This window comes from Arvicola amphibius, chromosome 8 (assembly GCF_903992535.2).
Source record: "Arvicola amphibius chromosome 8, mArvAmp1.2, whole genome shotgun sequence".
NCBI lineage: Eukaryota > Metazoa > Chordata > Mammalia > Rodentia > Cricetidae > Arvicola > Arvicola amphibius.
Window position 1 is genome coordinate 63,878,013 of NC_052054.1, and position 284,807 is coordinate 64,162,819.

The 284,807-nt window shown below is 38.2% G+C and overlaps 5 protein-coding genes, 1 non-coding gene and 2 pseudogenes across 11 annotated transcripts; 2 read left to right on the forward strand and 6 right to left on the reverse strand.

Annotated features, from left to right (window-relative positions):
• Positions 1–7,174: 7,174 nt before the first annotated feature.
• On the reverse strand, positions 7,175–41,399 carry LOC119821748 (vomeronasal type-2 receptor 116-like). The gene is made up of 6 exons (XM_038340871.1): positions 41,203–41,399; positions 16,712–17,003; positions 15,624–16,436; positions 13,983–14,210; positions 11,722–11,845; positions 7,175–8,100 (listed from the first exon to the last, which is right to left on the reverse strand). The coding sequence occupies exons 1-6, from the start codon at positions 41,397–41,399 to the stop codon at positions 7,175–7,177; spliced, it is 2,580 nt and encodes an 859-aa protein (XP_038196799.1).
• Positions 41,400–54,793: 13,394 nt separating this feature from the next.
• LOC119820301 (vomeronasal type-2 receptor 116-like) lies at positions 54,794–116,022 on the reverse strand. Of its 2 annotated transcripts, XM_038338457.1 has the most exons (6): positions 115,826–116,022; positions 69,656–69,944; positions 68,562–69,374; positions 66,961–67,188; positions 61,838–61,961; positions 54,794–55,698 (listed from the first exon to the last, which is right to left on the reverse strand). In XM_038338457.1, exons 1-6 carry the CDS (start codon positions 116,020–116,022, stop codon positions 54,794–54,796), a joined length of 2,556 nt encoding a protein of 851 aa, XP_038194385.1. The 2 variants fall into 2 exon arrangements, with proteins under 2 accessions (XP_038194385.1, XP_038194386.1); XM_038338458.1 differs by lacking the exon at positions 115,826–116,022 and having other exon boundaries at positions 54,794–55,701; positions 69,656–69,913.
• An 8,125-nt stretch (positions 116,023–124,147) lies between these two features.
• Positions 124,148–124,254, reverse strand: LOC119822128. The gene has a single exon (XR_005286719.1). It is a non-coding gene; the product is annotated as a U6 spliceosomal RNA (small nuclear RNA).
• Positions 124,255–142,761: 18,507 nt separating this feature from the next.
• LOC119820300 (zinc finger protein 665-like) lies at positions 142,762–168,501 on the reverse strand. 5 transcript variants are annotated; one of them, XM_038338455.1, is made up of 4 exons: positions 168,412–168,501; positions 152,019–152,103; positions 148,786–148,912; positions 142,762–146,618 (listed from the first exon to the last, which is right to left on the reverse strand). In XM_038338455.1, the coding sequence occupies exons 2-4, from the start codon at positions 152,046–152,048 to the stop codon at positions 143,938–143,940; spliced, it is 2,838 nt and encodes a 945-aa protein (XP_038194383.1). In that variant the 5' UTR covers positions 152,049–152,103; positions 168,412–168,501; the 3' UTR covers positions 142,762–143,937. The 5 variants fall into 5 exon arrangements, with proteins under 5 accessions (XP_038194383.1, XP_038194384.1, XP_038194382.1 ...); XM_038338456.1 differs by having other exon boundaries at positions 152,019–152,080; positions 168,278–168,485; XM_038338454.1 differs by having other exon boundaries at positions 168,278–168,485.
• Positions 168,502–201,589: 33,088 nt separating this feature from the next.
• Positions 201,590–215,416, forward strand: LOC119821042 (gastrula zinc finger protein XlCGF26.1-like). Its single transcript, XM_038339858.1, has 7 exons — positions 201,590–201,786; positions 202,616–202,743; positions 202,984–203,059; positions 205,688–205,776; positions 209,788–209,870; positions 212,017–212,143; positions 213,408–215,416. Exons 4-7 carry the CDS (start codon positions 205,746–205,748, stop codon positions 215,012–215,014), a joined length of 1,848 nt encoding a protein of 615 aa, XP_038195786.1. The 5' UTR covers positions 201,590–201,786; positions 202,616–202,743; positions 202,984–203,059; positions 205,688–205,745; the 3' UTR covers positions 215,015–215,416.
• Positions 206,617–207,393, reverse strand: LOC119821043 (annotated as a pseudogene).
• Positions 215,417–231,520: 16,104 nt separating the features above from the next.
• Positions 231,521–256,436, reverse strand: LOC119820832 (zinc finger protein 420-like). The gene is made up of 6 exons (XM_038339470.1): positions 256,247–256,436; positions 254,901–254,981; positions 254,567–254,732; positions 242,568–242,679; positions 237,780–237,906; positions 231,521–236,704 (listed from the first exon to the last, which is right to left on the reverse strand). The coding sequence occupies exons 4-6, from the start codon at positions 242,595–242,597 to the stop codon at positions 234,564–234,566; spliced, it is 2,298 nt and encodes a 765-aa protein (XP_038195398.1). The 5' UTR covers positions 242,598–242,679; positions 254,567–254,732; positions 254,901–254,981; positions 256,247–256,436; the 3' UTR covers positions 231,521–234,563.
• On the forward strand, positions 249,036–259,095 carry LOC119821749 (annotated as a pseudogene).
• The last annotated feature ends 25,712 nt before the right edge of the window (positions 259,096–284,807 follow it).

Here is a 284,807-nt window from a genome sequence, read left to right on the forward strand (position 1 = left end):
AGGACCTTGGTCTTAACATAGAGTAGGGAACGCTGATGGCTCCTTGGCCTGGAGAGGGTTGGAAGGGGATATGGGTGGAGGGGAGGGGAGAGAAGGGGGAGGAGGAGGGGAGGAGATGAAATTTTTAAATATAAGAAAATAAACCATGAAAAAAAATGATCACAACATTTGTGGAGCATGTCGATGTCATGTTTTGGTTATAATACAGTTCAGCTCTTGATGTGTATCTGGTATAATGTTCTCAAAGGTGAAGGAGAGTATAAAGCTAAGGAATGGGCTGGATCCAGCCATCAAAGCCACAGCTTTAATCCTAGCCATATTGCTTAGCAAATTAAAGACTCATGTGGTCAGAAAAGGAGAGATACACTAAAGATAGTTTCAGGAAGAAAAAACATCTAAATAGTTTACAGTATGTTTAAAAATATATGTAGACTTTGGAGAGAAAGGAAAAAAGGTTAAAGTACTTCAAATACAAAAGAAAGCAAGACAGTGGTTGGGTGTGGTGGCACACACCTTTAATTCCAACACTTGGGAGTCAGAGGCAGACAGACCTCTGTGAATTCAAGGTGTGTTCACACACACTTTTAATCCTAGCACTTGGGGGTAGGGGTGGGCAGGTCTCTGTGAGTCCAAAGACAGCCTGGTCTACGGAATGACTTCCAAAACAAAGATACACAGAGAAGCCCTTTCTCAAAGCCCAAAACTAAAACAATTAAAATAAAAAAGTAGAGGTTAAAATAAAGCCATGTAAAGATGAGAAATACACAGAAAGTCTGGATACTGTATGTTTTTATATACTCTCTAAATTGTTTGAATGCTGAGGAAGGAGCAACAGCTACCAAAAGATATTTGTTTATAAATGATGATGAATTATTCCAAGATAGGTATTTTGAAAATGACTTTAAAATTGAAGCAAAAAGGTATGTTACTTTGGAGAAGAGGTTCTACTTTTGTTTCCACAGAAAATGAGAAGTTATGGATTATTCTGAGCTATGAAAAATCAGTTTTGATCAAGGAAGACCACCTGAGAAGTCTCCAGTAGGAGCAGATGTCCCAGATGTCTGAGTACTACAACCAGAACAGATTCAAGACTGCTTCCTGAGATAATCAAGCCTCACAGGATACTCCTGTCATAACTTGATTATAATTCTAAATATCTTTAGGTATCCATAAAATTATCAGCTCTCCCAATCAGCAGAAAGTAGCCTGGAAAATTATGTTCACATTTCCAAAAAAAAAAAAGACTATGAATACTGTCCTTTGTTTAGAATGTTGGTTACAAGTTGTTATAGATAATGGTTAGGAGAAAAGCTAAACAAAGTATATTAGATTCAGAGTTCTTGGTTTTTTCTTTTAAAGGGGGAAGTGATGTTAGACAATGGTCTGTACTCTACCACCTATATTTTAAAAAGATGCTGATTGGCCACTAGACAGGCAGGAAGTATAAGTAGCATGACCAGACAAGAAGTAGATGTGAGGCAATGAAAATTCTGGGAAGAAGGTAGTACAGTCTGTGGTTGTGACACAGCCAAGAAGAAGCATAATACTTTGGCAATTAAGGTACCCAGGCATGTGCTTAACACAGACAAGTATAATGTGCTAATATAAGTTATAAGATATAGTAAGATGTCTGAGCTACTAGGCCAATCAGCATTTATTGAAAATATATGTGACAGGATACAGACCATTGCCCCACAGAAATTGGATGGTATATGCCTTTAATCATGGTGGTTTACACCTTTCATCCCAGCCCCAGAGAAGATTATAAAATGTGAGAAAACAGCTCTCATCACAAATTCTCATTCTGAGATTCCAGGAGGCAGGATCACCATTTCTGACTGAGGTAAGAAACCAGTGGCTGAATGTTTTGCTTTTCTGATCTTCTGGTTGAACCCCAAATTATTACCCTGAGTTTTTGTTAATTGTGCTTCATTTGGTATCCAACTTTTGGAGCACAAATTTATGAAAAAAGTTTGCCTGAGGCTTTCTTGCCTCCATCCCAGGCCAGAGCAGGGATTGGAATTCTATTTCTAGGAATTGGAACCCAAACCTAGCCTCCTGGGTTTAGGAAAAAAACTAGTACTCTCAGCTCCTATCTTCTCTGACTTAGCTTCTATGTAATGATGGAAAATACACAGAGAATCTGGAATCAGTATGTTATTGTGTAGTCTTTGAATTGAGAAAGAGGCAACAGCTGCTAAAAAACATTTGATTATAAATGCTACTGGATTAATCCAACCTATATATTTTGAAAATGCCCTGACTTTAAAATTTAAGTCAAATGACATGCTATTTTGGAGAAGAGGTTTTTCTTTTGCTTCCAAAAAAGTGCAAGTCTGTGTATTCATTCTGCATTGAGAAAAATAAGGTTTGATGAAAATGCCTTAACTTCAAAATTTAAGTCAAAACATGTTTGATCAAAATGCCTTACTTTAAAATTTAAGCCCAAACATATGTTACTTTGGAGAAGAGGTTTTGCTTTTCTTTCCATAGGAAATGAGAGTCTGTGGATTCATTGTTGGATAAAAAAGTTAAGGTTTAATGTGCCATGGATTCATTCTTGGATTAAGAAAAATATGGTTTGATCGAGGAAGACCCTCTGAAAAATCTCCAGTGGGAACAGATGAACCAGATCATCTAACATTTCAAAGTACATTTGTTGCAGTTTCCTCTGAGTTCAACATCCAGAACAGCTTCACAACTGCTGGTTGATATGATCCAGCCACACAGCATACTCCAGTAAGGACTTGACCATAATCATAATTTTTCTTTGGGTTCCCAAATGATTATCAGTGCCCCTAATCAGCAGGAAGTACTCTATAAAACTATGCCAACATTTCTAAGAAATGGATTGTAGATGTTTATTTTTATTTAATGTGTTAGTTACAAGTAGTTATGGATAATGGACAGGAAAAAACAAAATAAAGAAAATTAGATTCAATTTTCTTGATTTGAAAAAAGAAAGGCAAGGTGGTGGTGGTGCATGCCTTTAATCCTGGGACTCAGGAGAAAGGATCAGGTTGATCTCTGTGAGTTTAAGGTCAGCCTGATCTACAGAGTGAGTTCCAGAGTAGTTCACAGCTACTGAGAAACCCTATCTTGAAAAACCAAAAAAGTAGGGGGGAATTAAAATATGATTAGATAGAAAGGTAGTATATTATTAAAATATACTGTGAAAAGAAAAAGGGAAGATACAGATATGACAAGTGTAAAAGGTAGATTATTGAATCTACTTTTTAGAGCAACTATTAGTTTGAAATTTTTCACATTGGTTTTACTTTTGTACATTGAATATAAATTTTGTATATTGATACAAATCTGAGATCATAGTGTTCCATGGGTTTGGGTACATTGTGCCTTTATTTTCATTGAATTCTAAGAAGTCTTTAATTTCTTTGTTTATTTCTTTTTTGACCCAGAGACGGTTCATTAGAGCACTGTTCAATTGTCATGAGCTTTTAGGCTTTCAGCGATTAAGGTTGTTGTTAAATTCTAACTTTAAACCATGGTTATCTGATAAGATACAGGGGTTTAAGCCATTTTTTGTAACTCTTCTGATTGATTTTAATTTAAAATATATTTTATATGATATTAGGATAGCTCCACCTACTTGTTTCTTAGGTCCATTTGATTGGCAATTTCTTCCCAGCCCTTTACTCTGAGGGAATGTCTGTCTCTGAGGTTGAGGTCTGCTTGTTGTATACAGTAGAAGGATGGGCCTTTGTATGCTTTCCATTCTCTTAGTCCCTGTCTTTTCATTGGTGAATGGAGTTCATTGATATTAAGAGATATTAATAACCAGTGATTGCTAATTTCTGATTTTTTTGGATGGTAGAGTTTGTTTGTTTCCCTTCTTTGGTTTTTGCTGGTGTGAAACTATCTGTTGCGTGTATTTTTCTGTGAGCTGTTACTTTCCTCAGGATGGAGTTTTCCTTCTAGTACTTCCTGTAGTGCTGGATTTGTGGATAGGTATTTTTCAAAACTGGTTTTGTCATAGACTATCTTCTTTTCTCCATTGACATTGATTGAAAGCTTTGCTGGGTATCATGGTCTGCATCCATGATCTCTTAGTGTCTTGTCTGTAGCACATGTGTCCAGTACTTTCAAGTTTTCACGTTATCCACTGAGAATTCAGGTCTGACTTTATATGTTACTTGATGTTTTTCCTTTGCAACTCTTAATATTCTTTCCTTGTTTGGTATGTTTTGTGATTTGATTATTACATGACAAGGGTACTTTTTTTGTTGAATCTATTGGTGTTGTGCAAGTTTCTTGACCTACATAGGAATATCCTACTTTAGGTTGTGAAAGTTTTCTTCTATGATTTTTGTTTAATATAGTTTCTGTTCCTTTGAGCTGGAGCTCTCCGTCTTCTATTTCTATTATTTTTATGCTTGGTCTTTTCATGGAGTCCCATATTTCCTGGATGCTTTGTGTTAAGAATTTATCGGATTTAATGGTTTCTTTGACCACTGATTCTATTTCCTCTATGGTATTTTCAGTACCTGAGATTATCTCTTTCATCTCATGTATTCTGATGGTTATGCTTGCTTCTGTTTTTTCTGTTCATTTACCCAAATTTCCCATGTCCAGAATTCTCTCTATTTGTGTTTTCTTTATTGCCTGTATTTCAGTCTTCAAGTCTTGAACTGTTTGAGCTGATTGTTTCTCCTGTTTGTTTTTTTGTTGGTTTTCTTGGGTTTTTTTTTTTGCGTGATTTATTGATTTTTTTGTTTGTATTTCCCTCCATCTTTAAGGGAATTTTTCATATCCCCTTTAAAGATTAACAGAGTTGTTTTCTTCATATATCTCTCTACAAGCCACTGAAAATAGTATGGAAGATTATGTACAGAGTATAAAATCCATGGTTGATGGAGGACACGAAAGAAAAAAAGGCCTTCTATGTAAACAGGATTGAAACACAAAATAAATCACAGAACCTGAGGCAATGGGCACAGTTCTTACATGTGTGTTTTCCAGTTGGGGTCCCAGACCTGAAAGTAGAAGTAAACACAAGCTTCATCCCTAATCCTGAAGCAATATCCAATTTATAATCATTGACTAATGAGAATTGCCTTTCCTCCAAAGAGTCTCAATCGGGAATTTCCATTCCCAGAAGAAGATGTGAACAGATAATCCACTTAACCTCATTCTCAGATGTCCTTGTCTCATAATGTTGCACCAGAGTTTCATCCTTGTCTCTAATTATTTGGCGTGTCATATCATATATATTATGCAATACATATATACATATACATACATATATAGTATATATATAACAATCCCCACTTTTTAACATATAGATACTTTGCATATATATCATAGATTTCAGTTAAATTTCTTTCTTTCTTTTTTTTTTTTGGTTTATTGAGACAGAGTTTCCCTGTGTAACAGTTTTAGCTCTGTCCTGGAATTAGCTCTTGTAGATCAGGTGGTCCTCAAACTCACAGGGATTCACCTGTTTCTGCCTCCTGAGTGCAAGAATTAAAGGCATGTACCACCAAGGCCCCATTCAGATAAATTATTTTATGGAATTTTTGAGTGTGCAATCCAATTGGTCTGATTCCTAGCCATTCTCTTTAGATCTTTTTTGTTTCCTTGTTTTGACCTAACATAATGTGTTAGCTTTTCTTAATCTTAGTATAATTTTTTTATTTCTTCCCTGTAGAAAACTGTATTTCAATGAGAGATAGAAAGTGGTGGATAAGAGCATAATGGGGTTATGGGAAGGAGTATGGAAGAATAAAGGAATAAAGGCAGAAGAAGACCTAACCAGGGAATGTTAGGTGGAAAAATATTTTTAATGAAGGAAAAGAATAAAACCAGGGTTCCATTTCAGTGTTTTGTAAATTCAATTTTAAGATGAACATTATCTTTTAATACAATCTTTACTCACAATAGGGTGGGGAGAAGAATGAATTTTATTATGTAGAGTTAACAATGAACATTATTGGAAAGTCTGTGGGCTATGTCTCTATGCCCAAATATCACAGTAAGACAGAAAAAATAGAAAATAACCTCATGTGACAGATAAAAGCTAGTGGTCATCACACTGACTTAGCATCTTCTGGAACCACTGTTAAAGCATTCTGTTTTCGTGATGGAAGTTTGTCAAAGTCTAAAATTAACAAATGAAAGATATATATCTATATGTCTATGTATATTTAGATAGATATAGATAACTTTATTTTTTCTTCTGTATTTTAAAAATTAAAAATAGTATAGTTATCAGTTCAGTGTATTTAATCTAATATATACAATATTCATTTTTATAAAACAATAAATGACAAATATACTTTATAAAAGTCTCTATTAACATAATGTAATCAATAGAAAATAATTGTGTAGATATTTTATTCATTGTTCTTTACCATATCATGTATGATATAAGCATGTATTGTTTGATTACATCATATTTAAATTCTGGTAATTTAAAATTAAAATTTAATTTTCATTGGTATTATCTTATCTGTAAATAAAAGATTCATAAAATTAAAAATATAATTTAACTTCAATTAGGTATATGAGCGCTTTTTGAGTGTGTTATGTCCACATATGAATGTAGGTGTTCTTAGAAGCAAGAAGAGTGCAACACTTTCATTGGAGCTATTGTTATAGGAAAGTGTCAACTGTACATTTTGGAAAATGACTAGTGAACTCATCTCCTTGGAAAAAACGCACATGACATTAAATGCTGAGATACCTTCTCATCTTTCTCAATATCCTTTATATCTCCTTATTAAAACATTTCTTTCTCTCTCCTAAATTCTACTCTTATTACTCCCAGGATACAACAGGATTCTCTTTTATTTCCATAAAAGAGGGCAAATTTGTTTCACCATCTGAAAGAATTTTTTACTATACCATAAGATTTCTATGTTTTCATTTGAATTTAAAGTCCCACATTCACTCAGCTATCAATAGAGTTAGAGTTTATTTCAAATCTTACTGTGCAATTGTGAAAGAAAGGAAAACATCTCCTATGCGTTAATGTTCAAGAAATGGATCTGATAAAGTAAGTGGCTGTGTGGATGGTTATAGATGACAATATACAGAAAAGTAGTATATATGACACTGCTGTGCCTCATCATTACAAGAAATGAGAATCATTAGCCATTCATCAGTTTGCATTTTATTGTATTAGGTGCTTCTGTACCAATACTGTGGTTGTCAGTTACAATTTATGAAATGTGTGTTCAGCAAGATGTTTTCTCCTGAACTTTTGAAGAGAATTTCTCTCTGGTCTTAACAAAATTATGTAGCACTTGGGGATAAAAATGCATCCTAGTAGGCCTGCACTGGAAGCCAAGATGGACAAGACTTCCACAACCACCATTATCTTGCCCTTGGTGCTGTGGTAGACAGGGAGAAAGGTGATCCAGACACTGCAAAACAACAGCATGCTGAAGGTCAGCAACTTGGCTTCATTGAACGTGTCAGGGAGATTCCTGGCCAAGAAAGCAACAATGAAGCTCCCAAATGCAAGGGAGCCATGGTATCCCAGGACACAGTAGAATGCAGTAACTGAGCCCTTGTTGCACACAATGATGATTTGCCCATGCTCAGACTGCACATCTTTGTCAATAAAAGGAGGAGAAAATTGCAGCCAGATTGTACAGATAATAATTTGAATGAGCGTACAGATGGCAATGATGTAGTTGGGCACACCAGAAACCAGAAAATACCTCATCCTTCTTCCAGGGACTGTGACTTTGAATGCAAGCAGCACAGTCACTGTTTTGGCCAACACAGTGGAAACAGCCACAGTGAATACAACTCCAAATGTGATTTGTTGCAGAACACAGGTAGCTGAGTTGGGATGCCCAATGAAAAGCAAGGGACACAGGAAACAGAAGATGAGTGAAATTAGCAAGATGTAGCTGAGATTCTTGTTGTTGGCCTTCACAATGGGAGTGTCATGATGCTTCACAAATAACCCAAGAACCGCAGTTGTGAATGCAGAGAAGAATAAGGCCATTAAGGTAAGAACCATCCCTAAGGTGTCTTTATAGTTCAGGAAGACCAGAGCTTTTTGAATACACTGGTTCTGCTCTCTGCTGGCATACTGGTCCTCTGGACACCTCACACATTTATCCACATCTGCTGGAGACAAAAAAGCATGATTGGTACAACTTCTGCCATTTATTGACAGAATATTTCGATTCAGTGTGTTGAGTAAACTTTGCAATATCTGCATCCTTTGCTGATGATGTTGCTGAGAGACACTGCTGCATAGCAATACTTTCATTTCATAATATTCATTATAAATATGGGGAATGAAATAAAAGAATATGTTGTCTATTTAACTATGTGTTGATGATACCATTTTATATTATCAGAAAACAGATATTTTCATTACTTTCTGAATGCTATGATGAATTGACTGAAACTAATGAGTTTATAGAGATTAAAATGATTAATCACTGTATTGCACAGAGTGTATTTTAATGTCTCAGATCCTGTCGTTACAGAGATTTTTGATGTCTTTCTGTTTTATGAATGGTTTCCCTGAAATAGATGGAGATCATGTCTTTTATATGACAAGTTATGTGATACATTTTCTAGTATGAGTTCACTAGCCCAAACACACTGACGTATAAGAAACAGGAAACAGATCTGTACGGACCTTTGGAGTCTTTATACAACATACTAAAATCAAGTTCTCAACCAAAAGGAGATTGATCTGTCCAAGAAGACAATGGGTAGGGAAAAATAATCAAACACAGGAGATAGAGAATGAATAAGAGTAAGTCAACAAGAGAGGAGGGAAGGGGTTTTGGTCAGGGAGTACATAGCATGGCCTCTGGTTAGAGGAGACAGGTGTGGCCTGTAGGAAAATAGCAGTTTATGAAGGTAAAAGCAGAATCCCCTGAATGGACAGCTTAATTTGGACAGTCATAAAACACTTTTTTGCTCACTAGTCTTCAATAACATTTAATTGGATGTCCTATAATTTGGAGGCTAAGTCCATTATTATCATCCTGGGACATGCTGGCATGGAAGAAGACATGGGTCTGGAGAGGGATCTGAATATTCTATATCTTTGATCCATAGGCAATGGAAAGTAAATGGTCTCACTGTGATTGGCCTTCCCTATGAAGTACAAGAAGCTTAGAGATAACCAAATAGATTGTATCAAAAAAATCCCCTTGCCATATAATAATCAAAACAAAACATACTGAATAAAAAAGAATATTAAGAGCTGCAAAGAAAGAAGGTCAAGTAACATAAATAGGTAAACCTATCAGAATTACACCTGACTTCTCAAAGGAAACCATGTAAACCAGAAGATCTTGGATAGATGTGCTGCAGACCCTAACAGACTATGGATGCAAGCCCAGACTACTATACCCAGCAAAGCTTTCTTTCACCATCGATGGAGAAAACAAGATATTCCATGACAAAAACTGATTTAAACAATACATATCTACAAACCCAGCCTTACAGAAAGTACTAGAAGGAAAACCTCAACCCAAGGAAGCCAACAACACCCACAATAGCAAATCATCTGACAACCCTCCACTAACACATCTCATAGAGGGGAAACACACAAACACTACCACCAAAAAAATAACTGGCGTTAACAACCACTGGTCATTAATATCATTTAATAGCAATTGATTCAATTCACCCATAAAAAGGCACAGGTTAAGAGAATGGAAACAAAAACAGGACCCAACATTCTGCTTATTACAAAAAACACACCTCAACCTCAAAGACAGACACTATCTCAGAGTAAAGGGTTGGGAAAAGATTTTCCAATCAAACAGACCTAGGAAACAAGTGCATGTGGCTATCCTAATATCTAACAAAATTGATTTCAAACTAAAGTCAGTCAGAAGAGATGGAGAAGAACACTTTATATTCATATCAGGAAAAATTCATCAAGATGAAATCTCTATCCTGAATATCTATGCCCCTAATATAAAAGCACCCACATATGTAAAAGAAACATTACTAGAACTCAAATCACACATCAAACCCCACACACTAATAGTAGGAGATTTCAACACTCCTATCTCACCAATGCACAGGACAACCAGATAGAAACCTAACAGAGAAATAAGAAAACTAACATATGTAATTAACCAAATGGACTTAACAGACATCTATAGAACATTCCACACTTGGGTAGAATTCGGTTACAATATTGCATGACTGTCAAAACTGTTTCTTTGAGAAAAGTCCAGCTAATACAGACTTTCAAGGAATCAAAGATGTATGTCATGGTATGAAGCACGATTAGGAAAAATGTTGGGTCAGAAATTGGGGTTCAACCTGAAGATCTGAAAAGCAAAACACCCAGTCACTGGCTTTTACCTTGACCTCAGTCTGAAATGGCAATCCCGCCTCTTGGAATCTTAGAAAGAGACTGTGTCTGAGAGCTGTCTCCCCACCCCATTTTATATTTCCCTCTAGGATAGGGATTAAAGGCATGCAACACTGGGATAAAAACACGCAACACCAGATTTCTCTATTAACCAGGGTGGCTACTGGGATTAAAGGTGTTTTTTTTCCCATAATCTCTTCTATAACGCTGAAAAGTAAAACTGTTTTACCCTCAGATATTCAGACAGTCTTTATTTATGAAGGTACAATTGAAATGCCTCTACATTTCCCTTTTTTGTTAAAAAATAATAAAAAGGCTATAATTAATATAAAAAACTATATACAATAAGTACAATAACTATATATAATATATACAGGGAAGAAATATATCCACAATATGGAGCATTTGACAAATTGAGAAAAAATATTTTGTATGTAGCTTATCTTCGTGAGTCCAAAGGCTTATAGCTAATTTACTTTCTATCAATGACTTACTTTTGCCACAAAGAAAGTAAACTCCATGTGGAGTTCTTCAATGCCCATCAGCTTCTCTGAAGTAGATTGGTCTGTTCTATTATCCTAAACATTTGATAATACTAATTTTCAAGGACTAGAAATTAGCATTACATTGTTAAATGAGCTGTATAGGTACAATACCTTGAACAAGATTCAAAATTCATGCACAATATGTTGTAACAAAATTAATCTCAAATTTGTATCAATGTACAAAATTGGTATCAATATACAAAATTTGTATACAATATACAAAAATAAAAAAATTTAGCCGGGCGGTGGTGGCGCACGCATTTAATCCCAAAACTCGGGAGGCAGAGGCAGGCAAATCTTTGAGTTCAAGGCCAGCCTGGTCTACAAGAGCTAGTTCCAGGACAGGCTCTAGAAACTACAGGGAAACCGTGTCTCGAAAAACCAAAAAAATTTTTAAATCTGTAAAACTAACAGACCATGTCTGAGAACTGTCCATATTCCTCTCTAGGGCTGGAACTAAAGGCATATAGCACTGGGATTAAAGGTATGCACCCCCTGATTTTTATATTAGGGGGTAGTGACTGGGATTAAACGTGCATGCCATTGTGACTACTGGGATTAAAGGTGTGTGTTACCACAATGTGGTCTGTAAGGCTGACCGGTGGGACTGTTTTACTCTTAGATCTTCAGACAGTCTTTATTTATTAAAATACAATTGAAATGACACTACAATGGTATAAGTTTTTTATTGAATTTGTTAATAATCATAGTCCTATAAAACTTAATTTAGGAAAGTAATATATTTTATTTCTTCATTTGTCTTTTGGTCCATTTGATCAACTCAGTATGACTGAGAGAAGATTAACTATGTGATGTGAAGGATTTAGCTCAATAGCAAACACTCACTTGTCTCATTAGAAACTTCATTTTGTGGGCAGGGGCTGCAATTAAAACAGCAGGCTGGCATTCCCTCCTGCAAGAATTTTCTGAATCCAGGACCACAATCAGCACTGCACACAGAGGATGGTATCTGTGAAAAATCAGATACATGCTGGCGTCAGGAGTTTTACCTACTTCTATAACTATATTTTATCATCATGTTGATATACCAATTAGTTAATTTTATATACACCAAAAGAGTTATCAGATTAAGCTTAATATATTTTATAATATCACGCTTGCAAATGTATGGAAACTAATGTAAATTTGAGCAGCTACCCATACCTAGAAATTTAAGAGGAAGAATTGGTTTTTTGATATGAATAAACACTATAGAGCTTACAAAGTGGTTTTTCTACTTTATTTTCATCACATTGACACAAAGTACATTAATAAGTTAGAGGGAACCTTAACTAAAATATTTCTCTTCATTGAATTAGCCTGCTGTCAAATTATTTAAGCATTTTATTATTGGTAATTGATGTAGGACTCCCTGTCCACTGTGGGCAGTGCTGTCCCTAGTCAGGGCTGTGTGAGAATTCAGAGAAAACCAGTAAGCTATGTTCCTTCAGAATCTATGATTTAGATGCAGTCTCCATATGCCTGCCTGCCTTGTTATTTCTTTGCTGTAATTCATGATCCCAATCAAACCTTCTCCTCAATAAGATTTTGGCCAATATTTAATCACAGCAACATCACAGAAAGCTAAGATGAACAGATATCTGAAATAGGGGGGATGTCTTTTAAAATGCCAGATAGCACACATGAACTCCAAAAACAGCACTGCAAAGCATGACATATTATTAAGAAAAATACAGCTAAATAGGCAGAGTGATGGAGGGTATAACTGATATCTATTGAGCTGGAAAGAACGGTCTTTCCTGAGGTGTAAATGCTTTACAAATCCTCCACATATTTGGGGAACCTGAGTAAAAGTTTTGATTTGAATTATTTGTTCTTTTGATGACCAATTTCTTGAGATTTTTGTATATTTTGGAGACCAGACCTCTGTCTGATGTGGGGTTAGTGAAGATTTTTTTCCCATTCTGTAGGCTGTTGTTTTATCTTATTGACAGTGTCCTTTGCTTTATAGAAGCTATACAGTTTTAGGAGGTCTCATTTATTAATTGTTTCTCTCAGTGTCTGTGCTGCTGGGGTTATATTTAGGACGTGGTCTCCTTTGCCATTGCGTTCAAATGTACTTTCCACTTTCTCTTCTATAAGGTTTGGTGTGATTGGCTTTATGATGAGAGTTCATCTTACAACTGTAAGAATGGCAAAGATCAAAAACACTGATGACTACTTATGCTGGAGAGGTGTGGGGTAAAGGAAGCACTTTTGAATTGCTGGTGGGAATGCAAGATGGTACAACCCATTTGGAAGCCAGTATGATGATTTCTCAGAAAAGTAGGAAATAACCTTCCCTAAAACCCAGTAACACTGCTTTGGGGTATTTATCCAAAGATGCTCAATTGTGCCACAAGGACGTATCATCAACTATGTCCATAGCAGCATTGTTTGTCATACCAGAAACTGAAAACAGCCAAAATGCCCCTTACCAAAGAATGAATAAAAAAAGTGGTACATTTACACAATGGAGTAGTATACAACAGAAAAAAATAACACCTTAAAATTTGCAGGAAAATGGATGGAGCTAGGAAACATCATTTTGAGTGAGGTTACCCAGACACAGAAAGACAGTTATATGTACTCCCTCAGAAGTGGTTTTTAAACAAGAAGCTAAGAAAACCAGCTCACAAACCACAATCCCAGAGAACTTAGACAACAAAGAGGATGGTAAGAGAGACATACATAGATCTAATCTACACAGGAAGTAGAAAAAGACATTATCTCCTGAGTAAATTGAAAGCATGGGTACTTTTTGGGGGAGGATTGAACAGGAAAGGAGGAGCAGGGAGAGGAGCAGAGAAAAATGTAAAGCTCAATAAAAATCAATAAAAATATAGCACAGTAGTAACAGTCATTATACATTATATATTAAAAAGATAGATATTCTGGAATGATAAAAATTCATTGTACACATATCTGAAATCCTTAAAGTATTAATAAAATGTCACATCAAAAATGGATGTAGAAACATACAATAGGAGGAATGTAAATGCTTCGTAATGTGACTATTTTTAGATGGTTATAAGACAGCACAAATCAATCCCAATGTCCCTGTTACTGCTGTGTAATGCAAAAGAATGCAGTTAAGTCAGACCCACCTGTCTGCTTCCTGTTGCCTGCTCTATCATGTCTTCATATATATACAGCTGTTGACCAGATGGAAAATATGAGCTAAACTCTCCTATTTTCACCTTAAGTCCAAGACCATATGGGAAATTCCAAATCTGAAAAATGCCATACTCTTCCTGAAGATTTTCTTTCAGGTTCATAATCACTCTGTCTCCAACTGGATTAGTGAAGCGTGTTTTCCTCAGAAAGGAGTGCAGCTGAAAGAGACAGACCATTCTATAGCATGTATGCCCTTTCTTGAATTCATAAAATACATTTTATTTCATCTTAAAGGCAGTATTATTGAAGGTGTCCAGGAGAGAAATAACAGAAAATCATGTGGACAAATAAAATATCATAATGTTTTTAGAATTTAAGTTCTTTCAGGAAAAGTACCAAACAGAAACACAGATATATACGCAGATACAAAACACCAATATGAAAACACCCACCCACCCACCCATCCACACACACACCATGAGAGAGAGAGACAGAGACAGAGACATACAGTCAGAGATTCACTTCCATATAGACATACATTATATATCTACACACATTTTGTATAGACATACACACAAATGCCAATACTCACACATAAAAACAATGATACACACAGTGAGACATATGCACCAAAACAGACACACAAAAACAGAAAGCTGTGAAACACATAAAGAGGGCCAGAAATACATGCACAAATTAAATTACAAATACAAACAGGGAGACACTCACAGACAAAAACATACACAGAGAGCTATTGATATTGATGGATTTATGCTCATATACAAAGATAGGTTAAGAGAAAGAGACAGACAGAAAAACAAAAACAAAGATATACATATGTTCAAGCAATATACAACAGTGAAATCAACACATATAAACACATGCACTGAAAAAATACACAAAAAGTTACTCACAGAAACAAACTCCCATACAGAAAGAAATACATACAAGAGAAATTTATTTTCAGTTCCTCAGAAAGATAGATATGAAGATATACAGAAACATATATATATATATATATATGTGTGTGTGTGTGTGTGTGTGTGTGTGTGTGTGTATGCCCACTCACACAGATACAATAAGAGATACCTAGAAACACAAAAACATGAAACCATACACAAGAAGAACCATGCATTCATACTTATGTATACAAATGTATGTCCTTAACTGAAGAATGACACTGTTTACTGTGTAATTACTTTTACTCAGGATGAGAAATGAGGTCCAAAGTGCCTACAGTGTGAGCAGATTCAGTTTAGAACACTTTTGAAAATCATCTCATAAACTGATTATCACATATTTGACAATAAATATGCAAAGATTCTTCTTCTCATTAAGAAGAGGATTAAGGAGGAAGGACTTAGGCTTACAGTTTCACAATAGCTGTGGTGATAGTCAGGTACTCTGTAACAAAATCAGTGTACTTTCTTTACAAATTGTACCTTCCATACCATTGCTTTTGCTTTAAGACTTATACCAGCATCCAGATTTACATCATTATGAAGAAAAATTTCCACAAATCTTTCTATTTTATGAAATATTCCCTAATTTAGTAAATTGGGACATTTGACAGACATTTAAAGACGTTGACATTGATGATATCAAATTTCATACAAAAGAGGAAACACTACCTCCAAGCAGTGAGAATAATAGTTTTTTCCATTGTCTGTGGGTTGATTATATACTTGCTCAAGAAACATTTCATGGAGGGCATGGGCCACAGCATACACCGCATTATATATATCATGACTCTCATCACTAAAGGCCATGTCAAAAGTCTGTAGCTTTAGCCATTGCAATGAGGCATTGGATAAGCAATTCTTCAAGGTCTTACACATAGAAGCTGAGACTTTGCAGTTCAAGTTCATCCACTCCAGCCTGGCCAGAAATTCATTAGTGTAATTGACAGGGTTCAATGTTTGGACAAATGTTTTAAAATTAGAAATCTCAGCATGATGGTGTGCAAAAGTTATTTTTCCATTGAATGAATTAAGTTGGAAGTCATTCTTACTTGTAGTGCCATCCCACTGTGAGGTGGTGACCCATATTCTCTGTAAACCTAGAGATTCCCACCTTTTAAATCCCACAGCTAATGTACTGTCTGGGTCACCATGAATGACAACTACATTTGTGGATGATGTCACTATTTGGTTATAATAAACTTCAACTCTTGCCAAGAATAAATGCATCTTGACTGGGACCACACTCACAAAGGCAAAACAGACTGTCATTTTTTCCATCTCTCCTCTTAATTGTGTGAGAAATTGAGTACCCTGATCATTGTCTGAGATGACCAGTCCAATCCAGTTCCAGTTGAAGTAAAGCATCAAAGAGATTATGGCCAGGGCTAAAGATGTGTCCTTGGCAGCCATCTGATGCAGAGAGGGAAATTGTTCACGATTGCTGAGAATGGAATGGAAAGGTCCATAGGTAACCTGAAGGACCTACAACACAGGGAGAAGCATGAGGTAGCAAACGTACATAAGAACTTGTAAACACACTTTAGGTCAAGAGTTCCTTAAAAAACTCCTTATCTGTTAGTTCTTCCCTCATCTCAATTTCAAAAAGGGAAAGGAGGCCCCATCACGAATGAATAAAATCTTGAATGACACCGTTTAACGCAAATTTGACAGTAGTATCCTCCTCAGAAACTTCTTAGCTTCTAGGATTATAAGAGCAGAGTTAGAATTTCTTGCAAAGTCACAACACAAAATCTCACCTGTTGAGGTATGATGAGGTTGAGAATGGTCCCAACCATCACAGATGTTGCCAAATTTGGTCCTGTAAGGACCACGACACATATAGTCTGTTCATGACACATATAATTAGGGGTCAAATCATGAACTTCTTCAGAAAAGTGAAAGTGACTATACATTTTTGTCCCAGTTGTACAACCACCCTCTGGACATTCAAATACGAATGATGAATTTGGTAGAAGATCAGGGTTCCTGTTGACTTCATCCATGGAAAAAGCTAAGGCCAGCAAAAACTGGAAGTTTTTAGTTGTTGTTCTGTAAAACGGGAATGGTGATTAATATGAACAGAGAGATACAGATGATCCCGAGTAGTCAATAGATGGCTTATTATGAGATGTACAGTTTTCTCAACCACTGCCAATACTGATACAAATGGCCTATGCTGTTAGATTAGAACAATATAAGTAGCTGGAAGCTTGTAAAAAGCTTTAAAAGTACACCAGAATGTATCTTCCATAAAGTGAGATATCAGCACCTTTCAATGAGTGTGTTTTCAATTTCTGTTTTTTGAATGCTTACTCTAAAGATAAAGACAATTGCAAAGGTTTTAACCAAACAATAAACCTATTCATATATTCATTTTTAAATCATTGATCAATGTGAAAAATTCAAGAGACATGTGAGCCTATGAGTTTGTCATATTTTCTCCTGAAATTAATTGAATTTGATAAAACTGTCAAATAATGCCTGTTGAGTGTACAATAGTATGGGAAATAATTGACTGTTATGCTTTCAATTATTTATAATCAGTGGGCATTATAGTTAACATATGCCCTTGATATTTGTGTTATTCTTTTTTAACTGATTTATCTAATGGAGGTGTAAAATCTTTTTTTAAGATTTATATTTAAATAAATTTAAATACAAAAGATGTATTTTGTAAAACTGTATATGTGTTCACCAATATATATAGACAGTATTAATGTTAATGTGGGTAATTAATAGAGAATGGATTCCAAGGTTTTGAACAATTTGCTACAGATTATACTGGCCTCAAAAGTACAAAGATACACCAGCTCCAGGTTCTTATTCAGAGATTAAGGCCCTGTACTTCCTTCTAAGTACTCTTCACCTAATTTATGTTTACACAGAATGTCATATAATCTCACTGGAGACTTCTGACCACTTGGTTTTTTATATGACAAAACTGCTTTGACTGCATTTCCAGTTACACTAACACAACAATAGCACCCTACATTAATTTGTATATGCCAGTTTAACATCTTTGAACAATAGAAGATGATAAAGAATAAAATCTGAGGAAAATGTTTATGAGGCTTTCTGTAATAAAAGTGGGTAATAAGCAAGTTGGGAGTGAATAATACCAATTTGTGTTTATTTTTTTTAATTTTTTTTTCATTTTTTAAAAAAAGATTTTATTTTCTTTTAGTTGTGTGTGTGTGTGTATATGTGTGTAGGGTTATTTTTTTCTCTTTCTCCTTTTATTTTTTTTTTATTTTTTTCCTCATTTATTTTATTTTATTTTTTCTTTTATTTTATTGATTTTTTAATTAAAAATTTCCATCTCCTCCCCTCCTCCCACTTCCCTCCCCTCCCCTCCACCCACACCCCCACTCCTTCCCTCTCCAGACCAAAGAGCAGTCAGAGTTCCCTATACTATGGGAAGTCCAAGGTCCTCCCAACTCCCCCCAGGTCCAGGAAGATGAGCATCCAAACCAACAAGGCTCCCACAGAGCCCATCCACACAGCAGAATCAAAGCCCAGCGCCACCGTCCCTAGCCTCTCCGCCAGCCTCCACCGTCAGCCACACTCAAAGAATCCACCCTGATCACATGCTCCATCAGTCCCACTCCAACTGGCCCTGGCAACCTTCCATTAGATCTGTCCCACCGTCTCAGTGGGTCAGATGTAATGAACCAAATGGATATTTTATTGATTTTTATTTTTTTCCTCATTTTTTTTATTAAAAATTTCCACCTCTTCCCCTCCTCCTCCCCCTTCCCTCCCCTCCCTTCCACCCATACCCCCACTCCGCCCCTCTCCAAGAGAAAGAGCCATCAGGGTTCACTTCAATATGTTAAGTCCAAGGTCCTCCCAGCTCCCCCTAAGTCCAGGAAGGTGAGCAACCAAACTGACAAGGCTCACAGTGAGCCCGTCCATTCTGTAGAGTTCATGCTCATCGCCATTGTCCTTGGTTTCTCAGTCCTCCTCCACCGTCAGCCACATTCAGAGAGTCCGGTTTGGTCCCCTGTTCCATCAGTCCCATTCCAACTGGACTTGGTGGTCTCCCGTTAGATCTGTCCCACCGTCTCAATGGGTAAACGCACTCCTCACGGTCCTGACTTCCTTGCTCATGATCTCCCTCCTTATGCTCCTCATCAGGACCTTGGGAGCTCAATCCGGTGCTTCTATGTGGGGCTCTGTCATTTTCTCCATCCAATGCCAGGTGAAGGTTCTATGGTGATATGCAAGATATTCATGAGTATGGCAATAGGATCTGGACATTTATGGCACCCTCTCCTCAGCTGCCCAAGGACCCAGCTGGGGGCGTCTTCCTGGACACCTGGGAACCACTCTAGAGTCAAGTCTCTGCCAACCCTAGAATGGCTCCCTTAAGTAAGATATATAATTCCTTGTTCCCATATCCACCCTTCCTATATCCCAACCATCCTATTCCCCCAAGCTCTTCCCATCCTCCACTTCACACTTTTCTCTCCCCATCCCCCCATCTCCCCATCCCACCCCACCCCCAAGTTCCCATTGTTTTTTCGGCCATCTTGTCTACTTCCAATATCCAGGAGGATAACTATATGTTTTTCTTTGGATTCACCTTCTTATATATCTTATCTAGGATTTTTTTTTTAACGAATTATAGGTTCAATGTCCTTTATTTATGGCTAGAAACCAATTATGAGTAAGTACATCCCATGTTCATCTTTTTGGGCCTGGGTTACCTCACTCAGGATGGTGTTTTCTATTTCCATCCATTTGCATGCAAAATTCAAGATGTCATTGTTTTTTACCACCGAGTAGTACTCTAATATGTATATATTCCACACTTTCTTCATCCATTCTTCCACTGAAGGGCATCTAGGTTGCTTCCAGGTTCTGACTATTACAAATAATGCTGCTATAAACATAGTTGAACAAATGCTTTTGTAATATGATTGGGCATCTCTTGGGTAAATTCCCAAGAGTGGGATTGCTGGGTCCTGGGGTAGGTTGATCCCAAATTTCCTGAGAAACCACAACACTGCATTCCAAAGCAGTTGCACAAGTTTGCATTCCCACCAGCAATGGATGAGTGTACCCCTTACTCCACATCATCTCCAGCAAAGGCTATCATTGGTGTTTTTGATTTTAGCCAATCTGACAGGTGTTAGATGGTATCTCAATGTTGTTTCGATTTGCATTTCCCTGATTGCTAAGGAGGTTGAGCATGCCCTTAAGTGTCTTTTGGCCATTTGAATTTCTTCTGTTGAGAATTCTCTGTTCAGTTCAGTGCCCCATTTTTTAATTGGGTTAATTAGCATTTTAAAGTCTAGTCTCTCGAGTTCCTTATATATTTTGGAGATCAGACCTTTGTCTGTTGCGGGGTTGGTGAAGATCTTTTCCTAGTCAGTAGGCTGCCTTTTTGTCTTAGTAACAGTGTCCTTTGCTTTACAGAAGCTGCTCAGCTTCAGGAGGTCCCATTTATTCAATGTTGCCCTTAATGTCTGTGCTGCTGGGGCTATACATAAGAAGCGGTCTCCTGTGCCCAAATGTTGTAGAGTACTTCCCACTTTCTCCTCTAACAGGTTCAGTGTGTTCAGATTGATATTGAGGTCTTTAATCCATTTGGACTTGAGTTTTGTGCATGGTGATAGACACGGATCTACTTTCATTCTTCTACAGGTTGACATCCAGTTATGCCAGCACCATTTGTTGAAGATGCTTTTTTTCTTCCATTGTGTGCTTTTAGCTCCTTTATCAAAAATCAGGTGTTCATAGGTTTGGGGGTTAAGATCTGGGTCTTCTAATCGATTCCATTGGTCGACTTCTCTATTTTTATGCCAATACCAAGCTGTTTTCAATACTGTAGCTCTGTAATAGAGTTTGAAGTCAGGGAAGGTAATGCCTCCAGAAGTTCCTTTTGTATAAGATTGTTTTGGCTATCCTGGGTTTCTTGTTCTTCCATATAAAGTTGATTATTGTCCTCTCAAGATCTGTGAAGAATTTTGATGGGATCTTTAAGGGGATTGCATTAAATCTATAGATTGCCTTTGGTAGTATTGCCATTTTTACTATGTTGATCCTCCCAATCCAAGAGCAAGGGAGATCCTTCCATTTTCTGGTATCCTCTTCAATTTCTTTCTTCAAAGACTTAAAGTTCTTGTCAAATAGGTCTTTCACTTCCTTGGTTAGAGTTACCCCAAGATATTTTATGCTATTTGTGGCTATCGTGAAAGGTGATGCTTCTCTGATTTCTTTCTCTGCTTCCTTATCCTTTGTATATAGGAGGGCAACTGATTTTTTGGAGTTGATCTTGTATCCTGCCACAATACTAAAGGAGTTTATCAGCTGTAGGAGTTCTTTGGTGGAGTTTTTCGGGTCGCTTATGTACACTATCATATCATCTGCGAATAACGAAAGTTTAACTTCTTCCTTTCCAATTCGAATCCCCTTGATCCCCTTGTGTTGTCTTATTGCTATTGCTAGAACTTCAAGCACTATATTGAAGAGATAAGGAGAGAGTGGACAGCCTTGTCGTGTTCCTGAATTTAGTGGGATGGCCTTGAGTTTCTCTCCATTTAATTTGATGTTAGCTGTCGGCTTGCTGTAAATAGCCTTTATTATATTTAGGAATGACCCCTGTATCCCTAATCTCTCCAAGACCTTTATCATAAATGGGTGCTGAATTTTGTCAAATGCTTTTTCAGCATCTAATGAGATGATCATATGGTTTTTATCCTTCAGTTTATTTATATGATGGATTACATTGATAGATTTTCATATGTTGAAACAGCCCTGCATCTCTGGAATGAAGCCTACTTGATCATAGTGAATAATTTTTCTAATGTGTTCTTGGATTCGGTTTGCCAGTATTTTATTGAGAATTTTTGCATCGATGTTCATGAGTGAGATTGGCCTGTAATTCTCTTTCTTGGTTGAGTCTTTGTGTGGTTTAGGTATCAGGGTAATTGTAGCTTCATAAAAGGAATTTGGCAATGACTGTTCTGTTTCTATATTATGAAATACCTTAAGGAGTATAGGTATTAGGTCTTCTTGGAAGTTCTGGTAGAATTCTGCATTGAAACCATCTGGTCCTGGGCTTTTTTTGGTAGGGAGGTTTCTGATAACAGTTTCTAATTCTTCACGACTAACAGGACTATTTAGATTGTTCACCTGGTCCTGGTTTAACTTTGGTATATGGTACTTATCTAAAAAAGTGTCCATTTCTTTTACATTTTCCAATTTTGTGGCATAGAGGCTTTTGTAGTAAGATCTAATCATTCTCTGAATTTCCTCTGTGTCTGTGGTTATGTCCCCTTTTTCATTTCGGATCTTATTAATTTGTGTGTTCTCTCTCTGCCATTGGATTAGTTTGGCTAGGGGTTTGTCAATCTTGTTGATTTTCTCCAAGAACCAGCTTTTTGTTTCATTGATTCTTTGGATTGTTTTCTGTGTTTCTATTTTGTTGATTTCTGCCCTCAGTTTGATAATTTCCAGTCTTCTACTCCTCCTAGGTGACTCTGCTTCTTTCTTTTCTAGAGCTTTCAGGTGTGCTGTTAAGTCTTCAATGTGTGCTTTCTCCGTTTTTTTTAAGTGGGCACTTAGTGCTATGAATTTTCCTCTTAGCACTGCTTTCATAGTGTCCCATAAGTTTGAGTACGTTGTGTCTTTATTTTCATTAAATTCAAGGAAGACTTTAATTTCTTTCTTTATTTCTTCCTTGACCCAGGTGTGGTTCAGTAGTTGACTGTTCAGTTTCCATGAGTTTGTAGGATTTCTGGGGGTAGCATTGTTGTTGAATTCTAATTTTAATCCATGGTGATCCGATGAGATGCAGGTGGTTACTAATATGTTTTTGTAACTGTGGAAATTTGCTTTGTTACCGAGTATGTGGTCAATATCCGAAAAGGTTCCATGAGCTGCAGAGAAGAAGGTATATTCTTTCCTGTTTGGGTGGAATGTTCTATAGATGTCTGTTAAGTTCATTTGGTTCATTACCTCTATTAAGTCTCTTAATTCTCTGTTAGGCTTCTGTTGGATTGACCTGTCCATTGGTGAGAGAGGAGTGTTGAAGTCTCCAACTATCAGTGTGTTTGGTTTGATTGCTGCCTTTAGTTCTAGTAATATTTCTTTTACCTAAGTGGGTGCTTTTGTATTAGGGGCATAGATATTCAGGATTGAGACTTCATTCTGATAGATTTTTCCTGTAATGAGTATAAAGTGTCCCTTTCCATCTCTTCTGATTGATTTTAGTTTGAAGTCAACTTTGTTAGAAATTAGTATGGCCACACCCGCTTGTTTCTTAGTTCCATTTGCTTGATAAACCTTTTCCCAACCCTTTACACTGAGTAGATGTCTGCGTTTGTGGTTGAGGTGTGTTTCTTGTAAACAGCAGAATGTTGGATCCTGTTTTTGTATCCAATCTCTTAGCCTGTGCCTTTTTATAGGTGAATTGAGTCCATTGATATTAAGTGATATTAATGACCAGTCGATGTTAACTCCGGTTGTCATTTTTTATTTGGTAGTAGAGATTGTGTGTTTCCTTTCTTTGAGAGTGCTGGTGAAGGGTCGCTAGATGTCTGAGTTATTTTGGGCAATGCTGGACTCCTTTGTTTGTGAATTTCCTTCTATTACTTTCTATTAGGCTGGATTTGTTGCTACGTATTGTTTAAATTCGTTTTTATCCTGGAATATTTTGTTTTCTCCATTTATAGTGAAAGCTTGGCTGGGTATAGTAATCTGGGCTTGCATCCACGGTCTCTTAGTTTCTGCAAAACATATATCCAGGACGTTCTGGCCTTTATGGTTTCCATAGAGAAGTCAGGTGTTAGTCTGATAGGTTTCCCTTTATATGTTACTTGACCTTTATCCTTTGCAGCTCTCAATATTCTTTCTTTATTCTGTATGTTTTGTGTTTTGATTATAATATGGCGAGGGGATGATTTTTTTGATTCAGTCTATTTGGTGTTCTGTAAACTTCTTGAACCTTAATAGGAATATCTTTCTTTAGGTTTGGGAAGTTTTCTTCTATAATTTTATTAAATATATTTTCTAGACCATTGAGCTGTAATTCTTCTCCTTCTTCTATGCCTATTATTCTTAGGTTTGGTCTTTTTATTGTGTCCCAGATTTCCTGAATGTTTTGTGATGAGAATTTGTTGGATTTGCTGTTTTCTTTTATCAGTGCGTTTATTTTCTCTATGGTATCTTCAGAATCTGAAATTCTTTCTTCTATCTCTTGTATTCTGTTGGTTATGCTTGTTTCTGTAGTCTCTGTTCATTTACATAGATTTTCCATATCCAGCTGGCCCTTGGGTTGTGTTTTCTTCCTTGCCTCCATTTCAGTTTTCAAGTCTTGCACTGTTTCCATTATCTGTTTGATTGTTTTTTCTTGGTTTCCTAGGATATCATTTACGGATTTACTCAATTCTTCAAACTTTTTGTTATTCTTCTCGTCCATTTCCTTAAGGGAGTTTTTCACCTCCTGTTTAAGGGACTCTATTACTTTCATAAAGTCATTTTTTCTACTTCTTCTTGATTATTGTGTTCAAGTCCTCCTGTTATAAGTTCGCTGGGTTCTGGTGCTTTCATGTTGTTTTTCAAATTGTTGGAGGAAGTCTTGCATTGGTGCCTGCCCATTTCTTCCTCTGAATAATCCCCTTTGGGTCTTCTTTTAGAAGTTCAATTCACCCCAATGAATTCAATTCACTCACCCCAATGAATGATGGATCTTCTGGTAGACAGTCAGGTCTCCTTGCTGGCTGAGCGGCTCACTGACAAAGGGCCTACCTTGTTGCAGGCAGGCTATTGAAACAGGGGACCTCCTACCGGCCTGGGTGTACTCAATTCCAGGTCCCAGGAGCTCAAACAGGCTGAGCTGTGGGATTTTGTGGCCCCAAAGATGGGAGGATGAAGGTGGGGGGGTTCTGGGTGCAAGCTGGGAAGGGACAGGAAGAGAGAGGCAGTATCCGGGGAGAATAACCCCTGCAGGAAGAGCAGGAAGTGTGTGTGTGGGGGTGGGGGTTGGGAATGTCGGTCCAATTTGTGTTTATTTTTTTGGGAAGAGCAGTAACTTTTGTCTCTTCCTAGTCATTTCATATAATCTGACCAATAAACATTAATCATACTTCTTCATTCTAAATGATTCACTCAGAGTAAAATGAATCTATTTCACACTTAGATATTATACTGCTATGATTTTTTTATATATTTACATATATATTTTCAAAATAAAAATAATTTTTGAATAGTTTTATTACCACACAGAAAAAGTGTCATTGAAAATTTTAGTAACACACAACAGGAATTTGAGACTAGATCTTGTGAAGCCCAAACACCAATTCCTTTTTCTCAAACATTAAGAAACATAAATCCCTTGCGCAGTTATAGTGTCCCAGTGTACTAAATTTATGTATTTGATAACAACTATCAACAATATGCAAAATTAAAATGTGTGAAGTCCCCACATTGGTAAAATAAAGAGTTATAATTAGCAAAATTACTGAAAACAAATTTAAGAGGTAGATGGGAAATAAGTGTCAGAAAATAAACAATTTAGTTACAAAGAGACAACACATTTGTTTTTAAAATAATGGCAAAGATGTGCTAATATGTAACTGCTCTATTCCCTCTCTAATGTGTTGCTAGCTATCACACATCAGGGCTGTCAATCAAGTAAGTGACAAGGGAAGTGTCAATCGCACTTTTCAAAGTATGCAAGCATATACTTCACAGTTCATAATTTCTTTTTTAGCAAAACTAGAAGAAGAAGTGAACTTTGATATTAAGGGGCAGTGATTTTACATGTATGTAAATGAAGTATGGAGAAATACGAACACATATGATGTTTACAATGGACAGGTCTCTTGCTTCCAATCTTGATGCAGTTTGAGGATAATGGAACCACATCAGATCATTCAAGAGAGTCACTGTATACCTATGGGAAAACTTTTCACAGCTAGGTGTGTCTCAAGTATTAGTTGCCCTAGCACATGGTTTAGAACCTACACATTGATGAATGTCTATCAGTTGATGGTACTCTATGACATTTACTTGGGCCCACTTAGGATGATAACTAAAATAGAATGGGGTTTTATTTAATAAATCATCTCTTGCTACAGTGTTGTATGTATATGTATTTCTCATCTTGATTAAGGCATTCTGTTTGTATAGCTTATTAAAAATGTATATGTATTTATGATCTTGATTAAGGCATTCTGTTTGTATAGCTTATTCAAAAATGTAATATATAATTAAGAAATACAGATTAATAGATAATCATATGTAGTAGTCAAAATTGCTCTCCCACCTGTGCAAGCCTTGTAAACATGATCCTGCCACCTGCCCAGGCAGAGAGCGCCAAGCCACGGACATAGTCTCAGCCACTTTCCTTCCACCTCTGAGTGGGCACACAAACACCCAGTCCCAAAAATACTGTTCAAATACTCCTTAGACAGAGTTTGCGCTGGAAGCATGGCCCAGGAAGCTGCACTTCAAAACTGCTTGGCTTTTATTGCCTGCTATGGACCAAACCAGAAAATTCTTTCCCAAAGAAGCCATGCCTCTACCTTCCTCAAGCAAACAGAGCCCATCCAAGAAAATGCCACTAACAAACCATGCTTAATGCTGTTCTTTTGTTCTTTTTAAGCTTTTTCAGGTTTTACATAGATTTAGTCTACAACATTGGCAGAACAATTATTGCAAGGAACTGCTTGCATACCACTTCTGACACCAGGTGATGTGGAAGTCCTATCTGTGTACTGTGATTACCATTAATGAATAAAGAAACTCCCTTGACCTGTTGATAGGTCAGATCTTAGGTAGGAGGAGAAAATGGAACAGAATGCTGGCAGGAAGAAGACAGAGTCAGAGGAAGATCATGGTGCTGCTGCCACCAGAGACAGAGGCCTGGAAACTTTGCTGGAAAGCCACTGTCACATGGTGATACACAGATTAATGGAGATGTCCTAAATTAATATGTAAGAGTTAACAAATAAGAAGCTGAAGCTAATGGGCCATGCAGTGATTTAAATAAATCTTTTTCTGTGTAATTATTTCAGGTCTAAGATAGCCAGGTGGCTAGGAACCACCAAGCAGACTCCGTCCAATAATGGTAGAGTGTTTTTGTGAATGTGGGTCAATGCCCATCTTTCAGTGGATATGCCTGTACAGAATTTAGGAAATATGGGACAAGTCTTTTCTGTGAATGATGTCTTATTTAGTATTTGTGATGAGGTAAACAGGACTACTATTCTTCTATAGATATTATTGTACATTGAAAAATAAACATCTAAAAAGTGCATGACTCTGGTTCTCTGATGAGCTGTCCTGAGGGCCCACAATGTGGACACAGAGAAAAGTGAAAGGCAGATTCTTTCATAGGAAGAGATTTCTACTTTTAATTTTTACATACCTTTTTGCTAATTTCCTGTTCAGAAAAGTTTTACTGTTGCCACAAGTGTCTTGAACATTGTGTAAACTTTCCTTGGGCAGTTGAACAGATAACTATTCACCACAGAGAAAGCATCAATGACAGAGCAAGTCAATGATTTAACACAATCTTGCATTGGTTTATTAAATCTTTACCTGGGAACATGCTTGCCAACATAAGTCCATGTTGGAGATTTGCACATTGAATTCTCCAAGGCTCTCACTCTCTCTGTGCCTGTTCACCATATCTCATGTCTTTGATTACCCTTTCTACATTACCCCAGCCTGCAACAGGGACACTCTCCCAGCTCTACCAGAAACCACAATGGTCACTGGTATTCCAGATTGGACACTCACATTTGAATGTCACCCACTTTCCATAAACCCCAAATGCAATTTCCCATCCCTAAGCCTCCAGTGCAGAGTGCTTCAGTCCTTTATCACTGGAAGAGATTCTCTACTCAACCAGAGAACATACAGGAATGTTAGAGATTGACATTGATGGCCTACCCCCATTCAATCCCACAATTTGGTGCCCTACCATATTCTCATCCCAAGCCTCTATGAAGCAAACAGCCCCAGCTTCAACATAGGGAGAGCCCCACTGCTGGACCATTGGCCAATACTGCCACAAGACATTCATCCTCTGACTTGAGTGGAGATGCATTTAAAATCTTTAGGCAAAGTGTGAGATGACAAAAGAGGAAACATAAACAAATGAATAAAGCATGTATCCAAAGATGAACTTGTAAACAAGCACCTACGTCTATATTCACCACAAAGTTAGATTCCTAGACATGGGTATTTATATTCTATCAGCAACAGCCAAGGCAATATGTCAGTACCAATGCCAGTTATCTTACTACAGCAAGACTTGACTTCCAGCACAACTGAAGTATAACAAAAGACCTTAAAACCAACTTCATGAATTTGATTGAGGACCTGTTGCAAGGTGGGGCCCGCTTGTTTGTCCTGTCTGCCTGGTTAGCTTGGCCCTAAAATAACCTCACAGAAATTGTGTTAATTAAATAACTCCTTGTCTCATTATCTCTAGCCTCTTAATGGCTAGCTCTCACATCTTTATTTAACCCATTTCAGTTAATATGTATATCGCCATGTGGCAGTGGCTTATCAGGAAAAATTCTAACCAGTGTCTGTCTCAGATGGAGAATCAATGGCATCTCCCTGACTCTGATTTCTTCCTCCCACAATTCAGTTCTGTCTCCCTGCCTACCTAAGTTCTGCCCTATCACCAGGTCCAAAGCAGTTTCTTTATTAACCAGTGAAAACAACACAAATACAGAAGGACCTCCAACACCAAGGAGCCTAATGAAATAATAAATAAATGCATGAAAGAAATTGAGGAAAGAGCAAACTCAAAAATGTAGTAAATGAAATAAATTCCTTAAAGAAAGCAAAGAAAGCACAATCAATTGAAAGAAAATAATAAAAATGTTTACCTAAAATAGGAAGCATATACTCTAAATAAAACAAAATCTGAGGGAATTGTTCAAAAGGGAAGTCTAGGTAAGCAAACAGGAACTACAGAAACAATGATCTTCAATAGAATACAAGATATAAAAAATAGAAACAATTATCAAAGGAGATGTTAAATCTAAAAAAATCCTTGACATGGAGCATCTAGGAACACTGGAATAATTTGAAGACATCAAATATAAGAATAATAGAAATAGAAGAATGAGAAGAATCTCATCACAGATTCCCAGAAAATATCTTTTACATATTATAGAAGAAATTTTTCATAAACTAGAAAAGGTGAATCCAAAAAAGGTACAAAAATTTACAAAAATACTTAACAGATTGTAACAGAAAACATATGCCTTCACAAAATAGTAATTAAAATGTTAAATAAACAGAACAAAGAAAGAATATTAAATGCTACAAGGTAGAAACATCAAGTAACATATAAATGTAGACTTATCTGAATTTCACCGGAATTTCCAATGATGAGTATAAAAGACAGAATGATGTGTTCAGTTTACCTACAGATGTCAAGAGAGCACAGATTTCAACCCATACCACTATACCAAACGAATATTCAATCCTTAGTGACTGAGAAAAGATATCCTTGATATATAAATTTAAACAGTGTCTGTCCACAAATAGAGCACTACAGAAGATTCCACAAGGAGAATTCAAACCTGAGAGGTTAATTACGTGCATGAAAACACAGGAAATAAAGAGCCTCTTCCTAGGAAAACAGAAACAGGAAACATCCACACAAACCACCACCAAAAAAAAAACCCACCACTGCTGCCATCAACAACAAAAGTAATAAAACAGATATTTAAAAATCACTGGAAATTGATATTAAGTGGTATTGGCTCCAAAATAAAAAGACACAGACTAAAAGAATGAATGTCAAAGGAGTTCATCCTTCTGGAAATAATAAACTTACCTCCAAAACAAAGATCATTATATCTCAAAGTTAATGAATGAAAAAAGGTTTCATGAAAATGTCATAGGAAACAAGATAGTCCAGTTTTTTTTAACATTTAACAAAACATAATTTAAACCTCAAATTAATATAAGAAAATGATAAAAGTTACTGCATTTTTATTATAGTAGACATCCCCAAAATTATATTTTACTTCTTAATGTCTATAATTTAATGGAAACAGTTCAAGAATTGAAAACTGGAAAGGGGACACATATTTGTAAAAGAAATATAGCTAAAGCTTAATTCACACACTATCTTTTAAACATTTCAACATCCCACTTTCTCCAAAGGACAGGTTATCTGAACAAAAGCAAAGCAGAGAGATACCCCTGGTAATAGACATTATAAAGAAAAGAACCTATCAAATATCTACAGAATGTTGGACACAAACATAAAAGAATAATTCATCTTTTCAGGATCTCATGGAACTTTCCTCAAAATTGACCATATATTTGGTCACAAAGCAAATCTCAAATGATGCAAGAAAAATAAAATAACCCTCTGCAACCTATCAAAGAAGCAGAGATTAACCTGAATATCAACTTAAAGAGAAAAACAAAAAGCTTTCACACTGATGGAAAATAAACAACTCTCAAATGAATGATGAGGGAATCAAGACAACAATAATGAAATTAAAGACTTCTTAGACTTAACTAAATAGGAATACTACATACACTCAAATTATGGGACAAAGTGAAAGCAGTGGTAAAAAAATGTCATTTATCTAGCATTTTACAAAAAATAGGTTATATCTTATACTATCAGTTTAAAACACACCTAAATGCTCTAGAACAAAAAGAAATATGGGCATCTAAAAGGAAAAGACACAGGAATAATCAAAATGACATCTGTATTTAATAAGTTAGATAAAAGAGAAAAATAAAAACAGGCAATAAAACTAAGAATTGATTCTTTGAGATAATCAACAAGAAAGCCTAATCCTTATCCAAAATAACTTAAAGATTGAATATATAAATTAATAAAATCTGAAGTAAAGAGGAGACATAATATACATCAAGGAAATCTAGATAATCATTAGGTCTTACTTTAAAAACTTACAATAACACAACTGGAAAATCTAAAAGAAAAGGATAATTTCTCACTAGAACTATCAGATTAAATCAACATCAGAGAATCAATAGAAGTACTTCTGCAATTCCTCAGGAAATAGAAACAATCTTTAGGAGTCTCCCCACCAAATAAAGCCCAAAGATAGATAATTTTAGCACAGAAGATTAACAGATATTTTAGTAACAGCGAACAACAGGTTTTTTTCAATTTATCCCACAAAATATATACAGAAGCTAAATTGCCAGCTTCACTTTATGAGACCACAATCATCTGTTACACAATCCTCAAGTAATTTGATTATGAAAGAAAATTTCAATGAATTTCCCTTTTGAATATCAGTGTAAAATACTCAATAAAATACTTTCAGACTGAATCCAAGAATACATCACAAAGATAAAGACCAACTAGGCTTTATCCCAGAGTTTGGGGAATGGTTCTACATAGGAAGATCAGCCAATATAATTCACCGTATAAGCAAACTGAAAGAAAAATACATCATAATCTCATTAGATACTAAAATTCCTTTGACAAATTCCAGCAGACTTTCATGACAATAGTCTTCGGGAAAGTATGGATTCAGGGAACATACCTCAACATAATAAAGCTATTTACAGCTCTCCTGGCGCCAACATAACAATAATAGGAAAAAAACTAAAAAAATTTCTATTAAAATCGGGACGAAGTCAAGGTTGTCTATGCTCTCTATATCTATTCAACATATTATTTGTGCTTTTAGTAAGATCAGTAAGACTGTCAAAGGACATCAAAAATCTACAAATTGAAAAGAAAGAATCTAAAATAAAGGTATAAGCAGAATATATGAGAGCATATATAAGTGATTCAGAAAATTATAGCACAGAATCACTACAGCTGAATCACTCCTAAAGTGGTGGGATACAATATTAGGTTGAATAAAAGGTAGCCATCCTATTTAATAATGACAATGAGACTATGAAAAAAATCAGTTGAACAACACTCTTCATAATAACCAGAAATGATGTAAAATAGCTCTATGTTCCTATATAAAGTAAGCGAAAGACTTTTAAATTGTATATTTTGATTACATTCAAACTATTATATTATATTCAATGTTCCCAAGAGTGATGATAAAGTTTGTATTAAGTTGGAGGGTGTAGCTAGCTACTAGCTGACCAAAATTAACCACAGAAGTTTTTCAGGACAGCAGACAGATACTCAGAGGAAGTAATAGTGGGACATTAGAGAGGAATTTGACTCTTTTGGATGGAGAACAAAGAGAGATTTGTTGCTTCTCCACTACTACTCTGATTGTTCAGGCTCTTACATTGATAGCTAACTCCTGAGTTTCTATTGATAAAAAATAATTAGCTAAAAATATCATCTGGCATTCAACTCTGGGCACAAAATAAAGAGTTAGCCAGTCATCCTGGGCTTTTTTTTGACTGCCTCCACAGCTGGATTTTCCTCCCTTGCCTCAAAGTAAGTCTGTCATCTTCCTTTTTCAGTCTCTTACAAGAGTTCCTACCTGTTGCTGATTCCCAGAGACCAAAGACCACAGGTCTTAAAGTTCACAGGCAAAGTAACTCCAAGTATAACTATAGTTGCTGGCTGATCACTGACCAGCTCTTTCTACAGGCAGCCCCATTCCATTACATCCTGAAACAGTTTTCCCTTTTGAACATTTTAATGTCTAGTTTACTGGCTTGTTCTCTGTTTCCATGGGTTGCAGACTTTCCCTGGACCTCATATTACAGCCGCTTCTTCTTCAGTTGAGCTGCTTAAGCATATATATGAACTGCACACACATACACACATAAGCACAGAAACTGCTACACACAGACATACTCACATCAATAGAGAGATAAATGCATATTACAGCCACATACTCATTTATACATATTCACTCATTTTTGCAATGACACACAGATAAACACAGTGGCATATGTAGACAGAGATACATATAAAACCTAAAGAAACACAGAAAGTGAATTTTGCAAAAGAGATACATTGATACACATACATGCATATTCTCAGACAAATACACACAGGGACAGATACACGGATACAAATAACCACACTTATCTATTGCTGGTGGTAATGCAAACTTGTGCAACCACTTTGGAAAGCAGTGTGACAGTTTCTCAGGAAATCGGGGATCAACATACCCCAGGACCCAGTAATACCACTCTTGGAAATATACCCAAGAGACACCCAATCATATTACAAAAGCATTTGTTCAACTATGTTCATAGCAGCATTATTTGTAATAGCCTGAACCTGGAAAAAACGTAGATGCCCTTCAAGGAAGAATGGATGAATAAAGTGTGGAATATATACATATTAGAGTACTACTCAGCGATAAAAAACAATGACATCTTGAATTTTGCATGCAAATGGATAGAAATAGAAAACACTATCCTGAATGAAGTAACCCAGACCCAAAAAGATGAACATGGGATGTACTCACTCATAATTGGTTTCTAGCCATAAATAAAGGACATTGAGCTTATAATTTGTGATCCTAGAGAGGCTAATTAAGAAGGTGAACCCAAAGATAAACATATAGTTATCCTCCTGGATATTGGAAGTAGACAAGATTGCTGGGCAAAAATTGGGAACTTGGGGGTGGGATGGGATGGGGGTAAGGGGAGATGTGGAGAGAAAAGTGAGAAGGGGAGGATGGGGAGAGCTTGGGGTAATGAGATGGTTGGGATAAAGGAAGGGTGGATATGGGAGCAGGGAAGTTTATATCTTAATTAAGGGAGCCATTTTAGGGTTGGCAAGAAACTTGACTCTAGAGGGATTCCCAGGTGTCCAGGGAGATGTCTCCAGTTAGTTCCTTGGACAGCTGAGGAGAGGGAACCTGAAATGGCCCGATCCAATAGCCATACTGAATAACATCTTGCATATCACCATTGAACCTTCATCTGGCGATGGAAAGAGATAGAGACAGAGACTCACATTGGAACACTGGACTGAGCTCCCAAGGTCCAAATGAGGAGCAGAAGGAGGGAGAACATGAGCAAGGAAGTCAGGACCACGAGTGATGCACCCACCCACTGACACGGTGGGGCTGATCTAATGGGAGCTCACCAAGACCAGCTGGACTAGGTCTGAAAAAGCGTGGGATAAAACCGGACTCCATGAACATGGCGGACAATGAGGGCTGTTGAGAAGCCAAGGACAATAGCTCTGGGTTTTGATTCTACAGCATGTACTGGCTTTGTGGGAGCCTAGCCTGGTTGGATGCTCATCTTCCTAGACCTGGATGGAGTGGGGGAGGACCTTGGACTCCCAACAGGGCAGGGAACCCTGACTGCTCTTTGGACTGTAGAGGGAAGGGGAGGGGAGTGGGGAGAGGTGGAGGGTAACGGGAGGTGGGGAGGAGGCAGAATTTTTTTTAATAAATATAACATTGTAAAAATGGCAATTCTACCAAAGGCAATCTATAGATTCAATGCAAAACCTTTAAAGATCCCATCAAAATTCTTCACAGATCTTGAGAGGACAATAATCAACTTTATATGGAAGAACAAGAAACCCAGGATAGCCAAAACAATCTTATACAAAAGGAACTTCTGGAGGCATTACCTTCCCTGACTTCAAACTCTATTACAGAGCTACAGTATTGAAAACAGCTTGGTATTGGCATAAAAATAGAGAAGTCGACCAATGGAATCGATTAGAAGACCCAGATCTTAACCCCCAAACCTATGAACACCTGATTTTTGATAAAGGAGCTAAAAGCACACAATGGAAGAAAAAAAGCATCTTCAACAAATGGTGCTGGCATAACTGGATGTCAACCTGTAGAAGAATGAAAGTAGATCCGTGTCTATCACCATGCACAAAACTCAAGTCCAAATGGATTAAAGACCTCAATATCAATCTGAACACACTGAACCTGTTAGAGGAGAAAGTGGGAAGTACTCTACAACATTTGGGCACAGGAGACCGCTTCTTATGTATAGCCCCAGCAGCACAGACATTAAGGGCAACATTGAATAAATGGGACCTCCTGAAGCTGAGCAGCTTCTGTAAAGCAAAGGACACTGTTACTAAGACAAAAAGGCAGCCTACTGACTAGGAAAAGATCTTCACCAACCCCGCAACAGACAAAGGTCTGATCTCCAAAATATATAAGGAACTCGAGAGACTAGACTTTAAAATGCTACGGGCTCTGTGGGAGCCTTCTCAGCTCGGTCGATCACCTTCCTGGACCTGGGGGGAGTTGGGAGGACCTTGTACTTAGCATAGAGTGGGGAACCCTGATGGCTCCTTGGCCTTGAGAGGGAGGGAGGGGAGGTATGGGTGGAGGGAAGGGGGAGAAGGAGGGGCGGGAAGGGGGAGGAGGAGCGGAGGGAGGGGGAGGAGGAGGGAAGGAGATGGAAATTTTTAAATATAAAAAAAAATAAACCATGAGAAAGAAAAAAAAATAAAATAAACCACAAAAAAATGGGGCACTGAACTGAACAGAGAATTCTCAACAGAAGAAATTCAAATGGCCAAAAGACACTTAAGGGCATGCTCAACCCCCTTAGCTATCAGGGAAATGCAAATCAAAACAACATTGAGATACCATCTTACTCCTGTCAGATTGGCTAAAATCAAAAACACCAATGATAGCCTTTGCTGGAGAGGTTGTGGGGTAAGGGGTACACTCATCCATTGCTGGTGGGAATGTAAACTTGTGCAACCACTTTGGAAAGCAGTGTGGAGGTTTCTCAGGAAATTCAGGATCAACCTACCCCAGGACCCAGCAATCCCACTGTTGGGAATTTACCCAAGAGATGCCCAATCATATTACAAAAGCATCTGTTCAACTATGTTTATAGCAGCATTATTTGTAATAGCCAGAACCTGGAAACAACCTAGATGCCCTTCAGTGGAAGAATGGATGAAGAAAGTGTGGAATATATACATATTAGAGTACTACTCGGTGGTAAAAAACAATGACATCTTGAATTTTGCATGCAAATGGATGGAAATAGAAAACACCATCCTGAGTGAGGTAACCCAGGCCCAAAAAGATGAACATGGGATGTACTCACTCATAATTGGTTTCTAGCCATAAATAAAGGACATCGAGCCTATAATTCGTAAAAAAAAAAAAATCCTAGAGAAGATATATAAGAAGGTGAATCCAAAGAAAAACATATTGGAAGTAGACAAGATTGCCGAACAAACAATGGGAACTTGGGGGTTGGGTGTGATGGTGGGATGGGGGGATGGGGAGAGAAAAGTGTGAAGTGGAGGATGGGAAGAGCTTGGGGGAATAGGATGGTTGGGATAAAGGAAGGGTGGATATGGGAACAAGGAATTATATATCTTAATTAAGGGAGCCATTCTAGGGTTGGCAGAGACTTGACTCTAGAGGGGTTCCCAGGTGTCCAGGAAGATGCTCCCAGCTAGTTCCTTGGGCAGCTGAGGAGAGGGAGCCATAAATGTCCAGATCCTATTGCCATACTCATGAATATCTTGCATATCACCATAGAACCTTCACCTGGCGTTGGATGGAGAAAATGACAGAGCCCCACATTGGAGCACCAGACTGAGCTCCCAAGGACCTGATGAGGAGCATAAGGAGAGAGATCATAAGCAAGGAAGTCAGGACCGTGAGGGGTGTGTTCACCCATTGAGACAGTGAGACTGAACTAACGGGAGACCACCAAGTCCAGTTGGAATGGGACTGATGGAACAGGGGACCAAACCGGACTCTCTGAATGTGGCTGATGGTGGAGGCTGACTGAGAAACCAAGGACAATGGTGATGGGCTTGGACTCTTCAGCATGGACAGGCTCACTGTGAGCCTTGTCAGCTTGGTTACTCACCTTCCTGGACTTAGGGGAAGTTGGGAGGACCTTGGACTTAACATAGTGAAGGGAACCCTGATGGCTCTTTGACCTGGAGAGGGGTGGAGTCGGGATATGGGTGGAAGGGAGGGGAGGGAAGGGGGAGGAGGAGGGGAGGGGATGGAAATCTTTAATAAAAAAATGACAAAAAAACAAATAACCACCCAAGACAATGACATAGAAAAATTTATGCACATATACAAAGACATAACAACAGACACACAAGCATACATAGCAACACAGATATACATATTTACAAGCATATATAAAGAAATATGAAGAACATACACATAGGCACATGAAGAGACATGCATTTACAAACACTCACAGGCAGATATACATAAAAAACTCCCATATAGAAACACATAGATATAAGGCAAATTTATGTTCACTTCTAAAAACAGAAAGAGATGCAGCTATACTGAAGCGTACACCAAATACACACACACACACACACACACACACACACACACACATATATAAAATATAGCAACACAGATATAGACACAGAAACAAAGAAACACACAAACATACATGCATACAAAGGAAGAAATCTCCATTCACATAAAGGAATATGCATTTATGCGCAAAATTGAATCACAACACAGTTTCTTCTGTAATTACTCTCAGAGTTATATGTGAGGTTTCCAGAGTCTATATGGGAGAAGAATCAGTTAAGGAAACTTATGGAAAACATCACTTTCAGTAACTTACCACATATGTGACAATTAACAAAGGAGTATTCATCTTATCAACATGGAGAACATTAATAACTAAGGACTGATATGTTTTCAATATTAGTATGATATTCAAGTGCTTTGTAGCAATCACTGATTTTCATTGATAATTACTTTCGTCCCTGTCATTGTCTGGAATTTTATATCAAAGTCTAGATTTATTTACACAGCAGAAAATTGTTCAGAAATTTTTCTATATGGTGCATATTTCTTAAAATACTAGATTTTGGCATTTCAGAGCCTCTAAATACTATGGCATTGATGACACCAAATATATTCCAATAAAAGAAACTCTACCTTCAAGCATTTAATATCAATATTTTTCCTATTGTCCAGTGACTGGTTATCTTATTGAAGAATCTCATGCACTGCATGGGACACAGCATGCACAGCATGCACAGCATACACAGAACTTTATACATCATAACTGCTCTTACTAAGGGCCATGTCAAAAGTCTGTGCCATTAGTCACTCCAATGAGGCATTGAAAAGAAGGCCTTTAGTTTCTGCCACATAGAAACTGATACTTCTAAACTTCTTCTACCTAATCTGGCCAGGTACTCACCTGAGATTGGTCCAAGTAAGGTCAAAATTTAAAAAGCATAAATCTCAGCAGGTAGGTTTGCAAAAGTTAACATCCCAAGAGATGAGTCAATTGTGAAGTCTCTATTTCTTTTTTTTATTTTTTTGTGTTTTTATTGGGGTTAATCATGGGTAGGAACTGTCACCTTCAAGGTATTCCCCTCCCACCTGAAGTCTCTATTTCTTATAGAGACATCCAACCTTCTGTGAGGTGGTGAACCATATTCTTTGTATACCTAATGATTCTTACATTCTAAATCACACAGTTAGAGAACTGTCCGTGTGACCATAAATGAAAAATAAGTTGTGAATGATGTCATGACATGGTTATTATATACTTCAGGTCTTGACAAGTATAAATGCATGTTGACTCTGATCATATTTATAAAGTCAAAGCAGACTGTATATTTAATATAACTATTTTTCAATTATGAGAGAAATTGAGCACCATCTTCATTGTCTGAGATGGGTATCCCAACCCAGTTCTACTTAAAGTGAAGCATGAAAGGAATCATGGCCAGTACTAAAGATGCATCTTTGTGGGCCATCTGATACAGAGAGGGAAACTGACCACAATCACTTATGATAGGATGGACAGGTGCATAGATAAGCTGAATGAGTGAATTAGAGTACATGGGTAAGCTGAATGAACACAGGGAGCAGCTAAAGTAGCATGCACCCCTAAGAACTTAAAAACACTGTTCTGCCAAGTGTTCTAGAAAACCCCCTCACTTGTTAATCTTTTCTCATCGCTGTTACATGCAAGGAAATGTAAAAGCCCCATCAAGTCTCTGAATAGTAGCCTATAACCTTACATTTTGACATCCATGTGTGGCCATTATCTCTCTCAAACTTTTCTTAGCATCTGGGAATAGTACAAATGAAGACAAGGATTTCTTTTAAACATCCAAAAATACTCACCTGCTGAGATTTGTAGAGACCTGTGACCAATCCTATTATGACAGATGTTGTTCAATAATGTCCTCTAAGCACCATAGTACACCCGATCTTGTCATTACAGACATAATTAGGGGGAGTTTCTTTATTTTGTTCAGACCAAATGAATGAGACTGTGTAATTGTGACCCAATATTTTAGCACTCCTGCTGGTAATTGAAATACTAGTGACATATTTGGTAAAATATCATGGTTCTTGCTACATCACCAATGCAAAAATTTAAGAACAGAGCAAACTGGCAGTTTTCTGTTTGTGCTCTATAAAAGGCAACAGTGTTTATTATGGACAGAGATCTACATATGATTATTTGTAGTAAAAAGAAGGATTATCCTGTAGTGGACAATATTTCCAACCTCCCTCAATAGTTGAAGCAAATGTCCTGTGTTGTGAGTTTGGAATGACATAAGTTGCTGGAAGGTTAAAAATACTTTAAAAGTTCATGAAAGTAAATCTCCCATAAATAAGATGAGCCATTTGCAACTTTCACAGAAAAGGCCATGCATCTCTGGTTTTTTAGTGCTTGCACAATGGATAAATAAAAGGTACAGGGTTTGGTGATACAGAAAACCTGATCATATATTCACTTTGAAATAATTGAGTAATATTAAAAGTACATGTAATACATTAGCCAAGATTCAGGTAAGTTTTATGAAACAAACTTAACTGAATGAGGCATTCAAGGAATGACTGGTAAGTGCGCAGTAGTCTCTTAGGGGTAATGGCTGGTTCCTGTACTAATAATTCTTTCATATTTAGTGGACAATATAGTTAATATATTCCCTCATGTCTACCATCACTATCTTGTATTTTCATCTTTCTAGTTTATCGATTAAAGGTACAAAATGTTCTTTAAATATTTAATTTTTAATACATTTAACTATCAGACTACATTTGGTAAATGAATTGATTTGTGTGTATGGACATGAGAAATACTCATATAGACAATAAAAGGGAATGGATTTCACAATTTTTAGTAAAATTGGTTTTTATTTGTCACTAGCCTTGAATGCATAATGATACACCTACTCCATTTCATAAATGCAGAGATTAAGGGCCTAAACCACAATATTGTCCAAGTATTTAATGCTTACATTGGTATGTTTGATGTAATTGTACCTGGTATATCTGAACAACTTAAATTTTCTTGTACAGAGCACCTTTTGTCTACATTTCCAGTTATAAACTCACAACACTGGCATGTAATTGAGAACTATGTACATCTGGAAATTGCAGTGAGATTCATTTGTGCCAGTATTACAAGCTTGTAAAGTACAAAAATATAAAGTGTGCAATGTGTGGAAAATATTTATGAATTTTTATAATATAAATAGTCACCAATACCATTTTGTGTTCATGTTTACCCTTAACTAATATCAATTACTACTACTAATAATAAATAATAACTCCTATGTCTTCTTACATATTATCTATGATATGAACAATAAACAACAAACTCAAACATTCACTTTCATACTGAATGATACATTCAGACTTAAAAACAATCTATTTTCTATTTTGATTTCTTACCATTGTGGTATCTTTATGAATAAATATAAATATTTACCTCTACATGTTGAAATAAAAAACAATCTTAAAATATTTGTTATTACCTTACAGAAAATGCCATCAAAAGTTTCATTAATACTCAGCAGGAATTTGAGATAGAACCTATGGAAGTGAAACACTAACTCCTGCACACTAAACATTGGGAATTGTCAATGATTTGAGCTCTGGGGGTGGCATAGTGATCAAAGTGCTATATTTGAAAAGAACAACCAACAATACACAAAATCAAAAGTGAATAGTGCACAATTTGGTAAACGACAAAGCTATAATTAGTAAAATTATTGCAGAGAAAAATAAGACATAAAATAAACAGTGTTGACAGTAAACAGTTTAGATCTATAGAGAAGAGACACGTGCTTTTTAAAGAATGGTAAAGCGCTAGTAGGTAACATTCTCAAGTGTTGAAAAGTATCACATGCTGCAGCTCCCACTCAGATAAGTGCAAAGAAAGTAAGCAGTCACCACTATTAGTGACAACTCATATTTCTAAGAATGCAAACATATCATTTATACAACAAAAAATTCTTACCTAAAAGAGACAGTGAACACTGTCCTATGGAAATAAAGGCCTGTGGTTGTACATATATTTCTGACCCCCTTTGAAATATTTATGGTGACATTTACATAGAAAATTCAAAGAAACTTACTGTGTATTCAGAATGTGGTTGAAATAATCTATCTCCACAGGCCGCTGCTCTGTTATAAGGAAGAAGACACAACCTGTCACCAAATCTTCATCCTTGTCTTTATTCTCATTCATTCTCCAAAAGCACCTGGGTTGAGTGAACCTGGACACAAGAAATGGAATGTTCAGGAAAAAAAAGAGAAAAATCAAAGCAAACATCTTTGTCCTTCTTGAAGCCTGGGCAGTGTGTGCTGTAAAGTGTTCTTCACGTCAGCATATTATATGGGTACCCATATTTTCCCATCTGCTTTTATTTCTGCAGTCAAAGCAGAGGCTATTTGTGTATTTATGATTCCTTTATTTCCCAGTTGATTCCTCGCCTCTGGGGAATCTTGGACACTTTCTTCCCCTATGGCTGTGCACCTGATATGTATGTGATCAAATTTGGTTTGGAAATATATATAAGGAGAATTCAGGTAGTTTCATGACATCATTTAATTTTGTGGAAATTACGGCTCCATGGGGGATGTCATTTTGAGAAAAATTCGGGGCCATGACTGCCAGAACAATATTTTTATGTTAATGCCTTTAGAAAGATGTCAGTGGCTTTTGTTAGATGATCCACATTGAGACAGGAAGGACACACAAAGTCAAAATTCCTAGTTGCAAACTGGGAATTCTTTCAAAAAATCCCTGTCAGGGAACAACAGTTCCATGGTTAGAGAAATTGAGTTTCGCACAGCTTGCACAGTGGGCTTATACTCAGGACTGACAGTAACAGAATATCTAACCAAATACTGTGCTTCCATTTTCTTGAGAACTAAATTTTTCTGAATCCTGCTGTTCTACAATCATCCAAATCACCATAGAATTAGTTACATTAATAGCATTATAAAATGCTTTTGAATATTCAACAAGATCACTACAGATTCTGTATTCTACATTTCAAACACTCAATAACATCTTTTATAACTCCTCCAAACAATAAATAGTAAATAGAAAATAAGGCAAATATTTTATGTCTAAAACATAATCTCCTTCATAATATCCCTCCATGAGCCTCAGTTTTCATAGATCTGTTAGTCATTTGTCCAAATTCTTCTGCTTTTTCTGTGATTTACTACAATGTTTTTCTCATTTTAGATTCTTGTAGTGGTTGTGAATATGTCTTGTTGAGAATCTGCAAAGGAAAAAGATACTGTGAAGTGACCATGTGCTCAATGCATATTTTATTTTCTTTTGCCTGAATTTAAGCAAGCTTTTAAAAAATTTACATATTGACCAAGATGGAATTTTCTCAGGATCAACATCTGGAAACGTACCAGGTTAGTTACTCATAAATTCTTATACCATTTTCCAAATAAACTGTTTTGCTTGCCTTCTAGAACCTGCATTGCCAGTGTGAGGGTGCATTGATGAATGTGCGCAGATGAGTCTCTTTCAGTGAATGGATATGGATTGCAGCAAAAGCAGAACAAAAATAGGGCACAGAGGCCCCAAAATATGAGCTTATTTTCACATTGACCAAAAGTCAGAGAGTTGAAACATATCTCTATTCCTTCAAGTTTATTGTGTTTCTACCAGAAAAAAAGGTCCATGTAGATTTAGATCAGAGAGTTCTGCTTTGTCAAGGTTATTCTCATCATGTGTTGCTAATAGCCAAACCTTGTATTTCGGGAATAGAGAGTAGATATGCTTCTACCTCAAACAAAATCTCAGGATCCAACTAAGGTTCCATTTTCTTTAAAGAAGTAGCATTGGATTCCAACCAGGGAATAGTTTGCCTATAGAATGTTTTGAGCTAGGGTGTGAGCAAGTCTTGCTTTGTTCTAGCAACAGAATATTTAATTATGGATATAGCCCACAAACTTGGGCAACTGTTCTATTAATCTTCTTGTATCATGATAATGCAGTTTTTCTTAAATTTTATTCCAACCTTTTGGGTCTTGGAGTATTTTAATCAATTGGAAATTATATGTGGGCAATTTCAGTATTTATTGGAACTCACTCCCTGTAGCATTCTGTTTTATTATTTTTAAGTACATATTTGTATTCTTTACTAATTTTTCTAAATCCCCACACCCCTACCCTGGCAAGTGGTACTTTTGTTGAGACTGGTCCCTGACTGTAGTATAAGACTTTTTCTGCTTGGTGGTAATATTTACTTAGCATTTAATGAATCAAACATGACAAGTGTTCTCATTTTGAACTTAGTACATTTAAAGATCGACATGTAAAAGTACATGAGCCCTGGTTCTGTGATGAGCTGTCCTGGGTGGCTAAGATGTGACAGAGAAGGATATGACAGGAAGAGTCTTCCATAGGAACACAGGACAAATTCAACTTCTTATTTATGTATTTATTTATTTTGCATCCCAACTACAGTTTCATCTCCCTCCTCTTTTCTCAGTCCTCCCCGACCTCCCATCTGCCTCTACCCCAAACTCCTCCTCTGTTTCTGTTCAGAAAATATCAGCCCTCCCATGGATATCAATGTGACATGGAATTCTAATTTGTAATAAGAATAAACACCTTGCCTTGTATTGAGGATAATCAAAGTGACACAGTATGAGGAGTATGATCCCAAAATCCTGCAAAGAAGTTTGAGACAGCCCCTTTCACAGAAAATTGAAAATTGTTCTAACTCAAGAATCAGAAAAAAAATCCTCATTCAAGAGTGCAAATGAAATTTACATCAGTAATGGTTTGGCATTGTATCCACTTTTGTTTTATGTGTAATAATTACCATTACTTTAAGTAATAGATAACATAAAAGATTCCATTATATCACACTCACATATGTGTTGTATGACCTTCCTAAGTATTTAACCCTCTGTTTCCATTTATGCTTAATTTACTACCAATTCTATTCCTCAGTTCACAAAGCTTCTTTCTCACTTAATGCTGTTTGTGTACTTGTCCAGTTTAGTATGCAAGTGTTATATTTTCTTCATACTTGTATTACAGGGTATCCAAACTAAATTATTTCAGGCATTCACATCTCAAATAATACCTCTTCTATTCTCTCTCACATACAAACACTCTCACTGTTAAATTTGAGTCTGTGGAAAATCTGCATTTCTGGAGTCTGTTCAGGTAATATGATGACCCAATTCCTGTTAATGACATCGTTGAATTCTTCCAGGTTGAGGAGAAGCCCCCTATGTGCAAATAAATACTATGAGGCCTTAATCTTCATTCCAATATGTAGGATAAGTATGAATCAGCAATCTCATATGTTTAATTTTATCATTGGTTTCAATAGTTAATAAGTTGTATGGTGCCAATATATTTATTTCTTTTTCTTTTTTTTCTATCAAGAATGTTTTAATACAATGTTTTCTTACTTTACATAGCTATTTCCATTACAATTCCCTCTAACATTTCCATTCCACCTTTTCCTGTCTAGCCACCATCTAATCTCCAGAAAGGGTAAGGCTTCCCAAGGCGAGTCAATAAAAACTGATACTTCAGTTTGAGGCAAGACCAGGGCCCCCTCCCCATATCTAGACTGAGCAAGATATTCCTCCAAAAAGAATGTGCTCCAAGATGCCAATTCAAGCCAGTTCAAGTGAATAATCCTTGTCCACTGCCAGGGATCCCACAGACTCTCCAAGCCTCACAGCTGTCCTGTGCATAAGTGGTCCTAGGTTGATCCTATGCACGTTCCCTCACAATCAGTTAAGAGTCAATGAGGTCTTGCTAGCTTAGGTCATCTCTTTTTGTGGGTATCAACTTCATAGACCAGACCCCTTTGCTCATATTATCACTCCTCCCTCTCATGAATTGGTCTTCAGAAGGTAGGCCCAATGCTTTACTGTAGATCTCTGTATCTGATTCCGTTAGTTGTTGGATGAAGGTTCTATGATGACAATAAAGGTAGTCATCAATCAGATTAAAGAGGAAATTCCTGAAATTTTCTCGGGTTCCATGTTTCTCGCAAGCCCTTTCCTGGCTCCCTCAATCAAGATATCTCTTTTCTTGCTCTCCCTCACTGCCCTTGCCCGCTTCTTGAGCATCTTGTTCCCTCATATTTCCTCTTCCCTCTCTTTCTCTCTTCTCGCACCCCTTGAACCTTTCCTCCATATTCCCAAGATTTTCAGGAGATCTTGTCTGTTTTCTAATCCCAGGACGATTCATTTATGTCTCTTTTAGGGTTCTCCTTGCTGCCTAGCTTCTCTGGGATTATGGGATATAGACTGGTTACTCTTTGTTTTAAATGTAATATTCACTCATGAGTGAGTATATACCATGGTTTTCTATCTGGGTCTAAGTTATGTCACTCAGAATGTTTTTATTTATAATTCTATCCATTTGAATGTAAATTTCAAACTTTCATTCTTTTTAACTCTGAGTAATACTTCTTTGTGTAAATATACCATAATTTCTTTATCTATTCTTAAGTTTAGGGGCACCTAGGTTGTTTGCAGGTTCTGGGTATTATAAATAATGCTGCCATGAACATAGTTGAGCAAATGTTCTTGTGGTAATAGTATGCATCCTTTGGGTATATTCCCAAGAGTAATATTGCTGGGTCTTGAGGAAGACTGACTCTCAAATTTCCCAAACCACAACAATATTTTACAAAGTGGTTATCCAAGATTGCACTCCCACCAGTAATGGAGGCAGGTTCCCCTTACTCTGAATCCTCTCCAACATAAGCTGTTTTTGGTGTTTTTGATCTTAGCCATTCTGACTTGTGTAAGATACTATCTCAGAGTCATTTTGTTTTGCATTTTCCTGATGGCTAACAATGCTGAGCAATTCCTTAATTGTCTTTTGGCTTTGCGTTTCTTCTGTTGATTATGCTCTGTTTAGATCTCTGCCCCATTTTTCTTAATTATTTTATAATGTAATGTCTAGTTTTTGAATTTTTTTATATAACTTTCGAGATTATTCCTCTGTCCAATGTGGATCTGGTGAAGATAGTTTCCCATTCAATACACTACCATTTTGTCTTAGTGATTATGTCTTTTGTTTATATCAGCTTTTTAGTTTCAGGCAGTCCCATTTATTAATTGATGCTCTCAATGTCTATGCTACTGGGGTTATATTTAGGAAGTGGTCGCCTGTGCCCATAATTTCATTGATAATTCTCACTTCCTCTTCAATGAGGTTCATTGTGACTGGATTTATGTTGAGGTTTTTGACCATTTATATTTAAGTTTTGTACATGGGGTAGATAGATGGATCTGTTTGCATTCTTTTACATACTAACATTTAGTTATGCCAGCACCATTTTTTTTTGAAGATGCTTTCTTTTGAATGTGGGAGGTCCTCCTTTCTGCATGTTGCTTTTATTGGTTAATGAATAAAGAACTGCTTTTAGCTTATGGCAGTGAAGAACAGAACTAGGTGGGGAAAGCTAGGCTGTATGCTGGGGGAAAGAAGAATAGACTCAGAGAGAAGCCATCGAGCCTCTGGAGATAGACAGTGGGTACTTTATCCAGTAAGTCATAGCCACATGGTGAAATACAGATTAATAGAAATGGGTTAAATTAATATAACAGTTAGTCAATAAGAAGCTAAGACTAATGGGCCAAGAAGCAATTTAATTAATACAGTTTCTGTGTTATTATTTTGGATCTAAGCTAGCCTGGTGGTCTGGAAACAACAAGTGGCCTCCACGTCCTTCCAACACTTTTTTTTATACAATTTTAGCTTCTTTGTCAAAAATCAGGTGTTCATAGGTGTGTGGAATAATGTCAGAATCTTTGTTTCAATTACATTGGTCTACCTGTCTGATTTTATGCCAATACCAAACAGTTTTTATTACTGTAGCTCTATAGTAAAGCTTGATGTCAGGGATGGGAATGCCTCCAGACGTTTCTTTATTGTAGAGAGCTGTTTTGGTTATTCTGGATTTTTTTTAACCATATGAAGTTGAATATTGTTCTCCAAGGACTGTGAAGAATTGTGCTAGGATTTTGATGGGGCTTGCATTGAATCTGTAGAGTGTTTTTGGTAGTATTGCCATTTTTACTATTTTGTCAATACATATCCAAGAGCATGGGAAATCTTTACAATTTCTGATATCTTTGGCAAAATTTTTCTTCAAAGAATTAAAGTTCTTGTCATACATGTCTTTCACTTGTTTGGTTAGATTTACCCTAAGATATTTTATGTTTTTGTGGGTATTATAAATGGTGATGTTTTTCTCATTTCTTTCTCATCCCCTTTATCATTTGAGTAAAGAAGGGTGATTGTTTTTTTGAGTTAATTGTGTATCTTAGCACGTTATTGAAAGTGTTTAACAAGTGTAGGAGTTCCCTGGTACAGATTTTAGGGTCACTTATGTATACTACTATATCATTTTCAAATAGTGAGAGTTTTACTTTTCCTTCCAGTTTGTATTTGTTTAATCTCCTTTGTTGTTTTATTGCTCCTGCTAGAACTTTGAGTACTATGTTGAATAGATATAGTGAGAGTGAAGAGCCTTGTCTTGTTCCTGATTTTAGTATAATTACTTTGAATTTCTTTCAATTAGAATTGATTTTGGCTCTTGGCTTCCTCTGTATTGTTTTTTAATGTTTATATATGTTCCTTTTATCCATGATCTCCCCAAGACCTCTTTCCTTCAGAGATGTTAATTTTGTGGAATGCTTTTTCAGCATCTAATGAGATGATTATTTCATTTTTATTCTTTTAGTTTGTTTATATTGTAGATTACACTATAGATTTTTTTGTATGTCGAACCATACTTGCATGCCTTGGGTGAGTCCAACTTGATCATGGGGATGATTTTTTGATGGGTTTGTGGATTTGGTTTGCAAGTATTTTATTGAGTATTTTTTGCATCTATGTTCATTAGTGAGATTTGTCTGTACTTCTCTTTATTGGTTGAGTGTTTGTGTGGTTTTGGTATCAGGGTATCTGTAGTTTCAAAAACAGAGTTTGGCAATGTTTCTTTAGTTTCTATTCTGTGGAACACATTGAGAAGTATCAGTATTAGCTTTTCTTTGAAGTTCTCATAGAGTCCTGCACTGAAATCATCCTGTACTGGGCTTATTTTTGGTTGGGAGGCTTTTGATGACTGCATCTATTTACTTGAAAGTTATAGGTCTATTTACATTATTCACCTGGTTTTAATTTAATTTGGTTTGTGATACCTATGCAGAAAACTTTCCATTTCTTTTAGCCTTTCCAATTTTGTGCAATATAGGTTTTTAGAGTGTGACTTAATGATTCTCTGCGTTTTCTCATTGCCTGTTATTATATTACCATTTTAATTTCTAATTTTAATGTTCTTGCTCTGCCTTTTAAGTAGTATGAATAAGAATTTGTCTATATTGTTGATTTTCTCAAAAACCCAGCTCTTTGTTTCATTGATGCTTTTCACTGTTTTCTTTGTTTCATAGTTGATTTCAGACCACAATTTGATTATTTCCTGTCATGTACTTCTCCTAGGTGAATCTGCTTCTTTTTGTTTTAGAGCTTTCAGGTGTGATAATAAGTCACTAGTATGAGTTTTCTCCACTTTATTTATGTAGGCACTTAGTGCTATGACTTTCCTCTTAGCGACACTTTCATAGTGTTCTATGGGTTTGAGTACACTGTGCCTTCATTTTCATTAATTTCTAGGAAGTACTGGGCTCCTCCAGCTCCTGCTGCAGGGGCTTCTTTGTTCCACAAGGCAATTGCCTCCCCCAGGCCTGCCCTATTGTCTGTGAGGCCCTAGCCCAGGAAGAGTTCCTGCTCCTGCACTGAGGAGATCCATCGAGAGGGCACTCCTTTCCATCTGCCAGATCTTTAGATCCACCAGCACAGCCAGCTCCAGAGCTGAGGGGTTCTAAGAGAGGGCAGACCAAGAAAATCCCCAAAGTACACAGTCAGTCACAGCAAAGATTGGACCAAGATGCCAAAACTCTCCCGACTGCATTTGAAGGAAGAGATGGGCAGGCACCAATGCTCCAACAACCTGAAAAGCAACATGACAACACCAGAATCCAGTGAACACAGAACAGGAAGAGTTGAACACCTTATTCCAGAAGAAGTAGAAGAAATCGACTTTAAATGTAACATTATGAAAATAATAGAGGCCCTTAAACAGGATGTAAAATCTGCTTTAACGAAATGGAGTAGGCAAACAAAAAGTTAGAAGAAATGAATAAATCTCTCAAAGATACCCAAAAATACCAAGAAAAAGCAATTAAACAGGTAATAGAAACAGTTCAAGAATTGAAGACCGAAATGGAGGAAGTGAAGAAAACACAAACCAAGGGACGGCTGGATATGGAAAATCTGTATAAATGAACAGGAACTACAGAGACAAGTATAACTAACAGAACACAAGAGATAGAAGAAAGAATCTCAGATGTTGAAGATAGTATAGAGGAAATAAACTCATTGATCAAAGAAAACAGCAAATCTAACAAATTCTTAACATAAAACATCCAGGATCTGGGACACCATGAAAAGATCAGACCTAAGCATAATAGGGATAGAAGAAGGAGAAGAATTATAGCTCAAAGGCCCAGAAAATATATTCAAAAAATTATAGAAGAAAACTTTCTCAACCTAAAGACAGATATTCCTATGGAGGTACAAGAAGCATACACAACACTGAATAGACTGGTTTGTACTTTATTACTTGTATTTCTGTCTTCAAGTCTTGAACTTTTGAGCTGCTTGCTTCTCCCATTTGCTTTTTCTTGTTTTTTTGAACGATTTATTGATTTTTTTGTTTATCTTTTCCTCAATTTTTAAGGGAATTTTTATTTCCTCTTTAAAGTTCTCCATCATCCTCATAAAGTTATATTTAAAATCACATTCTTCTCTTGCTTTGGGTTGGCATGATCAAGTCTTTCTGTATCACTGAGTTCTGGTGTTACCATGTTGCTTTTTAGGTTTTTGGATAAATTCTTCTATTGGCCCCTACACATCTATTACTCCAGTTGGTCCCAGCAGTGTCTTTCTAAGTTATTACAATCCTTGCTATGGCTGTCTGTGTGTTTAGGAACTGTTCTTGGTCTTCTCTGCACTGTTGCTCTCTGTGTCTCAGGTAGCCACCGAGTTCTCTCTTGACCCAGTTCTCTTGGTCCACTCTGTGCAATCACAATTTGTGCTTCAGAGTCTCTCTCTTGGTTCTCTCTGTGTAGTAGCAGACTGTGTTTCAGACTTCCACTGAGGTTGTGGTGGGGTGATAATAAGGGTTGGGGTGGAGTGGGATTTGTAGCTTTTAGGGTCTGATGGATGGGATGGGTTATTTGGGCAGCCCACCTGCAGGAGCTTTGCCTGCTGGCTAGAAAAGCTGACTCAGGTGGGGTTGGGACCCAAGTTTTAGCCAGGTATGGGGGGACTTGAGAGTGGGGTGTCCTACCATGTGTGAAGTCATTCACCTGTTGGTCCTTTCTGTCAAGATCGCTAAAGTTAAAGGCCATTTGATGAGTACCATGGAAAGCAAATACACATGAACCTTCCTAAATGATATACATCTCCGAAGGAGATCTAAATGAACTTATTAACGAATAAGGGAGCAGACAGTTTATCATTTGGTTACATCTAATTGAGTTATTGCCTAAAAGTGATACACTGGCTGTCTCCAAACACCCTGTCTATGAACAAGATTATAGATGATCTTCCACAGATTGATGGCAAGACCGTTTAATAAAACCTTAACAACTTCAATTTCACAACAGATTGAACATGCCGAAGTTGACCTGGTACTTTCATTGAGCTTTAACCCAGTATTCTAGTGTCTTTGGTACTGAAATATACTTTATCCTGTACCAAACATAATCAGGTGTTCATAGGTTTGTGGGTTAATATCCTGGTCTTCTATTTGATTCCATAGGTCGACTTCTCTGGTTTTATGCCAATACCAAGCTGTTTTCAATACAGCAGCTCTGTAATAGAATTTGAAGTCAGGGATGGTAATGCCTCCAGAAGTTCCTTTATTGTATAAGATTGTTTTGGCTATCCTGGGTTTTTTGTTTTTCCATATAAAGTTGATTATTGTTCTCTCAACTTCTGTGAAGAATTTTGATGGGATTTTATTTTTTCCCAGTTTATTTATTTTTTATTAAAAATTGCCATCTCCTCCTCTCCTCCTCCCCCTTCCCTCCCCTCCCCTCCACACATACCCCCACTCCCTCCCTCTCCAGGCCAAAGAGCCATCAGGGTTCTCTACACTATGTTAAGTCCAAGGACCTCCCAACTCCCTCCAGGTCCAGGAAGATGAGCAACCAAACTGACAAGGCTCACACAGAGCCCGTCCTTGTAGTAGAGACCAAGCCCATCACAATTGTCCTTGGCTTCTCGGTCAGCCTCCACCATCAGCCACTTTCAGAGAGTCCGATTTGGTCAGATGTTCCATCAGTCCCATTCCAACTGGACCTGGTGATCTCCCGTTAGTTCTGTCCTGCCGTCTCAGTGGGTGAACGCATCCCCCACGGTTCTGACTTTCTTTCTCATGATCTCTCTCCTTCTGCTCCTCATCAGGACCTTGGGAGCTCAGTCTGGTGCTCCAATGTGGGGCTCTGTCTCTATCTCCATCCATCGCCAGATGAAGGTTCTATGGTGATATGCAAGATATTCATGAGTATGGTTATAGGATCTGGCCTTTTTTGGCTCCTTCTCTACAGCTGCCCAAGGAACTAGCTGGGGGCATCTCCCTGGACACCTGGGAACCCCTCTAGAGTCAAGTCTCTTGACAACCCTCAGATGGCTCACTTAATTAAGATATATGCTTCTCTGTTCCCATGTCCACCCTTCCTATATCCCAAGCATCCCCTTTCCCCAAGCTCTCCCCATCCTCCCCTTCACGCTTTTCTCTCCCCATCTCCCCTTGCCCCCATCCCACCCCACCCCCAAATTCCCAATTTATACCCGGCAATCTTATCTATTTCCAACATCCAGGAGGATAACTGTATGTTTTTATTTGGGTTCATCTTCTTATTGTCTTCTCAAGGATCATGAATTATAGGCTTGATGTCCTTTAATTATGGCTAGAAACCGATTATGAGTGAGTACATCCCATGTTCATCTTTTTGGGTCTGGGTTACCTCACTTAGAATAGTGTTTTCTATTTCCAGCGATTTGCTTGCAAAATTCAAGATGTCATTGTTTTTTACCACTGAGTAGTATTCTAATATGTATATATTCCACAGTTTCTTCATCTATTCTTCCACTGAAGGGCATCTAGGTTGTTTCCAGGTTCTGGCTATTACAAATAATGCTGCTATGAACATAGTTGAACAAATGTTTTTGTAGTATGATTGGGCATCTCTTGGGTAAATTCCCAAGAGTGGAATTGCTGGGTCCTGGGGTAGGTTGAGAGGACAATAATCAACTTTATGTAGAAAAACAAGAAACCCAGGATAGCCAAAACAATCTTATACAATAAAGGAACTTCTGGAGGCATTACCATCCCTGACTTCAAACTCTATTACAGAGCTACAGTATTGAAAACAGCTTGGTATTGGCATAAAAACAGAGAAGTTGACCAATGGATTCGAATAGAAGACCCGGATCTTAACCCACAAATCTACGAACATCTGATTTTTGATAAAGGAGCCAAAAGTGCACAATGGAAGAAAGAGGGCATCTTCAACAAATGGTGCTGGCATAACTGGATGTCAACCTGTAGAAGAATGAAAGTAGATCTATATCTATCACCATGCACAAAACTCAAGTCCAAATGGATTAAAGACCTCAATATTAATCGGAACACACTGAGCCTGATAGCCTAGAAAGTGGGAAAGTACTTTACAACATATGGGCACAGGAGACCGCTTCCTACTTTTAACCCCAGCAGCAGTGACATTAAGGGCAACATTGAATAAATGGGACCTCCTGAAGCTGAGCAGCTTCTGTAAAGCAAAGGACACTGTTACTAAGACAGCCTACTGACTAGGAAAAGATCTTCACCAACCCTGCAGCTGACAAAGGTCTGATCTCTAAAATATATAAAGAACTCAAGAGACTAGATTTTAAAATGCTAATTAACCCATTTAAAAAAACGGGGCTCTGAACTGAACAGAGAATTCTCAACAGAAGAAGTTCAAATGGCCAAAAGACACTTAAGGTCATGCCCAACATCCTTACCGATCAGGGAAATGCAAATCAAAACAACGTTGAGATACCATCTTACACCTGTCAGATTGGCTAAAATCCAAAACACCTTCTATATAAACAGGATTGAAACACAAAAGAAATCCCAGAACGTGAGGCAAGGGGCACAGTTATTATATGTGTGTTCTCAGTTGGGATTACATACCTGAAAGTAGAAGTAAATATAAGCTTCATTGCTAATCCTGAAGCAATATCCAATTTATAATCACTGACTAATGATAATTTCCTTTCCTCCTAGAAGTCTCAATAGGAAATTTGCATGCCCAGAAACAGATGTGAGCAGAAAATTCACTCAACCTAATCCTTGGATGTCCTAGTTTCACAATGTTGTGTCAGAGTTTCCCCCTTGTCTCTACTTGTTAGCTTGCCATAGCATATATATTAACCAATACATATATTATATGTGTATATATTATATATACATATGTATAACAATTCTTATTTTTAACCTACTGATACTTTGAATACATATTATAGGTTTCAGGTTAAATTTTTATGGGATTCATGAGTGTGCAAACCCATGGGACTGATTCTCATCAATTCTCTTTAGATCTTTTCTTCATGCCTCTTCATTTTGACCTAACATAATGTGTTAATTTTTCTTAATCTTTGTATAAATTTTTTATTACTTACCCATAGAAAACTGTTTGTTTTTCAGTGAGAGATAGAAGGGCTGGATAAGATAACATAAAGAACTTATGGGAAGGAGTATGGAAGAATAAATGAATAAAGGCAGGAAAAGCCATAATCAGGGGATATTATGTGGAAAAAATATTTTTAATGAAGGAAAAAACAAACCAGTGTTCCATTTCAGTGTCTTATAAAATTTAATTCTAAGAGTTATTTTAATTTCAATTGGTGTATGTGTGCTTTTTGGGTGTGTTATTATGAGCACATCTGAATGTAGGTGTTCTTGGAAGCCAGAAGGGGGCAACTCTTTCATTGGAGTGATTGTTATAGGAAGGTGTGAACTGCAAGTTGTGGGGAATGGATAGTGAAATAATTTCCTCGGAAAAAGCACACATGAATTTAAATGCGGAGACATATTTCATCTTCCTCAATATTCTTCATATCTATCTATTTATCATATATTTCTCTCTATCCTAAATTCTACTCCTCTAACTCCTAGGATGCAATTGTATTCTCTTTTCTTTCCCCCAAAATGAGCATATTAGTTTCACCATCTGATAGTAATATTTCACTCTACTAAAAGATTTCTCTGTTTTCATTTGCATTCAAAGTCCCACATTCACTCATTTATCAATAGAATTACTTAGCATTTATTTCAAATGTTACTGGGCAATTGTGAATAAAGGAAAGCATCCCTTATGTGCTAATTGTCAAAAATTGAATCTTATAAAGTAAGTGGCTGTGTGGATGATTATATACAGTGTACAGAAGAGTAGTTTATATGACACTGCTGTGCTCATCATTAGAAGAAATGATGAGCATCATTAGCCATTCATCAGTTTGCATTGTAATGTATTAGGTGCTTCTGTACCAATACTGTAGTTGTCAGTTACAATTTATGAAATGTGTGTTCAGGAAGATGTTTTCTCCCTTAACTTTTGCAGAGAATTTCTCTCTGGTCTTAACAAAATTATGTAGCACTTGGGGATAAAAATGCATCCCAGTAGGCCTGCACTGGAAGCTAAGATGGACAAAACCTCCACAACCACCATTATCTTGCCCTTGGTGCTGTGGTAGACAGGAAGAAAGGTGATCCAGACACTGCAAAACAACAGCATGCTGAAGGTCAGCAACTTGGCTTCATTGAACGTGTCAGGGAGATTCCTGGCCAAGAAAGCAACAATGAAACTCCCAAATGCAAGGGAGCCATGATATCCCAGGACACAGTAGAATGCAGTAACTGAGCCCTTGTTGCACACAATGATAATTTGGCCATGTTCAGAGTGCATATCTTTGTCAATAAAAGGAGGAGAAAATTGCAGCCAGATTGTACAGAGAATAATTTGAATGAGCGTACAGATGGCAATGATGTAGTTGGGCACACCAGAAACCAGAAAATATCTCATCCTTGTTCCAGGGACTGTGACTTTGAATGCAAGCAGCACAGTCACTGTTTTGGCCAACACAGTGGAAACAGCCACAGTGAATACAACTCCAAATGTGATTTGTTGCAGAACACAGGTAGCTGAGTTGGGATGCCCAATAAAAAGCAAGGGACACAGGAAACAAAAGATGAGTGAAATTAGCAAGATGTAGCTGAGATTCTGGTTGTTGGCCTTCACAATGGGAGTGTCATGATACTTCACAAATACCCCAAGAACCACAGTTGTGAATGCAGAGAAGAATAAGGCCATTAAGGTAAGAACCATCCCTAAGGTGTCTTTGTAGTTCAGAAAGATCACAGCTTTTTCAATACACTGGTTCTGCTCTCTGTTTGCATACTTGTTCTCTGAACACTTTATACAGTTATCAACATCTGCTGGAGACAGAAAAGCATGATTAGGATAATGCACAACTTCTGCCATTTATTGACAGAATATTTTAAATAAGTTTGTTGAATAAGCATTGTGATATCTGCATTCTTTGCTGATGATGTAGTTGAGAGACACTGCTGCATAGCAATACTTTCATTTCATAATATGCATTCATTATTATGGGGAATGAAATAAAAGAATATGTTGTCTATTTAACTATGTGTTGATGACACCATTTTTATGTTATCAGAAATCACAGATATTTTCAGTACTTTCTGAATGCTATGATGAATTGACTGAAACTAGTGAGTTTACAGAGATTAAAATAATTAACCATTGTATTGCACAGCGTGTATTTTAATATCTCAGATCCCATGGTTACAGAGATGCCTCCTGTCTTTCTGTCTGTTTTATGAATGGTTTCCCTGATATAGCTCGAGAGTGTTTTTTCTATTTGCACAAGTTGTGTCATACATTTTCTAATATGAATTCACCAGCCTAAACACACTGACATAGAAGAAACAGGAAACAGAATCTGTACAGACTGTTGGAGTCTGCACACAACATGCTAAGATCAAGGAGATTGATTTTTACAAAGGTACAATGCATAGGGAATAAGAATCAAAGACAGGATATAGAGAATGGATAGGAGTAAATCAACAAGAGAGGAGGGACGGGGTTTTGTTCAGGGTGAACATAGCATTGATTCTTGATAGAGGAGTAGGTGTGGCCTAAGTGAAAATAGCAGTTTATAAAAGTAAAAGAGGAACCTCCTAAAAGGACAAATAATTTAGCTTTTATTGGACAGGTTAATTAGGACAACCATAAAGTACTTTTTGCTAGCTAGATTTCCATACTTTGATAGCTGATAGTGAGCCTTGGGAGGAATAAGTGATCAAATAAGGTATTAGAGGTTGGTGGCTAGTTTAAGGAAAATAGTAGCAATGTCACTGTTTCTGTTGATGTGAAGAGAAACCATGACCACAGTTACTCTTACAAATAAAAATATGTAAATGGGTGTCCTATAGTTTGGAGGCTCAGTCCATATTATCATCCTGGGACATGTTGCTATGGAGGCAGACATGTGCTGGAGAAGGAGGTGAATATTCTATATCTTTGATCCATAGGCAACAGGAAGTAAATATCCTCACTGTGAATGGCCTAAGCATATGAAACCTCAAAATCTCCCTCTTCTATGACACATTTTTGCCAGTAAGACTATAATACTCCAACAAGTCCAGAACTCCTAAAGGGCCATTTACTATCACTGTAAAATAATGTTCTTTAGCAAGGCAAAGAGAATGGGCAAAAAGGGCAAATCTTGCTGAAATCACATTTTCCATTCTTAGGCTGGGAAAAGTCCCTTCAGAATCAATAAGTTGTATGTGTGTGTATATCTACATGTGTGTGTGTGCATGTAAAAGTAACAATAGAGCTTGAATATCAAAGTTATTTAGTTTATATGGGTGGAGTATGAAAATGGGAATGAGATGAAAGTTATATAAACATTTTTTTGTTTTAAAAAGCAAAATATAATTAAATAAAATAAAAATGTTTTCACTTGTGTCCTATTCAGGCAGTAGGGATGCTTTATCCTTGAAAATTATAAGAAACTGTAAACCTATCTTGAAGGTAGAAACCTCTGTACATAGCATTTTAAAGCCCAACATCTTGATTCCATCAACTTTGGGAACAAGCAAATACCTTCCTCCCTAATATCAATTTATTTGAGACCAAGATTCTTTTGTGAACTCTGGTGTGAAGTATATATTGATATAACACCATGAGTATGAAAACAGAAGAATATTTAGGCAAAAGTGGTAATACAGAAGGTTTGCTTTGAAGACTAGTACTGCATTCATAGGTTATTATCTTCACTCTGGAAAGTTTGGAAAATATGGTTCCAATTCTTTTGAACAATTGGATAATTGGAAAGCGTGAGTATGTGTTTCTAGATTTTAAGCATTTTTATCTAGAAAGATGAATTTATGGACACATATATTTATTTAATTTGTTTAAGGTACTAGAACTTTATCCCAGTTATCAAGAGAATATACTGTTCATGCAGAATACCTACGTTTAATTCCTAGTATCCATATTGTGTGTCTCACAATTGTTTATAATTCTAACTACAGGGGCATTGGATGCCACTCACATGCTCCTGCAATTGTGTACACATAACCACCCATCTCACAAATATAAACATATTTAAAATGTTTTTGTTTAATTTTCCTTCTATTTATTGTTGCAAATACCCTTTATCATTATATATTTTTATATTTAAGATAATTTAATTGAAGTTTGTTTAATTAATTTGGAGTATGCACTATGTGTGGTGTGTGACAATTCTATATTCTGTCAATTATGTTTTAAATAAACATTAATTGGCCAGGAGTCAGGCAGGAAGTATAGGCAGGACAACCAGACAGGAAGTATAGGCAGGTCAATGGGAACAGGAGAATTCTGGGAAGGAAGAAGCCCATTCCTCCCCAGTCCTGTCCAGACACCAAAGAAGGAAGGTGTGACCTACCCCACTGAAAAAGGTACCGATCCATGTGGCTAATATATACTAGAATAATGGGCTAATATAAGTTATAAGAGTTAATAAGAAGCCTGAACTAATGGTCCAATCAGTTTATAACTTATGGAGTCCTCTGTGTAATTTCTTTTGGGACTTACCAGCTGTGGAACTTTGTGGGAGGACAGAAACCCCAACAAACAGGCCCTCATGTTACATATGTGCATAGAGATCAGAACACAATCTCAATGAGTTGGCAATCACTTCCTACCACATGGGTTCAGGTATGAGCTCATCTTTAAATTTAGTAGCAAGAGATTTAACTTGTGAGTCATCTTACCACACATAAATATCTTATATAAACTTTCATTATACAGGATGACAGGCAACAGGGAAGTAAACTACCTATCTGTCATTTTTATGTAAGCATCTCTAAACACTCATTTGACTGATATGAACTGTATAGGAGACAGGAACACTTGCATAATTGTGGCTATTTTCTTTCACAAGAAACGATTTAAATCATCTACCCTTTGACATTACTAACTGTGTGCTGTATGTAAAAATGATGATTGTAAGTCTCCATATTTTCTACATCATGTGCTAACACTTATTACACTTCCCTAGATAGCAAATCACATTGATCTTTGGAAAAGGGATCTTTGGTTATTGCTTGAAGTCTTCAGTCTAATAATTAACGGTCATTGAAAAATTTACAAGTTGTGATTTTTCCTCCTTATTAATCTTATGGAGTACTTGAATTTGGTTCCCAAGATACACATAATAGAGTATAATTACTCTGATGACCTAGTCTCTTCTCCATTGATTTCTGCAAATACATAGTACCTATAAACTTATATAGTGACATATATAGACATGAAAATTGAAAGAAAATAAATAAATATTATTGAAGATTCATGACTGGAATAAAATCTTTATGTAGTTTCAGAGGATATTAATTACTATTAACGACATTGTGTAGAATTTGATCACCCTGTTGTATAAGTGTCACAACTGTTTTTTTTGAGAAATGGCCAGCTAATATAGACTTTCAATAAATCAAAGAAGTATGTCATGGTATGAAGTATGATTAATAAAAACACAGGGTCAGAAATTGGGTTCAACCTGAAGATCTGAAAAACAAAACTGCAGTCACTGACTCTTACCTCAACCTCAGTCTGAAATGGCTATCCTGCCTTCTGGAATCTCAATAGAGATTTTGTCTGAGAGCTGTCACCCACCATTTTATATTCCCCTCTAGGGCTGGGAATTAAGGCATGCACCACTGGGATAAAGGCATGCACCACCCAATTTCTATATTAACTATGGTAGCTACTAGGATTAAAGGTATTTGTTACCATAATCTTGTCTGTAAGGCTGACTAGTGGGAATGTTCTACTCTCAGATCTTCAAGCAGTATATATTTATTAAAATATAATTGAAATGCCTCTATGTTTCCCCTTTATGTAAAAAATAATAAAAAGAAGGCTATTATTAATATGTTAAAACTATATGCATTAAATACAATGACTATATACAATATGTACAGGAAAGAACTATATCCACAATATTGAGTCCATTTGCATTTGACAAGTTGAGAGAAAATATTTTGTATATATCCTATCTTGGTGAGTCCAAATGCTTATATCTAATTTGTTTTTATAGTAGATAACACTAACTTTCAAGAACTAGAAATTTGCATTACATTGTTAAATGAGCTGTATAGGTACAGTACCTTTAACAAGATTCAAATGCATGTACAATATGTTTTAACAAAATTAATATCAAATTTGTATCAATATACAAAATTTGTATACAATATACAAAAGTAAAACCAATGTGAAAAATTTAAAGCTAATAGTCACTTTTAAAAATTAGAATCAATAATCTACCTTTTTACCTTGTCATATCTATATCCTCCCTTTTTCTTTTCAGAGTAGATCCAATAATCTACATCTCTATTTTATCATATTTCTATCTCCATTTTTCTTTTCATTACTTATTTCTTTTTCCCTCTCTCTCCTTCCTTCCTTCCTTCCTTCCTTCCTTCCTTCCTTCCTTCCTTCCTTCCTTCCTTCCTTTGTTGTTTTTTTTTAAGACAGGATTTCTCAGTAGCTATAGAGCCTGTCCTGGAACTCACAGTGTTCTGCCTGCTTATGCCTCCCATGTGCTGTGATTAAAGGCAGGCACTACAGCCTGGCTTTTTTTTTAAAAAAAAAAAACAAGAATCTTGAATCTAATTTGTTTGTTTAGCTTTTTCCCTGAACATTAGCCATAACAATTTGTAACAAATGTTTTAAACAAAAACAAATATCCATAATCCATTTGGGGGAATTGGGGCATTGTTTTCTGTGCTACATCCTGCTGATTGGGTTGCTGATAATAGTTTGGTTACCAAAAGAAAATTTATAATTATGGTCAAGTACTTATTAGAGTATTCTGTGAGGCTGGATCATAGCAGCCAGAAGTCTTAAAGCGGTTCTGGATGTAGAACTCAGAGGAAACTGCAACTAATGTACTCTGAAACATCGAATCATGTGGGTCACTCATTTCCATTGGAGATTTTTCAGGTAATCTTCCCTGTTCAAACCTTATTTTTCTTAACCCAAATGAATCCACAACCTCTCACTTTCTTTGGAAATAAAAGTAAAACCTCTTCTCCTAAGTAACATATCTTTTGATTTAACTTTTGAAGTCAAGGTATTTTCAAAATATGTAGGTTGGATCAATCCAGCATCATCAATAATCAAACGTCTTTTGGTAGGTGTTGCTCCTTCCTCAAAAGTCAAACAATTCAAAGAAAACACAATAGCACATAGTACACAGATTCTCTGTGCATTTTGGATCTTTACATGGAAGCTAAGACAGGGCAGATGGGAGCTTGGAGCTCTGGTTTTTCTTCTGAACCAAGTGGTTAGATTTGGGTCTAGCTCTTAGAACTAGAATTCCAATCAATCAGTGTCCTGGGCTGCTGTATAAAAAAATATCAAGCAAACATCACTTTCATGAATTCATATCCCCAAAATGTTGGTTGCCAAATAGAGCATGATTAAGAAAAACTCAGGGTCAGAAATTGGGATTCATCCTGAAGATCTGAAAAGCAAAGCAGTCAGCCACTGGGTCTTACCTCAACCTCAATCCAAAATGGCTATCCTGCCTTGCAGACTCTCAAAAAGAACTATGTTTGAGAGTTGTCTTCCCCCATCTTATATTCCTCTCTAGGGACTAAAGGCATGTATCACTGGGATTAAAGATATGCAACACCCGATTTCTTTATCAACTAGGGTAGTTACTGGGATTAAATGTGCATGTCATTGTGGCTACTGGGATTAAAGGTGCATATTGCCATAATGTGGTCTGTACGGCAGACCAGTGGGACTGTTTTACTCTTAGATCTTCAGGTACTCTTTATATATTAAGATACAATTGAAATGCCACTACAGTGGTATAACAAGTTACTTATAGTGACTTTGTTAATAAATCATAGTTCTATAAAAACTAACTTAGGAAAGTGATATGTTTTATTTCTTCGGTTGTCTTTTGGACCATTTGGTTATCCCAGTATGACAAAGAGAAGATGAGCTATATGATGTGAAATATTTATCTCATTAGCAAACACTCACTTGTCTCATTAGAAACTTCATTTTGTGAGCAGGGGCTACAATCAAAACAGCAGGCTGCCATACCCTCCTGTAAGAATTTTCTGAATCCAGGACCACAATCCACACTGCACACAGAGGGCGGCATCTGTGCAAAATCAAACATGCTGGTGTCAGGAGTTTTACCTTCTCTTTCTATGATTCTATCTTATTATTATGTTGAAATACCCATAAACTGATTTTATATACACCAAAGAAGTCATCAGATTAAACTTAATATATTTTATAATACCAGGCATACAAATGTATGGAAGCAAACCGATGTAAATTTGAGTAGATTCCCAAACATAGAAATTAAGAAGGAAGAATTGGTTGTTTGATTCAAACAAACACTATAGAGTTTGCAAGGTGGTTTTTCTACATAATTTTCATCACCTTGACACAAAATACATTAATAAGTTAGAGGGAACCTTAAGTGAAATATTGAATTAGCCTGCTGTCAAATTATTTAAGCTTTTTATTAATGTGTAATTGATTTAGGCTACCTTGCCCTCTGTGGGCAGTGCTGTCCCTACTCAGATCTGCATGAGAATTCAGACAAAGTCAGTTAGCTATGTTCCTTCAGGGTTTACGATTTAGTTGCAGTCTCCATATGCCTGCCTGCCTTGTCATTTCTTTGCCATTCATGGAGCCCAGTCAGCCCCCCCTTAATATGACTTTGGTCAGTATTTAATCACAGCAACATCATAGAAAGCTAAGATAAATGGACATCTGAAACAGGGGAATATCTCTTTAAATGTCAGATAGCACACATGAACTCCAAAACAGCACTGCATATCCTGACTGAGGTAATCCAGACCCAAAAAGATGAATATAGTATGTACTCACTCATACGTGGATTCTAGCCATAAATAAAGGACATTGAGCCTATAATTCGTGATCCTAGAGAAACTAAATATGAAGGTGAACCCAAAGAAAAACATATAGTTATTCTCCTGGATATTGGAAGTAGACAAGATTGCCAGGCAAAAATTAGGAGCTTGGGGGTGGGAGTCGGGTGAAGGAAAGGGGAGATGGGGAGAATAAAGTGAGAAGGGGAGGATGGGGAGAGCTTGGGGGACTGAGACAGTTGGGATGGAGGAAGGGTGGATATAGGAGCAGGGAAGAAGATATCTTAAGGGAGCCATTTGAGGGTTGGCAAGAGACTTGACTCTAGAGGTGTTCCCAGGTGTCAGTTGAGATGTCCCAAGCTAGATCCTTGGGCAGCTGAGGAGAGGGGACCTGAAATGGCCCTATCCTATACCATACTGATGGCCATACTGATGAATATCTTATATATCACCATAGAACCTTCATCTGGCAATGGATGAAGCTAGAGACAGAGACCTACACTGGAGCACTAGACGGAGCTCCCAAGGTCCAAATGAGGAGCAGAAGGAGGGAGAACATGAGCAAGGAAGTCAGGACTGCGAGGGGTGCACCCAACCACTGAGATGGTGGGGCTTATCTAATGGGAGTTCACCCAGGCCAGCTGGACTGGGACTGATGGAGCATGTGATCAAACTGGACTCTGAACATGGTGGACAAGGAGGGCTGACTGATAAGCCAAGGACAATGGCACTGGGTTTTGATCCTACTGCATGTACTGGCTTTGTGGGAGCCTAGTCTGTTTGGATGCTCACCTTCCTAGACCTGGAGGGAGGGGAGAGGACCTTGGGCTTCCCACAGGGCAGGGAACCCTGACTGCTTTTTGGACTGGAGAGGGAGGGGGAGGGGGATGCAGGAAGGGGGAGGGAAATGGGAGGAGGGGAGGAGGTAAAAAATTTTAATTAAAAAAAAAATAATAATAATAAATCAGCACTACAAAGCATGACATAGTGTAAAGAGGAAAAAAAAGCAGCTAAATAGGCAGAATGATTTAAATTGATATGCATTGAGCTGCAAGGAATGGTGTTTCCTGAGTTGTAAATGCTTAAAAGGCTGCAAATATTTGGGGAGCTTGAATGAAAGTTTGATTTTGTAAAATTTCATTGAAGTGTTTCTTAAAGTTTAAAATAAAAAGCTTTGTATAAACAAAAAACTCTCAACTGGGACCTATACACAGTTTTAGACATCTCTGATTGTTGTGTGCTCACTCGGCATCTACTGATCAGAACTGAGTTACGTGTCAACACCAGAGTGTCTCCTCTGCATTAGTTCTTTCATGTTCTCCATAAGATGATTAACTACAGATCTTCTTTTTTTGTGGTTTTCTTGAAACAGAGTCTCAAATTGTAGTATTGGTAGACCTCAACTCCCTAAATAGAGTACATTAACTTAGATTACACAGAAATCTGCCTCTCCTGCCTTCTGAACACTGGGATTAAATGTGCATGCTACCAGAGTGCATATTTCTTCTCTTCTTTTCTTTATTTAATTTTTACTATTTCTTTTTTTATTTGCTAAGATATTAAGGACTATTTTCAAGAGTCATAGAGAAAATGCCAATCCTTGTCCAATCTTTGTTTATTCGAGCCAGTGTCTGTTTATGCAAACCTAGTTCACTAGGACATGCTATGCAGGTCAGGCTGGACATAAACAGTTTTTTCTACTTCTGCCACCCAAGAGTTTTGATTAAGCATACACACCAACACATACACATGGCTTCAGTTAGGATTTCATTAGAAATTCTTTGAGTTTCTTTTCCTGTAGTACAATGCTGTCAAGATGATTGTCATAGATCAACTTTTTAATTCAGGCTGGAAAACATTGAGTAATTAATGGAATAGTAGACCTTATTAAGTAAAGATGGGTTGTTTCTATTGTGTAAGACTTTTGTTTGATTTAAATTTTAACTCTCAATGAATGCTGAACTGTTGCAGAGAGTGGGCTTCTTCCTGGTTGCCCGGCTAGCTTAGCCCCCAAATAACCACTCAGGTACTGTATTAATTAACTCACTGCTTGGCCCATTAGCTCTAGTTTCTTAGTGGCTACTTCTTACATCTTAATTTAACCCATTTCTATTAATCTGTGTATACCATGTGGCAGTGGCTTACTAGGTAAAATTCTGAGCATCTGTCTCTGGCAGATGCATGGCATATCTCCCGATCTGCTTTCTTCCTCCTAGAATTCAATTATGCTTTTCCTGCCTACCTAAGTTCTGCCCTTGAAGAGATCTCAAAGCCTCATTTGAATATACAGGATAACTTTGTTGGGTATAGTAACATGATTTTACAAACATATCTCTAACTTGTTGAACTGGATCACTGATACTCTGCCTTTTTAAATGAATTCATGAGGGAATCTTCTGTTATTTATGAGAGATATTTCTATGAACAGGATTTCTATTCTGAACCCTTCAATTTCCATTTTGTACCATTATAATACAAATTTATTAAAAATATGTCATAGGAAGGTTTTTTTCTGATAATATGTGTATAAATGCCTCCTGTTTCCAGAGGGCCATGTATCTCATTGCATTTTGGGAAATTACTGTTGCATTTTATTGAACGTATTGTTGATGTCTTCATTAGTCCTTCTTCTGTCTAGTTTTAATAACTTTGATTATTTAATCACATCCCCCTTTTCTCATATATATTTCAATTGTTCTTATATTTAGCTGTCATAGTTTCAGTGTTCTAATTCTTCTGTTTGTCTCTGAGCCTTGCCATCCTGTACTCAACTTGAACTTTTCCCTTATGAGAAAAATATTCGAGATATTTATTAGATTCCTTTTTTGTTTTCTTTATGTATTTTAGTTTGAATATTTTTATCATTCTCTACCATTTGGAAAGTATCTATCACATGCTCACTGAGTTCTTTATGGTATGCATGATTTTATGATTTCATTACCTTTTTCTAGTAGTGATTTGTGTCCTGTTTGATGTTCTGAAATTTTGTTATTATCATTATTTGTATTTTTCTAGTATGTCATTGAACATACTCTCATTTTAGCCTATGAATGTAATATTTGTAGTTGTGTTGGCTTGAAGACTTATTTTTTGTTCATTTTGTTTTGCATTGAAATTTGCCTATATGGGAGATGAGAACCAGTTTCAGGGTTCATAATCTTCTGTATCCTTCAGTGGATAGTTTTACAATGCTCAATTTGGCTTGGAACCAGCATATCTGATGGATTTGTTGGTCGGTCAGTGGCTATACGTTCAGTCCACATGTTCTATTCCCTGAGAGGAACCCTCCTCATCACTCTGAGATAAAATATTTTGTAGATTTTATGCTACCTCGGTTATCTAATACAATTTCAGATCTAGCTTAATGAGTTTTCTGAAATTAACTCCTTTAAATTTCAGCCATATAATACTAGAGAAGTTTGAATTGAGTATCTTAAAACCATTCACATCAGAATTCACAGTTATAGCATACATTAGACCCATAATGGAATTTACTTCTATAAATGTCAAAAAGCCATTTTTTATTACCACTATCTTCTCCCCACACAGATAAGGTAACTGGACATATACTCTTTGCTTTGAGTAAAATATGAAAAAAATTACAGGACCAAGCAATGTTCCTTTGTTTAGCAATTACTTTAACAGATATGCATCCATTGGCACCACACATAGCAGTGTTGCACAGATATACATACAAAGAAAGAACCCTTATCAACTGAAAACCAAAAAGAAAGAAAAATAAATAAAGTTATAATTCATAGGGTTATGAAAATATTAGCTTACTATATTGTTCAAGATGTTGGCAACTTAGTACCTGCTGGTAAAAATACTTAATAACAATTATGTAATAAAAATTAATGATTTCTATATGTTCACTTTTCTCTTCCCTTAGATTTACCCTCAGTCTTTCAACAGCTGTGTCAAGTGTTCCGCAAAATGGAGGACAACACTGTCTAGCTATCAAAATGGTTCCATGAGAAAGTGGCTCTCTTTACTGGAAACAATATAGCGCAGTAGTAACAGTCATTATACTTTATATATTAAAAACAAGAAAGATATTCTGGAATGATAAATATTCATTGTGTGTACAATAAAATGTCACATCAAAAAGGGAAATGTAGAAACATAAAATAGAAGGCCACAAAATGCTTTGTAATGTGACTATTTATTTTAATTGGTTATAAGACAGCACAAATCGATTCCATTGTCTGTGTTACTGCTGTGTAATGCAAAAGAATCCAGTTAAGTCAGACCCACCTGTCTACTTCCTGTTGCCTGCTCTATCATGTCTTCATATATATGCAGCTGTTGACCAGATGGAAAATATGAACTAAATTCTCCTATTTTCACCTTAAGTCCAAGACCGTATGGGAAATTCCAAATCTGAAAAATGTCATACTCTTCCTGAAGTTTTTCTTTCTGGTTCATAATCACTCTGTCTCCAACTGGATTAGTGAAGTGTGTTTTCCTCAGAAAGGAGTGCACCTGAAAGAGATACACCATTCTATAGTGTATGTGCCCTTTCTTGAATTCATAAAATGGTTTTAAATTCATCTACAAGGCAGTATTATTGAAGGTGTCCATGGAAGAAATAACAATGAATCAAGTAGACTAATAAAATTATCATAATGTTACTAGAATTTAAGTTCTTTCAGAAAAAAGTACGAAACAGAAACACAGACATATACGCAGATACCAAACACCAACATGAAAGCACACACACACACACACACACACACACACACACACACACACACACACACACACACCATGAAAGAGAGACAGAGACAGGAAGAGAAAGAGAGAGACAGAGATTAACTTCCATACAGACATACATAATGCCGCTACTTACATTTTATACAAACATACACATAAATGCCAACACTGACACATTAAAACAAAGCTACACACAGTGAGATATATGCACCAAAACAGACACACAAAACAGAAAGCTGCAAAACATGAACAGTCCCACAAATACATGCATACATTAAATTACAAATACACACATGGAGACACTCACAGACAAAAATACCTACACAGAGAGATATGGAAATAGATGGATTTGTGTACACATACAAAGACAGATACAAGATGTATATAGACAGACAGACAGACAGACAGACAGAAACAAAGATATACATATGTTTAAGTAACATACAATGGTGAGATCAACATATATAAACACATGCACTGATAAAATACAAGGAAAATATTTACAGAAGCAAACTCCCATACAAAAAGATATTGACACAAGACAAATTATATATTTATGTTCAGTTTCAAATACCTATAGATATGCAGATATACAAAAATACATATTTACACAGTGACACAGATACAAACAGAGATACCCAGAAACACAAACATACAACCATACACAAAAAGAACCATGAATTCACACATATGGATACAATTGTATATCCTTAACTGAAAAATGACATTATTTACTGTGTAATTACTTTCACTCAGGATGTGAAGTGAGGTCACTCGTGAAAAATCATCTCATAAACTGGTTATCACATATTTGAAAATAAATATACAAGGATTCATCTTCTCATAAAGAAGAGAATTAAGGAGGAAGGACTCAGGCTTATACTTTTAGAATAGCTGTGGTGATTTTCAGGTACTCTGTAACAAAATCAGGGATCTTCCTTTACAAATTGTGCCTCCCACAGCATTGCTGTTCCATTAAGATTTATGCCAGCTTTCAGATTTACATCATTATGAAGAAAAATTTCCATAAATCTTTCTATTTTATGAAATATTCCCTAATTTAGTAAATTGAGATATTCGACAGACATTTAAAGACTTTGACATTGATAACATCAAATTTCATCCAAAAGAGGAAACACTACCTTCAAGCAGTGAGCATAATGTCCTTTTCCATTATCCATGGGTTGATTATATACATGCTGAAGAAACATTTCATGGAGGGCATGGGCCACAGCATATACCGCATTATATATATCATGACTCTCATCACTAAAGGCCATGTCAAAAGTTTGTACCTTTAGCCATTGCAATGAGGCATTGGATAAGCAATTCTTCAGGGTCTTAAACACAGAAGCTGAGACTTTGCAGTTCAAGTTCATCCACTCCAGCCTGGCCAGAAATTCATCAGTGTAATTGACAGGGTTCAATGTCTGGACAAATGTTTTAAAATTAGAAATCTCAGCATGATGGTGTGCAAAAGTTATTTTCCCATTGAATGAATTAAGTGGGGAGTCATTCTTACTTGTAGTGCCATCCCACTGTGAAGTGGTGACCCATATTCTCTGTAAACCTAGAGATTCCCACCTTCTAAAGCCCATGGCTAGAGTACTGTCTGGGTCACCATAAATGACAACTACATTTGTGGATGATGTCATGATTTGGCTATAATACACTTCAGCTCTTGTCAAGAATAAATCCATCTTGACTGGGATCACACTCACAAAGGCAAAACAGATTGTAATTTTTTCCATCTCTCCTCTCAATTGTGTGAGAAATTGAGTACCTTGATCATTGTCTGAGATGACCAGTCCAATCCAGTTCCAGTTGAAGTAAAGCATCAAAGAGATCATGGCCAGGGCTAAAGATGTGTCCTTGGCAGCCACTTGATACAGAGAGGGAAATTGTTCATGATTGCTGAGGATGGGATGGAAAGGTCCATAGGTAACCTGAAGGACCTACAACACAGGGAGCAGCATGACGTAGCACACACTCATAAGAACTTGTAAACACACTTTAGGCCAAGAGTTCCTAAAAAAAACCCCTCCTTATCTGTTACTTCTTCCATCATCTCAATTTCAAAAAAGGAAATGAAGCCCCATCAAGAATGAATAATAACCATGAACTACTCTATTTAACACAAATTTGAAGGCACTATACTCCTCACAATCTCCTTAGCATATAAGACTTAGAATAGCAGAATTAGAATTTATCACAAACTCACAACACAAAATCTCACCTGTTGAGGTATGAAGAGGTTGAGCATGGTCCCAGCCATCACAGATGTTGCCAAATTTGGTCCTGTAAGCACCACTATACACATAGTCTGTTCATAACAGATATAATTGGGAGTATCACTAAATTCTTCAGAAAGATGCAAGTGACTATATAATTTTGTCTCAGTTGCACAACTATGCTCTGAAAATTCAAATATGAATGATGAATTTGGTAGAAGATCAGGGTTCCTGTTGACTTCATCCATGGAAAAAGCTAAGGCCAATACAGACTGGATGTTTTTAGTTGTTGTTCTGTAAAAGAATATGATTCTTAATATGTACAAAGATCTATAGATGATCCTGTGTAGTCAATAGATGTACTATTCTGAGCTGTACAGAATTCCCAACTACTGCTAATACTGAAACAATGGCCTATGCTTTGAGATTGGAATAATGTAAGTAGCTGGAAGCTTGTAAAAGCTTTAAAAATTCATCAGAGTGCATCTTCCATAATTAAGTTAAGCCATCAGCATCTTTCAAAAAGTGTGTTTTCAACTTCTGGTTTTTGAAAGCTTAATCTAAAGATAAAGGCAATTGCAGAGGGTTTAACCAAACAATATACCTATTCATGTATTCATTTTGAAATCATCAAGCAACGTGAAAAATTCAAGGGACATGTGAGCCTATGAGTTTACCATATTTTCTACAGATTAGACTGTCCACAAATGTACAGAAATATGTCAGCTCCAGGTTCTTAGTGCCGAAATTAAGACATTGTACTACCTTCTATGTACTTACTCTTCGCCTGCTTTATGTTTACACAGAATATTATATATTCACATTGGATATATTTGACCAATATATTTTTATATTACATATCTGCTTTGACTACCTTTCCAGTTACACTAACACAACAATAGCATCCTACATAAATTGTATATGCCAGTCTAACATCTTTGTAAAATAGAAGGTGATAAAGTATGAAATGTGAGGAAAATATTTATGAGGATTCTTTTGTAATAAAACTGGGTCACAAGCATGTTGGGAGTGAATAATACCAATTTGTGTTAATGTTTTTTGAGAAGAACTTTAACTTCTGTCTCTTGCTAGACATTTCATATCACCTGACTGATAAACATCAATCATACTTCTTCATTCTAAATGATTTACTCAGATTAAAATAAACCTATTTTCCACTTAGATATTGTACTACTATGATGTTTTTGTGTATTTCCTATACATTTTAAAATTAAAAGTAATTTTTAAACATTTTATTTCCACACAGAAAATGTGTCATTGAAAATTTTAGTAACACACAACATGAATTTGAGAGTAGATCTTGTGAAGCTCAAACACTAATTCCTTACCACCAAACACTAAGAAACATAAATCCCTTGAGCGGTTAGAGTGTCGCAGTGGACTTAATTTCTGTGTTTGATAACAACTTTTTTGTTTGTTTGTTTTTATTTTCTTTTACTTTAAAATAATATCAGTCAAAATTCCCACTTCCTCCCCTCCTCCTACTCCTCCCACTACCTCTCACGCCCTCCACCCAGCCTCTCCACTCCTAAGAGAGGTCAAGGCACCCTGCCCTGTGGAAAGTCCAAGGCCCTCCCCACTATATCCAGGCTGAGCTAGGTATGTATCCAAAGAGAATTCCAAAATGCCAGTACATGCAGTAGAAACAAATTCCAGTGCTATTGTTATTGGCCCCCCAGTCTGCTCTAACTGTTAACCACATTCAGAGGGACCAATTTGATCTCAGGCTTATTCATTCCCAGGAGGATATTCAATCCTCCTTCCAACCCTAAAATGGCTCCCTTAATTAAGATATCTCCTTCCTGCTCCAATATCCATCCTTCCTCCATCTCAATCATCCCACTCCCCCAAGCTCTCCCCAACCCTCCCCTTCTCCCCTTTCTCTCAGTCTCTCCCTTTCACTCTACCCCTCCATGCACATGCTCCCAACTTTTGCCTGGAGATCTTGTCTGCTTCCAATTTCCAGTTGGATCTATGTATGTTTTTCTTTGGGTTCACCTTATTACTTAGCTTCTCTAGGATCATGAACTATAGGCACAATATCCATTGTTTATGGTTAGAATCCACTAATGAGTGAGTACATACCATATTCATATTTTTGAGTCTGGGTTATCTCACTCAGGATAGTGTTATCTACTTCCATCCATTTGCATGCAAAATCCAAGATGTCATTGTTTTTTACTGCTAAGTAGTACTCTAATGTGTACATGTAAAGAAAGTGCCACACTTTATTTATTCTTTCATTGAGTGCCACCTAGGTTGTTTCCAGGTTCTTGCTATTACAAATAATGTTGCTATGAACATAGTTGAACAAATGCTTTTGTAGTATGATTAGGCATCTTTTGGGTAAATTTCCAAGAGTGGTATTGCTTGATACTGAGTTAGGTTGACTCTAAGTTTTCTGGGAAAGCACCACACTGATTTTCAAAGTAGTTGTACCACCAGCAATGGATGAGTATTCCCCTTACTCCACATCCTCTCCAGCATAAGTTATTATTGTTGTTTTTTATTTTAGCTATTTTGACTGGTGTACAGCATGGACGGGCTCACTGTGAACCTTGTCAGTTTGGTTGCTCACCTTCCTGGTCTTAGGGGGAGCTGGGAGGACCTTGGACTTAACATAGTGAAGGGAACCCTGATGGCTCTTTGTCTTGGAGAGGGGTGGAATGGGGGTATGGGTGGAAGGGAGGGGAGGGAAGGGGGAGGAGATGGAAATCTTTAATAAAAAAATGAGGAAAAAAAGATGGTATCTCAAGGATGTTTTGATTTGCATTTCTCTGATAGCTAAGAAAGTTGAACATGTCCCTAAGTATCTTTTGCCCATTTGTAATTCTTCTATTGAGAATTCTCTGTTCAGTTCAAAACCACATTTTTTAATTTGGTTATTTAGAATTTTAAAGTCTAGTTTCTTGAGTTCTTTATATATTTTGGAGATCAGTCTTTTGTCTGATGTGGGGTTGGTGAAGATCTTCTCCCATTTAGTAGGTTGCCTTTTTGTCTTATTGGCTATTTCCTTTGCTTTACAGAAGCTTCTCATTTTCAGGAGGTCCATTTATTCATGATTGCTCTTATTGTCTGTGCTACTGGGATTATATGTAGGAACTGGTCTTCTGTGCCCATGCATTTCAGGCTACTTCCCACTTTCTCTTCTGTCAGGTTTAGTGTGGTCAGATTTATATTTAGGTCTTTAATCCATTTGGACTTGATTTTGGTTCATGGTGATAGATATGGATATATTTTCATTTTTCTACTGGGTGACATCCAGTTATTTAGGATATGCAAGTACATGCTTTAGGACCTACACATTGATGAATGTCCATCAGTTGACTGTACTCTATGACCATTTACTTGGGCCAATTTAGGATGATACTAATTGAAATAGAATGGGGTTTTATTTAATAAGTCATCTCCTGCTACAGTGCTATAGAAACTGTGAAGTGGATGGCTATATATTGTGGAACAATGTAGAGAGTCCTTTTTTGAGTCAGCAACCAGTCTTGTAAATTGGAAGATAACTGTGTTTAAAACAGAACAATGTTTTGAAAAATTAAAAGTAGAAAAATATCATTAATTCTCTAAAAGAATTTGGGGTTGCTTATTGGTGAACAGGTTATAAAAACAAGGCAGAAAATTCATAGCATTGTTCTGATTTTCAGAATCTAGCCCTCAAATAATATCAGGGTGACATTTCATATAACATACTAAAGGAACATATTGCATATTCAAAATATTGTTGAATTGCTCATTTTTCACATGCCACTACACTACTACATGTGAGCAGGGCAAACTGTAATCAAGACTCCATCCTAATCTTCATTCTTCTTTCTTCTCCAAGAACTCTTGTAATGAATGAAACTGACAAAAAAGTAGAATTATTGGACACAAAAAGAGAAAAAGAATATTTTCCTAGCTGTATTCCTGGGCAGTGAATTGTGAAGCATTTTTCATATTAGTTTATAAAATAAGCATCTGTGTATTCCCAAGTGCTGTTATTTCTGTGGGCAAAGATAGATACTTGCTCATTCCTGATTCCCTCTTTTTGACAGCATTTCTTCAAACAACACTCTTCTCAGAGGCACTGCATCTGAAGTCTGAAGTCTATGTGATGAATGTATATGAGACAAATTCAGGTAGTTTCATGACATTACTCATCTTTGTTGAAATTAAAGACCCTGGTTGGCTGCCATTTTGGAAAAATTTGGTCATATGACATTCTCATAAATCTGTTTATGCTACTGTCTTTAGATGTGTTTTTGAGATATTTATTATGTGATACATGGTGCAACTTGTATTATTGTTTCAAGAGGACTTATAAATTCAGAATTCACAGCTATACACTGATCATATTATTATAAAATTCATGCCACGGAAATCAGACATGGCAGTCTGACTTATGATTCATCTATGGTAGATACATAAATTTAACCAAATCTTGTTTTCCCATTGTCTTGAGAACCAATAATGAAACCACATCCAGAAAATTTATAAATTCTAATATTCCAAAACTATCCAGCTCATCATAGAACCATGAGTCATTTGCATGTTAAATATTGATTTTTTAAAATAGTCCACAAAATCCAGAGAGATTTTATGTAAGCAGACCTGTGTGATTCATTTCATCTACTACATAAGACCTATCACTCTTTTTTTCTGAAACAATTTCTTATTTATTAAACCAAATGTTTCCAAGTAAAGATTTCCCATAGTATATGTATATGTGTATATACATATATATATATGAAGGGAACCACAGGACAAGAGTCTTAAGTGTACAGAAGACCTTGTATATCACTGATGTTCACATACTACATGCACAATAAATTTTCCTCTTCTTACACAATCATAAATAATGAAAAGGCAAGCTGAATATTTATTATCTAGCACATTATATCCTTCCATGACTCTCTGTTCTCACAGATTTGTTTAATGATTTTTTTCTGCTTTATCTTTCATTTCCTTTTTATTTATTTATTTTTGCTCAATTTACAATCTAGTAGTTGTTGCAAAGAAGTCTTTTGTCAATTATCTTAGACGCAAATGGAAATTAAGAAGTGACGTTTTTATATCATTTCTCTAATCATGTATTTAGTTTTCACTCGAGAACCTCTACTTCTAGTGGGATGTAGGGTGAGACACTTGTTTGTAATGGGTGCCCAGAATCAAACACATAAAACTATATTAATTAAATCACTGTTTTGCACATTAACTCTAGCTTCTTATTGTCTAACTCGTACATATTAATTTAACCCATCACCATTAATCTGTGTATCGTCATGTGACAGTGGCTTACCCACAAAATTTCAGTGCCTCTCTCTCTGGTGGCAGCAGCTCCATGGTGTCCTTCCAACTCTTCCTTTTTTTCCCAGCATTTTGTTTAGTTTTCTCCACCTACCTAAGTTCTGACCTATCAACAGACCAAGGCAGTTTCTTTATTTGTTAATGGTAATCAAAGCATACAGAGGGGACTCTCACATCATCTCCCCTTTTCTGTTTAAATAAAAAAGAAAGCTTTTAATTTAGCATAGGAAAATTACATATAACAAAACAGGTATCAAGCATGAACTACAGTTATAATATTTATATCTACTTTCTATCTATTCTTCAACACCATCAAAGACTCCAGAAGGATATACTATTACCTAAGTTAACAGGAAGTACATTACAAGCACTTCCAAAATTTTAGAGTTTACAGAGACTTCTTGCTGACTAGACAGTCACCCAAAGTTCTTCTGTACTATTGGGGCATCCATCTACAGGCCCAAAGTATGCAGCAGACTTTTCCATGAAGCAGGCAATTTCAAAGACAGTTCCTCCTATATTGGCAGCTTGGCAGTCACTTTCTTCTTTATCCTGCAGAATGTCTTGTAGGTTCTTTCATGAAGCAGTAACCCTAAAGGATCATCTCACCTTTAGACAAGTTCAGCAGTCATTTCTCTGTGGATCCTGTATGTTCATTTTATCTAACAATCTCCATAAGGAGTCTCTTCAATGCTTTTCTTCCTCTTGAAGTAGATTGGTGATGCCAGGAGCAGAGGTGTCTCATTGTCAAGAAAGGTAATAAATTTTTAAAACATTTTAAATGCAATAATCTGGAGGTCTCTGAAAGATTTGAAGAATACCTATATAAGTGAAATATATCTCTATATATCTAGAAAACCTAACTAACATGACTACAATTTTGACTATTATAGATGATTATCTATTAGCTTATATTTCTTAATTATACATTACATTTTTGAATGAGCTATACAAGAAGAATACCTTAATCAAGTTCAGAAACACTGATGTAGGAGGTTCTTTTGTCTATGTGTCATTTTCATTGATTGAATAAAGAAACTGCTTTGGCCTTTTGATAGGGTAGCAGTTAGGTAGGTGGAGAAGACAGAATGGAATGCTGGGAGGAAGAAAGGCAGCTTTGAGACACCATTAATCTCCTGCCTGAGATGGACGTAGGTTAGAATCTTGCTGGTAAGCCACAGTCATGTGGTGATACACAGATTTAATAGAAATGGGTTGATCAAGATGTGAGTTAGCCAATAAGAAGCTACAGCTAATGGGCCGCACAGTGTTTAAATAAATACAGTTTCTGTGTGGTTATTTCGGGTGTAAGATAGCTGGGCCACTGGGACCATAAGCATGCCTGGTCCTCCCACTACAACAGAATGGTGCCCAATGTCTTAAACAAACTCCATGTAAAACCCGAGAGGGCTTAAAAAGGAATTCTAGACACAATATAGAGTTTAGCACAGCTGGTGGTGTCTCATAGCTCCTTTAAAAGAGAGTTTCCTGACTCAACAGTCATAACAACAACAACAACAACAAAGCCTCATGGTTTTAAAACACAGTTTCCTGGGCTCTGCCACTGGTGCCAAATTCAGCTATGGAGCATTTGTGGGCCAGGGTATTTGTGTGCCCGCTTGAGACTGGGAGGAAAGTAGCTGAGACCATTCCCATGGCTCAGCTCTTCTTGCCTGGGTAAACTGTGGGATCAGGCTTGAGCAGGCCGGAGAGTATGGCAGATTTCCACCACCATACACAGAGATGTTTCCAGGCTGCTCAGTGCTCTGCATGGCATATTTAGGGTAACCCAGATAAAAAAGACTTATGTGCTGCAAGCTCATTCTCAGAGTTAAAGTGCTGATTGCAGCTCCTACCTGGCGACCCCAGAGCTAGGAGAAATGGTACATCCACTATTTTGCAATTGAGAGAGGTGGAACCAACATCCAGAGCAGCCACAACTGAGCTGCTTAGCATTTTAAAACTCTTCAAGACAGTAGAGAATTACAGACAATGCAATAGGACAGATTCAGACATAAGCGACCTCTTAATGGGTCACAACGTTGGATAAATACATGTAGGCTGGGGAGAGAAAATAAAAAGAGTATATAGAGTCATAAAATAAAGTTAATGATTTAAAAAGGGGTAAAGTTTTTAAGGAGACAGAGTACAGATAGTCATAGATTAAAAGAAGTAAAAAAATAAGCAATGTAAAAATGGATACTTCACAGAGAGTCTGGATTCTGTATATTATTGTATTTTCTTTGATTTTTTTGACTGTGAAGGAGCTAACTTCAGAGAGACATTTCATTGTGTGTGCTGCTGATCTAATTCAGCATCTATATTATAAAGGTATCTTGACTTCAAAATTAGGGTCTAAGGATATGGTGCTTTGGAAAAGAGGTTCTTCTTTTGTTTTCACAGAGAATGATACCCTATGGCTTGCTTCTAGACAAATATGGTTTGATAGACCACCTGAAAGTTTGCTGTGAAAAGCCTTAAAACTTACTTAGCTCAACTGGCAACTGAGATGAACCTAGCATACAGAATACACCATGAAAGACCTGATTAACAGCGGCCCCATACAGCACGAAGCAGTTTGGAGAGAAAAAACTAAGCCAAATATTGTTTATAAATGTTTTTTACATTTAAAGGGGGATATGATATAGATATGAATAATTTATATTGGTATAAATTTTGCTTTATTGATATAAATTTAAGGTTAATCTTGTTATATGTATTTCTGATCTTGATTAAGGTATTGTGATTGTGTAGTTCATTTAAAAATGTAGTGTATAATTAGGAAATATAGGTTGTTAATGGATAATCATCAGTAATAGTTAAGCTTGTAGTCATGTTAGTTAAATTTTCTAGATATATTTCAGTTAGATAGGCATTCTTCTGATCTTTCAAAAAGTACAGAATATGCCATTTAAAATGTTCTAATAATTAGGGCTTTTCATGACAATGAGACACGTCTGCTCCTGGCAGCACCAAGCTACTTTGAGAGGATGGTGGGTATTGAAGAAGCTCCTTATGGAGTTTAATAGCCATTTGGGCAAGAAACTGTTCTTGCCTGGACTGTTACATAAACTGGACACAGAAAACCTGCAGAGAGAGGAGGACTGCTGAACTTGCCTAAAGGTGAGATAATCTTTTGGGGTTCCTGACTCATGAAAGAGTCTGTGAGACACTCTGCAGAACACATCAGATAGTGACTGAACTGTCTTTGGAATTTCCTGCTTCATGGAAATGTCTGCTGGATACTATGGGCTTGTAGGCCAAAGATGGATGCCCCAATGGTACAGAGGGACTTTCAATGACTGTCCAGGCAGCGAGATGTCTCTGTCATTTCTAGAGTTTGAAAGTTGCTTATTTCTTGTTTGCTTAGTTAATATTATATCCTTCCGGAGTCTTTGATGGAGTTGAAGAATAGATAGATAGTTATAGTTTTCCATTGTTTTGATAATAGATAAAATAGATATAAATATTATAACTGTAATTCTTGCTTGATAACTGTTTTGTTATATTTAATTTTACTATGTTAAAGGTAAAGCCTTTCTTTTTTGTTTAAACAGAAAAGGGGGAAATGATGGAAGACTCTCATTGGTTAATAAAGAAACTGCTTTTTGATAGAGCAGGATTTAGATATGTGGAGTAGACAGAACGGGATGATGGGAGTGAGGCAGATGCCTCGGGCAATAGCCATGCCTCTCCTCTCTGGGTCAGATTGGATGGAGCCAGCCACCAGGTCAGACATGATGAAGCTCCAGCCCAAGATGGAAGTATGCTAGAATCTTCCTGGTAAGCCACCACCTCGTGGTGCTACATAGATTATTAGATATGGGTTAAAGCAAGATATGTGAGAATTAGCTAATAAGAGGCTGAAACTAATGGGCCAGGCAGTGTTCAAATGAGTATAGTTTGTGTGTTGTTATTTCTGGGGCTAAGCTAGCTATGCGGGAGCCAGGTGGGATGAAAAGCAGGCCTGCCTGCAGCTCATCACTACATCCTTCCAACTCTGAGTGGGCACACAAACACCTGGGCCCACAAATACTGCTGAAATGCTCCATAACTGGAGTTTGTGCTGGCAGCATGGTCCAGGAAGCTGCACTTCAAAACCACATGTCTTTTATGCCCTGCTATGGCCAAATCCTTTCCCAAAGAAACCATGGCTCTAGCAAACAGAGCCCATCCAAGAGAATGCCACTACCACACCATGTTTAATGCTGTTCTTTTGTCCTTTTTAAACTTTCTCAGGTTTTACATGTATTTAGTCCACTACATTGGCACATCAATTGTTGCAAGGAACTTGTTGTATTCCACTTCTGACACCAGGTGATGTGGAAGTCCCCTCTGTGTGCTGTGATTACCATTAAGGAATAAAGAAACTGCCTTGGCCTTTTGAAAAAGCAGAACTTAGGTAGGTGGAGAAAACTAAACAAAATGCTGAGAGATAGAAGGCAGAGTTGGAGGGATGCCATGGAGCTGCTGACATCAGAGACAGAGGTGCTGAAACTTTGTTGGTAAGCCACTGTCACATGGTGATACACAGATTAATGAAGATGGGTCAAATTAATATGTAAGAGTTAGGCAATAAGAAGCTAGAGCTAAGGGCCCAAGCAGTAATTTAAATAATACAGTTTCTATGTGATTATTTCAGGTCTAAGATTTATAGGTGGCTAGGAACCAACAAGCAGCCTCCCTCCAACAATGGGAGAGTGTTTTTTGAATGTGGACTGATTAGCATCTTTCAATGGACAGGCCTGCAGAAAATTATGGGACAAGTCTTTCTATGGGTGGTGTTATGTCTTATTTAGTATTTGTGATGAGATAAATAGGACTACTATTCTTATATAGATATTATTGTATGTTACAAAATAAACACCTAAAAGTTCATGACTCTGGTTCTGTAATGAGCTGTCCTGGGTGACCACAATGTAGGTATAGAGGAAAGTGAAAGGCAGATACTTTCATAGGACGAGAACAAATTCACCTTTCTAAGAGAGTGCAAATAAAAATTCCAGTGGTCCAGATTCAGGATGGTATCGGTTTTGTTGTGTGTGTAATTAATAATTACTTTTTAATTAATTCAGCATAATAGTTTTATTATGGAAATTTACATATGTGTTCCATATTTTTTGTTGGGATTTGTGCCTCTATTGCCCACCGATGTTTCTCATCTAACTACTGATTCCATATCTTAAACTGAACTGTTTCATTTTCACTTTATGAATCTAGTAAGCCTTTCATCTGAATTCCAATATGCATTGTAAATAAGAACAATGAATTTTCATTTTATAAAAATAAAACCAAAAAATTGTATATGAAATATTACCTATATCTCTTCTTCTGTTGAGATACATCAAGTTCACTCCATATCTTGACTATTTCAATAATGCTTAAATAAATATAGGAAGACAAGAGTCTATGTGTTTTACCAACTTACCTACTTTCAGGAAGATGTATAGGATGAATGGATGGATCATAAGATACTCCTACATTTAATGACTAAATTAGCAGTATGTGTTTACCCCAATGTGATTCTTAGTTTCTACTCACACAAGAAGCATTGACAAGCAGTTCCCATAAGTCCTACATGCTCATTAACTTACTTGGTAATTTTCAGTTTTTCATACTCATTATGATGTGCGAATCCTCTCTTAACAAAATGTTTCCATTCTTAGAACTAAAATACCTGTATGTATTTTTACACTCACATAGTCTTAAATAATTAAAAAAGCAAAGTAAAAATTATTAGTTGTAAAAAAGCTAGCATTACTCAATTATCATGTTGGCCTTAGGATATCTAGACTGCATTCATCTAGTTGATGTCTGCTTTTCACATACTTATTATCTTCAGTACTTTTCCAATGGTATTAAATTTTGTTATCTAACGAGATGATCACATGTTATTTTTTTCTTTTTGCTTACATCATTGAAACTTTAGTTGATTTTTTTATTTAAAATTTCCACCTCCTCCCCTCCTCCCATTTCCCTCCCTCTCCTGCAATCCCCCTCCCCATCCCTCTCTCTCTAGTTCAAAGAGCAGTCAGGGGCTGCCCTGTGGGAAGCCCAAGCTTCTCCCTGTTCAATTCAGGTCTAGGAAGGTGAGCATCCAAACGGACTAGGCTCCCACAAAGCCAGTACATGCAGTAGAATCGAAACCCAGTACCTTCGTCCTTGACTTCTCAGTCAGCCCTCCTTGTCCGCCATGTTCTGAGAGTCAAGATTAATTACATGTTTCATTAGTCCCAGTCCAGCTGGCCTGGGTGAGCTCCCATTAGATCAGCCCCACCATCTCAGTGGTTGGGTGCACCCCTCGCAATCATGACATCCTTGCTCATTTTCTCCCTTTTTTCTGCTTTTCATTTGGAACTTGGTAGCTCAGTCCAGTGCTCCAATGTGGGTCTCTGTCTCTATCTCCATCAATCACCAGATGAAGGTTCTATGGTGATATGCAAGATATTCATCAGTATGGCTATAGAATAAGGCCATTTCAGGCTCCCTCTCCTCAGCTGCCCACTGGAACTAGCTGGGGGACATCTCCATGGATGCCTGAGAAACACCTCTAGAGTCAAGTCTCTTGCCAACCCTAAAATATCTCCCTTAGTTATGATATCTTCTTCCCTGCTCCCATGTCCACCCAGCTTCCGTCCCATTCCCCCAAGCTCTTCCCATCCTCCCCTTCTTACTTTTCTCTCCCCATTTCCCCTTACCCCCACCCTACCCCTACCTTCAAGCTGCTAATTTTTGCCTGGCAATCTTGTCTACTTCCAATATCCAGGAGGATAACTATATGCTTTTCTTTGGGTTCACCTTCATATTTAGCTTCTCTAGGATCATGAATTATAGGCTCAATGTCCTTTATTTATGGCTAGAATCCACTTATGAGTGAGGACATACCATATTCACCTTTTTGGCTCTGGGTTACCCTCACTCAGAATAGTGTTTCTATTTCCATCCATTTGCATTCAAAATTCAAGATGTCATTGTTTATTACTGCTGAGTAGTACGCTAATGCATATATAATCCACACTGTCTTTTTCCATTCTTCCATTGAGGGGGCATCTAGGTTGTTTCCAGGTTCTGCGCTATTACAAATAATGCTGCTATGTTGCATAGTTGAAGCATAGTTGAACAAATGCTTTTGTAGTATGCTAAGGTATTTCTTGGGTATATTCCAAGAGTGGTTTTGCTGGACCATGGGGTAGGTTAATCCCGAATTTCCTGAGAAACTACCACACTGATTTCCAAAGTGGTTGCACAAGTTTGCATTCCCACCAGCAATGGACGAGTGTTCCCCTTATTCCACATCCTCTCCAGCAAAGGCTATCATTGGCATTTATGATTTTAGCCATTCTAACAGATGAAAGATGGTATCTCAAAGTTGTTTTGATTTGCATAACCCTGATCACTAAGGAGGTTGAGCATGTCCTCAAGTGTCTTTTGGCCATTTGAACTTCTTCTGTTGAGAATTCTCTGTTCAGTTCATTTTTTAATTGGGTTAATTAGCATTTTAAAGTCTAGTTACTTGAGTTCTTTATATATTTTGGAGATGAGACCTTTGTCTGTTGTGGGGTTGGTGAAGATCTTCTCCCAGTTAGTAGGTGGCCTTTTTGTCTTAATGACATTGTCCTTTGCTTTACAGAAGCTTGTCAGTTTTAGGAGATCCCATTTATTCAATGTTGCCCTAATTGTCTGTACTGTGGTTCTACGTAGGAAGTGGTCTCCTGTGCTCATGTGTTGTAGACTACTTCCCACTTTCTCTTCTGTCAGGTTCAGTGTGTTCAGATTAATATTGAGGTCTTTAATCCATTTGGACATGAGTTTTGTGCGTGGTAATAGATATGGATCTATTTTCATTCTTCTACGGGTTGAAATCCAGTTATGCCAGCACCATTTGTTGAAGATGCTTTCTTTCTACCATTTTATACTTTTAGCTCCTTTGTAAAAAAAACAGGTGTTCAATAACATCTCCAGCTCAGCCAGATCAGGGCGCTGGGACTGTATAGGGAGTGCAACCAGCAGGCAGGAGTTTCTTTGTTTCAATAGCCTGCCTGCAGCAAGGTAGGCCCTCTCTGAACTCCCTGGCCAACCAAGACACTGGATATTAGTACCAGAAGATACATCTGGGAGGTGAGTGACTTCATGACCCCTTGGCAGCAGCCTGAGAGACGGAACACAGCCACTCCCTGACCCCCTACACTTCATAGTCTTCCAGCTGGGGCTAGTCCCCTGGCTACTGCCTCTCTCTTCCTACCCCATCCAGCCTGCACCCAGAAAAACTGTCCCTTCTTCCTCCCCTCTTCAGGTTCATAACATCTCCAGCTCAGCACGATCAGGGCACTGGGACTGTGTAGGGAATGCAACCAGAGGGTGGGAGTTACTTGGTTTCAATAGCCTGCCTGCAGCAAGGTAGACCCTCGCCAAAATCCCTGGCCAGACAAGACACTGGATATTAGTACCAGAAGACACATCTGGGAGCAAAGACACCGGATATTAGTACCAGAAGACACATCTGGGAGCAAAGACACCGGATTTTAATACCAGAAGACAAATCTGGGAGGTGTTCCTCTGCTACCAGGAATCCCTGATTCAGTGCTATGGAATCCCTTCTGGATGGCCTTCCCTAGCATATTCAAGTGTCCTGACCCTGTACCAAGGCCACCCACCCAGAGGAGTGAGAGGCTGCCCTCCAGACAGGTCTGAGGATTCTGGCAAAAGTGTGCAGGCTCCTTCAGATTGTGCTGCAAGGAATAGCACCTGCTCCTGCACGGAGGAGATTCACCCAGATTCAGTCAGAGCAAAGACTGGAGCAAGTCACCAAGTCTCTCCTAGCTCCATTTGAAGGAAGAGATGGGCAGGCACCAATGCAAGAACTCCTCCAACAACCCGAAAGGCAACATGACATCACTAGAATCCAGGCATCCCAAAACAAGAATTGAGCACCCTACTCCAGAAGAAATAGAAGAAATCGACCTTAAACAGTACTTTATGAAAATAATAGAGGACCTTAAAAAGGAGGTAAAAAAACTGCCATGAGAACTGGAGATGACAAACAAAAAGGTAGACAAAATAAATAAGTCTCTCAAAAATACCCAAGAAAAACAAGGAAAAGCAATCAAACAGGTAAGGGAAACAGGACAAGACCTGAAAAATGAAATGCAGGTAATGAAGAAAACATAATCTGAGGGAAGACTGGAAATGGAAATTCTGAGTAAACGAAAAGAAACTACAGAGACAAGTATTATCAACAGAATACAAGAGATGGAAGAAAGAATATCGGACTCTGAAGATACTATAGAGGAAATAAACTCACAGATTAAAGAACAAAACAAATCCAACAAATTCGCAACACAAAACATCCAGGAAATCTGGGACACCATGAAAAGACCAAACCTAAGAAAAATTGGGATAGATGCAGGAGAAGAATCACAACTCAAAGGCCCAGAAAATATATTCAACAAAATTATAGAAGAAAATTTCCCCAACCTAAAGAAGGCTATTCCTATGAAGCTACAAGAAGCCTGTAGAACACCAAATAGACTGGATCAAAAGAAAGCATCCCCACACCATATAATAATCCAAAAACAAAACATACAGAATAAAGAACAGATATTAAGAGCTGCAAAGGAAAAAGGTCAAGTAACATACAAAGGGAAACCTACCAGAATTACACCTGACTTCTCATTGGAAACCATGAAAGCCAGGTCTTGGATAGATGTGCTACAGACACTAAGGGAACATGGATGCAAGCTCAGACTACTATACCCAGCAAAGCTTGCATTCACCATTAATGGAGAAAACAAGTTATTCCAGGACAAAAACAAATGTAAACAATACGTAGCCACAAATCCAGCCTTGCAGAAAGTAATAGAAGGAAAATCACAATTCATGGAGTCCAACAGTGCCCACAATAACTCAGATATCTAGCGACCTTTCATCAGCACAACTAGAAGAAGGGAAACACACAAACTCTACTACAAAAAAATGACCGGAGTTAACAACCACTGGTCATTAATATCACTTAATATCAATGGACTCAATTCACCTATAAAAAGGCCGAGGCTAAGAAATTGGATACTAAAACAGGATCCAACATTCTGCTGTTTACAAGAAACACACCTCAACCACAAAGACAGACACCTACTCAGAGTAAAGGGTTGGGAAAAGGTTTATCAAGCAAATGGACCTAAGAAACAAGCTGGTGTTTCTAACAAAGTTGACTTCAAACTAAAATCAATCAGAAGAGATGGAAAGGGACACTTTATACTCATAACAGGAAAAATCTTCAGAATGAAGTCTCAATCCTGAATATCTATGCCCCTAATATAAAAGCACCCACTTATGTAAAAGAAACATTACTAGAAATCAAGGCAGATGTCAAACCCCACACACTAATAGGAGGAGACTTGAACACTCCTCTCTCACCAATGGACAGGTCAATCAGACAGAAACCTAACAGAGAAATAAGAGAATTAATGGAGGGTAATGAATCAAATGGACTTAACAGACATCTATAGAACATTTCCATCCAAATAGGAAAGAATATACCTTCTTCTCTGCGGCTCATGGAACCTTTTCAAAAATTGACCATATACTCAGCAACAAAGCAAACTTCCACAGTTACAAAAAATATTAGTAACCACCTGTGTCTTATCAGATCAGCAAGGATTAAAATTTGAATTCAACATCAATGCTACCCGCAGAAAGCCTACAAACACATGGAAACTGAACAGTCAACTACTGAACCACACCTGGGTCAAGGAAGAAATAAGAAAGAAATTAAAGTCTTTCTTGAATTTAATGAAAACAAAGACACAACATACTCAAACCTTTAGGACACAATGAAAGCAGTGCTAAGAGGAAAGTTCATAGCACTAAGTGCCCACTTAAAGAAAACCGAGAAAAGCCAGGCGGTGGTGGCACACGCCTTTAATCCCAGCACTCGGGAGGCAGAGGCAGGCAGATCTCTGTGAGTTTGAGGCCAGCCTGGTCTACAAGAGCTAGTTCCAGGACAGGCTCTAAAAAAGCTGCAGAGAAACCCTGTCTCGAAAAACTAGAAAAAGAAAAAAGAAAAAAAAAAAGAAAACGGAGAAAGCACTCATTGGAGACTTAACAGCACACCTTAAAGCTCTAGAAAAAAAGAAGCAGACTCAACTAGGAGGAGTAGAAGACTGGAAATAATCAATCTGAGGGTGGAAATCAACAAAAAAGAAATAGAGAAAACAATCCAAAGAATCAATGAAACAGAAAGCTTGTTCTTGGAAAAAATCAACAAGATTGACAAACCCCTATCCACACTAATCAAATGGCAGAGAGAGAACCAGCAAATTAGTAAGATCAGAAATGAAAAGGGGGACATAACCACAGGCACAGAAGAAATTCAGAGAATCATTAGATCTTACTACAAAAGCCTGTATGCCACAAAATTGGAAAATGTAAAAGAAATGGACATTTTTAAAGATAAGTACCATATACCAAAGTTAAACCAGGACCAGATGAACAATCTAAATAGTCCTGTTAGTCATGAAGAATTAGAAACTGTTATCAAAAACCTGCCTACCAAAAAAGAGCCCAGGACCAGATGGTTTCAATGTAGAATTCTACCAGAACTTCCAAGAAGACCTAATACTTATACTCCTTAAGGTATTTCATAATATAGAATCAGAAGAGTTATTGCCAAATTCCTTTTATGAAGCTACAGTTACCCTGATACCTAAACCACACAAAGACTCAACCAAGAAAGAGAATTACAGACCAATCTCACTCATGAACATTGATGCAAAAATTCTCAATAAAATACTGGCAAACCGAATCCAAGAACACATTAGAAAAATTATCCACTACAATCAAGTAGGCTTCGTCCCAGAGATGCAGGGCTGGTTCAACATACAAAAATCTATCAATGTAATTCATCATATAAACAAACTGAAGGAAAATAAACCATATGATCATCTCATTAGATGCTGAAAAAGCATTTGACAAAATTCAACACCCCTTTATGATAAAGGTCTTGGAGAGATTAGGGATACAGGGGTCATTCCTAAATATAATAAAGGCTATTTACAGCAAGCCGACAGCTAACATCAAATTAAATGGAGAGAAACTCAAGGCCATCCCACTAAATTCAGAAACACGACAAGGCTGTCCACTCTCTCCTTATCTCTTCAATATAGTGCTTGAAGTCCTAGCAATAGCAATAAGACAACACAAGGGGATCAAGAGGATTCAAATTTGAAAGGAAGAAGTTAAACTTTCGTTATTTGCAGATGACATGATAGTGTACATAAGCGACCTGAAAATCTCCACCAAAGAATTCCTACAAATGATAAACTCCTTCAATAACGTGGCAGGATACAAGATCAACTCCAATAAATCAGTTGCCCTCCTATACACAAAGGAAAAGGAAGCAGAGAGGGAAATCAGAGAAGTATCACCTTTCATGATAGCCACAAATAGCGTAAAATATCTTGGGGTAACTCTAACTAAGGAAGTGAAAGATTTATTTGACAAGAACTTTAAGTCTTTGAAGAAAGAAATTGAAGAGGATACCAGAAAATGGAAGGATCTCCCCTGCTCGTGGATTGGGAGGATCAACATAGTAAAAAATGGCAATGCTAACCAATAGCAATCTATAGATTCAATGCAATCCCCATCAAGGTCCCAACAAAATTCTTCACAGATCTTGAGAGGACAATAATAAACTTTATACAGAAAAACAAGAAACCCAGGATAACCAAAATAATCTTATACAATAAAGGTACTTCTGGAGGCATTACCATCCTTGACTTCAAACTCTATTACAGAGCTGCAGTATTGAAAACAGCTCGGTATTGGCATAAAAACAGAGAAGTTGACCAATGGAATCGAATAGAAGACCCAGATGTTAACCCACAAACATATGAACACCTGATTTTTGATAAAGGAGCTTAAAGTACACAATGGAAGGAAGAGGGCATCTTCAACAAATGTTGGCATAACTGGATGTCAACCTGTAGAAGAATGAAAGTAGATCCATATGTATCACCATGCACAAAACTCAAGTCCAAATGGATTAAAGACCTCAATATTAATCTGAACACACTGAGCCTGATAGAGGAGAAAGTGGGAAGTACTCTACAACATATGGGCACAGGAGACCGCTTCCTACTTTTAACCACAGCAGCACAGACATTAAGGGCAATATTGAATAAATGGGACCTCCTGAAGCTGAGCAGCTTCTGTAAAGCAAAGGACACTGTTACTAAGACACAAAGGCAGCCTACTGACTGGGAGAAGATCTTCATTAACCCTGCAGCTGACAAAGGTCTGATCTCTAAAATATATAAAAAACTCAAGAAACTAGACTTTAAAATGCTAATTAACCCATTTAAAAATTGGGGCACTGAACTGAACAGAGAATTCTCAACAGAAGAAGTTGAAATGGCCAAAAGACACTTAAGGTCATGCCCAACCTCCTTAGCTATCAGGGAAATGCAAATCAAAACAACTTTGAGATACTATCTTACACCTGTCAGATTGGTTAAAATCCAAAACACCAATGATAGCCTTTGCTGGAGAGGTTGTGGGGTAAGGGGTACCCTCATCCATTGCTGGTGGGAATGCACACTTGTGCAACCACTTTGGAAAGCAGTGTGGCAGTTTATCGGGAAATTCGGGATCAACCTACCTCAGGAGCCAGCAATCCCACTGTTGGGCATTTACCCAAGAGATGCCCAATCATACTACAAAAGCATTTGTTCAACTATGTTCATAGCAGCATTATTTGTAATAGCCAGATCCTCGAAACAACCTAGATGCCCTTCAGTGGAAAAATGGATGAAGAAACTGTGGAATATATACATATTAGAATACTACTCAGCGGTAAAAAACAATGACATCTTGAATTTTGCATGCAAATGGATGGACATAGAAAACACTATTCTGAGTGAGGTAACCCAGACCCAAAATGATGAACATGGGATGTACTCACTTATAATCGGTTTCTAGCCATAATTAAAGGACATCGAGCCTATAGTTCATTATCGTTGAGACGATAATAAGAAGGTGAACCCAAAGAAAAACATATAGTTATCCTCCTGGATATTGGAAGTAGACAAGTTTGCCGGGCAAAATTGCGAACTTGGAGGTGGGGTGGGATGGGGGTAAGGGGAGATGGGGAGAGAAAAGCGTGAATGGGAGGATGGGGAGAGCTTGGGGGAATGGGATGCTTGGGATATAGGAAGGGTGGATATGGGAACAGTGAAACATATATCTTAATTAAATGAGCCATCTTAGGGTTGTCAAGATACTTGAAACTTGAGGGGTTACCAGGTATCCATGGAGATGTCCCCAGCTAGTTCCTTGGGCAGCTGAGGAGAAGGAGCCGGAAAGGGCCAGATCCTATAGCCATACTGATGATTATCATGCATATCACCATAGATCCTTCACCTGGCGATGGATGGAGATAGAGACAGAGCCTCACATTCAAGCACCAGTCTGAGCTCCCAAGGTCCTGATGAGGAGCAGAAGGAGGGAGAACATGAGAAAGAAAGTCAGGACCATGAGGGATGCGTTCACCCACTGAGACGATGGAACAGAACTAATGGGAGATCACCAAGACCAGTTGGAATGGGACTGATGGAACATGCAACCAAACCGGACTCTGAATGTGGCTGACGGTGGAGGCTGACTGAGAAATCAAGGACAATGGCGATGGGCTTGGACTCTATGGCATGAGCTCTGTGTGAGCCTTGTCAGTTTGGTTGCTCACCTTCCTGGACCTGGGGAGAGTTGGGAAGACCTTGGACTTAACATAGTTTAGTGAACCCTGATGGCTCTTTGGCCTGGAAAGGGAGGGAGTGGGGGTATGGGTGGAAGGGAGGGGAGGGAACGTGGAAGAGGAGGGGAGGATATGGAAATTTTTTTTTGGAAAAAATGACGAAAAAAATAAAAAAAGAAATATTAGCTTTCTTTTACTACTGAATTTTCTAAGACATTCCAAATAATAACTAAATAATGGTAACATCTTTAGATTATCTTTGCTTTAAAAGTATGTACATGTAAAATTAAATGATATTTTGTCCTTGAATTGCTTTTGTTTTTCTTTAATAAATAAAAAATTCTATTACCTAAAAAAAATCGGTATTTATACGTTTGTGGGTTAATATTTGGGTCTTCTATTTGATTCCATCGGTCGACTTCTCTGTTTTTATGCCAATACCAAGCTGTTTTCAATACTGTAGCTCTGTAATAGAGTTTGAAGTCAGGGATGGTAATGCCTCCAGAAGTTCCTTTATTGTATAAGATTGTTTTGGCTATCCTGGGTTTTTAGTTTTTCCATATAAAGTTGATTATTGTTCTCTCAAGTTCTGAGAAGAATTTTGTTGGGATTTTAATGGGGAGTGTGTTGAATTTATAGATTGCCTTTGGTAGAATTGCCATTTTTACTATCTTGATCCTACCCATCCAAGAGCATGTGAGATCCTTTCATTTTCTGGTGTCCTCTTCAATTTCTTTCTTCAAAGACTTAAAGTTCTTTTCAAGTAAATCCTTCACTTCCTTGGTTAGAGTTACCCTAAGATACTTTATGTTATTTGTGGCTATTGTAAAAGGTAAAGTTTCTCTAAATTCCCTCTGTTTCTCTATCCTTTGTGTATAGGAGGGCTACTGATTTTTTGGAGTTGATCTTTTAACCTGCCACATTACTGAAGTTATTTATCAGCTGTAGGAGTTTTTGGTAGAGTTTTTGGGGTCACTAATGTACATTATCATATCATCTGCACATAATGTAAGTCTGACTTCTTCCTTTATGATTCGAATCTCCTTGATCTCCTTATGTTGTCTTATTGCTATTGCTAGAACTTTAAGAACTATGTTGAAGAGATATGGTGAGAGTAGGCATCCTTGTCTTTTTCCTGATTTTAGTGGAATGGCTTTGAATTTCTCTCCATTTAATTTGATATTAGCTGTTGGCTTGCTTTATATTGCTTTTATTATATTTAGGTATGAACCTTGTATCACTAACCTCTCCAAAACCTTTATCATAAAGGGGTGTTGAATTTTGTCAAAGGCTTTTTCCGCATCTAATGAAATGATTATATGGTTTTTTCTTTCAGTTTATTTATGTGATGGATTACATTGATAGATTTTCTTATGTTGAACCAGCCCTGCATCTCTGGGATGAAGCCTACTTGTTCATAATGGATAATTTTTCTAATGTGTTCTTGGATTCTGTTTGCCAGATTTTATTGAGAATTTTTGCATCTATGTTCATGAGTGAGATTGGTCTGTAATTCTCTTTCTTGGTTGGGTCTTTGTGTGGTTTTGGAATCAGGTTAACTGTAGCTTCATAAAAAGAGGTTGGCAATGACTCTTCTGATTCTATTATGTGAAACACATTAAGGAGTATAGGTATCAGCTCTTCTTGGAATTTCTGATAATATTCTGCATTAAAACCATCAGGTCCTGTACTTTTTTGGTTGGGATTTTATTTATGACAGCTTTTATCTCTTCAGAACTTATAGGTCTATTTAAATTGTTCACCTGGTCTTGATTTAATTTTGATAAATGGTACTTATCTAAAAACAAGTCTATTTTTTTTTACATTTTCCAACTTTGTGGCATACAAGCTTTTGTAGTAAGACCTAATGATTCTCTGAATTTCCTCAGTGTCTGTTGTTATGTCCCCCTTTTAATTTCTGATCTTGCTAATTTGCATGTTCTCTCTCTGCCTTTTGATTAGTTTGGTTGTAGATGGAGCAGCGGGGCTGTTCCCGCCACCCAGCTAGCTTTTCCCAAAATAATTACATGGAAACTGTATTCTTTTTAAACAACTGCCTGGCCCATTAGTTTCAGCCTCTTATTGGCTAATTATCCCGTATTTAGTAATCCGTGTAGCACCATGAAGTGATTGCTTACCAGGAGATATCTTAACCTGCATCCATCTTGGAGAGAAGAGGCATGGTGACTGCATATGGCGACTGCCTGAAGCCTCTTCCCAACTCTGTTTCCTTTCTTCCACAATTCTGTTCTGTCTACTCCGCCTACCTAATTTTCTGTCCTCTTAAAGGGCCAAGGCAGTTTCTTTATTAATTAACCAATGAAAGTCCTCCATCATTTCGTTAGTGGCTTGTCAGTCTTGTTGATTTTCTCAAAGAACCAGCTTTCTGTTTCATTGATTCTTTGGATTGTTTTCTGTGTTTCTATTTTGTTGATTTCAGCCCTCAGTTTGATTATTTCCAGTCTTCTACTCCTCCTGGATAAGTATGCTTCTTTTTTTTCTAGAGCTTTCAGCTGTGCTGTCAAGTCTCCAATGTGCACTTTCTATGTTATTTTTTAATGTGGGCAGTTAGAGCTATGAACTTTCCTCTTAGCACTGCTTTCATAGTGTCCCATAAGTTTGGGTATGTTGTGTCTTTATTTTCATTGAATTCAAGTAAGACTTTAATTTCTTTCTTTATTTCTCCCCTGATCCAGGGGTGGTTCAGTAGTTGACTGTTCAGCTTCCATGAATTTATAGGCTTTCTGGGGGTAGAATTATTTTTAAATTCTAATTTTATTCCATGGTGATCCAATAGTACACAGGTGGTTACTAATATTTTTTGAAACTGTGGAAGTTTGCTTTGTTACCGAGTATATGGTCAGTTTTTGAGAAGGTTCCATGAGATGCTAAGCAGAAATAACATTCATTTATTTGGGTGGAATGTTCTATGGATGTCTGTTAAGTCCATTTGATTCATTACCTCCATTAATTCTCTTATTTCTCTGTTAGGTTTCTGTCTGATTGACCTGTCCATTGGTGAGAGAGGAGTGTTCAAGTCTCCTCCTATTAGTGTGTGGGGTTTGATGTCTGCCTTGATTTCTAGTAATGCTTCTTTTACATAAGTGGGTGCTTTTATATTAGGGATGTAGATATTCAGGATTGAGACTTCATCCTGATGGATTTTTCCTGTTATGAGTATAAAGTGTCCCTTTCCATCTCTTCTGATTGATTTTAGTTTGAAGTCAATTTTGTTAGAAATTAGTATAGCCACACCCTATTTTTTCTTAGGTCCATTTGCTTGAAAAACCTTTTCCCAACCCTTTACTCTGAGGAGATGTCTGTCTTTTTGACTGAGGTGTGTTTCTTGTAAACAGCAGAATGTTGGATCCTATTTTCATATCCAATCTCTTAGCCTGTGCCTTTGTATAGGTGAATTGAGTCCATTGATATTAAGTGATATTAATGATAAGTGATTGTTAACTCCAGTTATTTTTTTCTTTTTTGGTGGTAGAGTTTGTGTGTTTCCCTTCTTTGAATTGTGCTGGTAAAGGGTTGCTAGATGTCTGAGTTATTGTGGGTATTGTTGGGTTTCTTAGTTTGTGATTTTCTTCCTATTACTTTCTGTAAGGCTGGATTTATAGCTACATATTGTTTAAATTTGTTTTTATCCTGGAATATTTTGTTTTCTCCATTGGTGGTGAATGAAAACCTGGGTGGGTATAGCAGTCTGGGCTTGCATCCATGGTCTTTTAGTTTCTGTAGTACATCTATCCAAGTCCTTCTGGCTTTCATGGTTTCCATAGAGAAGTCAGATGTTATTCTGATCGCTTTACCATTATAAGTTACTTGACCTTTTTCCTTTGCAGCTCTTGATATTCTTTCTTTATTCTGTATGTTTTGTTTTTTGATTATTATATGGTGAGGGGATTTTTTTTTTGATCCAGTCTACTCGGTGTTCTGTATGTTTCTTGAACCTTCATAGGAATATCCCTCTTTAGGTTGGGAAAGTTTTCTTATATAATTTTGTTGATTATGTTTTCTGGGCCTTTGAGCTGTATATCTTCTCCTTCTTACACCCCTATTATTCTTAGGTTTGGTCTTTTTATTGTGTCCCAGATTTCCTGGATGTTTTGTGATAAGAATTTGTTGGATTTGCTGTTTTCTTTGATCAGTGCGTTTATTTTCTCTATGGTATCTTCAGCATCTGAGATTCTGTCTTCTATCTCTTATATTCTGTTGGTTATGCTTGTCTCTGTCATTGCTGTTCATTTATCTAGTTTTTCCATATCCAGCTGGCCCTTGGTATGTGTTTTCTTCATTGTCTCCATTTCAATTTTCAACTCTTGAACTGTTTCCATTATCTGTTTCATTGTTTTTTCTTGGTTTCCTATGGTATCTTTTACAGATTTACTAATTTCTTCAAGCTTTTGGTTATTCTTCTCATCCATTTTTAAAGGGAGTTTTTCACATCCTGTTTAAGGGACTCTATCACTTTCATAATGTCAGTTTTTTCCCTACTTCTTCTGGATTATGGTGTTCAAGTCTTCCTGTTGTATTTTCGCTGGGTTCTGTTGTTACCATGTTGTTTTTCAGATTGTTGGAGGAATTCTTGGTTTGGCACCTGCCCATCTCTTCCTTCAAATGCTCTCTGATGAATCTTCTGGTACAGGGTCAGGTCCCCTTGCTGGCCAGGGACCTTGCAGACAAAAGGCCTAGCTTGGTGCCTGCAAGCTTAGTGAAACAGAGGAACTCTCGCCTGCTTGCACTCATCACCCGGTCCCGGCACCAATACAGGCTGAGCTGGGGGGTCTTATGGCCCCGAAGAAGGGAAGAGGAGCATGGGCAGAAGCTGGGATGGTATAGGAAGAGAAAGGCAGTAGCTGGGGAGAGAAGCCCCTGCAGAATGTCCAGAAAGATTAGGAGGTTGAGGAATGTCTGTGCTCCATTTCCGGAACTTCTGCCGCCTGTCAGGAACACAGTCACCCCTCTGATGGATCTTCTGATACAGGATCAGGGCCCCTTGCCCACATTAGTTGATTTTTATATATTGATCCATCCCTTCATGTCAGTGATGATTATTTGGATGAGATATTGGATTATGTTTACAATTATTTTACTGAGTATTTCTGCATTGATGCTCACAAAGGAAATTGATCTGTCATTCCCTTTTTATATTGCTTGTCTGTGGAATGGATATCATATCAGGGAAATATAGTTATCAGGGAAACTATACCCTGTAAAATGAATTTCTCTTCTATGGAATAACTCCTCCCCTCCTCCTCCCCCTTCCCTCCCCTCCCTTCCACCCATACCCCCACTCCCTCCCTCTCCAAAACAAAAAGCCATCAGGGTTCCCTTCACTATGTTAAGTCCAAGGTCCTCCCAACTCCCCCTAAGTCCAGGAAGGTGAGCAACCAAACTGACAAGGCTCACAGTGAGCCCGTCCATGCTGTAGAGTTCATGTTCATCGCCGTTGTCCTTGGTTTCTCAGTCCTCCTCCACTGTCAGCCACATTCAGAGAGTCTGGTTTGGTCCCCTGTTCCATCAGTCCCATTCCAACTGGACTTGGTGGTCTCCCGTTAGATCTGTCCCACCTTCTCAATGGGTGAATGCATCCCTCACGGTCCTGACTTCCTTGCTCATGATCTCCCTCCTTTTGCTCCTCATCAGGACCTTGGGAGCTCAGTCCGGTGCTCCTATGTGGGGCTCTGTCATTTTCTCCATCCAGTGCCAGGTGAAGGCTCTATGGTGATATGCAAGATATTCATGAGTATGGCAATAGGATCTGGACATTTATGGCACCCTCTCCTCAGCTGCCCAAGGAACTAGCTGGGGGCGTCTTCCTGGACACCTGGATTATATATCTTAATTAAGGGAGCCATTCTAGGGTTGGCAGAGACTTGATTCTAGAGGGGTTCCCAGGTGTCATGGATAAGAATTTTTATGTCTTGCTAATTATATGGAAGAATCAGCCTTTTGTTTCAATGATTCTTTGTTTTGTTTAATTTTTTATTTCATTGATTTCTACCATAAATTTCAATATATCATTGTGTATGCTCCTCTGGGGTGACATTATTTATTTGGCAAAGGTCTTCAGGTGCACGGTGAAGTTGTCAGTATGAGATATTTCCAGGATTTTTATGTAGGCACTTGATGCTCTGAACTTGCCTATTTTTTTTCTTTTTTCTTTTTTTGTTTTTTCAAGACAGGGTTTCTCTGTAGCTTTTTTCGAGCCTGTCCTGGAACTAGCTCTTGTAGACCAGGCTGGCCTCGAACTCACAGAGATCCGCCTGCCTCTGCCTCCCAAGTGCTGGGATTAAAGGCGTGCGCCACCACTGCCCGGCTCTGAACTTGCCTATTAAAACCACTTTTTTCTCTTACACAATTTTGGGTAGAGGTGTATTAATTTATTTTGATTAGCATGTCAGTATTTTTCCATTTTCTTTTTTCTTTTTGTTCAATCCTTCATTTTAGTTATTAGAGCGTTGTTTAGCTTCTATGATTTTGTAAGATTTTGTTGTTTTTATCTTACTTTTTTCAATAGCGTCTGATCTGATGCAAGAAGTTATTTTAATTTTCCTTTATCTGTTGAGACTTGCTTTGTTTCTAAGAATTTGATCAATTTTTAAGGTAGTTTCATGCTGCACAGAGATGAAGGTATATTCTTTGGTGTTTGGGTGAAATGTTTTGTATCTCTTAGGTCCATATGATTTACTATGTCTGTTAGTGCCAGCATTTCTCTGTTTAATTTTTGTCTGTCTATTAGTGATAATTGGTATCAAAATCTTCCACTATCAATGTTTGTATGTGTAAAGGAGTATTGTTGTTTCTTCTAATCCCTGAATTATTTGTCTTAAAGGCATATATGCTATGTGTAAAGGAGTATTGTTATTTCTTCTAATCCCTGAATTATTTGTCTTAAAGGCACATATGTAAAAAATTTATTTCTGTGGATTTTTCCTTCGGTGAGTATGCAGTGGCCCTCTTAACATTTTGGACTAGTTTTTATATGGTAATTACTGATTAGACTGAGAAGAATGGAAGGAAAGGTTAATATCTGTGGATAGCCAATTTCTTATCTGGCCATAGTTTCCTGAGCGTTCCCTAGTTATTGTTACTTAGGTTGCATGACTGGGATAAAGCATAGGGTATGGAGAAGGAATTTTGGTGTGGAAATTTTATGTGATCCACTGGAGAAGTTGAAGTTGCTGGCTGAAGCAGTGGATCTGCTACAGTGTTGAGTACATGAAATGACACTGTTTATTTTTTGAGGAGATGAAGAATAAGTGTACATTTTTCAGTAAAGCTTTCTGTTTCCCTGATTGGAGTTGGATGTGAGTATCCAGAAATTGTCTTCAGGACTTTAGGACTTTGTTAAAGCAATAAGTGATAGCAGAAAGTTAGGAGAGAAGATCTCTGTGTTCCATTGGCAACAGAGTCAGTATTGAAGATTTAATTCTACAACAGGTATTCTATTGCTAAGCAAGGGAAGAGACTGTTAAGTTTAGATTTGTTGGAGGGGAAGGAATGGTAAACAATCTGCAGTTAGTCTACTAACATGCATTGCATGATGGAACGCAAGGCACAGAATGTTCTTCGTGTGTGTTTATCTCTGCCATCACATTCCCCATTATGTAACTTGTGAAGCACTGTAAAAAGTATCTGAGTACTTTTACTTTTTATATACATTTTTTGCTAATTTCCTGTTCAGAAAATTTTACTGTTTCCACAAGTGTTTTGAATGTTGTGTAAACTTTCCTTGGGCAGTTGAGCAGATGACTATTCACTACAGATAAAGCATCAATGACAGAGCAAGTCAATGATTCAACACAATCCTGCATTGGTTTATCAAGTCTTTACCTGGAACATGCTTGCCAACATAAGTCCATATAGGAGACTTGTTTATTGAATTCCCCAAGGCTCTCATCCTCACTGTGCCTTTTCACCATACCTCATGTCTTTGATTCCCTTTCTACATTATCACACTCTGCAACAGGGACAGTCTCCCAGCTCTGTGAGAGACCACAATGGCCACTGGATTTCCAGATAGGTTATTCACCTTTGAATGTTCCCTACTGTCCATGTACCCCAAATGTGATTGCCTAAGCCCCCAGACCAGAGTGCTTCTGTCCTTCAATACAGTAAGAGAGTCTCTACTCAACCAGAGAACATACAGGAGTGTTAGAGGTGACATTGATGGCTTATTCCCATTCAATCCCACATTTTAATGCCCTACCATATCCTCAGTCCCAAACTTCTATGCATCAAACAGCCCCAGCCTCAATTAGTGAGAGCCCTATTGCTGGACCAGAGGCCAATATTGCCACCATGCGGCGAACACCCCTGGCCAGCAGGGAAGAACGACCACCGAGTTGAGGATTCTTCTCAAATCACGCTTTATTGGAGCCTCTTGGTTAAGGGGAGAGCTGGAAACGAGGGGCCCCCAGCACCAAACGGCAGCTGCTTATATAGGGAGAGTGGACACGGGTCATGCCTGAGGGAGGTTCTGTCTAGAGCCTTGCCTAATATGGAGTTGTTTACTCGGCCCTGCAGGGGCTCAGCGCCATCTTGTGATGGTGGCCGGCAAATCGGCTCCCTGCAGTTCCCCCTTTTAGTTTTTATAGCAAAGTAGGCAACAAGGGTCTTATTCCGTTCTGGCTCCCACCTCATGATGTGGGGGCCGATCAAGGGAGGCCCAGGCTCGTGGTACTCCTTCTCCTGTGCAATGGGACAAAACCCCTAGGAGGTGCAAAGGCAGTACCTCAAAGCGTTGTCTCAGCATACCTTCCCTGGTGCAATGGGAACAAGCCCTACAGGGGTGCAAAAGGCTATGCAGGACAAATGCCTACTGGTTCTTAAGAACCGATAACCATATTTGGGGAGAGTCACCACACTCCAAGGCGGCTAAGGCCTGTAGGACAGCAACCTTATCTCTATTCGTTTGGGCTCGAAGACGGCAAATCAGCCACAAGCAGACCATGCATCCTCCCAGACAGCATGCCAGAAATATCCCAACCACCACCATTCCTTAAAAAAGGAGAAAGCGGAAATATAGCCAATCAGTTTAAGGGTGATGGGCTGGACACGAGTATTATTTAGGATAGTGATCTGGAACAATTGATTCTGGAGAAACAGCTCCGCTTCCCGCGACCAGTTCCCCAATTCTTCATGACTCATTCCTGGAATTGTTAAAGATAAGAGAAGTAATGCACACATGTTTCTGATAGGAGACACATTCGATCTGGACCGGACGGGTCAATTTATCCACCGAGTCTGTACATAATCTATCCTCTGATTGGCAGCTATTATGCCAGAAAGGATACGATTGTTGATTTTATTCTGGGTTTCTAATGCATCAGCTGTTCTTGAAACCACGTCGTTAATTGTGGTCGCCGTTTGCACCTGATTAACCATGGCTATGAACTCTTATATTTTTGGTTGTGAGCCTAGCCTTTAACGGCTGAGCCATCTCTCCAGCCCCGTGACTCTGATATGCTACCAGAAACATTAAGGAGCCAAGTCTTAGTTAATTGTAGTGTCGCCAGGGCTGAGATGTCCACCGTGGCTCCTACTTCATTAGAGAGCAACCATTGATACCAGGACCATCCTGATCCGATAGTAGAATTTTGATTAGACTGATTATAAGGTATTGGTGACGCCCTAAAACGAGTGGCATTTTTAGGAGTGGATGCACCTCCCAACGGTACCATGGACTCCACTCTCATGGCCAAGGTGGTAGCATTACTGGGCCCTCCTCACCCTGAGGTGGCACCCTGAGTCACCTGGGCTAATGCTGCGCCCAGGGACCCTAACCCAACTTTACTCTGCATCAGGGGATCCATCTAATTGGTCAAGTTCTTGCATTAAAACCTTATGCAGGATCCCTTCCCCTCAAGGGAGAAGCACATAGTCCCATTTAGGGCTATCTTTGTAGCATTAAACAACTCCTGTTTAGCGTCTGAGTTAGGCAGACAGGATGCCTCCAGATCGCAGGAGGTGGAAAACAGTATGGGCAATATAGAAGAGTTAGCATGAACAGGCATTGGCATGGGCCAGGCCTTCGTTACCGCCCATAACATCATTGGACTTGCGTTCAGCAGGGCTGTCTCCATTGCCAGGATCAGCATCCATGTTGTTGCAGCCCTCATCTTCAGCTGTTGGTCTCAGGCTCCTTGTCAGCCGTGTCGGTACCCAATGAGGGACTTCTTGACTCTGTGGGAAAACACAAACAGCTCCCCCGGATCCCGCAATGACTGGATCCGGTCCATACCATTTATTATCCAACACATCTTTCCACATAACAGATACTCCCTTATCTTCGGGGGTCATGTTAGCATGTCTATCAGCCGCTGTTCGGCCTTGACCATCAAAAATTAAAAAAATTAAATGTAAAAAATGCCAAGGCAATTCTATCCCTGGGGGATGTTGTTTCTGCTATTCCCCCTTTTTGTTTTGTTAGAATATCTTTGAGGCTTCTGTTAGCCCTTTTAATAATCCCCTGGCCTTGGGGATTATATTTTTTATATTATATATATTATATTTATATTTTATATATTTTATTATATTATATTATTTTATTTTATATTTTATTTTATTATATTATATTATATTTTATATTTTATTTCATTATATTTTATTATATTTTATTTTTCTCTGTCCAAGGGCTCTCTTTGGCCCATTTTCCTGGACTTAACTTTTGGATCCTTTTTCTTTTTTCCTTTTCTTTTTCTTTTTCCTCTTCTTTTTTTTCTTTTAGGCCTATCCAAGTCTCCCCCTTTTGATTCCGATTCTGATCAGTTGTCCTGGTGTGTCATTAATTGCCTCTCTAACCTTTTCTAAACAAGATCTGCATTATCACCCTCCCGTAAGCAGTTGCCTATTCTTTCCTCATATTTAGCTCTTTCCAAGTCCTGTCCTAATTTTTCCCATGAAGGCAAGGTGAAATCCCCAGAGACCGCGAACCACGGTGCGTTCTGGTCAATGTCCTTTACGACCGTTATCAATCTTCCTTAATGTGCACTTATGCACGGGCGCCCTACCGGGGAGCCGCTTAATTTATGGCAGTCTTCTTAGAGAAAAGCCGTTTTATCTACAACGGACTTACTTTCGATTTTGACTAGGCGCTGTCGCAATAACAAAGGCACTCTCTTGACCAGGCTTCTGGCAGCTCAGTCAAAAACAACACAGGAACACACAGATCACAATTACCACAAAAGCTAGGCAGAACACTTCAGGGCTCAACCTCCAGCATCATTATACCTGGGAGACTTGCTTACCGACGCGTCCTGCCCCGCGTGTTGAGTTCTGGGATCCTCTGGCCCCTCGCCCCGGTGACCGAAAGATGTCCCGGCGTCCCGGGGTTCCGGCACCAGTTGCGGCGAACACCCCTGGCCAGCAGGGAAGAACGACCACCGAGTTGAGGATTCTTCTCAAATCACGCTTTATTGGAGCCTCTTGGTTAAGGGAGAGCTGGAAACGAGGGGCCCCCAGCACCAAACGGCAGCTGCTTATATAGGGAGAGTGGACACGGGTCATGCCTGAGGGAGGTTCTGTCTAGAGCCTTGCCTAATATGGAGTTGTTTACTCGGCCCTGCAGGGGCTCAGCGCCATCTTGTGATGGTGGCCGGCAAATCGGCTCCCTGCACCACCAGACATTCATCCTCCAACTTCATTGGAGATGTGTTTAAAATCTTCTGGTAATACTTGCAAGATGACAAAAGAGAAAACAGAAAGAAAAGAATAAAGCATGTATCCAGAGATAAACTTATAAATAAGCATATAGGTCTATATTCACCACAAAGTCATATTCCTAGAAACCAGTGTTACTATACTATCAGCAACAGCTGAGGCACTATTGTAGTGAGGAGTTTCGGGATGCATTCCTGCCTGGCTCCCAGCTGCCTGGCTAGCTTATGCCCCAAAATAACAACACACAAACTGCATTCATTTAAACACTGCCCGGCCCATTAGTTCCAGCCTCTTACTCACATCTTGATTAACCCATATCTAATAATCTGTGTAGCACCATAAAGTGGTGCCTTACTGGGAAGATTCTAGCATACATTCATCTTGGGCCGGAGCTTCATCACATCCACATGATGGTGCCCACGTGGATAACTGTATCCACAGAAAGCCTGAGAAAGCTTGGGATGACTAGATTAAGGCATGTTTTCTTGGTAGCAGCAATTTCTCGGGTCTGGCTCTGCTTGCAAGAGGCAAGCAAGCACTCTCATCTAAGAGAGGCTTCCTGACTCAACCTTAGCTGCAAAACTCTGCAGCTCTTTTAAGAGGTCATGCCACGAAACACTTAAACGGTGTTGATGAAAAGCTGAACGTGTGTTTTTCAGTTTTCAGCCATAGCAGGAAAAAAACTGAGCCATTTTAAAATGCCAGCTTTCTGGGCCATTTTGCCAGGGCAAACTCTGACTCATTCAAGCAGGCAGTCCTGACTATGGAGCTTTTGATTGTTGTTTAATACTGTTGCAGTTTGCTTGCTGGCAGGGACCTTGAACCTCCACAGAGCTGTGGTGATAAACATGGCTACAGCCGGTACCTCCACCATGAGGCTGGAAAGCTAAGGAATGGGCTGGATCCAGCTGCCAAAGTCACAGCTTTAGTCCTACCGATATTGTTTCATAAATTAAAGACTCATGTGGTCACAAAAAGAGAGATATACAGTAAAAGAAAGATTCAAAGTTGAAGAAAATGTCTAAATGGTTTACTATGTGTTAAAAATATATGCAGGCTAAAGGTTAAAGGTCTTAAAAGTAAAAAAGAAAAAAAAAGGAAGTAGTTGAATGTGGTAGTACACACCTTTAATCCCAACACTTGGAAGGTAGAGGTAGATTGACCTCTGTGACTTGAAGGTGTGGTAGCACACACCTTTAATCCCAAAATTTGGGAGGCAGAGACAGATAGATCTCTGTGATTTCAAGGTGTGGTAGCATACACCTTTAATCCCGGCACTTGGGAAGCAGAGGCAAGTAGATCTCTGTGAGTTCAAGGACAGCCTGGTCTACAGAGTTATTCCAGGACAAAGATATGTAGAGAACCTGTCTCAAAAAATAAAAGTAAAAATAAAAGAAATAGAGGTTAAAATAAAGCCACACAAAGATGGAAAATACTCAGAGAATCTTGATACTGTATGCTATTATGCTTTCTTTGAATTGTTTGAATGCTGAAAAAGGAGCAACAGTTGCTAAAAGATATTTGTTTACAAATGCTGTTGAACTAATCCAAGATAAATATTTTAAAAATACCTTGACTTCAAAATTTGGATCTAAGGATATGATACTTTGGAAAAGAGATTCTTCTTTTGTTTTTATAGAAAATGAGACCCTGTAGATTGCTTCTATCAAATATGGTATGATAGACCACACCCTCCTGAAAGGTTGCTATGAACAACTTCAGAAAATTACTTCACTCACTGCCAACTGAGATGAAGCTGGCACACAGGTTACACCATGAAAGATCTGATTAACAGCATCCCCATACAGCAGGAAGCAGTTTGGAGAGAGATAACTGTGCCCATATTCCCAAATATTGTTTATAAATGTTCTTTTACATTTAAAGGGGAATATGATATAGGTATGAATAATTTGCATTAATATGGATTTTGCTTTAGTGATTTGAATTTAAGGTCAATTTTGTTATATGTATATGTATTTCTGATATTGATTAAGGTATTGTGATTGTGTAGTTCTTTTAAAAATATAATGTATAATTAGGAAATATAGGTTAAGAGATAATCATCTAAAGTAGTCAAGTTTGTAGTCATGTTAGTTAGATTTTCTAGATATATAGAGATATATTTCAGTTAGATAGGCATTCCTAATATCTTTCAAAGACTACAGAATATGGCATTTAATGTTTTAATAATTTAGGACTTTTCGTGACAATGAGACATGTCTGCTCCTGGCAGCACCAAGCTACTTCAAGAGGAAGATGGGCATCGAAGAGGCTTTTTATGGAGTTTAATAGCAATTTGAGCAAGAAACTGCTCTTGCCTGGACTGTTGCATAAGCTGGACACAAAGAAGCTGCAGAGAGAGGAGGACTGCTGAACTTGCCAAAAGGTGAAATGATCTTTCAGGGTTCCTGATTCATGAAAGAATCTGTGAGACATTCTACAGGACACAGCAGAAAGTGACTGAACTGTCTTTGGAATTTCCTGCTTCATGGAAATGTCTGCTGGATACTGTAGGCCTGTAGGCTGAAGATGGATGCCCCAGCAGTACAAAAGAACTTTGGGTGACTGTCCAGGCATAGAGATGTCTCTGTCATTTCTAGAGTTTTGGAAGTAGCTTACTTCTTGTTCACCTAGGTAATATTGTGTTCTTCTGGAGTCTTTGATGGAGTTGAAGAATAGATAGATAGTTATAGTTTTCCTTAGTTATGATAAAAGATAAAGTAGATATAAATACTGTAACTATAATTCTTACTTGATAACTGTTTTGTTATATGTAATTCGCTATGTTAAAGTTAAAGTCTTTTTTGTTTAAACAGAAAAGGGGGAAATGATGTGGGAGAGTCTTCTGTTTGTATTGATTTCATTTGTTAATAAAGAAACTGCCTTGGCCCATTTAATAGGCCAGCCCTTAGGTGGGTGGAGTAGAGAGAACAGGAAGAAGAAAGTGAGGTAGATGGCTCAGACAATTGACCCACCTCTCCTCTCTGGGACAGTCACCATGAAGCTAGCCACCAGGTCAGACATGCTGAATATTTCCCAGTAAGACTCCATTTTGTGGTGCTTCACAGATTATTAGAAATGGGTTAAGGCAAGATATGTGAGAATTAGCTAATAAGAGGCTGAAACTAATGGGCCAGGCAGTGTTTAAAAGAATACAGTTTGTGTGTTGTTATTTTGGGGCATACACTAGCCAGGCAGCCAGGAGCCTGGCGGGAATGCATCCCGCAGCTCCTCCCTACATACCATGTTACTACCAATGCCAGTTATCTTACTACAGTAAGACATGACAGTTCCAGCACAGCTGAAGCATAAGAAATGTCTTTAAAATCAACTTCATAAATTTGATTGAGGACCTTAAAAAGGAATTGAATAAATACATAAAATAAATTGAGGAAATAACAAACTAAAAAATGTAGTAAATGAAATGAATTCCTTAAAGAAAGCAAAGAAAGCCTAATCAATTGGAAGAAATGAATAAAAATGTTTAACACCTAAAATAGGCAGCAGACACAATAAATAAAACAAAATCTGAAGTTATTGTACAAAAGGAAAGTCTAGGTAAGCAAACAGGAACTACAGACACAAGGATCCCCACAGAATACAAGAGATGAAAAAATAGATACAATTATCAAAGGAAATGTTAAATCTAAAAAATTCTTGACATGAAGCATCAAGGAACACTGAAACTCTTTAAAAAGATCACACATAAGAAAAATAGAAATAGAAGAATGAGAAGAATCCCATTACAAATTCCCAGAAATATCTTTTACATACTATAAAATAAATTTTTTATAACCTAGAAGTGGAGAACCCCAAAAAGGTCCAAAAATTTACAAAATGTTTAATAGATTGGAACAAAAAGCAGAAGCCCTCACAAAAAAGTAATTAAAATGTTAAATAAGCAAAGCAAAGAACGACTGTTAAATGCCACAAGGTAAAAAGGTCAAGTAACTATAGTAGACTTATCTGAATTTCACCAGAATTTTCAATGATGACTATAAAAGACATAGTGATGCTTTCAATTGACTGGTAGATGCCAAGAGAGCACAGATTTCAACCCATTCCCCTATACCCTGCAAAACACTCAATCCCCAGTGACTGAGAGAAGATATGCATAATAAATTCAAATTTAAACAAATCTATCCACAGATGGAGCACTACAGAAGGTACCACAAGGAAAACTCAAACCTGAGAGGTTAACTACATGCATGAAACCACAGGAAATAAAGAACCTCTTCCTAGGAAAATTTGAACAGGTCACCCACTACAACCACCACCACCAAAACAACCACCTCAGCCATCAATAAAAACAAATAACAAAAATAGAAATTTAACAATGACTGATCATTGATATGCAAGTCATATTGGCTCCAAAATAAAAAAAAAACACAGACTAAAAGAATGAATGTGGAAGGAGTTAATCCTTCTGGAAATAATAAACATACCTCCAAATGGGATGCTTGGGATACAGGAAGGGTGGATATGGGAGCAGGGAAGCATATATCTTAATTTAGGGAGCCACCTGAGGGTTGTCAAGAGACTTGACCCTAGAGGGGTTCCCAGGTTACCAGGGAGACGCCCCCAGTTAGTTCCTTGGGCAACTGAGGAGAGGGAGCCTGAAAAGGCCAGTTCCTATAGCTATACTGATGAATTTCTTGCATATCACCATAGAACCTCCACCTGGCGATAGATGAAGAAAATGACAGAGCCCCACATTGGAGCACCGGACTGAGCTCCCAAGGTCCTGATGAGGAGCAGAAGGAGAGAGAACATGAGAAAGAAAGTCAGGACCGTGAGGGAACCTCCACCTGGCGATAGATGAAGAAAATGACTGAGCCCCACATTGGAGCACTGGACTGAGCTCCCAAGGTCCTGATGAGGAGCAGAAGGAGAGAGAACATGAGAGAGAAAGTCAGGAACATGAGGGGTGTGTTCACTCATGGAGACGGTGGGACAGAACTAATGGGAAATCACCAACTCCAGTTGGAATGGGACTGATGGATCATGCGACCAAACCCGTCTCTCTGAATGTGGCCAACAGTGGAGGCTGACTGAGAAGCAAAGGACAATGGCGCTGGGCTCTGATTCTTCTGCATGGATGGGCTCTGTGGGAGCCTTCTCAGCTTGGTTGATCACCTTCCTGGACCTGGGGGGAGTTGGGAGGACCTTGGTCTTAGCATAGAGTAGGGAACCCTGATGGCTCCTTGGCCTTGAGAGGGAGGGAGGGGAGGTATGGGTGGAGGGAAGGGGAGGGAAGGGGGAGGAGGAGGAGAGGAGATGGAAATTTTTAAATATAAAAAATAAACCATGAAAAAAAATAAACATACCTCCAAAACAAAGATAGTTATACCTCAGAGTTAATGAATGAAAAAATGTTTTCATGAAAATGACTTAGGAAACAAGATAATAAAGCCTTTTTATCATCTAATGAAATACACTTCAAACCTCAAATTAATAGAAGAAAATGATAAAAGATATTGCATTTGTATTATAGTAGGCATCCCAAAGATTACATTTTACTTTGTAATGTCTATAGTTTAATGCATCCTGACTCACATTTGTAAAAGAAATATAATTAAAGCTTAAATCACACACTGTCTTTCAGATATTTCACCATCTCACTCTCTCCAATGGACAAGTCGTCTGAACAAAAGCAAAGCAGAGAAATAACCCTGGTAACAGATATTATAACAAAAGAACCTAACAAATATCTATAGAATGTTGGACACAAACACAAAAGTATTTAGTCTTTTTAGGATCTTATGGAATTTTCCCCCAAATTGACCACATACTTGGTCACAAAACAAATCTCAAATTATGCAAGAATAATAAAAATAACCATTTTTGTGATCTAGCTGCCCTCACTCCCCCTGACCCACAGCACAACTACCTTGTGGTCTGTAATTAACAAGGATGTTTGTGTTCTTTCTGGCTGGAGGTTTTCCACAGAAGCAGTAGAGGTATAAAAGTATTTTGCTGGGACAAAATAAAGGTAGCTGTTCTTCCACCTGAAAAGAAGCCTCTGTGTCTCAATCCCAGCACCCCCTGCCAGTCTAGGCATTCAGGCCATGCCAGCAGTGTGGCAAGTGGAGGTCCCACCGAGATCTGGAAAGTGGGAATATGTGAATGGGGTCGCTCCATCTGCTGGCTCAATCAAGGAGCATATTGGGCAAGGTAATGTGTTTTTTCATCCCTAGAGGTACTCTGAGGGACATCCTCCAAAAGACCAGCAAGTATAAAGAAGAAAAGGGAGGGTGAATTGAAGGCCTCAAAAAGTAACTGAAACTCTTAAAGCAACAAGGCATGGAAGTAACAAGGAAGACAGCCGAAGATTTTGTACAAACAATAGCTCAAGTTAGCCACTGGTTTATTATGGGAGGGGGTTTAAGTGTTCCAGACTGGGAACAAGCCAAGTCAGATTAAAAGGAGTATGTGTTTTTCATTCCCACAGACACTCTGAGTGATGCCCTCCAGAAGATTGGCCAGTAGAGAAGTAACAAATATGAGGCAGGAGGGTGAATTGAGGGCCTCAAAAAGATAGAATTCAGATATATGTTAGAATGTTGATTGTGTTGTTTTTGTGTTCTGGACTGGAGAAAGACATTTGATTCTGGGAACTGCTAAGAAAGGTATTTTGACTTTAAAATATGGGCCTAAGGGTTTGATGCTTTGGAAAAGAGGTTCTGATTTTGTCTCCACAAAGGATGAGAACCTGTGGATTCATTGCAAATTTATGTGGTTTGATTCACCAAGACCCCCTGAAATGCTGATGTAAAATACCCCCAAGAATGCAGTACCCCCGCTCAGCAGGGAAGTAGCCAGACAGGTTGACGATGCCCAAATTCCCTAAAAGATTGTTAAAGTGGGGTCCCTTCAATGGTTCTGGAGAAGGAGCAGCAAGCCTGCTTCCCTGAGTTCTGCTCTGATCCATGCCAGAAGGCAGCTGGAGCAGAGCTTTGCCACTATACCTACTACTGCCAGAATTGCTCTCTCCCAGACTGTGCAGATGGCTGCGACTGTCAACCAGCTGGCTGAAAGAGTCAGCAATGCTTTGGACATTCAAAATGATCTTAATAAACATATTCAATTGGGCATATTGACCTTGAAACAACAAGTGGCTCTTGTTCAAGAGCAAGTGGAATATCTTTGGACTTTTCAACAGTTAATCATGTTCTGTGAGTTACTCATGGCACTGTATTGCATGCTTCTGCTACTGTTATGGAACTCAACTGTCATATGAGAGGGGCTTGCAATATTGCTTTTGTTAATTTTACCACCCAGTTAGTGTATTCTAGATGGTTGCAGTGCTGGTCTGGCTCATTGTCGCTGTCAGTCCTGGTGATACTTGGTTTAGGGCTATGAGTCTGGGTAGCCATGGGCGGGCAATACTTTGGGGGCAGGATGCCACCTAAGACAGGGAATATTAGAGGGCTATTACCCATGACAGGCAATGTATTATAAAAATAAAACAAGAGGAGTTGTTGTGACCTAGCTGCCCTCACTCCCCCTGACCCACAGCAGAACGTCCTTGTGGTCTGTAATTGACAAGGATGTTTGTGCTCGTTCTGGCTGGAGGTTTTCCACAGAAACAGTAGAAGTATAAAAGGCTTTAGCTGGGGCAAATAAAGGTTGCTGTTCTTCCCCCTGAAAAGAAGCCTCCGTGTCTCAATCCTGGTACCCCCTGCCAGTCTCAGCATCTAGGCTGCTCTGCTGGGTGGCAAACCATCTGCACCCTAAAAACAAACAAAGATTAAACTTGAATATCATCTTTAAGAGAAAAACAGAAAACGTTCACAGTGATTGAAAACAAACAACTCTCAAATGAATAATGAGGCAATCAAGACAACAATAATGAAATTAAAGACTTTTTAGACTTAATTAAATATGAATACAACATACACCCAAACTTATGGGACAAACTGACAGCAGTGGTAAAAGAAAATGTGATTTATCTAGCATTTTAGAAAAAATAGGTGAGATTTATACACCTACATGCTCTAAAACAAAAAGAAATATGGACATACAAGAGTAATAGACACAAGAAATAGTCAAACTGAATTATGTATTTAATAAGTTAGATAATAGAGAACAATAAAAAGAGACAATGAAACTAAGAATTTATTCTTTGATAAAACCCAACAAAAAAGCCTAATCATTTTCCAAACTAACTTAAAGATTGACTATTTAAATTAATAAAATCAGAAATAAGAGTGGAGACTCAAAATATACATAAAGGAAATCTAGATAATCATTAGGTCTCACTTAAAAAACTTAAAATAACAAAGTTGGAAAATCTAAAAGAAAAGGATAGTTTCTCAGTAGAACTATCAGATTAAATCAAGATCAGAGAAGAAACAGAAATAAACTTGCAAATCTTTGGGAAATAGAAACTATCATTAAGAGTCTCCCCACCAAATAAAGCCCAAAGACAGAAAATTTAGGACAGAAGATTACCAGACATTTCAGTAAGAGCAAATACCAGGCTTCTTCAAATTATTCCATAAAATAAAAATAGAAGTTAAATTGCCAACTTCATTTTATGAGACCACAGTCACCTGATACACAATTCACAAATAATGCAACTGTGAAAGAAAATTTCAATGAATTTCCCTTTTGAATATCATTGTAAAATACTCAATAAAATACTTGCAAATAATCCAAGAATACATCAAAAAGATTATAACTAATTAGGCTTTATTCTAGAGTTTGGGGGATGGTTCAACATATGAAAATCAGTCAATATAATTCACCATATAAGCAAACTGAAAGAAAAATACACTATAATCTCATTAGATGCTAAAATTTCTTTGAGAAATTCCAACAGACTTTCGTGACAATAGTCTTTGGGAAAATATGGATTCAGAGAACATACCTCAACATAATAAAGGTATTTACAGCTTTCCTAGGGCCAACATAATAATAATAATAATAGAAAACACTCAAAAAATTTCTATTAAAATCAGGACCAAGACAAGGTTGTCTATGCTCTCTAAGTCTATTAAACATATTATTTGAACTTTTAGTAAGAGTAGTAAAATGGTCAAAGAACATCAAAGACATCAAAGAATCAACTATTTAATGACAATGAGACTAAGAGAAATATCAGTTGAACAACATCCTTCATAATAACCAGAAATGATGCATAATATCTATGTTTCTCTACAAAGTAAGTGAAAGACCTTTATATTGTAAATTTTAATTACATTCAAACTATCATATTACTTTCAATTTTCCCAAGAGTTTTGATAAAGTTTGTTTTGAGTTGGAGGGTGTAGCTACCTACTAGTTGGCCAAAATTAACCACAGAATTTTTGCAGGTGTGAGGACAGCTAGGCACAGGAAGTAATAGTGGACCTCTAGAGAGGGACTTGACTCTTTTGGATGGGGAAAGTCAGATAGCTGACTCCTGACTTTTTATTGATAAAAAATAATTAGCTAAAAACATCATCTGGCATTCAACTCTGGGCTGAAAATCAAGAGTCAGCAAGTCACCCTGGGCTTTGCAGGTACTTTAGTGACTGCCACCATAGCTGGCTTTTCCTCCCTTGTCTCCAGTCCTTGAAATAAGTCTTTCATCTTTCTTTTTCAGTCTCTTACAAGAGTTCCTAGCTGTTTCCCCTTCTCTGAGCACAAACGGCACAAGCCTTAAAGTACACAGGCAAAAATCTCCTAATGTAACTATAGTTGCTGGCTGAACACTGACCAGCTCTTCCTACAGGCAGCCCCATTCCCTCACATTTTGAAGCAGTTTCCTCTTTTGCACATTTTAATGTCTAGTTTAGTGGCTTGTTCTCACTTTCCATGGGTTGCAGGCTTTCTTTGGACCCCATATTGCAGCTGCTTCTACTTCAGCTGAGCTGCTTCAGCATAGATATGAACTGCTTCAGCATAGATATGAACACATACACACATAACACAGAAACTGCTACATACAGAGATATTCACATCCATAGAGAGATAAATGCATATTACAGGCAAATACTCATTTATACATACTGTTTTGTGCAATGACACACAGATAAACACAGTGGCATATGTAGACAGAGATACATATAAAACCCAAAGAAACACAGAATGAAAATATGCAAAAGAGACACATAGACACACATACATGCATGTTCTCAGACAAATACACACAGGGAGAAATACATGGATATAAATAACCATACAATGAGACAATGACATAGAGAAATTTAGTGCACATATACAAAAACATAACAACACACACACACACACACACACAGCAACACAGATTTACATATTTGGAAGCACATACAAAGAAATATGAAGAACATACACATAGCTCATGAAGAGACTTGTATTGACAAGCACACACAAGAAGATGTACATTAAAAGGCTCCCGTATAGAAACACATAGATATAAGGCAAATTTAAGCTCACTTATAAAAACAGCTAGAGATGCAGCTATACAGAAGCATACACCAAACACACACACGCACACATGCACACACACACATAATAGCAACACAGATATAGACATAGATACAAACATACTTACATATAAAGTGGTAAATCTCCATTCACATAAATGAATATGCAACACCCACTTAATTGAATCACAACACAGTTTCTTCTATAATTACTCGTAGAGTTATATTTGAGGTCCCCAGAGTCTACATGAGGGCACAATCAGTTAAGAAAACGTATGGAAAATATCACCCTCAGTAATTACCACATATGTGACAATTAACAAAGGAGGGTTCATTCATCTTATTAACATGGATAGTATTAGTAACTAAGGACTGATATGTTTTCGGTATTAGGATAGGATGATTATATTCCTGTACTTTGTAGCCATCACTGATTTTCATTGATAATTAGTTCATCCATTTTCATTGTCTGTATTAGAAATTTATATCAAAGTCTAGATTTATTTCCACAGCAGAAAAATGTTCAGAAATCTTTCTATTTGGTGAATATTTCTTAAAGTACTAGATTTGGGCATCTGAGAGCCCAAATATAATCCAACAAAAGAAACTCTACCTTCAAGCATTTAATATCAGATTTTTTTCTGTTGTCCAGTGACTCATTATCTTATTGAAAAATCTCATTCACTGCATGGGACACAGCATGCAGCATGGACAACAGCATACACAGCACTGTATATATCATGACTGCTCTCACTAAAGGCTATGTCAAAAGTTTGTACCATTCACCATTCCAATGAGGCATTGAATAAGTTTTTCGGAGTCTGACACATAGAAGCTGATACTTCTAACCTTCAACCACATACTCTTGCCAGGTTTTCATCTGAGTTTTAGGAATTGGTCCATGTAAGTTCAAAATTTAAAAAGCATAAATCTCAACAGGATGGTTTGTAAAAGTTAACATCCCAATGGTATGAGTCAAGTGTGAAGTTTCTATTTCTTATAGAGGCATCCATCCTACTGTGAGGTGGGGACCCATGTTCTTTGTATACCTGGTGATGCCCACATTCTAAAGCACACAATTCAAGTACTGTCTATGTCACCATAAATGAAAAATAAATTGTGGATGATTTCATGATTTGGTTATCATATACTTCAGGTCTTGACAACCATAAATGTTTGTTGACTGCGATCATATTCACAAATTCATAGCAGACTGTATATTTTCCATCTCTTTTTTCAATTATGTGAGAAATTGAGCACCATCTTCACTGTCTGAGTTGGGCAGCTCAACCCAGTTTCAGTTTAAGTGAAGCATGAAAGAAATCATGGCCTGAACAAAAGATGCATCTTTGTGGGCCATCTGAAACATAGAGGGAAACTGACCATGATCACTTAGGATAGGATGGACAGGTGCATAGATAAGCTGAATGAATGACCCAAGGTCATAGGTAAGCTGAATGAACACAGGGAATACCATGAAATAACTTGCACTCCTGAGAACTCAGAAATACTGTTCTGCCAAGTGTTCTAGAAAACAAACTCACTTGTTAATCTTTTCTCATCTCTGTTTCACACAAGGAAATGCAAAAGTCCAATCAAGTCTCTGAATAGTAGCCTATAACCTCACATTTTGACATCCATGTGTGGCCATTATCTTCCTCACACTTTTCTTAACATCTTGAAATGGTACAAATAGAGACAAGGATTTCTTTCAAACACCCAAAAATACTCACCTGCTGAGATATATAGAGGTATGTTACTAGTCCTATTACGACAGATGTTGTTCAATAAGGTTCTCTAAGCTCCATAGTACACCTGATCTTGTCATTACAAACATAATTAGGGGAAGTTTCTTTATTTTGTTCAGATGAAATAAATGAAACTGTGTAATTGTGACACCTTATTACACCATCATCGCTGGTAATTGAAATACTAGTGACATATTTGGTAACATTTCAGGGTTCTTAATGACATCACCAATGCTAAAATTCAAGACCAGATCAAACTGACAGTTTTCATTTTGTGTTCTATAAAAGTCAACAGTGTTTATTATGGACAGTGATCTACATATACATATGTGTATATATATATACGTATATATATACACATATGTATGTATATATATATACATATACATCTGTAGTAAATACAAGGATTATTCTATACTGAACAGTATTCCCAACCTCCCTCAATAATTGAAATAAATATCCTGTGTTGTGGGGTTTAAATGACATAAGTTGCTGGAAGGTTAAAAAAGCTTTAAAAGTTCATGAAAGTAAATCTCCCATAAATAAGATGAGCCATCTGTAGCTTTCATAGAAATGGCTGTCATTCTCTGGTTTTTGAGAGCTTGCACAGAAGACGAATAAAGGGTAAAGGCTTTGATGAAACAGAAAACCTGGTCATATATTCAGTTTGAAATTATTGAGCAAAATTAAATGTACACATGATGCAATAGCCAAGTTTCTGGTAATTTTTATGAACCAAACTGAACTGGATAGGCATTCAAAGAATGACTGAGCACAGTAGTCTTCTGGGGGCAAAATTTGGCTCCTGTACTACTAATTCTTTCATATTTACTGGACGATATAGTTAACATATTCCCTCATGTCTATTATTACCATCTTGTATTTTTCTTCTTTATTGATTAAAGGCACAAAATGTTCTTTAAATATTTAATTTTTAATAAATTTAAATACCAGAATACAGTTGGTAACTAGATTCATCTGTGTGTGTAGGGACATGAGAAATACTCATATAGACCATAAAAAGGGAATGGATTTCATTGTTTTCAGTAACATTTGTCTTTAGTTGGCACTGGTCTCGAATGCACAATGATATACCTACTCCATTTCATAGATGCAGAGATTAAGGATAATTATACCAGATATATATGAGCAACATACATTTTCTTGTAGAGAGCACCTTTTGTCTACATTTGAGATAAGAACTTATGGAAGTGAAACACTAACTTCTGCACACTAAACATCAAGAAACGTCAATGATTTGAGCTCTTAGTGTGGCACAGTGATCTAAAGAGCTATATTTGAAAAGAGCTATCAATGATACACAAAATCAAAAGTGCATAGTGTTCAAAGTGGTAAAAGACAAAGCTACAATAAGTAAACTTATTGAAGAGTAAAAATAAGTCATAAATAAGATATTGTTGACAGTGAGTAAATAGTTTGGACTTATAGAAAAGAGACACGTGCTTCTTAAATAATAACAAAGAGCTAGTAGATCACTATTCTCAAGTATTGTCAAATATCATGTGCTGCAGCTGCCACTCAGGCAACTGCTAGGAAAGTAAGCAGTCACCGCTATTAGTGACATCTCATATTTCAAAGAATGCAAACATATTATTTGTACTACAAATATTCTTGCTTTACTTTAAAGAGACAGAGAAGAAGTGTACTGAGGAAATAAATGCCTTTGGTTGTACATAAGCAAAGTATGGTGAAACAGAATCATATAAGAATTTAACAGTGGGCAAGTCTCCTGTTTTCATTCTTTATGCAGCATTAGAAGGCACAGTGTGACCACATGCAGAGCATCTGAGAGAGGAGCTGAAAATCTATGTAAAAATTCTTTTCATCTAGTGGTGCCACACATATTAGTTGCTCTGGGACATGCATTTGAAGCTGCATGGTCATCACAGTATCTAATCAATATCAGTTTAGTTGCACACATTTAGTATGCTATTTATTGACTACAATGGGGTTTCTTTTGATAAGATATCACTGGCTACTCAGTTGTGGAAACAGACAAAAGCAGATATATACATGGTGAACAAAGTTACACAGTCCCCTTTTCCTTCAGCTTCCAGTCTTATAAGTAGGAGGGTAACTAGGAAAATAATATTACACCCCCTTCGCAAACTAAAAGTAAAAAAAAAAAAGCAATGGGTGTCAAAGAACATGGGGTTGTTTCTTAGCTGTGCAAATTGAAATTATAAAACAAAAGATTCTAAACATTTTTCTGATTTTTATTTTCTGATCCTCTATGAAATATTTATGTTGACATTTATATAGACAATTCAAAGAACTTACTGTATATTCAGAATGTGGTTGAAATAATCTATCTCCACAGGCCGCTGCTCTGTTATAAGGAAGAAGACACAACCTGTCACCAAATCTTCATCCTTGTCTTTATTCTCATTCATTCTCCAAAAGCACCTGGGTTGGGTGAACCTGGACACAAGAAGTGGAATGTTCAGAAAAAAGAAGACGAAAATCAAAGCAAACATCTTTGTCCTCCTTGAAGCCTGGGCAGTGTGTGTTGTGAAGTACTCTTCACATCAGCACATTATATGGGTACCCATATTTTCCCATCTGCTTTTATTTCTGCAGCCAAAGCAGAGGCTATTTGTGTATTTATGATTCCTTTATTTCCCAGTTGATTCCTCGCCTCTGGGGAATCTTGGACACTTTCTTCCCCTATGGCTGTGCACCTGATATGTATGTGATCAAATTTGGAGAATTCAGTTAATTTCATGACATCATTTAATTTTGTGGAAATTACGGCTCCATGGGGAATGTCATTTTGAGAAAAATTTGGGGTCATGACTGCCAGAACAATATTTTTATGTTAATGCCTAAGAAATTATGTCAGTGGCTTTTGTTAGATGATCCACATTGAGACATGCAGCAATGTTTCAGGAAAGACAAACAAAGCCGAAATTCCTAGTTGCACACTGGGAATTCTTTCACAAAGTCCCTGTCAGGGAACAACATCCATGGTTAGAGAAATTGAGTTTCACACAACTTGCACAGTGGGCTTTTACTACATGACTGACAGTAACAGATTATCTAACCAAATACTGTGCTTCCATTGTCTTGAGAACAAATAATCACCATCAATTCTATTTTTTCTGAATCCTGCTGTTCTACCATTATCCAAATCACCACAGAATCAGTTACATTTATAGCATTACAAAATGTTCTTGAATATTCAACAAGATCCTTTCAGATTCTGTGTCCTACATTTCACTCAATAATATCTCTCACTCCTCCTCCAAACACAAATATTAAATAGAAGATAAGGCAAATATTTTATGTCTAAGCATAATCCTCCTCATAATTTCCCTCCATGAGCCTCAGTTTTCATAGATTAATCATTGATCAAATTCTTTTCCCTTATCTATGACTTCATACAGTGTTTTTCCCAGTTTAGATTTTTTATTTTTATTTTTCCATTCAAAAATTTACACTTCTTCCCCTCCTCCCATTCCCTCCCTCTCCCTCACCCTCCTCACTCACTTTCCTTCCTTAAGAGAAGGCAGGGAACCCTGCCCTGTGGGAAGTCCACCCCCCAATCCGTGCCTAGGAAGCTTTGCATCCAAATAGACTAGGTTCCCAAAAGGCCAGTACATGCAATAGAAACAAGTCCCAGTGCCTTAATCAATTGCTTCTCAGTCAGCCCCCATTTTCAGCCACATTCAGAGAGTCCAGTTTGATCGCATGCTCATTCAGTCCCGGTCCAGCTGGATTTGGTGAGCTCCCATTAGAACAGGCACACTGTCTCAGTGAGTGGACCAACCCCTCGCAGTCCAGACTTCTTTGCTCATCTTCTCCCTCCTTCTGCTCTTCAACTGGACCTTGGGGGCTCAGTCCGTTGCTCTGATGAGGGACTTTGTCGCTATCTCCATCCATCAATGAACAATCTACCTCAGGATCCAGCAATACTGATCTTGGGAATATACCCAAGAGATGCCCAATCATACTACAAAAGCTTTTGTTCAACTATGTTCATAGCAGCATTATTTGTAATTGCCAGATCCTGGAAACAACCTAGATGCCCCTCAATGGAAGAATGGATAAAGAGAGTGTAGAATATATATATTACTACTTGGACAGTAAAAAATAATGACATTTTGAATTTTGCATGCAAATGGATGGAAATAGAAAACATTTTACTGAGTGAGATAACCTAGACCCAAAAAGATAAATATGCTATGTACTCACTCATTAGTGGACTCTATCCATAAACAAAGGACATTAAGCCTATAGTCCACAAGCCTAGAGGAGTCAAATAAGAAGGTGAACCCAAAGAAAAACATATATAGATCCTCTTGGAAATTGGAAGCAAACAAGATTGCCAGGCAAAAGTTGGAAGCATGGGGGTAGAAGTGGGGGTGGGGCAAAAGAGGATAAAGGGAAAGAGATGGGAAAGGGAAAAGACTGAATAGTGCTTAGGAGAGTGGGAGGGTGGAGATGGAGGAAGGGCGGATATAGGAGCAGGGAAGAAGATATCTACATTAAGGGAGCCATTTTAGGGTTGGCAAGAGACTTGGCTCTAGAGGGGATCCCAGGTGTCCATGGGGATGTCCCCAGCTAGGTCTTTGGGCAACAGAGTAGAGGGTGCCTGAACTGGCCTTGCCCAACTATCACACTGATGATTTTCTCAAATATCATCATTTTAGATTTTTTTTTTTTTAGGTTTTTTCGAGACAGGGTTTCTCTGTAGCTTTGGAGCCTGTCCTGGAACTAGCTCTTGTAGATCAGGCTGGTCTAGAACTCACAGAGATCCGCCTGCCTCTGCCTCCCGAGTGCCATTTTAGATTTTTGTAGTTGTTTTGAATATGGTTTTTTTTGAAAATCTACAAAGGAAATAGATACTGTAAAGTGACCATGATCTCAATGCATAATTTTTCTTTCTTTTTTTATTGCCTGAATTTAAGCAACCTTTTATTAAAATTTACATATTGACCAAGATGGAATTTTCTCAGGACCAACATCAGGAAACTTTGCAGGTTGGTTACTCATAAATTGTTAGGGGCCATTTCAGTCCTCCTCTTTCTCAGCGCCTTGAAGTAAAATCGTGACATTTCAGGCCTCTTCTTTCTCACAGGGCCTTGAAGTTTAACCGTGAGGCATAACTCAAAGTTAATTAAAACGTTGAGTGCTAATCTTAGAGACTCAAGGTCTGAAAAGCACCATAGAGTGCCTCCCTTGTCTGTAGCTTATCGCTAACCTTCTAACCACTGACCTTGTGAAGCTGCTGAGTCCCTCCTTCCCTTCGCCCTTCCCTCTGCCCAAGTTTTCCTCCTCCCTCTGCCCAAGTCCGTCCTTCCCTTCTCCTCTCCCTCTCCGCAGTTCCTCTCTGAATAACTTAAGATGGAAAGCCTGCTTCAATAAACTGAGACCTTGACAACTGCACCCTGCTTGGTCTTGTTCCTTTCTCCCTCCATGTCTCTTTCAGACAGCACCCCTTCAGAGGACACCGAATAGCTGACCCGCTAGTGGGGTACAATAAATTCTTCTTATACCATTTCTTAACTCATGTCTTTTTGCTTGCCTTCTAGACCGTGCATTGCCATTGTTAGGGGGGCATTGATGAGTGTGAGCAGATAAGTCTCCTTCATGAATGTATATGGACTGCCATAAAAGCAGAACAAAAATAGGGCATGGAGGCCCCAAAATATGAGCTTATTTCCACATTGAACCAAAGTCAGAAAGTTGGAACATACCTCTATTCCTTTAAGGTTATTGTATTTCTACTTAAAACAAAGGCCCCACCTAGATTTAGGTCAGAGAGTTCTGCTTTCTCAAGGTTATTGTCAACAGGTATGTGTAATAGCCAGACCTTGTATTTTAGGAATAGAGAAGTAGATATGTTTTAGCTCAAACAAAAGTCTAAGTATCCAACTAAGGTTCCATTTCTTTTAAGGAGGTAACATTGGATTCCATACAGGGAGTAGTTTGCCTTTAGAATGTTTTGGGCTAGGGTGTGAGCAAGACTTGTTTTGTTCTAGCAACAGAATGTTTAACAATGGATATAGCCCATGAACCTCAACTGTTCTATTCATTTTCTTGTATTGTGCTAATGCAGGTTGCTATTTTAATCTTACTCCTTCCTTTTGGGGCCAGGAGTATTTCATGCAATTGGAAATTATATGCAGGCAATTTCAGTGTTTATTGGAACTCCCTCCCAGTACTATTCTATGTTTTATTATTTTAAAATACATCTTTGTATACTTAACAAATTTTTCTAAAACCACACACTCCTATTCTGGCAAGTGGTACTTTTGTTGAGGCTGATTCCTGAGAAGTGTAAGTCTTTCTCTACTTGGTTGTAAGATTTACTTAGCATTTGATGAGGCAAACAGAAATAAAGTTCTAATTTTGAACTTAGTACATTTAAACATCATGTAAAAGGACATGACCTTTGATTCTGTGATGAGCTGTCTCTGTTTATATCACTACACATTTTATTAGATTATTTTATAATTTGATATCTAGTTTATTGAGGGTTTTTGGGGGGCATCCTTATGAATTTTATTATGTTTATTTATTTATTTATTTAATTATAATTTCCACCTCCTCCCATCCTCCCATTTCCCTCCCACTCCCCCTATTACCCTTCCCTCTCATTTTTCAGTCCTAAGAGAAGTCAGGGTGCCCTGCCCTGAGGGAAGTCCAAGACACCCCCCCTCCATCCAGGTCTAGAAAGATGTCCATCCAAACAGATTAGGCTCCCATAAAAGCCAGTACATGCAGTAGAATCAAAATCTGGGGTCATTATCATTGGCTTTTCAGTCCGCCCTCATTGTGAGCCACATTCAGAGAGTCCAGTTTGATCACATGCTCATTCAGTCCCAGTCCATCTGGCCTTGGTGAGCTCCCATTAGACCAGTCACACCATCTCTGTGGATGGACGAACCCCTCATGGTCCTGACTTCCGTGCTCTGTTCTCCCTCCTTCTGCTCTTCATCTGGGCCTTGGGAGCTCAGTCTAGTGCTCCAATATGGGTCTCTGTCTCTATCTTCATCCATCGACAGATGAAGGTTCCATGGTGATATGCAAGATATTTATCAGTGTGGCTATAGGATAAGGTCAGTTCAGGTACCCTCTCCTCAGCTGCCCATGGACCTAGCTAGGGAAATCCCCTTGGACACTTGGGAACCTCTGTAGACCCAATTCTCTTGCCAAACCTAAAATGGATCCCTTAGTTAAGATATCTTCTTCCCTGCTCCCATATCCTCCTTCTCAACCATCCCATTTTCCCAAGCTCTCCCCAATCCTCTGCTTCTCCCTTCTTTCTCCCCATCTGCCTTTCATTCCAACCCACCACAACCCCCCTGCTCCCAACTTTTGCCCAGTAATCTTGTCTACTTCCAATATCCAGGAGGATAAATATATGTTTTACTTTGGGTTTACATTCTTATTTAGCTTCTCTAGGATCACGAATTATAGCTTTTACTATATTTAGGTATGACCTTGTATCCCTAATCTTTCCAAGACTTTTATCATGAAGGGGTATTGAATTTTGTCAAATGCTTTTTCAGCAGCTAATGAAATGATCATATGGTTTTTTCTTTCAGTTTATTTATATGATGGATTACATTGATAGATTTTGTATGTTAAATGAGCCCTGCATCTCTGGGATGAAGCCTACTTGATCATAATGTATAATTTTTTGTATGTGTTCTTGGATTCGGTTTGCTAGTATTTTATTGAGAATATTTTTGTTGATATTCATGAGTGAGATTGGCCTGTAATTCTCTTTCTTGGTTGAGTCTTTGTGTGGTTTTTGTCTCAAGGAAACTGTAGCTTTATAAAAGGAGATTCACAATGACTCTTCTGTTTCTATTTTGTGAAATACATTAAGGAGTATAGGTATTAGCCCTTCTTGGAGGTTCTGGTAGAATTCTGCATTGAAACCATCTGGTCCTGGGCTTTTTTCGTAGGGAGGTTTTTGATGACAGATTCTGTCCTAATGACTTACAGGTCTATTTAAATTGCTCATCTGGTCTTGATTTAATTTTGGTATATGGTACTTATCTAAAATAAATGTCCATTTCTTTTACATTTTCCAATTTTGTGGCATATAGGCTTTTGTAGGAATATTTAATGATTTTCTGAATTTCCTCTGTGTCTGTGGTTATGTCCCCCTTTTCATTTCTGATCTTGTTAATTTGCGTGTTCTCCCTCTGCCGTTTGATTAGTTTGGCTAAGGGTTTGTCAATCTTGTTGATTTTCTCCAAGAACCAGCTTCTTGTTTCATTGATTCTTTGGATTGTTTTCTGTGTTTCTATGTTGTTGATCTCAGCCCTCGGTTTGATTATTTCCAGTCTTCTTCTCCTCCTGGCTGAGTCTGCTTCTTTTTTTCTAGAGCTTTCAGGTATGCTGTTAAGTCTCTAATGTGCTTTCTCCATTTTCTTTATGTGGGCACTTAGTGCTATGAACTTTCCTCTTAGCACTGCTTTCATAGTGTCCCATAAGTTTGGGTATGTTGTGCCTTTATTTTCATTGAATTCAAGGAAGACATTAATTTCTTTCTTTATTTCTTCCTTGACCCAGGGGTGGTCAGTAGTTGACTGTTCAGGTTCCAAGAGTTTGTAGGCTTTCTGGGGGTAGTATTTTTGTTGAATTCTAACTTTATTCCATAGTGATCCAGTAGCACACAGGTGGTTACTACAATTTCTTTGTATCTATGGATGTTTGCTTTGTTACCAATTATGTGATCCATTTTTGAGAAGGTTCCATGAGATGCTGAGAAGAAGTCATATTCTTTTATTTGGGTGGAATGTTCTATAGATGTCTGTTAAGTCCATTTGATTCATTACCTCCATTAATTCTTTTATTTCTCTGTTAGGTTTCTGTCTGATTGACCTGTCCATTGGTGAGAGAGGAGTGTTCAAGTCTCCTCCTATTAGTGTGTGGGGTTTGATGTCTGCCTTGAGTTCTAGTAATATTTCTTTTACATAAGTGGGTGCTTTTATATTAGGGGCATAGATATTCAGGATTGAGACTTCATTCTGATGGATTTTTCCTGTTATGAGTATAAAGTGTCCATCTCCATCTCTTCTGATTGATTTTAGTTTGAAGTCAATTATGTTAGAAATTCATATAGCCACACCCACTTGTTTCTTAGGTCTGTTTGCTTGATAAACCTTTTCCCAACCCCTTACTCTGAGGAGATGTCTGTCTTTTTGACTGAGGTGTGTTTCTTGTAACAGCAAAATGTTGGATCCTGTTTTCATATCCAATCTCGTAGCCTGTGCCTTTGTATAGGTGAATTGAGTCCATTGATATTAAGTGATATTAATGACCAGTGGTTGCTAACTCCAGCTACTTTTTCTGGTGGTAGTGTTTGTGTGTTTCCCTTCTTTGAGTTGTGCTGGTTGAGGGTTGTTAGATGCTTGTGTTATTTTGGGTGTTGTTGGCTTTCTTGGTTTGTGGTTTTCCTTCCAGTATTTTCTGTAATACTGGGTTTGTGGCTACATATTGTTTAAATCTGTTTTTGTCCTGGAATATCTTATTTTCTCCATCAATGGTGAATGCAAGCTTTGTTGGGAATAGTAGTCTGGGCTTGCATCCATAGTCTCTTAGTGTCTGTAGCACATCTATCCAAAACCTTTTGGCTTTCATGATTTCCATTGTGAAGTCAAATGTAATTCTGATAGGTTTCCTTTTATATGTTAGTTGACCTTTTTTCCCTTGCAGCTCTTAATATTTTTTCCTTATTCTGTATGTTTTGTGTTTTGCTTATTATATGGTGAGGGATTTTTTATTTTATTTTTTGATCCAGTCTATTTGGTGTTCTGTAAGCTTCTTGTACCTTCATAGGAATATCCTTTTTTAGATTGGAAAAGTTTTCTTATATAATTTTGTTCAGTATATTTTCTGTGTCCTCGAGCTGGAGTTCTCCTTCTTCTACCCCTATTTTTCTTAGATTTGATCTTTTATGGTGTCCCAGATTTCCTGGATGTTTTGTGTTAAGAATTTATTAGATTTGGTGTTTTCTTTATTCAATGAGTCTATTTTCTCCATAGTATCTTCAGTGCCTGAGATTCTTTCTTCTATCTCTTGTATTCTGTTGGTTATACTTGTCCTTGTAGTTCCTGTTCATTTACCCAGATTTTCCATATCCAGCCTTCCCTCAGTTTGGGTTTTCTTTATTACCTTCATTTCATTCTTCAAGTCTTGAAGTGCTTCCTTTACCTGTTTGATTGCTTTTTCTTGGTTTTCTTGGGTATCTTTGAGGATTTATTAATTTCTTCCTACTTTTTATTTGCCTTCTCTTCCATTTCTTTAAGGAAGTTTTCCACTTCCATTTAAAAGTCTCCATCATTTATATAATGGTATGTTTTAAGTTATTTCCTTCTGCTTCTTCTGGTTTAGCATGTTAAAGTCATCCTGTTGTGTGTTCACTAGAATCTTGTTGCTTTTCAGGATGTTGGAGGAATCCTTGCACTGGTACCTACCATTCTCTTCCTTCAAATGAGGCCAGCAGAGTCTTGGCATCTTGATCCAGTCTTTGCTGTGGCTCTCTGAGTACTTGGGAGTTTTTCTTGGTCTGCCCTCTCTTAGGTCCCCTCAGCAGTGATGTAGGCTGTGTTGCAGGGTTCCAAGGACCTCACAAGCAAAAAAACTTTGGATTACTTTACGAATTTGCATGTCATCCCTGTGCAGGGTCCATGGTGATCTTCTCTGTATCATTCCAATTTTAGTGTATGTGCTGATGAAGCCAGCACAATATTATTCTTTTTTTAAGAAAAAATAAAAATTTTATACTTAAATTACAAAAATACAAAATATATATTTTAAAACATCTTTTGGAAATTTTTAGTATTTGTAAGGGTATAAAACATCTTAAGTTCATAAAAGATTTTATTATAATACAATTTTGATAATAAGTAGCTTTAATGGTCAGCAAGCATTCAATTTGTTTCCCAAAGTCTCAGCTTCCTTCTCCATTCTATTTGTATGTAAAATTCAGGCCACAGGCCTTATTCTTCTAGAGCTGCTACAAGATCTAGATACAGTTTGCCTGGCTACCAAACTCAGAAAACTGATAAACTCACAAAACAGATTTTTTTTTCCAAAATGTCCCTTACTTATTTAAATTCACTTTCTCACAACTGCTGTTGGAAATCATTCGCCTATGTCTCCTGGTAAATGATTATGAAGAAAAATTATGTAAAGTTCAACTTTAAGTTGTGAGGATAAAAAATGTCTTAGGGTCTAAAAAGGTGTATTAATATTTATAAATGAAAGTTATTAAGGTCCAAGGATGTTGTTGTAGAAGGCTGCTTGTTTGTTCCTAGCTGCTCAGCCCCAAAATAATCACACAGAAACTATATTATTTGCAATACTGTTTGGCCAATAGCTTAAGTGTATTTCTGGCTAACTTATATATCCTAAACTAACTCATCTCCATTAATCTGTGTATTGCAATGTAGCTGTGGCTTGCTGGTAGTTTCGGCATGTCTATCTCTGGCAGCAGCTCCATGATCTTTTCTGACTCTGTCTTCTTTTTCTCAGCATTTAGTTTAGTTTTTCCCACCTAGCTCTGTTTTGCTCTGCTATAGGCCCAAAGCAGTTTCTTTATTAATCAGTGACAATCAAAGCATACAGAGGAGAATCTCACATCAGGATGTGAAACTTGAATTGTAATAAGAAAATGACTTAGGTACTTCAATGCAAATTATTTATCACAAGTTAATAGGATATGTAAATGTAAATTATAGAGGTCTGAGGACATCAAGACCTTGATTGTGAGGATCTAAAATGGTTGGGTTTTTTTAGTCTTTTTTTAAATTGTAGTTTTTATTTATTGGTGAAATGTAGGAGTTTTTAAATGCTTAAACTGTGTTCATGACACTTATAAAAAATGTTACACATGGCTTGGCAAATGTGGCATCTATCTATCATCTACCTATCTATCTATCTATCTATCTATCTATCTATCATCTATCTATCATCTATCTATCTATCATCTATCATCTATCTATCTATCATCTATCATCTATCTATCTATCATCTATCTATCTATTTATCTATCTATCTATCTATCTATCTATCATCTATCTATCTATCTATCTATCATCTATCTATCTATCTATCTATCTATCATCTATCTATCTATCATCTATCTATCTATCATCTATCTATCTATCATCTATCTATCTATCATCTATCTATCCATCTATCATCTATCTATCTATCTATCATCTATCTATCTATCTATCATCTATCTATCTATCTATCTATCTATCTATCTATCTATCTATCTATCTATCATCTATCTATCTATATCTATCAATCTATCATCTACCTATGATGGGGTAGCTGACCAATCCCTTGTCTGAGTGGTGTGACCCCTCCAGGACACAAAATACCTTTAAAAGATCTGTGTTTTGGTGATTTGTTCTCTTGGTTCCCTGCTCTTCGCTGGAACTCTGGCTCTGTAAGTTTCTCCCATTTTCTCCTTTTATTAAAGCTGAGTATTTCATATAAGGCTAGTTTGGTTATTTCCCATTGCCAGCTGACCACGCCCACTACATTTTGGTGTCCAACTGGGGCATTTGGGAGCCTTCAGCTCTGGATCCCAATGCCAGCCACACAGCGTTGGGCTTTTGATTGATTCGGCGGCTGCCCAAGCTCAAACGCCAGGACGCAGGCAAGATTTCCCTCTCCCTCACGTGGGGCTAGCTGCTTTCCCCAACCTCCCCACCCTCGTGGGAGAACTGCCATCTGCACAGCTTTTGCTCTGTGGGGATTCAGCATTGATTTTAATTCAGCGGGTGGCCCTTGCGCAGTTTGTCCCAGGAGCTGCTTGTGTATACACACTGAGGACGGAGCTCAGGCTCAAGCCGAGCCTGGCTTGAGCCACACCCGGTCCCGCAGTCCCACCGCACCTGCCCAGAACTTCGCCTCCCCCATCCTCGTCATCCGCGCAGATTGCAGATTACACGCTCTCAGGGCAGTTCCCTCACCTGCCAGTCTCAGCAGCGGCCAGTGCACCTCCTCAGTTCCTGGCTGCTATCTTTGACTTTCTCGGCCACGTGGATCCAGGTGCACCCCACCATCTACTGGTAGGCAACGGTCATTAAAAGTAAAATTTCTTTTGAATAAAAATAAATAAATAAATACATACATACATACATAAATACATAAAAATACAGATCTGATTGAAAATGTCTGATATCACCATTGAAAAATTTTATAGCTTGTTTGATTGCACAATGACTGAATTATGGCAGGAAGCGAATGAGGTTTCCTTTGGTTGGATATTTACAGGGCTTGGTATTTTTCTTATTTTTATTTTTTTTTTCATTATAACGTGGTTGGACAATAGGAAAATGATAGAGTACTTACAGGACAAATCCAGGATTCTTAAGGCAGAAGTTGAAAAATTAAGAAAGGGCACAACTGTTTTGAGAGACAACTTCCAAAGGGTTGAGGTAATTTCAAAAACAATTCAGATTGACAATAACCACATCAAGAAACAATTTGAAGTTCTCGAGGAAAGGAATAGATCTTTGTCTGATATGACTCTGTCAACTGAGCAAAACATAGAACAGATTCAGTCTGTTATTGGGAAAAAAATCATTGCTGTGGAGGAGGGAACACCTGATTTGAACCAAAAATTCCAGTCCCTGTCTGTAGGAACTGAAACATTATCTGAGAAGATTCGAACCGTTGAATATATTAATAAGACTTTATCAAAGGGCTATGAAAGATTAATGGACAGAATTTTAATACAAGATGGCACAATTCATGCCATGGAAATTCTATCCAAGGATGAGATATTATCTGTATTGGACAAACTTCATATCTTAGAATCCTCTATGAAGGCCTTGGAACATAATTCTGGACAAGAGATTCAGGCCTTGCAGAAGGAAATGGTAAACAGATTTGAAAAGACTGAGGAAATTATAGACTCTGTTGAACAGGAGCAAATGGTAGAAAGGAAAATCTAAACCCCATCAGTGAATAAAACTCTCCAGGATAATTTCCATGAAGCTCTACCTGCCTTTCCAGTAATAACAATAGAGAAGTTGACTGGTTCTAAAAAACCCAGGGTCATCAAGGAACATACATGGGAACCCATCCGTATGAATGATCTGAAAGAAATTAAACAGGCTGTTATGAATTTTGGGATACATAGCTCCTTTGTTAAGGAGATGCTAAAAACTTGGTCTATCAGCAACAAAGTCACTCCCCATGATTGGATTCATTTGATCTTGAAGGTTCTAGAGAACGGATCTCAATTAAATTGGAAGTTTATGTTTAGACAAGAGGCTAGACTTTTAGAACAGCAGGAAAGAGTGAAGGGAATTGACATTACCCTAGATCTAATTCTAGGTGAAGGACTCTTTTCTGGTCCTCTAGAACAAGCTAATTATGATGAACACACCTTACCCATATGTACTACAGCAGCCTTAAAGGCTTGGGACAGGGTTCAAGACCCAGGACAGAGAATGGAATCATATATCAGAGTTAAACAGGATCAGAGAGAACCATTTAGTGACTTTTTACAAAGACTAACTAAAGCTATCCAAATAGGGATATCTGACCCAGAAGCAACGCATATAATAATTGAGTCTTTGGCTTATGAGAATGCCAATGTGGAGTGCAAAAGGATTTGGGGGCCTTTAAAGATGAGATCAGCACTCTTGGATGAATGGGTCTTGCATACAATGAATGTTGATACGTTTGACTATGGCACTGAAGCATGGGTAGAAGAAGCAATTTCCAATAGTAAAAGAAGGCATCAAAATACCAAATGTTCTAATTGTGGCAAAATGGGACATATGAAAAGGAATTGTAGACAAAGGATTTCCAGAAATAATAATAATAATTCCTATTACAGGAATAACAGACATAGGAGGCCTCAGCCTTCAGGTTTATGTAGGAGATGTGGAAAATAATGCCTCTTCCAGGAATAAAAGACATAGGAGGCCTCAGCCTTCAGGTTTATGTAGGAGATATAGAAAAGGCAGACACTGGATGAATGAATATAGATCGACGAGAGATAGACAAGGCAATCTGTTGCCATTGTGAAATGCAATGGGGGGCCTCTCGCAGGCCCCCATGGTGAATGTGGTCCAGTCATTTCCCATTACTACAAAGAACATACCTCATCAGGAAAATTAGAAAGCCCCATGCCTGCTGTTAAAAGAAAAAAAACGACCTGAAAGATGAGTTACATGTATTTTGGCAAACTTCTATAAGTGATCAAAGACCAAAGTTAAGAGTGTGTGTAAATGGCATTTTCATTACTGGCCTGCGGGACACAGTTAAGGATGTAAGTATCATTACTCCAGAATCTTGGCATCCATATTGGCCTCTAGAGGATGTAAATGTTCAGTTCCTGGGAATTGGAACCCTATCTCGAGTAAGGCAAAGCACGAGATGGATTGAATGCATAGGGACCGAAGGACAAATAGGAAAATTAAGGCCATATGTAGCTAATATTGCAGTGAATTTATGGGGCCATGACCTATTGCAGCAACGGAATACCCAAATTAACATTTCTGCTACATCTAGACCCTATATTTCTGAGGAAAATACTAAAAGGTATTATAGACGGTGAAAACTAGCCTTTTGGGCTGTACAAGAACACAAAGCAATTGATGCCCCTTCAGAGATACCAACAGCCCTGCCTCTAAAATGGTTGACTGAGAAACCCTTATGGACAAAGCAATGGCCTTTAGCTGAAGAAAAGTTGCAGGCTTTAGAACAGCTGGTACAAGAGCAATTGAATGCTCAACATATAGAAGAATCTACCAGCCCTTGGAATTCTCCTGTATTTGTGGTTAAGAAAAAATCTGGTAAATCAAGAATGGTGAGAGATCTCAGGGCTATCAACAAGGTTACTCAGCCTATGGGCTCTCTGCAATCTGGAATTCCTCTGCCCTCTTTATTACCAAAAGGATGGCCTCTCATAGTTATTGATTTAAAGGACTGTTTCTTCACTATACCTTCACAAGAAAAAGATAGAGAAAAGTTTGCCTTCACAGTGCCTACTTATAATAACTCTCAACCTACCAGAAGATACCAGTGGACCATCCTCCCACAGGGCATGTTGAACTCTCCCACCCTGTGCCAATACTTTGTAAATCAACCATTACAAATAATACGCAAGCAATTTCCAAAGTCTATAATTTTTCATTACATGGACGACATCCTGTTATCTGATGCAAACATGGATACCTTAGAAAGACTATTTGAAGAAGTAAAAATAGTTTTACCTAAATGGGGATTGCAGATTGCTCCTGAAAAAATCCAGAGAGGAGATTCTGTTGATTATCTAGGTTATAAAATAGGTTTGCAAAGAATTAAGACACAAAAGGCACAAATTAGGAGAGATCGGCTACAGACTCTTAATGACTTTCAAAGGTTGTTGGGAGACATTTCCAGCCTTCGACTGGCTGTTGGGATAACACCTGATAGGATAATTCATTTAAATAAAACCTTAGATGGTAAGAAAGACTTAAACAGTCCCAGAAAATTAACAGCTAAAGCAGAAAAAGAACTGACAGTGGTTGAAGAAAAATTACAGGAGGCACATGTGGATAGGATGAATCCAGAACTCAGTTTTATTCTTGTCATATTGCCTTCAAAAATTTCTCCTACAGGATTTTTAATGCAAAGAGATGATATTATCTTCGAATGGATCTTTCTACCACATAAACCAAGTAAGAAAATAAAAACTTATGTGAAAAAAGTTTCTGAATTAATTATTTTTAAAAAAATATTTATTTATTTATTTTGTATACAATATTCTGTCTGTGTGTATGCCTGCAGGCCAGAAGAGGGCACCAAATCCCATTACAGATGGTTGTGAGCCACCATGTGGTTGCTGGGAATTGAACTCAGGACCTTTGGAAGAGCAGGCAATTCTCTTAACCTCTGAGCCATCTCTCAAGCCCCCTGAATTAATTATAAAAGGCAAATTGAGACTTCATCAACTAGCAGGCATGGACCAGCAGAAATTATAGTGCCTTTCACTGCTGATGAGATAAAAAAAATTATGGGAAGACAATGAACCATGGCAAAGAGCTTGTGCTAACTTTTTGGAGAAATTAATAACAACTATCCAAAAAGCAAGAGGCTTAACTTTATAAAGAGAACTTGGATTCTTCCTCGAATCATCCGTGACGCTCCAATAACTGGAGCCCGTATATTTTATACTGATGCTAATAAATCAGGGAAGGCAGGTAACAAATCAGAAGGCTTGAGTAAGGTGGAACAAAGTCTTTATGATTCTGTCCAAAAGGCAGAATTATATGCCATTCTTATGGTGCTAAGGGATTTTAAAGAACCGCTTAATATAGTTACTGACTCACAATATGCAGAAAGAGTTATCTTACATATTGAAACTGCTGAATTTATACCTGATGATACAGAACTAACCTCATTGTTTATCCAGGTACAAGACATGATCAGTAACAGGCTTTATCCTATGTATATAACACACATCCGATCCCATATGTGTCTGCCAGGTCCTTTAGCACAAGGTAATGCAGATATTGATCAATTATTGTTTGGTAGTGTGCTGCAGGTGCCTGAATTTCATGAAAAACATCATGTCAATAGCAAAGGCTTGAAGACAGAGTTTTCTATTACATGGCAACAAGCTAAGGAGATTGTAAAGAAATGCCCTACTAGCTCTTTCTATAACCAAACACCACTGCCTTCAGGGGCTAATTCAAAGGGCACTAAAAGGAATGAAATCTGGCAGATGGATGTGTTCCACTTTGCAGAATTTGGCAAATTAAAATACGTACACCACACCATTGACACTTATTCAGGTTTTCAATGGGCAACTGCTTTAAGTTCAGAAAAAGCTGATTCAGTAATCACTCATTTATTAGAAGTTATGGCAATCATGGGTATACCTGCACAAATAAAGACTGATAATGGTCTAGCTTATGTCTCTAGGAAAATGAAACAGTTTTTTGCTTATTACAATATTAAGTATGTTACAGGTATACCATATAATCCTATGGGTCAAGCAGTCATAGAAAGATCAAATAGAACTATAAAGGATATGTTAAACAAACAGAAAGGGGTGGAAAATACCCCCAGAAATAGATTACATAATGCTTTATTAACCTTGAATTTTCTCAGTGCTAATGAGGAGGGGACAACAGCTGCAGAAAGGCATTGGATAATGGAAAAGTCTGCTGAATTAAATCAACCAGTTTATTTCAAAGATGTGCTGACCTAGCAATGGAAGCCAGGAGATGTGCTGTGTTGGGGTAGGGGTTTTGCTCTTGTCTCCACAGGAGAGGAAAAATTGTGGATACTGTCAAAATTAATAGTTTTGGTTTGAAGAGGAGAAGTCCCTTAGAAAAGAAAAATAACAATTCATACACAAGGATGATGATCATACTGATCGTAAGAGAAACATAGGTTGGGGGTAGGGGTTCTTTTCTTATCTCCACAGGAAAACACTCATCTTCAAAGAATTTAAGGGACCCTGGATATTTAAATACTGATGGATGGAAACCAGTTATGACTCACTAAGGATCAGCAATAACACTAAATAAATCCATGAGTATGAAAAATTTTTTAATGTGTCTCAATGTACATTTCTTTATAAATATTTAGAGCTGGTTTTTGGAGTTGGACTCTGGCCCAGTCCCTCTTCAATTCCAAGTGTGTTGATAAGAGATATCTCAGAGTTTCTGTCTCAGGTCAGGAGTCATGTTATGGGACATAATAACAATAACAATAATAATAATAATAATGATTATGATGATGATGATGATGATATATTTGATAAACTTTCTTTGCCTTCCCTCATATCTGTGTCTGTCTTTAATACACCTTTCATTGAATATATATACATGTCTGTATATGTCTTTGTAAATAATGTTTACCTTTTCTGTAACAAACAAACAAATTTTCCTTCAGTAATATTTGAAGTTTCCAGGATGAAGATGGGGCCCCACAACATCAACTCCAACTGATTATTATGACATCATGTTTTTAATAGCACTAAAATTAGATCTGTTTTTTGGTACCAACTATACAGGACACTCTTGAATGGTGCACATTTTTGACAACATTCTGGCCAGATCTCCTCAAAATATTTAGAGGCTAGATACATTCTTCTTATATCAAATGTTAACCTGGGTATTTTACCATCATTTGCTTTCATAGAACCCCCAGAGAAGAACGTCGCCCCATGTCAGCTGGAAGCAATCTTAGAGGATGACGCCCCCTCTCCCAACAGAATTTGCCCTCAGGTTTAGGAACACTAATATATATATATATATATATATATATATATATATATATATATATATATGGATTAACTGGTCTGATGGGATGATTGATATTTGTGAGTTATTGTTTTTAGAAAACTGTATTGGTGCTGATTCTTGTATATTGATATATTGAACATTGTATGAGAGTATGTTTCTACCTCTGTTTAAAACAATTGTTATATTGAGATATTTACCATATTGCAATGTACATTTCTACCTCTGATATTATTTATGTAATGACATTGTTTACATTTAGATATCATTGTCTTCATTTATTGCACAGTTGTTTATTCTCTTAGTCTTCAAGTTAGATAGGTATTGAGAATTATATGTTTGTCATATTTATATTTAGGATAATCAGGTTTTTTAGATACATAGAGACTAAATTTAGTATAGATAGTATAATCTTCGACCTCTTCGAAGAGCTGTAGAAAATGGCCTTTAATCTAACTTAGAGTGTTGTACTTATGAGACACAATTACTCCTGGCAACACTGCTCTACTCCCAAGAAAACGTTGAGCACCAAAGACACTCCACTGGGAGCTTGTCTTCTTGGCAGAACTAGCCTTTGGGCAAAGAAAAGCCCGTACCTCGACTACTGACAAAGATACAGAATATCCATACGTGGATAAAACAGGATTGTCTTATCTTGCCAAGACAGGGTAGGATAGTTCTACTAAAGGTTCCTTGCCTTTGAAAAAATGGTATGTCAGTTGTGTTAGGCCTTAGCCAAAGTTGGTTGCCTCAACATTGCAAATGAGACTTTGGGTGATTGCCCAGGTAGTCAGTTGTCTCTGTCATCTCTTGCACATTTTGGAAGTTTCTCATTTGTACTTCCTGGTTGTTTAAGTAATATTACTTCCGTTCTCAGATCTTTGATGGGGTTGAAGACTAGATAATTGTAACTACCTTCTACATTATTTAGACTCCTTGAGTAGAATGCTTAGTAAAACTGTTATATGTTCCTTGCTTAATATTGTTTGCTGCTTGTAATTTTATATTATCTGTTCCCATTGTATATAGTTGTATTTGGTTTTTAATCTGTCTTATTTAGACAAAAGGGGGAGATGATGGGGTAGCTGACCAATCCCTTGTCTGAGGTGCGTGACCCCTCCAGGGCACAAAATACCTTTAAAAGATCCATGTTTTGGTGATTTGCTCTCTTGGTTCCGTGCTCTTCACTGGAACTCTGGCTCTGTAAGTTTCTTCCATTTTCTCCTTTTATTAAACCTGAGTATTTCATATAAGGCTAGTTTGGTTATTTCCCATTGCCAGCCGTCCATGCCCACATATCTATCTATCATCTATCTATCTATCTATCTATCTATCTATCTATCTATCTATCTATCTATCAATCTATCTATCTATCTATCTATCTATCTATCTATCTATCATCTATCTATCTATTTTGGTGTTTCAAGAGTGTTTCTCTGTGAAACATTTCTGGATGCACTGGAACTTGCTTTGTAGACCAGGCTAGTCTCAAACTCACAGAGATCTGCCTGCCTCTGCCTCCTGAGTATTGAGCATGGTAGTTTATATAAATATTTCATATTACAAGTCTACTTGGGATCCTAAGGGATTTGCCATTGTAGAGTTTGAAACAAAAGATATAGGTGCTATGCATCTGTCTTATTTAGGGTTTCTATTGTGTTTTTCCCACTCTTTCATTGAGTGGGCTTTAAACCCAATCAGATATTGGTTTGTTACTCCCATATACTTTGTGCCACTATTGCACCTACCTTACAGGCAGGTCACTCTTATAGAAGGAAAGGTTTGTAGCTGGCTTGGTATTTACATTCCTCCTTTGGCAGTATGGAAAGGACATTCTAGTATCATAAATACTAGTCCATATGAGCAAAGGCCCTAAGTAGATACTACATCAACTTCTCCATTTTCAATGAGTTGTATACCTGTTGTTCTCAGCAATGAGGCCTTACTGTCATTTTGTGGAAAGCCACCAATAGTTATGGCAATAGCCTGGGTTCTTTGGGAGTTCTCATGGTACCCCTTTTGTCAAAAATCTTGAATAGATGTAACAAATTTTGAGTATTATTAACTTCATTTGGTAATAAGAGAAGTCAAGTGGGGGCTCTGTCTTCCCTATTATCTGTCAACTACATTTAGATGTATAAATAATGGGAAGCTTCTACTGCATTAGGTTTTCAGGTGAGCTCTCAAGTGGTTCTGAGTTTTAGCTGTTCCACTGTATTCCCTTTGTCATTCTTCCCCTCCCTCTTCCTGTTTGATCCTCCCATTTCTGTCCCCTCCCCTCATCCATCCATAACTATCTTTTCTATTTCCCCTTCCTAGGGAAGTTCATCACTCCTTAGTACCTTAATCTCTTCCTAAGCACTGTTTTATATACTTATTGTTTTTATAGCTCACTTATCAATGACTTAATTGCTAACATCTACATATAAATAAATACATACAATATTTGACTTTCCGGTCTGAGATATTTCACTGTTACTTCTAGTCCCTCCCATTTACCTATGAATTTTATGATTTCATTTTTATAATGGCAGATAAAATTCTTCTATCTAATTGTCTGATATTTTCCTCATCCATTCATCTATTGACAGGCATCTAGGTTGTTTTCAATTTCTGACTACATTGAATAGAGCAGCAATAAACATGGATGAGCAAAGATTCTGTGGTAGAATAAAGCACTCTTTTGTTATAGGCCTAAGACCTATATGTGGACCCTGAGGTAGATAATTTCCTGTATCTCTTATGTACTGCCCTACTGATTTCCATGTTGGCTGTACAAGTTTATATTTCCACCAGCAATGGAATAGTTTTCCCCTTATTACACATTCTCATTAGCAAGAACTGTCATTTGTTTACTGATCTTAGCCATTCTGAATGATGTAAGGATATGGTAGTTTGAATGTAGTTGGCCACCATAATCTCATAGGGAATGGCAATATTGGGAAGTGTGGCTTTGTTGGAGTAGGTATGACCTTCTGGGGAAAGTGTGTCACTGTTCGGGCAGTCTTTGAGGTTTCCAATGATGTGGATACTACTGCTCAGTTTCCCAGCTGGCTTCCCATTGCTTGCAAGATGTAACACTTTCAGCTACTCCTTCAGCACCACATCTGTCTGTATGCTTCCATGTCCCTGCCTTAATGGCAATGGACTGAACCTCTGAAACTGTAAGGTGCTATCTCAATGATATATTTTTCATTTATAAGAGTTGATTTGGTCATGCTGTCTCTTCAATAAAAGTCCTAACTTAGTGGCACCAGGAACTGGGGTATTGCTGTGGTAGTCATGGCCATGCTTTTGTTTGGACTTTGGTACTATGAGTTTGGAAAGCAAGAGAATACTTTAAGCACTATCAAATGGGCAATTCAAGGAGGAGCATGGAAGACAGTGGTACTGTATGTGATTTGATGAACTGTAGTGATCAAGAGGTTTCAAAGGAGAAGAATGTTATTATGTGGCCTAGAGACTGCTCTTGTGGTACTTTGGTCAAGAAGTGGCTGCTCTTTTCTTTTATTCAAAGAGTCAGCCTGAGGATAAAGTGAAGGGGTTTGGATCAGTTTTGTTGGCAGAAGAAATCTTAACAGTCTAGTATAGACTCTGTTATGTGGTTATCAGTAGTAACTCTAATGAAGATTTATAATGAAAAGGAGCAAGCTAAGCAGAGTAAATTACAGAATATAAATTTTGAGGAGAAAAAGGAGCACAAGAATGTTGAAAGGAGCTAAAATTTGTGTTCAGGTTGATAAATGGATTAAGAAATGGAAGAAAGTGAGCAGTGACCTTAGGGCAAAATCCCACCTAAGTAAGTTTCCAATTTGTGAAAAGTAATTTAAAAAAGCTGAGAGCTTGGTGTGGTGTGTACATCTTTAAGCCCAGCACTGAGAAGGAAGAGGCTGGTGAAGCTCTGAGTTTGAAGCCAGCCTATTCTGCAGAGCAAGTTTCAGGAGAGTCAAGCTTAGACAGCACAGGACAGAAAGCTGGTAAAAAAGAAAGTTATTGAATACTGGGGTCATGTTTTAGCCTCAATAGACAGCAGAACTTGGCAGCTTTGACTATGTGTTCCTGGCCTTAGCGTTAAGGATAGAAACAGAGTATAGAATTTGCCCATGTGCCTAAATAAAACTGCTGAGACCAGACATGTGTCAGAGGAGTCCCTGAATGGAGGCCTAGAGAGGCCATCGAGTGAATCTGTGAGGGATTGCCTTGGAAAAACCAATAAGTTAGAGATGCCTGAGTTATGGAATACTGGTTTTTTTTTGTTTGTTTTTTTGTTTTGTTTTTTTCGAGACAGGGTTTCCCTGTAGTTTCTAGAGCCTGTCCTGGAACTAGCTCTTGTAGACCAGGCTAGCCTCGAACTCAGAGATCCGCCTGCCTCTGCCTCCCGAGTGCTGGGATTAAAGGCGAGCGCCACCACCGCCCGGCTGGAATACTGTATTGTTGTATTGTGAGACCCCAGTCAATCACCAGAAGCCAGAATCCAATGGAAACACAACAAGGAATTTATTGAAGCAGATCTGAACATGGGCAGCAACTCAGCACTCAGGAGACTGAGAGCAGTCCTAAGCATTCTAGAGTAGTGTTTATAGAGGGAAAAAAACCACAAGTAGGAGTCACAAGCTTTGACATTACTCATAAGGTCTTGGGTAGTTGATATTTAACCTGATTGGCTATGGGGAGCAGGGAAGTACAGCGTTGAAGGGTCGGGTGGTAAAAAGTGCATCAGGCATGGTTAAGGCATGTGGTTAGTAGTTGTCATCGGTCACACCCAGGGAGAAGTTCAGTCTTTCAGGAAGTTGGGGTCATGGAGAGGGCATAAGAGGGATGGTCTTAGTTTAGTTCAAATTTGGCCATCACAATATCTGTCAATAAACTGTTAATGGGGAGTAGAACCAGTTCAAGAGAAAGAAGTGTGTTGCAATCAACAAGGCTGAAAGGAGTTGGAGAATTGCAGTGTTCTGACATCAGACATAGAGATGCAGTTGGGAGTTTGTCCAGCTGACTTCGGTCTTTGTTTGATCCAGTATTTCCTTGCTATGCTCCCTACCCTGCATTTTGGAACAGGAATGCATATCCTGTGTTAATATATGTTGGAAGTATGGGATCTACTTTATTTGAATTTTACAGGTGATTGATGTTAGATTGCATAAATCTAAGAAAATATTTAACTGTGGGCTTTTAAATATTATTGAGACTGTGACAGTCTATGGGGACATTTGAAGTTGTACAAAATACCTTTTTAATTATAATATTGTTACAAGCTTATGGGTACCAGGGAGTAGTGGTAGTTTGCTTTCAATTAGTCCCCATATTCTCATAGTAAATGGTACAATTAGGAGATGTAATTTTGTTGTAGAGGATATGGCCTTGTTGGAGGAAGTATGTCATTGTGGGAGTGGGCTTTGAGGTCCCCTATGCTCAGAATACTGACTAGTGTCTCAGTCAACTTCCGGTTGCCTACAGATATAGGAATTTCAGCTGCTCCTCCAGCACCATATGTATCTGCATGATGCCATGAAATCTCAAAGTAGTTTTGATTTGTATTTCCCAAATGGCTAAGGATATTGAACATTTTTAAAAAGTATTTATTTATTTATTTAGTATGCAATATTCTGTGTGTATGCCTGCAGGCCAGAAGAGGGCACCAGACCCCATTACAGATGGTTGTGAGCCACCACGTGGTTGCTGGGAATTGAACTCAGGACCTTTGGAAGAGCAGGCAATGCTCTTAACCGCTGACCCATCTCTCCAGCCCCTGATATTGAACATTTTTAAAGTGTTTCTCAGCCACTTGAGTTTCCTCTTTTGAGAATTCTGGTTAGATCTCTACCCCAGTTTTAAATTAGGTGTTTTTAAGACAGGTTTTCTCTGTGTAAGTAGCCCTGACTCTCCTGTAACTTGCTCTGTAGACGAGGCTGGCCTCAAAATCAAAGATCCATCTACCTATGCCTCCCTAGTTCTGGGATTAAAGGTGTATACCACCACTGCCCAACGTAGGTTGTTTTCTTGATGTCTAAGTTTTTGAATTATTTATATATTGCTGGTGGCCAGATCAGAGGACCAGCTGGTGCCAACTGAAGTTGGGGATGGTGACCCCAAAGCACTGATGGGTGAATCTCGGATAGGCAAGGCCACTAGGGTTTTGGCCCCAGAATGTTTCTTGTTATTTTTGTGTCTTTACGTTTGCTGCTGCTATTTTTCTCTGGTATTTGGCATGGTGTGAATGGGTGTGGGGAGATCACCATTGCCTTTAATGTAGTGTGATTATCGTATTGAAATATCCCATTCTACTGAGCATTTTTTTACCTGTTGATTATATGAAGATGATTTCCTCTTAAGCTGTACTGCCCCTGAGCAGGGGTTTCAGAAGATAGAAAATAAGAACAAGGAAGTGTCACACAACTGGGAGTTATGAGTTTCTCTTGACAAGATGTATACACTATATAGACTGAGAAACAATTTATTCCCAGAACTCAAGTTCTTTTAATTTTAATCTGGGAGGCATGTTCATAGGTTTGGGTATGCATCATAGTTAAAGTTTTAAGTAATGACTTAACGTTTTGGAATTGCTTTGGAAAACAATTTTTACTTTTAATAGCTGAGTGAAGGCTTGTTGAGGTCAGGAAGCAGGAACAATGGTAACCTCGCCACTACTGCTGCCATGACTTTTTTACTATGATGTGTTGGTGATGATTAATTCCTTTTACCTGTTTCTATCCTCAGCTTCCTGATATGATTTAATAAAAATAAACTGTTGATGAGCGGGTATCCACCCCGAGGACTTACAGAATAATTGATTTTCATACATAAAATCTTAGACTTATGATTCTCTTAAGACATTTTTTTTTTTTTTTTGAGACATGGTTTCTCTGTAGCTTTTGGAGCCTGTCCTGGAACTAGCTCTCGTAGACCAGGCTGGCCTTTGCTTCCCGAGTGCTAGGATTAAAGGCATGCACCACCACCACCAGGCAAGACTTTTTATAAAATTACCTTTTGAGGTAAATAATGAAGTGATTGATCCTTTCCTTGGAACCACAATATGACCTGTCAGTAAAAGAACTGACCGAGAAGACTTTGCTTGTTTACACTTTGTTAATCTCTAACAAGTTGCTTGGGTATAAATGTATGTGGGTTGTTGGAACAATCTGTAATATATAAAATATTTAGCCATGTAATCCGTATGGAATATATGCTGTTTTTCACTTGTAGTCATTCACTTGAAAAATAGAATGTAACCAGATGTAATTCTTATATTACTTAAAAATTTTATTTGGAGTATTTAAGGTGCAAGAAAAAAATATAGACACAAGAAACAGAAAACAACAGGAAAGATATATAAGGAAACTTTGAAGGTATCAAGATAGACAGGAAGGAAACATATGAATAATATCGGAGAACAAGCAACAGAAAGAATAATAAAAAAGAACTAAGCTTTGTCCTTCAGAAAAGTCCTTGTGTGTCTGTTCAGGAGTTTGCCTACTTTGCATCTCCTCTTCTGTTTTTCTGACTGGCTGAAGGCATGCCATTCATTAGCACCCTAGGTGAGATCCTGAAATGTTGATGTGTGTGTGCATGCATGTTTTCCTTTGTCAATGCCCCTAGAAAGCTAAGTTTTACTCCCTCATATAAAAAAGACAAGTTGAGAAATTAGTTTGCCAACTCTGTGGATCCCCCTCAGCCCCGGAGCTGCTAAAGACTGGTCTTCATGGCAGCAATATTATATTTTGAGTATTAGCCCTTGTGATGGTTTGAAAGAAGATGGCCCAGAAAGGGAACGGCACTATTAGGAGGTATGGCTCTGTTGGAGTAGGTTTAGCCTTCTTGCAGGATGTGTGTCACTGTGGGTGTGGAATTTGAGGTCATCGACGTTCACGGTGCTCTTAGGGTCACAGTTCACTCCCTGTTGTCTTTGATCGATGCAGACAACACCATGTCTGCCTACATTCTACCATGTTTCTCACCATAATGTATTAAACCTCTATAATGAAAGTCACCACTTGAATTAAATATTTTCCTTTGTAAGAGTTGCCATGGTCATAGTATTTCTTCACAGCAATAGAAATCCTAAGACAGCCCCTCTGTCCAATGAGGGGTTGGTTAAAATCTTTTCCCATACTGTACTGTCTCCTTTCTGAATGATGGTATCCTTTGCCATATAGGAGCTAATCAGTTTCTTGAGATACAATTTATTGTTGGGTTTTAGTGCCTGTGCTATCCATATTCCGCTCATATATACAGCCAATTTCTCCATGCCAATGAGATCAAGGCTATTTCCCACTTTCTTTTCTATCAGATTCAATGTATCTGGTCTTATTTTAAGGTTATTGATCCAGGCAGGGTGATAAATATGGATCTATTTGGATTTTTCTACATGCAGTCATCAATTTTGACCAGCACCATTTGTTGAAGATAGTATCTTTTACAGAAAAAAAAAAAAAACACCAAAATTTTTATAGGCATCGAAACTACTTCAGTATCTTGATATTTTGAATATTTCTGAAGTAAACATGGGTGAACAAATTTCTCTGTGCTATGCTGAATATATACCTCCATAAGCAGCTCTTGCCACTACTTCCTCTCTCACTATTCAGTTTCCCAATCCACTTCTGACTTTGGCTTAGTCTGCCTTCAATATAGCTCTCCCTCTCTCAGGCTGCCATGGACCTGCTCTTTACCACCACCATACATGCTTGCTATCAGCTTAGATCAGAGCTGGATATAATAGAAACATCAATGTGAAGTAAAAAATGAAACACTCAGTAAGTCTAATAGTAACTCAAGTTTGTGTTTTCATTTCTTTGATTGAGTGGTCCAGTTCCCATCTTATCTTCAAGCCCTGATTGTTTGTCTCCCCCTCCTGTATCTTGGTGGTTAAATTCTCAGCACTCACATGTGCACCAAGATTCACTCTCTGCCCAGTCAGTAACCATACTACAAGATGTACTATTTCAGTTCACATTTCAACAAACAGCAATAATGAGAACACCTTAATGTTAATAAACAATGTTTCCATTAGATGGCTACCTTCTTGTACTGAAATCCCTGAACCATTTATATAATGGTATGGCTAAATACACTGCAACATATTTCTTGGCCTAAGTCTAAAATGTCTGAATCTCACTATTTTTAATATCAATATTCTAATATAGTGCTTCAGAGTTGGAATAAGTACTCTCCCATCTTTTCTCAGTACTTCAAAATGATCTTCAGGCACATTTCTAAGGATTTCTAAGGTATAATATGAGCATGTATACATTGTCTTTTTCACAGGTCATCTGTTTCGTAATTTACTCATATTTGTATGGATCAACTCACACATGAAAATGAAAGTAAGTCTTTACTAAAGCCATTTTCTTGAGATTAATTTCATGATGAATTTTCTGGTTATGTCTACAATATTATGGTTACTGAAAAGCCTTAACAAAAAGTTTAAATTCAATTGTTTTGGGGTGGCTTGTAGACTAGAATTTCTAAGGTAAAAGAGGAAACAAGGATACAATGATGCTCAATATTTGCTCATGGGCATGCACTAGTGTTCGGAGGTTCATTGGAGCATAACTGAATCACAGGGTCTAAGCATTTAGAGGCATGCATAGACACAGCCCAGTTTATAATATGTCTCTGACAGTTTTACAGACATAGTTTCATTTGCCCCTTTGCAGACTGCTCTCTCTTCTCCCTGAAAGCAAAGAAAGCAGCCTCCCCTCTAAGGCTCCATAAGCCTGTATGTTCTGTCTGTGTTGAGCTCCATTAACTAGACCAGGTACTACTATGGCAGTAAGCCTGGAGCAGTGAGCACCAACAATCTTCCCTAGAATAGTTGACTCAAATACTTCCTCATTTTTCTGGTGTACACGCAATTTTGATAAATAGGGTCAGCACATGTTGCATGAGAGTCATTTCCTGGGTAAATGTAAAATACATATGCAACTAACCACCCAAATGGGGACTAACAACAGAAACAAATATGGATGCCACTGAAACTCATGTTGTTAAACCAATGAGTTTAATTGGATTAATTACAGGAATATGGAGGAATGTTGCAAAATATTTGAATACACTATGCAAAGATGTGTTATTATAATTGGTTTAATAAGAAGTTAAATGGCCTATAGTGTGGCAAGGAGAATAGGTGAAACTTCCAGGAAAAGAAAGGAACTGGAGATAAATCTAGGCATATGGAGAAGATGTTAACGAGACTCAGAACAACTTAGAGATACAGAATGAAAGGGAAAAAAAAGCCACATGGTAGCATGTAGACTAAACATATGAAATAATTTAAGGTATAAGAGCTTGTTAGGAAAAAACCTAAGGTATAAGCAGAGGTTCCAAAAGTAGTAAGTCTCTGTGTCATTATTTGTGAGCTTGTGGCTCAAAGAAAAATATGGCTACTGAAGAGCCATTTATAAGGACAAAAGGGACTTAAAGGTAATTACCATCATGAAACTTCAACATAGATTATGAACACTAGACACCGGGAACACGCTGCCCATCTGCAGACGTACCCACAGGTTAAAGGTTGCCCTATCTTCCTGGCTCAATTCGTTTAAGCCTTATCTAAGGAACATGATTGGTGTTTCGGGAGTTAAACACCAATTTTACAGGAGTGAACCCTGTCAAATTCAGGAACTTCTTGAAGCTATTGAGTGGTTTACTTCCTGTCTTAATCAGCTTCCTTTCAGGAAAGAATGCTTTACTGTACAGGAAATACCTACATAACAGCATATTACTCAGGTTTCTCCATTTTGTATTCATTATGAAATATTTGAAGTTAAAAAAGTATGTTATGAAGAATTTTTTCCACACTGTCACATTTTCAGATTTTTCTTCAGTATAAACTTTTTGATATTTACTAAGAGTTGAACATTGCTTAAAGGCTTTCACAAGTTTCTCGTGTTCACAATGATTCACTAGTGAAGACCCTCTAGTAGTACCTAAGGATATAGCTTGGATAAAGCACATGCCACATTACTTACTTTGGCAACTTTTCTCAACAGTATGTATTTTTTTATGTTGTTTTATTAGATGTGAGTGTAAAATAAAGTCTTTGCCACATGCAACACACTGTAAAGTTTCTTACCTCTATGAATTATCTGAGATATGAGTCAGTAGTAAAGGATTTCTCATTTTCACTACATTTGTAAGGTTTCTCTTCTGTATGAACTAATTGATGTACTCTAAGATATGATCCACTGGTAAAATATTTGTCACATTTATTGCATTTGTAAGGTTTCTCTCCTGTATGAATTCACTGATGGGTTCGAAGTCGTCATTTCCATATAAAGCGTTTGCCACATTCATTACAATTGTAGGTTTTTCTCCTGTATGAATTCTTTGGTGTTCTCTAAGTTTGAATTTCAGGCTAAAGCATTTGCCACACTCATTGCATTCATAAGGTTTCTCCCGAGTATGAATTTTCTGATGTTTCTTTAGAAGTTGTTTCTTGACAAAGGATATGCCACATTCACTACATTTGTAAGGTTTCTCACCTCTATGAATTTTCTGATGCAATCTAAGATATGAGCCAGTGGTAAATGATTTCTGACATTCACCACATTTGTAAGGTTTTTCTCCTGTATGAAATTTCCGATGTATTCTCAGATAGGACCCACTGGCAAATGACTTCTCACATTCACTGCACTTGTAAGGTTTCTCACCTGTATGAGTCCTCTGATGCAACTGAAGAGATGAACAACTGGTAAAGGATTTCTTACACTCACTGCATTTGTAAGGATTCTCTTCTGCATGAATTTTCTTATGGCTTTTAAGATCCGAATCAACTGAAAAGCATTTGTCACATTCACTACATTTATAAGGCTTCTCTCCTGTATGAACTGTCAGGTGTCTTCTTAGCTGCTGTTTCTGGATAAAGCCTTTGCCACATTCACTACATTTGTAGGGTCTCTCACCTGTATGAATGTTCTGATGCAATTGAAGAGATGAATTACTGCTAAAGGATTTTTCACATTCACTACATTTATAAGGCCTATTTCCTGTATGATTTGTCTGATGTCTCCTAAGTTGGTGCTTCTGAATAAAGGATTTGTCACATTCACTGCATTTGTAAGGTTTCTCACCTGTATGGATTCTCTTATGCAGTCGAAGAGATGAATTACTGCTAAAGAATTTCTTACATTCACAGCATTCGTAAGGATTCTCTTCTGCATGAATTTTCTGATGGCTTCTAAGATCCGAATCAACTGAAAAGCATTTGTCACATTCACTACATTTATAAGGCTTCTCTCCTGTATGAACTGTCAGGTGTCTTCTTAGCTGTTGTTTCTGTATAAAACCTTTTCCACATTCATTACATTTGTAAGGTCTCTCACCTGTATGAAATTTCTGATGCTGTCGAAGAGATGAACTACTACTAAAGCACTTCTTACACTCACTGCATTTGTAAGGATTCTCTTCTGCATGAATTTTCTGATGGTTTCTAAGATCTGAAGCAACTGAAAAGCATTTGTCACATTCACTACATTTATAAGGCTTCTCTCCTGTATGAACTGTCAGGTGTCTTCTTAGCTGCTGTTTCTGAATAAAGCCTTTGCCACATTCACTACATTTGTAGGGTCTCTCACCTTTATGGATGTTCTGATGCAATTTAAGATATGAACTACTGGTAAAAAATTTGTCACATTCACTACATTTATAAGGTTTCTCACCTGTATGAATGTTCTGATGCAATCGAAGAGATGAACTACTAGTAAAGCATTTGCCACATTCAACACATTTGTATGGCTTCACACCTGTATGAATGTTCTGATGCAATCTAAGGTATGAAGTACGGGCAAAAGCTTTCCCACATTCAGTGCATTTATAAGGCCTCTCTCCAGTATGAATTGTCAGATGTCTCCTAAGATGGTCTTTCTGAGAAAAGGATTTGTCACATTCACTACATTTGTAATTCTTCTCCCCTGTATGAAGTTTCTGATGGGTTTTTAGATGTGTCTGCTGAGTAAAGCATTTGCCACATTCCCTACATTTGTAAGGTTTCTCTCCTGTATGAATTCTTTGATGGGCTTTAAGTTTAGCTTTCTGAATAAATGCTTTATCACACTCAGTACATTTGTAAGGTTTCTCTCTTGTGTGAATCCTCTGATTTGTTTTAACACTTGAGGCAATGGAAAGGGATTTGTCACATTCATTAAATCTGTCAAGTTTCTCTCCACTATGGCTTCTATCATGGTATTCAAGGTGTGACAATATGTAAAAATTACTACACTGCTTACATTCATGAGACTTATCTCCTCTATGAATTTTCTGATGTTTTTCAAGATCTGAGCAGCAAATGAAGCAATTATAATCAGTAAATCTGTAAGTTTCCTCTCCAGTGTGGATTCTGTAATATCTTTTAAACTCTGATGAATTATAAAAGCACTTACTATTTTCAATACAATTGTAGGGTTTGTCTCGATAATGGATGTTGTTATGTACTTTGAGTTGTGGTAAATGCAGAAAGATATTGCTATCTTCTGTACATTTATAAGGTTTCTCTTCTATATGAGAACCTTTATATCTACTGAGAATTGAGTATGTCTTGAAGCATTTTTCACATTTCTGGCATTGCTGTGGTTCCTTTCCACTGTGGATTTCTTTCAGTGTGAATTTATGATTAGAGTCAAAAGAGTTATCATTCTCGGTATTTTTTTGTTCTTCCTTTCCAGCACAGATTTGTTGATTTTGACTGATGTTGGAATAGAAATTTAAGCAGCTTACACAGTCCTCACAGTTGGAGGGTTCTTCTTCTATGTTCTCACTTCTTTGCCTATTCACGTGATGATGGACATTATGCTTTGAGCAAAGGTGAAGGTCCTGATATTCAACACACATGTGATGGTTGTCTGGAAAATTAACACAATTAAGAATTATAGCAATTGATTCATGAATAACAGATTCAATAACGGAAATTCTCTAAGAAAGGTAAACTAACAATTCTTAAAAACAGAGTTTCAAGCAAATGTCCTCTGCATTTAACTACCATTATATGGAAGCTCAAAAGAACCTCCACTCAAATTGCAAGGAAGGCTAATAACCTTTTCACTCTTTTCTAAACCTTCTACAAGGTTTCTAAACTTTGTAGAAAAGAATGAGCAATAATGAACTCTGAGAAAGGAGCTCTCTGAAGGATCACATAAGATTCCCTATGTTCTTGTTGTATGTTTCTGAGACGCAGTTACATCATGTGCCTTCTTTGGTTAGGAACTCACTTTGTAACCCAGGCTAGAATGAAACTCACCTCTTGTTTCTTCCTCCCTATTGCTATGATTAAAACCATGTCAAGACTAAATATAGAGACCACATCTCAAACAAATAAATAAACAAAAACAACAAGTTCATCTCCAAAAATCTTTCTTTAATTTAAAACCTCTCTTTTTAAGGGATCTCCAAGTGGGATGCGTGGATTTCCTTGGGAAGGGAAAATAGAATGAATACTGAGAGTGGAATGGTGGTGGGTGGAAATGCAAAACAGGAGAGATCAGTTTGGAGGGAAGAGAATATGGGGAGAGATAATTGGAATTGTAGGACACTGGTACGTGTGATGTGTATGTGTAACTCTAGTACAGAAGTAGCTCCCAGGATTGTGTGAGGGTGACCCCAGAGAGAACTCCTAGAAAGAAAGGATTCAGAGTTTGAACTAGCCATCCTTTGTAACCGGGTAAGGCTTAAAATGATGGGACTGGGACACCAGATCAGGCACAAAACCTTCCACCTACAATCTATCCCACCTGTAAGATGTACTGGGGTAATGGAGGTGCAGATTTTGTGAGTGGGGCCAACCGATGACTGGTCAAATTTGAGGCCCTCACCATGAAATGAAGTCCATGGATAACCAGTAACCTGAGGCTAGATAGTCAAAAGACCTATGCTGGAAAAAATTCAAATTAATTATTTCTAATGATATTCTTACACACTCATACATTGGCGCCTAGTCCAATTGTCATCAAAGCGGCTACTAGCAGCATCCGACAGGAGCAGATGAAGAACCCACAGCTAATATTACACAGAGTTCAAATTGGAGATCTCCATTAGATTGTCCCCTTGGAGCACAGCGAACTCCAAGGAATAAGAGAATAAGTGGGGGAGTCAGAGAGGTTGAGGACACTAGGAAAACACAGCCTACAGACATCATCTAGGTAGGGCTGATAGGTGCTCACAGAGACTGAAAGGGCAATCATGGAGACTGCACGGGTCTGTTCTAGGTCCTCTACATATGTTACAGCTGTTAGCCTGGTGTTTTTGTGGGACTCCTACTAGTGAGTGGGGGCACCTCTGACTCTTTTGACTGCTTTTGTCCTACTGGACCCTTTAAGGACAGGAACTGTGTCTAGCCTTACTTTCTTTATTTGTTTTTGTTTTCAAGACAGGGTTTCTCTGTGTAGCACTGGCTGTCCTGGAACTCATTCTGTAGACCAGGCTGGACTTGAGCTCAGAAATCTGCCAGCCCCTGCCTTCCGAGTGCTGGGATTAAAGGGGTATGAACTAATGCCCTGCTATGTATAATCTTATTGCATCTAGTTATACTGTGTTGAGATCTCTGGAAGGCTTGCTCCTTTCTGAAAAGAAATGAAAAAAAAATGACTGGATCTGAGGGAGAAGGGAGACTGGGGGAGATGGAAGGAAAAAAAGGAGAGGAAACTGGGACTGGGCTGTATTAAAAACAAACAAACAAACAAAATTCTCCTTTTTTATAACTCAGAAATAGGAGAATAGTTTAATTCAATAGTAAATAAAAAATTACACAGTATACTGTAATATCTGTCCTTGCCCTAAATATTCAATTGTCTTTGAACTTTGAGGTTTTCATTAAAAACAAGAAAGAGGGCTGGAGAGAATCAGCAGTATCTAGCATTCGTTACTCTTCCAGAGAACATAGAAATGTAAAGGATTATATTGAAAACCAGTATTTCCTTTATTTCTGTGTCTCTATACAGTTCAGGGAGTTTACATACATACAAGTAGGTAAATAAAAATGATAAACCAGGAATTCTACAAGAAGAGCATTTTTACCTATAAAGACTAGATTGCTGTAATTCTCCAACATCACATCCACGTACAAAGCCCTCTGAGCAGAGTCCAGGCATTCCCACTCCTCATGGGAGAAGTCCACAGCCACATCCTCAAATGTCAACAGACCCTGTAATGAATAATTAATTAAACATTTACCATGAACTGCTGGACAAAATGCTTTCCTAGGTAAAAGACACCTAAAAAGTTAGAGATATTTTGTGATACAGGTGAGTTATGACTATTAGTCAAACACTAGTTTTCTAAATGTGCTACAGAGATGACTCAGAAGAGCCGGGCGGTAGTGGTGCACGCCTTTAATCCCAGCACTCGGGAGGCAGAGGCAGGCGGATCTCTGAGTTCGAGGCTAGCCTGGTCTACAAGAGCTAGTTCCAGGACAGGCTCTAGAAACTACAGGGAAACCCTGTCTCAAAAAAAAAAAAAAAAAAAGAGATGACTCAGAAGTTAAGAGCACTGGCTGCTCTCCCAGAGGACCATAGTTTGACTCCCAGGACCCAGACGGCCCCTTTCCAGTTCCATACTATCCAATGTTCTCTACTAAATTATAAAGGCAGGAGACACAGACAGCATTCACACATTTATTCAGCCAAATATACAAACGCAATAAGATAAAACTGAAAGTTAATTTTAATAAAAGATACTTTCTACAGTACTCATACTCTATATTGTATTTCATCACTGTGAAAACATGATAGCAAAATAGTACCACAACCATCAAATTTGTAAGTAATATAAGATACACACTTAAAGTCTAGATGCAAGAATGTACCTTTACAAATGCTGCTTTGAAATCAAAGATGTTCACACAGTCATATCTCACAAGAAAAAGTTAGGATGAGCAAAAAAGCTTCTAAATTCTACAACTCTCAATCTTGCTCAAATTGGATGCTGTCTCTTTGCAGTTAGGCCTCATATGACTCTATTCTAACATTCTCAGTTCAGATCCTGAGCCCTCGTTATAAAGTTGCATGCTTTCTAGAACAATGAGGTAGAATATGGAATGCAAAATTCATGGATGAATTAAGTTAAAGATTTTTCTTTAAATAGTAAAGAGTATAACCTCAGTGTATACATCTAACATTCCAAACAACTCATAGAATCAACTATTCTGAAGTTATTTATGAAAATATTTGCAGTCATGAAATAGAAAAATCTGCCATAGACAATGTTAATATTATCCAGATATTTCTAAAAGCAGACACACCCAATACAGATAATAACAATGTTTTACTACAGGATGAGAAAAATATTTACAAATAAACATTGTATGTGACAATACATTAAGATAAAGTAAAAGGTTTTCTGTGTTTGAAATGAAGGTATTAAGTGTGTGGGAATTATTCTAATTATCTATTAGTTTTGACTATATTATTGCTCATGAATTGGGACACTTGACAATTTCAATCTTCAAATTTCAACTCTATTCTTTTCTTCAGCGTTTGAGCTGAACTGTCTAACAGGATTCTGGGTTGCATAGATAAGAATCATTTATGATTTCTCCTTCATTTTCCCTAAAATAGAAGACACAGGGATATAAACTGGCTCTATATTAAGTGTGTACCACAAATGTAAATCTTGGGGGGCTGGAAAGATGACTCAGAAATAAAGGACTTTTGCTATTCATGCAGGAAATAGTATTTCATTCTCTCTACACACAGGGCATCTCAGTACAGTACCTGACTTTAGTACCAAGTGTTAGGGGTCCACAGGCATCGTGTAGGAAAACATGCAGATAAATACTCACATACTTAAAATATTTTTAAAGAATGAGAAGAAAACCTGTCCATTGCAACAATTCTTCAAAGTCTCTACATACTTAATATACTTATACTATAGCTCTAGGAAAAGAAAACACTTGGGGTTGGGGGAACAAACCTTCTTCCTCCAAAAGAGAGAGTGAAATCAGTACAAGGGACATTCATTGACATATAAAAATTGATGGCATATACACAGCACCAAGTCAATGTTCTTTAGAAAATTCTTACTGATATATTGAACATGATGCAATATAGAGGTAGAGACAATATTATTTATACCCTGTCTGAAAAATAAAATAAAAGTAAAAGAGAAAATACTATTTTGTGTACTGAGAACTTTGCACTGCACATTTTTTTTTTATCAAGGGAATGATATGAACAGGATCTCTCTTGAAATGAAAAGATGTCAGGTGTCAACATCCATCATCATTGTGTGACATCAAATGTAAAAGAAAATCTAGTATATTGAAATTTGCATCTCCTCATAAAACATTAGTTTTTAATGGCAAGAATAAGACACACATTCCTTCTACTATCTGTGCTTTATGAGGTGTTGAAATATTTAGTACTAGGATTCATGACAGAGTGTCTCTTTTAATTCTACATTTCCATAAATTGCTTAGTGATGTCAGTCAAAGTTTCTTGTACTTGCATGGCTACTTTCAGAAACCTGGCTTTGGAAAATTGATTAAACCTGACAGGAAATCTATGCTGAACATGAAACCTTACTTCCTCGCTAACATATAAGAATACAAGTTCATCCTGTATAGGAAATGGTCCTCAATATAGTTTTTTGATCATCAATTACAATAGAATCTCTTTCAGTATTATAGGTCTTAACCCTTAAAAAAATATGTCCTCATTGAAATAACCAAGGGAGGCTACAATGGGATAAAAATGTGATACAGAGCTGAAAGATTTAAGGACCTAATCTTGATAATCAGAAAAGAAAATGAAAAAAAGAACACTAGAAAATAAACACTTTAGATAATGTAGTGACTAGAATAGGAATGGCCCCATAGGCTCATAGATTTGAATGCTTTGTCACCAGGGAGCAGAACTATTAGGAGGTGTGGCTTCTTTTGGAGTAGGTGTGGCCTTGTTAGAGGATATATGTCACTGGGGGTAGGCTATAAGGTTTTCAGAAGCTCAAATCTGGTCCTGTCTCCCTTCCTTCTACCTGCTGATCAAATGTAGAACTCTTGGCTTCTTCTCCAGCACCATGTCAGACTGCATAATACTATGCTTTCTGCCATGACAATAAAGGTCTATACCTCTAAACCTGTAAACTAGCCCTAAATTAAATGTTTTCCTTTATAAGAGATGCTGTGGTCATGGTGTCTCCTCACAGTAAGAGAAACCCTAACAGATATGACAATATAATAGGAAAAGAAATAAAGGCTCACATAATTTCAATAATAAAAACAATTTTCAAAGAAATGCAGATATAACACTTACCTGGGGTACATTTGCAGAACAATCATCCATTCTTCCTGTTGGTCTTCTCTCAGTTTCTGTCTCTGGAGCAAACACCAGAACTTTTCTTGACATTTCACACCAACATATCAAAAATACATAGCTAAAATTAACACAATGTTACAGATGATGCCAAAACAGGTAAGACTACCAAACCCCCAAAAGATACTAAAGGACTTCACAACATTCCTACAGAGAGGGGAACATGGAAGGATATACTTTGAGTGTATCATTGCACCCAGAAACATGGGCTCTTAAAATTCAGAGGGAAGTTCACTGGAAGAAACTTTGAAATAACACAGATTCTGCACTCAAGAAGCACTGCAGCTGATAATTGCAGACAAAGTATACATAGAAAACTCAGAGAGAAACTGTGAAGGACAACACAGGAAATAAGACATTTATCATAGAAAATAGCTAAGGAGTAACTACCATGTCCAAAACACAAACACAGTAAATCACTATTTCAATCTGGAGGAAAAATACTGATGATACCTGGTGATGAAATGGACCAATCCTACGCTGATCCCTCATGATTTGCAGGAACTGCTCTATTTGTTTCCCTCACATTGAAATAACAGGCAGCTGCAAATTTCTTATGACCAAATTTAAACAATAGTTGAAAACGAATCCATGTAAATGAAAAACCAAACTCTCTCAGAACCAACCACAGATATTTATCAATTACACTAAAAATTCAAAACGTATTCAATGAGGTAAGCCGAAAGAATGACCACTAAATGAATCTAGAATATTCATGCTTTCATCAACAAAATAAGACAATAAAATGAAAATCAGCTTGCAACTCTAAAATCTATAATATGAAGCACGATTAATAAAAACTCAGAGAGAGAGAGAGAGAAGGAGAGAGAGAGAGGGGGATTCAACCTGAAGATCCAAAAAGCAAAGCAGCCAACCACTGACTCTTACCTTGACCTCAGTCCAAAACAGCACTCCTGCCTCTACGAACATCAGAATGAGACTGTGTCTGAGAGCTGTTTATTCCCAATTTATAATGCTCTCTACTTCTGGGATTAAAGGTGTTCACCACTGGGATTAAAGGCATGCACTGCCCGGTTTCTATGGCAATTAATGAAGCTATTGGGATTAAAGGTACATTACCACTGTCTGGCTGGAAGGCTGACCAGTGTGGCTATCTTACTTCCCTGATCCTCTGGTATGGGAGAATTGTCTGTCGAATATGTTTTAAATAAATGCTGATTGGCCAGGCAGGAAGTTTAGGCGGGTAAACCAGGCAGGAAGTGGGGTGAGAAGAACAGGAGTATTCTGGGAAGGAGGAAGCCCATTCCTCTGACTCCTGCCCAGACCACCGAAGAAGCAAGATGTGACCTGCCCCACTGAGAAAGGTACCGAGCCATGTGGCTAACATAGATAAGAACAATGGGTTACTATAAGCTACAAGAGCTAATAAGAAGCCTGAGCTAATGGGCCAATCAGTTTATAATCTTATGGAGACCTCTGTGCAATTTTCTTTGGGGCTTGCTGGCTGTGGGGCAGTACAGAAACCCCAAGAAGTCGGCCCTCATGTTACAGAACGGCACCCACGTGGATAACTGTATCCACATGATGGAGGAGAGTTATCTGTCTATGTTACTTTCATTGGTTAATTAATAAAGAAAACTGCCTTGGCCCTTTAAGAGAACAGAAAATTAGGTAGACGGAGTAGACAGAACAGAATGCTGGGTAGCAGGGTTGGGGAGACGCTTCAGGCAGTCGCCATAGTGAGTCTCCATGCTTCTCCTCTCCGAGATGGACGCAGGTTAAGATCTCTCCTGGTAAGCCACACCTTGTGGTGCTACACAGATTACTAAATATGGGTTAAAGGAAGATGTGAGAATTAGCCAATAAGAGGCTGAAACTATGGGCCAGGCAGTGTTTTAAAAGAATACAGTTTCCGTGTAATTATTTTGGGTAAAGCTAGCCGGGTGGCGGGACACAGCCCGCCGCTCCTTCTACATCCACAGAAAGCCTGAGAAAGCTTGGGAAAAAATAGAGTAAAGCATGGCTTCTTGGTAGCAGCAATTTCTCAGGGCTGTTTTGCTTGCTAGAGGCAAGCAAGCGCTCTCATTTAAGAGAGGCTTCCTAACTCAGCTTTAGCTGTAAAACCTTACAGCTCCTTTAAAAGGTCTTGCCATGAAACACTTAAATGGTGTTGATGAAAAGTTGAATGCATGCTTTTTAGTTTTCAGCCGTAGCAGGAAAAAAGCCGCTTTGTTTTAAAATGCCAGCTTTCTGGGCTGTCCTGCCAGGGCAAACTCAGTGACTCTTTCAGGCAGGCAGTCCAACTACGGAGCATTTGAGTGTTGTTTGTGGACACTGTTGCAGCTTGCTTGGTGGCAAGGACCTTGAAACGCTAGAATTGTGGCAATAAACGTGGCTACAGCCGGTACCTCAGCCATGAGGCTGAAGTCTCAGAAAGCTAAGAAATGGGCTGGATCTAGCCATCAAAACCACAGCTTTAATCCTCTCCACACTGCTTAGCAAACTAAAGACTCATGTAGTCAGAAAAAGAGAGATATACAGCAAAGAGAGATTCAAAGACAAAGAAAACCTCTAAATGGTTTACAGTATGTTAAAAATATATGCAGGCTTAAGGTTAAGTTCTTAAAGTAAAAAAGAAAGAGAGAGTAGTTGGGTGTGATGGTATACACCTTTAATCCCAACATTTGGGAGGCAGAGGTAGATTGACCTTTGTGACTTCAAGGGGCAGAGGTAGATTGACCTCTGTGACTTCAAGGTGGTGTAGCACACACCTTTAATCCCAGCACTGGGTAGGCGGAGACAGACGGATCTCTGTGAGTTCAAGGACAGCCTGGTCTACAGAGGGAGTTCCAGGACAAAGATACACAGAGAACCTGTCTCAAAAATCCAAAAAGTAAAAATAAAAGAAATAGAAGTTAAAATAAAGCCACGTAAAGATGAAAAATACACAGAGAATCTTGATACTGTATGTTATTATGCTCTTTGAATTGTTTAAATGCTGAGGAAGGAGTAACAGCTGCTAAAAGATATTTGCTTATAAATGCTGCTGAATTAATCCAAGATAGGTATTTTGAAAATACCTTGACTTCAAAATTGAAGTCAAAAGGTATGTTACTTTGGAGAAGAGGTTTTGCTTTTGTTGCCACAGGAAATAAGAGACTGTGGATTCATTCTGAGTTAAGAAAAATCAGGTTTGATCAAGGAAGACCACCTGAGAAATCTCCGATAGGAACAGATGGCCTGGATGCCTAAGTTCTACATCTAGAACAGATTCAAGATGCTGCCTGAGATGACCAAGACTCACAGGATACTCCAGTCAGGACTTGACCATAATTCTAAATTTTCTTTAGGTCCCCATAAGATTATCAGCACCCCCAACCAGCTGGAAGTAGCCTGGAATACTACACCCACATTCCCAAAAAATGTACTATGGATATTTTCCTTTGTTTTTTTTTTTTTTTTTTTTTTTTTTTTTTAAAAAAAAAAAAAAAGAGGGGGAAGTAGTGTGGGAGAATTGTCTGTATTCTGTCAGTCATGTTTTAAATAAACGCTGATTGGCCAGGCAGAAAGTATAGGCAGGTCAACCAGACGGGAAGTAGAGGCGGGGCTAGAACAAAAGTATTCTGGGAAGAAGGAAGCTCTCTCTCTACAGTTCTGCCCAGATGACCGAAGAAGCAAGATGTGATCTGCCCCACTGAGAAAGCTACCGAGCCATGTAGCTAATATAGATAAGAACAATGGGTTAATATAAGTTACAAGAGCTAATAAGAAGCCTGCGCTAATGGGCCTATCAGTTTATAATTAATGCAGACTCTCTGTGTGATTTTCTTTGAGGACTTTCCGGCTGTAGGAACTGGGCAGGACAGAAACCCCAACAAGCCACCCCTCATGTTACAATCCCCAAGCAAGCTTTATTTATTAAAATACAATTGAAATGCCACTACAATAATATGACAGAATAGGTGATAAATTGTCAGTTTTGACAAAGGAAATAAAAATATTTCAACAGTTTTACTAATCTTACCCAGAAGATACCAGAGGACACATGGAGAACTCATATTTTTAAACTAACAAAAGGGGAAGAACCTGAGAGCAATAATAAAAACAGGATGTGTCCTCCCTATAGGTGGTTCCATGAGAACATAAGTGAAATTCAAAACAGCAACATGAAATTGGACAGCAATATAGCAATGATGGTGAAATGCAACAGGAAAAAGAACTTCCAGAGAATAGCACCACATAGGGTCAACTTTCCACAGAGAAGAATATGCACAAGCTTTAGGGACCTTAGGCTCAACTGCAAACCTTGTGATTTGTTTCTCAATGCATTCACAGATTAACCACATGAAAGAGACTGGAGGCTGTGGCTTACACCACAATTAACACTCAGGTACTAATCCAAGTTTCCTGATGCAGATGCTGACTCCTGTTGGGCCATCATAAACCATTTAGAGAAGAAATGTATCCTCTTTCCACAGCACATCTTACTGACAGGTGTGCAGATTTTAGAGCATTGGAATCCCATAGTAGAAATTAATGATACAGACTCAAAGAAGAATACAAGGAGTCAATGCAGACACTGCAGTTAAAAAATAAAAGCAAAAAAACCCACATATACAAAACATTTTTATACATTTTCTGAATAGGAAAATGAATCTCCATGTAATATAATTGAAAAGGAGACAATGCAATGTATGTCAATGACGCCAGTGCTACCTTATGGAGTGTTGTGGAGAGTCATATGCAAATAAATCAGAATAGAAAAAGAAAAGGATGTGTTCTTTTTTAGAAACAAGGAAAGAAATCAGCCTTCTGTATTATGAAACAAGAACAGGTATTAAGCAAATGTTGTGCTTGACACAGTAAGTGTTTCCTCTAACAGTGTCTGTGGACGGAACAGATTCAGCACAGAATCTTCTAATTCCTATAGAAAAAACTCTACTAATCCTCCACAGAGAATACTGCAAGAAACATAAAGAAAAGGAATGCAAGAAAGTCATCACACAAAACTGCTTTATTTTGATACACAAAGCAAGCAGATGACAAGAAAAAATATGAGCATAGGAAAAAAAAACTCAGACCACTTTTCAGGATATTGTCTCTGATAAATGTGGAAATGGAATGCAATGATTTCATGCAAGAAATGCAGGACTGTTTCAACAGCCACAAAACAATCCATTCAAGGAACAAAATACATAGATTCAGTGAGAGAAGATATATGATCATGTCAATAGATCAATCAAAGATCTGTGGGAAAATTTGACATTTGTTCAGTATAAAACTAAAGATATGAGGAGAAAAGTAACAGCTCAGTATAATGAATACAAAAGAAAAAACCTAAACCTGACATTACACAGAATGAGGACAGATACCATCATTCTGCTCTAATCATAAAAAGGAACAAGGATGTCCACTCCTTCCACACTAACTCAACACAGTGCATCCAATTTCACCCAGAGCAAGGAAAGAAAATTTTCAATGCTTCAAATGAAGACACTGAGAAGGGCAAGTTGTCCCAAGTTACAAGAAATGTAATTCTGAAATTCCAAATCTTTCATGTTCCAAAAGAAACCTCAGATCTAAAAACAGTCCCAGGAAGCCATATAAAATCCACAATCAGTATTGCTTGGTTTTCTATATTCCAACAGAAGATGCTGAGAAATCAGCAAACAACTTATAGTGTCTAAAGATGTCTTGAAATCCTGGTTTAACTGATGATTATCTTGCATATTACCATAGAACCTTCATCTGGTGATGGATAGAGATAGAGACAGAGACCCACACTGGAGCACTGGACTGAGCTCCCAAGGTCCTAATGAGGAGCCGAAGGAGGGAGAACATGAGCAAGGAAGTCAGGACCACAAGGGGTGCGTTCACCCACTGAGACGGTGGGACAGATCTAATGGGAGATCACCAAGGCCAGTTGGAATGGGACTGTTGGAGCATGTGATCAAACTGGACTCTTTGAATGTGGCTGACGGTGGAGGCTAACTGAGAAGCCAAGGACAATGTTGCTGGGCTTTGATTCTACTGCATTGACGGGCTCTGTGGGAGCCTTGTCAGTTTGGATGCTCACCTTCCTGGACCTGGGGGTAGTTGGGAGGACCTTGGAAATCCCATAGTGGGGGGATCCCTGACTGCTCTTTGGCCTGGAGAGGGAGGGAGTGGGGGTGTGGGTGGAGAAGAGGGGAAGGAAGTGGGAGGAGGGGAGGAGATGGAAATTTTTAATAAAAAATAAATAAATATAAAAAAGAAACCCTGGTGTAGCATTCACAAACCACTAAATGCATTCTGCAGATTGCTGGGAGAGATGATCAGAGTCTACAGAAAATGACACTGTGTACTGCAAAGTCAACCAGCCAGGCATATTATGCCATTAGTATAAAACAACCAAGACTATTTGTAGGTAACAGAAAGCTTTCTTGTGTGATCTAAGGCCAGTTTTACAATGGAAATATACAGATTGTTATGAATACTGGCCAAAAGACAAGGAATGGAAAGGTTACAGGCCGTAGGAGAGAATCTACGCCTGACATTTTGCAACTTTAATGGTTCTGCTCATATCAGCCTGGTGCTGCTTTCAGACTCAATCAAGGAATGTCATTTGCAACAGAAAACATTTATTCAGATACTCATGAATGCATATCCAGAGATGGAAAACCCCTTTTACCACATCCAAATCTCAGGAACCATTACAGGTGGTGTGGAGACTATTAAATCTGGAGGATGGGTGGTGGCGCACACCTGTAATCCCAGCACTTGGGAGGCAGAGGCAGGTGGATAGCACTGAGTTTGTGGCCAACCTGGTCTACAAAACGAGTTCCAGGAGAGTTGGGGTTGTTACACAGAGAAACCCTGTCTCGAACAAACCCCCCCCCCAGAAAAAAACAGTCTGGAAGATGGGGTGTGAACTGGTACTGTCATATCACATGGCAGTTGGAATTATGAACACATGGAGAGCCAGACTACCTGTGTAAAACCTCACCCAAAACATACATGAGATAAGAGGGGGAAGAATGTGAAGGAAATGTTGATAACCATGGATAGGATAAAAAATAATAAGAGGGTAATGGTGCAAGCTCTTGGGGTGGGAGTTGGGAGAAAAAGGGGAGAGCCAGGTACAAAGGCCATTCTGTTTAAAATTCAAGTGAGAAAACACAGAGTTAGAAAGCATTGATGATTCTAAATTCCAGGATCATTGTAATAGCCACAATAGGTAGCACAAATAATAAAAAGCCAGAGACAGATATTAGGGTTCAAGATGAAGATCAGAAAAACAAAGCAGCCAAGGCACTAGAGAGCTCTTATCTCTACCAAGGCTCAGACAAAAAAAAGGGGTGATCCTGCAACGCTCCCCACCAACCTCAGACTCCACATACTCCAGTGACTTCCTCTCTCTTCCCCTTTATAGTCCTCTCTCCACCAAGCCATATCACTCTTGTCGCCACCTCCCTAGTACTGGCATTAAAGACGTGAGCTATGACTGCCTGGCTTCTAGAGGATTAATTTTACCCTCTGATCTTCAGGCAAGCTTATTTATTAAAACACAAATGAACTATCACTATAACAATCACAAAAACAAGCAAGCAAACAAACAACAAGAAAAGATACTGCAAACCCTCAACCAGGATATTTTTCTGTATTAGTCTAACAACCATAATATCAATGAAAACATCAGGAAAAGCGCCAGTTGATATCATCAAAAATTCACCAACAACTGTAAGATAAGTACAACAGAATTCTGAGAGCCAGGAATGATTATGATGTTGTTGTGAATTTACAATATTTAACATCCCTTGCATGGGGAATTCATGGTCAGCGTCAGGATGGTAAGGAAATGTGGGCATGGCAGTACATGAATTTTAAAGATAAAAATCAGGACATTTTCACTTGGTGCTTCACTTAGTGACATTTGCCTGTGACATTCAGCTTGAGTACTACTGTCACCTCTCTCAGAAAGAACATAAAAAATTCCTGCTCGCCGGGCGGTGGTGGCGCACGCCTTTAATCCCAGCACTCGGGAGGCAGAGGCAGGTGGATCTCTGTGAGTTCGAGGCCAGCCTGGTCTACAAGAGCTAGTTCCAGGACAGGCTCTAAAAAAGCTGCAGAGAAACCCTGTCTCGAAAAAAACCAAAAAAAAAAAAAAAAAATTCCTGCTCAAGTCACAGATGCTGTGCTTCAAATTCACCAATGTTTAATATGGAAGGAGAATGTGTCCCATGATTTAATTCTGTCCATGACTTCAACTTTAAAAGTATATTTTTCTACTTCATGGAGAATAGACAAGAAGCCATAGTGGGGGACGATAAAAAACAAATGATTTTTACATGCTTCCAACATGAAGTTCCCTGTCCAAGGCTTCAACTTAAAAACCTGTGAGCTGCTATTTCCTCAAAAACAGACATGCCTCTGAACAGATATATTTTTGCACCTCAGTGACTTCTATTCAAAGGGTGCTGAGCATGTGACCCAAGCAATAAATGGGATGGTCAAGAATATCAGAGATCTTGGACACCTATAGGTCACTAGCACTTGTTTGAGCATGAACTGTATACAGTACACAAATCTCAAGCTGGTTATGTCTGGTGTTCAGAAAGAAAGAAGAGCACAGTAGGGGCTGGAGAGATGGCTCAGAGATTAAGAGCACTGGCTGCTTTTGCAGAGGTGCTGAGTTCGATTCCCAGCACCCACATGGTGGCTCACAAGCATTTGTAATGAGATCTGGTGCCCTCTTCTAACCTGCAGACATACACACAGCAGGAGCACGGTATACAAAATAAATAAATAAATTTTAAGAAGGAAAAGAGCACAGTAGTCTAGACTAATTTGCCCTAGGACAGTCCCTTAAAAGCTGCCTCATCTCCCATATCTATTATGCTATTCTCAAATCTAAAAACTGTGACAATGGACATCTACTTTTAATTATCTTCCCCTACACTTTAGTAAAATCACAGGCTTGGAAAATGCAATTTTATGAATATTTATCCATATTCTGAAGTCAGGAGATAACAGAATGATAGATATATTAGGAACCATGGAAGAAAACTGTCAACCATAGTGTTACACTCAGAAAAAAAAATAACTGTTATAATTGATGGAAAATAAAAATACATTTGAAAGTAGAAACATTAACACAGGGCTTTCAATTAATAACCTCATTCATTAGATGACACTAGGAAAATTATGCATAAAAGAATCAGACATGAATTAACCAAGGGGACACAGGAAAAAATAAAATTCATGTGAGGAATAAAAGAGAAGACTAGAAAGAAATCTACCATGTACAACATGGGAAAGCACTTATAGCGTAATTGGAGAAAAATACAACCAATAATCTACAGGCTCCAATGCCAGTAAATCCTTATAAACCAAAGACAGCTGGGCGATGGTAATACACTCCTTTAATCCCAGCACTTGGGAGGCAGAGACAGGCAGATAACTGAGTTTGAGGGCCAGTCTGGTCTACAGAGTGAGTGCCAGGACAGCCAAGATTACACAGAGAATCCCTGTCTGGACAAACGCAAAAAACATACAAACAAAAATACCCCAAAGGCATAAAATCTTAGTATGAACAGAATTTCCTCCACCAATCTTCATCATGACTTCATGAAAAAAAAAATCCCTATTAGAAGCCAAAATAAATAATAAAAAAAAACCTAAGCACAACAAAGAGTATATGAGTCAGTTTAGGTTTATGATCCAGCAAGAAAATATTGCTCCTGACACAGTAACCAGACATCAGTTCATATTCTCCCCAGCTGTTTCTTTTTTCTTTTTCTTTTTTTTTTTTTTTTGGTTTTTCGAGACAGGGTTTCTCTGCAGCTTTTTTAGAGCCTGTCCTGGAACTAGCTCTTGTAGACCAGGTTGGCCTCAAACTCACAGAGATCCGCCTGACTCTGCCTCCCGAGTGCTGGGATTAAAGGCGTGCGTCACCACCGCCCGGCTTCCCCAGCTGTTTCTAACATAGAGTTTTAATTTAGCTAAAAAGAAATGGAGGGAATATTACAGAAGAGGAAGCAAAAGTTGGTAAGAGTTGAAAGATGAGGAGGTAACTTATGAAAAAATCTTGCCATAAGACATGGCAATTGGAATTAAGAACACAATGGCTAAGATATCTAGCCCAAACTTGTCCAAAATCATACATGAAATATAAGGGGGATGAATGGGGAAAAATGTGGCCAACCAAGGACAGGACATAGGATGATGAAGTAACAGTGAGTGAATAAATTGATGCAATTATTAGATATTAATATTCATTGATTATGAAAAAACTTATACAAATAGAACTCAAGGGGCGCTATCAATGCTTAGTTGGAGGCAAAACTTTTTTTTAATCATCTATATAACCAAGCAGTTAGAAAGGCTTCATATGAACTGTTATTGCTTCTCTTTATTTAATAAATTAAATTTAATTAATTTAATTAAAACTCAACAAAAAATAGTAATTTTTTAAAAAAGGAAAAAAATTAATCAAGGAGAAGAGAGATCTCTGAAGTGGAATTGTTCACTGAAATGATGACATTGGAAGGTGAAAACCTTGCATACGCATGATATAACACATTATTATGAAAATTAGAGTGTTAAGTGATTCATATGGTTAACTCAAAATCCATTAACAATCAATCTCAACATAATAAACTTCAAATATACATTAAAGAGAATCCTACAAATTTACATGGAGGCACTAAGACCCTGTGAGTGCAGAGCAAGCCCAGAAACATAAAGCAGAGCTTGATTCGTGCCAACTCCGCCATGATTTCTGATGACAGTGAAAAGCCACACAAACAACAGCACCATGGCTGTGGCAGAAGAGAAGACACCCAAATCTATAAGAGCAGCAGATGAAGAACAAGCCCAAAAAGCTGTGACCATCTGAGTTTCACCAAAACACCTAAAAGGTATGTTACAGAATAGGCAGCCTCATCAAATAATGGTATCAGGAAAAATAAATATCCACATATGAAAGAATGAAACTGAGACCAATTCAATGAATTGTGAAATTTGGAGAGTCACACAGTGGGGAATGCATTAATATATAGACATAGTGATCTAAATGAGATAACAAATTATCGGAACACAAGAGCAAGAACTGACAAACAAGATTGCATGCAATTAAGAACTTGCACACAATTGGCAATAACTAAAATTATGAAGAAATATCTTCTTCATATACATCTACAGTATGTATATATTTCTTAGCAAACTTTTCATAGTATGAAGCAAAAATATCCAGAATTTATTAGACATTAAAAAGGGGGAAAATCACAAAGCAAATAAATAATATTGTAATCAATAATAAGCAAATGAACTGAACACATCATGCTCAAAAGCAGTTAAAACAGCCAAAATGTACATAGTACATGCTCCACACATTTAGTTACAAAAAATAAAAAGCTCATCTAATGTTACAGTGAAATCTCCTCTGTCTAATTAGTGTTCACGCTCAAGGTCCTCGACAATAACACACACTGAAGACAATGAAGAAGGAAGAACACGAGACACAGTGTCAGTGGGACTCTAACTCGCTGAAGCTATCAGGAAAGTATGCATGCAGCTTCTTGAACAACCAAACAAGAAAAAGGAAAACATAAAGAAGATGTTAATCAAGTTTATTAAGGAATTGCATATGCTGCAGAATATTAACAATAAAAAAGGAACACAGAAAAGAGACATAAAACACAGACAAAAACTAACAAAATAGTTTCTATTTCCTTTCAGTGACTTCTTGAAATGTATGAAGATAATGTTCCCTAAACCAAATATTATAAAGTAGTATACAGATTCAAAAAAGTACACTATAATATCAAAATATATACTTTCAATAAAAGTATTTATTTCAAAAGTGGTAAGAATAAAAAATATATTTTTTAAAACTAGCTGTGAAGAGCATTGCTCATAATTATGGTAAGAGAAAAAGCCAAATCCATCAACACACAAAACAAAGAATATTAACTAACGTTCAAATGGTTCATTTGCCAGAAAGCTATGGGAGCAATATAAATGCATTTCACACAATAGCTTCCAAACACATGAAGCAATAATGACAGACATGTAGGAATAAAATAGAAAGTGATGCAGGGAAGCGTTAACATCCACCGTTGAGAAAGATGATCATGAACAGCACAGAAAACCCATACCGACAAAGAGACTTGCAGACAATCATTCATATAAGAGCAGAAAACGCCCAGTCTTCTCAAACTTAAAACAGAGTGTTCCAGTCATGGAACACTTATGTCAAAGCAAGTCAGCATGGTCTGGTTGTACAAGCATTCAGAGGCTGGGGCAGGAGGATCTTTGAGTTCAAGGCAAGCCTGGTCTACAGAGTTCCAGAAGAGCCAGGAAATAAACACCGAGGATGTGTCTCAAAAACCAAAACAAAAATCAAACAAAACAAAAAACAAACTTAAAACCAATGTTTTAAAAAGTATCTCCTCCAAAAACCCAGAATGCTGAAATCAACAGAACACAGAAAAGAGAATACATAATGAATACTGAAGAAAAAATTGATATTTATTTAATATATATTAAGTGTTATGTGTTTAACATAAGTTATTTGGTATATATCTAATATATAAACATAAATGTATAATATTTAATATCTGACTCTATTTTAAATATGCATTAATATAATATATAATATATGTGAATACTGACTCACAGCTAGCAGGTTCTCAAACAAGGGAAGAAATATAAAAGGATGTTTGTAGGATTCTGGATACCAAAATCCTACAAGTTATTCCTTAAATAGAGATATCTTCCTAAAATTTATAAAACAAGAAATAACAAAGAATTTAAAAATTATGAGATAATGTTCAAACCCAAAGGTGAATTAAAAATTATTAAAATTACAGCAATACAAAACACTGAGAGCTTACATGAAGAGAGAAGACAGAGGATATCAATGGGAAGACAATGTTGATGGAGTTTAATACTCTATTCAGATATTAAACAAATCTTATCAAAGTCCTGCTTGTATTAAATTAGGAAATGGAGAAATAAACCATGATAGATAAACTGCAGGAACTACAAAATGCTCCAAATCCTAAGAGCAGATAAAACCCAAAAGGTATCAATTGTTCTAACTAAATATTATATTAAAATTATAATAAAGAAAATATTTAATATTGACAAGAAGACACAATTGGTGACATGAATGGAGGGACAGAATGAAAAACTAAATTAAATTATATTTGCCTCTGAATATTAATTCTTAAATACAGAGTCTTTGAATATCTACAATAGGAATATTCTAAGATTATTCTGAGTGGAATTCTCTAGAATCATTTTGAATGAAATAGAATCTGGTGAAACCAACTGAATGCCCTGTTGCTACAGTCACTTGAGCCCTTCCCTACTCCTTCCTCAGTCCCTCTAACATTCCTGGATCCTTTGCTACTGTCTCTTCTCCACATCCAGGGCTCTTTGTTCTGATTCACAGGTGAGCAGGACTGACTGACAATATGAGACTGCACAGGAGAAAGAGATTCTTCAGAAAACACCTGGAACTTTACATGAACAAAAATAATTGATGACAGACTCAACGCAAATCCAATCAAAATCCCAGCAAAATTCTTCAAAGACCTCGAAAGAACAGTACTCAACTTCATATGGAAAAGCAAAAATCCCAGGATAGCCAAAACAATTCTGTACAATAAAAACTTCTGGAGGCATCACGATCCTGACTTCAAAATCTACTACAGAGCTAGAGTACTGAAAGCAGCCTGGTATTGGCATAAAAACAGACAGGAGGACCAATGGAACTGAATAGAAGACCCGGATATCAATCCACACATCTTCGAACAGATTTTGGACAAAGAAGCAAAAAATATCAAATGGAAAAAAAAAAGCATATTTAACAAGTGGTGCTGGCATAACTTGATATTAATATGTAGAAGAATGAAAATAGACCCATATCTATCACCATGCACAAAACTCAAGTCCAAATTGATCAAAGACCTCAACATAAAGCCAGACACACTGAACTTTATAGAAGAGAAAGTGGGAAGTATACTTGAACACATTGGCACAGGGAAAGACTTCCTAAATAGAACCCCAGCAGCACAGACACTGAGAGAAACAATTAATAAATGGGACCTCCTGAAACTGAAAAGCTTCTGTAAAGCAAAGGACATGGTCAACAAGAGAAAATGATAGCCTACAGAATGGGAAAAGATCTTCACTAACCCCACATCAGACAGAGGTCTGATCTCCAAAATACACAAAGAACTCAAATACACCAAAAGATCACATAATCCAATAAAAAAATGGAGTACGGACCTAAACAGAGCACTCTCAACAGAGGAATCTAAAATGGCTGAGAGACACTTAAGGAAATGTTCAACATCCTTAGTCATCAGAGAAATGCAAATCAAAACAACTCTGAGATTCCATCTTACACCTGTAAGAATGGCCAAGATCAAAAACACTGATGACATCTTATGCTGGAGAGGTTGTGGGGGAACAGAAAGACTTCTGCATTGCTGGTGGGAATGCAAGCTGGTACAGCCCCTTTGGATGTCAGTGTGGCGATTTCTCAGAAAATCAGGAAACAACCTTCCTCAAGACCCAGTAATACCACTTCTGGGTATATTGACCAAAGGATGGTCAATCATGCCACAAGGACATGTGCTCAACTATGTTCACAGCAGCTTTGTTTGTCATAGCGAGAACCTGGAAACAACCTAAATGCCCCTAGACTGAAGAATGGATAAGGAAAATGTGGTACATTTACACACACAATGGAGTACTACACAGCAGAAAAAAATGACAGCTTGAATTTTGCAGGAAAATGGATGGAGCTAGAAAACATTACTTTGAGTGAGGTAACCCAGACTCAGAAAAACAATTATCACATGTACTCACTCATAGGTGGTTTTTAAACATCAAGCAAAGAAAGCCAGCCTACAAACCACAATCCCAGAGAACTCAGACAACAATGAGGACACTAAGAGAGACTTATATAGATCTAATCTACATGGGAAGTAGAAAGTAGAAAAAGACAAGATCTCCTGATTAAGTTGGGAACATGGGAACCTTGAGGGAGGACTGAAGTGGGGGAGGGGTGAGGAAAGGAGGGGCTCAATAAATATCAATAAAAAATAATTGATGTGTAACACATGCCAAAGAAGAGAAATTCTGTCTCTCACAAGCACACACATACACGTCTCTTTTCCTCTGAGCATTTCACTTTACTCTCTGAGGTGTGAGACTCATTCACACACAGCTCTCACACACACAGAGTAGTTTGCCCAGCAAGGGAGACTGCAAGAAAACTATTCTCACCCTCAGAATCCACACTGCTGCAATTCTACAACAAGAGATCTCAGCTAAAAAGCCATGTGAACAGGGTCTAGGCATTCCCATTTCTGCAAAAAGCCCACAGTCACAGCACTAAATGCCAAGAAACCCTGAAATAAAATACAATAGTTTGGTCACGTGTGCATGTGCAGAGTGCTTTTCTTTTCTTTTCTTTTTCAGAGTGCTTTTCTTTAGCCAAGGTTACATTTTTTTTCTGATACAGGTGAGTGATAATAATTATTCAAAAGATGCTTTCTAAAATTTTGTCTCATAAGTATGCTTAAATATAAAACACTGTGGCCTGACATACTCTGACAGCATGCATACTGCCTGGACCACGCACTTGCCTGGACCTAGGATGTAGCATGAGAACACAACATATAATGACACATTTCTGAATGCAGTATTTACATCTAGACGGCATATATCTCGAAAGAATGATGGGCAGTAAAAACTTTACTCAGCAAATGTTAATGTTTTCAGCCATAACTGGAGGCCTCGATAAAGTGTATTTTCTGATACAATCAAATCTGCACTGGTTCCTCATGTGATCAACACCGACAAAGCTCGGTGGGAATGCCAACTCCTCAGGGCAGAAGTCTACTCTCCTGAATAGGCAAATGGGAAAACGGGAGATAAATGCACTGATGAATTTAAATTACAGGAGCTTTGGAATTGTCGCAATAGCAAGGGGAACCTTGTTTGCAAACAGCAGGCAATAACACTACCAGATTACTGTATGAATTATTTTAGAACAAAACTCTGGGAACAGTAAAGGTGGGAAAAACCATGATAAAACATCAGTTTATAGGCTCCCAAAAGTACAGACAATGAAACGATATCCACAACAGAATTTTGAAAGCTGTGTCCTTCTGAGCAGCCTCAGCGAGCACAACCCTGGGCCCTTCCCTCTTGGGTCCCAGCCCCGCAGCTCCTCTGACCTGGGAGGTTCCAGGGCCCCCGGCTGCGGTTCCCGTCACCGCACTGCTGACTGCTGACTTTCCCAGGACGCCTCGCGGCGACCGCGACTCCGGGGAGTTTTCGGTCCCCTAACACCCGGCAGTGTCTTCCCTACCCAGTCTAGACAACCGTGGTCCCGAGTCCAACATGGAATGGTGGAATTTCCTGTTCTTCAGCCTGGTTCCTTGGTACGGCTCCTGCTGGCCCCGCCCAGCACAAGGCGCTTCCGGTGACGTGCTTCCTCTAAATCCGTCAAAGGCGCGCTATTTTTCTTTAGTTTCTGAAGTACAGGAACTGCTTCTTTTCCCTTAAACTGCTATGATTGACAGGTGTCCCCGCCCGATCCGGGGCCCGTCCCTCCCACTTCATCTGCGGCTTCCTTCCAAATAACTCCGGCTGTCAGACCGCTCTGGACCCGCCCTGCACAGTCTCCCCACATGCTTGCTTCCAGCCTAGAGCAGAACTGGATCTAGGAGGACGCTGCACCCTGGTATCTGACCTCCAGCCTGGATTCTGAAACCTTGTGATACAAGCTATCCTGTGTCGCGAGCAAGAATGCACATAGTATATGCACATAGATGCACATAGTATACTAAAGTTAGATTTTATTATGCTGAGGATCTTCACACAAGGTTCACACTCAAGGCTGTTCACCTGTGTGGTGTATCTTATCTGAAGATCAGGCTCAGTCTCTAAAGCAATGGTTCGCATCCTAGGGAAATTTTTTTGACGCTGGGCATATAAAAATGGACTCTTCAGATGTGCAGAGCAGAGGATTGTTCTTCGTCTCTGTTTAAATACTGTCCAGTGGGAGTCAGGGAGTTTAGGACTGTGTCTGAGTGAGTGAGGTCCTTAAATTGTGGTTTCTGGTGCAGCCTTAGATGTAGTGGGGATTCTTAATAAATATTTTTATTAGTCTAAAACGCATTTGTTTACTATGCTCATTACATCCTGCCTAACCTCTCATCTTGGAATACCAGCCTCCCGGGTTAAAAAAAAAATAAACACAGCAAAACGCAACAAATACCCTAAATTCTGTCCCATTCGCAAAACAAATTAAAACTAAGAATTAAAGGCATTTGGCGGGCTGGAGAAATTAAGAGCATTGCCTGCTCTTCCAAAGGTCCTGAGTTCAATTCCCAGCAACCACATGGTGGCTCACAACCATCTGTACTGAGGTCTGGTGCCCTCTTCTGGCCTGCAGACATACACAGACAGACTAATGTATACATAATAAATAAATAAAGCATTTGGCTCAAATCACAAACCATGTCTACAGCCCATAAGTAGAGCAAGTTAAACGATATTCAATATACAGTACTCAAAAACACTGTGTCATGTTCAAGGTGATCAAAAATGAAAAGTGTGTGTGAAGCAATTCAAATGGGATAGGAATGAAACGATTCATGGACAAGAACGCATTAGCAAATAACTGAAGAAAATGAGGACAGTGCACAATATGAAAACTGAGTTCAATAAGCAGTTAGAAACACATACACAAAACCCAAACTGAAATGAAACAAGAAATAAAAAATGCAATAACGTTAATAATGATCCGAAGTGATCAATCTGTTAGTAGACAGAATATCAAGCTTGAACATAAGGTAGAGAAGATGATGGCTCACTCAAAGAAAATAATGAAAATAAAATGTTCCATGCAAGTAGGACTAGTTAACAGTAAAAGTGAAGTTCCATATGCATGTTATAAGTTATTTGCCATATTTTAAATGTTTGAGACAGTAACTCACTCTGGAGAGCTTTACTGGAAGCTGCATAATCATTATCAGCACTATGCAAATGAAGTGACCCTAAAAACCCATCATTATCCTTTCCTCTCAGACCCCCACTCTTACCAGTCAAATATCAACCACTAACTATTATCAACATTGACCTGGGGGAAGACATTTCAAGAACTCGGGTTTAGAAAGGAAATAGGTGTCTCTGAAAGTCGATGGTCAGTCAGGCCATCAACGACAGTCCAGTACTGAAGTCATCCTCTGCTGGGAGATGATGATGCGGTAGTTGCACTAACTCAGAGAAACAAGATTTTTTTTTTTTTTATGGGAAGCATTCTGTGAGTCCTTTTATGGAAAACACAGAAAATTCAATCTAAGAACTCAGTGGTGGATGTAGAAACTTGTGGCTAACCAAAATGAAGAAAATAAACAATATATATGGACACAGCCCTGAACAAGTCAGTTACACCATGCCATCTATGGCTCTGGGAATACTGAGGAAGGTGGGAAGGCGATAAGAAAGGAAAGATGGGGAACAGCCATGACATGTTATTCTCTAGACTCCACATAGCTGCTGTAATCAGTAACCCAGAGCAAATGTACTTACCTTCGCTGGCCTCGCTCAGGACCAGCTCTAGTCACAATCAGTCTAGGAAGCAGAGAGGCTCACAGAGCCCCATCCTTTACCTCTCAACTGTGGCTATGGTTAATTTTAGGGGAAGGGGAATCACTATCTTTAGTTGTGTCTCTTCTTCTGAGCCCACCAGGCTACAACACACAGCTCCAAACCTACAGTCTCACAAGAGGTCGTGGTTAATCTTGGTGGATCAAAAATCAAAATGAACAGAAATAAACATGAAAGAGAGTTAGGGAATGTGGGAGAAAGTGATGAGGAGAGAGAAGGAGGAAGATAAGAGAAGGATGTGTATGAACCAGGATTGTAGGGAATAAGGGATCAGAGTGAGCCCTAAGCAAGGTATATCGTGTGAAATGGGAAAAGGATAATAATAAAAGTTAATTTTTTTATTTTGCCACTTTATCTGGTTTGATATCAGGTACTATAAACTTCATAAAGATTCTGGAAGCCTTGCTTTCATTTCACATTAAGAAATACTTTAAGTAACTTCTTTGAAATTCTGACATATTTCTGTAATGAATCAATCTGCTTCTGGGCTTTTCTTTATAATCAGGATGCATTTATTGCTGTTTTATTTTTGCTACTGCTTCTAAATATCTTGAATTAATTCATGTTGTTGTAACTGTGGTGTGTGTTATGAATCAGAAGATTTGATAAATTCTTTTGGAGTTCTTTATTTAAATTTTTAAAATTGTTTTTATTGAGCTATATATATTTTTCTCAGCACTTCTCCCTTCCTCACCCCCCCTTTCTACCCTCTCCCATAATCCCCATGCTCCCAATTTGTGAAGGGCCAAAAAGGCCAAAGGTCAGAGAGTTTGGGACTTGTATTTTAGTTCATTCAAGGTTATTGTGCTTCTAACAAAGGTCTCACTTAGTTGTATACTAGAGTTCTGCTCTCCCAAGGGTATTGTCAACAGGTGTAGCTAGTTGCCAAATCTCATGCTCCTGAAATAGGGAAGTCGTTGGTTCCTACCTAAAACAACTAAGTTCCAGTTTTTTTTTATGGAAATAACTTTGGATTCTATCCAGGGAGTAGTTTACCCACAGAGTGTTTGCTCTAGAGTGTGAGTGTGATAAATGTAGCCCAGACTTTCAGTTGGTATGTTAATGCAGTCTTTTGTCTTATACCTACCTTTTGGGCTCAGGAGTATATTAACCAGTTGGAAATTAAAAAAGGGGGAATTTTCAATATTTACTGAAAAATTTCCTCCCAAGACTATCCTATATGTTACTGCATTTTATTACTTTCATTCTTGTCTTCGTATTCTTTACTATATTTTTAAATTCCCATGACTCCACTCTGGGAAAGGTATTTTTGTCGAGGCTGACCCCTGACACCAATTTACTCAGGAGATCTAGTCTTTTTCTACTTCCCATGTAGATTAGATCAATGTATGTTTCTCTTAGGGTCCTCATTGTTGTCTAGGTTCTCTGGGATTGTGAATTATAGGCTGTGTTTTTTTGCTTTATGTCTAAAAGCCACTTATGAGTGAGCACATATGATATTTGTCTATCTGGGTCTGGGTTACCTCACTCAATATGATATTTTCTAGATCCATCCATTTGCATGCAAATTTCAATATGTCATTATTTTTTCCATTATGTAAATGTACGACATTTTCCTTATCTATTATTTGGTCAAGGGGCTTTAAGGTTGTTTACAGCTTCTAATTATGACAAATAATGCTGTTATGAACATAGTTGAGTACACGTCCTTGTGGTATGATTGACCTTCCTTTGGGTATATACCCCAAAATGGTATTTCTGGGTCTTAAGATAGATTGGTTTCTAAATTTCTGAGAAATCTCCTTACTGATATTCAAAGGGGCTGTACCAGTTTGCACTCCCACCAACAATAGAGGAGAGTTCCCTTTACCTAACATCCTCTCTAGCATAAATTGTCATCACTGTTTTAAATCTTATCCATTCTTATAAGTGAAAGATGAAATTTTCGAGTTGTTTTGATTTGCATTTCTTTGATGGCTAAGGATGTTGAGCATTTCCTTAAGGGTCTTTCAGCCATTGTAGATTCATCATTTGGGAGGTCTCTGTTTAGGTCTGCACCCCATTTTTATTGGATTATTTGGCCCTTTTCATTAGCAGCTCTTAATATTCTTTGTTTATTTCGTATTTATAGTGTGTTTTCATTATTGTGTAGCAAGGGGACTTTTTTTGTTTAGTCTATTTGATGTTCAGTATGCTTCTTGTATCTTCATATGTATATCTTTCTTTAGGTTGAAAAAGTTTTTTTCTATGTTGTTGAATATATTTTCTGTGCTTTTGAGTTGAACTTTTCCTTTTTCTATCCCTAATATTCTTAGTTTTGGTCTTTTCATGGTTTCTCATATTTCCTGGATATTTTGCGTTAAGCTTTTGTTAGACTTAACATTCTCTTTGACCAATAAAACTATTTCTTCCCAGAAGACACATCTGGGAGGACCAGAAGACACATCTAGGAGGACCAGAAGACTCATCTGGGAGCAAAGACACCGGATATTCATACCAGAAGACACATCTGGGAGCAAAGACAACAGATCTAAAAACTGGAAAACACATCTGGGAGGCGTCCCTCAGCTACAAGGAATCCCTGATTCAGTGCTGTGGAGTACATCTGGACGGCCTTCCCTAGTGTATTCAAGTGTCCTGACCCTGTACCAAGGCCACCTAACCAGAGGGGGGAGAGGCTGCCCTCCAGGCAGGTCTGAGGAGCCCGGCAAAGGAGTGCAGGCTCCTTCAGATTGTGCTGCAAGGAATAGCTCCTGCCCTGGCACTAAGGAGATCCACCCAGATTCAGTCAGAGCAAAGATTGGAACAAGTCACCAAGTCTCTCCTAGTTCCATTTGAAGAAAGAGATGGGCAGGCACCAATGCAAGAACTCCTCCAACAACCCGAAAAAAACATGTCATCACCAGAATCCAGTCATCCTGAAACAACTAGAATTGAACACCCTACTCCAGAAGATATAGAAGAAACCGACCTTAAACAGTACTTTATGAAAATAATAGAGGACCTTAAACAGGAGATAAAAACCTGTCATAAAGAAATGGAGATGACAAACAAAAAAGTAGATGAAATAAATAAATCTCTCAAAGATACCCAAGAAAAACAAGAAAAAGCAATCAAACAGGTAAGGGAAACAGTACAAGACCTGAAAAATGAAATGTAGGTAATGAGGAAAACACAATCCAAGGAAAGACAGGAAATGGAAATTCTGAGTAAATGAACAGAAACTTCAGAGACTCCAACCGAATACAAGAGATGGAAGAAAGAATCTTGGACTCTGAAGATACTATACAGGAAATAAACTCACAGATTAAAGAACAAAACAAATCCAACAATTTCTTAACACAAAACATCCAGAAAATCTGGGACACCATGAAAAGACCAAACTTAAGAATAATTGGGGTAGAAGAAGGAAAATTACAACTCAAAGGCCCAGAAAATATATTCAACAAAATTATAGAAGAAAATTTCCCCAACCTAAAGAAGGCTATTCCTATGAAGGTACGAGAAGCCTACAGAACACCGAAGAGACTGGATCAAAAGAAAGCATCGCCACGCCATATATTAATCAAAACACAAAATATACAGAATAAAGAACAGATATTAAGAGCTGCAAAGGAAAAAGGTCAAGTAACATATGAAGGGAAACCTATCACAATTACACCTGACTTCTCACTGGAAAGCATGAAAGCCAGAAGATCTTGGATAGATGTGCTACAGACACTAAGGGAACATGGATGCAAGGCCAGATTACTAACCCGGCAAAGCTAGCATTCACCATCAATGGAGAAAACAAGATATTCCAGGACAAAAACAGATTTAAACAATACGTAGCCAAAAATCCAGCCTTGCAGAAAGTAATAGAAGGAAAATCACAAACCAAGGAGTCCAACAAGGCCCACAATAACTCAGGCATCTAGCGACCCTTGACCAGCACAACTAGAAGAAGGGAAACACACAAACTCTACTACAAAAATAATGACCGGAGTTAACAACCACTGGTCATTAATATCACTGAATATCAATGGACTCAATTCACCTATAAAAAGGCACAGGCTAAGAGATTGGATACGAAAACAGGATCCAACATTCTGCTGTTTACAAGAAACACACCTCAACCACAAAGACAGACACCTACTCATTGGGAAAAGGTTTATCAAGCAAATGGACCTAATTAACAAGCCGGTGTGGCCATAGTAATTTCTAACAAAGTTGACTTCAAACTAAAATCAATCAGAAGAGATGGAAAGGGACACTTTATACTCATAACAGGAAAAATCCTTCAATGAAGTCTCAATCCTGAATATCTATGCACCTAATATAAAAGCTCCCACGTATGTAAAAGAAACACTGCTAGAACTCAAGGCAGCCATCAAACCACACACATTAACAGTAGGAGACTTGAACACTCCTCTCTCACCAATGGACAGGTCAATCAGACAGAAACCTAACAGAGAATTAAAAGACTTAATGGAGATAATGAACCAAATGGACTTAACAGACATCTATAGAACATTCCACCCAAATAGGAAAGAATATACCTTCTTCTCTGCGGCTCACGGAACCTTTTCAAAAATTGACCATATACTCGGTAACAAAGCAAACTTCCACAGTTACAAAAAATATTAGTAACCACCTGTGTTTTATTGGATCACCATGGATTAAAATTAGAATTCAACAACAATGCTACCCCCAGAAAGCCTACAAACTCATGGAAACTGAACAGTCAACTACTTATCCACACATGGGTCAAGGAAGAAAGAAAGACAGAAATTAAAGTCTTTCTTGAATTCAATGAAAACAAAGACACAACATACCCAAACCTATGGGACACAATGAAAGCAGTGCTAAAGAGGAAAGTTCATAGCACTAAGGGCCCACTTAAAGAAAACAGAGAAAGCACTCATTGGTGACTTAACAGCACACCTGAAAGCTCTGGAAAAAAAAGAAGCAGACTCACCTAGGAGGAGTAGAAGACTGGAAATAATCAAACTGAGGGCAGAAATCAACAAAATAGAAACATGGAAAACAATACAAAGAATCAATGAAACAAAAAGCTGGTTCTTGAAGAAAATCAACAAGATTGACAAACCCTTAGCCAAACTAATCCAATGGCAGAGACAGAACAAGCAAATTAATAAGATCAGAAATGAAAAGGGGGAGATAACCACAGACACAGAGGAAATTCAGAGAATCATTAGATCTTACTACAAAAGCCTGTATGTCACAAAATTGGAAAATGTAAAAGAAAGGGACAGTTTTTATATAAATACCATATACCAAAATTAAACCAGAACCAGGTAAATGCTCTAAATAGTCCTGTTAGTCGCAAAGAATTAGAAACTGTAATCAAAAACCTCCCTACCAAAAAAAGCCCAGGACCAGATGGTTTCAATGCAGAATTCTACCAGAACGTCCAAGAACACCTAATACCTATACTCCTTAAGGTATTTCATAATATAGAAACACAAGAGTCACTTCCAAATTCCTTTTATGAAGCTACAGTTACCCTAATAACTAAACCACACAAAGACTCAACCAAGAAAGAGAATTACAGGCCAATCTCACTCATGAACATCGACGCAAAAATTCTCAATAAAATACTGGCAAACCGAATCCAAGAACACATTAGAAAAATTATCCACTACGATCAAGTAGGTGCTTCATCCCAGATATGCAGGGCTGGTTCAACATACGAAATTCTATCAATGTAATCTATCATATAAATAAACTGAAGGAAAAACCATATGATCATCTCATTAGATGCAGAAAAAGCATTTGACAAAATTCAACACCCCTTTGTGATAAAGGTCTTGGAGAGATTAGGTATACAAGTGTCATTCCTAAATATAATAAAGGCTATTTACAGCAAGCCAACAGATAACATCAAATTAAATGGAGAGAAACTCAAGGCCATCCCACTAAATTCAGGAATACGGCAAGGCTGTCCACTCTCTCCTTATCTCTTCAATATAGTACTTGAAGTTCTAGCAATAGCAATAAGACAACATAAGGGAATCAAGGGGATTCGATTTGGAAAGGAAGAAGTTAAACTTTTGTTATTTGCAGATGATATGATAGTGTACATAAGCGACCCCAAAAACTCCACCAAAGAACTCCTACAGCAGATAAACTCCTTCAGTAATGTTGCAGGATACAAGATCAACTCCAAAAAGTCAGGTGCGCTCATATACACACAGGATAATGAAGCAGAGAGGGAAATCAGAAGTAATACCTTTCACAATAGCCACAAATAACATAAGATATCTGGGAGTAACTCTAACCAAGGAAGTGAAGGATCTATTTGACAAGAACTTTAAGTATTTAAAGAAAGAAATTGAAGAGGATACCAGAAAATGGAAGGATCTCCCTTGCTCGTGGATTAGGAGGATTAACAAAGTAAAAATGGAAATTCTACCAAAAGCAATCTATAGATTCAATGCAATCCCCATCAAGGTCCCATCAAAATTCTTCACAGATCTTGAGGGTACAATAATCAACTTTTTATGGGAAAACAAGAAACCCAGGATAGACAAAACAATCTTATACAATAAAGGAACTTCTGGAGGCATTATCATCTCTGCCTTAAAACTCTATTACAGAGCTACAGTATTGAAAACAGCTTGGTATTGGCATAAAAACAGAGAAGACGACCAATGGAATCATATAGAAGACCCAGATCTTAAACCACAAACCTATGAACACCTGATTTTTGATAAAGGAGCCAAAAGTACACAATGGAAGAAAGAGGGCATCTTCAACAAATGGTGCTGGCATAACTGGATGTCAACCTGTAGAAGAATGAAAGTAGATCCATACCTATCACCATGCACAAAACTCAAGTCCAAATGGATTAAAGACCTCAATATTAATCTGAACACACTGAGCTTGATAGTGGAGAAAGTGGGAAGTACTCTACAACAAATGGGCACAGGAGATTGCTTCCTACATATAACCCCAGCAGCACAGACATTAAGGGCAACATTGAATAAATGGGACCTCCTGAAGCTGAGCAGCTTCTGTAAAGCAAAGGACACTGTCACTAAGACACAAAGGCAGCCTACTGACTGTGAAAAGATCTTTACCAACCCTGCAACTGACAAAGGTCTGATCTCTAAACTATATAAGGAACTCAAGAGACGAGACTTTAAAATGCTAATTAACCCAATTAAAAAATGGGGCGCTGAACTGAACAGAGAATTCTCAACAGAAGAAGTTCAAATGGCCAAAAGACACTTAAGGTCATGCTCAACCTCCTTAGCTATTAGGGAAATGCAAATCAAAACAACTCTGAGATACCATCTTACACCTGTCAGATTGGCTAAAATCCAAAACACCAATGATAACCTTTGCTGGAGAGGTTGTGGGTTAAGGGGTACACTCATCCATTGCTGGTGGGAATGCAAACTTGTGCAACCACTTTGGAAAGCAGTGCGGTGGTTTCTCGGGAAATTCAGGATCAACCTACCTCAGGACTCAGTAATTCCACTCTTGGGCATTTACCCAAGAGATGTCCAATCAGACTACAAAAGCATTTGCTCAACTATGTTCATAGCAGCATTATTTGTAATAACCAGATCCTGGAAACAACCTAGATGCCCTTCAGTGGAAGAATGGATGAAGAAACTGTGGATATATACATGTTAGAATACTACTCAGCGGTAAAAAACAATGACATCTTGAATTTTGCATGCAAATGGATGGACATAGAAAACACTATTCTGAGTGAGGTAACCCAGACCCAAAAAGATGAACATGGGATGTACTCACTCATAATTGGTTTCTAGCCATAATTAAAGGACATCGAGCCTATAATTCGGGATCCTTGAGAAGATAATAAGAAGGTGAAACCAAAGAAAAACATATAGTTTTCCTCCCGTATATTGGAAGTAGACACGAGCACCCGGCATAAATTGGGAACTTTTGGGTGGGGTGAGACGGGGCCAAGGGAAGATGGGGAGAGAAAAGCGTGAAGGGGAGAATGGGGGAGCTCAGAGGAATGGGATGCTTGGGATATAGGATGGGTGGATATGGGAGCAGGGAAGCATATATCTTAATTAAGGGAGCCATCTGAGGGTTGTCAAGAGACTTGACTCCAGAGGGGTTCCCGGGCTTCCAGGGAGATGCCCCCAGCTAGTTCCTTGGGTAGCTGAGGAGAGGGAGCCTGAAAAGGCCAGTTCCTAAGCCATACTGATGAATTTCTTGCATATCTCCATAGAAACTCCACCTGGCGATAGATGAAGAAAATGACTGAACCCCACATTGGAGCACCAGACTGAGCTCCCAAGGTCCTAATGAGGAGCAGAAGGAGGGAGAACATGAGAAAGAAAGTCAGGACCGTGGGGGGTGCGTTCACCCATGGAGACGGTGGGACAGAACTAACGGGAGATCACCAACTCCAGTTGGAATGGGACTGATGGAACATGTGACCAAACCGTACTCTCTGAATGTGGCCGAAGGTGGCGGCTGACTGAGGAGCCAAGGACAATGGCGCTGGGCTTTGATTCTTCTGCATGGATGGGCTCTGTGGGAGCCTTCTCAGCTTGGTTGATCACCTTCCTGGACCTGGGGGTAGTTGGGACCTTGGTCTTAACATAGAGTAGGGAACCCTGATGGCTCCTTGGCCTGGAGAAGGAGGGAGGGAGGTATGGGTGGAGGGGAGTGGAGGGAAGGGGGAGAAGGAGGGGAGGAGATGGAAATTTTTAAATATAAAAAAATAAACTATGAAAAAAAACAAATTGAAAAAGAAAAAAAACTATTTCTTCTATCATATCTTCAACATTTGAGATTTTCTCTTTCATCTCTTATATTCTGCTGTTTATGATTGCATTTGTGGTTCTTGATCATTTTACCATATTTTTTGTTTCCAGAATTCCCTTGGTTTGTGTCGTTTTTTTTATTGCCTCTATTTCAGTTTTCAAGTCTCAAAGAGTTTGTGTGGCTTTTTTATTTCCTCTATTTCAGTTTTCAAGTCTCAAAGAGTTTCTTTCATCAGTTTGATTGCTTTTTCTTGGTTTCTTTAAGAAATTTGTTTATTTTTTTCCATTTTTTTGTTTGTCTTTTCCCCCATTTCTTTGAGAGAATTTTTCATTTCCCTTTTAAGGGCCTCAAACATTCTCCTAAAGTTATTTTTAAGTCATTTTTCTTCTGTTTCATCTATATTTGGTTGTTCAAGTCTTGCTGTTGTAGAGGCACTAATTTTTATTGGTGTCATGTTGTTCTTTGTGATGTTGAGTGTGTTCTTACCTTGTCTATCCATCTTTTCCTCTGATTGGTGTAGTTGGGGCTGTCAGTGTCTCTGGTGATCACTCTTCTAGGTGCCAATGGATCCAAGGCTCAGATGGTTGCTCCTCGTGGTAGAGTCGAGGTCACAGTTCCAGTCACCCTGGAGGTCATTTTGCATTCCCAGAAGTCGCTCTGCAATCCCAGAGGTCATTGGGGTCTGCTCCCATGGAGATTGTCGATGTCTGGAGTGTCGGGGTCCCTGGGTAAGGGTCTCAAATAAACCAGGACACAGGGGATGCAGAGCAAAAGCAGCAATTGCAACTGCATACTGTGTATTTATTATGCAGCCCTTTATATACACTATTGAAACAATTGCTTCAGTCAACAGTTTAATCAGAAAGAGGAAATATAAATGTGTTGCAGGAGCTCCTTCTGCTCCTTCAGCCAATAGTCGCTGAGATACCAGCCCATTGGGGCGTGGTCTCTCTCTTTAAAAAACACAGCCACTTCCCTCCACTCCGTCTCTGGCTTCCGTCTCTGGCTTCCGGCTCCGCTTTCGGCAACTAGGCTCCCTTCTTGATTGCGCAGAGGACTGTTGTCTGGGATGGTGATCTGTAAGTTTTTCCCCTTCAAATAAATAACCATTCTATTAATCATAATTCCAAACTGGTGTGGGATTGTTTGTGATTTACGCCTTCATCTGGTGCCCAACATGGGGCTTGAACCCATGACCCTGGGATTAAGAGTTCCATGCTCTACCGACTGAGCTAGATTCTCAGATATGCTTGTGCAATTAGCTTGGGTACTTTTCAAGTCATGTTGGACAGAAGTCTTGTATACATAACTATCAGGGTGATGCAACTAAATCCCTTTAATATTCTATGTCATTCCAGTCAAAATAGCCATAACCAGGACTTATAACAAATTCTGACAAGAATGTAAGGAAAGGGATGCTATTATACCCTACTTTTGGGAGTGTAATGAGAGAAGCCACTTTGGAAAGGATTCTATACTTTTCTGAAATATACTAGAAATAAAATTATTCTACATACTCTACTGTTTAGCTATTTAACCACAGATGCTCTTCTGCTTGTTGCCCACTATTCTCTGTGGAAACCCATGCCCATCTGTATAGGCTAAGAAAATGAGACTTAAGAATTATTCAAACACCTTTAGAGATTCTAGCTAAGTAGTAGCTTTGTCATGATTATAATGAGGACAGGTTTGTATGGTATGTTCTAAGGTTTAAGCTATTTGCAATGATCATGACAGGTAAAAGTTCATCCCAGCTTTGCAGGAAAGTGAGCACACATGATGGAGGAGGGTCATCTGTCTATGTGTTACTTTCATTGGTTAAATAAAGAAACTGCCTTAGCCCTTTAAGAGGAGAGAAAATTAGGTAAGCGGAGTAGACAGAACAGAATTGTGGGAGAAAGAAAACAGAGTCAGGCAGACGCCTCAAGCAGACACCATAGCCCTCTTCTCCGAGATGGATGCAGGTTTTAGGATCTTCCCTGTAAGCCACCACTTCGTGGTGCTACACACATTAATAGAAATGGGTTAATCAAGATATGAGAGTTAGCCAATAAGAGGCTACAGATAATAGACCAGGCAGTGTTTAAAAGAATACAGTTGCCATGTAATTATTTTGGGTAAAGCTAGCCGGGTGGTGGGAAGGGCGGGAACGCAGCCCGCGGCTCCTTCTACAGAGTGGCACCCAACATGGTGGGCTAAATCCACTTAAAAATCTGATAGGGCTTAAAAAGGAAAGAGAGAGAGAGAGAGAGAGAGAGAGAGAGAGAGAGAGAGAGAGAGAGAGAGAGAGAGAGAGAGAGAGAGAGAGAGACAGAGAGACAGAGAGAGAGAGAGAGACAGAGACAGACAGAGAGAGACAGAGACACAGAGAGAGACAGAGAGACAGAGAGAGAGAGAGAGACAGAGAGACAGAGAGAGAGAGAGTTTAACACAGCTTTTGCTGTTTGCTAGGGCATGCTGTAGAGAGATTTCCTGTTTCAGCAACAGTGGCCAAAAAAAAAGCCGCCCCTTTTAAAATGCTGCTTCCTGGGCCCTGCTGCAGATGGGAACTCCGGCTATGGAGAATTTCTGGGCCCGGACATTTGTGTGCCCACTTGGGGTTGGGGAAAAAGTAGCTGAGACCATGCCTGTGGCTCAGCTCTTCCTGCCTGGGTAGACGGTGGGATCAGGTCTACTAGAAAGTGGCGATTTTGAAATTCCAGTTTCTGGGCTGTGCCACCATCGCCATCTCTGTTTGGCTCCTGTGGGAGACAGAGTCTTTGAACGGAGCATTTGGAGTAAAGTGCTACGATTTGTTTAATGGCAACTAGACTCGCTGTGTGCCTAAAGGAGGGTCACAGAAAATCAAATGCAGAGTTTAAGGTCTGTCTTTACAGCACAAAGTTCTGAACTCACAAGCACCTTTCAGATGACAGGACTGCTTGTTTCACCTTGGGCAAATTATATTGTTTCTCTGCATACAGAAAAATAATGATGTCACCAGCTAATAATTTATATATATATGCATGGATTAAACACATTAATGATTAACTCCATGTCACAAACAATACATCCTAGTTGAGTCAAGAAAAGGAATAAAAACATTTTCCTTTGGTGTCATTTAACTAAGAGCAAGTCTGGACTTGAATTCTCTACTTGTGTAAATGGACAGGATAAAGTAGTCCTACACTAGCTCAGAACTGAATATAATAATGGGCTCTTTATTTAGGGGTAGACTCACAGATGAACAGTCCTCTGTATGAGCCTGGAACAGGAACCAAATCCAGCAGCCAAGAAAGAGAGAGAGAGAGAGAGAGAGAGAGAGAGAGAGAGAGAGAGAGAGAGAGAGAGAGAGAGAGAGAGAGAGGGAGGGAGGGAAGGAGGGAGGAGAGACACCACAAAAGCTTTACATCTGCATTTATAGTACAAGAGACCATGCCCAAATGGGCTGGTATCTTAAAGGCTATTTGCTGAAGGAGTTCCCACAGCACCTCCCCTGTTGTCTAAATAAGAGTTCTAAGACTAATACAAAACTATATATAATAAGAACAAATATCAAGTGTAAAAATTAGAATTACACCAGGCGGTGATTGTTCACACCTTTAATCCCAGCACTTGGGAGGCAGAGGTAGGTGGATCTTTGTGAGTTCAAAGGCAGCCTGGTCTACAAGAGCTAGGTCCAGGACAGGCTCCAAAGCTATAGAGAAATTCTGTCTCAAAAAAATCCCCCAAAACAAAAAAATAGAATTACAACCAGCATAAGTGATATCAAGCAAGAAGCATATGCTAAATGTTTTAATAGTTTAAACTATCCTAAAAAGTCTAAGTCTTGTATTAGAAATGGTGTGGCTAAGTCATGAGAGGAAACTAACTATGACTATCTATTCTTCAACCCCATCAAAGACCTGAGAAGGGAAATAATATTGCTTGAGTAATCAGGAATTACAATCAAGCAACTTCCAAAATGTGCAATAAATGACAAAGACAACTGGCTATCTAGGCAATCACCCAAAGTCTCATTTGCAACACTGGAGAGACCAAATTTGCTAAGGCCTAGAGTAATTGACAGACCATTTTCAGAAGCAGGAAAATTGTCAAAACCATCTTACTCTGTCTTGGAAAGTTTTGGCAGTATTTTTTCTTGTATTCTGCTTGTCCTGTCTGAACACTGTGTATTTTGTCAGTGGTTGAGGCATGGGCAGTTCTTTGCCCAAAGGTCAATTTTGCCAAGAAGAAAACAAGATCCAAGTGGAATGTCTTCGGTACCTAACATTCTCTGGGAAATAGATCAGTGCTGCCAAGAACAATTGTGTCTCATATCAACAGATCCTTAAGTTATTTAAATGCTATATTTTACTATACACACACACATGTATATTCAGGTAATGAATATGTAAGTATCTTGATTAGAGGTAGAAATGTATAGTACAATATGATAAATATATCCTAATATTGTATCAATACACAAAATGTCTTAAGCAGAGGTAGAAACATACATGCATAAAATATGATAAAATAACTTTGCATAGGTATTCAAATAGTGTAAACAGAAATAGTAGTATAGTTAATATAGCAAATATAATTTGTATATTAGCAATCTATACCAATGTAAATTGTCTATAATTAATAGCTCACAAGTATTCACTCTATCACTCACTATTATTATTAGTATGAGTAAGCTCACACTAATCTACCTATTATCCCATTCAATTTTCTTTTTTTTCCAAAGGAGATCCCTGAGCCTACATAAATTCTACTACACACTATAGCCCTACACCAGTTATAGTCAATTATTATAAGTAGGCAATGTGAAGGCAATATTTCTCTGTCCTTTTCTTGTAAGGGTATAGTGAAGAAACAATCTTTTAAATCAATAACTCTCAGAGGCAATCCTTTAGGTAACAAGGAAAGAAAAGGAATTCCAGATTGTAAAGTACTTATAGGTCAAATTAACTTATTGACAGCTCTTACATCTGTCATCATTTCCTATTTTCCAGATTTCTTTTTAACAACAAATACAGGAGAATTTCAAGGGCTGGTTGATTCTTTAATATGGTGAGTATCTGTACCAGCTGTTCTAAAGCCTGCAGTTTATCTTCTGTTAAAGGCCATTGTTCAGCTCATATTGATTTCTCAGATAACCTTTTTAAAGGTAGGGCTGTTGGTACCTCTGAAGGTTTGCTAGTTGTTTTGTGTTCTTGTATGGTCTTAATGGCTGGTGACTGTTTTTTAAAGCACATTACAATATCCTTCCCAGAAACAGGAAATTGCTTCTCTTACCCAAGCATAAGTATTATAGTCAAATATCTCTATGTTCATTATATGCTGGAGTCATTCATCCATCAGTGCTGATTTAGCCTTTAAAGACCCAAGTATCTTTTTCAATCTAATCTTTTTCCGAAGTCAGAGATTCAAGAAGTACTCATCTGGCTTCTGGGTCTGTTACTCCTATTTGTAAAGCCTTAGTTAATCTTGGTGTGTTCATCATAAAGATCTTGAGCCTATAGATCAGCATATCTGCCCTAACCAAGAATTTGATCTTGGGAAGCCTTAAATCCTTTCACTCTTCCCTGTTGTTCTAAAATTTTTACCTCTTCCCGCTAGGAGCATTTCTACAGTAGTTGTGGCCCATCTTCCAAGACTGCTGAAGCTAATTGAAGCCAGTTGAATGGGGTAGCCTTATTGCTTGAAGCCCATGTGTCTAGTCTTGTAGTAGCTCTAGGAGAGTGAGGCATGTGGCCTTAATTTTACACACAAAGAGAACCAAGAAAGAAGCTGAAGCTTTGGGAAAGGAAAAGGATGTTTGTTGTTGTTAAAGCTACTTATTGTCAAATTGTATTATAATGAAACCTTTTATGAACTTAAGATGTTTCATAGTCATAAAAATACCAAACATTTCCAAAAGATGTTTTAAACATAACTTTAGTAATTTTGCGATTTTAATGTAATTTTAATTTTTTTCTAAAAAAGTTTAATATCTCTCAAAAATAAGGTACTCTTTTTTACTTCAAGAGGGAAAAACTTCAAGAGGGCACAATTATAATCCACATAAGGTAAAAGCAAGCTGTAATACGTAGACTATTTAATATTTAATAAATGGGATTTATTTACAGATGTTGCTTTTAGGACAAGACAGGAGCTATTATACAAAAACCATGCTAATATAAAATATCTTGGAGACCTGTTATTAACTCCTTGGTAGGCCCATTCCACATAGTCAACTTTAATTATATGGTGATGAAGTCATATGACATTTGTCTTCTCCAACCCTAGCAAAAACTGGTGATCAGCCACATGTTATTTAGGGATGGCAGCCAGCCACATGTTGTTTATATGACAGAATGGGAATATGTCACATGATCTCTTTAAGATTACCTATGTATATATTTTTTTACTAGTTCTAAGTTAATCTTTTTTTAAAATAGATTTTTTACAGAGTTTTAACCAAATACAATAAAATGGACTTACAAATCTTGAGGCATAGAATGTTTACATAAGCTATTTTTTTTTGGTTGTCCTATTTTATTCTCTGTGTCAGGAGCTCTGCCTTACACAAGACGTGGAGCTGCTTTTAAATATGCTTGAACGTAGAGAAGGGGAGAGACAGATCTCCACTCTAGAAACTGCCTTTTAATAGAACCCTCCAAAACCATCTTTAATGTTATCTACACCAAAAGAATATATAAACTTTTGTTATTCCGTATCTGTTGGCCAGAAGGCTCAGTGTTATATTCTGAGGTCCAGCTATAAGGAGTAGCCATGAGGTGACTGTAGACACAGTAAGAGTGACAAAGTCAATCTAACATATTTTGTCTTCATGCCATACTTAAACGACATTTATGAACACACCAGCATACACAAACAGACAAACTTTCTCGACATAGCTTTCTTGAGATATAGACAAACAAAAACTTCAAATGGGAGAAATATTTTGTTACAAATTATGTAGATGTTGAACTCTTTAATAGGCAACCTATAGATCCTGAAATGAGTTACTAGTATAAATTTCTAAGATACAGAAAAATGAGGGTTGGAGAGATGGCTCAGTGGTTAAGAAAACTGGCTGCTCTTCCAGAGGTCCTGAGTTCAATTCACAGACACCACATGGTGGCTCACAACCATCTGTAATGAGATCTGTGTGCCCTCCTCTGGCATGCGGGCATATATGGAGGCAGAATGTTGTATACATAATAAATAAATAAAATCTTTTAAAAAAAGATATAGAAAAACGATCTTTAGTGGGTTTTGTAGACAGGATTGTAGTTTCTGGTAGAGGATAGGAGGCACCACTGTGGAAGTGCCTTGTGCCCAGTGGCAACAGGTTGCCAGCTGTGGCGGGCTGGGGGGAAGCGGGGCGGGGGAGGGGGCGGGAGGAAGGAAGTCCCAGTCCCCAGCTGACCCTATTCCTAGACCGCCCTTATAACCCTGGGATCTCACGTCTGCTGCTAGACTGTCTGTCATCCCTGAATCATGGGGAGAGGGCATACAGAGAGGGGTCAAGAGAAGAGGAGGTCAGGAGAGGGACCATTCTGCTGGAAGCCAAAGGCGCAGCCAAACGCATTCTGGGGTTTTAATTTTTCTGGCGGATTGTGGGAGTGAGCAGAGGGCCTGGTATTCAAACACGCCCTGAGTTGTGCGTGTGTGCAAACACTCCTGTGGTTTTGTGGGAAGAGGAGGTGAAAGGACAAGGGTGAGAGGGGAGAGCAGGAGAGGAGATTTTCATGCGGGTATAGGAGGCTGTCAGAGCTAGACCGGCATACTGGTGCCCACAAGGGAGGGAATAGCAAGAGAGAAAAGGAGGAGCTTTAAATGCATCAGGGTTGGGGAGGGGCATAAGTCTCTCCGTCTCTGTCTGTCTGTCTCTCTGTCTGTCTGTCTGTCTGTCTGTCTGCCCCCCCCCCTCTCTCTCTCTCTCTCTCACACACACACACACACACACACACACGTTGTAAACAAATATAGGAATAGGAAATTTATTCAGTTTAGGACGCGAGAGAGCAGACAGAAAGGAACAGACAGGTTTTGTCTAATAATAAGGACTAAATAGCTGAGAATTCTTATCTCCCGATCCCCTAGTTTCAGACACAGTAGCTTACAACAGATGCTGATGTCATTGCCGCAGTGGAGCTTCCCGTGACTTGAGCCCCGCCTTTGCTGTAGCAGCGAGCAGGACCCAGCCTGTGCCCCCGCAGGGCTTGAGATGGGCCTGCGGGCAGGCTGTCTGCCCAAAGCAGTCAGGATAGGGACAGGGGCTCCGCTCCACTGCCGCTCACAGGACAAGACTGGTGGGAGACAGACTATCCTTGAGCTCCCATGGCAGCCAAGACAGGCTTCATCAGACGTGGTGGAACGCGGACTCCGCTTCACTGCTACAATGGCAGGGCTGCTGGAAGACAGTGCTCTGTACCGGAGTGTGCACGTGTGGCGGGGCAGGGTGCATCTGCCCTGATGGAAACATTATGCTTTTAAACAAATTATTATGAAAAGTTGAGGACGATTGAGAAGAGTACGTGGTGAGAATCAGAATTCCCCATTATAGAAAAGAGAGGAAATCCTGCCAGAGGTGTTCAACATTCCAGAAGCAATTTCATCACCGGGGGATTGAAATGTCCTAACAAACACAAACTCATCTACAGATAAAAGAAACTGGCTACCGTCCTAGTGACGTTTAACTGGTTGCTGCGTTACCAGAGATTTTTTTATTGTCATTATTTTGTTTTTTTGTTTGTTTGTTTTTGTTTTTTTTTTTTTGTTTGGTTTTTAGAGAGAGACATATAAAGGTTTTTGCCCACAGCCAGCCGGGCTGACTTTGACTAACATCCATATCTCACCTGTATCACAAAAGTGTCTCTAGTTTCTTAGGTCTTATACTTAGGAAGATCTTTTGTCCAGCAGCTCACGGGAAATGTATAATTTCCATTCCAGGGTCTCTTGACATTCCAGAATGTGGCTGTGGACGTCTCCCATGAGAAGTGGGTTCTCTTTGATACTGTGGAAATTACAAGGCTTCTGGAGTTCACATTCATCCGTGCTTTCTTAACTCCCTTGGTCCACTACTTGCCTTTTCAAAAGAGTGCTCTTTGGCCTGAGGAATAAGAATCTGTAGAGAGTTTTTTTAAAGACATTAGTCATATGAGTAACCTCTGTAGATTTGATTGAATCAGAAAACATACATTATAAAGCACCACAGCTATGGTTGTAAATATTAACATTTACTGAGCAAAGCTTTACTCTCCATTAACTTTCCATCCCAAATGTGTACACTGATATAAACAAAGAATTCAAATATGTGCCTTCATAAGCTTAGTTGTTGGGTTATACCTTTGGCCTGAATGAAAAATGACATGATTGCTCCAAGGTATGTTTGAAGAGGTTTATTGTAGGTATGAAGGAGAAAATAACCAGAGGCATCTGGAAGAGTACAAAATGAACTGGTCCATGAGAAGGGAGAGAGGGGGAGAGAGAGAAAGGAAGAGAAAACAGGAGAGAGGTAGAGATCAAAAGGGGAACCTGTAGCCTAGAGGCCAAGAGCACCTAGCAAAAAATGCCTACTCTGATATAGTAATGGGCACCTCAGTCATATGTCAAGAATTTTTTGATACCTAACAAGGTCCAGAACCCCCTCCCTCCTCCACTCTCCCTCCCTCTCCTGTCCAGAGAACAGTAAGGGTTCCCTGCCCTATGAGAAGTCCAAGTTCCTCCCCCCTCCATCCAGGTCTAGGAAGGTGAGCATCCAAACAGGCCAGGCCCCCCCAAAGCCAGTATGTGTAGTAGGGTCCAAATCCCGTGTCAGTGTCCTTGGCTTCTCAGCAGCCCTCATTGTCCGCCATGTTCAGGGAGACCGGTTTTATCTCATGCTTTTTCAGTCCCAGTCCAGCTGGGTTTGGTAAGCTCCGAATAGATCAGCCCCAACATCTCAGTGGGTGGGAGCACTTCTCTCAGTTCAGACTTCCTTGCTCATGTTTTCCCTCCTTCTGCTCCTCATTTGGACCTTGGGCGCTCAGTTCGGTGCACCAATGTGTGGCTCTGTCTTTATCTCCATCCATCGCCAGATGAAGATTCCCTCACGGTCCTGACTTTCTTTCTCATATTCTCATTCCTTCTGCCCCTCGTCAGGACCTTGGGAACTCAGTCCGGTGCTCCAATGTAGGGCTCTGTCTCTAGCTCCATCCATCGCCAGATGAGGGTTCTATGGAGATATGCAAGATAATCATCAGTATGGCTATAGGATTTGGCCTTTTTCCGGCTCCCTCTCCTCAGCTGCCCATGGAACTAGGTAGGGGCATCTCACTGGATACCTGGGAACCCCTCTAGAGTCAAGTCTCTTAATAATTCTAAGATGGTTCCCTTAATTAGGATATATGCTTTCCTGCTCCCATATCCACTCTTCCTATATCCCAAGCGTCCCATACCCCCAAGCTCTCCCAATCCTCCCCTTCACGCTTTGCTCTCCCCATCTCCCTTGCCCCCAACTCACCCCACCCCCAAGTTCCAATTTTTGCCCGGCAAACTTGTCTGCTTCCAATATTCAGGAGGATAACTATATGTTTTTCTTTGGTTTCACCTTCTTATTGTCTTCTCAAGGATCACGAATTATAGGCTCGATGTCCTTTATTTATGGCTAAAAACCGACTATGAGTGAGTACATCCCATGTTCATCTTTTTGGGTCTGGGTTACCTCACTCAGAATAGTGTTTTCTATTTCCATCCATTTGCATACAAAATTCAAGATGTCATTGTTTTTTACCGCTGAGTAGTACTCTAAAATGTATATATTCCACAGTTTCTTCATCCATTCTTCCACTGAAGGGCATCTAGGTTGTTTCCAGGTTCTGGCTATTACAAATAATGCTGCTATGAACATAGTTGAGCAAATGTTTTTGTAGTCTGATTGGGCATCTCTTGGGTATATTCCCAAGAGTGGAATTGCTGGGTCCTGGGGTAGGTTGATCCCAAATTTCCTGAGAAACCGCCACACTGCTTTCCAAAGTGGTTGCACAAGTTTGCATTCCCACCAGCAATGGATGAGTGTACCCCTTACCCCACAACCTCTCCAGCAAAGGCTATCATTAGTGTTTTTTATTTTAGCCAATCTGACAGGTGTAAGATGGTATCTCAAAGTTGTTTTGATTTGCATTTCCCTGATAGCTAGGGAGGTTGAGCATGACCTTAAGTGTCTTTTGGCCATTCGAACTTCTTCTGTTGAGAATTCTCTGTTCAGTTCAGAGCCCCATTTTTTAAATGGGTAAATTAACATTTTGAAGTCTAGTCTCTTGAGTTCCTTATATAGTTTAGAGATCAGACCTTTGTCAGTTGCAGGGTTGGTGAAGATCTTTTCCCAGTCAGTGGGCTGCCTTTGTGTCTTAGTGACAGTGTCCTTTGCTTTACAGAAGCTGCTCAGCTTCAGGAGGTCCCATTTATTCAATGTTGCCCTTAATGTCTGTGCTTCTGGGGTTATATGTAGGAAACTGTCTCCTGTTCCCATATGTTGTAGAGTACTTCCCACTTTCTCCACTATCAAGCTCAGTGTGCTCAGATTAATATTGAGGTCTTTAATCCATTTGGACTTGAGTTTTGTGCATGGTGATAGATATAGATCTACTTTCATTCTTCTACAGGTTGACATCCAGTTATGCCAGCACCATTTATTGAAGATGCCCTCTTTCTTCCATTGTGTACTTTTAGCCCCTTTATCAAAAATCAGGTGTTCATAGGTTTGTGGGTTAAGATCCGGGTCATCTATTCGATTCCATTGGTCAACGTCTCTGTTTTTATGCCAATACCAAGCTGTTTTCAATACTGTAGCTCTGCAATAGAGTTTGAAGTCAGGGACGGTAATGCCTCCAGAAGTTCCTTTATTGTATAAGATTGTTTTGTCTATCCTGGGTTTCTTGTTTTTCCATATAAAGTTGATTATTGTTCTCTGAAGGTCTGTGAAGAATTTTGTTGGGACATTGATGGGGATTGCATTGAATCTATAGATTACTTTTGGTAGAAATGTCATTTTTACTATGTTAATCTTCCTAATCCATGAGCACGGGAGATCCTTTCATTTTCTGGTATCCTCTGCAATTTCTTTCTTCAGAGAATTAAAGTTCTTGTCAAATAGATCCTTCACTTCCTTGGTTAGAGTTACCACAAGATATTTTATGCTATTTGTGGCTATCGTGAAAGGTGTTACTTCTCTGCTTCCTTATCCTTTGTGTATAGGAGGGCAACTGATTTTTTGGAGTTGATCTTGTATCCTGCCACTTTCCTGAAGGAGTTTATCAGCTGTAAGAGTTCTTTGGTGGAGTTTTTGGGGTTGCTTATGTACACTACCATATCATCTGCAAATAACAAAAGTTTAACTTCTTCCTTTCCAATTCGAATCCCCTTGATCCCCTTACGTTGTCTTATTTCTATTGCTAGGACTTCAAGCACTATATTGAAGAGATAAAGAGCGTGGACAGCCTTGTCCTGTTCCTGAATTTAGTGGGATGGCCTTGAGTTTCTCTCCATTTAATTTGATGTTAGCTGTCGTCTTGTTGTAAATAGCCTTTTTTTATATTTAGGAATGACCCTTGTATCCCTAATATCTCCAAGATCTTTATCATAAAGGGGTGTTGAATTTTGTCAAATGCTTTTTTCAGCATCTAATGAGATGATCATATGGTTTTTATCCTTCAGTTTATTTATATGATGAATTACATTGATAGATTTTTGTATGTTGAACCTGCCCTGCATCTCTGGGATGAAGCCTACTTGATCGTAGTGGATAATTTTTCTAATGTGTTCTTGGATTCGGTTTGCCAGTATTTTATTGAGAATTTTTGCATCAATGTTCATGAGTGAGATTGGCCTGTAATTCTCTTTCTTGGTTGAGTCTTTGTGTGGTTTAGTTATTAGGGTAACTGTAGCCTAATAAAAGGCAATGACTATTCTGTTTCTATATTATGAAATACCTTAAGGAGTATAGGTATTAGGTGTTCTTGGAAGTTCTGGTAGAATTCTGCATTGAAAGCATCTGGTCCTGGGCTTTTTTTGGTAGGGAGGTTTTTGATAACAGTTTCTAATTCTTCGCGACTAACAGGACTATTTAGAGCATTTACCTGGTCCTGGTATAACTTTGGTATGTGGTACTTATCTAAAAAACTGTCCATTTCTTTCACATTTTCCAATTTTGTGGCATAGAGGCTTTTGTAGTAAGATCTAATGATTCTCTGAATTTCCCCTGTGTCTGTGGTTATGTCCCCCTTTTCATTTCTGATCTTTTTAATTTGCTTGTTCTCTCTCTGCCATTTGATTAGTTTGGCTAGGGGTTTGTCAATCTTGTTGATTTTCTTCAAGAACCAGCTTTTTGTTTCATTGATTCTTTGGATTGTTTTCTGTGTTTCTATTTTGTTGATTTCTGCCCTCAGTTTGATTATTTCCAGTCTTCTACTCCTCCTAGGTGAATCTGCTTCTTTTTTTCCAGAGCTTTCAGGTGTGCTGTTAAGTTTCCAATGAGTGCTTTCTCCGGTTTCTTTAAGTGGGCCCTTAGTGCTATGAACTTTCCTCTTTAGCACTGCTTTCATTGTGTCCCATAGGTTTGAGTATGTTGTGTCTTTGTTTTCATTGAATTCAAGAAAGACTTTAATTTCTGTCTTTCTTTCTTCCTTGACCCATGTGTGGATAAGTAGTTGACTGTTCAGTTTCCATGAGTTTGTAGGCTTTCTGGGGGTAGCATTGTTGTTGAATTCTAATTTTAATCCATGGTGATCCAATAAAACACAGGTGGTTACTAATATTTTTTGTAACTGTGGAAGTTTGCTTTGTTACCGAGTATATGGTCAATTTTTGAAAAGGTTCCGTGAGCCGCAGAGAAGAAGGTATATTCTTTCCTATTTGGGTGGAATGTTCTATAGATGTCTGTTAAGTCCATTTGGTTCATTATCTCCATTAAGTCTTTTAATTCTCTGTTAGGTTTCTGTCTGATTGACCTGTCCATTGGTGAGAGAGGAGTGTTCAAGTCTCCTACTGTTAATGTGTGTGGTTTGATGGCTGCCTTGAATTCTAGTAATTTTTCTTTTACATAAGTGGGTGCTTTTATATTAGGTGCATAGATATTCAGGATTGAGACTTCATTCTGATGGATTTTTCCTGTTATGTGTATAAAGTGTCGCTTTCCATCTCTTCTGATTGATTTTAGTTTGAAGTCAACTTTGTTAGAAATTAATATGTCCACACCCACTTGTTTCTTAGGACCATTAGCTTGATAAACCTTTTCCCAACCCTTTACTCTGAGTAGATGTCTGTCTTTGTGGTTGAGGTGTGTTTCTTGTAAACAGCAGAATGTTGGATCCTGTTTTCGTATCCAATCTCTTAGCCTGTGCCTTTTTATAGGTGAATTGAGTCCATTGATATTCAGTAATATTAATGACCAGTGGTTGTTAACTCCAGTCATTTTTTTTGTAGTAGAGTTTGTGTGTTTCCCTTCTTCTAGTTGTGCTGGTCAAGGGTGGCTAGATGTCTGAGTTATTGTGGGCATTTCTGGACACCTTGGTTTGTGATTTTCCTTCTATTACTTTCTGCAAGGCTGGATTTTTGTTTACGTATTGTTTAAATCTGTTTTTGTCCTGGAATATCTTGTTTTCTCCATCAATGGTGAATGCAAGCTTTGCTGGGTATAGAAGTCTAGGCTTACATCTGTGTTCCCTTAGTGTCTGTAGCACATCTATCCAAGATCTTCTGGCTTTCATGCTTTCCATTGGGAAGTCAGGTGTAATTCTGATAGGTTTCCCTTTATATGTTACTTGACCTTTTTCCTTTGCAGCTCTTAATATCTGTTCTTTATTCTGTATGTTTTTTGTTTTGATTATTATATGGCATGGGGATGCTTTCTTTTGATCCAGTCTATTTGGTGTTCTGTAGGCTTCTTGTACCTTCATAGGGACATCCTTCTTTAGGTTGGGGAAATTTTCTTCTATAATTTTGTTGAATATATTTTCTGGGCCTTTGAGTTGTAATTCTTTTCCTTCTTCTACTCCAATTATTCTTAGGTTTGGTCTTTTCATGGTGTCCCAGATTTCCTGGATGTTTTGTGTTACGAATTTGTTGGATTTGTTTTGTTCTTTAATCTGTGAGTTTATTTCCTGTATAGTATCTTCAGAGTCTGATATTCTTTCTTCCATCTTTTGTATTCGGTTGGAAATACTTGTCTCTGAAGTTTCTTTTCATTTACTCAGAATTTCCATTTCCAGTCTTCCCTCGGATTGTGTTTTCTTCATTACCTCCATTTCATTTTTACGGTCTTGTACTGATTCCCTTACCTGTTTGATTGCTTTTTCTTGTTTTTCTTGGGTATCTTTGAGAGATTTATTTATTTCATCTACTTTTTTGTTTGTCATCTCCATTTCTTTATGACAGGTTTTTATCTCCTGTTTTGGGTCCTCTATTATTTTCATAAAGTACTGTTTAAGGTCGGTTTCTTCTATATCTTCTGGAGTAGGGTGTTCAATTCTTGTTGTTTCGGGATGTCTGGATTCTGGTGATGTCATATTGCTTTTCATGTTGTTGGAGGAGTTCTTGCATTGGCGCCTGCCCATCTCTTCCTTCAAATGGAGCCGGGAGGTATTTGGTGTCTTAAACCAATCTTTGCTGTGACTGAATCTGGTTGGATCTCCTCAGTGCTGGAGCAGGAGCTATTCCTTGCCTCACAATCTGAAGGAGCCGCACCCGTTTGCAGGAATCCTCAGACCTACTTGGAGGCCAGACTCTCACCCCTTTGGGGGGATGGCCTTAGTACAGGAGCAGGACACTAGAATACACTAGGAAGGCTTGGGAGAGGCAGGGACATGAGAACCAAAGACAAGCTTGCAGCAGGAGCTGGGGGAGGGGGTCTGTGCTCTCTTCCAGGGCAGGTTGCCCCAGGGTGGCACACACTCACCAGTCCAGATGGAACTCCACTGCACCAGATCAGGGATTCCTGGCAGCCCAGGGATGCTGCAGGGACAAAAGGGCCAAGGTGGGGGCAGGGAGGGATGGAATATCACACAGCAAACCTCGCAGCACAATCTGAAGGAGCCCGTACTCCCTTGCAGGAATCCTCAGACCAGCTTGAAGGCCAGACTCTCACCCCTTTGGGTGGATGGCCTTAGTACAGGAACAGGACACTTGAATACACTAGGGAAGGGTTGGGAGAGGCAGGGACATGAGAACCAAAGACAAGCCTGCAGCAGGAGCTCATTTTATTGTTAAATTCTAACTTGAAACCATGGTGATTCAATAAAATATAGGGGGTTATTCTTATTTTTTTGAATCTGTGGAGTTTTGCTTTGTTACTGAATAGGTGATCAATTTTAAATAAGGTTCCATGAGGTGTTGAGGAGAACGTATATTCTTTTATGTTTATGTGAAATGTTCTATAGATGTCTGTTAAGTCCATGGGAGTCATGACATCTGTTAGTTCTCTTATTTCTCTATTAAGTTTCTGTCTGAGTGAGTGACGTGTCCATTGTGGAGAGTGGGGTGTTGAAATCTCCTACTATTAGTGTGTGGGATTTGTTGTGCTATTTAAGTTTTAGTAATCTTTCTTTTACATTTGTTGGTGCTCTTATATTTGGGACACAGATGTTCAGGATTGAGACTTCATCTTGAAGGATTGCTCTTGTTATGAATATGAAGTGTCCTCCATCTCTTCTGATTGATTTTAGTTTGAAGTCTATTTTGTTAGATATTAGGATAGCTACACCCACTTGTTTCTTAGGTCCATTTGATTGGAATATCTTTTCCCAACCCTTTTCTCTGAGGTAGTGTCTGTCTTTGAGGTTGAGGTGTGTTTCTTGTATATAGCAGAAAGATGGATCCTGCTTTTATCCATTCTCTTGACTTGTGTCTTTTTATAGGTGAATTGAGACCATTGATATATAAGCGATATTAGTAATCAGTGATTGTTATATTCTGTTATTTTTTTAGTGTTAGTGTTTGTGTGTTTCCATTCTTTGAGGTTTGATGATGTGAGGTTATCTGTTGCCTGTGTTTTTGTGGGTTCAGTTAGCTTTCTTGGGTTGGCGTTTTCCTTCTAGTACTTTTTATAGGACCGGATTTATGGATATGCATTGTTTAAACCTGGTTTTGTTGTGGAATATCTTGTTTTCTCCATTGATGGTAATTGAACGTTTTGCTGGGTATAGTAGTCTGTGATTGCATCCATGGTCCCTTAATGTCTGCATCTGTGGTCTCTTAGTGTCTGCAGCACATCTGCACAGGACCTTCTGGCTTTCATAGTTTCCATTGAGAAGTCAAGTGTAATTTTGATTGGTCTGCCTTCATGTGTTACTTGATCTTTTTGATTTGCAGCTGTTAATATTCTTTGCTTATTCTGTATGTTTTGCATTTTGATTATTATATGGCAAGGAAACATTTTTTTTATTTAGTCTATTGGGTGTTATGTAAATTTTCTGTACCTTCATAGGAATATCCTTTTGTGTAAGTTGGGAAAGTTTTCTTCTGTGATTTTGTTGAATATATTTTCTGTTTCTTTGAGCTGGAGTTCTCCTTCTTCCATCCCTATTATTCTAAGGTTTGGACTTTTCATGGTGTGCCAGATTTCCTGTATGTTTTGTGTAGTGATGAGGTGAGCAAGCCTGCTTTTCATCTTGCCTGGCTCCCGCATGACTAGCTTTACACCCAAAATAACAACACACAAATTGTATTCATTTAAGCACTGCCTTGGCCCATTAGCTCTAGCCTCTTACTGGCTAACTCTCACATCTTGATTAACCCATTTCTAATAACGTGTGTAGCACCATGAGGTGGTGGCTTACACGGAAGATTCTAACCTACGTCCATCTTGGGCCGGAGCTTCATGGCGACTGCCCCACTGCCTTCTACCCAGCATCCTGTTCTGTTTACTCCGCCTACCAAATTTTCTGTCCTATCAAAGGGCCAAGGCAGTTTCTTTATTTAACCAATGAAATCAACACAAAACAGAAGACCCTCCTACATCATTTTTGTGTTAAGAATTTGTGGATTCAGTGTTTTCTTTGACTGATGAATTTATTTACTCTACAGTATCTTCAACACCTGAGATTTTCTCTTCCATTTCTTGTATTTTGTTGGTTATGTTTGCCTCTATATTTCTGGTCTATTTTCACAGATTTTCCATATCCAGAATTCTCTCAAACAGAGATGTTTTCTTTATTGCCTCTATTTCAGTCTTTAAATCTTGAACAGTTTGATTCACCTGCTTGAATTTCACCTGCTTAGTTTTCTTGTTTTTTTTCTGTGATTTATTGATTTCTTCCAATTATTTGTTGGTCTTTCCCTCCATTTCTTTAAGGAAAATTTTCACTTTCTCTACAAATATCTCCATCATCTTCAAAAAGTTACACTTAAAATAATTTTCTTCTGCTTCTTCTGGGTTAGGATGATCAAGTCTTCTTGTTTTATGACCACTGGGTTCTGGTGTTGCCATGTTGTCTTTTAGGTTTTTAAATAAATTCTTGCATTGGCACCTACCCATCTTTTCCTCCAATTGTTCTGGCAGTGTCTTTGCCTCTTGGTGCAATCCTTGCAGTGACTGTCTATGTCTTTGGGAACTGTTCTTGGCCTACTCTGTACTGTCACTGTCTGTTTCTCAGGGAGCCACTGAGGTCTCTCTTGGCTTGGTCTGTTGGTTAACTCTCTTGGTCAGCTCCTTGTAGTCAGAGCCTGTGTTTCAGAATTCCTCTCTTGGTCCTCTCTATGTAGTCTCATCCTGTGCTTCAGGGTTACTCTTTTGGTCCTATTGTGTAGTTCCAGTTTGTGTTTCGGATTTCTTTTGAGGTTGCCGGGGAATAGCAGGGTTTTGGGGCACAGTGGACTTGTAGATTGCAGGGTCTGATTGATAGGGTGGGGGCCTTTCTACAGTCTACTGGTAGGAATATGCCTGCTGATTGACTAGAGAAGCTGAGGCAGGTAGGGGTGGGGCCTGGGGTTTTTCTCTCAGTATGGAGGTCCTAGAGAGTGGAGTATCCTGCCAGGTGGGTGCTCACTTATTTCGTGGTCTTCTCTATGAAACTGTAGCCTGTGTTTCAGAGTTCCTCTGAGGTTGTGGAAGGGTAGGAAAGTTTAGGGCAGAGTGGGACTTGTAGCTTACAGAGTCCAATCTATGGGATGGAGGTGTTGAAGTAGCCTACCTGCCAGTAACTTGCTTGTTGGCTGGCGAGAGAGGCTGAGAGAGGTGGTGCAGTGGCCCAGAGTTTTGTCAGTATGGAGGGCCTAGATAGTGGGGTATCCTGACAGGTGGATGACCACTGAGTTAGACTTACTGCTCTAAGCAAATAAGAGACAAAGTTCTGGGTCTAAATTATCAGTTCTGGGCTATGCTGTTATCAGTCATTCTCTTCGGAGGTGTTGTGGGTCTTTCTCTGGGTTGCAGTTAATTATTTCTTCTGCTGTCCTGGAGAGTAAAATATTATTGGTAAATATCCTGAACTAAAATCATCAGAAAACTGAGGTAAAAGTGAGCATAAAGGAGTTAGGAATCTTTTGAGTGAAATAAAAGCAAAGCAACAGCTTGGGCAGTAATTCTATGTCCTTGGAGTTCTGCGAATATCTTAAATGAAATGCTCTTTCCTGGTCCCTAAGCTCTGACCAAATGCCTGCTGATAAAGATAATTACAGGAAGGCAGATCTCTGCATTTACCTAGGAGAGAAGAATGAAGGCCTAGCATTGTGAAACTGGTCTCTATGTTTAGTCTTTGAGCAGCATGATTTTAATCCTAGCAGTAGGGAGGATGAAGCAAGAGAATATGGTGAGTTCCATGTCAGTCTGGGTTAGTTCCAAGCTGACTATGACTACACAGTATAACTCTCAAGAACATGAATAAGAAAATAGAGAACTATTCTTCATATGATCCTTCAGAGAGGCCCTTTCATTATTGCTCTATCACCTATTGGCCTACCTTATGCAAGGTACACTGTTTAGATAAAAATGAGAAAGATATTATTGGTCCCTGTGGTTTGGTATAGATCAAATTGGGGGTTCCTCTGAGCATCCAATTAATGATTATGCAACAGAAAAGGCCTCCACTAAGTCTACTATTCTGAGAATTTATAACTTACTTGTTTAATTAAATTTGAGAAAATATCAGTTATTGAATCTTTTACTTGTGCAGTATTCCCTGAATTCTCTGAAATTTTCAGAGAACTACATCATGTATGATAAATATGAGAAGATCTTGGATCAAGGCATAAAGCATATTCTGTACAATCATAAGAATATCCAAGAGAAGTTTTATAAATGTAATATGTTTGGCAAAGTGACTCACAAATCCTCCCACTGTACACTTCCCAACACAAGTGATACTGTAGAAAATGGATCTGATAATGACCGAGATGCATATATTGAATCACTAAACCTAAACAGATATAAAAGTGGAAACACTGGAGAAGAACCTTGCAAATATGTAAGCAGTTTCAATTTGTGTTCCATAATTAGTCAACATCAAAGAATCCACACAGGAAAGAAAGAACACAAAAATATGAAGTATGATTTTTGAAAATAAACTCAAACTAAAACAAACCAATAGTGGAAGGAAATCACACCAATGGAGGAAATGTGGAAAATGCTTCAAGATCATCTCAAACCTAAGTAGACATCAGCTTGTGGTTCTTCCTGCAACCCGGCATTGCTTCAGGGTAAACTACTGAGATTTAGGCCTCTATTAAATTTATTGATGGATGAATCCTACCTTTGCAGGTGATAATGGTTGGAAGTAAAAAACTTGCTTTGGGTGATCTGTTCATATTTAGCTTATCATGGCTGGCTCCTACAGTTAGTACAATTTTGAATAAATTCAGGCTCTTCTTTCCAAATGTTCAATGCTATTTCTGTCAGTTGGTGCTGCATCAGGGATGTTGGGCCTGAGAGAGCAGACAACGGAGGGTTCAGTTTCTGGACTGGTCCTTAATAATCTGGGTTTGCAGCAGGCTGGATAGACTCTGGAGATCCCAATTTTAGGTATTCAATGGATAGAGACCTCTGCTTGATGATCTTGAAATCATTCTTCTACATCTCTAAAGACTGCCAGTATCATGGTAAAATTTTAAATTTGTGCACAATGAAAAGACATCACAACATTATTTTCTTTACTTGGTAATTATGTATAAACATAGTTTTTGTCTACGGTGGTAGCAAGCATGTGGCAGGGCTGAATAAAGGCAGTTAAGGTACCCTGACAACCTGGACCTTTGTGGCGTTGAGTGTGGACTGAGAGAGTCATATGCAAATCAGTGGGGCAGGGACAATACCATATATGAAGGGTGATGGCAAATGAAGCAGTCTGTGGACTTGGAAGCAGCATTTGTTGGGAGAGCCAGATCACAGGAAACTGATGGGAATTCCCAAAGGGATATCCGGGGCCTACATTTTTAGGAACAAAACAGAACTTGGATGGAATTTTACAGGTCCTGGAAAACTTCCATCAGCTGTAGCACACCCTGTGGGAAAATGAGGTGAAATTATGAGTACTCTGTGCTTTTGGGAACTACAAACCCAATAGAGGAAAAACAGGACTGTGAAACAGACTGGACCACAGGGGTGATCAGTTTCTGTGTTTCTGAGGAAGGGGACACAGGCTCTCAGAATTCTATTGTGGATACCTCTCCCCCGTCAGTAAACTTTAATTAATACAGACCGGGGCTTATCAGGGATCCTTTCATTTGTCTTGTAGTTGCCAGGATATTCACAGAACTATCTGGAAGAGCATTTGCTCTACCTCTGTTGTAGCATAAATCTAACTGACCTTAATAAAAACCCAGTCATATATCATGGTAAATGGCAAAGTATCAAAGAAATAAAGGAACCAGCATAATAAAACGTAACTTTTGTCATACTAACTACGTGCATCTGCCTTCTTAATGGTGACATATCCGAAAGTTTCGGAACTCAGGGTTGGGGTCAGATACCACGGTGCAGCGTCCTCCTAGATCCATTTCTGCTCTAGGCTGGTACCAAACATGTGGGGAGGCTGTTGAGAGCGGGTCCAGGGCAGCCTGACATCCAGTGGAGGGACGAGTGTCCGGCGGGGTGGGGAGACCTGCGTCTTTAGCGGAATTAAGGGGTAAAGAAAGAGTGAGGTGGACTTGGAAAACTAAAAAAATAGAGCTTCTGGTATACGGGATTAGAGGAATCACGTAACCGGAAGCGCGGTGTAGTGGGCGGGGCCAGGAGGAGCGGCTCCAAGAACCAGGCTGAAGGGACAGGCGATCCCGCTAGTCCCTGTTGGATTTGGGAAGCCGCATTGTCCGGAACTGGGCGCGGAAGACCCGGCTAGGGACCTGAAAACTCCCTGGAGCCGCAGTCGCCCCTGAGCGGCCTGGGAAAGTCAGCAGTCAGCAGCGCAGCGGCGGCCCTGGAACCTCCCAGGTCAGAGGAGCTGCAGGGCTGGGAACCAGGAGGGAAGGGACCTGGGGTGTGCTCGCTGAGACGGCCGAAAAGGACACAGCTTTCAAAATTTGTTGTGGATATCTTTCCCTTGTCGGTATGTTTGAGATCCTATGAAGTGGGCCTTAATATTAGTATTTTTTTCACTTGTCTTATGAACCATAAAATAAGACTATTTTCTCATAAAATAATTCCTAGAATAATCTGGAAGAACATTTGCATTATTTTTGTTTGTTTGTTTGCAAACAGGGTTTTCTTTGCTATTGTGGCCGTTTCAACGCTCCTGAAATTTAAAATCATCCATGCTTTCTAACTCCCGTTTTACCACTTGCTTATTCAAGAGAGTATCCTTTGCCCTTTAGACTAGCCAAAGATGTTTATAGATAATAATCACACGAGGAACCAATGCACATATGATTATATTTTATGGAGAACATGTATTTTATGGAGTGCCACAGATAGGGTTGTAAACCCTTTACTCCCTATTAATTTTCCGTGTGAGGTATATGCAGTGTGGGATGTAAATACAGCATTCAGAATTGCGTCCTCATATGCTGTGTTCTTGTGTTACACATTAGGTCCAATGTACAGGCAAGCCCAACGTACATGCTGTTAGAGTATATCAGACCACACTGATATACTGTTTTATAGTTAGCAAAGTCACTTTAGATTAAAAGAAAATTAGAAAGCATCTTTTGAATAATTATGACTACACGTCTGTATCAGAAATATACCTGCTTGGTTGAAGAAAAGCACTCTGCCCATGTGCATCATGTGGTGAAACTGTTTTGTGTTTGTTTGTTTGTTTCAGGGTTTGTTGACATTCATTTCTGTGACTCTGGACATCGTGCAGGAGGCATGGGAATACCTATTCTCTGCTCACAGGGCTTTTTGCAAAGATCTTCCATTGGGAGAAGTCTAGCAGTGTGGATTCTGAGGGTGAGAATAGTTTTCATGCAGTCTCCCTTGCTCTTCCTCAGCGTTCCTGAGAAAACTGCACATGTGTGAGATGTGTGTGAATGAGTCTCACATCTTGGAGAATAAAGTGAAATCCAAAGAGAAGGAGATGTGTTCTTTATATTTTCTGTCTCCTTCATGTTTAGCATATGTTAGCACCTTTTGTTGTTGCTCCATGACAAGTTCCAGGTGCTTTCTGAGGAATCTCTTTCCCATATGCAGGTCTCACATTGTCAATAAGTCCTACTCACCTGTGGGTCAGAACAAAGAGCCCTGGATGTGAAGAGAGAGGATCCAGGTATGTTACAGCGATTGATGACGGCGTTAAGGGATGGAAAGGGCTCAAGTGACAGTACAAGGAGGACATGAGATTGGATTTGCCTCATTCTATTTATTATTTTAATTACTATTATTTATTATTCATTTTATTAGAAATGATTCTAGAGAATTCCACTGAGAATACTTTCAGGATTGTCCAATTATAGGTGTTTGACACTCTTTATTAAGTACTAATACTTAGAGTTAAATTTATTTTTCTTTGCATGAGAATGATGCTGCCCTTCCTCTATTTTCATCACTGATTATGTTTTTATACCAATATTATGTGGTTTCATTACAATAATTTTAATACAGTGGTTAGTTAGAACCATTGAAGCATCTTTGTCCTGAATGCAGGGTTTTGTAGCATTTTTGCATGCCTTCAGGTTTTGTGTCTATATATAGAGTTAATTTCCAGCAGGATTTTGGTAAGGAGTTTGCTTACTATCTCTGCAAAGTATTAGACTCTATCTACATTGTCTACGTCTTGATATGCTCTTGTTGTCTGTCTTCAACACTCCATAGTTTGCATTGCTATAATTTTTATATTTTGAAATTACCTTTGGTTTTGATCCTGTTTTCATATTTTTCTCATAATTTTTTAAATTTTAGGAACATTTTCTCCATTTACATAAAAAATGCCTGTGTGATCTGGGTACAAATTACTTAGAATCTTTGCAGAGCACAAATATCCTTTTATATTTCTTCACATGTTTGAATGAGAACATGTTGTAGGATGAGCGGCAGGCTGTGTCCCGCCGCCTGCCTAGCTTAGCCCCGAAATAATTACACAGAAACTGTATTCATTTAAACACTGCCTGGCCCATTATTTCTAGCCTCTTATTGGCTAACTCTCACATCTTGATTTAACTCGTTTCTAATAATCTGTGTTCACCACGAGGTTGTGGCTTACCAGGAAAGATTCAGCATGGCTGACCTGGTGGCTGGCTCCATAGTACCAATCCCTGACCCCGCTTTCTTCCTCCCAGGATTCAGTTCTTTGTACTCCGCCTACCAAACTGCTGCCCTATCAAAAGGCCAAGGCAGTTTCTTTATTTAACCAATGAAAGCAGTACATAAAGAGAAAGACCTCCTACACCAAGAACATGCTGTCCATGAGTCAGTATTTACATGTCTCTTATGTATTCTTTTGGTTTATATCTATTGGGAAATGGACCATTTGATCATTTGTTAATATTTCTTTTGTATTTTTATAGATTCAGCATTTCTTTTACCCACCATAATTATTACCAACCCTCTTCACAGAAAATAAAAATTCCTCCACTCTTAGCACTTTGTATCCTTACAATTGAAGGAAATACTTTTTATAGAAAGTATATATTTTGATTTAAGGGTGTTTTTTTCTCTCTTTTAAAATCTGTATCCTATCTTCATGTTTGGAATATTATCCTTATATGTTATCAAACATCACTGAAGGAAGATATAAACATATACCATTTTATTAATTTTTCTATATTGTGTTTATTTTCCTTTTTCTGCTGCTCTTATTGCTTTAGGTGTCTGCTCTTCTGCCACTGTAATGGTATTGTTGTTCCTGTCAGTCTGTGGTGTCATCTTGAAATCACAGCTGAGATGACTCAAACTTTGCTCTGTGTGTCGTGGTTTGCTCTGCACTCTGAGGATTTTTATGCTTCTATAAATTTGTAGGGGTTTCTTTACTGTACCAGTGAAGCAAGTCCTTGATTGTCATAGATTTTGAGTTAATCTTCTAACACTGTCATTTTCACAATAATGTGTGTATGCAAGTTTTTACTATCTTCTAGTGCCATCTTCAGTTCCTCCAGTGAATCCAAGTTTCTACTCTACATGTCTCTCTTGTGCTTGCTTAGCATTTTTCCTTTTTTAATTTATATGTGTGTTCAGTTTTAATTAAATTAATAGAAGCAATAACAAATAGTATAAATCTTTTCTAATTGGTTGGTTATAGAGATGATAAAACAAAAGTTCTATCTCCAAATAGACATTGATATCTCCACTTAAATTATGTTTGTATAAATTTTGTTCAATTTTATAATTAATAAATATTAATACTTAATGATTACATACACTTATTTACTCATCATTACCCCCATATCACCCTCTGTCCCATCCCTAAATAGATATGTTTTCTTCCCAGTTGTATCCTTTATATTTCACTTATGATTTGGGCAGGTTTTTGACAGGTAGCCAGGCAATAATGTACCCATAATTCCAACTGGCATACTATATGAGAAGAGAATTTTTCATATGTCACCTCCCCATTCTCTCCCTCTTAAAAACTTTTACCTCCTCTCCTGTCTTGTTCTCTGTAATTTAGATATGGGAATATAGCCTTGGTAATGATCAGTAAACTATTCACAGTTTTTGGCTAGTTATGAGTCTCTGAAATAACTGTTGCCCATTGAAAACCAAGTTTCTTAGACCCAGGCTGAAGCATCACCCTGCTATGGTATGAACAGATCAAGTAAAAGGCAGCTTAAATATTTGTACATGTAGCAGGATGTTAGTAGTGGACCTATGACCACTATTACCTCCTATCACTTGTGACTTTCACCATCACTGGCTTATGACCAGTTTACCAGTGTCATGCATGTATTTTCTCCTATAGAGTCAGCCTCAGATCAAACCAGAAGGCCTTGTTTTACCCTGAAACTAGTCATGCCACTATGACACCAATGGACATTCTTTTCTTGACAGGTTGGTATTATAGCACATAGGATCCAAGTCTGGGTATGCCCATCGATACCTCTGCTCCCTGTCCCAGGCTGCATAGCAGATTTTAATACTATGAATGTTATCACCAGGGAGTCCAAGAGATTTTTAGATATTGTGAGTGGTCTGCTGACTTCTCAGCATCTTCTTGTTGGTATGTAAAGAAAACAAAAATAAAACAAAACAAAAACCAAGGGATATTATATGTGCATTATACAGCATATGAAAAGATCTGTCAGATCTGAGCTCTCTCATGGGTGTATATACATTTAAATTTCAGAATTCTATTTCTTCTCTAAGAGGCCCATTTGGTTTCTTACTCTCCTATATAATTCCCTTTAAAATTTTCTCTGTTCTTGATATGTGAACCCACTCATGCAATGTGTTGAGTGTGGAGGACATCCTTCTCTGTCCTGATTAGAATGAAAGGATTCCAACTGTTCTTTCATAGTGTTATGTTTAGGTTTATGTCTCATTGTCTTTATTTTGCTGAGGTATATTCCTTTTGTTTTCACCTTCTTTTATAATGAGCAAATGTGATATTTTGTCACAGGCCTTTCATGGATCTGCTGACATGATTATGTTTCTTCTCTTTCTCCACATATATGGTATCTTACACTGATTAATTCATAGGTGTTGGAATGGTCTTTCATTCTTGGCATTAAATCATCTTGCATTCTATTTCCATGTCATTTAGAGATAATTTCTGTGTGTATGTCCATCTTGACAACTAGTCTGTGATTTTCCTTTGAATATATTTGTTTGGGCTCACCTTCTTTTTTTTTTTTTTCATGGTCTGATCATTTATTTGTTACCCTTATGGACTTATTTTTGACTGGACTCAGACTTAGAAGTAGAAGCTCTCAGCGAGGACAGCCTTTGCCTCTTGGCAATCTGTTCCTGGCACTTTTCCTTGGCTTCCTTCATTCTTTTGGCCAAAAGTTTAGCATATTCTGCAGCCTCCTCCTTCTTTATCTTTGTTCGTTGCTTCTTCAGAGCAATATGCCGGTGTTTGTGTTGCAGGACACGTGGAGTCACAAGACGCTGAATCTTGGGTGCCTTGGTCCTGGGCTTCTTACCTTCTTTGTTTAAAGGCTTTCTGACAACGTACTGGCGGACGTCATCTTCTTTAGAGAGATTGAAAAGCTTTCGGATTCTGCTAGCTCTTTTAGGTCCCAGCCGACGAGGCACAGTAGTATCTGTCACTCCAGGAATATCCTTCTCTCCTTTTTTTACAATAACCAAGTTGAGAACACTCAGGTTGGCATCCACAACGCATCCTCCGACAAATTTGCGCTTCCTCTCTCCAGTTCTCCTTGGTCTATAACAAGAATGCCCCTTACTCAACAGCAGGTGCACTCAGCCATGGGTCAGGATACCTTGTTTCATGGGAAAACCTTGTTTGTCACTGCCGCCACTGATTCGGACCACATAACCCTTCCACTCTTCCCCCAGGGCATTGGTAGCCACTTCCGTGGCCATGCGCTTCTCATAGAAGGTCCGAAGCTTGCGTTCATTGTCCACTTCGATGAGTTTCTGGCAGCCGGTGGCAGGGAAGGAGATATTCAGCTTCATCTTCGCACAGCCGACCGCCTAGGAAGCGCCACGAAAAAGAGAGGTGGGCTCACCTTCTTTAGGTGTCTAGATAATGCCAGGTTTCTACCATAGCTGTCTGGCATTTCTTTATCTTTGAGTTTTATTTACTGTTCTCCTATTGGCATTAGTATAAGGTTTGGCTAGAGGAAAGAATTCTGTGCTGAATCTGTCTAGTCTTCAGACAGTGTTAGAGAAAACTCTCCTGCTTCAGTCTCAGCTCTGCTTAATGCCTTTTTCTAGTTTTATAACTTAGAAGGGTGAATTGTTTACTTGTTTCTAGGAGCTCATCCTTTTCTTCTTCAGTTTCAGTTTCTTTGCATACGACCTTCCATAGCACTCTATAAGGTAATTCTAAAGTCATTGGCATATACCTCAATGCCTTCTTTTCAGCTCCAGTTCCTTTATTTAGGAAGTCATCTTTTGGTTTGGATTAGGTGAAAAAGGCTTCATCTGTACTTTTGTCTCTTCATAGAAATGAATCTGTTTCCTTGACTCATTTTATTGTCTTTGAGTCTCTATTTCGTTAATTCTATACAGCCTTTCTAATATCTTTCTATATCATATTTCAGATTGACTTGTTCTTTTGCTTGTATGTCCTCAGCAACATAATTATGGACTAATGTCTTTTACAGCCAGAGCCTGTTGCTGACAAAACTTTTCAGTGTCTTTGTCACCCCACTCTGTGTCACTGTTCATTGATTTAAGTCTCCACAATAGCTAATTAAGGAACAATAAGCCAAGTGCTGGAGAGGTGGCTCAGCAGTTAAGATCACTTGTTGCTCTTGCAGTTTCTAGCTTCAGTTTAACATATATACATGGTGACTGAACTCAGGTCCCAAAGGATCTAGTGCCCCCTTATGGCCATTGCAGGCACTTTATGCATGATGTGCCCAGACTTACCTGAAGAAAAATATCCATACAAATGACATTAACATATATAAATCTTATTTTAATTTCTTTTTATTTATTCTGTGCATCTATTACATCATGTTTATTGATCCTATTCATTTCTCTGTCCCTTCGCTTCTGCCTTCTGCCCCTGCTGCCCCCAATAAAACAAAATTTAAGAGAAAAAAGGGGGAAAAATAAAAAAAAAATTAAAATTTCATCATGGAAGCTTCAGTGTTACACAGTGAGTTACTCTGTAAACGTCTTTGTCCATATATCTTTAGTTGCAAGTGCTCATTGCAAAGAACTATTTGTCAGGTTCGAGGCCTCTGGTTTCTAATACAATATTGATGCTAGGCAGTCACTAGTACTCTTCTAGGATATCCTGGTGTTACCCTGTTGTGGATATCCTGCAGCTTTGGGTCTGCAGGTGAGGTCCCTTCACATGTTTCAGCAGATGACTGATGGTGTGGATATTATGTTAGGCCAAGTCATAACCCTAGTTCTGGGCCTGAGAAGTTGTATTATAGTACATGAGAATGCACACAAAATGGGCCATCTTAAAGGCTGTTAGGTTGTAGGAGTTACCATAGCACATTCCCATTTTGACTAAATAAGAGAGTTCTAAGCCTATATACAAAACTTTATATAATAAGAACAAATATCAAGTATAAAAATTAGAATTACAACCAGCATGAACAATATCAAACAAGACACTTATACTAAATGTTTGAATAGTTATCCTATCCTAAGGAGTCTAAGTCATAGAAATGGCTATGAAAATGGCCTCAAAAATGGCGATGAAGCCTTCTTTTTGTCCCACCCGGCTCCTGGCCGCCTGGCTAGCTTATGTCCCCAAATAACAACACACTAACTGCATTCATTTAAACACTGCCTGGCCCATTAGTTTCAGCCTCTTACTCACATCTTGATTAACCCATATCTCATAATCTGTGTAGCACCATGAAGTGGTGCCTTACTGGGAAGATTCTAGTGTACGTCCATCTTGGGCCAGAGCTTCATCGAGTCTGGCTCAGAGAGGAGAGGCATGGCATCTGCCCCAGAGAGGCGAGGCATGGCGATTGCCTGAGGCATCTGCCTGAGCCATCTACCTCACTTCCTTCTTCCTGTTCTGTCTACTCCACCCACCTAAGGGCTGGCCTATTAAATGGGCCAAGGCAGTTTCTTTATTAAACAATGAAATCAGCACAAACAGAAGACTCTCCCACATCAGATGACCTCTGTCATTTATAACCGTCTTCATATGCCTTTCCTTCTCCATGAATTTTAAGAGCCCATGTTTCCGGTTGCAATGATCAGGCTCATAGCCATTTTCTTTCATCACTCTAAATATATCCTTCCATGCTTTCCTCTCTGTAGGAATGTTGACAAAATTTTTGGTATCATTTTGTTTTATTTTTAGTCTTTTTTATGTGGTTTGGCATTGACCTTAATTTAGATGTATTAATTTTAATTTTGTATTTTTGACACCTTGATGGAAATTTCTACAAGAATTCCAGTCTTTGTTTTCTGAGAGAGAATCAGACACAACAAGAAGAAGAAGAATGAGTGCATCTGTGGTAAATGCTCCCCAGGTCAGTGCCATGTTCACATTTCTTTGAAAATTGTTTTCATTATTGAAACCATATAATTTCTAAATTCCCTATCAGTGACAATGTTACTGAAAGTGGTTTTTTTTTTTTGCCTAATTTATTTGTCTTTTTCTTCTTTTACATTCAAGTTTATGTCTTTATATATTTTAACTGTATAGCAGAGACTGGTCCCATTAAATTTTCACTTGGTTTTATACTGTGAGGCCATGAATTTCCATTGACTTAAAACTTGAAGTTCTAAAACACAAGCTATTGTAAATGACACTCAAAGAAATATATTGATGGCCATTTTTCACATAGAGTGGACTGTATCCTTTTATATTAGGAAGGATGGTCTCATATGCCACATAGTTGTATATCTGTAATGGTCAGCTTTCCAGGAACAGGCTTATGAACATGGAAATGACATTACATGGACCTTTTTACTGATATCACTGAGCAACTTACAGAAAAGCTGGGCTAGAAGAGACTCATTGTCTTGAACCTTAATAGTAAATGTTTTAGCACCATAGGGAGTGTAGATGATAGAAGTAATATATGGCTTGTTCTTACCAGAAAGTTGATATGTCTGTGAAGATATGAAGGTTATAGTATTCTGGTTTGTCTTTTTGCCATATTATGTCACACAGTGATGTGTGTTGACACCTGAAATGTACTTATCTCAGGAAAAATTCTCTTCAAAGTTCAGCAGTTAATTCTCTTAAGAAAAATCTTATTTTCTCTATCTTTTATTTTATTTTTCAGAAGGGGCATGAGCACTTCTGTCCCACCTTTTGTATGTCATCATGTAGAATATATTAGTAAGAATTTTCTATAGAGAACTGACTGTGTACTTCACATAAGTCATTAGTTTTGAAGCATAAACGTCTGTCTCTTTTAATGACTTTACTCTTTTCTTTTCTTTTCTTTTGGTCAAAGAAGGCCCTCTCTAGCCTATGTTTTGGGTTTTTTTTTCCTCTCCCTGGAGATTTGTATTACCATAGGGAGAAAATTCTGAAGAATTATCTTAATGTTTCTATTTCTTTTTTTACAGTAGTATTTTATTTAAGTATATGAGGGTTTACTGCATATGTTTATGTACACTATATGATGAATTATTCCCCTGGATCCCTGAAGTCAGACATTGTAGTTAGTTACCATGTGTTTAGAAAGAATTAAAATAGGTTTTTCTGCAGGAACAGAAAATATCTTTTACCTCTGAGCCATGTCTTCAGGCTCTGGATTAACATTTCTGGTGCACACTGTGACAGTATATGACCCTGTATATTCTAGTTTTTAAAAAATGAAGGTGTAATCATAAATGATACTTATCTATGGTAAAATCCTGTTAGATGAATGAATTAAAATTCATCTAGAATTTTATAGAATATAATAGAATATTACATCAAAATGTTCACAGAGATTGGAAATACAACCAAGACAATAAATATTTGATAAAGTATTTTTTAAAAAATAAAATTCCAATTATACATATACATACATACATACATACATACATGTAGTAGAAGGCTGCTTGTTTGTGCCCGGCTGCTCAGATTCAAAATAACCACACAGAAACTATATTATTTGCAATACTTTTTGGCCAATAGCTTAAGCGTATTTATGGCTAACTCTTATATCCTAAACTAACCAATCTCCATTAAGCTGTGTATCACCACATCGCTGTGGCTTACCGGCAAAGTTTCGGCATGTCTGTCTCTGGTGGCAGCTCCAATATTTATGGTTCAGCAGAGAACATTGGATTTCAAGGATCTGAGATTAAGTTATGTTTTGTATTGCCCTAAGTGTGCTGAGAATCAAACCTCATTTTCAAGAACTTTAAGAAATTATAGACTGTAAACTCGAGACAAATTTTTCAAATTTAGTGATTGTGGGAAATCTTGTATTTGCTATTCGGATCTTAGAAATAACTAGTAAATTTACGGAGGTAAGAGACCTAATGGATATAAGCAGTGTACAACATCAGTCTATATATTGTCTCTGAAAGTAATAATATAGAACTTCTAGAAAACTCTTGTCCTTTAAAAATTGCCATGGCTCGTCTATATCATGAACATCTGTAGGTCTTTTTAAACCAAGAAATCATTTGTCAAGCAGTGCATGGTAAATGAGTAATTTCTCATTGCAGGGTCTGTTAACATTCAGGGATGTGGCTGTGGACCTCTCACAGGAAGAATGGGAATGTCTAGACTGTGCTCAGAGAGCTTTGTACATGGATGTGATGTTGGAGAATTACAACAATCTACTCTTTGTGGGTAAGAATGTTCTTCTTATAGAATTACTTATTCATTTTTTTTTAATTTACCTACTTTGTATCTATGTAAACTCTCTGAACCTAGAGAATCCCAGAAATGAGGGAAATTCTGGTTACCAACATAACTATTTTATCCTTCACTGTCAATTTTCTGTATTCTCTGGAAGAGTAACTGATGTTATATTCACTGTGATATCTTCAGCCCTCCTATCTAATATATAAAGAAAATTTAAATATTCAAAGAATATTGAATATTCAAAACAAGGAAGTATATTACAGTACTCTTAATAATGAGAATATTTTAATTTTGTTTTGGCTTAAACTCTCCACCTATTTCTGATTATAAACAACACAAAAGGTTTTAGAGAAAGAGCTGTTGCTTGTAAGAATGTCGGGTTTTTTTTGCTTTTTTGAGGTGGAGTTGCTGTTTCATACTGTCACAGCATGAGTTTAATATTTGCACTTTGGAGGCTGAATCAGGAGAACATGTTGAGTTCCCTGCTGAACTACTTTATGAGTTTCTAGCTGATGAAAGCTGTACTGTGTGACTCTGTTTCAAAAACATAATAAATAGGGAAACATTCTTCATATGATCCTTCACAGAGCTTCTTTCTCAAAGTTCTTTACTTCTCAAACACTTGTTTGTCTTATGGGCTCAAAGTACAGTGTTTAGATAAGAATGAGAAGGCTATATATGGGATTGACCTAAGATGTCTATGTACTACAGTTGTGTAGCTTGGTCTATTTGTGGAACTCCTAGCAGTAGCAACACTGCCTTTACCTGAATTTTTGGCTTGCTATTGTGAACTTATTCCTCATAGTGGGTTGCTTTGCCCAACCTTAATATAAAGGAAGGAGCTTAGTTCTACCTCAACTTAATATGCCATGCTTTCTTGACATTCATGGGAGGCCTGCCATTTTCAGAACAGAAACTGAAGAAAAATTGATAGGGGGGCAGAGGGTAGGGGAGCAGAAGAAACAGGAGAGAAGAGAAGGGGGAGAAACTGCCTTTGAGATGTCAAATAAATGAAAAAAAATAAAAAGAAAAAGAATGAGTAGGCTATTATTGGTCCCTGTAGTTTGATATATATCAGATTGGAGATTCTCTGAGCATCCATTTAATGATTGTGAAACAGAAAATTCCTTGGTTAACACTTCTGTTTCTGAATGTTACTAGTTTATATGTTATACTAAGAAAACATCAGGTATTGAATCTGTTATTTGTGCATTAATTGCTATTATCCATAACTGTACTAATTTTTCAGAAAAACATCATTTATGTGATAAATGTGAAAAGGTCCTGAACCAAGGCACAAAAACTTTTATCCATGATCATGAAAATATTCAAGAGAAATCTTACAAATGTTATGAGCTTGGTCAAGTGATTCATGAACCCTGCCAATGTACACCTTATGATACAAGGAATACTGCAGAAAATTACAAGTACAGTTTTGGTAACCACATACCTGCCTGTGTTGAAACCACAATCCTCAATAGACACAAAAGTGGAAATGCTGGTGACGAACTTTGCAAATATGAAGACTATGTAAGTTGTTTAAATTTGTGTTTCATCATTAGCCAAAATCAAAGTACTCACAAAAGAAAGAAAGAACAGAAAAATACAAAGTATGGTCCATCTTTTCACTCTAATAGAGAAATTATCTTGAAACAAACTGATGATGGGAAGAAACCACACCATTGCAGGAAATGTGGAAAATTCTTCAAGACTTACTCAAGCCTCATTAGCCATCAGAGAGCCCATACTAAAGAAAAAACCTATAAATGTACAAAATGTAGTAATTCCTTTTTGCATTTTTCACAACTCAATGTCCATTACAAAACCCACTGTCTGGAAAAACCTTATAAATGTTCAGAATGTGGTAAGTGCTTCTGTCACACATCAGACTTTGAAAGACATTTTAGGATCCACATTCGAGGGAAACCTTACAAATGTAGTGAATGTGACAAATCATTTTCTGCAAAACAAAACCTTAGAACTCATCAGAGAATCCACACAGGAGAGAAACCATACAAATGTAATGAATGTGGCAAATCTTTTAGAAGTGACCCCAATCTTAGAAATCATATGAAAAGACATAGAGGTGAGAAACCTTACAAATGTAGCGAATGTGAAAAATCCTTTACCACAAAAGACAACCTTAGAACTCATCAGAGAATCCACACAGGAGAGAAACCTTACAAATGCAACGAATGTGAGAAATCCTTTACCTCAAAAGACTATCTTAGAATTCATCAGAGACTCCACACAGGAGAGAAACCTTACAAATGTAGTGAATGTGGCAAATGTTTTAGAGGTAGCCCAAGTCTTAGAAATCATCTGAAAAGTCATATAGGTGCAAAACCTTACAGGTGTAGTGAATGTGACAAATTCTTTACCACAAAAAGCAGTCTTAGAACTCATCAGAGACTCCACACAGGGGAGAAACCTTACAAATGTAGTGAATGTGGTAAATCTTTTTCCAGTAGCTCAAATCTTAAAACACATCTGAAAAGTCATTCAGATGAGAAACCTTACCAATGTAGTGAATGTGACAAATCATTTTCATATGGCTCAAATCTTAGAACACATCTGAAAACTCATACAGGTGAGAAACCTTTCAAATGTAGTGAATGTGACAAATCCTTTACCACAAAAGACGGTCTTAGAACTCATCAGAGAATCCACACAGGAGAGAAACCTTACAAATGTAGTGATTGTGACAAATCCTTTGCCCAGAAAGTCCAACTTATGACTCACCAGAGAACTCATACAGGAGAGAAACCTTACAAATGTACTGAGTGTAACAAATCCTTTACCAGAAAAGCCAATCTTAGAGGTCATCAGAGAATACATACATTAGAGAAACTTTAGAAATGTAGCAATTGTGAGAAATGCTTTACTGTTGGTTCAACTCTTAGAATATGTTCTGGGACATTTGATTACACTGTGAAGCCTGAGTTTTGATAATATTAATCTTGGATGAGGGACTGAAACCCAGAACTATTTAACAGGAAGTAGCAATTGAAAGTAAGATGCAGAGATGAACAATAAGGAATAGATGAGCAATTTGGAATTTCAAAGTCTTTTTAGTTTGAGATGGTTGGGGAGACACTCTCTTGCTGAGTCTCTAGGCCTCTCTGAACCAGCATGTTTGGTGTGGGAAGTCCTTCTGTACATGTATTGCTTTTATTGGTTAATGAATAAATTATCTGTCTTGGGCCTGGCAGGGCAGAATAGAGGTAGGCGGGAAAAACTAAACTGAATGTTGGGAGAACAGACAAGCCAGAACCTTGCTGGTAAGCCACTGCCACGTGGTGATATGCAGATTAATAGAAATTAGTTAAATTAAGATGTATAAAAGCTAGCCAATAAGAAGCTAGAGCTAATAGACCATGCAGTGATTATTAAATAATACAGTCTCTGTGTAGTTATTTCGGGGCTGAGCAGCCGAGAACAAACAAGCGGCCTCCTCGAACACATGTTTTCACCCCAATGTCTGAGTCCTGAGCCTTTATTGGTAAATAGAACAATAAAGACTTAGGTAAAAGCTACATATGTTGGCTATGCCACAGCCAGTACTAGCAGAGTCAGAAATCCCACCAAACCACAGCCCAAGCAACAGTGTATTTAATGCAGGGCCATAGGATCATAGTCAGGTGTAATTGCTTTGATGACAGGAAAACAACTTGAACACATCAGAATAGATACTAAAAAGAAATATTATGAATGCACTAAATGTGAGAAATCCTTTACTGTTTGCTCATTTTTTAAAAGAGTATATTAGAGTATTCATTCAGGAGGTAAACCATGTAAGTGTAGTTGTCTTCATTAGGCTTTTATTGCTCTGAAGAGACACCATGACCTTGATGGGAAACATGCATGCAGACATAGTGCAAGAGAATGAACTGAGACATCTGTGGCATGATCCTTGGGTAGCAGTAAGCTGTGTACTAGGTGTGGCTTGAGCATATGTGAGACTTCATTGCCTACCTTAACAGTGACACACTTCTTCCAACAAGTTTACCCCAACTCAAAGAAGGCTGTCCCTCCTAATAAAGCCATTCCTTATGGGCCAGTCATTCACATTGGGGCCATTCCTATTCAATCCACCATAGTAGTGGATATGAGAATCCCTTTATCTTATAGATTTATTTTATAAATCACCCTAAGAACAGATCATAGTATTCATATGGTAGAGAAAACTTAAAAATGTTATGTATATGCAAAAGTCTTTACCAGCCTCTCAGGTCTAAGAGAACATCTGAAAATTTATACCAGTGAGACAAGTTACCATGGGAAATCATTTGGGATGTTCTTAAACCAAGGTCTGTTCTTAGCTACACTTGAGACTCCACACTTGAGAATCATTGTGAACACGAGATATTTGGGAAAGCCTTTAAGTTAATTTCAAATCTTAGAAAACATCAAGGATTAATGCAGAGAAAAATGAGAAAATGCAGAACAAGTTTCATCAAAGCCTTTTACTTGTTCAACCTCAAATGTTTCATAATAAAGACCAAATGGAGAAATGTTAATTATTTGTAGTTGTGTAACAAATTTCTGGAGATCAGAATGATCCATTCTGGAGGGAAGCTGATTAAGGCAGGAAATACACCACTCAAAACAACTTCAATACATCTCTGAAACTGATAGGATTCAGTGTTCTTAACTCAAATGAAGAAACTCAGGGAAGTCATGTCCCTTTGAAGAGGATTTTAGTCATTAAGATAGGATGCTCTTTAACTTGTAGGTTTGCCTACTGATGTGTAGTGTGCTCCAGGTGCTTTATGCATAAGCTGTATCACATGCAGGTTTTGAGTTTCACCATAGGAACCGTGTTTGAGTCTCTCATGCTTCTGTAATTAACTGCTTCCCCATATTTCTGTAAGCAATTCCAATAAAACTCTTTGATTAAAAAGGTTGGACTTGATTGTGTTTTCAGTTTCCAGTTAGGGTAAGTAGATGCATATGCATGTTGCATCTCCCCACAAAATGTGTCTCATAAACATGTGCTGAACTCACTACTTGTTCCTCTGAACTTATAAACAGGAACTTGATACTAGAGTTCTCAACCTGTAGGCCATGACTCCTTTGGAATTAAAAGACCATTTCACAGGGGTTGCCCAGGATATAGGAAAATATATTTTCAATGGTCTTGCTGCTTTGGGGATCAGCCTCTAGGCAGCTCAGTGTTGGGGGGGCCTATATCACTGGTGAAGCTAAGAGCTTTTCAATCTGAGGTGGTTAGGAAAAAGACAATCACACATTCTTCTGATTGTATCATTTATTCATCAGCCTCTTCTGATGGACTGGCTGGGTTGCCTCTGGCTGCATGCTCACAGCCATATATATTGATCAGTTGTTACATAAAGTATTTCCTCATTCCAAGGCTTCCAGCACTAATCTACATATTTTACAGAAGGGGAACATCACATGCCTCCCTGACTCTAGCCTTTTATTAAGCACTGTGTAAAATGTGTATATAGAATATTTTCAGTGGTTGTGTAATGAAAGGCAGGTAATAATAGTTACCCTCATAGAATGAGATTTAGAGGAAGGATAGCCTCAAAAGCGCGATGCAACCTTGAGATAGGAGTCCATAATGAATGAACAACTCAGCACTGTGTTCTTCATATGCCATCATGAGGTAAGAGTGAAGTTTTAAATGATAGCCTCACAAACTCACAGCTCAGGAAAAGGTTGCCTCAATACTGATAGAAGAAGGCAAGGGAAGGTGTTATTTTTACTAAATAAAGAGAAAACTATCTCCACTATCAACATAGTCACACTCCCAGATCAGTAACTTCCTGAGAAAAGGTTTGAGGGACTTCAGGATTTTTCATCATTGCAAATTGCAATCAGCAGTTGTAGGTTAATAGAAAATGTCTAGTGTTAGGGAGTTTAGGATTCCTGAGAAAAGACCACAGACTCAATCCAAGTAATTTAAAGGATTTATTGATTCGTTGCTAGCAAGATGCACAGTCTCTGAGCCAAATTTGAAATTGCTATGCAGGAAGGACTTTGTAGTTGGACTTTCATTGGACCACCAGCTCCCAAATAATGCCTCGGCCTTAGCTTAGGCATATAAAAAAATTAACCAGTTGTGGGAAATTTTGATCACGTTGTGATACTCCAAGATGGCCAATAAAGTTAACTTTGGATCAGTGTGGAGTTAGTGATTGGCTGACTAGAATTAACCATAGAGGTTTTGTTAGACCCAGATTGTGATAGAAACATAGAAAGGAACATGGAGGGGTTTGGAAATATTTGTGGCCTTTTCCCTGTGGAAAGCATGGAGAGGCAAGTTCAGTTGATTGTTTTTCCATTGCTCTGAAGTTCTATCAGTCTCTTACCCCAATATCTGACTCTGGAGATTTACTGAATAATACAACAATGAAAGAATTCCTTCATTAACCCATTTATAATAATCTGCATTTGGCCATAAGGATCATTACCTCTCCTCCATACAATGTTCCTGCTTCCTCTGTGACTCCCTGGTAAGTTATCTGTGCCTAGGATTACTCCCAGAGTTCCTCGAATTACCTGAAAATCCCACCTATCTCCTACCTAGCTACTGGCTGTTCAGCTTTGTATTAAAACCAACACATCAAAGCAACACATATTCACACAGGGTACAAACAAATAGCAACAAGAAGGTTTTCTAATGCTGGGAAACCACAAGAATGTCTGTTTGTGCAAGCAGAAACTTTTCTGTTCTCCCAACATTGTGGTTAAGGCAACTCAAAATAGCCTTGTGTGTGTGTGTGTGTGTGTGTGTGTGTGTGTGTGTGTGTGTGTCTCAGGAGAAATTTATTGGTACTAAGTAGGAAGTACAGGTAGGAGACAGCAGGTGTTGATCAAAATGAATTCCTCTTGGAATAAGGTCAGACATGAGACCAGAGAGAAGACGAACACAAATATTTCTGTAGTGGAAGACTAGATGGAATGTGCTGGTAACAGAAAGAGATGGTTGGCTAATGTCTGAACTTGCAGGTTTTCAGGGTTGCCTGTGGAACCATTAGAGGAGAGTCTGGGATGGAGCTTTTGACACCAGCTGGTCAGTATGAGCAACTTCAACATAGATGGCAACACTAGGGCCATAGACAAAGGACTTGGAATCTTACAAGAGCAGGGAAATGCAGGCGTGTGTAGATTCAGAGTGCTATCCTTACTTCTAAAGTATAGCCAATAAATGTAGATAGTTCACTTCCGGAAGAGCTCCCTTCTCCTTCTCTATCTCCTCCTCCTTCTCTTCCTATCTTTTCTGTCCCCCTCCTCTTGCTCTTCCTTTGTCTCCTCATTTTTTTCTTTTGATTTCTGAGATCACATCTCATCTAGCCCAGCTGGCCTTGAACTTGCTATTAACTAAGGTTGGCACATTCCACATGCCAAGATTACAGGTGTGTGACAGCATGCCCCACTTAGAATCTCTCTCTCTCTCTCTCTCTCTCTCTCTCTGTGTGTGTGTGTGTGTGTGCGCGCGCGTGCATCTCTCCCCCCCTCTCTCTCTGTGTGTTTTCTCTCTCTCTTAAGTAGGGGATGATTGATTTTGGACAAGTTTCCATTTTTCTCTATGGCCTGGAGACTGATCTATGAGAATAAATGACTTTATGAAGTATATAGCAAATCAAAGGAAAAGGAAAAAAAACATTCAATAAATATAGAGAAAGTAAAACATCATTAAATTGGGTGTTCAAAACCTTCAACAGAAATTGACTGGAGAGACCCTGGTAAGGCAGGCCGCTGTGGTTCCTGAGAGTTGTGGACACAGCAGAGAGCTGTACCTTTAAACGAGACTTCCAAGTGGAAGAATAAATAACAGATACAGAAAATGTCATCAATTGTCATCGGGCTCCCAGGAAACCCAGCAGGAACCAAATTGGGACACAGAAGCAGTCATCTGGAGTTCCCGGTTGAGAGGGTCTGCTCCATCCTTCCCGTGGACGAGTGCCCTATGGTGGTATTCCCAGCTCCCCTTCCTATTGCAGGCATCTTATTGTACATGACAAACAGTAACAATCCTAATGAGAAAGACTTGATCTCGAGGAAACGTCTTATCTCTGGATTATTTTTATGTTCTTTCTCTTTTCTGTAATACAGTTAGTGAGTCCAGCCAATTTCCTGACAAAGGGCCTTGGGGGACACTTGAGACAAACATAGCTGAGTCTGAAACAGTAGTGGTGGGGTAACAATGCTGTGGAGCTAGCTTCTCAGCGAGCTCACATATCACAGGCCAGTTTGCCAGCAGGGTATATGTTACCAGAGGTATGTCATCATAGTGAGAAGGCATAGAATATGGTACAGGAGGTATGGTGTCCCGGCAGGGAAGGGACAGTTGTGGTATAATATACATTACTGGAGGTAGGTCATCATGGCAGGGAAGGCATAGTTGTGGGAGTTATGGAGGTGGAAGTGCAAGGGTGCCATTCACAGATGGGTAGACCAGAAAGTCTCCTGACTTTTCATGTCTCTGCTTGGCAACTTAGGAAGGGACCAGGACAGAAAGAGGGAAAAGCTGAGTAACTTTACTGTGGAGAACCTGACAAACACTTTTTAGCCAGGTGCCCAAGATTAACAGCATCTAAATGTGTGTTAAGCTAACAGATATGTCCAACAGCTATGAGGTAAAAACAGAACCCCCCCCCCCGCCCCCCAAAAAAACCACACAGTCAGAGCCTAATCATGAGAAAAGCAACAGACAAATTCGTTATAGGGCAGTTCACAAATATCATCAAAAGCAAGGGAAGTTGGAGACTGTTATGGCCAAGAGGACATGATAACAATGACAGAATAAGTAATCTGTACAGCCTTCTGGGGGGGACAAAGATCATTATGGAAAAAAAGGATTCTGACTCAAGTATAAACTTAGTTAATAATAATGCATCAATAGTAGTTAATTAATTAAACAAACCTTTTCACACCATGTAAGATTAAATTAGCAATAGTGTTTACTAGGTGCAGGATGCATTGAAGCTCTGTGCCATCTATGCAAATTTTTAGTTATTAAAATCAATTTTGTTAAAAATACATGTTGAAATCCCTGGGATGAGACATCGGCGTGATATCCTACATCCCAACAAGGCACAGATATTTAGTTGGAAGGTTCACATCTGTGCTGGAGGCTGAGCATAGGAATTGTGAACTGAGGAAGGCAGTGAGGTTGGGTGTTAAACTGGTTTAGCAATTAGCATTCCTGTTCTGTTGTTTGTTTATCTATCTATCTATCTATCTATCTATCTATCTATCTATCTATCTATCTATCTATCTATCTATCTATCTATCTTTATTTATTTCTATGTTATTTTTATTGCTTTATAAATAATACCATTCAAAATTTCCACTTCCTCCCCTCCTCTCATTTCCCTCCCACTCCCTCACTCATCCTCCCCCCTCCCCGTCCAGTTCTAAGAGAGGGCAGGGTACCTTGCCCTGTGGGAAGTCCAAGGACCTCCTGCCTCCATCCAGGCTCAGGAATGTGTGCATCCGAACAGACTAGGATCCCAAAAAGCAAGTACATGCAGTAGTGATAAATCCCAGTGCCATTATCATTGGCTTCTCAGTCGGCCCCATTTGTCAGCTACATTCAGAGAGTCGAGTTTGATCAGATGCTCGTCCAGTCCCAGTCCAACTGGCTTTGGTAAGCTCCCATTAGATCAGGCACACTGTCTCAGTGGGTGGACCAATCCCTCGTGGTCGTGACTTCCTTGCTCATATTCTTCCTTTTGCTCTTCAACTGACCTTGGGGGCTTTGTCCAGTGCTCTGATGTGGGTCTCTGTCTCTATCTCAATCTGTCGCTGGACGAAGGTTCTATGGTGGTATTCAAGATAGTCATCAGTGTGATTATGGGACAAGGCCAGTCAGGCACCCTTTCCTCCACTGTTCCCAGGGTCTTAGCTGGGGACATCCCTGTGGACACCTTGGAACCCCTCTAGATCCACGCCTCTTTCCAACCCTAAAATGGCTCCCTTAATTAAGATACCTTCTTCCCTGCTCCCATATCCACTCCCCCAATCCTCCCCTTATCCCCCTCTCTCCCCCTCTCCCCACCGCCATGCTCCAAACTTTTGCCTGGCGATCTTGTCTGCTTAATTTTTTTAGATTATTTATATCTATAGGTTTCCATTTACATTCTTTGAATCTTTTTGTGTATTTAGTACTTGATGGTTTGTCAGAGGTGATTATGGGGTAAGTCATCTCTGACTCTGACATGTACTGGCAATGATAAATCCTATCCTTGTAACTTCTCTGGTTATCAGTTCTGAGAATTTACTCAATCATTTCACGTCTTTTTACCACTGTCTTTTGTAAAGTCTGAATCCTCTGACCTGTGACTCTTTCTAATGATTCCATCAACTCAAATAACCTTTGGTCCTCATTCTGCACATATAATTCCAAGGTATAAAATTTTCCACTAATGATAACTTCTCATCCTTGGATGATATCCAGATTGCCTTCCTGCAGAGATACTCTATCTGCTATCCTATCATAACTTTTTAAAACAGATTTTGATTGTCAAATTCAACAGTATGAATTCTTTCAGATAATTTCTCAGCACCTTTGACATGGATTGAATTTTGTCTGTTAAATTAATGTTATCTTTTTCAATGGTGTTAATTTTTTCAGCTTTTGATTTTTAATGGTATAAATCCTGTCAGTTAACTGTTTATTATTAGTCCATAAAGGCTGGATTGATTCTAAAAGTGTTTTGTTCTTGGTTCTGTTATCAAACCCCCTTTAAAGGATATAATATAAAAACCAAGCCAAGTCCTAATATCAAATAAATGGATGTATCAGAAAAACCAATAAGCCTTGCAGAATATGATCAATAGATAGTATAAGCAAATAAATTATCAAATTACTGGGTAGTGATTTTTTCTGCCATTATTCAGCTTTCAAATTTATTGGTTTATTTATTAATCAAACGAATTTATCTCCATTATGAGATTTCAGCAAAATGTTGTAGATGTAATCATTTTTATTAATCAGCAGGTATCGCAGTTGTGGGGGTGTGGCAGAGAGATACATCTGGTATGGGCACCTGTTTATATACTGCCAAATAAGCTTGACAAATTAAGAGCAATTAAGTTGATTTCGTAACACAGGGTGAGGGTTTTTTTTTTTTTTTTGCCAGAAGATCGAGGAACCCACAGTTCATGAGCTGGAACACAAACTGGAAGCTACACAAGTCACTGTGTGTAGCAGTGAAAGCAGCAGAGGTGGAGGGGAGGGAAGCCTGCACAAGCCCAAGAAATTGCCAATTTACTGTGCAACATACTGTGTGACACCAAAGGGGGTTGCTCCACTGTGGTTGGGTTTTGAAAAGAACCACGTAATAGGTGAAATTAAGCCAGGTGGGTGGGGGTGGGAGACCTTTGGCTGTGGACCTTTTGAGCTGGTCCTGGTAGACATGGAGTTGGAATCCAAATGGGGCAGCAGATATAGATGAATATAATAAAGTAGTCTCACACTTGCTCTGAACTGAGTATAATAAAAGGTTCTGTACTTAGGGGTAGACTAGCAGATCAATAGTCCTCTGCACAAGTCGGGAAGAGGAACTGAATCCTGCAGCTGAGAGAGAGAGAGAGAGAGAGAGAGAGAGAGAGAGAGAGAGAGAGAGAGAGAGAGAGAGAGAGAGAGAGAGAGAGAGGCTGTGCAAGCTTTATATCTGCATTTATAGTAGAAGAGACCATGCCCAAGTGGGCTGTTATCTTAAAATCTACTGGCTAAAGGAGTTCCCACAGCAAAGGGCTTTTTAGATTTAACTTCCCCCCCCCCAATGATATCCATTTTTGTATTGTGTCTTTAATGCCTGAGATTCTTTTTTCCATGTCTGTATTCTTTTGATGAGGTTTGCTTCTAAGTTTTTTTCCCTCAATTTGATCCTATTATCACTTTTACATCTTCAGTTCCCTTATTAATTTTCTTCCACTGTTTGTTTGCATTTTCATAGATTTCTTTAAGGGATTTTCAAATTTCTTCTATAAAGAGAGCTATCATATTCATGAAAGCTATTTTAAATTTTTTGTTATGCATCAGCTATGTTGCAATACTCAGGTCCTGCTGTGGTAGATTTTCTAGGCTCTATTGGAGACATAATCTCTTTGGTGTTATTGTGTTTTTTGACTGGCATCTGGGTTTGGGAAGATGGTAATTCTGGGTTTTTTCAACACCACTTGTTTTTGTTGGGTGGGTGATTTATTCCATGGGTCTATTGCCCTTTGTGGTTCTTAAAAGTTTGTTAGTTGTGTGTTGCCTGGTAGGAAATTCTTCTGGGAATCCCACTAGGTGTGATCATTGAGGGTTCCATGTAAAATGTATTTCTAGGTATTTGGCCTTGAGACTTATGAGTGGGGTGACTGAAGGGGGAGCCTGAGGGTATCCAAAGGAAGAAGGAAGGAGAAGTGTTCTACTAGTATCTGCTTATATCCCAGGAAATGGAGGTGGAGCCTGAGGAAAGGTTGTTCTGGTGTAGACCTGTGGATGAGGTAAGGAAATTAGATTTGGAGGAGGTAACCAAGTGGTAGAGATCTGCAATTAGTCTACCTGCTTCCTTGGTCAACAAAAAAAAATATTCTGTCAGTAAAAGGAGGCTTTATGGAGAGATTTGAGTCAGGTTTCATAGAAGGGAATATAGGCATAGTGTGGGGAACTTTGCCAAAACCAGGGTCTAGAAATTTCACAGGCTCTAGGAGGGAATCCACTCTGGATATTTTGCTACATCTACAACTATTAAAACTGTTTTTAGATGGCTCTAGTCACACCAAAGCCTAGTAGTACTTTTGAAGTAGGCCAGAAAACTTTTCTTTTCAACAGGCAACAGTTATTTCAGATACTTTTCAGTTCAAAGCTTCTAATGGAAAATTCATATTACTTCATCCAAATCTCCAGGAACATTACAGAGGAGGGTGAAAAAGGTTGTAAGAGCTGGAAGATGAGAGGTGATATATAAAAAAAAATTAAATCAAGCAAAAGAGAGCCTACAATGAACACGTTAGTTTGCAGAAAGAATTTAAGATGCACTGGAAGTTGTAAAACCTTTCTATAGCCATGAAATATTGACATATTTCTAACAAACTCTTATCAAAATAGAGAAGACAATATAGAAAGAGGTTGTATTCTGTAATAATAAAAAATTTCCTCAAAACAAATGTTCCCATTAGTTTGGATAGAAATAAATCAAAAAATGATATAAAATGTGAATTAAAATGTCTTGAGAAATTTTGAAAAGAAACCTCAAGCATAAAGGTGATAACCATATTCATTAAAATTATAGGAATGAAAAACATTGAGTACATTCATGAGTTAGCATCAGATATTAATGGAAAGACGATGTAGACTGAATTTAAGTACTACAGAGATACTAAGTAATTTTTATCAAAAAAAGTTGGCATTGTTAGAGAAAGTAGAACAATTAACCCTAAAAGAAACAGAATCTGAAAGAACCACAACATTCTAGAAAGTTCTGACATGAGGAAATAACAGGAAGGCATCAATTTACCCAATTTCACAGTACATATAGTGAAATCATTTGATACTGAAATGAAGACAGGAACATCGATGTGGATGGAATGCAGTATCAGACACATGCATTCAGGACAACCCTTAATGTGATTTACTGCTAAACATCTCATAATTCTGAGATGTTTATTAGTAAAATTCTCCTGAATCATTTCTATTGAAACAGAATGTAACAAAACTGGTATCATGTCCTGTTTCTACTGTCACTTAAAACACTCACTAAATCTACCTCAACAGCCCCCTCCCCACCAAACATACTTAGATCCTTTGTTACTGTTTCCTCTCTTCACCTTCCAGAGCTCCTTCTCTGATTCTGAGATGGGCAGGTCTGGCATATATGCAGTATGAGTCCTGCACATAGGAAAGACATTCTTCAAAAAGCATCTGGATTTCTAACACTGTGCTCAGTAGATAAAGAGAAAACAAAATAGAGGAGTCTAAACTATCTCCTACCAGTCAAACAGATTGAAAATACTGGTACTGATGGAGCATTTTCACATTGTGTAATTTGAGTCCCAATTCTAATCAAAGCTTCATCAAAACTCAAGGTTGAAAATGGAAGTGTAAGATTGTGGTGACAATATTATGCACTACTGTGTTTCTGAATAAATAGTGGAACAAAAATGAGAAAAGCCTAACACCTCCCAAAAGAATACTTATGACAAAGACATGAAAGCCTTTTTCCTTTGAGAATTCTCCTGAACTGTATGAGATATGAGACTTACACATGGCTCAAACACATGTGCAGTAGTTTAAAAGGAATCTTGAGGATTAATACCAAAGCTGGGCATGCTCACTCAGGCTTTTCATCCCAGCATTCTCGAGGCTGGCAAATTTCTGCGAGTTCCAGGATAGGCTGCTCTCTATAGTGAGTTTCAGCACAGGCAAGGCTGTGTAAAGAGACCCTGTCAGAATAAATGAGAAATAATCCCAAAATAAAAGTGAGCACTTTATTTACATCACAGAGTTTATACATCTCAAATGGAAAGTTAAGGGAAAAAATTTACACAGTAAATGTTAATGCTGACAGCCATACCTGTGGAGTTTGCATAAGTGATCACATTAAATGATCCAGTAGTATCTTCTGTTGATCATTATTAGATTAGTATCTAACAAACTCAGAGAAAGTCAAGAAAACACAAGCAAATGGTGAATGAATTAATGGGACAATGCAGGATATGAACATTGCATTATATGGCAATAGGAAACTCAGGAAATCTCAATCTGATATGAAGTGAGAAAGGAAAGAGTAAGTTAAATAGTAACTCAAGGGAAAGCCTGTGCTCCAGGATGGGGGAGGGAGAAGGCTTAAAGACAAAGCAATGAAAATGATCAGTCAATCAAAAAAATGACAGATGAAAGAAATGAACAAGAGTCTAGCTGCATTCTGGCAGCAGTATTAAAAGACAAAAGTGAAATTCAAGTCTGGAAAGGTGGGGCAAGGCAGGTCTCTAATGTCAGCACTCAGGAGAAACAGGTAGGCAGATATATATGAGGTGGAAGCTAGCCTGGTCTCCTTATCATGTTATAGGATCAGGTAGGGCACATAGACTGCCTAAGAAACAAACACACAAGAAAGAAATTCAAGTTCTATTTTCTATATTGATGTTAAATTTCTCTAAAATATGCCCTTTGATAAAATAGTGGCATGAGTATCAGGAGGCTGATAGTCATGGTTTGAATAAGAATGTCCCCCACAGACACATATTTGAACTCTAACTCCCAGTTATTCAAAATATTTTGGGAAATTTTGTTGTTGGAATATTATTAAATAAAATGTCACTGGGGAAATGCTCTGTGAAATAAAAAAAATGTGCTCAGGCCACCTTTTTTTTTCTGTCTCCCTCCTTAAAGAGAGGACATTATCTCTCTGCTTTCTATTCCAACCACATGGCTGCTTTCTGTCAGCCCTTCCTGCCATTATGTACTCTTAACCTTCTAGGAGAATTAACCAAAACATGCTCTTTCTTATGTAAGTAATTGTGGTTATGGTGCTTTATGAAACTAACAGATGAGTAATTCCTATAGTCAACCATTGTCTGCCTGGATTTAAGGCTTCTTTCAGAGAAAACATTCATATCAGGTTCTGAAACCTGCTGAGAGGAACAGTGTGGTAGGTCATGGACACCATGTAGGACACACAACTGTAATTTCCCTAAAAAGTCCCAATATCTTCTTCGTCTCTGATGCATACATCTGAGATATTGAGTGCTCCCCTTGTTCAATATGAACTGACATTATTATTATTATTTCATCTCATTATATGATAGGTTTTGAGGACACTCCCAGTTTTCCTTTTATGAAAAACTGTGTATAGTATGCTATACTTCTTAATAAACTTTCTTGGCAAAAGACACAGATCATGGAAGAACCCTTATCCAATCCTTTCTATCTTCTTTATGCTTGTCCCCTGTACTTTTCTCCTCACAACCCTGTTCAGGTCACAGGAACATTCTGAAAGAAATAGTTAGAAAAATGGAAGAGCAAGAGCCAGAGTATGGAGAAGAATACAGTGAAGAAACATCTGGACCTGTCCCCATACCCTGTTAATTGGCCAATGCTTCAGGAGACTCAGGGGCCAACAATTCATCCTAAGAGATGGGTGCCTGAGGTTGGGACCTTCCCTGAATATCTATTTACAGTTAATAACAGGTGTTGGAAGGGTACCTCTTTTTCAGAAGTGGAACCAGTTATGAGCTGCACAGGATCCAGTAAGTAACCTGCCACCCATGCTCAGACAGGTTAAATTCATAGAGTTCTATGCAAAATAAAGACGTGAGTGAAGGTCTGATGCTTTCAATTTTGCAATAACCTGCATTATCTCTATAGAAACTCTCAATGAGACAAGTTCAGGTCTAGCACCACAGGGTCACTACTCCACCCTCTCTGTACCTGTCTCCCTGATACTGTGCCATAGAGTTCACACTCCATACATTGACCCTCCTAATCACAGATGGAAAATTCTTTCAAGTGTTTAATGCATATGCTACCATTTCTGCTGAATAACCATTTCTGACTTACTCTTTACAGGAAACCGTGAAACAAAAGATGCCTACCACTCAGGGCACCCATTACAGCTGATCAGGGAGCAGCATTCATGATAGGTGGCACACATCTTGTATTTCCCACTGATTCACCTTGAAACCTATCTTCTGTCTGGAATCTTCATGATACACACACTTAGTCATCAACAGAATTCTCAACTAATAAGAAATGAGATTTCCTCTCTGCCTAATCAGTGTCCACACTCAAGGCCCTCAACAGTAACAAACCCTGCAGACAATGCAACAAAAAGAACACAGAGACACAGTATCAGTGGGAATTAAACTTACTGCAGCCACCATGCAAGTAAGTCAATGTGCAACTTCTTCAACAAATAAATTCACATAAAATTTAAATATACCATAAACATGGTTTTGTGTGAAATAATTAATTATAGTACATTCATGAAATAATGAATAATAACTCACTGATAAACATGTGTAATGAGCATCAACAAAAATGGAAAACAGAAAAATACATATGACATATGAGCACTGATACATTTCTACATTGTTCTCATTCAATCACGATAAGACAGTAAGTGAGAAGTTTCACACCCCTAAAGATTCTAAGCAAATTGTTGGAAGAGGAATGCACAATTTCTGCAAAACAAATAATGTAATGCAGATATGAAATCTGGAGAAATCTCTAAGACTTCAAAGACCTTAGAAAATTAAACCAAAAATTCAAAATCTTATAAAATTATTGCAATAAAAACAGTTGAGTAATGGTGGGAAGACAGACAACAGGGGATGTCAATGGGAAGACAATATAGACAGAGCTTAATACTCTACAGAGATGCTAAATAATTCTTGAAAAAGTACCGCTGGCATTGTATTAGGAAATGGGAAAACAGACCACAAAGGAAATAGAATCAAAAAAAAATTCAAAACCTTCAAAGGAGATCAGGAAACAAGCTTAAAGGGAAGAATTTTTCCTAATTTTATAACTTGCTAAAATCAGAGTAATGAAATTCATAAAATCGAAAATAAACATACAAACGATAAAAATGCAATAGGGATATCATTGTTCACAAACACAAAATAAATTATATTTTATTAGTATTCTTACATAGAAATCAAACATATACAAGAAAATAATCTTGAAGGTTACTTACAGTAGAATATTCCACAATAATTTCTAGAAAACCAAAACAATGTGGCAAACACAATTTGCTTTCCCATTTGCACATTTTGATTTTTAAAAATATTAGATTTTTAAACTTTTGCTTATAGGTATTGATGTCTTACACCATGTATCTATCTATATTCATATCCTCTGTTTTTGTGCTTGATGCCTGCTGAGGTCGAAAGAGGTATCAAATCTCCAGATCTTGTTTTCAGCCACCACACAGGTGCTGAGAACTGAACTATGTCCTCTTGAAAAGCAGTACATGCTATAACCTACTGAGCCATCTCTTCAGTTCCCTCTAAGATATATCATACATTTCTTTCTACCTTCCAGGCCTCTTGGTTCTATACCACAGGTTTGCAGATTTATCAGTAAGCCTAGACTATGAGAAAGAGATTTTTTTGAAAGTATGTGAATTTTAAACACAGTACTGTACTCTGTAGATAAAGAGAAAACAAAAGAGAGGATTCCACAAATGAGTCACAACTGCCATTGAGTCAGAATAATGAAAATACTTAGGGACCATTATCAGTTACTATAATGTGAATTCCACCCACTTTTAAATCAGTCAAAACTCAAGGACAGACATGGAACTGAGTGATTGAGATGACAACATTTTACACTAGTGGGTTACCGAATTTATCATGGAACAAAGAAAGAAGCTTTTTGCTGGCCAACAGAACACACATGAAGAAATAAAATATGCAATGAACTTTTCTCCTCTGAGAGTTTCTTTCCTCTGTGAGATGTGAGACCTACTCAAACACAGTCCTTACACTTGCAGCGTTTCTCCTGAGCAAGTGAGACTACAGGAAAGTTATTTTCAATCACACAAACTAGACTGCTGCAATTCTCTAACATCCAACCTCTGTACAAAGTTTGCTGAGCAAGGGCTAGGCATTGCCATTTCTCCTGAGAGAAGTACAAAGCCATAATGACATAAAACTGAATGTCATTGGATCTTCAACTTAAAATAGGGAGTGTCTGAGACAGCTGTGCTGGTACACTGCTATATTTCACACATTAAGGGGACAGAGACAAGTAATTTTCATGTAAGACCAGTCTTGGTCTACATGGTGAGTTCTGAGCAAGATAGGGCAACAGAGTGATTGAATGAAATAAAGCAAAAGTCAAACAATACCAAGCCAATTTGTCCATGCACACATGGGAAGACTGCCTTCTAACTGAACCAAAAGACAATTAGAGTCTATTTTTCTCACACACTGGGTGATCAGAATTATTTAAAAGATGCTTTTCAAATTTGTTCTAATCTGTAATTTATTTTACAACTGTAAAATGTGTGGCTTGATATTTACTCACAGTATCCACAATACTGCATTTTCCCACACTCTAAGGTGTAACATTAAGAAGGCATCATGTGTTCTTAAAGAAGACAATATCAGAATGCTGTATTTACATACTCTAATTCATACATCTCAAAAGGAAAATGAACAATTATTAATAAATTTTTAGTAAATGTTAATGTTTTCAACTATTGGTGTAGGGTTTGGTAAAATATATTTTCTGTATTTTCAGATTCTATATAATCTGCACTGGATTCTCTGGGAAATAATTTTTTCTTTCTTTCTTTCTTTCTTTCTTTCTTTCTTTCTTTCTTTCTTTCTTTCCTTCCTTCCTTCCTTCTCTTCCCTCCGTCCCTCCCTCCCTCTCTCCCTCCCCCATCTCTTTTTCTGTTTTCAAGATAAGTTTTCTCTGTGTAACAACCCTAGCTGTCCTGGAACTCGCTCTGTAGACCAAGCTAGCCTCAAACTCAGAGATACGCTTGCATCCGCTTCCCAAATGCTTGGGATTAAAGGTATGCACAACCACCACCCAGCATCATGGGACTAATTTCTAAGCAGCCACTGGGATACTAGTCACAGGAACAAATTTCCACTATCTTGAATAGGTAAGTAGTAGAATGGCAAAGTTAGAAATTATGGGTGAATTTAAATTCCAGGAGCTTTGTAATTGCCACAATAGCACAAGAACCCTGATTACAGATTATTCTGTGACTATGCTGGCAACCATAATATAAATGAAAAGAATCTCAATAACTCCAATTCATATGATCTAAACTTTACAGACATGGGCAGATACCCACAACAGAATTTGACAGTCAGTGTCCTGCACAGTAGCAGCAAAACTAGTTAACCCCCCTGGTTAGGTTTCCCATGCCTGTTTCCCAGTCCTTCAGCTCCACTGGGCTTCAGGTTCCCCCACTGCACTCCTGACAGATAACTCTTTCAGAAGCCACACAAGGTGTCCTTCAGCTGAGGGGAGCTTTTCTGTCCCTACAAGATATGGAGATGACACCTGTGTTCTATATTTGGTTTTGAACAATGTAGTTATTAGAGGTCCCTCTGGGAATGCTAGGTTTTCTGGAACATCATGCCCTGGTTCAGTTAACATGGCTCCTATAATCTAGATCTCATCATCCACTTGCACAAATGACATTGCTTCTGAAATTTCCAAACCCACACAATCTATGCTTCATTTCCCTATCACTCCTCAGATCAGGTAATTGTCCCAGCTCCACTGATACACAATTTGTCCCACTCTGTGCAGACTACCTTCTCCACAGTTCTCTAGCTGTCAGACCTGTTCTACCCGGCTTCCCAGGTGTTGCTGCTATCATACATCAGAACTTTGTATAAATGAGTACAGAACAAAGAAAACAATATTGTATGAGGGGTACAGGTCACATATCTTCATTGTACATGTTTATAATTTGACCCCTGGAAATCTTTGCTGAATTAGAAATAATCTAATGTCATCAAGCAGAGGCATCTTGCTCTAGGGAACACCCAACATTGGCATCCCACATGTCTGTTGAGCTGGTTGCATTCTACAGATTACTAAAGGCCAGTCCAGAAGATTAAATTTTCTCTGTATCCTGCATCAGATTAACTATCCCTAAAACATCAGCAGTTGATACAAATTATCACATCCTCTTCAGCCAACAAGAGCATAAATAAACTCAAGATTGTACTAACCACTTGCGTTTATGTTTTACCAAACTCCAAAACTGAGAACACCAAATGTTCTCAAACAATACTCCCCTATTAGTTGAATATGAGTATCGGCTTGTAATAAAATCCACAAAAAACTTAGGCAATGGTATGGTTTTTGCTCATTGTAACATGTTACCTTGTCTAAAGTCTAAACTTTTTGAGCCTTGCTGTTTTTAGTATCAATATTCTGATATAGTACTTTAGAATCAGACTAAATATTTCACCATCTTTTTCAGTACTTCAGAATGCTCTCCCAGCACACCCTTGGGGATTTCTGAGTAGTATATGAGCATGTACATCTTTTCTTGCTTATAGGTTATTTTTTAAAGTTTTGTAGTCTCTTGATATTTGTATAGATGAATTCACACATGGAATTAAGCTGAATATATGTCTTTATTAAAGTACTTTCTTGAGTTTTATTTCATGTTGAATTTTCTGATGTCTGCAATATTGGCATTGTATAAAGAATTTAACAAATGGGATTTGATTCATTCATTGAGGCTCACAGAGTAGAATTTCAAGGTAAAGCGGGATGTGATGATAGCAAAATTGTGTTCAATATTTACCCATGGACAGCAATGTACTGAGGGTTATTGGAGATTGACTGACTTGTGGAGTCTATACATGAGTTCATGATCATGCATAAGCATAGCCCAGTTTGGATGATGTCCTTCAATAACACAGGCTTGCACCAATATTTCATTTGTCCCATTGCAGACCACTCACTCTCCTTCATGAATGCAAGGGAGAGTGGCCTTCTTTCTTGGGCTCCCTAATCCTCAACATTCTGTCTGTGTTTGAGCCCCTTTCTGTGGGACTATGTACTACCATAATAGTAAGCCCAGAGCAGTGAGGACAATCAATCTGCCCTACTTTAGTTAACCCAAATGCTTTCTCTCTAATATTTATTTTCTGGTATACAAGTTTAGAGGAACAATTAAGAGTTACAGCACATGTTGTATGAGAGACTTTTCCACGAAAGAGATAGCATTCATATACACCCACTCAGCCAAAGTGGGAACTGACAACAGAACCAAGTATGCTTGCCACTGAAATCCATCTAGTTGAACCAATGGGTTTTAATGGTATTACTTACATAAATACAAGAATGGAGTTGTTTACAAGAACAAAAGTGAATCGAAGACAGTTGCCATCATGAAATGCCAAACCAGCACAAAATACAGCTTATGAACAATGGACACCCAGAGAATACTATACACCTGTAGGCATATCTACATGTATTGTATCTTACTGGCTCAATTATTCTATACACCAAGACTGGTATAAGTTTCTTCAGTGGAATTAAACATGGTGATTCCTGACAGTTTCAGGGACATCTGGAGGCTCTTTTGAGTTTTTATTTACAATCTTAATCATCTTCCCTACAGTCTCCAGAAAACTGACAAACAACAGCACATTCTTCAGGCTTCTCCATTTTGTATTCATTATGAATTATTTGACAGTGAGAAAGTAAAACATTTTAATGAAAAATTTCCTATGTTAGTCACATTTGCAGAATTTTTCTGAAATAAGTCTAGATTATGTTTCCTAAGATTCGAACATTACTCAAAGGCTTTCACACATTTCTCATGTCCATAATAATTCCCTAGTGTGGATGCTGTAGTGGTCCATAAGGACAGAGTTTGGATAAAGCATATGCCATATTACTTAGTATAGAAAGTTGTGTCTTCAGTATGTATTTCTTGATGTTTTCTTAGACCTGAGAGACAGGTAAAGAGTTTGTCATATACATTGCATTTATAAGATTTCTCTCCTGTATCAATTCTTTGATGAGTTCTAAGGTGGGCTTCCTGGATAAGGGATTGGCCAAATTCACTGCATTGGTAAGATTTCTTCCAGTATGAATTTTCTGATGTTTTCTAAGAACTGAGCCACCAGCAAAACATTTGTCACATTCACTACATTTGTAAGGTTTCTCCCCTGTATGAAGCCTCTGATGTGTTCTAAGATGGTCTTTCTGGATAAAACATTTGTCACAGTAACTACATTTGTATGGTTTCTCTCCTGTATGGATTTTCTGATGTGTTCTAAGATTGGCTTTCTGGATGAAGCATTTGTTACATTCACTGCATTTGTAAGGTTTCTCTCCTGTGTGGATTCTTTGATGTCTTCTAAGGTGGGCTTTCCGGATAAAACATTTGTCACATTCATTGCATTTGTAAGGTTTTTCTCCAGTATGACATTTCTGATGCTTCCTAAGATCTGAGCCAACGGTAAAGGATTTTCCACATTCACTACATTGGTAAGGTTTTTCTCCTGTATGAATTCTCTGATGAGTTCTAAGATTGGCTTTCTGGATAAAGCATTTCTCACACTCACTACATTTGTAAGGCTTCTCTCCTGAATGAATTCTCTGGTGTCTTCTAAGATTGGCTTTCCGGATAAAGCATTTGTCACAGTCACTGCATTTGTAAGGTTTCTCTCCAGTATGAATTTTCTGATGTGTTCGAAGATCTGAGCCAACAGTAAAGCATTTCTCACATTCAGCACATTTGTAAGGTTTCTCTCCTGTATGAATTCTCTGATGTTTTTTAAGCTTGGCTTTCTGGATAAAGCATTTGTCACATTCACTGCATTTGTAAGGTTTCTCTCCAGTATGAATTTTCTGATGCATTCTAAGATCTGAGCCAACAGTAAAGGATTTCTCACATTCACTACATTTGTAAGGTTTCTCTCCTGTATGAGTTTTCTGATGTCTTCTAAGGTGGGCTTGCTGGATAAAGCATTTGTGACATTCACTGCATTTGTAAGGTTTCTCTCCCGTGTGAATTCTTTGATGTATTCTAAGAGATGAGCCAACAGTAAAGGATTTCCCACATTCACTACATTTGTAAGTTTTTTCTCCTGTGTGAGTTTTTTGATGTGTTTTAAGTTGGGATTTCTGGATAAAGCATTTGTCACATTCACCACATATATAAGATTTCTCTCCTGTATGAATTCTTTGATGTCTTTGAAGACCCGAGGAGGTGGAAAGGGATTTACCACATTCATTACACCTGTAAAGCTTCTTTCCACTGTGGGTTCTGCAATGGTATTCAAGGTGTGACAATGTATAGAAGGACTTGCTACATTGTTTACATTCATAAGGCCTCTTTCTTCCATGAATATTCTGATGTTTTCTAAGACCTAAGTAGCATATGAAGGGTTTTCTACAATCATTACATTTGTAAGCCTCCTCTCCAGTATGATGTCCCAATGAATGATAAGAGCACTTACCACATTCTGTACATTTGTAGGATTTCTCTCCATAATGGATTTTGTAATGTACTTTGTGGTGTGACAAATAGAGAAAAGACTTACTACATTCTGTAAACTTGTAATGTTTCTCTCCAGGATGAGGTCTCTGATGTCTACTGAGGCTCAAATAGGTCCTGAAACATTTTCCACATTTCCTGCATTGGTATGGTTTTTCTCCCCTGTGGATTTGTTTCACCTTTACTTTATGTTTAGAGTTAAAAACTTCATCATACTCTGTATTTTTGTGTTCCTTCTTTCCAGTCTGGATTCGTTGATATTGGCTAATGATAGGGCACAAATTTAAACACTCCCCATAATCTTTATATTTATATTGTTCTTCTGCGGTGATCCCATTTTTATATCTCTTAGGGTTCGACGATTCATTAGAGGCATCACTGTGGCTATCACTTCTGTACTCCTTGCAGTTTTCTGTAGTATCACTTGTGTTATTAGGCACAACTTGGGAGGATTTATGAATCATTTCACCAAACTTATAACATTTGTAAGAATTCTCTTGTGTATTCACATGTTGATGGACAATATGCTTTGAACCTTGATCCAAGGTTTTCTCGTATTTACCACATACGCAATGGTTCTCTGGAAAATTAGTACAATTAGGGATTAATAAGGATTGGAGCTTGATTAAACAGATTCAATGAGTGATGCATCCTTCAGTTCTCTAAGACGAATGAATTAGCAATTCTTAGGAATAGAACTCTCACCAGATACCATTTGCATTTCAATATCATTAAATAAATACACAGAAGAACCTCCACCCTGATCAACATCAAACTACAAGGATCAATAATAGCCTTCTCATTTTTACCTCATCTGCCATCTGCATGCCTTGCAGAAGATTGAACAAAACGGTGATAGGGCAATGATGTACTTTGAGAAAGGAGCTCTTCTACTGATCATATGGAGAATGCTTCCCTTTTTGGTTGCTGTTTATATGTTTGAAAGAGTCATACTGTGTGGCCTTCATCAGCTAGGAACTCATTATGTAATCCAGGCTGGCCTGGAACTCACCAGACCCACTTGTTTCAGCCTCCCTAGCAATGGGATTAAAATCATGCAGTGCCAGGACTAGAGACCATATCTCAAAAAAAAAAAAAAATTAAAAAAGAACAAAACTTAAGCACATGCACACCACGAACAGCTCTTTCTCTCTTCAAAAATCTCTCCATTCAGCCGGGCGGTGCCTATCCCAGCACTCGGGAGGCAGAGGCAGGCGGATCTCTGTGAGTTCGAGACCAGCCTGGTCTACAAGAGCTAGTTCCAGGACAGGCTCCAAAGCCATAGAGAAACCCTGTCTCGAAAAACCAAAAAAAAAAAAAAAAAAAAAAAAAAAAAACTCTCCATTCTTTTAAAAATCAGAAATAGGTGAATAGCTTAATCCAAGAGTAAAAATCAAAATATTCCAACTGAATACTCAATTATCTGTGAACACGGAACTTAGGGTTAAAAGTCATATGAGACTGTTGGAAAGATTATATATTATATAGTATTGGTTATTTTTGCTGAGAAGACTAAAAATTATGAAGCTATGTTTACTATTATTAGAATTTTCCTACTTTCTAGTAGTCTCTAGATAAGCCAGAGAGTTTATACAACTCCAAACTAGGTAAATACAAAGGATGAGTGAAGAGTTCTACAAGTAATGCATGCTTACCTATAAAAACTAGATTGCTATAATTCTCCCACATTACGTCCATGTAAAGAGCCCTTTGAGAAGAGTCTAGACATTCCCACTCCTCCTGGGAAAAGTCCACAGACACATTTCTGAATGTCAACAGACCCTGCAATGGAAAATTACACATTTACCATGTGTGGCTTGACAATATGCTTTCCTAGGTAAAAAGAGACCTAAGAAATTAGAGACACTTCATGATATAAATGAGGCATTATTCAAAGACAAAAGTTTTCTAACAATGCTGTAGAGAAACCCTGTCTTGAAAAAAACCAAAAAACAAAACAAAAAAACAAACAATAAAAAATGCAGATGAACATGCATATACACAATAAAAACTTCCCTTTATAAGTCAGAAATGGAAACCTGTCCATTGCAACCTCTCTGCAGAATTTCTACATATATAAAACATAGCTTCAGGGGAAGGAACATATAGGGTAGGATAGCCTTTTTCCTTCAAAAGAAGAAAGCAATGTAATTAAGAGGGACATTCATTTATGTTTGAAAATTTATGTCCTATGCATAGAGCCAAATCAATATGTCTAGAAAATTCTTTCTAACATATTTCACATGATACAATATAGAGGTGGAGAAAGACTGCTTAAACATTGTGTAAAAATTAAAACAAAAAAACGAGAAAATACTTATCTTTTGAGAACTTACCATTGAGCATTGTTATCAAAAGTATGATATGATCAGGACCTTTCCTGAGACAATTAGTTTTCAGATTCAACACATCCATAGTTGTATCATCACTGTTTGATATCAAATATCAAAGAAAGTATCCACTAAACTGCAATCTGCATCTCCTCTCAGAAACATCAGTTTTACAGTGAACATAAGCCTCATATTTATTCTGTCATCTGTGTTCTCTAGGGTGCTGAAATATTTACTACTAGAACTCAAGACTCTGAGTCTCTTCTATTTCTACTTTTGTTAAATTGCTCAGTGAAGGAAGCCAAAAGGTCCATGTGTTTCTAGGGCTACTTTCATAATATGGTTCTAGAAACTTTGTCATCCCTGAAATTCAACCTATGTGGCACATGAGACCTTCTTCCTCCTAATATATAAGGACAAAAGTCCATCTCAACTGGGCATCAATTCTTTGCTTATCATTTACAATGGAATCTCTTTTAGAGTTAAGTTAAATATCTTAAATCCATGAAAAACAAATGTCCTCACGGTATTGTGGGAAGATACATTAAGGACAAGGCTGTGCTAGGTAGGTGACAAAATTTAAAGGTTTAATCTGAATTCTCAAAAAAGAAAAAAGGAAGAAAAAATCAGGAAATAAACACTTTACCAGAGGAAGGGAATTTAAGGCTTGCATGGATCCGATTAAAAAACAATTTTTGCTCTTGTCTCGTTTCTCTTGCCTCCTCTTATCTTTACTCCAACATGGTCTTTCACTCTTTTTGCTCTGCCCCTACCCCAATAAACCTCTTGCACTAACTGTTGTGTGTGGCGTATTTGCCATACATTGGCAGGGCCACTGAAAGGCAACCACTTCACCTTTATTTTTTATTCTTTCATATTGGTGCCAAGACTTAATAGGCTCATTCTACCTGCTCGCTCCACCCATAAGCGAACTGCTGGCTAGCTTTCAGGTGCAACAGATCTGTTCTCTTGTTCACTGATGGTTTTGTCCTCCATTCAAAACAGGCAATTAGGTCTCTCATGGAGCTACCTGTTCTGACCATTCTCCTGAATGTGCAACATCATTTCTCATGCACAGTCCTTGCCTTCTCACTTTTCTCGAAGTCCTACCAGGTACCGTGTCTCTCTTGGGCTAGGAGCCCTTGGCCATGTTCTTGTGTGACGATGTACTTCCAGCCTGAGCCTACTCTGTTCTGTTGTCCTCTGAGTACTGGGGATGCCTAAGGCTCTCAAGATTTGGACTTCTCTCTGCAGCATCCTTTGGAACTGTCATATACCTCTTTACTTCCATTGCCATGTCCTTTGGAGACCCTTTGACCACTCCTTTCAAATCAAATCTGGGCTCAATATACCTTAGACAGAGTGGTCAGGGAACTGATAAAAAAAAAAACCCTATACTTTCTTTTTCTTTGTTTCTGTCTGATTTCCCTCTCTAAACTTTGTAAATGTACTGTCCGTATTTTTTTTTTTTTGCAACGTGGGTGTCAGAGACAGAGAGCCAGCTTCATCTTGTTAAGCATACATCAGCTTGTCCACACAGTATCTGCTGATCTAATCCTCAGTACGGTATGTATGGATCACTTGTCTGTGAGTGAATCTGATTGCAAAATTTAGAATCTTGATTCTTCCTGCATTACTTTCCATGTGGACATGTGTGCTTGTCTGGCTCCTGCGGCCAGCTACACTCATGTAGATATCTCTCCTGCTTTCTTTCATCTGCCAGAAGCCTGGGAGATGCACAGCTTAAGCTCCAGCCCACTGTACTCTCCACATGGCTCTGGTTTTGTGGCCTGATGATCCATGGGCTTCCTTTCCTTCTGCTCCTTCCTGTTTTCTCTCACTCTGCATCCAGACTGCAGATCCACTGTGCTATCTCTGTTTTCACCTGCAATCCTGCAGCTCGTTTTCCCTCTCAACTTCCTCTTGGAACGTATAAGAACACATTTGCATAGTCTTCCACTTTGTGACCTCCTCTCTCTTCCTCCACGAACTTAGATTTTATGATAATATCTTGGCCTCAAATCAGTGGCCAAAACTGGCAAACATGATTTCCAAATTCTCACAAATCGTCAGCAAATGCTACGGCCACAGACAAAAGGTCTCCAAATATCTTATACTTAAACAGGCATGCTCTGCTATACTTCCAAAGTCCCTTACATGCAAGGCTCTATCTCCTCACTCCTAAACATCATTTATCTCTATAATTTCTTTGCACTTTGCTCTCATAAAAATAATAGTATCTGAAGATTATGCTGTAATCTTGGCCTCAGAATTTGGAAATTACTCATTGGGTACAGTTTAAAATGTATGCAATTTGTAACAAAATTTGGCTTTAAACTTACAACAAAAGGCCTCTCCCAGCAAAGTTACTGTAATGTTCTGTATCTTTAAGAGACAAGCCACGTCCACTCCCTTCCTGTTTATAGCCTTAGACTCTCTTTTTCTTTGTCTCCCTCTCCCTCTCCTCTTCTCCCCTTTTTCTTTCCCCTCCATAACCCACCTAATAAATATCTAACCTCACTCTGCATGGTGTGCCTATCCATTTGTCATTTGTCACTGCTGGGGACCACCCATCTTTGGAGACCTCCCGCATGGTCTCGTGCAGCAGTCCTTGCCTAGGACTGGCTGCTCCCGGGACCCACTGTCTGCCTCTGCCAGGATTTCCCAGCAAGCTGCTGGGGACTTGCAGCATGTGTTGCCCGTGGCCGCGTGTCCCCTGCGTTTCTTCCTGCCATAGCTCAGGGACCTGCAACCACCCCTGCCTGGGGCTGGCTGCTCTCAGCGCCCACTGTCACCACTTGGGGACGTGCAGCAATCTTTAATAATCATACAGTTACATCATCACCTGTCGCCAGGTGCCTTTCCACTGTCAGCTATGTGACATGTGCACCCTTTAAAAGTGCCCACCAGAGCATAGCTTGCTCTCCTGTCTCATTTCTGTTATCTCTTCTTTTCTCTCTTGCTGCCTCTTGTTCCCACTCCAACAAGTCTTTCACATTTTTGCTTTCTCCCTCCCCTAATAAACCTCTTGCACAAACTCTGTTGCATGTCGTGTGTTTCCTTAGTAGCCTACCTTGGCAGGTCCCATCAAAAGGTATTCACTTTGCTTTCTTTTTTTTAAAAATTTATCCTTTCATTTCTAGCTATATATCTTTAAAAATAAGTAAAATTTTGTTTGGGTTTGCCTATAGTTGTAAATTATGCATAAAACCCAGACTGTTTTTGCAATAATAGCTTTTTTTTTAAACTTTAAAGAAACGGTCAAGTCTGTGATTATGTATGGTACTCATAGGTTTTACTGGATGTCAATTTTCTGCCTTCTAGTGTTCCATACTGCTGATCTCCCTAAAGGCATTGTTTGTGTAATCCCAGAATGCCCTGCTGTTGCTGTCTCTCTCTACATAGCTTAATGGCTGTGGGCTTGGCTCAGGGAACCTCTCTCCCTCATTCCCAGGCTTTTTTGAGATCCTGATCTTCAGGACGCAGGCTCTGTCTTCCTGAAAGGTTGAATGTGGCAGCCTGGAGATATGAGCTCTTAATGGGGTGAAACTTGACATTGGAGAAATAGATGTAGAAAGGAAGCAGTCAGACACATTTTTCAGTTCTGGTTAATTCCAATTTCTTCCCTGAGGGTGATTTTTCTATCTTTCCAGTGTCTCCATTGTAGAGTATGGGGGAAGCCCTGAGTGTGGTAAGTCCTGAGTGGGTGTGTGCTCTTGACATGTGATTTGGCATGTTGAGAACTGATGTTTTAGCTCCATGGACATGTCTCAGCCTTAAGGGAATGTCAAAGCTCATAGAAATGGCAAAGCCTTCCTTGGATCTCAGAATGAATGTGGACAGTTTGTGCAGAGAATGCCCATTATAGCTTTCTCTCCATGATGCACACCTTTCCTCCTGGGATGCATGGCTTTCTCCCTGGAATATTTACTACTTGGAAGACTTCCCTTAGAGAAACATCTCCTCTTGAGATAAGGCAAACTTGCCTCCTTATCCAGCTGTATGTAATAAACACACTGAGCTTCCAGGGCTGCTGTGGCTTGTCCATCAGAGGGCCCACACCATCCAAAAACAAAAAAAAAAATTTCAAAGAAATGTGGACATGGCACTGACCTGTGGTGCCTTTACAGGAGAAGCATCCATTCTTCCTGTTGCTCTTCTCTGCCTTAGGCACAAAGACTGGCACTCTTCCGGCAATTCACATCAAGGTGTCAAAAGAAGCAAGCTAAAATGAATACAATCCTGTTACAAATAGTGCTAAACTACATAAGAGAACCCCAAAGTGAAAAAGATACCGAAGGTTTTATTAACATTCTCACAGACAGGAAAGCATGGAAGGATATATTTAGAGTGATGAAAGAAAATAGCTGGATCTTATCACTGCACCCAGAAATGGTGGCTCTTAAAATTCACGGAGAAGGAAGTTCACTTGAAGAAAGTTACAAAATATCACAGGTCATGCACTCGAACAGCACTAAAGATCATAATTGGAGGTAAACTATATATATATATATATATATATATATATATATATATATATATAAATCAGAGAAATTGTCCATCACAACACAGGTAATAAAGACATTTTACATAATGAATAGAATAGAGAAGAACTGGGGGTAAGATATGAAACCCAACTCAAAAACACAGCAAACCATTATATCTAACTGAAGGAAAGAAAAATATACCAGTAATTTTAGCAACCAGAATATTATTAAAAATCGTATCAGAAATAAAACCCCGTAATATGAAAGTCTCAACAGAAATGGAACTGTCAATATTTTGTGATGAACTCCTATAGAAAGCTGAGCACAATTTTAGATGATTAAATAATGCCGCTGCTAAAGCAGTTACTCAGAATCAATCCCTTACTTTCTCATCAATTATTTATCCTTCCCTTCCTCTTTATCTCCAGCTAGAATTATATGTCAACAAGGTAATGGTATTACAGAAATTCATTCAGGCATAAATCTATGCAACAATCTGCAAACTCCTTATTTACAAGAAATTATAAACGTAATGATGGAAATGACCCATGTTAAAGAACTGATAAAAAGTATACAGAAATCATTGTGTCACCGGGTGGTGGTGGCAGACGCCTTTAATCCCAGCACCTAGCCTATAATCAATCCAATCCCACATCCTTAGAGGGTAGCATAAAAACATGGTCAATACAGTCAGAGCAATATGTCTTTATTAGAACCCAGCTATCCTACATCAACAGGCCCCGAATAACCCAACATAGCTGAAGCAAAAGAAGAAAGATCTTAACGTTGTCTGTATGAAGAGGATAGAGGTCCTTAAAGCGGACATGATTAAATGCCTTAAAGAAATCCAGGAAAATACAAACAGTGTAAGGAAATAATTAGAACTATTCTAGACCTGAAAATGGAAACAGAATCAATAAACAAAATGCAGACTGAGGAAATTCTGAAAATAAAAAACAAACAAACTAGGAATTCAAAAAAGAATTACAGAGGAAAGCTTCATGAACAGAATATAAGGGCTGGAAAATTTACATCAGTCAAATGTTAAATCTAAAATACTCCTGAAAGGAAACATCGAGGAAATCTGCAACACGATGAAAAGATGACAACCGTGGAAAACAGGGACAGAGAAAGAGAAGAAATGCAGCTTTTTATGTTTTCAATATAATCATAGAACATTAGGTTCCTATCCTAAAGAAGGAAATGCTTACAAAAGAACAAGCATACAAAACAATAAATACTTTGGGCCATAAAAGAATGACCCTTTGTTATATAAAAACCAAAACATTAAGCATGCAGATCAACAAAAGGCTATTGAAATCTGCAAGAGAAAAAGGCCAAATAACATCTAAAGACAGACCTACTAGAATTACACCTGACTTCTCAATGGAAACTCCAAAACCCACAATGTCATGGACAGATGTATTGCAAACCCTAAGAGATCAGAGTTGCCACTCCAGACTACTTTACCCAGCAAAACTTTCAATCAATATCAAAGGAAAACATAATATCTTCTACCATAAAGACAAATTTAACAACATCTATAAACGATAGACAAAACCAGCCCTACAGATGTTACTAGAATGAAAACGTCAACCTAATGAGGTAAAGCACACCCATAAAAATTCAGGGAATAGATAAACTCAGACCAGCCAAAGCAAAAGAAGGGAAACACACACACACACACACACGCACGCACACACACACACAGTCACATTGACACACTGCTCACCATTATCACCAACAAATTAACAGAAATAAAAAACCAGTGATCATTGATATCTCGTGATTCCACAATAAAAAGACAAAGATTAAGAGAATGGATTCAAAAATAGCACCCATCCCTCCTCTGTATTCAAAAAACACACGTTAACATCAAGTATAGTCACTACATTAGGGTAAAGGGTCAGGAAAAGTATTCCAATCAAATAGACCCATAAAACAAGCTGATATAGCCATTCCAATAGGTACCAAAACAGACTTCAAACCAAAATTAATGAAAAAGGGAAACACACTACAAACTGTCCACACGAAAAATTCACCAAGATGACATTTCAATTCTTGATATCTATGTACCATATACAAGGGCGCCCAAGTTTGTAAAATAAATATTTCTACAGCTTAAACCACATACTGACCCTCAAACAATAATAGTGGAAGACTTGAATATCCACTCTCACCAATGGACAGGTCATCCAGACAAAAATTAAAGAGAGATGCTGGACCTACCAGACATAATAAACCAAATGGTCCTAACAAATGTTTACAGAACATTTCGTCCAAACACAAAACAATATACCTTCTTCTCTGAAATTCATGGAACTTTCTACAAAATTTGACCACATTCTCCAACACAAAGCAAGTCTCAACAAATACAAGAAAACTGAACTAATTTCTACATGCCATCAGACCACCACTGGATACCAACAACAGAAGCAACAGTATCAAAATAAGAAATGAAAAAGGGATGATGTAACAAGTACCCAGGGAAGGCAGAGAATCATAATAGCGAACTTTAAAAACCTGCACTCCATCAAATTAGAAAATATAAAAGAAATGCAATTTCTTAACTCATACCAAGATCAGACTAGCAATTTAAACAAACCTATACCCCTAGTGAAATAGAAGTAACCATTAAAATTCTTAGAAAGAAAAGGTCCAAGACTAGATGGCTATAGAGCATAATTTCAACAAAAGTTCAAACAAATGTCAATACTCCATACAGAATTCCTTAAAAATTAAACAAAGAGAACATTTTCCAATTCATTTTATAATGCCATAGTCACTCTGATACCAAAACCACACAAAGAGGTGCAAACAAAACAGACCAATTTCCAATTTCCCTTATGAACAAGTATGCAAAAATACCCAATAAAATACTTGCACATGAAATCCAAGAACACATTAAAAAGATCAACTATCATGATCATGTTAACTTCATTCTAGTGATGTATAGATGGTTCAATACATGAAAATCAATAAATGTAATTCACCATATAAACATACTGAAAAAAAGGCAAATTACCATTTCATTAGATGCAGAAAATGCTGGTTACAAAATCCCACACCTCTTCTTGATACAAGTCCTCTAGAGATTAAGGGTACAAGTGACATATCTAAACATAACAAAGACAGATTATAACAAGCCTTTGGCCAACATCAACCAAAAAAGTTTCAACAGAAACTCAATGCAATTCCACTAAAATCAGAAACAAGGCAAGGTTGTTCATTCTTTCTGTATCTACTCAGTATAGTACTTGAAGTTTTAGTCAGAGCAATAAGATAACTGAAGGAGATCAGGAGGATAAAAATTGAAAGGGAAGAAGTTAAAGCATTTTTATTTGCAGATGATTGGATAGTATACATAAGTCAACATAAAAATTCCACCAGGAAACGTCTACAGCTGATGCCCACCTTCAACAAAGTAGATGGATACAAGATTAACTCACAAAAATAAGTAGCCATTCTATATATAAATAACAAAGGGACTGATATGGAAATCAGGGAAACAACAACTTTTACAATAGCCTCAAATAATACAAAATATCTTGGGTTAACTCTAATTGAACAAGTGAAAGACTGATCACAAAAACTTCAAATCTTTAAAGAAAGAAATTGAAGGAAATATAAAAATATGGAAAGATCTCCCATGCTAATACATTATTAGTATTAACATTGTAAAAATGGCCATCTGCGCTAATGTAATCTCCAGATTCAATGGAACCCACATTAAAATTCTAGCAAAATTCTTCACAGAAACTGAAAGGAAAATTCTTGGCTTCATATGGAAAAATGAAAAACCTAGAATAGCTAAAACAATCCTGAACAATAAATGATCTGCTGTTCCTTACCATTCCCAATTTCAAATTATACTACAGAGCCATAGTTATAAGAACTGTATGGTATTAGCATAAATACAGACATACTGATTAATGGAATGGGATTGAACACCCAGAGATAAATCCACACAACTATGGACACCTAATTTTTGATAAAGCTGCCAGAAATACACACTGGAAAAAAAAGAAAACATTACAAATGGTGCTGGTCAAATTAGATACCCACATGTAGAAAAATGCAAATAGATCAATATTTATCACATGTATAAAAATCAAGTCTAAATGGATCAAAGACATAAAACTAGACACACTGAACCTGATATAAGAGAAAGCAAGGGAATGCAAATATAAATTGCATGTTTCTCAAATTCCCTTGGAAGTCAGACGAGGTCAAGCCAGAAATGCAATAAATAAAAACTAGAATATTTGAAGGTTATCACCTAAACATATTTTTGGTACAGCTTGAGAATCTGCGACATCAGGTTGTCTACAAAAGTTAGTAAAAACTAGAGCTTTCCAGCAAGTTCTTTTTCGATGAAACTACTATGCTTTGATATTGTACGTTTTTTGTTTCATTTACATTATGAGTTAAATATATATTTTCAAACTTACATGGCAAAAATCAAGTGTTTTCTCTGTCAGGGTTTTCTGTAATATTTGTCAGGTACTTCTGAATAACTTGTTGCCTAATAAAAAGAATCTTCCTAAGCTCAAACCTAAAATTGTCCTAAACTTTAAGGATGTCAAATCTTAAATTAATAAAGCCTTAGGTTTAAATTTTTAAAGGTTAGTGACCACAGACAACTGTTAATGTAATGTGGTTTATTTTTTAGTTTTATACTTGCCCTTGGTCTGATAAAAGATCAGATTCTGGCAAGGGAGGTAAAGAAGGCTCGTGAGAGTCTATCCTTTACTAACAGCATTATTTAACACAGTATAAAGATATTATTTTATAAAGCACTTGTAGGAGGGAGTTGCTAGTTCAACCTGGCCTCCCAGCTAGCTTAGACTCGAAATAATCACACAGAAACTGTATTAACTAAATCACTGCTTGGTCCATTAGCTTTAGCTTCCTATTGGCTAACTCCTACATTTTAGTTTAACCCATCTCCTTTAATCTGTGTATCACCACGAGGTCATGGCCTCCTAGCAAAGCTAAGTTCTGCCCTATCAACAGGCCAAGGCAGTTTCTTTATTCATTAATGGTAATCACAGCATACAGAGGGGACTCCCACATCAAGTACTCCAAGCTTCACATCTGAAACTGCAGTTGTTTGTGTCTGTGACTTTCTCTGGTGCAAAAATATAGAGATCAGTGCTAGAGTGCATAATGACTCTCCCTAACTAGTCAGCTACAGAGCACAATTCCATGCCTGGCATGGGGCCCTGGTGACTCCAGGAAAATACCACTATAACTCATCTGGAACCTGACTTAGTAAAACAGCTCTTTATACATTTCCTTTTTTTTTTTTAGGACTTTCATTACAATTAAATACCAATAATGACCCTATGTATGTTAGCAAATGATTTGAGGAATTTTAACATTAATCATGTTACTAAATTCCTTACTATCCACAGGATGAAGCTAATGTGGAATGACAACATCAAATACTTAACTGGCAAAATATTAAAAATTTTTAAAAAGGGGAAATTATACTCATTTAAATCTTCACATACTATGCTACATTTAGCTTATTTAACATTAAATTTAAAACAAAAATTCTTTTACTTTAAAGGATAATTTTTTTTCTGCTACCCAAAATATTTTGCAGTAAAAGAGACATGGGTCACAGTATATGTTAAATGAAAAGTTCTAGCCACTAATCAACAGAAAGGACCACTTGTTCTAACATTGAGGTGAGGCTATGCTTACGTCCTTCCTGAAAATAAACAAATTCCCTGATGACTCCAGACCTACTACATCTGACCAGGACATCCAGAGGCCACCAGAAGAATAAAACATTTCAAAGTAGATGACAAATCGTGGTGATACATAGATTAATAGAGATGGATCGATTTAAGATGTAAGAGCCAGCTAGAAATATGCACAAGTTAATAGGCCAAGCAGTGATTTAATTCATACAATTTCTGCATAATTATTTTGGGTCTGAGTGGCCTGGACTGAAGGAGCAGTCTCTGCCAATACTCAACAGCTTCACTAATCCTACCCCACAGAAACCTGAGGACACATGACTGGAGAAGCCATTGTTTTTAAAATATCAAAAAGGGAAGGACCTGATAAGCGGTAATAGAAAATGAATGCTTACTCTTTTAACAAAAGGTGGTATCATGAAAAGGTGAGTGGAATTCACAGCAGCAACATGAAATTCAACAGCAGTGTAGAGATGAAGATGAAATTCAGCAAAACCAAAAGTTCCCATAGAATAGTGAACTCTTCTCAGAGAAGAATGTACAAGACCTGCAGGACCTTAGAAGCTCAACTGCAAACCACAGCACAGCAGTAAGGGTGACAGTGAGAAAGAATGTCAGTCAGTGTGTTTGGTTTCTGAATGCATAACATACATGAACATCATGGAAGAGTTGTGTATGTTAGGACATAATAATCACGAAGCTCTTTATCTCAAGTCCTGTTTGGTAATCATGAACTAGTTAGAGTGGGAACATGTTCTTTCAGTATCACACCTGACTGATGAGGGAGGAGATTTTGAGATCTGGGGTCTGTCATTATACCACAGGAGAAGAAAACTGTGGTGCTTGAACTCAATTCACTTTCCTTTCATAGCAGATTTCTTTGTAGATGGTTCTGGTTCACAGAATTTTCTTGTATTACAAATTCTTCCACAAATAGAGATGATCCTCTCAAAAGTTTCTGCTATGTTCCTAACTATATCATCAGTATGATAAGCCTTCTTTTGCTATATATAACAATGGTCACAGAATGTTTTCCAGATCTGGGCTCCATGCACAGAAACAACTTTATTTCTCATCCACAAGGATCATTCCTAACTCTTCCAATATCAACATCAGGTACCAGCTATCCCATAACATATGCAGCTCTGCACTTACTCTCACACTATCAGTGATACCTCCAAATTCTTTCCTGTACTGGTATTTTGAATTTTTATATATTATCTCTAGACCATCTGCTGCTGCTTCTTTTTTCCTCTTTCTTCTTTTTTAAATGTATATGAGGGACTTTGCCTCAATATAAGTCTAAGCACTGCTTACATGTAGTGCCTACAGTGGCCATAAAAAGACAACAGATCCTCTGGAACCTGAGTTACACGAGAGTGTGAGGTGAACTGAACCTGGAAACTGTAAGAACAATAACTGCTCTAAACTGCTGAACCACCTCTCCAGCCCCTTGTGTACTGTCCCTTAATTAGCTACAGTAGAGACTTAAATCAAGGAATAATGAAACAATTCATGGAGCACTGAGGATTTTTTTTCTTACAGTGTCAGGGTAAGTATAAAGTCATCAAAGACAGTCACACAGGTAAGTGGCAAGGATATGCTCAGAAGTTATTATAGCAAGAGGCACTAATTGTGAAAAACATTTGTTCATAATTATGTGCCTGAGGACTTACGAGCAAAAGAACAAACCAGTCTGAACTACTACATGAGAGATATTAGAAAGACTGTGCAGAAATTAATAAAATAGAGATGGAAAGACAATACAATGAGTCAATGAAATAGACCTGTTTCCTTGAAGAGAGAAAAGTACTGACAAAAGATATTTCCCCTAATCTGAACGAAAAGAGTGAATGCCCAAGAATTAGGACCAGAGCTAAAAAGAGGACACTGCAGTGTATGTCAGTGACGTCAGTGTTACCGTATGGAGTTTTGAGGAAATTCATGTGCAAATAAATCAGAATTAAAGGAGAAAAGAGTGAGATCCTAGAAACAAGTAAACAGACCAACGTTCTATGTCTTAAAACAATAGCAGGCATTATGCAAGTGCTGAAACTGAAGCAGAAAGCATTTCTTCTTAAAGTTTCTGAGGACTGGATAGATTTAGCATGGAACTCTCCTTTCCTTAGACAAACCTTACACTAATGGCAAAAAGAGAGCATTGCAGAAAACATGAAGAAAAGGGAATCTAAAGAGTCATCCAACAAAGCTAGCTTTATATGGACACCTGAAACAGATGAGAAAAAAAGAAATATATGCAAAGAACAAAATCACAGATCAGTTGTCAGGATGTATATAGATAGAGACTAAATTACATGGAAAGAGACCAAAAGCTGAGTTCATGCCAAGAATGCAAGACCCTTTCAAAACCTAAAAGAAGAATCAATGTAAGACACCAAATATGTAGACTCGCTGAAATGAAACATGACCATGTCAATAGACTCAAGAAATACTCATGGACAAATATCATATTTGCTCAGTAAACAAGCTCTGAAAAATGTGAGCATAGAAGGAATGTACGATAATAAAGATAATAAGACAAGCCTGAACCTAACACTACAATAGAAGGACAACTGGAATCATTCTACTGCAATCAGGACAAGGGAGGGTGTACACTCCTTCTACACTAATTTACGTATTAGTGGTACACAGTTCAAAAAGAACAGAGAAAAATTTAAGGGGATAAAATATAAAAGACTAAGAAACCCAGTGGACCCCTCACAGAGGAATAGAACTCTGTAATCCAACACCTATGAGAAAGCTCAGATCTAATAGTCCAGATAGTCCTCTCAATAAGCTATCTAATCCACATATGACATCACTTGTTTTTGAGGTTTTTGTTTTTGTCTGTTTTTTGTACATACCAATGAAAAGATGCCAAGAAGTCAGCAGACCACTCACAGTGTTTAAAAATATCCTGGACTCCTTGCTAGTCTCATTCATAGTGTCAAAAACTGCTATGCAGGCTGGGACAGGGGCCAGAGTTGTCAACAGCTACCTCTAGATATGGGTCCTGGGTGCAAAAATCCCAATCTGTCGGACATGCCCACTGGTGTCATAGAGTAAGACTACTTTGTGAGTAAGAGAAGGAAGGTTTTCTGGCTTGATTGCAGGAAATGCATGGATGGTACTGGGAACCTGGCTGCAAGACAATTAAGAGAAAGGTCACAAGTTCTAGGAGGAAATTCACTACTGACATTTTGTTACATGTACAAATAATTAAATTGTTTTAAAACTATTCAGTTCACACCTCTATCCTGGTTCTGCTTTCAGCCTGGTTCAAAGAAACTTAGTTTTCAATGGGCAACAGTTGTTTCAGAGACTCAAAACTGGTCACATACTGAGAACAATTGACTGCTTACTTCACAGAATATAATGAGAATTCCATATTCCCACATATAAATCACAGGGAACATTACAGAAGAGGAGGTAAAAGGATTGTAAGACCTGGAGGATAGGAAGGGGCATGTGTAAAACTTTTGCCATATGACATGCCAGTTGTAATAATGAGCACACTATGATCTGGCAACCTACCTAAACCTGCCTGAAATCATACATGAAATATGTGGACGGTTAGTGTGAAGAAACATGGCTAACCAGGGTTGAGAGAGAAGGGTAAAAAGGGGGTAATGGTGAGTGATTAAACCTATGCAATGGTAAAATATCAGTATTTATTAACTATGAAAAATAAACAAAATTTAAATGAATAGAGTTTAAGGGAGATACCAATGCCTAGTTAGAGGCAGATCTTTTCTTATCATCTATATAACCAACTAATTAGAAAAGTCGGATACTTTGTTACTGTTCTGTTTATTTAATTACAACCAGATAGTAAACAAAAACATGGTTTTTTTAAAAAAAAAATGAAGAAAACAAAGGGCAAAGCCAACCAAGCAGAAGAGACCTCTAAAACGAAAACTTGAATTCACTGAAGGGATTGAGAATGGCACAAGGTGGGAAAATCTTGCATGCACCTGGAATATGACATATTATTATAAAATTATCAGTGTTAAAAGATTTATATGATTAACTCAAAATCCAGAACAATCAAGCTCGCCACGATTACTTCAGAGGTACAGTAAGAGAATCCTACAAATCTACAAGGAAACACTGAGACCCTAAGAGCAACCCCAGGCACACAGAGCAGAGTTTCAATCATCCCAGCTGTGGTTTCTGATGACACTGCAGAGAGACACAGAACAACAGCACCTTAGGAATGGCAGAAGAGTAAACACACAACACACTAAGAGAAGCAAATATAGAACCAGGTCACACAGTCAAATTTCAACAAAAAGGCAAAAACATAAACAATAGAATAGACGGCCTCATCAACCAATTGTATTGGGAAAAGTAAATAGCCAAATATAAAAGAATGAACCTAGGTCCAGTGAATTTCAATTCACAATTCCAGTGACTTGTGAAGCCTGCAGCGTAGCCTAAGGGGGAATAAGTCATAGACATAGGGACCCAGTTTCTGAACAGCACAACAAATTAACAAGACACAAGAGCAATAAGCAACATAACAGGATTGAATGCAATTAAAATCTTGTATGGAAATAATAATAAGTTATGAAGTACAGTTTACAGAATGGAGAAATTTGTTAGCAAACTTTTCATAGTACAACACATAAGTACAGATTTTTATATCAAGAAAAAAATTAAAAAACACAAAGTAAATAATACTATAATTAATAAGCAAAAAAGGAGCATGTTCAAAGCAATTTTAACAGCCAAAATGTACATAGTACATGCTCCACACTTTTAATCATGAAACTTTTCCTTCAAATATAAGGATACAAAATGCTACGAGTGAAGGAAGTTTTTAAATAGATATGCTGTGATGAGGGTTGGTTATAATTGTGGTAGGTAAAATAAAAAGCTATATCTACTATTAAAAAAATTTAACAAATGATCAAGTGGTCCATTCGCGAGAAAGCTATGTGATCAATATGAATACATTTCACAAAGGTTTCCAAAGACATGAAGCAATCAATGACAGAACTGTAGGAAGCAAATAACCTCCTTGTAATGCAGGGAGGTTTCAACATCCTTCATTCAGTGATGCTGGAAATCAGGACGTTAGTGAGAAAGATAACTTCAAACCTAGTAAAGATCAATCTCTATAAAGTGTCTTCTTCAATAACTTGCACTGCTGACACAAACAGTATATAGAAACAGAAGAATACATAAAAGACATGGGACCACTGACTCACTAGTAGTATGTTCACATTCAAACATGAGAAGAAATGTAAAAGAATGTTTGTATTCTGTAAAGATTCTAAGTAATTTAGGCACTTCTCATATGAAGAGAGAAATTGTGAGAAACCACAAAGACTTCAAAAACTATAAGGTAAGGATCAAATCCAGAGATGACTTTAAAATATATAAAAGTTATAGGAATGCAATCTGTTCAGAGTTGACATGAAGACAGATGACAGGAAACATCAACAGAAAGACAGTGCAATAAGAGTTTAATACTCTGAAAAGATATTAAGCAAATCTTAACAAAATCCTGCCGGCATTATTTTAGGGAATGAAGAAATTAACTCTAAGACACAGAATCTGAAGAAATTAGAAAATGCTTCAAAAATGAGAACAGGAAAAACCAAGAGGCATCAATGGTTCTAACTAAACATTATATTCAAATTATAGTAATGAAAACATTTACAATTGGTATGAAGGCATGATAAGCAATGTGAATGAAAGAGGGACAGCACCACTCATATGCAAACTCAAATAAAATTTTATCTGCTATTGAATCTTTCAAAGAGTCTCCTAATACCTACAATAGGACAATCCTGAGGTTATCCTCAGTGGAATTATCTAGAATCAGTTTGAATGAAATACAACTTTTTGTACTGTCACTCGAGTCCCTCCCCATTCCTTCACCTCCTTCTCAGTGACTCCTGCACACCTGGATCCTTTGCCACTGTCTCCTCTCTTTACACCATCCAGGGATCTTTGTTCTAATTGACAGGTGAGCAGGACTGGTTGAGTAGTGGGAGACCTGCATAAAGGAAAGCGATTCTTCAAAAAGCACCTGGAACTTTCCATGGAACAAACATGAAAGATGCTGACACCTGCAAAAGGAGAGAGAATACCAGGTGAAATGTCTTTCTCTGAGGATTTCACTTTACTCTGTGAGATGCGAGACTCATTCACACACAGCTCCCACACATCCAGAGTAGTTTTCCCAGGAACCCTGAGCAGGAGAAAGGGAGACTGCAAAAAAACCTATTTTCACCCACAGAAACCAGACTGTTGTGTTTCTTCAACGGGAGATCTCTGTATAGAGCCATGTGAGCAGGGTCTAGGCATTCCCACTCCTCCTGCAAGAAAGAAGTCCACAGTCACACCGCGGACTGTCAACAAACTCTGAAATAAAAAAAAAAAAAAACAACTATGTAGTCACATTTGCATGGACAGAGTGCTTTTCTTGAACCATCGAAACATTTTTATGATCTAAGTGAGTGAGCATAAATATTCAAAAAATGCTTTCTACTTTTGTTTTCATCTATAGTGAGTTTTCTAACTACAAAATAGTATGGACTGATATTCATTCACAGCATCATATGAAGATACATTTGTGGATGCTGCATGTACATCATAGGGTGCACACCTTTCAGATGTTAAATTAGTAGGGGTTAAAGTTTGCCTTGTAAAAGTTAATGTTCACAATCATTATTGCAGAACTTGATAAAGTATTGTTATGAGTAGCCCACCAGAGATTAGCACTCTGTAACCAACCCAAAATAGACTCGACTTATTCCAGTCATCTGAGACCATACCCAAGTGTTCAAGGTCCTAGGCGAGGCTCCAAGTATCCAGAACATGGGATTTTTAAGGGAAGAGACCTAGGTGTAGTTGTCTTGTTTGGCAGTTATAGGGGAACTTCTGCAGTATCAGCAGTTTGAAGCAAGGAGTTTTTTAACAGGAGCTAAGATAGGACGTTTCCCTCCCTAAGGAGGGTTCCTGCACACACAGGCAGCTAGGATGAAAGGTCATCTGGAGAAGGTTCTCCACAGTTTTAACAAAGGCTAAATCAGATAGGTTAGATAGAACATCCTGACCTTTGGTTTCTCGGATAGAGTTGGGTAGTTTTCCATGGGATTCTCCATCAAGGAAATCAAATTCTAGTTAACCCTGGAAATAGCTTCAGCAAGAATACAAGATGGAGGAAGCTCTGTTCTGTCTTAATCCTGTCAAAGTGTATTTTCTGATTCAATCAAACCTGCACTGTTTCCTCATGTGACTAAAATCTACAAAGCTCTCTGGGTGCCTAGTCCCTAGTCCTAGGGAATGCATGCATGAATTTAAATTTCAAGAGCTTTGTAACTGCTACAATAATAGTAAAGAGAACCCTGTTTGGTAAACAGCATATAATGCAAACCCTCTACTAAGTTATTTTATGAAAATATTCTGACAACAATAAGATAAATTAAAAAATCAGGATGAGTCCTAGTTCATAGGATCTCAAACTTCCAGACAATGGTAAGATTTCCACGACAGAGCGTGGCGTCCTTAAGAGCAGACTCAGCGAGCACAACCCTGCTTGCTTGGTTCTCGCAGTTCCCAGCCCCGCAGCTCCTCTGACCTGGGAAGTTCCAGCGCCGCCGGGCTGCGGTTCCCGCCACTCCGCTGCTGACAGGTGACTTTCCTAGGATACCCCACGTGGCACCTGTGGCTACCGTTAATTTTCAGGCTCTCCAACAGAAGCCAGTGTCCTAGGCCCCGGAATCGGGAGCACGGAACTCCCAGATCCCACAGTGAATGGTGGATTTTCCTGTCACTCTGGCATGGCTCTTTGGAGTGCTTTCCTGGCCCCGCCCACTACACACCGGTTCCGGTTACGTGGTTCCTCTACGTCCGCGTACGCAGACACTTTCTCTTTCTTAATTAGTTTTCCAAATCCATCCAAGTTTTTTCCTTTTTACCATCTCTCTGATCAGGCGAACGTCCCCGCCCGCGAAGACCCTCCCCGCCTACTCTATTTCAGGCTGCCTTCCACCCAGCTCCAGCTGTCAGGCTGCCCTGGACCCGCACTGCACAGCCTCCCTACATGCTTGCTGCCAGCCAAGAGCAGAACTGGATCTAAGAGGACTGCACTCAGCTGTCTGACCCCTTCAGATACAAGTTACCCGTCTAGATTCTCATCTTGGAATAGTAGCCTCCTGGGTTAAAAAGGCACAGCAAGAGACAATCAGCACCCTAAATTCTTATGATCAAGTCCCATTCCAGAACAAATTAAAGACAAAATGTCTTTTGACTCATCTCAAACCATAGCTCTGTCCCTTAAGGAAAGCACTTTGAATGATATCTGTTAAGAATAAGAGCAGCTCCGCCGGCGCAAGAAATCCAATTAGGTCAAATCAAATCAAATCAAATCAAAATGCCCATCGTTTTATTAAGGTTGACGCTCTCGGGTGGCCGAGCGCATGGCGGGAAGACAGGACAGCAAGGAGCCCATGCAGACCCGAAAAGCCATGTATTCCTCCTCAAGGAGGCCCCTTAAGTATCCTGTGGGACTGGTCCTGACCCCTCCTGGGGGGGGGGGGAGGGGTCAGGACCTTGCATGCTGGGATTTGGAATCCAGAGCAGCTATGCCCCAAACTTAACAATATCCAAGATACAGAACTCTAAAAACCAGAATCATGTTTAAGGAGGTAAAAGCATATAAAGCACGTAAATGAGCTCAAAGAGGTTAAGTATAAAATTATTTATGGGCAAGAAAAGGAAGCAAATGCCTGAAGGAAATGAAGACAATGATTCATTCTATAGTTAAAAACATCGAAAACCCCAAATTGAAATGAAACAGGAAATAGAAAATGCAATAGGCCTAATAATAAAATAAGTCACGCAAGAGACAGAATATCAGGATTTGAAGATAAAGTAGAGGAGCTGGATTTCTAAATCAAAGAAAATGAAGAATTAAAATAAAATGCTCCATGCAAGTAGCTCTGTTAAGATAAAAGTGAAATCCAGCTGCACAGGAACTCACCATGGAGATCTTAACTGGGAAATGGGATAATCATTTTTGCCATTATGCAAATGAAATGACTCTAAGAAGCCATCTTTATTTTTCCCTCATAGACCTCCACAATTACAAGACAAGTATCTCCAGTTACACTATTAGCAATATTGACTTGGGGGAAGACATTTCAGGAACTTAGGATTTTGAAAGGAAATAGGTGTCTTAGGAGCCAGTGGTCAGTCAGTCCATTAACAGCCCAGTGCTGAATTCAACATGTGCTTAAAACTGCTTTAACTGCTACATGGTGGCATTACCATTTTGCTGGCTCTCAAGGAGCTTTGTCTTCCCAAAACCATTAAAAGGTGTTTTTAGATAAAACATAGAAAATTTAGTTTTTAAAAAATGCAGTGGTGAATGCAGAAACTCATTGTTGTTCCTGAAGAAGAAAATAGGCGATGTATATTGTAACAGTCTTAAAAAGTAAGCTACACCATGCCATCTAAAGCTCTGGGAATATTGAGGAAAAGGATGTGGGAAGGCAATAGGAATGGAAAGAGGGGACATGGCCATTACATGCCATTCTCCAGACTCCACACAACTATAGTAATCAGTAACCCAGAGCAACTGTATTCACCTGCACTGGCCTTACTCAAGACCAGCCCTAGCCACAATCAGTCTAGGAAGGGGAGAGGCTCACAGGGCCTGACTTTTTATCTTTCAGTTGTGGCTATGGATAGATCTTAGGAGAAGGGAATTCACTGTCTTTATTTGTATCTTTTCTGCTGAGCCTACAGGGTGCCTGGGCTTATGTGGCTGGGAAAACCAAGGTTGAAAAGAAAAGAAAAAGGAAAAGGTCCTTGCTACTGTCACAAAGCACTTGGTAGTGACAAGAATGGCGGTACCTGGGTGGATAAGGTTCAAAAAATACCCAAGTATTTTATATTACTGAAGATGTGCCTCAGAAGCTGCTGAGCCATGGCAAAAGCCCTTCAGTCATCACGTGAGACACGTGCATGCCAGCATCATTCCTGGGACTGTCCTCATCATTCTCACCGGGCACCATAGGGGCAAGAGAGTGGTTTTCCTGAAACAATTGGTAAGTGGTAAACCATTGTGACAGTAAACTGCTTGTGACAGGATCTCTTGCCCTCAACAGAGTCTCTCTGAGAAGAACACATCAGAAGTTTGTCATCGCCACCTCTACAAAAGTTGATATCAGCACAGTTAAAATCCCCAAACACTTGACTGATGCTTACTTCAAGAAAAAGCAGCTGTGTAAGTCCAGGCACCAGGAGGGCGAGATCTTTGACACAGAAGAGAAATATGAGATTACAGAGCAGGGCAAGGCTGATCATAAAACCATGGACTCGCAGATTCTGCCAAAGATCAAAGCTGTTCCTCAGCTGCAGGGCTACCTGCGCTCTCAGTTCTCTCTGATGAACGGGATGTATCCTCACAAACTGGTTTCCTAAATTGCTAACAACCCAATTAAACAGCTTCATATGTCAAAGAGGGGGGATAGTAATAGTGGGTAATAGAGTGAATACTTGTGAACTATTATTTATGGATAATTTACATTGTTATAGTTTTTGTATATTGATACAAGTTCAAATTATATTTGTTATTTTTGTTTACATTATTTGTACATATATACAAAGTTATTTTGTCAGATTGTATATATATATACATGCTTCTACCTCAGTTTAGGACATTTTGTATATTGATACAGCTTTTAGGGTATATTTTCATATTATTATAGGTCAATAGTTGTTCATGTTTGTTGTACACACAGTTAGATCAATAAGGTTCTTTAAATAAATGGAGATTGTATTCTGTCTTGATAGGTATTCTTCAACCACTTCAAGGATCTGTGGAACATGGCATTTAAATAACTTAGGGTTCTGTTGACATGAGAAATGATTGCTTCTGACAGCACCAATCTATTCCTGAGAGAATGTTGAGCACGGAAGACACTCCACTTGGAGCTTGTTTTCTTCTTGACAAAACTGGCCTTTGGGCAAGGAACTGACAATGCCTCAACCACTGACAAGTTACATAGTATCTGGAAATGAATAAGCAGGACAGTGAAATATTGCCAAAACAGGGTAAGATAGTTTTGAAAAATTTCCTGCCTCTGAAAATGGTCTGTCAGTTACACCAGGCCTTAGCCAAAGTTGGTTGCTTCAATGTTGCAAAATGAGACTTTAGGTGATTGCTCAGGTAACTAATTGTCTCCATCATATATTGCTCGTTCTGGAAGTTACTTGACTGTACCTCTTGCCTGCTCAAGTAATATTATCTCCCTTTTCAGGTCTTTGATGGGGTTGAAGATTGGATAGTCATAGTTTGTTACTGTACTCTATGATCCAGCCAAGTCATTTCCCATACAAGACTTAGACTCCATAGGATAGAATGTTTATTAAAATTTTTAGCATATTAGCCGGGCAGTGGTGGCGCACGCCTTTAATCCCAGCACTCGGGAGGCAGAGGCAGGCGGATCTCTGTGAGTTCGAGGCCAGCCTGGTCTACAAGAGCTAGTTCCAGGACAGGCTCTAAAAAAGCTGCAGAGAAACCCTGTCTCGAAAAACCAAAAAAAAAAAAAAAAAGAAAAAAATTTTTTAGCATATGTTCCTTGCTTAATATTGTTTATACTGGATCTAATTCTAATTATACTTGATATCTGTTCCTAGTGTTAGTAATTTTGTATTAGGTTTGGAACTCTCTTATTTAAACAAAAAGGGGAGGTGCTGTGGGAGCATATTCTGCTCCTTCAGTCAATAGCCTTTAAGACACCAGACCACTGGATTGTGGTCTCTTATACTTTAAAAAGCAGTGGGAACCATGTGCTTTCTCTCTCTTGCTTCCAGCTCCCATTCCAGCTGATAGACTCTCTGTTTCCTGTTCATGATGAGAGGACTGTTGTTTGGGACGGTGATCTATAAGTTTTTCCACTCAAATAAATAACCCTTTTTATTATCCACAATTCTTAGCTGGTGTGGGATTGTTTTATGGTTTCATAACACACAGCTCCAGACCCACATTCTCACAGATGGCCCTAGTTAATCTTGGTGGACAAAAATATTGAGTAGAAATGAACATGAGAGAGACAGAGAGAGGTAGGGAAGGGCACATACACACAGGTGGGGAGAGAGAAAGAGAGAGAGAGAGAGAGAGAGAGAGAGAGAGAGAGAGAGAGAGAGAGAGAGAGAGAGAGAGAGAAATATTAGAAAAATGTTTCAGGATTGTAGGGGTTCAGGGGATGAGAATGCACTACACTAAGTGAGGTATATCATGTGAAAGGAAAAAATTAATAAAAATCAAAATGACCATATATGTCTTTACTTTCATTTTTGTGTCTTTATCTGATGTGAAATCAAGTAATACAAGCTTCATTAAGGGTCTAGATGCCTCACTTTATTTTCATATCAAGAATTTACTTTAAATAGTTTCAGTATCAGTTTTTCTCTGAAGTTTTTTACAGAATTCTATGATGAATTAATCTTCTGTGATTCTTTTTCTATTCTGTCTTTCTTCCTTTTAATTTTTGAATGAAGGTACATGCACTTATTACTGCCTCATTGTTGTTCCTTAATTATCAGTTTATTTATTTCACGTTGGTATAATTTTGGTATGTAGTATGAATCAGGATATTTGTCCATTTCCTTTGGAATTTCCAATGTAGCTGCCTGGAGGTCTTTGAAGTCAGTAGGCACCAGATATGCTTATACACTCATGTTTTCTGGTTAGGGTATGCAGTTAGCTTGGGTACTTTTCAAGGCATGTCAACAAAAAGTTTTGTATACCCAGCTATCAGGGAGCTGTAGATTAAATCTCCTTAATATTCCATCAGAATGGCCATCACCAGAAGAAAAAAGTTCTGACATAAATGTGAGGAAAGGAACAATATTATCCACTGTTTGTGGAAGTATAATTAGCAATTTTGGAAAACAATCTAGAATTTTCTCAAAAAATGAGAAGTAGCACTACCATATATACTATACTGTTTAGCCGTTTCTTCCTAGATGTTTTCCTAATTGCTACCTACAATTCTCCATGCACACCCATGCCTATCTGCATAAGCTGAGGAAACGAGATTTCAGAATTTGCCAAGTTTCTTTAGAGATCTGTAGGAGAAGGGCATCACTTGTAGGTTCTGGATGCCCAGCTATCTTAGAGCCCAAATAATTACACAGAGACTGTATTAATTAAATCACTGCTTGGCCCATTAGCTCTAGCTTATTATTGGTTAAATCTTACATGTTAATTTAACCCATTTCTATTAATCTGTGTATCACTACGAGGCCGTAGCCTACCAGCAAAGTTTCAGCATGTCTATCTCTGACAGCAAATCTATGGCATCTCTCTGACTCCACCTTCTTCCTCTAATGCTATAGGCCAAGCCAGTTTTTTATTCATTAACCAATAAAAGCAACACATAGACAGAAGGACCTCCACACCATTTTCCCTTTTCTGTTTAAACAAAAAGGAAGGCTTTAACTTTAACATAGTAAAATTACATATAACAGGCATCAAACAAGAATTACAGTTACAATATTTATATCTACTTTATTTTTATCATAACTAAGGAAAACTATAATTACAACTATCTATCTATTATTCAACCCCATCAAAGACTCCAGAAGGATATAATATTACCTAAGTAAACAGGAAGGACATTATAAGCAACTTCCAAAATTCTAGAATTGACAGAGACATCTCACTGCCTGGACAGGTTATCCAAAGTTCTTCTGTACCATTGGGGCATCCATCTTCAGCCTATGGGCCCATAGTATCCAGCAGACTTTTTCACGAAGCAGGAAATTTCAGACTTCTGCCTATACTGGCAGTTTGCCAGTCACTTTCTTCTGTGTCCTGCAGAATATCTAGCAGACTCCTTTATATAGCAGGAACCCTGAAGGAGCATCTCATCTTTATGATGTGGGACAATGGTCTTTTATCCTGTCACTTGTGTTATTTTTAATAAAACATTAATTAGACTGTAGCCAGGCAGAAAGTCTAGGTGGGATGACAAGGCAGGAAGTAGAAGTGGGGCAATGAGAACTCTGGGAAGAGGGAAGTTTCAGGTGGCAGTTTTGACCCAGCCTCAGAAGAAGCAACATGTGACTGCCTCGCTAAAATGATACCAAGCCATGTGGCTAACTCATAAAAAGAATTATGTGCTAATGTAAGTTACAAAGAATTAGTTAATAAGAAGTCTGAGCTAATGGACCAATCAGTTTATAACTAATATAGACCACTGTGTGATTTCTTTGGGACTTAATGATGGAAAGAACCGGAAAGGACAGACAACTCAGACAGGACAGAATAGTGCCCAATGTGTGGACAACTGCATGAACATAAAACTTGAGAGAGCTTGGGAAATAATTCTAGACACAAAATGACAGTGTTAAGCATGGCTTTTTGAGAGAAACACTTTGTTGGCTGGGCTCTGTTTGCAAGTGGCAAGTGCTCTCATTTAAGAGAGGCTCCCTGACTTAGCTTTATCTGAAAAACCTGCAGCTCTTTTAAGAGGTTCTGCCATAAAACACTTATATAGTGTTGATGTAAAGCTGACTGCATGTTTTTTGGTGGTGGCAGGGACCTTGAAATGCCATAGAGTTGTGGCAATAAACATGGCTCCAGCCAGTACCTCCACCATGAGGCTGGAATCTTAGAAAGCTAAAGAATGGGCTGGATCCAGCTGTCAAAACCATGGCTTTAATCCTAACCATATCGCATAGCAAATTAAAGACTCATGTGGTCAGAAAAAGAGAGATATATAGTAAAGACAGATTCAGATGAGGAAAACCTCTAAACAGTCTAGAGTGTGTTTAAATATATATATATATATATATATATATATATATATATATATATATATATATATATATATAGGCTCAGGAGATAAAAAAGAAAATGGATAAATGTCCTTAATATATAAAAGAAAAAAAGAGTAATTGGGTGTGGTGGCACATACTTTTAATCCAAACACTTGGGAGACAGAGGCAGGTGGATCTCTGTGTGTTCAAAGACAGCCTGGTCTACAGAGTGAGTTCCAGGACAAAGGTATGCAGATAAACTCTGTCTCTAAAAAAGCCAAAAAATAAAAAAAATTGAGTTGAAAATAAAGCCATATAAAGATGAAAAATACACAGAGAGTCTATATACCATATGCTATATGTTCTCTTTGAATTGTTTGAAAATTGTTTCAAAATTGAAGTCAAAAGGTATGTTACTTTGGAGAAGAGGTTTTGCTTTTGTTTCCACAGGAAATGAGAGGTTGTGGATTCATTATGGGTTAAGAAAAATCAGGTTTGAACAAGGAAGACCCCCTGAGAAATTTCCAATAGGAGCCGATGGTCCAGATGTCTGAGTTCTACATCCAGAACAGATTTAAGACTGCTGCCTGAGATGATCAAGCCTCATATAATTTTCCAGTCAAGATTTGAACAGAATTCTAAATTTTCTTTAGGTCCCTGTAAAATTATCAAGGTCCCCAATCAGCAGAAAATAGTCCAGAAAACTATATCCACATTCCCAAAAACTGGACTATGAATATTTCCTTTGTTTAGAATGTTGGTTACAAGTTTTTATGGATAATGGTCAGGAGAAAAGCTAAACAAAGGATGTTAGATTCAGAGTTCTTGCTTTTTTTTAAGGAGGGGGAAGTGCTGTGGGACAATGGTCTTTTATCATGTCACTTGCATTATTTTTAATAAAATGCTGATTGGCCTGTAGCCAGGCAGAAAGTATAGGTGGGGAAACCAGGCAGGAAGTAGAGGCAGGGCGATGAGAATTCTGGGAAGAGGGAAGTTTCAGGTGGCAGTCATAACCCAGCCTCAGTGGAAGCAAGATGTGTCTGCCATACTGGAAAAGGTACCAAGCCACGTGGCTAACTCATAAAAGAATTATGGCCTAATGTGGATTACAAGAATTTGTTAATAAGAAGCATGAGCTAATGAGCCAATCAGTTTATAACTAATGTAGACCTCTGTGTGATTTCTTTGGGACTTAATGACTGCAGGAACTGGGCAGGACAAAAAACTCAACCAACAGGAAATTGCTTACATATCATTTCCATTGGCTGACTTACAAAATATTGACACAGGGTGAAGCTATTTAACATTTCCCGTGAGAAAATCTTGCATTGATGCTTTTTAGCAGGCTGAGAATTATTATAAGTATGCACTGTGATGGCAATTTTTTCCTGTGTTTTTCTTCAAAAGATATAGTGAAGAAACAATTTTTTTAAATCAATATCTATAAGAGGCCAAACTTTAGGTAATAGGGAAGATGAAGGAATTTCAGATTGTAGAGGGCCCATCGGTTGAAACACCTTATTAACAGCTCTTAGATCTGTTTCCATTCTCCATTTCCCATATTTCTTTTTAACAACAAATACAGGAGAATTCCAAGGACTGGTTTAATTCAATAGGTTGAGAATCTAGTTACTTCTGTATCAGCTGTCTTAAGGCCTTCATTTTCTCTATTGTTAAAGACCACTTCATGAACTATATAGGTTTTTTAGTTAACCATTTTAAAGGTAGGGTCATTGGTACAACTGAGAGTTCACCAATTTTTCTGTGTTTTGTATAGCCTGAATTGTCAGTGTCTGTTTTTTTTATTCTACCTTATAATATCTTTCTCAGAAATATGAGTTGGTTTATGGTTTGTTTCTGAGACTGCAGAAGTGTTTATCTAGGTATTCAATTGTTGTAACAGATCATGACTCCATAGATTCACTTCTATATTAGCCACATATGGCCTCACCCTTTATGTTTTTCTGGCCCTATCATTCAACCCATCTCATGCTTTGTTTTACCTGAGATAGGGTTTCAATTCCTAAGAATTGAATATCTGCATCCTGAAGAGGCTAATTCAGAAGCCATGATTCTAAAAATAATAATACTTATATCAGCAAATATTAATCCTTCCATTAAAATGTTATTTATTCATACACCCAGCTTTGGTCTTTGATCATTTATAGAAGTCTGTAAAAACATAAGTTTTCTATTTTATGTTGGATTTTTTGATTCATCCTCCATGGCTATTATAAGAGAGCAGTACAGTTTCTTTGGGCAGGCAATGGATTTCTTATTTTTTTGTGGAGGCATATCCTCCAAAATGACAAGAAATGATTGGATCATGTTTGACCTGGGGGCCTGTGAGAGGCTCTTCAAGGAGTTTCTCAATGAAAATGGGTTGCCTTGTTTGCCTCTTTGATGTGGGATTTCCCTCTATATTCTTTAATTAACATTAATGAATAAAGAAACTGCTTTGGACCTATAGCAGGGCAGAATTTAGGTAGGCAGGGAAGACAGAACTGAATGCTGGGAGAAAAAATGGTAGAGTCAGAGAGAAGCAAGGAGCCACCTGAGACAGTTGCTGTGAATGTTAGACAGTAAGCCACTGTCATGTGGCAATGCACAGATTAATAGAAATGGGCTAAATTAATATGTAAGAGATTAGCCAATAAGAAGCTAGAGCTAATGGACCAAGCAGTGATTTTATTAATACAGTTTCTGTGTGATTAATTTGGGTCTATGGTAGCCTGGGCAGCCAGGAACCAACAAGCAGCCTCCCACTAATTCCCTTTTTGCTCTACATTCATTGGTTCAGTGTTGGCCTTTGCCACATCTTCTGCATAACTCAGAAGGTTGGGGCCTTCTATCTTCTATTTGGGTGATTTCCAGAAGAAACATTATTTCTAGGAACACCCTGTCTACAGTCCCTTCTCAGATGGCCTATGCTACCACAATTAAAGCATTTGGTGTTTTGAATTCTCTTCATACCTTTGGAAATTGGTTCTTCTCCCCAAGTCTCAGTGCTATAATCAAAGGACTCAGCCATTGACTGTGTGAGTATTCATTTGTCCATTAGTGCTCATCTGACCTTTTTGGGCCCAAGTATCTTTTTGCATTCTAGGTTAGCATTTTCAAAAGCCAGATATTCAATGAGTACTCCTATAGTTGGATGTGCTAGCCCTATGTGTATAGCTTTAGTTAGTCTTTGCAAAAAGTACTAAATATTTCTCTTGGCAATTGTATAACCTTAGTATATGATTCAGTTCTTTTTGCTGAATCTTGAATCTTGTCCCAAGCTTTCAAGGCTGCTGTATAGAATATAGACAATTTGTGTTCATTGTATGTAGCTTGACTATCTGGATCAGCATAAGGGCCCTCACCAAGAATTTGAACTTAGGAGTCATCAAAACCTATGAGTCTACTTTGATGTTCAAGTATTTTTGCTTCTTCTCTCCAAAAACTCACTAAAGCTGTGAAACATGGTCTATTACAGCTGAGACTAGTTGAAACCAATCATGTGAAGTAACCTTATTTCTTGAAGCCCATGTCTTTATTACCTCCTTCACATATGGTAAATGCATGCCATTAATACTACTGCTTGCTTGATATCCTTTAGATCTTTCATACTTAAAGGTTCCCATATACATTCTGTATATCCTTTGGGGTATCAAGTATTTGCTGGCTTTACAGAGATAGTAACAATATAAGTATCTAAAACTCTTGGCAAGTTATCTCTGACTCTGAGAGGTACTGGCAATGATAAATGGTTAGTACTGTCTTTGGCTAGTACCTCTGCTCCTTATTTATCAGTTCTAACCAGTCCCTCAATTGATTCAAATATTTTTATCATTTTCTTTTGTAAAGTCTGAATCTCTTGACCTGTAAATATTTCCAATGATTTCATCAAATCAAATAATTTATGGTTCTCATTCTGCACATGTGATTCCACATTTTAGAATTTTCCATTAATGATATCTTTTCATCCTTAGAGATTATTTGGACGGCATGTCAATTGCTTACAGGAGTATGTTCCACCTGCTTGCTTGTCATAACTTTTTAACAGATTTTGATTGTTAATTTTAATAGTATAAATCCTTTCAGATAATTTCTCTGTACCATTTTTAAGATTTCATATTCCATTGACATGCAGTGATATTGCCTGTCAAATTATGGTTGTCATTTTCACTGGTATGAATCCTTTCAGACAGATTCTCATTACTACTCTGCAAAATGTGTATCTTTTAAAAAATCTGTCATTCTCGATTCTGTTGTTAAACAATTTCTTTAAAGATACAATATGAGCCCCAGAAGGGAGTGCAGGGCACCTCCTGCTCCTGCTGCAGGGGCTTCTTTGTTCCACATGACCTTGCCCTCCCTGGAAGTTTGCCCTTTTGTCTATAGGGTCCTTTGACGACCAGGAGTCCCTGTTCTTGTGCTGAGGAGTTCCATCCAGACGGGTGAGTGTGTGCCGTCCTGAGGTAGACAGTCCGGGAAGAGACCACAAGGCCACTTCGCTCCTGCTGCAGGGGCTTCTTTGTTCCACACAACCATGTCTCCCCCACACCTGCCCTATTGTTTGGGAAGTCCTTGGCCCAGGAACAGTTAGTGCTCCTACACTGAGGCTTTCCACACAGAGGGGTGACTTCCCTGGAAGGGAGTACAGGGCACCTCTTGCTCCTGCTGCAGGGATTTCTTTGTTCTACATGACCCTGCCCTCCCCCAAGTTCACTCTTTTGTCTGTGGGGTCTTTGGACTGCCAGGAGTCCCTGTTCCTGTGCTGAGGAGATCCATCCAGATGGGTGAGTGTGTGCCATCCATGGGCAGATGGTCTGGCAAGGGAAGACAGGACCTCTCCAGCTCCTGCTGCAGGGGCTTCTTTGTTCCACACAACCCTGCTTCAACCAAGACTGCCCTATTGTCTGTGAGGTCCTTGGCCCAGGAACAGTTCCTGCTCCTGCACTGAGGAGATCCACCCAGAGAGTCAGTCACAGCATAGATTGGACCAAGACACCAAGACTCTCCTGACTGCATTTGAAGGAAGAGATGGGCAGGTGCCAATGCAAGAATTCCTCCAACAACCTGAAAGGCAACATGACAACACCAGATTCCAGGGATCACACTAGAAGAAGACTTGAACATGCTATTCCAGAAGAAGTAGAAGAAATTGACTTAAATGTAACATTATGAAAATAATAGAGGATTTTAAACAGGATGTGAAAAACTGCTTTAAAGAAATGGAGAAGACAAACAAAAAGGTAGAAGAAATGAATAAATCTCTCAAAGATATCCAAGAAAACTAGGAAAAAGCAATAAAACAGGTAATGAAAACAGTTCAAGACCTGAAAAATGAAGTGGAAATAATGAAGAAAACACAAACTGAGGGAAGGCTGGATATGGAAAGTCTGGGTAAACGAAAAGAAACTACAGAGACAAGTATAAGCAACAGAATATAAGAGATAGAAGAAAGAATCTCAGACATTGAAGATACTATAGAGGAAATAAATTCATTGTTTAAAGAAAATAACAAATCTAACAAATTCTTACCTCAAAACATCCAGGAAATCTGGGACACCATGAAAACACCAAATCCAAGAATAACAGGGGTAGAAGAAGGAGAAGAATTACAGCTCAAAGGCCCAGAAAATATATTCAACAAAATTGTAGAAGAAAACTTTCCCAACCTAAAGAAGGATATTCCTATGAAGGTACAAGAAGCATACAGAACACCAAATAGACTGAATCAAAAAGAAAAACAAAAAACAACAACATCCCCTCACCATATAATAATCAAAACACAAAACATACAGAATAAAGAATGAATATTAAGAGCGGCAAGGGAAAAAGGTCAAGTAACATATAAAGGGAAACCTATCAGAATTACACCTGACTTCTCAATGGAAACCATGAAAGCTGGAAGGTCTTGGATAGATGTGCTGCAGACACTAAGAGACCATGGAAGCAAGCCCAGACTACTATATCCAGCAAAGCTTGCATTCACCATCGATGGAGATATTCCAGTACAAAAACAGATTTAAACAATACATAGCCACAAACTCAGCCTTACAGAAAATACAAGAAGGAAAACCACAAAGCAAGGAAGCCAACAACACCCATAATAACACAAGCATCTGGCCATGCTCCACCAGCACAACTCAAAGAAGGGAAACACACAAAAACTAACACCAGAAAAAATAACCGGAGTTAAAAAACACTGGTCACTTAGTATCAATGGACTCAATTCACCTATAAAAAGACACACATTAAGAGAATGGATACAAAAACAGGATCCAATATTCTGCTGTTTACAAGAAACACACCTCAACCTCAAAGACAGAAACCACCTCAGAGTAAAGGCTTGGGAAAAGGTTTTCAAATCAAATGGACCAAAGAAACAAGTGGGTGTGGCTATACCAATATCTAACAAAACTGATTTCAAACTAAAATCAATCAGAAGAGATGGAGAAAGACACTTTATATTCATAAAAGGAACAATTCACGAGGAGGAAGCCTCTATCCTGAATATCTATGCCCCTAATATAAAAGCACACACATATGTAAAAGAAACATTACTAGAAATCAAACCCCACACCCTAATGGTAGGATATTTCAACACTTCTCTCTCACCAATGGACAAGTCAAACAGACAAAAACTTAACAGAGAAATAGGAAAACTAACAGATGTAATGAAACAAATGGACTTAACAGACATCTATAGAACATTCCACCTAAGCAGAAATGAATATACCTTCTTCTCAGCATCTCATGGAACCTTCTCAAAAACTGATAACATAATTGGTAACAAAGCAGACATCCATAGGTACAAATAAAGTGTAGCAACCACCTGTGTACTATTTGATCACCATGGAATAAAGCTAGAATTCAACAATAATTCTACCCCTAGAAACCCTAAAAACTCATGGAAACTGAATAGTCAACTACTGATACACCCCTGGGTCAAGGAAGAAATAAAGAAAGAAATTAAAGTTTTCCTGAATTCAATGAAAATAAAGACAAAACATACCCAAACCTATGGGACACTATGAAAGCAGTGCTAAGAGGAAAGTTCATTGCACTAAGTGCCCACATAAAGTAAATAGAGAAAGCACACATTAGAGACTTAACAGCACACCTGAAAGCTCTAGAAAAAAAGAAGCAGACTAACCCAGGAGGAGTAGAAGACTGGAAATAATCAAACTGAGGGCAGAAATCAACAAAATAGAAACACAGAAAACAATCCAAAGAATCAATGAAACAAAAAGCTAGTTATTTGAGAAAATCAACAAGATTGACAAACACCTATCCAAACTAATCAAAAGGCAGAGAGAGAACACGCAAATTAACAAGATTAGAAATGAAAAGGGGGACATAACCACAGACACAGAGAAAATTCAGAGAATTCTTAGCTCTTATTAGAAAAGCCTGTATGCCACAAACTTGGGAAATGTAGAAGAAATGGTCAATTTTTGGATAAGTACCATATACCAAAATTAAATCAAGACCAGGTGAACAATTTAAATAGACTTGTAAGTTGTGAGGAATTAGAAGCTGTCACAAAAACCTCCCTACCAAAAAAAAATATCCCAGGGTCAGATGGTTTCAATTCAGAATTCTGCCAGAACTTCCAAGGAGAGCTAATACCTATACTCCTTATTGTGTTTCACATAATAGAAACAGAAGAGTCATTGCCAAATTCCTTTCATGAAGCTACAGTTACCCTGATACCAAAACCACACAAAGACTCCACCAAGAAAGAGAATTATAGACCAATCTCACTCATAAACATCAATGCAAAAATTCTCAATAAAATACTGGCAAACCGAATCTAAGAACACATCCAAAAAATTATCCATTACGATCAAGTAGGCTTCATTCCAGAGATGCAGGGCTGGATCAACATGTGAAAATCTGTCAATGTAATCCATCATATAAATAAACTGAAAGGAAAAGAAAAAAACATATGATCATTTCATTAGATACCGAAAAAGCATTTGACAAAATTCAACACCCCTTTATGATAAAGGTCTTGGAGAGATTAGGGATATAAGGTTCATACCTAAATATAATAAAAGCAATATACAGCAAGCCAACAGCTAACATCAAATTAAATAAAGAGAAACTCCAAGCCATTTCACTAAAATCAGGAACAAGTCTGTCCACTATCTCCATACCTCTTCAATATAGTGCTAGAATTTCTAGCAATAGCAATAAGACAACATAAGGAGATCAAGGGGATTTGAATTGGAAAGGAAGAAGTCAAACTTTCCTTATTTGTGCATGATATGATAGTGGACATAAGCGACTCCAAAAACTCTACCAAAGAACTCCTATAGCTGATAAATACCTTTAGTAATGTGGCAGGATATAAAATCAACTCCAAAAAATCAGTTGCTTTCCTGTACACAAAGAACAAAGAAGCAGAGAGGGAAGTCAGAGAAACATCACCTTTCACGATAGCCACAAATAACATAGAGTATCTTGGGGTAACTCTAACCAAGGAAGTGAAAGATCTATTTGACAAGAACTTTAAGTCTTTGAAGAAAGGAATTGAAGAGGATACCAGAAAATGGAAGGATCTCCCTTGCTCTTGGATTGCGAGGGTCAACATACAAAAATGGCAATTCTACCAGAAGCAATCTATAGATTCAATGCAATATTCATCAAATCCCAACAAAATTCTTCACAGACCTTGAGAAAACAGTAATCAACTTTATATGCAAAAACAAAAAAACCCCCAGGATTCCCAAAACAATCCTATACAATAAAAGTACTTCTGGAGGCATTGCAATCACTGAATTCAAATTCTATTACAGAGCTACAGTAATGAATACAGCTTGGTATTGGCACAAAAACAGAAATGTTGACCAATGGAATTGAATTAAAGACCCAGATATTAACCCACAAACCTATGAACAGCTGATTGATGACAAAGGAGCTAAAATTATACAATGGAAGAAAGAAAGCATCTTTAACAAATGGTGCTGGCGTAACTAACTGGATGTCAACCTGTAGAAGAAGGAAAATAGATCCATATCTATCACCATGCACAAAACTCAAGTCCAAATGGATTAAAGACCTCAATATCAATCTGACCACACTGAACCTGATAGAAGAAAAAGTGGTAAGTAGTCTGCAACACATGTGCACAGGAGACCACTTCTTACCTATAACACCAGCAGCACAGACACTAAGAATATCAATGAATAAATGGGACCTCCTGAAACTGAGAAGCTTCTGTAATGCAAAGAACATTGTCATTAAGACAAATAGGTAACCTACTGAATGGGAGAAGATCTTCACCAACCCCGCATCAGATAAAGGTCTGATCTCCATAATATATAAAGAACTCAAGAAACTAGTCATTAAAGCTCTAATTAACCCAATTAAAAAATGGGGTACTGAACTGAACAGAGAATTCTCAACAGAAGAAGTTCAAATGGCCAAAAGACACTTAAGGTCATGCTGAACCACATTAGCGATCGGGGGAATGCAAATCAAAACAACTTTGAGATACCATTTTACACCTGTCAGAATAGCTAAAATCAAAAACACCAATGATAGCCTATGCTGGAGAGGATGTGGAGTAAGGGCAACACTCATCCATTTTTGGTGGGAATGCAAACTTGTGCAACCACTTTGGAAATCAGTGTGGCGGTTTCTCAGGAAACTGGGAGTCAACCTACCTCAGGATCCAGCAATTCCACTCTTGGGAATATACCCAAGAGATGCCCAATCATACTACAAAAGCATTTGTTCAACTATTTTCATACCAGCATGCTTTGTAATAGCCAGAACCTGGAAACAACCTAGGTGCCCCTCAATAGAAGAATGGATAAAGAAGGTATGGCATATATACACTTTAGTGTTCTACTCAGAGGTAAAAAACAATGACATCTTGAATTTTGCATGCAAATGGATGGAAATAGAAAACTCTTTACTGAGTGAGATATCCCAGACCCAAAATGATGAAAATGGTATGTACTCACTCAGAAATGGACTCTAGCCATAAACAAAGGACACTGAGCCTATAATTAGCAATCCTAGAGAAGCTAAATAAGAAGGTGTACCCAAAGAAAAACAGATATTTATCCTTCTGGATATTGGAAGTAGACAAGATCGCCAGGCAAAAGTTGGGAGCATGGGGGTGGGGTTCGTTGTGGGGAAGGGGAGATGGGGAGAAAGAAGGGAGAATGGGAGGATTGGGGAGACCTTAGGGGAATGGGAAGGTTGAGATGGAGGAAGAGTGGATATGGGAGCAGGGAAGGAAATATCGTAACTAAAGGAGCCATTTTAGGATTGGCAAGAGAGGTTCCCAGGTGTCAAAGATGTTTTCCCCAGCCAAGTCCTTGGGCAGCAGAGGTAGGGTACTTTAACTGGCCTTTTCCCATAGCCACACTGATGAATATCTTGCATAGCACCATAGAACCATCTGGTGATCGATGGAGATAAAGACAGAGACCCACATTGAAGCACTGGACTGAGCTCCCTAGGCCCAGATGAAGAGCAGAAGGAGGGAGAACATGAGCAAGGAAGTCAGGACTGTGAGGGGTGCGTCCATCCAGGGAGAGGATGGGAATGATCTAATGGGAGCTTCTCAAGGTATAGTCAGGGCCATGGTTCCAGTTGCTCATTTGTCTTGGCAGTCGCTGGTAGCTGATGGCATTCAGCAACTCGGGTAAGCAGCTTAGCTCCGTGGAATTCCCAGGTAATCAGAGGTTTAGGACTTTAGAACACTCCGGCGACTTGGCAGCTCAGGGTCTGGCCATTTCAAGTGGATCAGCAGCTCAGGCCCCTCGACAAATTTGGATTTTAGTGAAGCTGAAAGCTATTAAAAATATCCTAGCTCAATTTAATTAGGCAATTCCATTTTGGTCATCTTCTACTCTTCTTAGTAGATATTGTTGCATAGGAGCATGTGTACTGCTTGCTTATGTTTATCTAGCTACTTTTGTACTCTCGGATGGAAAGTTCGTTCAGAGATACATTGTATCTGGGAATGTGCTTTCCCTTACTCTTTATAAACAGAGACTGGTAGTTAATGCCAGATGAGATCTTTTTCCTTCCAGACAATCTAAGACAGGACATGGATGACAGAATGTATGTACTGATGATGGGTAAGTCTGGAAGGTGGAAGAAGACAATCTGAGGCATGCACAGTCATCTGTCCTGTAGCAGAAGCACAAACTTTAATAAATAAATAGCTTCACTTCTCTAGCCATCCAGCAGGAGAGTTTCCTGTAGATCAGCTCCTCGAATACCCCCATCTCTTCCATTGGACCCTGTAAGCTACAAGTCCCACTCTTCCACCAAACCCTCCTAACCCCCACCACCTCAGTGGAACTCTGAAAACAGCCTGTTATGGCACAGAGAGGATCAAGAAGTGAGTGACCAGCCACTCGATGGGACCTCCACTCTCTAGGGTCTCCATACCAGGACAAAACCCTGGGACCCTCCCTCACCTGCCTCAGCTTCTCTAGCCATCCAGCAGGAGATTTTCCTGCAGGTAGGCTTTTCTAAAACCCCCATCCGATCTATTGGACCCTCAAGTTACAAGTCCCACTCTGCCCTCAAACCCTCCTATCCCTCTGCAACCTCAGTGGAACTCTGAAACACAACCTGCTACTACACAGTGGACCAAGAGGTAGGTTGCTCCAATATCCCCGTCCCCTTCATCAGACACTTCAAGGTATAAGTCTCACTCTTCCCCCAAACTCACCTGCTTTGACTTCTCTAGCCAGCCAGCTGGAGAGTTTTTTTTTTTCAGATAGCCTGCTCCAATACCCCATCCCATCCATTGGACCCTAAGATCTAAGACCCTAAGTCCCACATCACCCACAAAGTCGCCACCCCCACAAAACCTCATTGGAACTCTGAAACATGTCCTGCTGCTACACAGAGAGTGCCAAGAGGCGAGTGACCAGCTACCCAGTGGGACACCTCACTCTCTAGGCCTTCCATACTGGGCAAAACCCAATTCCCTACCCCACCTATATCAGCTCCTATGGCCAGCCAGTAGGTGAGTTTCCTACAGGTAGGCTGCTACAAAACCCCATCCCATCTATCAGACCCTGAAACCTCCAAGTCCCATTCTGTCCCCAAACCCTCCAGCCCCCAACAACTTCAGAAGAATGCTGAAACACAAGTTGCAAGTACACAAAGAGGATCAAGAGAGAGGACCAAGTGTGGAACTCTGAAGCACAAGCTGTGACTGCACAGTGATGGAGGAGGGTCATCTGTCTATGTGTTAATTTGATTGGTTAATAAAGAAACTGCCTTGGCTCTTTATTAGGACAGAAAATTAGGTAGGTGGAGTAGACAAAACAGAATTGTGGGAGAAAGAAAGCAGAGTCAGGCAGATGCCTCAGGCAGTTGCCATGATTCTCCGACCTGAGACAGACATAGGTTAAGATCTTTCCTGGTAAGCCACCACCTCAGTCGTGCTACACAGATTACTAAATATGGGTTAAAGCAAGATGTGAGAGTTAGCCAGTAAGAGGCTAGAGCTAATGGGCCAAGCAGTGTTTAAAAGAATACAGTTTCCGTATAATTATTTCTGGTAAAGCTAGCCAGGTGGTGGGAAACAGCCCACTGCCTCTTCTCAACAGCACAGAGTAGACCAAGAGAACAAACCAAGAGAGCAGGCTAAGAGAGACCTCAGTGTCTCCCTGAGACAGAGATAGTTACAGTACAGAAAAGACTAAGAGTAGTTCCCAAGACACAGACAGCCAATGCAAGAATTGGACCAAGATGCAAAGACACTGCTGGCATCATTTGAATGAAGAGATTGGGAGGTGCCAATGCAGGAATTCATCTAACAACCTAAAAGGCAACATGGTAACACCAGACCCCAATGGTCGTACAACAGCAAGACTTGATTATCCTAAACCAGAAGAAGCAGAAGAAAATGATTTTAATGATTTTAAATGGAATTTTATGAATATGATGGAGAACTTTAAAGAGGAAATGAAAAATTCTTTTAAAAATGGAGGAAAAGACAAACAACAAACTGGAAGAAATTAATAAATCTCTCAAAGAAACCCAAGAAAAAACAAACAAGCAGGTGAAAAAAGCAGTTTAAGACTTGAAGACTGAAAAAGAGGCACATAAAAAAATAAGAACTGAGGGAATTCTGGATATAGAAAATCTGGGTAAACAATCAAGAACTACAGAGGCAAACAAAACAAACAGAAACTAAGAGATGAAGGAGAGAATATCAGAAGCTGGAGCTACTATAGAATAAATAGATTAACTGGTCAAAGGAAACATTAAATTCAACAGATTCTTAGCACAAAACATCCAGGAAATCTGGGACACCATGAAAAGACCAAATATAAAAATAATAGAGATAGAGGAAGGAGAAGAACTCCAGCTCAAAGACACAGAAAAAGTATTCAAAATATTATAAAAGAAACCTTTCCAACCTAAAGAAGAATAGCCCTATGAAGGTATAAGAAGTGTACAGGACACCAAATAGGCTGTATTAGAAAAAAACCACATCCCCTTTCTATATAATAATCAAAACGCAAACCATACAGAATAAAAAAGGAATATTAATAGCTGTAAAGGAAAAAGGTCAAATATCATATAAAGGTAGACATATCAGAATTACACATGACTTCTCAATTTAAATCATGAAAACCAAAAGGTCCTGGGCAGATGTGCTGCAGACACTAAGAGACCAGAGATATAAGCCCAGACTACTATACTCAGCAATACTTTCAATCACCATTGGTGGAGAAAACAAATCATTCCATGACAAAACCAGATTTACACAATTACTAGTAACAAATTCAGCCCTACAGAAAGTACTTGAAGGAAAACGCATACCCAAGGAAACTAACTGCACCCACACAAACACAGGCAACAGATAACTTCATACAAAGAAGACCCAAAGAAGGGAAACACACACACACACATTACCACTGAAAACACCCCAGGAATTAACAGTAACTCATCCTTAATATCAATGGATATAATTCACTTATGGAAAGACACAGTGTAAGAGAAAAGATATAAAAGCAGGATCTAGTCTTTTGCTATATATAAGAAACACACCTCAACATCAATAACAGACATGATCTCAGAGGAAAAGGTTGGGAAAATAGACCTAATAAACAAGCTGGTGAAGCTATCCTAATATCTAGCAAAATAGACTTCAAACTAAAATCAATCAGAAGATGATGTGGGATTTCCTTATGTATGCTGTGAATACCATTGGTGAATAAAAAAATGCCTTGGCCTGTTTATAAGTCAGAACTTAGGTAGGCAGGGAAAACTAAACAATACTGGGAGAAAGAAATGCAGAGTCAGAGAGAGGCCATGTAGCCCTGTCAGAGGCAGACATGCTGAAACTTTGCTGGTAGGCCATGACCTTGTGATGCACAGATTACTAGAAATGGGTTAAATTAACATGGAAGAGTTATGCAATAAGACCACTTATAAGTGGCTTTTAGACATACACCAAAGAAAAACTAGCCTACAATTCATAATCCCAGATTACCTAGAAAACAAAGAGAACCCTAAGAGAGACACACATGGCTCTGCATAGGAAGGAGAAAAAGACAAGTTCTCATGAGTAAATTTGAAGCATGGGGTTATGGGAGTGGGTAGAAGGGTAGAGAAGAGGAAGAAAAAGGAGCAGAGAAAAATGTATAGTGCAATAAAACCAATAAAAAAGTAAAAAAAAAGAAGCTGGAGGTAATGAGCCAAACAGTTTTTTATATAATATAGTTTCTGTGTGATTATTTTGGTTCTTGGTGGCCAGGACAAACAAACTGCCCCCTGAAACAAATTGGCACACAACATGGTTGACTAAATCCACGTAAAACCTGAAAAAGCTTAAAAAAGAATTTTAAACACAAAAGAACAGAGTTAAGCATAGTTTGGTAGTGGCATTTTCTTGAGCATATCCCCCTATCCTATCTGGATAATTATCTTTTCCTCTTTAGGTATCTAGATGTCCAAGGTCTCTTGAATTTTTTAAAATAAACATTTTCCTGCAAAAACAAGAATAGAAACCTGCCCCAACTCTTATGAAGTTTTCTTACCACCTGATTGGTTTTCAGCTCTATGGATGAGCCATCATATCTCATGAGATTTCTCTTTTTCAAGCAAAATTTTTATTAATTTTGATGGTATATATAACTTTTCTTCTCCTGTTGAAACAAGAGCAAAACCCCTTTTCTAATGTAGCACATCTCCTGGATTCCATTGTGGCATCAACACATCCTTGAAATACACTGGTTGATTCAATTCAGAAGTATTTTCCATTATCCAATAACTCTCTGCTGAAGTTATTGCGTTCTCATTAGCATTAAGAAAATTAAATGTTAGTAAAGCACTATGCAATCTATTTCTGGGGATATTTTCCATCCCTTTCTGTTTGTTTAGGATATCCTTTATAGATCAATTTGACCTTTCCACAACTGCCTGACCTGTAGGATTATTTGGTATACCTGTAATGTGCTTTATATTATAATAGGCAAAAGTCTGTTTTATTTTCTTAGATACATATGCTGGGCCATTGTCTGTCTTTATTTGTCCAGGAATGCTTATGATGGCCATAACTTCTAACAAATGCGTGATTACTGAACCAGCCTTTTCTGAGCTCAAGGCAGTTGCCTATTGAAAATCTGAATATGTGTCTATGGTGTGGTGCACATATTTTAATTTACCAAATTTTGTAAAGTGGAACACATCCATCTGCCTGATTGCATTTTTAAGTACCCTTTGGGTTACTCCCTGCAGGAAATGGTGTTTGATTATAGAAAGAGCAAATAGGAAAACTCTTTAAAATATCCTTAACTTGTTGCCAGGTAATAAGAGACTCTTTCTTTAAACCTTTGTTATTGACATGATGTTTTTATAAAATTCTGAGGCCTGCAACATTCTTCAAATCAATAATTGATCAATTTCTGCATTACCTTGTGCTAGAAGACCTGGCAGACCCATATGGATCAGATGTGTGTTATGTTTATAGGAAAATGCTTCTTCCTGATTATGTCATGCACCTGAATGAATAATGAAGTCAATTCTGTATCATTTGGTATAAATTTTACAGTTTCAATATGCAAATACAACTTTCTGTATATTGTGCATCAGTAACTATATTAAGAGGCTCCTTAAAATCCCATAGTATCATAAGAATAGCATACAATTCTGCCTTCTGGACATAATTATAAGGGCTTTGTTCCACCTTACTTAATTGTTCTGATTTTTATCCTGCTTTTTCTGATTTATTTGCTTCAGTATAGAATATATGGGCTTTAGTTATATGTATATCATGCACAATTCAGGAAAGAATCTATGTTCTATTTATGAGGTTAAGTCTCTCGCTTTTGGGATAATTGCTATCAATTTCTCCCCCCAAATTAGCACAAGCTCTTTACCATGGTTCATTGTCTTCCCATAGTTTTTTAATTTAATCAGAAGTAAAAGGCACTATAATCTCTGCTGGGTCTCTACCTGCTAGTTGATGAAGTGTCAATTTTCCTTTTATAGTTAATTCAGAGACTTTTTCCACATAAGTTTTTAATTTTTTACTTGGTTTATGTGGTAAAATACCCATTCTAAAATAATATCTTTGCTTTGCATTAAAATTCCTATGGAGGAAATTCTGGAAGGCACTATGACTAGAATGAAATTAAGATTTGGATACACTCTATCCACATGTGCCTCCAGTAAATTTTGTTCAACAACAACCAATTCCTTTTCCACATCAGCTGTTAATTCTCTGGGATTATTTATGTCTTTGTTTCCATCTAAGGTTTTGTTTAAATGGATTATTAGATCAGGTGTTATCCCAACAGCCAGTCATAGACTGGAAATATGTCCTAGCAATCTTTGAAAGTCACTAAGGGTCCACAATCAATCTTTCTTAATTTATGCCTTTTGTGTTCTTATTTTCTGTAAACTTATAACCTAGATAATTGACAGAATCTCCTCTCTGTATTTTTTGAACCAATTTGTAATCCCCATTTAGGTAAAACATTCTTTACTTCTTCAAACATTCTTTCCAAAGTACCTATGTTTGAATCAGATAGCAAAATGTCATCCATGTAATGGTAAATTATAGATATAGGAAATTTTTTATGTATTATTTCCAGTGTCTGACTTATAAAGTATTGGTATAGTGTGTGGCTATTGAGCATTCCCTGTGGAAGCACGGTTTACTTGTGTCTCCTAGTAGGTTGATAATTATTATAAGTGGCACCAGGAAAGCAAATGTTTCTCTGTTACCTTTTCATGTAAAGGTAGAGTGAAGATACAATCCTTTAAATAAATAACTATAAGAGACCATCATTTTGGTAACACAGAAGGCAGGGGAATTCCAGATTGTAGAGGGCCCATAAGTTGAATTACCTTGCTGATAGCTCTAAGATCTGCTACCATCCCCCATTTTCCAGATTTCTTTTCAACAACAAATTCAGGAAAATTCAAAGGGCTGGTAGATTCTTAAATATGGTGAGCATCTAGTTGTTCTTGTACCAGCTGTTCTAAAGCCTGCAGCTTTTGTTTAGTTATAGGCCACTATTTCACCCATATTGGTTTCTCAGTTAACCATTTTAAAGGCAGGGCCATTAGTACCTCTGAAGGTTTATCAATTGCTTTGTGTTCTTGTATAGCCTGAATATCTTCTAACATTTTCCCCAGAAACAGGTTTTGGGGACTGTAGAAATGTTAATCTGGGTATTTCATAGCTGCAATAGATCATGACCACACAAATTCACTGCAATATTAGCCACATATGTCCTCAATCATCTTCTTTGCCCTCCTGGCCCTATGCATTCTACCTATCTTGTGCTTTGTTTCACCTGAGATAAGGTTCCAGTTCTTGGGAACTGAACATCTACCTCTTGAAGAGGCCAATTTGGATGCCAAGATCCTGGAGTAATGATACTTTTATCCACACTCATGTCTAGTAGGTCTCCAATAAAAATGCCATTTATACAAACTCTTAGTTTTGGTCTTTGATCATTTATCGAAGTCTGCCAGAATATAGGTTTCCTATGTCCTACTAGATTTTTTACTCATCCTCCATATTTATTCAATCATCTAAACTAGTATTGTTTTTCACAGTAGGCAATGGATTTTTAAATTTTCCTGGTGAGACACATTTTTCAGAGTAACTGGGAATGACTGGACCACATTCATCGTGGGGGTCTGCAAGTGGTCCCCCATGGAGTTTCCTGATGGTATCAGGTTACCATGTCTATCTTTCATTGACCTACTTTCATTGGTCCAATGTCAGCCTTTGCCATACCTCCTATATATACCTGAAGGCTGAGTCTTCTTATTCTTTCCATTCCCAGAGGAGACATTATTCCTATGAATTCCTTGTCTACAATCCCTTCCCAGATATCCCATTCTACCACAATGAAAACATTTGGTATTTTGATGTCTCCTCATACCAGTGGAAATTGGTTCTTCTACCCAAGCTTCAGTACCATAGTCTAGTGTCTCAACATCCATTGTATGCAAGATTCATTCATTCATGGGTGCTGATCTGATCTTAAAAGGCCCAAGTATCCTTTGCATTCTAAGTTGACATTCTCATAAGCCAAAGGTTCAGTTATTATAGTTATAGCTTCTGGGTCAATTACCCCTATTTGTACAGCCTTAATTAATCTTTGTAAAAAGACACTAAAAGGTTTTCTCTGTCACTGCTTAACCCTAAGATAAGATTCAACTCTCTTGTCTAGTTCTTGAATCCTGTCTCAAGCATTTAAAGCTACTGAGCTACACAGGGACACGGTGTGTTCATCATAAAGAGCTTGATTCTGAGGATCAGAGTAAAGTCGCTCACCCAGAATTTGATCTTGGGAAATCTCAAGTCCTTTTACTTTTCCTTATTCTTCTAAAATCTTAGCATCTTCATTCCAATAGCACCTCCAAAGCAACTGCGGTCCACTTTTTAGGACTGCTGAGATTAACTGAGTCCAGTTTTGTGGCATTGCTTTCTTATTGGAAACCTGCATTTTGATCATTTCCTTAACAAAGGACAAATGTATTTTATAAGATACAATTGCTTGTTTAATTTCTTTTAGATCTGTCATACATATATGCTCCCATGTATATTCTCTGACTACCTTAGGGTATTTTGTGCCAGATTCTCTTTCTGATGATATCAGTATAAAGGCAGGTATAACTCTGGGTAAGCTATCCCAGAGTTTGGTATGTATTGATGATGCTAAATTTTGTCTTTGTACCTTTTGTCCCTGGTCATCAAATTTGATAAATTCCTCAATATTTTCAAATATATTTACCACTGCCTTTCATAAAGTCTGGATCTCCTGTCCAGTGACCTGTTCTAATGCCCTCATTGAGGATTCAAAGGTATAATGTCTGTCCAGTAGAGATACCATCTCATCCTTGGACATAATTTTTACAGTTTGCATATTACCTTCCTGGAGAGACATTTTATCAGTCAATCTATCATAGCCCTCAACAGTGTCCAATTAATACCTTCAACAGTATATATTCTCTCAGACAATTTCTCAGCACCTTCTGTCATAGACTAGGTTTTGGTTGTCAAATTGGTGATGTCCTCCAGAGTGTTGAATTTTTCTTTTAATGGATTACTATCGATCTACAAAGACTGTACCACTTTTAAAAGTACGTCATTTGACTGGGATTTGCTAGTCAAATTGAATGCATATTTCTCCAGAGTTCTGAATTTTCCTTTTAATTGATTAGTATCAGTCTGTAAAGACAATTATCTCTAAAAGTGCCTCACTCTTGGCCCTATTTTTAAACCATGGTTTTAGGGATATAATATGAAGAAAAATTGAATCCCAATATCCAGTAAATGGGTATATCACAATAACCATATAAGCCTTACAGAATACAATCCATAGTATTAGCAAAAAAGTTACTGAAAGTTTCAATATTAATGTAGTCTGCCATACTGATTTATTGGTAACCTGTTATGAGATATGGTAAATTGTTTTAGGTGTAATAATCTTTATTGTACAGCAGGTGTCATGGTTACAGAGTCATGACTAGTGGCTCAACCTGGTGTAGGAATAGTCCCGAGCCACTTAGGTTTCCCCACTTTGGTGCCCGTTAAATAATGAGAAATATGATTTTCTTAACAAATTAAAAGCAATTAAATCAATTCCATACTCAGAGTGAGAAGTCCAGATATCAGGATCTGGGAGTACAAACAAGAACCTGCATGGAAGCTGTGCAAGTTGCCACATGGCAGGGAACACTACAGGGATTGCAGCAGTGGAGGGGTTGTGTGTGAGCTTGGAAATTTTCCAAGTTGCCACATACAATTAGCTTCACTGTGGCAGAGGTTTTCACAAAAAAACTGCTTATGTAAAAGCAAGACAGGTGGGTGGGGGTTGGATATTTTTGGGGCTGTGAACTGGTTAGGCCTTTAGGTTGTCCTTCCCATAGGTGTGGAGTCTTAATCCACATGGGTGCCAGATGATGAAGAACGCTAAAAAGAAATCCCAGACTAGCTCAGAATTTAGCATAATAAAAGGTTACTTATTTAGGGGTAGACTTACAGATCAAATCCTCTACTCTAACAGGGAATAGCAACCAATTTTAGTATCTGAGAAAGAGAGAGAGACCACACACATTTTATATCAGCATATATAGTATATGAGGCCACACCCAAGTGGGAGAGTAACTTACAGACTATTGGATGTAGAGATTACTACAGCATATTCCCTAAATGATTGCTTATAAATGTTTGTTTACATTTAAAGGGAATATGCTTTATAGAAATGGTTTAAATTAAATTGTAAATGTTAGCCAATAAGAAGCTAGAGCTAATGAGCCAAACAGTGTTTTAATTAGTACAGTTTCTGTGTGATTATTTTGGTTCTGGGTCATGACGAACAAGCAGCCTCCTCTTATAGATTGGCACCCACATGGCCAGTTAAAGTCACTTAAAACCCAATAGCATTTGAAAAGGAATTTTAAATACAAAAATACAGAGTTTATAATAGCTTCTTGCTGTTTGCTGGTGGCATGCCCCAGTTCCTTTAAGAGAAATTTTCCTGATTTGGCCATTTTAAAATGCCGACTTTATGGGTATGCTGCTATCATGACCTCTGGCTCTTTTGGGAGACAGCATTTGAATGGGGTTTGTGAGCAGACTGCTGTAGCTTGCTTAGTGGTGCCAGGGACTGGCTGTGTGCTTGAGACTGAGGTGGTATGTGCAGCTCAGAGGTGCAATTGGCTCGACCATGCTAGACTATGTGGAGCAAGCAGGAATTATCATATATACCATAGTAATAGCACAGCTTAAGGTTTAGATTGTGCGGAGCCAGCAGGCAGTACCGTATTTGACCTAGTAATGTTACAGCTTAGCTTCTTAAGTGCTTAGCATTTTAAGAAGTGCTTCTGGTCATTTTACAGATATGCAA

Coding starts and splice junctions, on each gene's coding strand:
- LOC119820300 (XM_038338452.1), bottom strand. CDS start 168,445: ATGTTGGACTCGGGACCACGGTTGTCTAGACTGG. Junction 152,081..168,411: donor ACCACGGTTGTCTAGACTGG/GTAGGGAAGACA, acceptor TGTTTGCTCCAG/AGACAGAAACTGAGAGAAGA. Junction 148,913..152,018: donor GTTCTGCAAATGTACCCCAG/GTAAGTGTTATA, acceptor TATTCATTACAG/GGTCTGTTGACATTTGAGGA.
- LOC119821748 (XM_038340871.1), bottom strand. CDS start 41,399: ATGTTTGCTTTGATTTTTCTCTTTTTTTTCCTGAACATTCCATTTCTT. Junction 11,846..13,982: donor AGGCAACAGGAAGCAGACAG/GTGGGTCTGACT, acceptor GATTTTTCACAG/ATACCATCCTCTGTGTGCAG. Junction 8,101..11,721: donor TGAAGTTTCTAATGAGACAA/GTGAGTGTTTGC, acceptor TGTCTCCAGCAG/ATGTGGATAAATGTGTGAGG.
- LOC119820301 (XM_038338457.1), bottom strand. CDS start 116,022: ATGTTTGCTTTGATTTTCGTCTTCTTTTTTCTGAACATTCCACTTCTT. Junction 61,962..66,960: donor AGGCAACAGGAAGTAGACAG/GTGGGTCTGACT, acceptor GATTTTGCACAG/ATGCCGCCCTCTGTGTGCAG. Junction 55,699..61,837: donor TGAAGTTTCTAATGAGACAA/GTGAGTGTTTGC, acceptor TGTCTCCAGCAG/ATGTTGATAACTGTATAAAG.
- LOC119821042 (XM_038339858.1), top strand. CDS start 205,746: ATGACACCAATGGACATTCTTTTCTTGACAG. Junction 209,871..212,016: donor CTGTGGTAAATGCTCCCCAG/GTCAGTGCCATG, acceptor TTCTCATTGCAG/GGTCTGTTAACATTCAGGGA. Junction 212,144..213,407: donor CAACAATCTACTCTTTGTGG/GTAAGAATGTTC, acceptor CTAATTTTTCAG/AAAAACATCATTTATGTGAT.
- LOC119820832 (XM_038339470.1), bottom strand. CDS start 242,597: ATGGATGCTTCTCCTGTAAAGGCACCACAG. Junction 237,907..242,567: donor CTCCTGTAAAGGCACCACAG/GTCAGTGCCATG, acceptor TTTCCATTGCAG/GGTCTGTTGACATTCAGAAA. Junction 236,705..237,779: donor TAGCAATCTAGTTTTTATAG/GTAAGCATGCAT, acceptor CTAATTTTCCAG/AGAACCATTGCGTATGTGGT.